The following is a 288,358-nucleotide window of genomic DNA, read 5'->3' on the forward strand; positions in this document are numbered from 1 at the left end:
AGGGGTTAATAACCTTATTATAGTAGTGGTGACGCTGGGGGCGGGAGATTAGGGGTTAATAATTGTAGGTAGGTGGCGGCGATGTTAGGGAGGGCAGATTAGGGGTTAATAAAATGTATTATAGTGTTTGCGAGGCGGGAGTGCGGCGGTTTAGGGGTTAATACATTTATTATAGTGGCGGCGATTTGCGGTCGGCAGATTAGGGGTTAATACTTGTAGTTAGATTGTGGCGACGTTGGGGGGGGCAGATTAGGGGTTAATAACTATAATGTAGGGGTCGGCGGTGTTAGGGACAGCAGATTAGGGGTTAATAGCTATAATGTAGGCGGCGGCGATATCGGGTCGGCAGATTAGGGGTTAATACTTGTAGTTAGATTGCGGCGACGTTGGGGGGGGCAGATTAGAGGTTAATAACTATAATGTAGGGGTCGGCGGTCTTAGGGACAGCAGATTAGGGGTTAATAGCTATAATGTAGGCGGCGGCGATATCGGGTCGGCAGATTAGGGGTTAATACTTGTAGTTAGATTGCGGCGACTTTGGGGGGGGCAGATTAGGGGTTAATAACTATAATGTAGGGGTCGGCGGTGTTAGGGACAGCAGATTAGGGGTTAATAGCTATAATGTAGGCGGCGGCGATATCGGGTCGGCAGATTAGGGGTTAATACTTGTAGTTAGATTGCGGCGACGTTGGGGGGGCAGATTAGGGGTTAATAACTATAATGTAGGGGTCGGCGGTGTTAGGAACAGCAGATTAGGGGTTAATAGCTATAATGTAGGCGGCGGCGATATCGGGTCGGCAGATTAGGGGTTAATACTTGTAGTTAGATTGCGGCGACGTTGGGGGGGGCAGATTAGGGGTTAATAACTATAATGTAGGGGTCGGCGGTGTTAGGGACAGCAGATTAGGGGTTAATAGCTATAATGTAGGCGGCGGCGATATCGGGTCGGCAGATTAGGGGTTAATACTTGTAGTTAGATTGCAGCGACGTTGGGGGGGGCAGATTAGGGGTTAATAACTATAATGTAGGGGTCGGCGATGTTAGGGACAGCAGATTAGGGGTTAATAGTTATAATGTAGGTTGCGGCGATATCCGATCGGCAGATTAGGGGTTAAATAATGTTATTATAGGGTTTGCGATGTTGGGGGGCCTCGGTTTAGTGGTTCATAGGTAGTTTATGGGTGTTAGTGACTTAGTGTACTAAAACATACAGAATTTTGGAACCGAATAGAACCGAATTCAGCCGAATCCGAATAAATCCGAAATGAATTTATTCAGATCCGAATAAATCCGAAACGAATTTATTCAAATTTTGCCGAATCCAATTCGATCTGAACCGAAATTCGAAAAGTCTGAATCGATCCGAACCGAAAACGAACCGAATTTTTTAGCCGTGCACATGTCTACTAATAACCTATTGTACACTTGAAGCAACACAATCTTAGTACTAACATGTTCGTATGATGATATACGTATTAAAAATATAATGTTAACAACATAATATCAACTTTATATGACCTAAGGTGAGTACTTGAAGAATAACAACAAGAAAGATCCAGCTAACTCTTGATACAACATATGTGTATATTAGCAGCATATGATAACAAAACAAGTAGAGGAATCGTTTGTTGTATGACTGACCCAGTGGATAAATGTGTACCGTCAATAACTGTAAGCGGCAACTGAGTACTTTTTGAATGATAAGGGATTTTATTGTTATACACCAATTTACTCTCTATGAAATTTCTACAAGCCCCTGAGTCAATGATGGCTTCACTGTTGATTCTGCATTGGTCCCACTGTAAAGACAAGGGAAGCATGATGTATGAGGATGGTTTAGATTTAGCGTAAAAAGACTAGAAATGGTTTGCATTCTTACCAGCTTTTTGTTTTAATAGGAAAGAGCAATCCTTAACAATGTGGTCTGCTGCTGCACAGTACAGACACAAGTTTAGAGTTCGGCATCTATTTTTTTCTTGTGGGGTAAGTGGACCCCTTAAGAAACTAATTTCCATTGGTTGTTCCACATTGTCAATGGTTGTTGGGGGTTGTCTACGTACAGGGAGGGTGTTGGAAGATTTTTCTAGTTTGCCCTCTCTAAACCTTCTATCTATAGTAATAGTGAGGGTGTACGGGTCTTACAGATGATCCGGAATGCCAGTTCTTGAAAGCTCATCCTTTATGTCATCAGAGAGGCCGAGCCTGTACTGATTTTTTAAAGAAACCTCATTCCAGATGGAATCTCTGGCCCAAATTTTAAATTGGGTGATGTATTCTTCGACAGGATTGTTTAGTTGTTTCATATTCCTCAGTTTTGTTTCTGCTGTAATCTGCCTGTAGGGGTCGTCATAGAGACATGTCATTACCTTTAAGAAGGCATCTAATGAATTCAAAATAGGGTCCTGGGACTCATAGAAGGAGTCTGCCCAAGCTCACGGTTCACCCTTTAGGTAGGAAAGCATAGTAAAGACCTTAGACCTATCTGTGGGGTAGGTTCTGGGTTTCAATTAGAAGAGAAGGAGACAACCATTCCTGAATTGTCTGATAGTACTACGGTCACCAGAAACATTTTCTGGATGTGAGACCTGAGGCTCTGTATGTGACTCAGTAGCTGCTGACTTAGAGGGAAGGACCTACTTTAAACAGGCCTTGAGATTTTGATTTTCACCCTGGAGGTCTCTAAGTCAGGTTATCTAGTCGTTGGTTGAGACTGTGCAAATGTGGGGTCATATCTGCATGATCCATTTCTCAAAACAAAATTGTAAGGCTGGTTTAATATGTAATGATAACCTGTGGCTTTAAGAGATTTAACAATCCTGGCACAATATAGTGCGTAATAAAAGTTTAGATGTTACAGTTATATTTAGAGATCTGCAAAACTTGCAAACTATTACAATATAATTGGAGTAATCTGGCCTGAGTAACTAGAGATAAGATATATAGGAAATATAGGTTTCTTTAGTTACATAGGCAAAGGGAATTGGAAAATAGGTCAACAACAGGTGTAGGCTGAATCTGTGGCGATGATCACTATAAACTGGAAAAGGTAATTTGCAGCACAATTTATAACACAAACTGGTACACAAACTAATGTTGAGTGAGTGCTAGTTGGTACAAACAGAGCAATGTAAATATGCAGCTAATTGCAGTACTCACGGAACCTTGTACATATGCTGCTGAGATGCCTTGCAGAGGTAAAGGGGAAGTCTGTGTAAGAGACGCTGCAAGCTGTAAGAGGAATTTGTGCTGCTCGGTCAAATAGTAATGATAGTTGCTGGAAGGTGAGGTTAGAGGCACAGCTGTTGATGGAGTGTAGTTTAAAGAGACAGTCTAGGCCAAAATAAACTTTCATGATTCAGATAGAGCATGTAATTTTAAACAATTTTCCAATTTACTTTTATAACCAATTTTGCTTTGATCTCTTGGTATTCTTAGTTGAAAGCTTAACCTAGGAGGTTCATATGCTAATTTCTTAGACCTTGAAGCCCACCTCTTTTCAGATTGCATTTTAACAGTTTTTCACCACTAGAGGGTGTTAGTTCACAAATTTCATATAGATAACACTGTGCTCGTGCATGTGAAGTTATCTGGGAGCAGGCACTGATTGGCTAGACTGCAAGTCTGTCAAAAGAACTGAAAAAAGGGGCAGTTTGCAGAGGCTTAGATACAAGATAATCACAGAGGTTAAAAGTATATTATTATAACTGTGTTGGTTATGCAAAACTGGGGAATGGGTAATAAAGGGATTATCTATATTTTAAAACAATAACAATTCTGGTGTAGACTGTCCCTTTAAAGTAGCAAAAACCTGAAACAAAGTTATTTCTACAATTTGTTGTATCAGTATACACAGAGAGTCTGGAGAGGAACTTCATCAAGCCAGCAATAAAGTGGAAGAGGAGGAGACTTTTATACACCTGATGGAGCAGATGAGAGATTTAAGGTGGAAAACTAAATAGCAGTGTTAAGGTGGTATGATTTATGACACAGTGATCACAGTCAGAGGTTTACATCCGAAACCTTTACCAAAACGATTAATTAGCTGAGGGGAAGTAACTCAGAATGGGCGAATGTGCTGAAACTGTAATTCGTTTGGAAGAACAAATAGGCCTGCAGACATTCATTTTGGACAATTGAATGTTAATAAGAATGAAAATCTATTAAAATTTGGTAATCAAATGTTATTTCCGTTTTTCAAATATTACTTTTGTTTTTAAATATTCATAATTAGACCGAATATCCACATTCGAAATTACGAATGTAACATTCTATTTATCTAATACTGTTCAGAAGTTCAATAATTCATGTTGTAGGGAATTTAGTAAATTTATACATAATAGAAACAAATATATCAATTTGAATGTCGCTATTTCATATATTGCATAATTTGGATATTACAATTAAAGAGAGCATGTAGATTTTTATTTTTTTAATTTGAATATTGCATAATTCAAATTGAATTAGAAAAATTTGAATTGAATATTACATTTGAAGAAAGCATTAGAAATATTATGCAAACATTCAAAATTCAAAATGAATTAACGAATATGTTCAAACGTGTTTGATTTTTCGATTGTTAATGCAAAACATTCACCCATCCTTTAGAAGTAACTCACTAGAACTGCCTTACCCATACACACATTGGGATTTGTAATAGTAATGATAACATTAATTAGCAAGGATGAAAAATGAAAATACTTTACATGTAATGGGAACGCAAGAAGGTAAGGTTTACGGCTTTCACATGACAATAACGCTCCATAACATTTACATTTTAGTAATTTCACAATTACTAAAATCATAGATATGCATTTTTAAGAATGCACAATAATAATTCAAATTTGAAAGCAAGCTGTGGCTATCATATCTCTGAAAATATAAATGCTGAATTTCATTAGGTGATGAGGAATAAGGCAAATGCTTGGATCAGGTCAAGAACTAACAAGAATTGTATTAAATGAGAGCCATTCATTCTCATTAATGTGCAAATAGTATTACACATAATAAAGTCAATATTGCGTGGGCAGTGAGTCAGCTAATTTGACTTGGTGGCAGACAAGGGTGGTTTTAGCCGTCAAGGTCATGCAAAGCATTTGTTTATTTAAGAGTCAAGTAAATACAAATAAGAAGAAACCAGGTCCTAGCTAACCATTTTATTTTTGTGTCAATAATCTTCACCTGCAGATAAAATCCAGGAGTAAGATTTTATATTTAAAGATTGCTTCAAAATAGGTTATATATGACTATGATGGGCTATAAAAAAATATGAAAAATGGATGCTTTACATTACATTTTCAATGACATCACTTATTCAATCACACATGACATTGTTTTTTTTTTTTTTAATAATTCTTTTTATTGAGGGTGAAGCCAAAGGAAAAAAAAACATTACATTCCAGAAAGAAAATCCACATATGTCTGTTTCTTTTACAATCAGTATGAAATCACATCTTAAATACTATATATAAAAATACATTTCCAATTTGTGTACCCTTTACACCTCTTTCCACATGTAACAGATTAAATTTGCCGAAATATCATAGCTTCTCCCTCCACCACCATTTTCCTTTTCCTACTCAAACCTTCTATAAGGAAACTTCTATTTACACACACATACACATCGAATGAATTGAACTATTCCTTAACCAGATTCTTAGGGTTTCCTGTTCTATATCTAACTTATTTGCTTACTTTCCCCCAGGGAGGCTAAACCTAGCTCTCCCATAATAAATTAAATCGAACAACGGAAACAACTACCAGGAATCTGGAATCTGAAGATGTTAACGACACTGCCCAGGGAGGGGGCAGGGGGGGGAGAGAAAGAGAAAAAAAAAAAAAATCCCTTTTCTCTTTTTTTTCCCTTCCCTTTCCCTATCTTACTACCTACGTATCCAATTTGAGGGTAATGAACCAGCTACAACTAGTTCTAGAAAGGGTATAGAATTTTGAAATCTGGATAAGATGTGATACTGAACTGCAGTAGATAATCCGAAGATGTACTTTTTCCACTTCTTAAAAAATATTGTGACCGGGTTTTCTGCCCCTTTATCCAGTACTATTGTCTCTATCATGATCTGGCTTCTCATATGATTTACGAATTCATTTAAAGATGGAGAATTTCTATGCTTCCACTTTTTACATATTTCATTTCTTGCAATCAAGATCACTGTATTTATAAATAATCTGGCTCCTATATTATGTCCTGGATACAGAAAAAAAACATGCTTTATATCCAATTCTATCGTGTCGTTTATATTTCTATTTATCCAATATTGGATTTTGTTCCAAAATTGTCTGCTCTTTGGGCAGCTCCAGAAATAATGCACTATATCCGCGTTAGCCCTATAACATTTAGGGCAGACCGTATGAAGTTGAGGCCATTTAGCAATTCTGGCTGGGGTTAGGTAGAAATTGTTTATAACCTTATATTGAGACTCTCTTAAATTGATTCTATCTGTTGCTTCTGTTGTTCTCCTTACACTGTCTGTTATATCTTTGTCCTGGAGTTGTGGGAAGTACTTTACCATTTTTTGTTTAATCTGGTTAATATGTAATTCTCCTTCCTGTACCATAATGAACTGATACCAGACTGATATTGAGCGGATGCCCGCTTTGTATAATGTAATACCTGGCTCAATGTTTGTCTGTGCCCAGTTCTCACCAAACCTTTTTTCATATTCATTTATGAGGTGACGAACCTGCAAATATGCGTAAAAGTGTTTAGATGGCAGATTATACTCACTTGCCACGCTTGCAAACGATCTGATTGGGCCTCTTTGTGATTCTTTCAGTTGTGATAACCGTATCAGCCCTTTACTTTCCCATACATAAAATAACTCATTGCTATAGCCTGGTGAAAATGCTGGGTTACCACAGATCGGGAGCTGGCTAGAGATTTGATATTCTATACCTAATAATTTACAGTATTTCTGCCACGTCGACACTATGTTCACAATGGTTGTTAGTCTGCTAACATTGCTTGGTAATTGTTTGTGGGGATAGTGTAAAATAGCCTGCAGGTTGAATGGCTTAATTAATTCTGTTTCCAGATTGTAATAGGTAACGTAATCTGCTTTACTGAGCCAGTCTATGGCAAATTTGACCAACGAGACGATATTATAATACCTTATATTAGGACATGCAAAGCCCCCGAACTGCTTCTCCTGCGCTAGCTTATAAAATGCAATGCGTGGCCTCCTTTTCCCCCAGATAAAGAAGGCACATGCCTTATTATATCTGTCAATATCCTTTTTCTGCAGTAACAATGGTAGATTCTGTAACAAAAACAAGAATTTTGGGAATATGATTGATTTTATAACATTTATGCGGGCTGAAATAGATAGATAATATAGGTTCCATTTTGCTAGATCATGGTTTAAATTTTGAAATATCTCTTTATAGTTAAGCTGATACCATTGTGCGGGATTCTTGCTGATCTTACACACATGACATTGTTGATGGCATCACTAAGTGACATCAAACATGGGAATCATCCTATAGATCAGAAAAATTATTTCTCTTGTTAAGTGTATCCAGTCCACGGATCATCCATTACTTATGGAATATATTCTCCTTCCCAACAGGAAGCTGCAAGAGTCCACCCACAGCAAAGCTGCTATATAGCTCCTCCCCTAACTGCCATATTCAGTCATTCTCTTGCAAGCCTCAACATAGATAGGAGGTTGTGAGAGTCTGTGGTGCTTTCTACTTAGTTTATTCTTCAATCAAAAGTTTGTTATTTTTAAATGGCACCGGAGTGTGCTGTTTATCTCAGGCAGTATTTGGAAGAAGAATCTGCCTGCGTTTTTCTATGATCTTAGCAGACGTAACTAAGATCCATTTGCTGTTCTCACACATTCTGAGGAGTGAGGTACTTCAGAGGGGGAATGGCGTGCAGGTTTTCCTGCAGATAAGGTATGTGCAGTAAAATATTTTTCTAGGAATGGAATTGACTAAGAAAATACTGCTGATACCGAAGTAATGTAAGTAAAGCCTTAAATGCAGCGATAGCGACTGGTATCAGGCTTATTAATAGAGATACATACTCTTGTAAAAATGTGTTTTAAAACGTTTGCTGGCATGTTTAATCGTTTTTTAACATATGTTTGGTGATAAAACTTATTGGGGCCTAAGTTTTTTCCACATGGCTGGCTTAAATTTTGCATAGAAACAGTTTCCTGAGGCTTTCCACTGTTATAGTATAAGAGTTACAGTTGGTACAGTTAAAATTACAAACAGTGACATTCAGCTTCCCTCAGCAGTCCCCTGCATGCTATAGGACATCTCTGAAGGGCTCAAAAGGGCTTCAAAAGTAGGAGCTGTTATGACTGTTTAAAACATATTTTTCGTTTTGTTAATCTGTTTTTTGTATTAAGGGGTTAATCATCCATTTGCAAGTGGGTGCAATGCTCTGCTAACTTGTTACATACACTGTAAAAATTTTGTTAGTTTAACTGCCTTTTTTTCACTGTTATTTCAAATTTTGGCAAAACTTGTTTCTCTTAAAGGCACAGTAACGTTTTATATATTTGCTTGTTAACTTGATTTAAAGTGTTTTCCAAGCTTACTAGTCTCATTATTAGTCTGTTCTAACATGTCTGACATAGAGGAAGCTCTGTGTTCATTATGTTTTAAAGCCATGGTGGAACCCCATCTTAGAATGTGTACCACATGTACTGATTTCATGTTAAACAATAAAGATCATTTTTTGTCTTTAAAAACATTATCACCAGAGGATTCTGTCGTGGGGGTAGTTATGCCGACTAACTCTCCCCACGTGTCAGACCTTTTGACTCCCGCTTTAGGGACTCACGCTCAAATGGCGCCAAGTACATCAAGGGCACCCATAGCGTTTCTTTACCAGGGGATTCTGTCGAGGGGAAAGTTATGCCGACTAACTCTCCCCACGTGTCAGACCCTTCGACTCCCGCTTCAGGGACTCACGCTCAAATGGCGCCAAGTACATCAAGGGCGCCCATAGCGTTTATTTTACAAGACATGGCAAAGGTGGTGAATAATATTCTGGCAGCAGTATTAGTCAGACTACCTGAAATTAAAGGAAAGCAGTTAGCTCTGGGGGTAGATACAGAGCATACAGACGCTTTAAGAACCATGTATGATACTACCTCACAATATGCTTAGTCTGTGGGTGATTTTTTTTTTGACTCAGGGAAGATGATTTAACCTGATTCTGATATTTCTACATTTAAAATTTATGCTTGAGAACCTCCACTTGTTGCTCAGGGAGGCTTTGGCTGCTCTGAATGAATGTGTACAATCGCAGGGCCAGAGAAATTGTGTAGACTGGATAAATAATATGCAGTGCCGGTGTGTACTGATGTTTTTCCAATACCTAAAGAGGTTTACTAAAAATTTTTTTAATAAGGAATGGGATAGACCAGGTGTGCCGTTCTCTTCCCCTCCTATTTTTTAGAAGAATGTTTTCTAATAGTTACCACCACACGGGACTTCTGGCAGACAGTTCCTAAGGTGGAGAGAAGAGTTTCTACTCTAGCTAAGCGTACCACTACCTCTGACGAGGACAGTTGTGCTTTTTAGATCCAATGGATAAAAAATGTTTATTCAACAGGGTTTTATCCTGCAGCCCCTTGCATACATTGCTTCTGTCACTGCTGCTGCGGCGTTCTGGGTTGAGTCTCTTGATGAGGCTTTACAGTTAAGCGACTCCATTGGATGAATATATTTGACAAGCTTATGCTAGCCAATTCCTTTGTTTTCTGATGCCTTGTTCATTTGACTTGACTAACGGCTAAGAATTCTGTTTTTTACTATACTGGCGCGCAGAGCGCTATGGCTTATATCATGGTCAGCTGTCGTAACTTTAATAAATAAGCTACTTAACTTCCCTTCAAGGGGCAGACCCTATTCGGGCCTGGTTTGAAGGAGATTATTGCTTATATCACTGGAGGAAAAGGTCATGCCCTTCCTCAGGATAGGTCTAAATCAAGGGCAAAAAAAAAAAAAAAAAAAAAAGTCTAATTTTCGTACCTTTTAAAAACTTCAGGGCAGGTGTGGCATCCTCTTCCTCTAAGGCAAAACAAGAGGGAATTTTTGCTCAGTCCAAGGTGGTCTGGAGACAATCGGACCTGGAACAAAGATAAGCAGGCCAAGGAGCCTGCTGCTGCCTCTAAGGCAGCATGAAGGAACGGACCCCTATCTGGTAACGGATCCTATAGGGGGCAGACTTTCATTCTTTGCCCAGGCGTGGGCAAGATATGCCCAGGATCCCTAGGCATTGGAATTTATATCCCAGAGATATCTTCTGGATTTCAAAGATTCCCCCCCAAAAAAAGGGGAGATTTCGCCTTTCACAATTATCTGCAAACCAGATAAAGAAGGAGGCATTCTTACATTGTGTACGAGATCCATCCAGTTCCAAGAGAGGAACAGGGACAGAGTTTTTACTCAAATCTGTTTGTGGTTCCCAAGGAGAGGGAACCTTCAGACCTATTTTGGATCTAAAGATTTTAAACAAATTCCTCAGAATTCCGTCATTTAAGATGGAAACTATTCGTACCATCTTAACTATGATCCAGGAGAGTCAATAGAGGACTACAATGGATTTGAAGGATGCTTATCCTCACATTGTGATGCATAAAGATCACCATCGTTTTTCAGGTTTGCCTTTCTAGACAGGCATTACCAGTTTGTAGCTCTTTCCTTTGGGATATCTACAGCCCCAAGAATCTTTATGGAGGTTCTGGGGTCGCTTTGGCGGTCCTTAGACCGCGGGGCATAGAAGTGGCCCCTTATTTAGACGACATCCTGATACAGGCGTCAAACATCCAAATTGCCCAGTCTCATACGGACGTAGTACTGGCATTTCTGAGATCACATGGGTGGAAAGTGAACAAGGAAAGAGTTCTCTATCCCCAATCTCAAGGGTTTCCCTCCTAGGGACTCTGATAGATTCTGTAGAAATGAAAATTTACCTGACAGAGTCCAGGTTGTCAAAGTTTCTAAATTTCTGCCGTGTTTTTTTCATCCCATCCGCGCCCTTCGGTGGCTCAGTACATGAATGAAATCGGCTTAATGGTAGCGGCAAGGGACATAGTACCGTTTGCACGTCTACATTTCAGACCGCTGCAACTATGCATGCTCAGTCAGAGGAACGGGGATTACACAGATTTGTCCCCCTGTTAAACCTGGACCAAGAGACCAGAGATTCTCTTCTCTGGTGACTATGTCGGGTCCATCTGTCCAAGGGTATGACCTTCCGCAGGTCAGATGGGACAATTGTTACAATAGATGCCAGCCTTTTAGGTTGGGATGCAGTCTGGAACTCCCTGAAGGCTCAGGGATAGTGGACTTAGGAGGAGACCCTCCTTCTAATAAATATTCTGGAACTGGGAGTGATATTCCATGCTCTTCAGACTTGGCCTCAGTTAGCAACTCTGAGGTACATCATACTCAGTCGGACAATATACACGACTGTGGCTTACATCAGCCATCAAGGGGGAACAGAAGTTCCCTAGCGATGTTAGAAGTCTTACAATAATTCACTGGACAGAGACTCACTCTTGTCTATCAGCTTTCCATATCCCAGGTGTTGAGAACTGGGAGGTGGATTTTCTAAGTCGTCAGACTTTTCTTCCGGGGGAGTGGGATTTCCTCCGGAGGTCAAGACCAAGCAGGAGAGGGCTTTGGTGTTTTTGACAGCGCCTGCGTAGCCACGCAGGACCTGGTATGCAGATCTGGTGGACATGTCATCCTTTCCATCACGGTCTCTGCTTCAGAGACAGGTCCCTCTACCTCAGGGTCCTTTCAACCATCTAAATAGAATCAATCTGAGATGGACTGCCTGGAGACTGAACGCTTGATGTTATCAAAGCATGGCTTCTCCGAGTCAGTCATTGATACCTTAATACAGACATGAAAGCCTGTCTCTAGGAAAATTGAACATAGATATGGTGTAAATATCTGATTGTTATGAATCCAAGGGTTACTCATGGAGTAAAGTCTGGATTCCCAGGATATTATCTTTTCTCCAAGATGTTTTTGAGAAAAGGGTTGTCAGCTAATTCCTTAAAAGGGGACAGATTTTTACTCTGTCTATTTTTTTGCACAAGCGTCTGGCAGGTATTCTAGACGTTCAGGCATTTGGTCAGGCTTTGGTTAGATCCAAGCCTGTGTTTAAAACTGTTGCTCCGCCATGGAGCTTAAACCTGATTCTTAAGGTTCTTCAAGAAGTTCCGTTTGAACCTTTTTTGTTCCATAGATATCAATCTTTATCTTGGAAAGTTCCTTTTGGGTAGCTAATTCCTCGACTCGTAGAGTCTCCAAGTTATCTGTGTTACAATGTGATTCTCCTTATCTGGTCCTTCGTACGGATAAGGTAGTCCTGCGTACCAACCTGTGTTTTTTCCTAAGGTGGTATCTAACAAGTACATCACTCAAGAGATAGTTGTTCCATGCTTGTATCCTAATCCTTCCTCAAAGAAGGAACGTCTATTACACAATATTGGACGTGGTTTGTGCTTTAAAGTTTTATTTACAAGCTACTACAGTTTTCATCAAACGTTCACCTTGTTTGTTGTCTATTCTGGACAGAGGAGAGGTCAAAAGACTTCAGCAGCCTCTCTGTCTTTTTGGTTAAAAAGCATAATTCATTTAGCTTATGAGACTGCTGGACAGCAGCCTCCTGAAGGGATTACAGCTCATTCTACTAGAGCTGTGGTTTTCACTTGGGCCTTTTTTAAATGTGGCTTCTGTTGAACAGATTTACAAGACGGAGTCTTGGACTGCGCTTCATACTTTTCAAATTTAACAAATTTGATACCTTGCTTCTTCGGAGGCTATTTTTGGGAGAAAGGGTTTTTTACAGGCAGTGGTAACTTCCGTTTAAGTACCTGCCTTGTCCCTCCCATCATCCGTGTACTTTAGCTTTGGTATTGGTATTCCATAAGTAATGGATGATCCGTGGACTGGATACACTTAACAAGAGAAAACATAATTTATGCTTACCTGATAAATTTATTTCTCTTGTAGTGTATCCAGTCCACGGCCCGCCCTGTCACTTTAAGGCAGGTAATTTTTTCATTTGAACTACAGTCACCACTGCACCCTATGGTTTTTCCTTTCTCTGCATGTTTTTCGGTCAAATGACTGAATATGGCAGTTAGGGGAGGAGCTATATAGCAGCTTTGCTGTGGGTGGACTCTTGCAGCTTCCTGTTGGGAAGGAGAATATATTCCATAAGTAATGGATGATCCGTGGACTGGATACACTACAAGAGAAATAAATTTATCAGGTAAGCATAAATTATGTTATATTCTAAATCATCAATGACATCACTAGTAATATTACCTATGACATAATCAATGGCATCAACAGTGACATAACTGTAGTACTATGGTATCTCAGAGTTAAAGTTTATGACATTGAGGCCGAATTATCAAATGTCTGTCGGACCTGATCCAACAGTGTGGATCAGGTCCGACAGACATCGCTGAATGCGAAGAGCAATACGCATTGCAATGCCACCCCCTGCAGACTCGCAGCCAATCGGCCGCCAGCAGGGAGTTGTCAATCAACCCGATCGTACTCGATCGGGTTGAATTGTTGCGATTCCTGTCCGCCTCATCAGAGCAGGCGGACAGGGTTATGAAGCAGTGATCTTTAGACCGCTGCTTCATAACTGCTGTATCTGGCGGCCCTCAAGCTCCATTCAGAGCTTGATAAATGGGCCTCACATCCTATAGTGTAATAAATGGTACCACCATATATGTATGCATGTTTCCTTTACACAAAAATATCATGTAGTGAGACATTTTATTATGTTGTTTGTATTGACTTCATTGATTGTATAAAAGGTTTGTACTGTGAGCTGGGAGGGCAAGGAGGGATTATGTATGATAGGTATAAGGGGGTCAAGAGGATGCTTTGTGTTAGGGGGAGGAGGAAAATGCTATGAGAGCAGTGGCGTATTTAGGTTTTGTGCTGCCCTAGGCACTCAATTCTGCTGCTCTGATTCTGGTAGAGTAATGTGATTTTTTTCATGGCATTTCAAAAGTAAATGGATATGTTCAAGTGTGCATGTGTGTATATGTGTGTGTATATGGTGAGTGTGTGTAGTGCAGTGTTCATATGTAATGCAGTGTGTGTATGTGTGTGGGTATATAGTGAGTGAGTGAGTGTGTGTAGTGCAGTGTTCATATGTAATGCAGTGTGTGTATGTGTGTGGGTAGTGAGACTCAAAAAGTGCTGCCCCCCAAAAAAATATGCCGCCCTAGGCAAGTGCCTTTTTTTGCCTAGGCCAAAATACATCCCTGTATAGGAGGTAAGGTGAGGTGAGAAAAGTAAGCAAGAGATGTGTACAAGGAAAAACAAGAGGACATAAGAGGATTCATGTGTGAGGAATTAGGGCAAGAAATGGTAAAGAAGGTGTGTCTCAGAGTGGTTTGAGGTGGAGAAGACTGATGTGTATGAGATACAAAGATTAGAGGGTGACAAAGAGACTGTAATTAATGGAAAGGATGAGGAGGACTCTGTATGAGGAAAAGAGTGGAGGTCTAGTGTGGGAAGGGAAGGATAACTGAGGATTATAGGTACATATTAGAATGATTAAGGGTCACCAGGTGCTGGTGTGATGTAGATTTGTCAGATAGAAGGGGTAACACAGAATGCAAGGCTGTGTATGTTGGAAAGACAATGAGATGGAGTTGAGGAGATGCTTATTGTACAGATGAGCATATGGACCAGGGAGAGGAGATTAGTGTTTAGAAGGGGAAAGAGATCGCTGTGAGGGTGTGGGGGCTGTGTGAATGAAAAATATTATTTCTCTGATTTGAAGAATAATGTCACTACTGATGGCATTGATTATGTCTGAACCAAGAAAGATTTTTTTTTGCGTTTAATGTCCCTTAATATCTTGCAAAAAAATAAGATGCAGCAAAACTGTAAAAATAGCAGAATTATTTAATATTTGTACCCACCCATCATCACATCTGCTATATATGAGTCATTCCCCATTATAATCAACAGAGCAGTATCTTGCTCACCTTTAGGCACATAGAACAAGTTTCTCTTTGCATACCAGCATCACAAAAACGCTCTTAATTCACGACAAAACCAATGCATTTAAAAAAAAAATCCCTCTTAAAACAGTGTACACTAACATATGCACAAAAAAACAATGAAAACAGTTAAAGGGACAGTAAGCACCTTGAGATTTGTATATAAAATGTTTAGCACATAAAAAGACTACTCAGCGCTAGGTTATAGTTCCACACCTGAATGAAGTTATTAATGAATTAATGTCCTCAAACAAATATATAGATAGTTCTCCTCGATAGTGTTGAATGAAAATTGTTATTATTGGTAAAGTTGAAAGCCAGATTTAAGCCAATAGTACCTTTTGATCTCCACTTAGTGAAAATGTTTATCCGATATTGTTAGCTGCAAATTTTTCACTTTGTTTCCACTTTTCCACCTTCTTGCTGCTTGTTTAAAACTCTTCTTCCTCCAGAGTTTATGGGATCCGGGATCCAAACATATAACCAAAAAGACAAAAGCGCAAAAAAGGATTCAAGTGTAGTTATTCAAACACCATAAAAATGCGCAATGAAAATCTACTCACCAGAGTTTGTAAATAGAATTGCCTTTATTTGTACAATACAAGATTAAAATGACTCTGTGTCCATGTTCAGCAACCGGTTTACAAACAGCTGACAGCTGGAAGATCTCAGTTAACAGGATACGACCTGCGACAGGGTTTCCGGATTACCCGCCCTCAGCTGTTCCGCTCAGTTCCCCGGAGCTCAGGACCACAAGTAGATACCCCAACGCGTTTTCCCCGGTACTCGCCGGGCTTTTTCAAGGGGATGTGAACCAAAAACGAATGTCGGGCTATTGTGAGTCTCACAAATTTATACCCGTATGTATTTTGCTAGATACGCCCCTTCTGGGGGCTCGATTCTCTGATCCTCATTTGATTGGTTCTAAAACCAGCTTGTGAACCACAACAGTGAAAAATGTCCAATATACACATTAATTTAAAATAACAGTTACATCTGATAAAGCGATTTGTACATATAATAATTTTAGGAGGTTTACACAGAAAACATTAGCAGAAAAAGACAGCGTTAGCCGGAAAAGCAGTAAACATTCGATAGGCTGGTGTTTCATAAGTGTATCGCTCTTTCGCATATGCGCCCCAATGCCTATTGAACCCGGTACAATTATTATATGTACAAATCGCGTTATCAGATGTAACTGTTATATTAAATGAATGTGTATATTGGACATTTTTCACTGTTGTGGTTCACGAGACGGTTTTTATCATGCATATTTTGATTATGCAACTATACTGTATTTACTGGTCCTTTAACTTGAGGTGACAGAGAGGTTTAGAAGCAGGGTTCATATGACCATTGCTTCTTAAAGAGATATGAAACCCCAAAAATGTATTTTGTGATTCAGACAGAGCATAACATTTTAGAAAAATTTCCAAATTACTTGCAAAATTGCAGCCATATTGTGCTTTAGACACGTGCACGCTTCTGAGCTTGCATCTTTCTTTTCAAGAAAGATACCAAGAAAACAAAGAAAATTTGAAAATAGAAGTAAATTAGAAAGGTAATTAAAATTCTATGTTCTATCTGAATCATAAATGAAAAAAAAAATGTCCCTTTAACTTGCGGTAAGCAGGCTCAAATGAACGATCCTGCACCACAAGGGCTCCAAAACAGCCTCTGCTGCTTAATAAATGCTAAATTACAAGTGGCGAGCTATTTATCGCTCCCAATCGCACGTTAATTTTCCTAGAAACTTTTTGCGCTCATCTGGAAACACGTGTATTACAAGTTAAAAGTAAAATGTTTTTGCACGATGCGCACAAAAAGCCAAACTTCTAACATCACTACTGCGTTAACATATTCCCCCCCAAGACTTTAATGGAGTGGGAAGAGTGGGGAAAAAAATAACACCCTTGCGTATAAACCCGATCGCGTTTACTCAAGTGCGCTTACCTGACATGAAATATTTCTATTTCACATTCCAATGTTCTTCACATAGCAGAATATGTTCTATTTATTCATAAATACACACACATATATATATATATATATATATATGTATATATATAATTATATATAGGAATAGATATATACAGATATATATAGGAATATCTATTTAAAATACATAGAACATATTCCCCTATGTTAAGAACATTGGAACGTGAAAACTTTACAGTACATACTTGTCCATCTGACAATTGATAAATCTAGCCAAAATTGTTCTTGCAATCTATACTATAATTGCGTTTGTAATGTCCGTCGCCGTCAGCAGTTGCGCACGCATCCTCAATGGAATGTTGGCAGCACGAGGACAAAAGAATTCACCTGAATTCCGAAAATGGCAGGGTGGTGAAAGAATCCACCTAATCCCCCGGGATGCAGCCTAAGCTGCATCCCGGTGGATGCAGCAAAGGCAAACAGAGCATTACAAAAGCAACAACTAATCACCCACATTAAAGTATTTTTTTTTAAAGTATTAAAAAAAAAAAACACTGCTCGCACGAAATATAACAAAAAAAAAACACTGCTCGCACGAAATATAACAAAAAAAAAAATCCTACATGAAGTATTAACTTCTAAACAGCAAAAACCCCACATTGCTATATACCTAATTTCCCTATTAACCCCTAAACGGCAAAAACCTGTACATCGCAATAAACCTATTTTCCCTATTAACTCTTAAACCGCAAAACCCCCACATCGCAATAAACCTATTTACCCTATTAACCCCTAAACTGCAAATCTCCCACATCGCAATAAACCTAATTAACTTATTAACCCTTTAAACCGCCAAAAAAACAAAATGCAAATAACTATCTAAATAACTAAGTACCCTAACCTAACACACCCTAACCTAACACCCCCTAACCTAACAACCCCTAAACTAACAACCCCTAACCTAACACCCCATTAAATAAACCCAAATTGCCTAAGCTAATAAATTCTAAAGTTACTAAAAAAAAAGTTCACAAAAACTAAAAAAAGGCTAACATAGGCCTAGATTTAGAGTTGGGCGGTAGCCGTGAAAACCAGCGTTAGAGGCTCCTAACTCTGGTTTTGGGCTACCGCCGGTATTTGGAGTCAGTCAGGAAAGGGTCTAACGCTCACTTTGCAGCCGCGACTTTTCCATACCGCAGATCCCCTTACGTTAATTGCGTATCCTATATTTTCAATGGGATCTTTCTAACGCCGGTATTTAGAGTCGTGGCTGAAGTGAGCGTTAGAAATCTAACGACAAAACTCCATCCGCAGAAAATAGTCAGTAGTTAAGAGCTTTCTGGGCTAACGCCGGTTTATAAAGCTCTTAACTACTGTGCTCTAAAGTACACTAACACCCATAAACTACCTATGTACCCCTAAACCGAGGTCCCCCCACATCGCCGCCACTATATTTAAATTTTTTAACCCCTAATCTTCCGCTCCGTACACTGCCGCCAACTACGTTATCCCTATGTACCCCTAACCTGCTGCCCCTAACACCGCCGACCCCTATATTATATTTATTAACCCCTAATCTGCCGCCCCCGCTATCGCTGACCCCTGCATATTATTATTAACCCCTAATCTGCTGCTCCGTACACCACCGCCACCTACAATTTAGCTATGTACCCCTAATCTGCTGCCCCTAACACCACCGACCCCTATATTATATTTATTAACCCCTAATCTGCCGCCCTCAACGTCGCCTCCACCTGCCTACACTTATTAACCCCTAATCTGCCGAGCGGACCACACCGCTACTATAATAAAGTTATTAACCCCTAATCTGCCTCACTCCCGCCTCAATAACCCTATAATAAATAGTATTAACCCCTAATCTGCCCTCCCTAACATCGCCGACACCTAACTTCAATTATTAACCCCTAATCTGCCGACCGAATCTCGCCGCTACTGTAATAAATGGATTAACCCCTAAAGCTAAGTCTAACCCTAACACTAACACCCCCCTAAATTAAATATAATTTAAATCTAACGAAATAAATTAACTCTTATTAAATAAATTATTCCTATTTAAAGCTAAATACTTACCTGTAAAATAAACCCTAATATAGCTACAATATAAATTATAATTATATTATAGCTATTTTAGGATTTATATTTATTTTACAGGTAACTTTGTATTTATTTTAACCAGGTACAATAGCTATTAAATAGTTAAGAACTATTTAATAGCTAAAATAGTTAAAATAATAACAAAATTACCTGTAAAATAAATCCTAACCTAAGTTACAATTAAACCTAACACTACACTATCAATAAATTAATTAAATACAATACCTACAATTATCTACAATTAAACCTAATACTACACTATCAATAAATTAATTAAATACAATATCTACAAATAAATACAATGAAATAAACTAACTAAAGTACAAAAAATAAAAAAGAACTAAGTTACAAAAAATAAAAAAATATTTACAAACATTAGAAAAATATTACAACAATTTTAAACTAATTACACCTACTCTAAGCCCCCTAATAAAATAACAAAGCCCCCCAAAATAAAAAAATGCCCTACCCTATTCTAAATTAAAAAAGTTCAAAGCTCTTTTACCTTACCAGCCCTGAACAGGGCCCTTTGCGGGGCATGCCCCAAAGAATTCAGCTCTTTTGCCTGTAAAAAAAACACATACAATACCCCCCCCCCAACATTACAACCCACCACCCACATACCCCTAATCTAACCCAAACCCCCCTTAAATAAACCTAACACTAAGCCCCTGAAGATCTTCCTACCTTATCTTCACCCTGCCAGGTTCACCGATCCGTCCTCGGAAGTCTTGATCCAAGCCTCGGAAGTGTTGATCCAAGCCCAAGCGGGGGGCTGGAGAGTGACGTCCATCCTCGGGCTGAAGTCTGGATCCAAGCGGCGACTGAAGAAATCCATCATCGGGCTGAAGTCGGAAGTCCATCATCGGGATGAAGTCTTCTATCAAGCAGCATCTTCAATCTTCTTTCTTCCGGAGCGGAGCGGAGCCATCTTGTTCCCAGCCGACGCGGATCCATCCTCTTCTAACGCCGCCTACTAGCCGAATGACGGTTCCTTTAAATGACGTCATCCAAGATGGCGTCCGTCAAATTCCGATTGGCTGATAGGATTCTATCAGCCAATCGGAATTAAGGTAGGAAAATTCTGATTGGCTGATAGAATCAACCAATCAGATTCAAGTTCAATCCGATTGGCTGATCCGATCAGCCAATCAGATTGAGCTTGCATTCTATTGGCTGTTCCGATCAGCCAATAGAATGCGAGCTCAATCTGATTGGCTGATTCCATCAGCCAATCAGAATTTTCCTACCTTAATTCCGATTGGCTGATAGAATCCTATCAGCCAATCGGAATTCGACGGACGCCATCTTGGATGACGTCATTTAAAGGAACCGTCATTCGGCTAGTAGGCGTCGTTAGAAGAGGATGGATCCGCGTCGGCTGGGAACAAGATGGCTCCGCTCCGCTCCGGAAGAAAGAAGATTGAAGATGCTGCTTGATAGAAGACTTCATCCCGATGATGGACTTCCGACTTCAGCCCGATGATGGATTTCTTCAGTCGCCGCTTGGATCCAGACTTCAGCCCGAGGATGGACGTCACTCTTCAGCCCCCCGCTTGGGCTTGGATCAACACTTCCGAGGCTTGGATCAAGACTTCCGAGGACGGATCGGTGAACCTGGCAGGGTGAAGATAAGGTAGGAAGATCTTCAGGGGCTTAGTGTTAGGTTTATTTAAGGGGGGTTTGGGTTAGATTAGGGGTATGTGGGTGGTGGGTTGTAATGTTGGGGGGGGGTATTGTATGTGTTTTTTTTACAGGCAAAAGAGATGAATTCTTTGGGGCATGCCCCGCAAAGGGCCCTGTTCAGGGCTGGTAAGGTAAAAGAGCTTTGAACTTTTTTAATTTAGAATAGGGTAGGGCATTTTTTTATTTTGGGGGGCTTTGTTATTTTATTAGGGGGCTTAGAGTAGGTGTAATTAGTTTAAAATTGTTGTAATATTTTTCTAATGTTTGTAAATATTTTTTTATTTTTTGTAACTTAGTTCTTTTTTATTTTTTGTACTTTAGTTAGTTTATTTCATTGTATTTATTTGTACATATTGTATTTAATTAATTTATTGATAGTGTAGTGTTAGGTTTAATTGTAACTTAGGTTAGGATTTATTTTACAGGTAATTTTGTAATTATTTTAACTATTTTAGCTATTAAATAGTTCTTAACTATTTAATAGCTATTGTACCTGGTTAAAATAAATACAAAGTTGCCTGTAAAATAAATATAAATCCTAAAATAGCTATAATATAATTATAATTTATATTGTAGATATATTAGGGTTTATTTTACAGGTAAGTATTTAGCTTTAAATAGGAATAATTTATTTAATAAGAGTTAATTTATTTTGTTAGATTTAAATTATATTTAACTTAGGGGGGTGTTAGTGTTAGGGTTAGACTTAGCTTTAGGGGTTAATCCATTTATTACAGTAGCGGCGAGATTTGGTTGGCAGATTAGGGGTTAATAATTGAAGTTAGGTGTCGGTGATGTTAGGGAGGGCATATTAGGGGTTAATACTATTTATTATAGGGTTATTGAGGCGGGAGTGAGGCGGATTAGGGGTTAATAACTTTATTATAGTAGCGGTGCGGTCCGCTCGGCAGATTAGGGGTTAATAAGTGTAGGCAGGTGGAGGCGACGTTGAGGGGGGCAGATTAGGGGTTAATAAATATAATATAGGGGTCGGCGGTGTTAGGGGCAGCAGATTAGGGGTACATAGGGATAATGTATGCTGCGGCGGTATACGGAGCGGCAGATTAGGGGTTAATAATAATATGCAGGTGTCAGTGATAGCGGGGGCAGCAGAATAGGGGTTAATAAGTGTAAGGTTAGGGGTGTTTAGACTCGGGGTACATGTTAGAGTGTTAGGTGCAGACATAGGTTTTTCCCAATAGAAAACAATGGGGCTGCGTTAGGAGCTGAACGCGGCTTTTTTGCAGGTGTTAGGTTTTTTTTCAGCTCAAACAGCCTCATTGTTTTCTATGGGGGAATCGTGCACGAGCACGTTTTTGAAGCTGGCCGCGTCCGTAAGCACTGCTGGTATCTAGAGTTGCAGTGGCGTTAAATTATGCTCTACGCTCCTTTTTTGGAGCCTAACGCACTGAAAACCCAGCCATTCTGTGAACTCTAAATACCAGCGGTATTTAAAAGGTGCGGGGGGAAAAAAGCATGCATAGCTAACGCACCCCTTTGGCCGCAGAACTCTAAATCTAGGCGATAGAAAATAAATAATCGAATTACCAAATTTAACAAAATTAAACCTAATCCCTATAAAAATAAAAAAAGACTACCAAGTCTTAAATAAAATAAACTACCAAGCCTTTAAAAGGGCTTTTTGCAGGGCATTGCCCCAAGATAATCAGCTCTTTTACAAAAAATATACAAAGTCCCACCTAACATTAAACTACTACTCTAAGAATAAACTACCAGTAGCCCTTAAAAGTGCTTTTTTCAGGGCATTGCCCCAAGATAATCAGCTCTTTTACAAAAAATATATTAAAGTCCCACCTAACATTAACCCCCCCACCCCCCAAAATAAAAGAACCTAACACTAAAAAACCTAAACTACCCATTGCCCTGAAAAGGGCATTTGTTTGGGCATTGCCCTTAATAGGGCATTTAACTCTTTTACTGCCCATCCATAATCTAAATAAAACAACACCCCCCAAGAAAAAACTTAAAAAGTCTTAAATCTAACCCCCTGTTGGTACTCATGGTTTCTGAAGTCCGGCGGAGAAGGTCCTCTTTCAGGAGGTGAATTCTTCTTCCAAGCGCAACCTCTTCTTCTTCCAGGAACATCCTACATGGAGCAGAGCTGAAGACTGAAGACTACAGAGCTGAAGACCGGCGACCCTGGAATTGCAGACCATCGACCGAGGAGCCATGGAGTGTGGAGGATCCTCTTTGTACGATTTCTGACGTACATTGAATAGTGAATTCAAGGTACGCGATTAAAGATGGCGTCCCTTGAATTCCTATTGGCTGATTTGATTCTTCCAATTCAAATCAGCCAATAGGATGAAAGCTACTCAAATCCTATTGGCTGTTTAAATTAGCCAATAGGATGAGAGCAAGTGCAATTCTATTGGCTGATTTGAATAGCCAATAAAATTGCACTTGCTCTCATCCTATTGGCTGTTCAAATTTGAACAGCCAATAGGATTTGAGTAGCTTTCATCTATTGGCTGATTCATCTTTAATCGCGTACCTTGAATTCACTATTCAGTGTACGGCAGAGATCGTACGAGGAGGATCCTCCATGCTCCATGGCTCTGCGGTCGCCAGTCTACAGTTCCAGGTTCGCCGGTCTTCAGCTCCGCAGTCTTCAGTCTTCAGCACCGCTCCCCACAGGATGTTCCTGGAAGAAGAAGAGGTTGCACTTAGAAGAAGACTTCACCGCCTGCAACAGGACCTTCTCCGACAGACTTCAGGAACCGTGAGTACCAACCTGGGAGTTAGATTTAGGATTTTTTAAGGGTTTTTTGGGGGGTTTGTTTTATTTAGATTAGGGATGGGCAGTAAAAGAGCAAAATGCCCTTTTCAGGGCAATGGGTAGTTTAGGTTTTTTAGTGTTAGGTTCTTTTATTTTGGGGGGTGGGGGGTTTAATGTTAGGTGGGACTTTGTATATTTTTTGTAAATTAGCTGATTATCTTGGGGCAATGCCCTGCAAAAGCCCTTTTAAGGGCTATTGGTAGTTTATTCTTAGAGTAGGGGGTGTTTTTATTTCGGGGGTCTTTTTATTTTCATAGGGATTAGGGTTAATTTTGTTAAATTTGATAATTTGATTTTTTATTTTCTGTAATGTTAGCCTTTTTTATTTTTTGTAAACTTATGGCTAGATTATGAGTCTTGCGTTATGAGGGGTGCGGTGCTAACGTGCAATTTATTCTCACGGCTCACTTACCTGCAGTGCTGGTATTACAGGTTTTTACAAACCCGGCGTTAAAAGGCAAGAAGTGAGCATAGAGCAAAATTGAGCTCCATACCGCACTCCAATACCAGCGCTGCTTAAGTGAGCGGTGAGCTGGTTATACGTGCTCGTGCATGATTTCCCCATAGACATCAATGGGGAGAGCCGACTGAGAAAAAGTCTAACACCTGCAAAAAAAGCAGCGTAAAACTCAGTAACCCAGCCCCATTGATTCCTATGGGGAAACACATTTTATGTTTACATCTAACACCCTAACATGAACCCCGAGTCTAAACTTCCCTAATCTTATACTTATTAACCCCTAATCTGTCGCCCCCGACATCGCCGACAACTGCATTATACTTATTAACCCCTAATCTTCCGCTGCTGACATCGCCGCCACCTACATTATAATTATTAACCCCTAATCTGCTGCCCCCAACATCGCTGACACCTACCTACATTTATTAACCCTTAATCTGCTGCCCCCAACATTACCACCACCATTCTAAATTTATTAACCCCTAAACCTAAATCTAACCCTAACCCTAACACCCCCGATCTTAAATATAATTTAAATAAATCGAAATAAAATTCCTATCATTAACTAAATTATTTCTATTTAAAACTAAATACTTACCTATAAAATAAACCCTAAGCTAGCTACAATATAACTAATAGCTATATTATAGCTAGCTTAGGGTTTATTTTTTATTTTACAGGCAAGTTTGTATGTATTTTTACTAGGTAGAATAGTTACTAAATAGTTATTAACTATTTATTAACTACCTAGCTAAAATAAATACAAAAACCTGTAAAATAAAACCTAACCTAAGTTACAATAACACCTAACACTACACTACAATTAAATAACTTACCTAAATTAAATACAATTAAATAAATTAAATACAATTAGCTAAATTACAAAAAAACAAAACACTAAATTACAGAAAATAAAAAACAAATTACAAGATATTTAAACTAATTACACCTAATCTAAGAGCCCTATCAAAATAAAAAAGCCCCCCCCCAATAAAAAAAACCCCTAGCCTAAACTAAACTATCAATAGCCCGTAAAAGGGCCTTTTGTGGGGCATTGCCCCAAAGAAATCAGCTCTTTTACCTGTAAATAAAAAATACAAGTACCCCCCAACAGTAAAACCCACCACCCACACAGCCAACCCCCCAAATAAAACCCTAATTAAAAAACATAGGCTCCCCATTGCCCTCAAAAGGGCATTTGGATGGGCATTGCCCTTAAAAGGGCATTTACCTAACCTAAAAATAAAACCCACCCAATACACCCTTAAAAAAATCCTAACACTAACCCCCGAAGATTCATTTACTGGGAGAAGTCTTCATCCAAGCGGCAAGATGTCCTAGACGAAGCCGGCAGAAGTGGTCCTCCAGACGGGCAGAAGTGGTCCTCCAGATGGGCAGAAGTCTTCATCCATACGGCATCTTCTATCTTCATCAATCCAGCGTGGAGCGGCTCCATCTTCAAGACATCCGGCGTGGAGCATCCTCTTCAATCTACGGCTTCTTCGGAATGAATGTACCTTTAAGTGACGTCATCCAAGATGCCGTCCCTTAGATTCCGATTGGCTGATAGAATTCTATCAGCCAATCGGAATTAAGGTAGGAAAAATCCTATTGGCTGATGCAATCAGCCAATAGGATTGAACTTCAATCCTATTGGCTGATCCAATCAGCCAATAGGATTGAGCTCGCATTTTATTGGCTGATTGGAACAGCCAATAGAATGCCAGCTCAATCCTATTGGCTGATTGCATCAGCCAATAGGATTTTTTCTACCTTAATTCTGATTGGCTGATAGAATTCTATCAGCCAATCGGAATCTAAGGGACACCATCTTGGATGACGTCACTTAAAGAAACATTCATTCCGAAGAAGTTGTCGATTGAAGAGGATACCCCGCACCGGATGTCTTGAAGATGGAGCTGCTCCGCGCCGGATGGATGAAGATAGCAGATTCCGTCTGGATGAAGACTTCTGCCCGTTTGGAGGACCACTTCTGCCCATCTGGAGGACCACTTCTGCCGGCTTCGTTGAGGACATCTTACTGCTTGGATGAAGACTTCTCCCAGTAAGTGAATCTTCGGGGGTTAGTGTTAGGATTTTTGTTAAGGGTGTATTGGGTGGGTTTTATTTTTAAGTTAGGGCTTTGGGCAGCAATAAAGCTAAATGTATTTTTTATTTACAGGTAAAAGAGCTGATTTCGTTGGGGCAATGCCCCGCAAAAGGCCATTGTAAGGGATATTGATAGTTTAGTTTAGGCTAGGGGGTTTTATTATTTTGGGGGGGCTTTTTTATTTTGATAGGGCTCTTAGATTAGGTGTAATTAGTTTAAATATCTTGTAATTTGTTTTTTATTTTCTGTAATTTAGTGTTTGTTTTTTGATAATTTAGCTAATTTTATTGAATTTAGTTAATTGTATTTAATTTAGGTAAGTTATTTAATTGTAGTGTAGTGTTAGGTGTTATTGTAACTTAGGTTAGGTTTTATTTTACAGGTTTGTAGAGAATGGTGACACAGGGTCACCAATTGTTGTACATTTAATAGCACTCAACAACCCTCAAAACAAACTAGAATGAAAGAGATACAATTGGCGGGTATTCGAGGGATTGAAATATTAAAACTTAACATTTATTAAGGGCATTTAATAAAATAATGGATGGACAATACATTTAAAATCTCAGGAAATAACATTAGCCTAAAAAAGATAGGACACAATAATGTCTGCAGTGAATACAATCCACTTTGTATTTTAATCATGCATGGAACTATATCTCCACTAGAACAAAGTATATAATTGGAAAATAAAGTTTGTCTTCAAAAGACCTAGGATGTGTTTTTATCCATAGTCATGTAGGCCTAGATTTAGAGTTCGGCAGTAGCCGTGAAAACCAGCGTTAGAGGCTTCTAACGCTGGTTTTGGCCGCCCGCTGGTATTTGGAGTCAGTGATTAAAGGGTCTAACGCTCAGTTTTCAGCCGCAACTTTTCCATACCGCAGATCCCCTTACGTCAATTGCGTATCCTATCTTTTCAATGGGATCTTTCTAACGCCGGTATTTACAGTCGTTTCTGAAGTGAGCGTTAGAGCTCTAACGACAAAACTCCAGCCGCCTGAAAATAGCAGGAGTTAAGAGCTTTCTGGGCTAACGCCGGTTCATAAAGCTCTTAACTACTGTACCCTAAAGTACACTAACACCCATAAACTACCTATGTACCCCTAAACCGAGCTCCCCCCACATTGCCGCCACTCGATTAAAATTTTTTAACCCCTAATCTGCCGACCACCACCTACGTTATACTTATGTACCCCTAATCTGCTGCCCCTAACCCTGCCGACCCCTGTATTACATTTATTAACCCCTAACCTGCCCCCCACAAAGTCGCCGCCAGCTACTTAAAATAATTAACCCCTAATCTTCCGACCGCAAAGCGCCGCCACCTACGTTATCCCTATGTACCCCTAATCTGCTGCCCCTAACACCGCCGACCCCTATATTATATTTATTAACCCCTAATCTGCCCCCCTCAACGTCGCCGACACCTGCCTACACTTATTAACCCCTAATCTGCCGAGCGGACCGCACCGCTACTATAATAAAGTTATTAACCCCTAACCCGCCTCACTAACCCTATCATAAATAGTATTAACCCCTAATCTGCCCTCCCTAACATCGCCGACACCTAACTTCAATTATTAACCCCTAATCTGCTGACCAGAGCTCATCGCTACTATAATAAATGTATTAACCCCTAAAGCTAAGTCTAACCCTAACACTAACACCCCCCTAACTTAAATATAATTTACATCTAATGAAATTAATTAACTCTTATTAAATAAATTATTCCTATTTAAAGCTAAATACTTACCTGTAAAATAAATCCTAATATAGCTACAATATAAATTATAATTATATTATAGCTATTTTAGGATTAATATTTATTTTACAGGCAACTTTGTAATTATTTTAACCAGGTACAATAGCTATTAAATAGTTAATAACTATTTAATAGTTACCTAGTTAAAATAATAACAAATTTACCTGTAAAATAAATCCTAACCTAAGATATAATTAAACCTAACACTACCCTATCAATAAATTAATTAAATAAACTACCTACAATTAACCTAACACTACACTATCAATAAATAAATTAAATACAATTGCTACAAATAACTACAATTACATAAACTAACTAAAGTACAAAAAATAAAAAAGAACTAAGTTACAAAAAATAAAAAAATATTTACAAACATAAGAAAATTATTACAACAATTTTAAACTAATTACACCTACTCTAAGCCCCCTAATAAAATAACAAAGCCCCCCAAAATAATAAATGCCCTACCCTATTCTAAATTAAAAAAGTTAAAAGCTCTTTTACCTTACCAGCCCTGAACAGGGCCCTTTGCGGGGCATGCCTCAAGAATTTCAGCTCTTTTGCCTGTAAAAAAAACACATACAATACCCCCCCCCAACATTACAACCCACCACCCACATACCCCTAATCTAACCCAAACCCCCCTTAAATAAACCTAACACTAAGCCCCTGAAGATCTTCCTACCTTGTCTTCACCATCCAGGTATCACCGATCCGTCCTGGCTCCAACATCTTCATCCAACCCAAGCGGGGGTTGGCGATCCATCATCCGGTGGCTGAAGAGGTCCAGAAGAGGCTCCAAAGTCTTCCTCCTATCCGGCAAGAAGAGCACATCCGGACCGGCAAACATCTTCTCCAAGCGGCATCTTCGATCTTCTTCCATCCGGTGCGGAGCGGGTCCATCTTGAAGCAGGCGACGCGGATCCATCCTCTTCTTCCGTTGTCTCCCGACGAATGACGGTTCCTTTAAGGGACGTCATCCAAGATGGCGTCCCTTGAATTCCGATTGGCTGATAGGATTCTATCAGCCAATCGGAATTAAGGTAGGAATATTCTGATTGGCTGATGGAATCAGCCAATCAGAATCAAGTTCAATCCGATTGGCTGATCCGATCAGCCAATCAGATTGAGCTCGCATTCTATTGGCTGATCGGAACAGCCAATAGAATGCGAGCTCAATCTGATTGGCTGATTGGATCAGCCAATCGGATTGAACTTGATTCTGATTGGCTGATTCCATCAGCCAATCAGAAAATTCCTACCTTAATTCCGATTGGCTGATAGAATCCTATCAGCCAATCGGAATTCGAGGGACGCCATCTTGGATGACGTCCCTTAAAGGAACAGTCATTCGTCGTTCAGTTGTCGGGCCGGATGGATGTTCCGCGCTGGAGGTCTTCAGGATCCTGCCGCTTCGCTCCGGATGGAAGACCATAGAAGATGCCGCCTGGATGAAGACTTCAATCGGATGGAAGATCCTCTTCTGCCCCGCTTGGATGAAGACTTTGACCGGATCATGGACCTCTTCAGCCCCCCGCTTGGGCTTGGATCAGGACATCGGAGGAGCTCTTCAGGACGGATCGGTGAACCTGGATGGTGAAGACAAGGTAGGAAGATCTTCAGGGGCTTAGTGTTAGGTTTATTTAAGGGGGGTTTGGGTTAGATTAGGGGTATGTGGGTGGTGGGTTGTAATGTTGGGGGGGGGGTATTGTATGTTTTTTTTTACAGGCAAAAGAGCTGAAATTCTTGGGGCATGCCCCGCAAAGGGCCCTGTTCAGGGCTGGTAAGGTAAAAGAGCTTTTAACTTTTTTAATTTAGAATAGGGTAGGGAATTTTTTATTTTGGGGGGCTTTGTTATTTTATTAGGGGGCTTAGAGTAGGTGTAATTAGTTTAAAATTGTTGTAATATTTTTCTTATGTTTGTAAATATTTTTTTATTTTTTGTACTTTAGCTAGTTTATTTAATTGTATTTATTTGTAGGAATTGTGTTTAATTAATTTATTGATAGTGTAGTGTTAGGTTAATTGTAGGTAATTGTAGGTAGTTTATTTAATTAATTTATTGATAGGGTAGTGTTAGGTTTAATTATATCTTAGGTTAGGATTTATTTTACAGGTAAATTTGTTATTATTTTAACTAGGTAACTATTAAATAGCAATTGTACCTGGTTAAAATAATTACCAAGTTGCCTGTAAAATAAATATTAATCCTAAAATAGCTCTAATATAATTATAATTTATATTGTAGCTATATTAGGATGTATTTTACAGGTAAGTATTTAGCTTTAAATAGGAATAATTCATTTAATAAGAGTTAATTTATTTTGTTAGATGTAAATTATATTTAATTTAGGGGGGTGTTAGTGTTAAGGTTAGACTTAGCTTTAGGGGTTAATCCATTTATTATAGTAGAGGTGAGCTCCGGTCGTCAGATTAGGGGTTAATAATTGAAGTTAGGTGTCGGCGACGTTAGGGAGGGCAGATTAGGGGTTAATACTATTTATGATAGGGTTAGTGAGGCGGATTAGGGGTTAATAACTTTATTATAGTAGCGCTCAGGTCCGCTCGGCAGATTAGGGGTTAATAAGTGTAGGCAGGTGTCGGCGACGTTGTGGGGGGCAGATTAGGGGTTAATAAATATAATCTAGGGGTCGGCGGTGTTAGGGGCAGCAGATTAGGGGTACATAGGGATAACGTAGGTTGCGGCGGTTTACGGAGCGGCAGATTAGGGGTTAAAAAAAATATGCAGGGGTCAGCGATAGCGGGAGCGGCAGATTAGGGGTTAATAAGTGTAAGGGTAGGGGTGTTTAGACTCGGGGTACATGTTAGAGTGTTAGGTGCAGACATAGGAAGTGTTTCCCCATAGGAAACAATGGGGCTGCGTTAGGAGCTGAACGCTGCTTTTTTGCAGGTGTTAGGTTTTTTTTCAGCTCAAACAGCCCCATTGTTTCCTATGGGAGAATCGTGCACGAGCACGTTTTTGAGGCTGGCCGCGTCCGTAAGCAACTCTGGTATCGAGAGTTGCATTTGCGGTAAAAATGCTCTACGCTCCTTTTTTGGAGCCTAACGCAGCATTTGTTTGAACTCTCGATACCAGAGTTAAATTTATGGTGCGGCCAGAAAAAAGCCCGCAGAGCGTTAACAGCCCTTCTACCGCCAAACTCCAAATCTAGGCCGTAGTATTTATTCTCCATATTAACAGATATTTATGTTGATTGGGTTCCTTTGACAAGATTCAATATACCACAGCTTACTGTCCTGTAGTTAAATGTTAGTGATTATGGAACATTGTGGTGTTTCATATACTTAAAAGTTACAGAATAGATTCCTGAGGTAAAATTAAATCATCAAGTCATTATACTAATATATGGTATTCTGCAGCTAAAAAGGGTCGTATTTATGTATGCAGTTGCCTGCTGTATTGATGCCTAGATAGGAAATGTGTATTCACTCAAAAGAGGAATCAAAATTAGGTATATGCAGACCTTATATAAATCTGCTGTAAAAAATAAATCCTTCTAGTATTATTAGACTAAAATTGTAGTTGGATAATTAGTTATCTAGAACTTCTATCTGATTCTCAAACCAATGTCTAGAAAGCAGCGTTATTAATCTTGGATGATATCCTGATAAATATATCTTAGCACAAATCTAATTGGTGTTAACGCTCATTTAATAAAGCAATCCTTATCATTCAAGATAGGATCAGGCTACATTTATTTCATGAGTATCTTTTAATGTTGCTATAGTAACAATGGTTCTTGAAGCGATTTGGCTAATATTTGGCAGCTAAATTTTGTAGCCGTTGACCTGCTATATTAGTACCAGGATTTGTAAATATATATTATTGGCTCAAAAAAGATTGATGTCAAGTGTCTTTGAAACTTGTATACTTCTGCTGCATAATAGTTATATATTTGTAGCAATATCGTAATATCAGCTACTAAGATAACAGGCTTACAGCAAGATTACGAGTTTTGCGGTAACAGGGGTGCGTTGCTAACGAGCATTTTTTTTTTAACGCTCCCTTAAGACAACGCTGGTATTACAGGGTTTTTTAAACCAGGCGTTAGTCGCAAAAAGGTGAGCATAGAGCAAAATTTTGCTCCACATTTACCAGCAATGCTTACGGTAGCGGTAAGCTGGCTAAACGTGCTCGTGCACGATTTCCCCATAGGAATCAATGGGGCAGATTCAGCTAAAAAATAGCTAACACCTGCAAAAAAGCAGCGTTCAGCTAGTAATGCAGCAACATTGATTCCTAAGGGGAAAGGAATTTTATGCCTACACCTAACACCCTAACATGAACCCCGAGTCTAAACACCCCTAATCTTACACGTATTAACCCCTAATCTGCTGCCCCCAACATTGTTGCCACCTACATTATAATAATTAACCCCTACTCTGCCGCTCCGGACACCGCCGCCACCTACATTATCCATATGAACCCCTAATCTGCCGCTCCCAACATCGCCGACACCTACATTATATTTATTAACCCCTAATCTGCCCCCCCAACGTTGCCGCAACCTACCTACACTTATTAACCCCTAATCTGTTGCCGCCACTATACTAAAGTTATTAACCCCTAAACCTAAGTCTAACCCTAACCCTAACACTGCCTAATTTAAATATAATTTAAATAAATCTAAATAAAATAACTACAATTAAATAAATTATTCCTATTTAAAACTAAATACTTACCTTTAAAATAAACCCTAAGATAGCTACAATATAACTAATAGTTACATTGTAGCTAGCGTAGGATTTATGTTTATTTTACAGGCAACTTTGTATTTATTTTAACTAGGTACAATAGTTATTAAATAGTTGTTAACTATTTAATAGCTACCTAGTTAAAATAAGTGCAAATTTACCTGTAAAATAAAACCTAACCTAAGTTACAATTACACCTAACACTACACTATCATTAAATAAATTACCTAAACTAACTACAATTAACTACAATTAAATTAAATAAACTAAAGTACGAAAAAAAACCCCACTAAATTACAGAAAATAAAAAAATAATTACAAGAATTTTAAACTAATTACATCTACTCTAATCCCCCTAATAAAAAAAAGCCCCCCAAAATTATAAAAAATTCCCTACCCTATACTAAATTACAAATAGCCCTTAAAAGGGCTTTTTGCGGGGCATTGCCCCAAAGTAATCAGCTCTTTTACCTGTAAAAAAAAATACAATACCCCCCAACATTAAAACCCAATCAGCCAATAGAATGCGACTTCAATCCTATTGGCTGATTGGATCAGCCAATAGGATTTTTCCTACCTTAATTCCGATTGGCTGATAGAATCCTATCAGCCAATCGGAATTCAAGGGACGCCATCTTGGGTGACGTCATTTAAAGGAACCTTCATTCTTCGCTTGGACTTCGTTTGAAGAGGATGCTCCGCGTCGGCTGGATTGAAGATGGACCCGCTCCGGATGGATGAAGATAGAAGATGCAGTCTGGATGAAGACTTCTGCCGCTTGGAGGACCTATTCTGCCCGGATCGGATGAAGACTTCTGCCCCTCTGGAGGTCCACTTGTGCCCGGCTGGGTGAAGATGGCTCAAGGTAGGGTGATCTTCAAGGGGGTAGTGTTAGGTTTATTTAAGGGGGGATTGGGTGGGTTTTAGAGTAGGGTTGGGTGTGTGGGTGGTGGGTTTTAATGTTGGGGGGGTATTGTATTTTTTTTTACAGGTAAAAGAGTTGATTACTTTGGGGCAATGCCCCACAAAAAACCCTTTTAAGGGCTATTTGTAATTTAGTATACGGTAGGGAATTTTTATTATTTTGGGGGGCTTTTTTATTTTATTAGGGGGATTAAAGTAGGTGTAATTAGTTTAAAATTCTTGTAATTATTATTTTTTTTTCTGTAATTTAGTGGGGGGGGTTCGTACTTTAGTTTATTTAATTTAATTGTAGTTAATTGTAATTAGTTTAGGTAATTTATTTAATGATAGTGTAGTATTAGGTGTAATTGTAATTTAGGTTAGGATTTATTTTACAGGTAAATTTGTACTTATTTTAACTAGGTAGCTATTAAATAGTTAATAACTATTTAATAACTATTGTACCTAGTTAAAATAAATACAAAGTTGCCTGTAAAATTAAAATAAACCCTAGGCTAGATACAATGTAACTATTAGTTATATTATAGCTCTCTTAGGGTTTATTTTATAGGTAAGTATTTAGTTTTAAATAGGATTAATTTATTTAATTGTAGTAATTTTTTTTCATTTTATTTAAATTATATTTAAGTTAGGGGGGTTAGACTTAGGGTTAGACTTAGGTTTATGGGTTAATACATTTAATATAGTAGCGGCGACTTTGGGGGCGGCAGATTAGGGGTTAATAAATGTAGTTAGGTGTCGGCAATGTTAGGGATGGCAGATTATGGGTTAATAAAATGTAACTAATGTTTGCGAGGCGGGAGTGCGTCGGTTTAGGGGTTAATATATTTATTAAAGTGGTGGCGATGTCCGGTCGGGAGATTAGGGGTTAAAAACGTTATTTAAGTGTTTCCGATGTGGGGGAGGGCCTCGGTTTAGGGGTTAATAGGTAGTTTATGGGTGTTAGTGTACTTTTTATCACTTTAGTTAAGAGTTTTATGTTACGGCGTTAGCCCATAAAACTCTTAACTACTGACTTTTAAATGCGGTATCAGTCTTGACAGGAGAGGGTCTACCGCTCACTTCTTCCAAGACTCGTAATACCGCCGTTAGGCAAATCCCATTAAAAAGATAGGATACGCAATTGACGTAAGGGGATTTGCGGTAAGCTCGAATCGCGGAAGAAAAGTGAGCGGTACACCTGTACCTGCCAGACTCGTAATACCTGCGGGCATTAAAAAGCAGCGTTGGGACCTCTCAACGCTGCTTTTTAAGGCTAACGCAAGACTCGTAATCTAGCCGTTATATTGTTATATTATAACTAGAAGTCTAAAGTTGTTATCTGTATCACAAACAAATGTCTAGGTAGCAGCGTTATCAATATTTGATAATATCCTAACAGATGTACTTAGGCAAAAATCTTCTGACCAATATCCTTTAGCAAGAATCTTAATAGCGACAAAGCTCAATTTTAATTATATATGGTAATCCTTGTCATTATAAGTGAAATCTCGCTACCTATATTTCATTAAGTATATTCCGGTACTACAATGGTGACCAAGTATCCTAAAGCGGTACTATAGACAAACCGTCAACGTAAGTAGCTGAGATCCGATTTGGTTTGGCAGCTGCTATAATTAAGATGCTCTAAATTGCATTATACTAGGTGTATTAATCCGCTGGCAAAGTCAAATAATTAATTTTTAGGCTATTTTCCTGTAACAAAATTAAAAGAGAACAAGTAGGAACCCATTGTACTCCCAACCTCCCCTGACATGTATCGCCGACGGAATTGGCTTTCTCAAAAACACTAACCCCCTGAAGATCGACTTACCAGGAGAAGTCTTCATCCAAGCTGGGCCGAAGTCCTCAACGAAGCCGGGAGAAGCCTTCATCCAAAACCTATGCTCCCCATTGCCATCCAATCGGGCAGAAGTCTTCATCCAGATGGCATCTTCTATCTTCATCCAACCGGTGCAGAGTGGATTAAGATGGACCCGCTCCGCACCGGATGGATGAAGATAGAATGTCGGGTCTTCAAAAACTGTAAGTGGATCTTCGGGGGTTAGTGTTAGGTTTTTTTAAGGGTGTATTGGGTGGGTTTTATTTTTAGGTTAGGGTTTGGGCCTGCAAAAGAGCTAACTGCCCTTTTAAGGGCAATGCCCATCCAAATGCCCTTTTCAGGGCAATGGGGTGCTTAGGTTTTTTTAGATAGTATTTTATTTGGGGGGTTGGTTATGTGGGTGGTGGGTTTTACTGTTCAGGGGTTGGTTGTATTTTTTTTTACAGGTAAAAGAGCTGATTACTTTGGGGCAATGCCCCGCAAAAGGCCTTTTTAAGGGTTATTGGTAGTTTAGTTTAGGCTAGGGGTTTTTTTTATTTTGGGGGGGGGGGCTTTTTTTATTTTGATAGGGCTATTAGATTAGGTGTAATTAGTTTAAATATCTGTAATTTGTTTATTATTTTCTGTAATTTAGTGGGGGGGGTTGTACTTTAGCTAATTTAATTTAATTTAGGTAATTGTATTTAATTTAGTTAATTTTTTTAATTATAGTGTAGTGTTAGGTGTTGGTGTAACTTAGGTTAGGTTTTATTTTACAGGTACTTTTGTATTTATTTTAGCTAGGTAGTTATTAAATAGTTAGATTAGGGGTAATTAGTTTAAATATCTGTAATTTGTTTATTATTTTCTGTAATTTAGTGGGTTTTTTTTTTTTTTTACTTTAGCTAATTTAATTTAATTTAGGTAATTGTATTTAATTTAGTTAATTTTTTTAATTATAGTGTAGTGTTAGGTGTTGGTGTAACTTAGGTTAGGTTTTATTTTACAGGTACTTTTGTATTTATTTTAGCTAGGTAGTTATTAAATAGTTAATAACTATTTAGTAACTATTCTACCTAGTTAAAATAAATACAAACTTAGCTGTAAAATAAAAATAAATCCTAAAATAGATACAATGTAACTATTAGTTATATTGTAGCTAGCTTAGGGTTTATTTTATAGGTAAGTATTTAGTTTTAAATAGGAATTATTTAGTTAATGATAGTAATTTTCTTTAGATTTATTTAAATTATATTTAAGTTAGGGGGTGTTACGGTTAGGGTTAGACTTAGATTTAGGGGTTAATAACTTTAATATAGTGGCAGCGACGTTGGGGGTGGCAGATTAGGGGTTAATAAATGTAGGTAGATGGCGGCGATGTTAGGGATGGCAGATTAGGGGTTAATAATATTTAACTAATGCTTGCGAGGCGGGAGTGCGGCGGTTTAGGGGTTAATATGTTTATTATAGTGGCAGCAACGTTGGGGCGGCAGATTAGGGGTTAATAAGTGTCGTAGGTTGCAGCGACATTGGGGGCAGCAGATTAGGGGTTAATAAATAGTATGTAGATGTCAGCGATGTTGGGGGCAGCAGATTAGGGGTTCATAAGTATAATGTAGGTGGTGGCGGTGTCCGGAGCGGCAGATTAGGGGTTAATAAGTATAATGTAGGTGTCAGCGATGTCGGGGGCGGCAGATTAGGGGTTAATAAGTGTAAGATTAGGGGTGTTTAGACTCGGGGTTAATGTTAGGGTGTTAGGTGTAAACATAAAATGTGTTTCCCCATAGGAATCAATGGGACTGCGTTAGTAAGTTTTAAGCTACTTTTTGGCAGGTGTTAGACTTTTTCTCAGTCAGCTCTCCCCGTTGATTCCTATGGGGAAATCGTGCACGAGCACGTACGACCAGCTCACCGCTGACTTAAGCAGCGCTGGTATTGGAGTGCGGTAATGAGCAAAATTTTGCTCAACGATCACTTATTGCCTTTTAACGCCGGGTTTCTAAAAACTCGTAATACCAGCGCTGCATGTAAGTGAGCGGTGAGAGAAAACTGCTCGTTAGCACCGCATAGCCTCTAACGCAAAACTCATAATCTAGGCCAACATTTCTACATCTGTAGTTTAAAAAATAATTAGACTGCCCTCTGGGCAGGCTTATCGACTAGTAGATTATATAAAAAAACATGTAATATTACTGTGCAAGTATATATAATGTTATAGGTCAGTGATGATGATACTTTGCACTACATTTTCCATGACGCTCAACTGGACTGCAGAAATCCTAAGCATCATGGGAAATGTAGTTCTGAAACATCTGGGGTGTCAAGGCCCTCCATCAATGTTATAGGTCATACCATGCCCTATTCAAATGCAACTTTGTGACAATCCAGAGCTGTCTATTTTTGACTTTTTTAAGTCACTAGGAATGAGTGCCTCTCACCTCCTGTTGTTTCTTTAGATTTGTTTCATCTAAAAGATACAACTTTCAAATGAAAAACATTTTTTAATTTTTGTAAAATATGTTCATGTTTATTAAAGCAACTTTTTGCTAGTGTAGAGCATAATTATGCTTGGAACATCTTAAGCATTATTGAAATGTGAAGCTTGTGTGTGAGTGAGTGTGCAACACTGTTGCGAAAGTTGGGGTGGAGATTGCTTACCTTATAAAAAGCCTGGTTTATATGCTCACTTCCTATTTTATTCATGTCTGGTCATGGGAAGTTTCCCCAACCAATTTCTCCCCGCCCCCTGTTTTCTGGTTAATATTTTGTCTTCACAGTTGGTAGGGGCAACACAGAGTTAGCGGCAACCATAAGGGTGGCTTAAGTTGCTTTGGCGGGAACATGTCTAGTCAGGCTCGCTTTTGTAAGCCCAAAGCGTTAAAAAATTCAGCTTCCCCTTGGAGGTGTTTGTTGTAGCATCTTACACCGATAGGGTCCTTAGGTTTGAAGCTGGGAGATGTGGAGTTAAACTACCAACTGACATTGCGTGGTCACAGCCAAATAATGTTTGTGGCTTCCGCATGGGTGTGCTCGAGCTAATGGGAGGGGCAAGATGTTTCAAGTCATAGCTTGTAGCGCCTCTCCCCCCGCAGCCTGCTAACCTATAAACCCTAGTGGATGATGCCAGCCAACTTGAAAGGCAATGCTCAGCAGGAGCTTTGCAGTCACTCGATTTAGGCCAATGACCTCTAAAATGTTTGTTGTAATTTATAATTATTTATATATTTAGGACCTCAGATGCCACCACCTAGTGTTTAAATTTTAAGAACTTTTCGCAAAATGTTATTGCCTGGTTTCAATTGAGTAAACTTGCAACCATAAGTTTATCCTCTCATCCACTTCAGGGGTGGCAAAATAAATCAATCAGCCACTTATTTGGGGTAATTGACATCATCTGCTCTCATGCAATTGGTTGCACTAGAGTAGAGGGTGCCATTGCACAAGAGAACTCTTGTGCAATGTTAAATTTTGCCACACAATGCTGCATTGCAAGTCACAACTACAGACGGACAGGTTTTCTAATTCAGAACTTTTCCGCCATTAATCTTGATAAATTTTTCCTATGAAGTTGTACAAATCAGCCAATGAGAAGTTAATCCTTGACTATCAGTTGTGCACAAATATACTGGCACAATATCAGTTTTACAGATTTAACGTTATTCATGAAAACATATTCTAATATGTTTAAAGGGGCAGTGCACTCAGGCAAACAGTTCATTGTATTTAAAGGGATGTTAAACAGTCTGTTTCATTGTTGTAATAAAAAAGCACTAAGCAGTTGCTTAAACTTAATATAAATCATTTCAATATATATTATTTGTCTATTTAAATGGATTTTACCTTTTTACTTATTTTTTACACTACATTTGTGCTTCCTGTCACCGCCCTGCAAGGAGGAGGAGCCTTTGCAGGAAGGTTTATCTTAGCCTGATGTCATTAAACTTCTAGACTAGTTAATAGACAAGATAATAGGGAGACAGTTTTGCTCATGACCAGAACTGACAGAAAAAACTTGCTCTTAAAACACTGGGGGCAGGGGCTACACTAAGAATTTCTAAAAGCTAATTTCTTTCCAATGGCATGGAGTCCACAAAACCATTCCAATTACTAGTGGGAATAAATCTCCTGGCCACCAGGGGAGGCAAAGAATACCCCAGCAGAGCTGTTAAGTATCACTCCTACTTCCCATAATCCCCAGTCATTCTTTGCCTTGAACATCGGGAGGATGTGCGAAGATAGTTTCTGAAGATATTTAATCCTTTAAAAGGGTACTTTTCCCTGCAAACAAGGATTGGGGCTATGCTGTGTCCATGTAATTCTCTTTAGTACGAGTAATGGTGGCTTTTAGCAGTTAGTAGGCAGTCCTTGCTTAATTTCTAACATCAATGCTACCCCTTGTATAAAAAAACAGGATTTGCTACTCTGTTTTTCTTTCTTCTACAGGTCCCTATCAGAGGTTGGTGAATCTGTCACACCTAAGAAGCTGTTCCTGCACTACAGTCGGATCCACAGGTAAGTGCTACCCTCCTTCTAGGTTTAAAGACCTTAGTACTCTTGAGGTTAATTCCTCTGTGGATATTATATTGGGACATTTATGTATCTTTATGAGAGATTTTTTGTTAAGGGCAAAATACCAGGGCACTGAAACTGCTAGAGGAGTAAGGAAGTTAAGGGGTTATTTTTATTCTCCCTTTTTTAATATAAGGCGACTCTGTGAGGGGACAAGACTTTTTTGCAGGTGTCCTTCATTTAATACCCTAAATAACATGGGGGTTTCTAGTGTTTGGTTTTAGGGCTAAACCACCCAAGTGACATTTTACAGGTGAAACTCGAAAAATTAGAATATTGTGCAAAAGTTCATTTATTTCACTAATGCAACTTAAAAGGTGAAACTAATATATGAGATAGACTCATTACATGCAAAGCTAGATAGTTCAGCTCATGAAAACCCCAAATCCACAATCTCAGAAAATTAGAATATTACATGCAATCAATAAAACAAGGATTGTACATACCTGTAGAACAATATCGCACCTCTGAAAAGTATAAGCATGCATACTGTATGTACTCAGTACTTGTTTTGGGCCCCTTTTGCAGCAATTACTGCCTCAATGCGGTGTGGCATGGAAGCTATCAGCCTGTGGCACTGCTGAGGTGTTATGGAAGACCAGGATGCTTCAATAGCGGCCTTCAGCTCTTCTGCATTGTTCGGTCTCATGTCTCTCATCTTTCTCTTGGCAATGCCACATAGATTCTCTATGAGGTTCAGGTCAGGCGAGTTTGCTGGTCAATCAAGCACAGTAATCCCACGGTCATTGAACCAGGTTTTGGTGCTTTTGGCAGTGTGGGCAGGTGCCAAGTCCTGCTGGAAAATTAAGTCAGCATCCCCATAGAGCTTGTCTGCGGAAGGAAGCATGAAGTTTGTGTCCAAAAAACCTCCGACTCTAGGTACCAGATTTGCACCTAGTATGGTAAATACATCCAAAAAACAAGGGAGTGATTGGATAAAGAAAAAGGGCACGTACAAATGCGGTACCAGACCTTGTATAACATGTGAAGTTATCAATAGAAGTGACACATTTACAAGTTCAGTAACCAATGAGAGATTCAATATGGAGTTCTATGCCAACTGTAGGACTGAATTTGTGGTTTATCTATTGGAGTGTTCCCTACAATATATTGGTCAGACGACCAGGGAGCTCAGATCGCGCATTAGAGAACACATTAGGGATACCAAAAACTATAATAAAGATTCGGCAGTAGCAGTACATTTCAACCAAACACATATGACCCATATAGCACATATCACAGTTAAAGTTATTGATAGAATTCAGTCTCCAACCAGAGGGGGTAAATTAAAAACAATAGCAGCCCAAGGTTTAAACAGAGAATGGGAAATGTCTTACTTTGTAGAATAATTATCTACATCTTCCTCTAACTCATTTTTATCCGTATTAATATGTTATATTGAAGGATAGCTAATGTAGGAACACTATTATTTTGCCTTTATACGGTTAGCTCTTGAATATTATTACAAATATGTTATTTGTTACTGACCCCCAGTGTACATTTAGATTTATATTCTATCTAGATATCTAACTTTATATCAAGATTTACATTCTACCTAGGTATCAAATTTTATATATTATATTCCAGGTTAACCTATAACAGGATTTTTCTACAAAGACATATGTACATTTACATTTTCTTATCTTTTTTATTTTTGCATCTATCATATAATAACATTGATATTATTATTGAAAGTGTAGTATCTGAATATGCCTTTATAATGTTGCAATTATGGGTTTATTTGTGTTTATATATTGTACAATTTTTCATTTTATATTACAAGCACCCATCTTTCATTCATTCTATTTTTTCCTATGTTCTTGGAAAGTGCTAAGTGACGGCAAGCAGTTTTAACACAACTTTTACAGGTGTTTTCACAGCTTTGCCATCATTGGGTACTTCCCCTTTAAATAGTAGGGGTTGTACTAACAAACCTCACTCCTATGATTAAGTGCCCAGCATAGGCACGAAACATGTAAGGAGGTTTCACCCTGCTACCCTTTGTATCTTTGCCTACTGGCTTTTTAATGGAATAATAAAAGTATCTTACTTTTAATTCAGTTTCATTTTTTATTCTGCTTGTTGCTGCCGCAACCTCTTGTTTTTGTGCTGTATTACAGCAGCGGAACCGGCTTCTAACAGCGGCGTGCACCCCCAGTGCTCCACTGCTACTTTCCTCCCACTCACTTCCGGCTGAGTCACAAGCTGGTTTGGGGCTTCGAGCGGTTCAGCATTCGTGGGGGTTAAAAAATGTATTTTAGTGTTTGCAATGTGGGGGGCCTTGGTTTAGGGGTTAATAGGTAGTTTATGGGTGTTAATGTACTTTTAAGCACTTTAGTTAAGAGTTTTATGCTACGGCATTGTAGTGTAAAACTCTTAACTACTGACTTTAAAATGCGGTACCAGTCTTGACAGGAGAGGGTCTACCGCTCACTTTTGGTCAGACTCGTAATACCGGCGCTATGCAAGTCCCATTGAAAATATAGGATACGCAATTGACTTAAGTGGATTTGCGGTACTTCCGAGTCTGGCCAAAAAAGTGAGCGGTACACCTGTACCTGCAAGACTCGTAATACCAGCGGGCGTTAAAAAGCAGCGTTAGAACCTCTTAACGCTGCTTTTTAACCCTAACGCACAACTTGTAATCTAGCCGTCTGTTTCTTTTTGTATTCACTTTGATTTAACATTTTTATTTTTACCACTGTTTAATATCCCTTTAAAGCTGATTCAGAAACTCCATGGGTTCTCTCTCTCTCCCATCCCAAACCTGAGGGTTGTTTTATTTTGATTCCTTTTGTTTACATAACTTTCCTGTGGCCATCACTGCAGTATTGAAATCTTTAGTATAGGTGGAGTTTTCAACAGAAAAAAGTGGCTATTTCAAACATCAAAATAAAGGTAAAGGATGTATTTGTAAATAATTTGATACACTCCAACAGGTAAAATGGATAATTGGGAACGCATTAAAGGAGAGACAATTTTACAATACAGTATCCCTTGTATTATTGCTTTTAACATATGCATGTTTTTTGGATTATTTTGTTTTGTTGATTTAAATGCCAACATTTTAGCAGTAAACATGCAGAATTTCTTTACTGTCACAGGTATCTTTTAGGCAGAGAGAATTGTACATTTTTATTCCATGGCTGGCTTCACCAAGTAACCATTGAAGATGATGTATACATCAGATTCATCATTGTAGATAGCATTTTCTCGTTCTCGCTTAAACATTCTAACCCATACTTCATCCTTCTCTGTTAGTTCCAGCATGAGGCTTTGACTCTGCATTATGCTGCGGTCGCTGGGCTGGGCGTACAGGATAGCCATTTCCTGTTCATTTTTCATGATATGTAGGTAGGTCTCTTTCAGGTTCCAGGTGTGAACGTTTAGGTTGAAGAAATACACCCCAGGAACATAGCAGATAAATGCTCCGGAGAACATGTTAAAGTGCTTATATAAGTTTACAAATTCAGTGTCAAAAATAACAATATTGAAATAATCAGAGCTGTGGAACGATTTTCGACGGGCAACAGAAAATGCTGCGTAGTGAAGCTTGTAGGAATTCCCTGGTGGACCTGTTTGCCCCTTTTGGCCTTTTATCCCGGGGTATCCTTGCAATCCTGTTGCCCCATTTCTTCCTGGCATTCCTGGAGGTCCGTTTTCACCCATTTCACCTTTGTTACCTTTAAAATATTGTATATTTAAATTAATAAGTACAATAAAACTGGAAGGAGAAAGCGATTTTTGCTTCATAGACACTGATAGATTATAATCATTCATCAAACAGAACCAGCACCCACAAGCACTTTTCCATTCAATGAAATGAGTATAGGAGCTCAAATTAGACATGTGCGATTCATTTCGGATCGATTCGGAAATTCGGCCGAATTTGTTAAATTCAGAGATTTGGATCGATTCGAATTTCTGAATTGAAATAGTGCAGAATCTACCGAATAAATCCAAATTAGTTCGGATTTATTTGGTAGATTCGGATGGCCATGGATTACACTAGTATTGTACATTATATTAGGTATATCACTCTGCTATGGGTTACACCTAATATACAGTACATAATACTAGTCTAATACACAGCATATCCCACCTAACACATACCGAAATTCCGAATTTCCGAATCGAACCAAACCGAATCCAGTCGAATTTATTTGAATCCGAACGAATCTGAAATGAATCTGAAACGAATTGATTCGAATTTTTCCGAATTCGAATCGATCCGAACTGAAATTCGAAAACATCCGAATCGATCCGAACTGAACCAAACCGATTTTTTTCGCCATGCACATGTCTAGCTCAAATACAAACATTAACAAGGACAGTAAATACACAAAATTATCATCTCTATAAATCATTTTGTTGAGGCCATTTATTAAAAAGGCAAATGTATATGTATTACTTTTAATTGTCTGCTTTTAATTTTAGCCCCTATAATGTGAATGATAAGAATTTGCCATTGTCTAAATTACTTCTAAAATAGTGTAAATGTCATCCAATCAACACAACCACCTTTACTTTAACAAAGGAAGAGGCTTGCAATAACCATAGGCTTTCCTAGCTGCCATTGGGAGTGGCATGACTTTACTTTACAGATAATAAGTAAAAATTGCAGAAGAATGGGAAACTGGGCGATGGGACGCCATGGGCATCCACAAACATTTTTCTAGGGGAAGCAAAAAAAAGGAAATGTTCCCAGATAATATATACATTTTGGAGTCACTCGGCTAGATTATGAGTTTTGCGGTAAGAGCGGCTCGGTGCTAACTTGCAAGTTATTGTCACCGCTCACCTCCCTATAGCGCTGCTATTACAGGTTTACAAAAATTGCGTTAGCAGGCAATAAGTGAGCCTAGAGCAAAATTGAGCTCCATACCGCACTCCAATACAAACGCTGCTTTGAGCTGGTTTTACTTGCTCATGCACGATTTCCCCATAAACATTAATGGGGAGAGCCCGCTGAAAAAAAGCCTAACACCTGCAATAAAGGAGTGTTAAGCTCCGTAACACAGCCCCATTGATTCCTATGGGGAAATAAAAAGTTATGTTTACACCTAACACCCTAACATAAACCCTGAGTCTAAACACCCCTAATCCGCCGCCCCCGACATCTCCGACACCTACATTACACTTATTAACCACTGATCTGCAGCCCCCAACATCGCCGCCACCTACCTACACTTATTAACCCCTTATTAACCCCTTATTCAATACAATTAACTAATTTACAAAAAAAAAAACACTAAGTTACACAAAATAAAAAAAGAAATGATCAAATATTTAAACTAATTACACCTAATCTAATAGCCCTATCAAAATAAAAAAGCCCCCCCAAAATAAAAAAAAACCCTAGCCTAAACTAAAACTGCCAATAGCTCTTAAAAGGGCCTTTTGCGGGGCATTGCCCCAAATAAATCAGCTCTTTTACCTGTAAAAAAATAATACAAACAACCCCCCAACAGTAAAACCCACCACCCACACAACCAAACCCCCCAAATAAAAACCTATCTTAAAAAACACTAAGCTCCCCATTGCCCTGAAAAGGGCATTTGGATGGACATTGCCCTTAAAAGGACATTTAGCTCTTTTTCCGCCCAAACCCTAAGTTATGAGTTTTATGTTACGGCGTTGTAGCGTAAAACCCATAACTACTGACTTTCAGTTTACGTTATGGATCTTGTAGTTTTAGGCTGTACCACTCAGTTTTTGGCCTCCCAGGCAAACTCGTAATACCAGTGCAAAGAAAGTCCCATTGATAAAGGACTTTTGGAAAGCTGTGGTAGTTACATTGCGTTCCGGCCAAAAAAGTGTGCGGTGCAACTAAACCTACAAGACTCGTAATACCAGCGGTAGTGAAAAAGAGCCATAACGATGCTTTTTCACTCATAACGCAAAACTCGTAATCTAGCCGACTATTTGCTAAACTTTAATACACATTTATACATTTCTTTTTTTCTTTTTTGGGGATTTAATAAAATGAACGTCTTCATCCAGATTCCTTATAAATGAAAATAGAAGGAGCATATAATTGTATTTATTAATTTATTTACGGCTAGATTTGGAGTTTGGCGGTAGCCGTGAAAACCAGCGTTAGAGGCTCCTAACGCTGGTTTTAGCCTAACTCCGGTATTTGGAGTCACTCAAAAAAGGGTCTAACGCTCACTTTTCAGCCGCGACTTTTCCATACCGCAGATCCCCTTACGTCAATTGTGTATCCTATCTTTTCAATGGGATCTTTCTAACTCCGGTATTTAGAGTCGTGTCTGAAGTGAGCGTTAGAATTCTAACGACAAAACTCCAGCCGCAGAAAAAAGTCAGTAGTTAAGAGCTTTTTGGGCTAACGCCGGTTCATAAAGCTCTTAACTACTGTACTCTAAAGTACACTAACACCCATAAACTACCTATGCACCCCTAAACCGAGGTCCCCCCACATCGCCGCCACTCGATTAAATTTTTTTAACCCCTAATCTGCCGACCGCCACCTACGTTATACTTATGTACCCCTAATCTGCTGCCCCTAACACCGCCGACCCCTGTATTATATTTATTAACCCCTAATCTGCCCCCCACAACGTCGCCGCCAGCTACCTACAATAATTAACCCCTAATCTGCCGACCGCAAAGCGCCGCCACCTACATTATAGCTATGTACCCCTAATCTGCTGCCCCTAACACCGCCGACCCCTATATTATATTTATTAACCCCTAATCTGCCCCCCTCAACGTCGCCTCCACCTGCCTACACTTATTAGCCCCTAATCTGCCGAGCGGACCACACCGCTACTATAATAAAGTTATTAACCCCTAATCCGCCTCACTAACCCTATAATAAATAGTATTAACCCCTAATCTGCCCTCCCTAACATCGCCGACACCTAACTTCAATTATTAACCCCTAATCTGCCGACCGGAGCTCACCGCTATTCTAATAAATGTATTAACCCCTAAAGCTAAGTCTAACCCTAACACTAACACCCCCCTAAATTAAATATAATTTTAATCTAACGAAATTAATTAACTCTTATTAAATAAATTATTCCTATTTAAAGCTAAATACTTACCTGTAAAATAAATACTAATATAGCTACAATATAAATTATAATTACATTGTAGCTATTTTAGGATTAATATTTATTTTACAGGCAACTTTGTAATTATTTTAACCAGGTACAATAGCTATTAAATAGTTAATAACTATTTAATAGCTACCTAGTTAAAATAATTACAAAATTACCTGTAAAATAAATCCTAACCTAAGTTACAATTAAACCTAACACTATACTATCATTAAATTAATTAAATAAAATACCTATAATTACCTACAATTAAACCTAACACTACACTATCAATACATTAATTAAATACAATATCTACAAATAACTACAATGAAATAAACTAACTAAAGTACAAAAAATAAAAAAGAACTAAGTTACAAAAAATAAAAAAATATTTATAAACATAAGAAAAATATTACAACAATTTTAAACTAATTACACCTACTCTAAGCCCCCTAATAAAATAACAAAGACCCCCAAAATAAAAAATGCCCTACCCTATTCTAAATTACTAAAGGTCGAAGCTCTTTTACCTTACCAGCCCTGAACAGGGCCCTTTGCGGAGCATGCCCCAAGAAGTTCAGCTCTTTTGCCTGTAAAAAAAAACATACAATACCCCCCCCAACATTACAACCCACCACCCACATACCCCTAATCTAACCCAAACCCCCCTTAAATAAACCTAACACTAAGCCCCTGAAGATCTCCCTACCTTGTCTTCACCTCACCAGGTATCACCGATCCGTCCTGGCTCCAAAATCTTCATCCAACCCAAGCGGGGGCTGGCGATCCATCATCCGGTGGCTGAAGAGGTCCAGAAGAGGCTCCAAAGTCTTCATCCTATCCGGGAAGAAGAGGCGATCCAGACCGGCAACCATCTTGATCCAAGCGGCATCTTCTATCTTCATCCGATGACGACCGGCTCCATCCTGAAGACCTCCACCGCGGACCCATCTTCTTCCGGCGACGTCCAACTGAAGAATGACGGTTCCTTTAAGGGACGTCATCCAAGATGGCGTCCCTCGAATTCCGATTGGCTGATAGGATTCTATCAGCCAATCGGAATTAAGGTAGGAATATTCTGATTGGCTGATGGAATCAGCCAATCAGAATCAAGTTCAATCCGATTGGCTGATCCAATCAGCCAATCAGATTGAGCTCGCATTCTATTGGCTGTTCCGATCAGCCAATCAGAAAAAAGCCGCCGTTAGCTACGCGGGTCGTTACCGACAAAACTCTAAATCTAGCCGTTAGTGTTTTGCTTATTTCATATGTTGCATTATACAGTTATAAAAATAAATACAAAATCAAAATTAAACACTTAAGAACCAACATAAGTTAACATATAAAGCCTAAAACTGCTAACAGTACATTACCTAAGATATGTAATATGTACATTTCTCTTTTTGTGCTATTGGCAAAACTTTTAAAAAAGTATTCCCGGGTGTGAGTAGGAGGACTCTGTACAGAAAGTTTTAACTCAAAGCAGATTGCCATCAATGAAATACCTCATTCTTTGTTGTTGTTATAAAGGTTGTGGGTGTGAAATAATGTATATATGTATAACATGGAAGTCATAGTGCAGAGTTTAAGATCACTGGCATAGTGAACCCTTCCCATACTACCACCTGTGCAGAGGGTCTGACCATACAAATAAATATATAAATCTGGGGGCGAGACCTTATGCAAAATGTTCTGCCTTCCAGGAAGCTCATTCCCAACTACTGTACAATGCATACTGGGAATAAGATACCAGAACTGCAGAATCATAAAACTGAGATTGAAATAGTAAACTATATAAATTCCAGAATGCCATATAATTCTCAGAATACTATACTTCTTCCTCTAAAACGGAGCTACATTAAGGGGGATTAAAAGAAGGGAAAAAGGAGGACATTTAATTGCCTTTTTTTCTGTGGTTTGTACTCCAAGTGGGGAGGAAAATTCAAGGTGGAAAATGTCCCCCTTGCCCCCCCCCCCCCATTGTGGACATCCATGTGGTACACTCAACCATAAATGAACAATCGTTCATTAGCATATTCTTCTTTGGCGGGTAGCCTTGTGGGAGCATCCTCTTTTAGCCCAATCCTGCCTTTCACAGAGGAGAACTTTTCTTCAGTATAACAGTCTGAGCCCACCTTAAAAGAATGGTCCAGTTACAAAATGCCAGGCAAACCCAGATGATTGTTTCAACCATTTGTGGACCTTGTCAATAAGATGCAGCGATTTACCCAGGGTCATAATGCAAATATACACAGAAACGCTCAACCAGGAACAAGCTTTGTGGCTTGTTCTTTGATGGGTTACCACTTGCAAACTGTTGTTTGTTCCTTGTTGAGTGCTTCTCATTTTGTAAATATGTATATTATAACCCTGAGGGTCACCCTAAATGTGTTAAGAGAAACCAGATGTAGTCTCTCTGCCAAATGTGTGTGTGGGAGGTTTTGGCTAGGCCAGGGGGGCGAAAGCTGAGACTGGGCCAGTCTTCAGAAATTTCCAGGGCTGGTCTGATTTCCCTGTCCGGCCTTGGCCATGTTCCTCATTCAGAGGAGAATTACCTGGTTATTTGGGTCTGGACCATCCTTTGCAGGAGAGATAAAATTAATATACTTCAGTAAATTCCCAGTGAAGAAAGTGAAATTGAGCTAAAGGGTGCTTCTGCTCTTAGGTGGTGACCAGCCAAACAATAAGCTAACTGTTGTTCATTCCTTGTTGAGCACTTCTGTTTCTGTAAATATGTATATTATGATGCCCTAAGAGGGTTGGGGGAAACCAGAGATTCTTAGATGGCTATGACTGTACCTCACTGAATAGGTTTACAGAAGGCTGAAACTATTGTCTGGTTGAGGATTGTCTGTTATTTCAGGCTAGATTGTCCTATTTAGGTGGGATCAGACTGCTATACCTCAGGAAAGTTCTCTGAGAAAAGCACAATTGGGTTAAAAGAAGCTGTTCCAGGTGGTATCTCCCCATAGATCTACTGAGCTGTTGTTTGCTCCTAGTTGAGTGCTTCTCTTTCTGTAAGTAAGGACACAATTAAAAATGTAGGCTTATACTTTGGTGTTGGTCTCTAGAGGCCTATAACAGCTCATCATAAAACCTCAGATCTCATGTGTGAAAGCTGACAAGCCCCCCTTTCAAATAAAGGTACCAGTATACATAGCAGGTTATTGGGGTATCATTTATCACATTGATTATGCAGCTAAAAAACATACATTTTTGAGAGGGGGCCCAAATTATATTAATAATCCCAAAAGACCTTATGTGGAAAAGAAGAAACCCTTCTTTCTAATCTTGGTACTCTTGAGTGCATTACAGTCAGGCAGTCACTGTAGTAACACTGGTTCTCTTGTTAACAAATACATATGGGTTTAATCTGAGTAGGTATACAAGTGAGCTCCTATATTATATTGACATATTAGTGCAAAAATGAATTGCTTTAGCTTATTTTTGTACTAATGCTCTTATCTCTTAGAAAAAAGTAAAACTAATAGCGCTCGATCAGAATCATTTAGAAAAGTTTTATCCATTGTTCTTCTACAGAAAATCGCCAATAATGTCTATTGGGATTTTTTTAGATAACTCATTTAATACGTTTTTCTAAGGAATGGAGATCAATCCCATAGTCCTGATCAGAAGTTTGAATATGAAAGCATCTACCCCATAAATAATGCAGCCCTCATTTGATGCAGACAGAAGACAGAGCAATGTAGTTTATCTAAATATTACATATTCTCTGTTATCTTAAAGGGACATAAAAAATGTCTTTCATGATTAAGAAAGAGCACACTATTTTAACCAACTTTCCAATTTCCTTCTGTTATCAAGTTTTCTTGTTATCCTTTGTTGAAAAGCAAGGATGTAAGATCAGAAGTGTGCACATGTCTGCAGCACTATATAGCAGCAGTTTTGTAACAATGTTAGAAATTAGCAGGAGCACTAGATGGCAGCACTATTTCCTGTCATGCAGTGCTTCAGGCATGTGCACACTACCTACCTAGGTATCTCTTCAACAAAGAATATCATGAGAAGGAAGCATATTTGATAATAGAAGTAAATTGGAAACTTTTTAAAAATGTTCTTCTCTTTCTGAATAATGAAATAAATATTTTGGGTTTAATGTCCCTTTAATTCCTAATGCTTGTATAGCGCTTATTGATAAACATGTTTTGTTTCAAAATGCACAAAATGTGACTTTAAAGGGCAATTAAACCCAAAATTTTTCTTTCATGATTCAGATAGAGAATACAATTTTAAACAACTTTCTAATTTAATTCTATTATCTAATTTGCTGCAATCTTTAGATATCCTTTGTTAAAGAATTAGCAATGCACATTGGTGAGCCAATCACATGAGGCATCTATGTGCAACCACCAATCAGAAGCTACTGAGCCCATCTAGATATGCTTTTCAGGAAAGAATATAAACCGCTAGATTTAGAGTTCTGCGGCCAAAGGGGTGCGTTAGCTACACATGCTTTTTTTCCCCCGCACCTTTTAAATACCGCTGGTATTTAGAGTTCACAGAAGGGCTGCGTTAGGCTCCAAAAAGGGAGCGTAGAGCATATTTACCGCCACTGCAACTCTAAATACCAGCGGTGCTTACGGACGCGGCCAGCTTCAAAAACGTGCTCATGCACGATTCCCCATAGGAAACAATGGGGCCGTTTGAGCTGGAAAAAAGCAGCGTTCAGCTCCTAATGCAGCCCCATTGTTTCCTATGGGGAAACACTTCCTAAGTCTGCACCTAACACCCTAACATGTACCCCGAGTCTAAACACCCCTAACCTTACACTTATTAACCCCTAATCTGCCGCCCCCGCTATCGCAGACCCCTGCATATTTTTTAACCCCTTATCTACCGCTCCGTACACCGCCGCCACCTACGTTATCCCTATGTACCCCTAATCTGCTGCCCCTAACACCGCCGACCCCTATATTATATTTATTAACCCCTAATCTGTCGCCCCCAACGTCGCCGCCACCTACCTACACTTATTAACCCCTAATCTGCCGACCGGACCTCACCGCTACTATAATAAAGTTATTAACCCCTAATCCGCCTCACTCCCGCCTCAATAACCCTATAATAAATAGTATTAACCCCTAATCTGCCCTCCCTAACATCACCGACACCTAACTTCAAGTATTAACACCTAATCTGCCGACCGGACCTCACCGCTACTCTATTAAATTTATTAACCCCTAAAGCTAAGTCTAACTCTAACCCTAACACCCCCCTAAATTAAATATAATTTTTATCTAACGAAATAAATTAAATCTTATTAAATAAATTATTCCTATTTAAAGCTAAATACTTACCTGTAAAATAAACCCTAATATAGCTACAATATAAATTATAATTATATTGTAGCTATTTTAGGATTAATATTTATTTTACAGGCAACTTTGTATTTATTTTAACCAGGTACAATAGCTATTAAATAGTTAATAACTATTTAATAGCTACCTAGTTCAAATAATTACAAAATTACCTGTAAAATAAATCCTAACCTAAGTTACAATTAAACCTAACACTACACTATCAATAAATTAATTAAATAAAATACCTACAATTATCTACAATTAAACCTAACACTACACTATCAATAAATTAATTACATACAATTAAATACAATTAAATAAACTAAGTAAAGTACAAAAAATAAAAAAAAGAACTAAGTTACGAAAAATAAAAAAATAATTTACAAACATTATAAAAATATTGCAACAATTTTAAGCTAATTACACCTACTCTAAGCCCCCTAATAAAATACAAATAGAAAAGCTCTTTTACCTTACCAGCCATTAAAAGGGCCTTTTGCGGGGCATGCCCCAAAGAATTCTGCTCTTTTGTCTGTAAAAAAAAACATACAATACCCCCCCCAACATTACAACCCACCACCCACATACCCCTAATCTAACCCAAACCCCCCTTAAAAAAACCTAACACTAAGCCCCTGAAGATCTCCCTACCTTGTCTTCAGCACGCCAGGTATCACTGATCCGTCCAGAGGAGGCTCCGAAGTCTTCATCCAAGCCCAAGCGGGGGCTGAAGAGATCCATCATCGGGCTGAAGAGGTCCATCATCGGGCTGAAGAGGTCCATCATCGGGCTGAAGAGGTCCATCATCGTGCTGAAGAGATCCATCATCCGGCTGAAGAGGTCCATCATCCGGCTGAAGAGATCCATCATCCGGCTGAAGTCTTCTATCAAGTGGTATCTTCAATCTTTGGAATTAAGGTAGGAATCAGCCAATCAGATTGAGCTCGCATTCTATTGGCTGTTCCGATCAGCCAATAGAATGCAAGCTCAATCTGATTGGCTGATTGGATCAGCCAATTGGATTGAACTTGAATCTGATTGGCTGATTCCATTAGCCAATCAGAATTTTCCTATCTTAATTCCGATTGGCTAATAGAATCCTATCAGCCAATCAGAATTCGAAGGACGCCATCTTGGATGACGTCGTTTAAAGGAACCGTCATTCGTCGGGAAGTCGTCGGCCAGGATGGATGTTCCGCGTTGGCGGGATGAATATGGATCCGGAAGAAAGAAGATTGAAGATGCCGCTTGATAGAAGACTTCAGCCCGATGATGGACCTCTTCAGCCGGATGATGGATCTCTTCAGCCCGATGATGGACCTCTTCAGCCGGATGATGGACCTCTTCAGCCGGATGATGGATCTCTTCAGCCCGATGATGGACCTCTTCAGCCGGATGATGGACCTCTTCAGCCTGATGATGGATCTCTTCAGCCGGATGATGGACCTCTTCAGCCCCTGCTTGGGCTTGGATGAAGACTTCGGAGCCTCCTCTGGACGGATCGGTGATACCCGGCGTGGTGAAGACAAGGTAGGAAGATCTTCAGGGGCTTAGTGTTAGGTTTATTTAAGGGTGGTTTGGGTTAGATTAGGGGTATGTGGGTGGTGGGTTGTAATGTTGGGGGGGGGTATTGTATTTTTTTTTACAGGCAAAAGAGCAGAATTCTTTGGGGCATGCCCCGCTAAAGGCCCTTTTAAGGGCTGGTAAGGTAAAAGAGCTTTTCTATTTGTATTTTAGAATAGGGTAGGGCATTTTTTTATTTTGGGGGGCTTTGTTATTTTATTAGGGGGCTTAGAGTAGGTTTAATTAGCTTAAAATTGTTGTAATATTTTTCTAATGTTTGTAAATTATTTTTTTATTTTTTTGTAACTTAGTTCTTTTTTTATTTTTTGTACTTTAGTTAGTTTATTTAATTGTATTTAATTGTAGGTATTTGTATGTAATTAATTTATTGATAGTGTAGTGTTAGGTTTAATTGTAGATAATTGTAGGTATTTTATTTAATTAATTTATTGATAGTGTAGTGTTAGGTTTAATTGTAACTTAGGTTAGGATTTATTTTACAGGTAATTTTGTAATTATTTGAACTAGGTAGCTATTAAATAGTTATTAACTATTTAATAGTTATTGTACCTGGTTAAAATAAATACAAAGTTGCCTGTAAAATAAATATTAATCCTTAAATAGCTACAATATAATTATAATTTATATTGTAGCTATATTAGGGTTTATTTTACAGGTAAGTATTTAGCTTTAAATAGGAATAATTTATTTAATAAGAGTTAATTTATTTCGTTAGATAAAAATTATATTTAATTTAGGGGGGTGTTAGGTTTAGACTTAGCTTTAGGGGTTAATAAATTTAATAGAGTAGCGGTGAGGTCCGGTCGGCAGATTAGGGGTTAATACTTGAAGTTAGGTGTTGGTGATGTTAGGGAGGGCAGATTAGGGATTAATACTATTTATTATAGGGTTTTTGAGGCGGGAGTGAGGCGGATTAGGGGTTAATAACTTTATTATAGTAGCGGTGAGGTCCGGTCGGCAGATTAGGGGTTAATAATTGTAGGTAGGTGGCGGCGACGTTGGGGGCGGCAGATTGGGGTTAATAAATATAATATAGGGGTCGGCGGTGTTAGGGGCAGCAGATTAGGAATACATAGGGATAACGTAGGTTGCGGCGGTGTGCGGTCGGCAGATTAGGGGTTAAAAAAATGTAATATAGAGTGGCGGCGATGTGGGGGGGCCTCGGTTTAGGGGTACATAGGTAGTTTATGGGTGTTAGTGTACTTTAGAGCACAGTAGTTAAGAGCTTTATGAACCGGCGTTAGCCCAGAAAGCTCTTAACTCCTGGCTTTTTGCTGCGGCTGGAGTCTTGTCGTTAGATTTCTAACGCTCACTTCAGCCAAGACTCTAAATACCGGCGTTAGAAAGATCCCATTGAAAAGATAGGATACGCAATTGACGTAAGGGGATCTGCGGTATGGAAAAGTCGCGGCTGCAAAGTGAGCGTTAGACCCTTTCCTGACTCTAAATACCAGCGGGCGGCCAAAACCAGCGTTAGGAGCCCCTAACGCTGGTTTTGACGGCTAACGCAGAACTCTAAATCTAGGTGAAAGAGATTTAAGCAAATTAGACAATAGAAGTAAATTAGAAAGATGTTTAAAATGGTATTCTCTATCTGAATCATGAAAGAAAAAATGTGGGTTTAATGTCCCTTTAAATTGTGCAAGTTGCAGTTTAGCACGACTACTATTTATAGTTACTTAAGGCCAAGGCTATGTATTGTAGGTATTTTGTATTTTTTCGAAGGATAATATCAAAAGATGTGATGTATAGCACAGTGTGGCAAATAGACTTTTTTTTTAATATAATACTCATGTTTGATGACAAATAGGAAAATAACACCACAAATCATTTAAAAGCCTTTCTTTGTTTTTGGATATTTTGTACTTTTTTAAAAGTAAATAGCAATTCAAGGTTAGTTTTTTTTATATCTACAGTATTCATTTAATGCATGAAATGCTCTGTACTGAAGATTAACAAAAAAAAATGTTTCCTTTTGATTTTTTTATAACCTTTGAAATGTTGTGATATATTCCTACAATAATGGTATTTTTAATCTATGGGCTTTTGAAAAAATAACTAGAAAAACACATGGAATTATTCCCTTTATATATTAAAAAAGCTAAATAATCTAGGGTTAGATCCAAATTTTTCCAAAATTATTGCTGAATTTTGGCTTGGATTGGCCTTTTTTATTATAAAAAAGATAACAATCGAGTCACTCTCATCCCATGAAATTAATTTCCATTTCCCTACAACAGCAATGTTAAAGGGACTGTGATTAGACAGCGATCCCGTGACGCGTTTGTTAACTGCTGCTCCAAAGCATAATTCTGCACTTTCAAGATACGAAAACATTCAGCTGCCTAATTCTTAATTTTTAAAAATATTTTTTTATTTTTAAATAAAAAAAATAGATTTTTTTTTATTTTTAAATATATTTTTAATAGGCTATCCTTATGTAATATACTATATTTCTGCACATGGCACAGCACTTTCTTCAACGAGGTGACGTTTCTAACTCTAGACCAATAGCCATGCGTGTCAAATGACATCCTACCTCAGCTATTGGTCTACAGGTGAAAACATCCCCTCATTGGAGAAAACGATGTGCCTCTGTGTTAGCAATATGCTTTCCTTACAGATAGGATGAGTTTAACATAGATTTTTACAAAACGATGAGAGAAACTAATGTTTATTTTTAGTGATGGTAAATCCTAGCGTTTGTTATACGCTTGGATTTACCATCAATTTAATTGCGTTTTGCAATTGGACATAGTGGTGTTTTTAATTTTTACTAAAATAAGTTTCTTAATGAAAGTTACTTATAGGTATACATAGAGATTGATATAGGTATCAATCTCACAATTGTCGGTATCTTGAAGAAATATTTTATTTGTGTTTTTACATTTTATGTAATTGATGATGACGTGCTCAATAATGTGGGGGGTTTTTGTTTGTTTTTTTGGCGTGATTCAATTAAAAAAAGTATCCACAAAAAGGCAAATTGCTAGAACGGCTCGTTATTGAAACGATTAATAAGTTACCAACGTGGGCAAGTACAACATACTGGTGATTAAAAAATAAAAAGAGTAACACACATCCTCAGACTTAGGACGCATTTCGGGTTTCCCCGTACTCACAGATGGTGGGGGAGGGTACTCTATGTCAATATATACCATTCTAAAACATAAGACACCTGGTGGGAAGTTTAATCTAGAATACAAGTTAACAATGTGGTTAAAGGTTTATACACTTTATGATACATAATTGTCTAAAATCTCTACCTAAGTTCATTACAAGTGAAACGTTAATTATATAAACATACAATGATAGTCACAAAAATACATGATCGCAATATGCTGATCATTTTACAAACAAGGAAATAATCCAAATATAAGTCAAATATAATATAAAGAGAAAAGAAAAAGGTGTCTTATCACGCTAGTCAATTTTAAAGAAAAACATGATACATATAAAGTATAGAGATGTGAAACTTATACAAAAAAGATTATAATAATGTCTATGTAATTAATCATAAACAAGGGAAAGCATGATCATGACCAATATTATATTTATTTTATTTTATTTATTGAGATTTGTGTTTAATATATTTATGGGAACTTCAGGTATTATAGGACATCCATATAAAAACAATGAGATGATAGATAGCACCCAAAATAATGCAATGTAAATATATGTATGGGGGCAAGGAGATGTTAATACATATTAGTATCTCTCAAATTTAATGTCTCAATATCTTGACTATTAAAAAAAGTGTGTTGTTATCCTCCACGATTCACAGCTGCGAGTGGAGATAGATATAAAGATACAACCAAAATTCAATGGGCAATAAAACAGTATATATATATATAAATATAATAAGTCAGTGTAAATCCTGAATTATGATTTTCCAAATATATAAATTAGAAATATAAGTATAAATATCACCTATTTCTCTAGGTAAAGATAGTCAAGATGGTGCACAGTAAAGATGGCCCCAAACACACCACCTAGCGTTCCCAATGGTTCATAATATCATAAGTTGAATTGAACCCTCTGGGGTACCTAGTTTCTAGCTTAAATATCCAAAACGCTTCTCTACGATATAGCTCCTTTTCTCTATCTCCTCCTCTCTTAGGACTTTTAACTAGTTCTATTGCTTGCCATATTTATGTATCAACAGATTGTCTGTGTCTGTGTATGAAACGTGTTGCTAAAGCTGAACATTCTTTTTTGCAGTTGATATTACTTACGTGTTCGCAAATTCTGGACCTCACCTCCCGTGTGGTGAGGCCTACGTATTGTAATTGACATTCCACACAGGAAATAATATAGACAATATAGCACATACTGCAATTGATAATCGCTCAAAGTGTGTACTTACTAGAACGTAATCACATGCTTTGCACCTTAAGTTGCCACATTTAAAGTTTCCCATATGTGTTAACCAACTACTACCACTTTCAGATTTGGGGAGGACAGTGGGGGATAAAATATTACCCAGTGTAACACTCCTTCTATAGGAAAACCTATATCCTTGATCTACAACATCTTTTAATTTAGTATCAGCCAGGAGAATAGACATATGTTTCCTCACAATGTTACAGATTTGGGGGTATTGGTCACTATAACTTGTGACAAAAGTGACTTGTGATTTTGTCTTATTTTTGTTTTTGTGAATATATGTATTTCTATATTTGTTCTTATCCATATGTGATTCAGATACAAGTGATTTGTCTTTCAGGAGATCATGTCTCGAAAATGTCATCCACTTCTTTGCAAGCTTTAACAATCGTCCTTGTCTTATAGCCCCTCTGTAACAAATCTCCACTTAATCTCTCACATTCCTCCATGTAGTCATCCTCTCTAGAGCAATTTCGTTTCATACGAATAAATTGGTCATATTTATGGGATGGCTACTTGAGGAGTGTAGGAGATTGTTTTTAGCTATTGGTTTACGATATGTGCGGGTTTCAATTTTATTACTGCAAGGATCAGCAAGTAAGGTAATGTCAAGATAGTTGATAGTAGTCTGATGGCACTCCATAGTGAACTGTATGCCCACTTGATTAGAATTCAGATAATCCAGAAAGAATATCGCTTCATCCTGAGTCCCATTCCAAACCATAATCAAGTCATCGATAAATCTTTTATAAAAAGATATTAATGACTGATACTTATTTCTATCTCCAAAGATGTGGGATACCTCCCACCAACCTAAGAAAAGGTTAGCATAGGAGGGCGCAAATTTTGCGCCCATGGCTGTCCCATATCTCTGGAGATAGAAAGAATTTTCAAATTCAAAATAATTATGTTCCAACAGATAGCATACAATCTTAACAAAAAAATCAATTTGGTTATGATCAAAATTAGTGGCTGTAATAAGAAAATATTCAATGGTCTTTAGGCCCCAGACATGGGGAATGGAGGAGTAGAGTGAGACCACGTCAATGGTTATCCAACTATGGGTACCTTCCCATTTAAAATCAGAGAGAAGGTTCAAAAGATGCTTGGTGTCTGTAAGGTAACTCCAAAGCTGGACAGCCATTGGTTGAAGTACACTGTCTACCCACTCAGAGAGGGGTTCCAGTACTGACTCAATCCAGAGACAATTGGTCTACCTTTGATGTCTTCCAGCGATTTATGGACCTTAGGAAACAAATGAAAAAACGCTGTTTTGGATATGATACACCTAAGAAATCTGCAGTTTTTCTATCAATATAGCCTCTTTCTATACCATCATCTACTAAAGACCTAATCTGACATTGAATGTTATGTGTGGGGTTACCTGAGAATTTACTGTAGGTTTGGACATCATTGAGCCAACGTAATGCTTCAGAGATGTAATCTTCTTTCTTTAGGATTACTGTAGTGCCCCCCTTATCTGATTTTCTGATGACAATCTGTTTGTTATTCTTAAGCTCATCTATCACTTCCCTTTGGGGTTTGGTGATATTTTGTTTGTGTACTCCCTGTTGTGAGTGTAATAATGTAAGCTCTTTTTCCACACTCTTGTGGAACATCTCCAGTACATCCTACTTTGTATCGGGTAAAAGCGAGAATTAACAGCCATTATTTGTGTTAGGGGTTGAGTAACTGGATCGTGTTCCACAGAGGGAATGGTACTTGTAGGGATACACAGATCTTCTAGGTCCCTAACACTGCATATCCCTTCAAAGTTAAGTATAGAAGAGTCTTGAGTACTGCTATTTACATCAGTAGGTTTTATACTTTCAGGAGCCATAGAAAAGTGCCTCTTAAGAGTTAGATTTCTGAGGAAACCATTCAAATCAATTAAGGTGTTAAAAAGGTTCAATTTACAAGAAGGGGCAAAACCCAGACCTAAATTTAATACTGTATACTGTGTAGCAGTAAGTTCATTACCAGATACGTTGATAACATTCCCTACTATGTCTATTGGTCTACCTTGTTGATATAAGAACTTCTCTTTAGTTAGCTCTAGTTGGCTCTTAATTGATAGCGATTTTTGCCTACTAAGCCTCTTCCTGAACCCCCCCCCCCTTCAGGTCTTGTTTGGGGAAGGTAAAAAACCTGTTCCATACTTGAAATACTTTATCGGTCTTTAGGTCCCCCGCCTGTTGCTAATGATTGTTTCTGACTCTCTGATCTATTGCTTATGTTAGAATATTTTTTAGCAGGGTCTGTCACTACTCTTTTGTTATAACTCCCTCTACCTCTATCTCATGCTGGCAGTCTATTGGGAGGTCCTGTGTTCTTACTATCTGTATGGGAGTACTGTCTAGCCCCATTATTAGAATCATTAGTAACATTTCCCTGTTTATTACTTATTAAAATAGAAGGTCTATTAGCGTCCGGATAGCAGATTAAATAAAATAAAATAATATTTTTATTAAAAAAAATTACCATGCATTTACATTGCGTGGTAATATTGTGTTTAATATAATATACTATTGGACATAATCATGCTTTCCCTTGTTTCTGACTTGTTACATAGACATTAATATAATCCTTTTTGTATTAGTTTCATATCTCTATCCTTTATGTATTATGTTTTTCTTTAAAATTGACTAGCGTGATGAGACACATTTTCCTTTTCTCTTTATGTTATATTTGACTTATATTTGGATTATTTCCTTGTTTGTAAAATGATCAGCATATTGTGATCATGTATTTTTGTGACTATCATCGTATGTTTATATAATTAACGTTTCACTTGTAATGAACTTAGGTAGAGATTTTAGACAATTATGTATCATAAAGTGTATATACCTTTAACCACATTGTTAACTTGTATTCTAGATTAAACTTCCCATCAGGTGTCTTATGTTTTAGAATGGTATATATTGACATAGAGTACCCTCCCCCACTATCTGTGAGTACAGGGAAACCCGAAACGCATCCTTAGTCTGGGGATGTGTGTTACTCTTTTTATTTTTTTAATCACCAGTATGTTGTACTTGCCCACGTTGGTAACTTTTTAATCGCTTCAATAAAGTATGAAATATGTTGAGCCATTCTAGCAATTTGCCTTTTTGTGGATATTGTTACTCTGAACAGCTATAGGGCTCTCTGACATCATTCGGACCTACAACTTTATCCAGCGCCAGAAGCCGGAAGCAGAAGATCTGGTTGGGTGAGTCGGACCTTTTGTGAGCAGAGGAGCTTTGGAAGAGACATTCGGCAGAACGAGTAAAACACAGGTGATGTGTTATCCTTATACAGGTTTCTGTGGCCAAAGAAGTATGAAGGTACCGCTCATAGAAGACATGTGAGTGATGTTTGCATTGCGCTATTGCTTTCTTCTGCACCTATAAACTGGGTCATTTCCTTAAACACTTTTATATATAGCGTGTGGCTCCATTTGGTCTGAACTGACTTTTAATACACTTCTGGGATACAGTTTTGCTACAGGTGAAGTGTGGTTTGGCTAGTGCTGTTTGCACATTTGTTGTATACATGTGTCAATTAAAAAACAGGCTGTGACTGTTGTTGGCATAAGTGGCACCATCTTGTTTTTCAGGTCTGAACATTCACAAAACAGCAGCCAATATTGTTATCTTTTATCGTTCAATCTGTGGGTGTTGAATAACCATAAAATGCCTTTGGATGTTGAATCCAGTGTAACTGTTTTGTTCCCAATATTTAATTGATAACCTGTGATCGGGTGAATAATATTTGCATTTTACGGCACCTGCTACAATGTTAAAAATGTGTAGCAGGTGCCGTAAAACAGCCGATAAACATGTTTGATAAGATTGGAATTGATCCCATAATTACAGAAACACAAAAGAAAGATGCAAAAAACGAATTAACATTTATTAATCTTCATAAAACATGTACCCATAATATTAAGGTACCTAACTGGTACCTTAATCAAATGGATTTTACAAAAAGACTGCATATATCCAGTTGACCTTCGTGTATATACATTTTTATATATATATATATATATATATATATATATATATATATACATTCACTTGTATATATATATATATAAATGTATATATATATATATATATACAGTATATATATATATATATACTCGGAGTCGTATATATATTTATATTTATATATATATATATATATATATATATATATATATATATATATATATATATATATATATATATATATATATATATATATATATAACTTTAATAGGTAAGTCCAGCACCTTTCTTAATGCTATTTTTTCAGCATTTTTTCAGCAACCTTTTTTCAGATTATAGCAGTGCACGACCACTGAGTGGGATCTGCCAGCCCACATTTATGGATATGGTAAAGCAAGATAGCGTCAGCACTTCTTCATACAAAATTCCACTTTATTGAGGTTTCAGACAAAGATAAAAACAGCTGTTTTTATCTTTGTCTGAAACCTCAATAAAGTGGAATTTTGTATGAAGAAGTGCTGACGCTATCTTGCTTTACCATATATATATATATATATATATATATATATATATATATACAGTATCTCACAAAAGTGAGTACACCCCTCACATTTTTGTAAATATTTTATAATATCTTTTCATGTGACAACACTGAAGAAATGACACTTTGCTATAATATAAAGTAGTGAGTTTTCAGCCTGTATAACAGTGTAAATTTGCTGTCCCCGCAAAATAACTCAACACACAGCCATTAATGTCTAAACCTTTGGCAACAAAAGTGAGTACATCCCTAAGTGGGAAAGGCCAAATTGGGCCCAAAGTGTCAATATTTTGTGTGACCACCATTATTTTCCAGCACTGCCTTAACCCTCTTGGGCATGGATTTCACCAGAGCTTCACAGGTAGCAAGGCAGCAGTCGTCTTGGAGGTGTGTTTGAAGTCGTTATCATGTTAGAATACTGCCCTGTGGCCCAGTCTCTGAAGGGAGGGGATCATGCTCTGCTTCATTATGTCACAGTACATGTTGGCAGTCATGGTTCCCTCACTGAACTGTAGCTGTCATGCAGGCCTAGACCATGATACTCCCACCACCATGCTTGACTGTAGGCAAAGACACACTTGTCTGAACCAAATAAGTTTATCTTGGTCTCATCGGACCACAGTACATGGTTCCAGTAATCCATGTCTTTAGTCTGCTTGTCTTCAGCAAACTGTTTGCTGGCTTTCTTGTGCATCATCTATAGAAGAGGCTTCCTTCTTAGACGACAGCCATGCAGACCAATTTTATGCAGTGTGCAGCGTATGGTCTGAGCACTAAAAGGCTGACCCCCCACCCCTTCAACCTCTGCAGCAATGCTGGCAGCACTCATACGTATATTTTCCAAAGACAACCTCTGGATATGATGCTGAGCATGTGCTCTCAACTTCTTTGGTCGACCAGGGCGAGGCCTGTTCTGAGTGGAACCTGTGCTGTGAAACCGCTGTATGGTCTTGCCCACCGTGCTGCAGCTCAGTTTCAGGGTCTTGGCAATTTTCTTATAGCCTAGGCTATCTTTATGTAGAGCAACAATTCTTTTTTTCAGATCCTCAGAGAGTTCTTTGCCATGAGGTGCCATGTTGAACTTCCAGTGACCAGTATGAGAGAGTGTGAGAGCGATAACACCAAATTTAACACAACTGCTCCCCATTCACACCTGAGCACTTGTGACACATTAAAGAGTCACATGATACCGGGGAGGGAAAATGGCCAATTGGGCCTAATTTGGACATTTCCACTTAGGGGTGTACTCACTTTTGCTGCCAACAGTTCAGACATTATATATATACTGTATGTATATATATATATATATATATATATATATATATATATATATATATATATATATATATATATATATATATATATATATATATATATAATTCAAACACGCTCAGCAGTCATTCAAAACTCTACAAATAAAGTGGAGTTTAGAGTAAGTGCTGGGCCTGTACGATTTATTAGATACTGTTTTCCCTAAAGCAACCCCAAATTGATTTCTTTTAAGTGAGTGTGCACTCACCGGTGCTGAGTACCATCACTCATCTTCTCATAACAGGTAATATTTGAAATAGACATGTAAATACTCTAGTTTTCACAAGACAATAACTTTGTCCCTTTGCTTTTCATGTATACATATAATAATGGTATAATTCTATTGGATGTGCTGGGGAAAATACAATTATATATATATATATATATATATATATATATATATATATATATATATATATACAGTATGTATATATATATATATATATATGTATATATATATATATATATATATATATATATGATAGTAAATGAAGAGCACTTTCACTTCAAATCCAGATGCCAGGGTGCAAACAGCAAATAAATAACACTGAATCATGGAATGCACTCACTGGTCTTTTTTTAAACAAACGTGCCTTTAATGTGACGTTTCGGGGACCGTATCCCCTTCCTCAATACGTTGTATTGTGCTAATTTTATTTGATCAGGGGATTAAAGCTTAGCTTACCTTTAAGAATAGTCAGGTCTATGCGTGGTTGGATTCGTGGCATTGAATAGTAGATAAATTCTTTCCCATTGTTTGGTGAGACTGGTTTCTCTGTGGGGTCACAACATCGGACACAGGGTGAATTTCTAATCTCCTGCCATATAAAGGTCCTTGGTGCAACGGCATCAGCAGAGACCAAGAAAATAATTATTAGACCTGACAGTTTCATCACAAGGTGTCCTATCTAAAGAAAATATGAAAAAATGGTAAATTACATGTTAGAACCTGGCTTAGTTTTTGTCTATTTTTCATTAGAAACTGTTTGCTATGAATATAACATTCTAATGTTTTGTTTTTTAAACAGGACTATTTTGCCTCAGCAAATGTTATGAACTAATTTTTTCATATTATATATTTTTATTTTTGCTGCATTTTCATTCTACTTTGATGCCTTTAAAACACAAATATTGTGGATTTGGGAGCTTAAAGGGACACTTTACATTAATATAGTATTTCAGCCATATGAAAAGCAGCATCTAAAGATGTTTGTTAATGAAAAAAAAATATGTTGTAAATGTAAATTTAAAGTGATACAGTCGTATCAGTGAACCTTCTGCTAATTTTCATACACTGACTGATACTTCCTGTTAATGCTGATTGGCTGAAAGGAACTTCCTAATAATGTTCATTGGTTGATAGGTAGATGCTCACTGAGCAGAACCTAGAAACCTATTAACATTAGTAAAAAGAACCTTTACTTTATATTTATTCAAGCCAAAAATGCATACATGTTTAAATTATAGAAGGGAGAATGTTTTGCAACATTTAAAAAATTGAACAAATTTTGACACATTCGCTTGTTTGTTTCGATTTTCGAATGTTTGTGCAACATTCTAACATTAATTTAATGCAATAGTATTTCTAATGCTCAAAAATGAAAAAAAAATATGTTGTAAATGTAAATTTAAAGTGATACAGTCGTATCAGTGAACCTTCTGCTAATTTTCATACACTGACTGATACTTCCTGTTAATGCTGATTGGCTGAAAGGAACTTCCTAATAATGTTCATTGGTTGATAGGTAGATGCTCACTGAGCAGAACCTAGAAACCTATTAACATTAGTAAAAAGAACCTTTACTTTATATTTATTCAAGCCAAAAATGCATACATGTTTAAATTATAGAAGGGAGAATGTTTTGCAACATTTAAAAAATTGAACAAATTTTGACACATTCGCTTGTTTGTTTCGATTTTCGAATGTTTGTGCAACATTCTAACATTAATTTAATGCAATAGTATTTCTAATGCTCTCTTTAAATGTAATATTCTATACAAATTTGAATAGTGCATAATTCAATTAAAAAAAAAATTATTATTTTTTTTAAAGATTTTTTATTAGATAATAGGTATATTACAATATAAATAACATTGTCAACCGCACAAATTACATATCAGTGCAAAATTTGTCAGACAATACATTAAATGAAGTAAGTTGTCATATCTTTGCTATTTCCATGTATTGAATATCTCTGTCAACTACTGATATTCTTTGCAATTAGGTATATGGTCTGAATGTTAGTGCATAGGTTGACTCCTATTTCCGTTAGTGAGTGTAGTCAATAAGTAGGTAAAGAAGAGAAATACGTTGAGGAAAAATAGATAAGAGGGTGTGAGGTGGGGAAGGGGAGAGGTATAGGGGTAGTCGTGTTTTACATCTCGGTGTTATTGCCTAGTTAGATTTATGGTCCAGTCTGTTTATGACAGTTGGACTCCTTTCCAGAGATCTAGAAGTCCCTGGTGGAATTGTATATTATTTGTTGTTAGGTAATGTAATCGCTCTAATTGTAGAATGTCTGTGGTTTGGGCATGCCATTCCCGAACTGTCGGTGGTGTGTTGGACTTCCATCTTTTTGGTATAAGTTTCTTGGCACTGTTTAACATTATGAGGAGAATAGTTTTATGTAATTTATTTTGTACCTTCGGGAGTTGCAGAAACATTAAATGGTGGAAGTTAGGTGTGATATCTAGTTCCAGCACTGAGGAGATAGATCTGAAGATTGAATTCCAGAACTCCACTATGTAAGGGCAATCCCACCATATGTGTTGTATCGTACCGACCTGTCCACATGTCCTCCAGCATTGATCACTAATCTGAGGGTTGATCTTATGTAGTCTAAATGGTGTTAGCTACCACCTGCTGATACATTTTATGTGCATCTCTTGAATTGTCGATGCAGATGCAGCTGCAGCTATGCTAAATGACTTAATCCACATTGTGTCCTCAATTGCTCAATTGCTGTACCCATCTCTGTGTTCCATGATCTTACATAAGTCGGCATTGTTTTATCATTTGGCAGGAGCAAGAGTTTGTAAATTAAAGAGATTGTGTGTCTAGGTGGGGTATCTTGTGTACACAATTTTTCAAAGGTTGTGAGCTCTCTCTCCATGCTAGATTTTTGACTATGTGTGCTTATGTAATGTATTAATCGTACACGGGCCAGCCATGTAGGGAATATTTTTTTGTCCCATTGCTGTAGGTTTTCCAACGGGGCTATGGTCCCGTTTTCTGTGGCAAAATGCAATGTTCCTTCTCTGAGTCTATAAGAGGACTTGTGTGTGGTAGTGGTATTTCCCAGTGGGAGATCCACATTTTCTCTAATAGGGAGGAGTGGGCCTATTCTAGTTGAGATATGGGGGTTGGTAGCTATGGTCTTGTCCCATCCCTCAAGGATTTCTGATATGCTAGGATAGTGATGTAGTATGTCGGGGCTCTTTCTTGGTTCTGTCCATGCTAGTGATGCTGAGTTTCCTCTCCCCAGCACGTGATTGTCAATCTGAACCCATGCTTTTTGGCCAGTATTGTGGCTCCATTCCAGTATCTGTTGTAACAGAGTGGCTCTCCTATACAATGCCAAATTTGTCGCGCCTAATCCGCCCCTTTCTCTGGGTAGGAACATAATTTGTCGCTGTACCCTGCTCCGTCTCCCAGCCCAAACAAAGTTGTCTATAATGTTTTGTACTTGTCGTACGAACCCCCTAGGTACAGCAATCGGGAGTGTCTGAAATAAGTACAGTAGCCTAGGCAGTATGTTCATTTTAATGATACCTATTCTGCCTAGCAAGGACAAAGGTTTGCAGTTCCATGAATATAGATCGTCAGATATTTCTTTTTTAAGTTGCAAATAATTATGTTTAAAAAAAGAGTTTGGGTTGGCCGTCAAGAATACCCCTAAGTATTTTATCTTCTCTGAAGCTATAGTTAAACCTAACTCCGAGGCTAGTTGGTGAACCAGGTGTGGGGGAGATGTGACGTTAAGGAGTTCAGACTTGGACACATTCAGGTGAAAATTGGAAACTTGGCCATAGTCTCGTAATTCTGAAATGAGGGCTGGTATAGAATGTTCAATATTGGTCAGGGAGAAGAGGATGTCGTCTGCATACATCATTAATTTGTGTTCTCTTTCTCCTATCTGGATACCTTTAATACTTGTGTTATATCTAATTTTCAAATGATAATAGGAATAGCAAAGGGGAGAGAGGGCAGCCCTGATGGGTTCCGTTAGATATGGGAAATGAGTCTGATAGCACCCCATTTACTTTCACTTTTGCGTTGGGATCTGAGTAAAGGGAGAAGACCATATGGAGAAAATTATCTCCAAAGTTCATATTAGACATGGCCAATTTCAGGAATGTCCAATCCACCCTATCGAAAGCTTTTTCAGCGTCTGATGCGAATAGGGTCAATGGGCAACCATGGTGAATTACATAATCTATGAGCTCTGATGGTATTATCTTTGGCTTCCCTGCCTGGGACGAAGCCAACTTGGTCTGTAGATATAAGTTTGGGTAGGTATTTATTAAGCCTGTTGGCCAGGACTTTGGCTAATATCTTTACATCTACATTCAGTAATGAGATTGTTCTGTAGTTACTGGGTCTGTCATGTGATCTTCTTTGCTTAGGTAGGACTGTAATATGGGCCTCCAACATTCTAGGAGATAGGGATTTAGTATGTACTAGATTATTAAATAGGGAAGCGAGATGCGGCATAAAGATAGTTTTATATAATTTGTAGTATTTAATGGAGAACCCGTCAGGGCCAGGGCTTTTTCCGGAGTGGAGTTCTTTTATTGCCTTTCCAATTTCTTGTTCTGATATTGGGGAGTCCAAGTCTGTCCTCTCCTCATCCCCTAATTTTACTATGGGAAGATTTGCCATGTAGTGTGCTATTTTTGCGTGTATATCGTCTGACTGTGTTGGTGTTGAGGTAGAGGATGCGTTTTTTAAATTGTATAGGTCATGATAAAATCGTCTAAACTCAACTGCTATTCCCTTACTGTCTTTAGCCAATGAGGAGTTCTCTCGTTTTATAGAGTGTATATATGATTTGTATTTTTTACGTTGAGTCGCCCTCGCCAATAGTCTTCCCGGTTTGCTTCCCTGGTCGTAATATAGTTGCCTGATGTAGAAGGCCTGTCTCTGTGATTCCTGTATTAGGAACTCTTTTAAGTCTTTTCTACTCTGTGTGAGCTCTGTCAAAATCGCTTGATTATTTGGTTCTTTTTTGTGTGCCTGCTCAAGTTTCTGTATAGAGGAGTGTATGTGGTTGTGTTTAGCGCGTCTCTCTATTAGCTTTCTTGCTCTGATCTTAATAAATTCCCCTCTAATATCACATTTATGTGCTTCCCACGTTGTAGAGCTTGATGTGTCTGAGTCTGGGTTGAGTGGGAAATATTCCAATATCATCTTCCCCATTGTTTCCACAGTCGGTGGGTCTGTCAATAAGTGATCGTCTAGCCGCCAAATAAAGTCAGTAAGGGGTGTTTCTGGCTAAATTATAGTGCAAGTAACTGGAGCATGATTGGTCCAGGATATTGTGCCTATGTCGCATTCGGTAATCGTAGTCAAGCCCAGTGAGTCTGTGAATAGATAGTCTATGCGAGAATATTTTTTATAGACTGAAGAGAAGTAAGTGTAGTCTTTAGTAGTAACGTTTAGAGTGCGCCAGATATCATGCAGGTTGAGGTCAATTAATGTTGTTTTGATCGATTTTAATGTAGATTTAGGGACACTGGAGAGGTTATTTGATGTGTCCCATTGTGGATCGAGAGGGAGGTTAAAATCCCCCCCAAGAATGAGTGTACCTTTTCTGTTGTCCAATATGAGTTGTGAAATTTTTTTGATGAAACTGTGTTGTTCCGTATTAGGGAAATATGCATTTATAAATGTTATGGGCCTTCCGTATAGCAGGCCCACAATCAGGATGTACCTGCCCTCCTGGTCTCTTATAATTGATGTTACTTGTAAGGGTATTGACCTATGGAGTAGAATCCCTACACCATTCTTTTTTTTAGTCCCGGATGCAAAGTACATGTTTGGGTACTTAGGGTTTGACCATTTAGGTTCCTTCCCTCTCTGGAAATGTGTTTCCTGCACATATATAATAGAGTGATTATGTCTAGAAAGTTCTCTTGTAGCAATAGAGCGTTTTCCTGGACTATTCAGTCCTTTGACATTTAGTGTCATTAAGGTAATAGAATGTTCCATTTTTTTATTTACCTTATGTGTGGGGTGAGGCATTTTTCAGTGAGTGGACCACTATTGTGTATTGTATCTAGTGGTGGAAATTTGATACCGAGAGTTTTGGTGTAGGCAGTAGGTATATTTAGTGGGCTAGGTATGGGGGAGGATTAGGTCAAGCCAAGAGGGGAGGATAGCTAGAAGGTAGTAGTGAGAGAAAAAGGGTGAAAGAAGTGGATAGAAAGGGAAAGTAGTATAGTTAATAGAGGAGGTTCAGGTATTGTGTGCCTGAAAGTGGGAGTAAAGGTCAGGGGATGTGTCCCCATGGCTTAGGCTAGTTGTAGTCCTTAGTGTGTATCGTGGCTGTAAAAGAGGGCACTTTACCCTCTGTGATGGAAGGGTGAAGAGTATCTGAAATGTGAACAAATGGGTGTGTGACATCCAGAAAGTCAAACATGTTTTTATAACATTGGCAGCATGAATATAATATTGCAACATATTATTACAAACTTAACTCAAAACAATATGCAATTTGGCAATTTCTGGTAAACTATAGCATATTCCTTAATTCCTGCAGATTACATTGTGTGTCTGAGCATGTAGGTCTGTTTTAACCTATCTATTGTTAGACATTCTCCCTATCTACAAGAGTTTCAGGATAACTTATGCCAACAGAACAGTGCTAACACAAAACCTAAGATAACAGCTCAGAATTGTTAACGATGCATTATTCAACTAAGAGCTAACATGAATCATAACATAGTCTTAACTTGGGGTAGAGTGTCTATTAGTTGCATTACAAGTTCATAGCTCCCTTATGGAAGCGTATGGTAGTCTAGGTCGTATCTCAGACCAAAAGTGTCAATTATTCAGTGTTCTAAACCTGTAGTGACAATGACTTGGGCCCAAAGGCATCTTACCCAATCCCATTTGAGTGATCTATTTTCTTTCTTGCTTGGCCTTAGTGTCTGTTTAAACGAATTGGACCCACAGGCCCGATGTTAGATTCTATTTTGGCCTGCTTTCTTCAGAGCTGCTGTTGCGATGGTCTACAGATGTTACGTTCTCCAGGGGTGCTGGGTTGTTTGGAATGTCTATGGATAATATCTGACAAAACTGATCCATGTCATTTTCATTGCGGTATACTGCTGTTTTATTGTCTTTGGTAGCTATTATGGCCACAGGGAAGCCCCATCTGTATGGTATTTTATTGCGTTGTAATGAAGACGTGATATGTGACTGAGATCTTCTCTTTTGTAGCGTGGTGGGGCTTATGTCGCTGAAGATCTGTAGTGATATTCCTGCGTGTTGAAGAGGTTGTTTGGCTCTTGCACAATTTATGATTTCTTCCTTGTCCTGGAAATTCAGTAGTTTGATTATAATGTCACGTGGCGGGGCTTTTGGTGGTGGCTTGGCCCTTAGGGCCCTGTGGGCTCTTTCAATTAGAATCTCAGGTGCATTAGGTTTACCTTTAATTGTGTGAAATAGGTCTTGTATGTAGCCGTTCAGGGCGGATGGTGATACGGTCTCTGGTACTCCCCTGACACGCAAATTATTGCGGCGGCCGCGATTGTCCAAATCCTCAATTTTATCACTTAAGGATTGTATTATGTCTTCTTGGACTTTTATTTTATTTTTAAGGTGGTTGACATCAGTGTTAATGGTGACCCTTTCCTCCTCTATTATAGTCACCCTGTCAGAGACCGCTGATATGTCCTTATGAAGGTCTTTATATAGTGATCTGACTTCATGCATAAAAATATTCATATCATCCTTAGTTGTAAGGGAGACAAGGTCACTTTTTGTGACATAGTTGAGAGGGAGATCATTTTGTATGGTCTCTGCACTGTCAGTTTGTACCCCTCCTGGGCAGGGAGAATTAGTTGGCATAAAATCCTGTTGTTCCATGGGCTTTAAGTATTGCCCAAGTGTCCTGGATCTAGTATGTTTGTCCCCTTTAGTGGATGTTTTACTTGTCATTGCTTTGTTGTGTAGAGCAGTGTCTCCTTTCCTATTACGTTACCTATTTATGGTTTTATTTATTTTTGCCAGTGTGTGGTCTGTATCTTCTTGTTTATTCCACCCAGTCTTTTTGTTTCTATGTCCCAGTTTGCGATTTTGGCATTATAGTGCTGTAATCCTATTTAGCCCTATAGGGTTTATGAGATGTATTTCGAGGGTTATAGTAAAGGATTTTATATCCCCTGACTTTATAGCCCAGTATATAACTATGGTGTGTGTCCAGGTCTGGGCCTGTGCCAAGATGGCCGCTGCTGCGCTCCGCAAGAGCCGCGTGGTCTGCACGGACCCCGCTGCCCATCTATCCTTGCTTCTCCCCTGGTCCGGAGCCCACTCACTGCCCTCTAGACCGGTAAGCTGCTAGGACGGGTGTGCGTGCTGTCTTACCCGGTTTCCTTGCTTTTGGCCGGTGTTGCGGTGAGCTGTTCCTCTGTGCTGGGGGGTATCGGCACTATCACTCTGTCCGCTGTTTGAAAGTTCAGCCGCCTCCGCTGTTATAATTTCTAACAGCCGCTGCCTCTACTTGTTCTGTCTGGCGGCGTGATAGACGTGGTCCCGCTGAGTTTATATATTCGGCTGTTGCCGGTCGTCCCCTCGTTGCTCTATCGCAGGCCTCTTCTTCTTTGCTATTGATTTTTCTGTTTCTTCGCAGAGTCACACACCTTGTCTGTACTCTGTGAGGTCACCCCTCTTATAGTGATAGATTTTGAGGTGTTAGATGCACTCCAGCCTTTGATTATAATATTTAGCCTGCCATGGGGCCTAGGAGCACTAGAATTTGGCTGCCATCGTCCTGCGTGGCTAGACTCCGCCCCTCAATTAAAAATTTTACATAGTTTTTACAGCTGTATCATGTTCTTTGGGTTAACACACATAGGCCCAGATTACGAATGGTGCTCTTTTGCATGCAATATTAGGTTTTTAACAGCTGTATTAAGTTGGAAGTAAACGCATACGCTTAAGCGCAATTTAATTTAACGTGTGTCGGGGGGCTTTGGTTAACTGTTACACTCAAATAAAAAGTTACACAAAATACTAGTGAACACAGCTCCAGCCCGGTCCTGATACCTCCTTAATTCACGTGTGGATTAGCCCAGATCAGCAAACAAAGCACACACGCAGAGTTGAATGTCAGCATAAGCTAAACAAAAGCAAGACTTGTGAAACAGTTTGTTCCAAAAAGCACAATTGCCTCAGACTCCCCAGTACACAGCACCTGCAGACTTCATAGGATACACATCCACCCGGGCAACCAGTTCCTCACCGATCTTCTGGGTCTATAAGCTGAGCTCCGGTCCTTTATCCTCATGCCTCTGGGGTCCGTGCAGTCGTTTAGAAACGTGCTCCCTGGGTCTAATAACTCTCTTTGTAGCTTGAATGCTAGACTGCTCAATCACTTTAGCTTCTGTTAGTCTCATTTGCGGTTGATGGGCTGTGAACGGTCGATCACCCACACCTGACCTCAAAAGACCAATCCGGAAAAAAGTTATGGATCCAGTAGTAACAGTCCATAAGAGGTGCCAGGTAATGTGGAGAAAACGAATAAGTAAAAAAAAAAAAAAGGTAAACCGGCACCCTCTAGGACAAGTTAAAACATAGCTTCTTTATTGGTCACATTTTCCTGAGTTCCTCTGAAGACATCCAAAACTCATAGTGTCATTGACACTCATCAAACTAGCTCCTTAAATAAAGCACATTCATGCAGCAAACAATTAAATGTCTGCCTGATTGACAAGTACAAATTATGCTTCTGAATACAGTATCAGGGGTCTCTGTATTAACATTCTCAGTATGAAAATTCCAAAAAGGGATCATTAGTGCTAAATTCTGATGGCCACTATAACCTGGATTGATATCCTGACCACATTCAATGGAATAATGTTTCCTTAAGGTAAACTGTATGATGAGTTTGTTCACATCAACAAGAGTTTCAAACAAGTTGAACCTTGCCGATGGAACAAAACCCAAGCCAAAGCTAAGGAGTTTAAGGGACACCAAGCATTTATTGCAAAAGATGGCAAATGTGGATTGGCAAAAGGAGTATGGCTGGCTCACTATAGACGTGGAATCCCTCTATTCGTCCATACCATACCATATGGGAATAGAGGAGATCAAATTCTTCCTTACCACTAAAACCAATTATTCAACATTTTCATTGATTATTATTATTTACGCTGTGTGTAGATTATTATTATTTACTCTCAGTCACACGTTTTCTCCTGACGCACAATTATTTTTCCTTTGAGGGCACCTGTTACCTACAGACTTGTGGCACGGCCATAGGGGCCAAATTTGCCCCTTCTTATGCGAATTTGGTAATCTGGTGGTGGGAGGCCACCCACATTTATGGAGAGGGTAATCCCTTCTATAAAGATATAAAAATGTATCATCGCTTCATAGATGATCTTATCTTTGTATGGACGGGAGGCAGAGAGCGAGCAGTGTATTTTGTTGAATTTTTGAACAAAAACCCATGGGGTTTAAAATTTACTTTTCAATATGATGAGACTAAAATTAACTATTTAGATATGACTTTGATTGCAGATACTATCACTAAATCGATTGATTCAACTATTTATAGGAAGCCCATATCAGGCAACACTCTACTACACAGCAGGAGTTGCCACCCCAAGAGGGTATGCTATGCCATAGCTAAGGGTCAGTTTATTAGCACAAAGCAAAACTGCTCTGATGCTACTAACTGTGAGAGACAAAGAGGCCTAGTTATCAACGTGTCAACTTACCTGCCTTCGCCGGCCCAATACGCCCGCCTAAGCTCGCCTACCATCGCCGCCTCGGAACTGAAAAATTTTGCCTAAGTTATCAATAAAGCACCAAGTACGGGGCGATGAGCAGCGGACTGTGAGAGTTATCACTCATCCGATCTCGCTGCTCTTCGGCTTTTTGACAGCTTTATTGCTAGCCTGTCACTAAGCACCCACACTAAACTACACTGTTCTACCCCCTATACCGGCGCCCCCGGAGCCCCCCGCAACTAAATAAAGTTATTAACCCCTAAACCGCCGCTCCTATACCCCGCCGCAACTCTTATAAATGTATTAACCCCTAAACCGCCGCTCCCGGACACCGCCGCCACCTACATTATACCTAGTAACCCCTATCCTGCCCCCCCTATATCGCCGCCCTCTATAATAAAGTTATTAACCCCTATCCTGCTGATCCCGCACCTCGCCGCAACTAAATAAATAGTTTAACCCCTAAACCGCCGCTCCCGGACCCCTAATCTGCCCCCCCCCTACACCTATAATACATTTATTAACCCCTATCCTGCCCCCCCTACACCGCCGCCACTGTAATAAAATTATTAACCCCTAAACCTAAGTCTAACCGTAACCCTAACACCCCCCTAACTTAAATATTAATTAAATAAATCTAAATAATATTTCTATTATTAACTAAATTAATCCTATTTAAAACTAAATACTTACCTTTAAAATAAACCCTAAGATAGCTACAATATAAATAACAATTATATTGTAGCTATCTTAGGATTTATATTTATTTTACAGGCAAATTTCAATTTATTTTAACTAGGTACAATAGCTATTAAATAGTTATTAACTATTTAATAGCTTACCTAGCTAAAATAAACTGAAATTTACCTGTAAAATAAATCCTAACCTAAGTTACAATTACACCTAACACTACACTATACTTTAATAAATTATTTCTATTTAAAACTAAATACTTACCTGTAAAATAAACCCTAAGATAGCTACAATGTAATTGTACACTGCTCGCTCTCTGCCTCCCGTCCATACAAAGATAAGATCATCTATGAAGCGATGATACATTTTTATATCTTTATAGAAGGGATTACCCTCTCCATAAATGTGGGTGGCCTCCCACCACCAGATTACCCCATGCTCCAAAGAATTCAGCTCTTTTGCCTGTAAAAGAAAAATACAACCCCCCCAACATTAAAACCCACCACCCACATACCCCTAATCTAACCCAAACCCCCCTTAAATAAACCTAACACTACCCCCCCTGAAGATCATCCTACCTTGAGTTGTCTTCAGCCAGCCGACCCACCGATGGAACCGAAGAGGAGATCCGGAGCGGCAGAAGTGATCCTCCAAGGGGCGCTGAAGAAGTCTTCCATCCGATGAAGTCATCATCCAGGTGGCGCTGAAGAAGTCTTCCATCCGGGCGATGTCATCTTCCAAGCGGCGCTGAAGAAGTCTTCCATCCGGGCGATGTCATCTTCCAAGCGGGGTCTTCAATCTTCTTTCTTCAGGATCCATCTTCATCCCGCCGACGCGGAACATCCTTCTTCCCCGACGGACTAACGACGAATGAAGGCTCCTTTAAGGGACGTCATCCAAGATGGCGTCCCTTCAATTCCGATTGGCTGATAGGATTCTATCAGTCAATCAGAATTAAGGTAGGAAAAATCTGATTGGCTGATTGAATCAGCCAATCAGATTGAAGTTCAATCCGATTGGCTGATCCAATCAGCCAATCAGATTGAGCTTGCATTCTATTGGCTGTTCCGATCAGCCAATAGAATGCAAGCTCAATCTGATTGGCTGATTCAATCAGCCAATCAGATTTTTCCTACCTTAATTCCGATTGGCTGATAGAATCCTATCAGCCAATCGGAATTGAATGGACGCCATCTTGGATGACGTCCCTTAAAGGAGCCTTCATTCGTCATTAGTCTGTCGGGGAAGAAGGATGTTCCGTGTCGGCGGGATGAAGATGGATCCTGAAGAAAGAAGATTGAAGACCCCGCTTGGAAGATGACATCGCCCGGATGGAAGACTTCTTCAGCGCCGCTTGGAAGATGACATCGCCCGGATGGAAGACTTCTTCAGCGCCGCCTGGATGATGACTTCATCGGATGGAAGACTTCTTCAGCGCCCCTTGGATGATCACTTCTGCCACTCCGGATCTCCTCTTCGGTTCCATCAGTGGGTCGGCTGGCTGAAGACAACTCAAGGTAGGATGATCTTCAGGGGGGTAGTGTTAGCTTTATTTAAGGGGGGTTTGGGTTAGATTAGGGGTATGTGGGTGGTGGGTTTTAATGTTGGGGGGTTGTATTTTTCTTTTACAGGCAAAAGAGCTGAATTCTTTGGGGCATGCCCCGCAAAAGGCCCTTTTAAGGGCTGGTAAGGTAAAAGAGCTTTGAACTTTTTAAATTTAGAATAGGGTAAGGAATTTTTTATTTTGGGGGGCTTTGTTATTTTATTAGGGTGCTTAGATTAGGTGTAATTAGCTTAAAATTGTTGTAATATTTTTTAAATGTTTGTAATTTATTTTTTTATTTTTTGTAACTTAGCTTTTTTTAATTTTTGTACTTTAGTTAGTTTATGTAATTGTATTTAATTGTAGTTATTTGTATTTAATTTATTTAATTAATGTAATGATAGTGTAGTGTTAGGTTTAATTGTAACTTAGGTTAGGATTTATTTTACAGGTAATTTTGTATTTCTTTTAGCGAGGTAGTTATTAAATAGTTAATAACTATTTAATAACTATTCTAACTAGCTAAAATAAATACAAAGTTACCTGTAAAATAAATATAAATCCTGATGCTCTGAGAGGTTCCGGTGGAGGAGGAGCAAAGCCTATGCTGCTGAGCTCTCTGCTCCAGTCCTACAGCACTTGGCGGTGGGATTTTCGCGCCTCCCCTTGATTGGGGTTGCTACCTGGATAGTACTACCATCTCTGGGACCCATTCAGTGGAACTCCAACCCACTGTACTGACAGACAGAGCTAATTGAGAGGGACCACTGATTTGGCCTGGGCACTGCAGCATTTGGCTTTACCGTTGTTGATGCCCTATAGTAATGGTCATACCTTTTCTCTGTGAGAGCCGCAAAAGAAGAGACGAGAGAAGTGTATAGCCTGCCTGAAAACCACTGTGGATCCTCTGTGCGTCCCTCTGAGTCAACATACAAATTGCCTGCTTTAAATCTCCCTACCCCTCCTCATCTATTGCTCCTACTGACCTGAATCCGGTTTGTGCACCCTAAAGTCTTGAGGAAACTGACGTTGGCGGCTTCTTCTGAGAAAGTCCCCGGACCCCGCTGCGCTTTCTAACAAAGCTGTGCTGTGACCGTGCCGCCTCCTCCCCCACCGGTGCTGCGTGGGAGGAGGCACCGGGACTGACGGTGGATAGGAGGAACACGCCTGGGGCTACGTTCTGCCTTACAGAGTCTTCTGGTGCTACTCCCTCTTCCCCCTCTCCCACCGGTGCTGCGCGGGAGGGGGTGAGCGGAACTGTAGCCTACACACGGATCTGCTGAACGCCGCTGTGACCAAGGGGAGACTTCCTTGGGGTCTGCTTGCCTCTCCGGTCTGCAGCTCTGCCGATATATTCTGTTGATTTTCTGCACACGGCTACCGGACAGAGGAGGAGGAGGTGAGTTCTTCTCAGAAAAAAACAAACAAACAAACTTTATTTCCTCAGACGGATAAAAGAACCTAGGGGCGCATAGAAGGGAACAGGCTTAAAACCCTAACCCCCCTATGAAATAGGTATGTTAAAACAAATATAAGAAAGGGGAGCAGGGGGTAATAAAACCTACGAAACCAAGGTTTCAAGTCATCTTTTGGTCTGGACTGAGCAACCCTGAGCCAGAGCTTATTAAAGTAAAAGGAAAAGAAAAAAAAAATCATGATATGACTGTATAACTAAGGGGAATCACACTGAAGGAGAAACAAAAGTAACAGATTTCCCCTGTGCTATTTTTTTTCTAAAAGTTACACTGTCAAGACCTGAAGACTTGCTTATACAAAATGATACATCCAGCACTTTGAAATGTCTGAAGTTATATACAAGAACTTGATAATCATTTAGAGTATAGTGCTTAGTTGGGCCTGTTAAGCACAGTTCTTCGTAGGCTATTCAGAGATAAAGAAAAGTTTTTCCTTTTTTTTTTTTTTCTCTTTTTTTCTCTTTTTAGTTTTTTTTTTGCTTGTTTAAAAAATGTAATGCCTAACAGGAAACTATATGTATTTGAATCCCTATCTGGTACTCTGGGATAACTATGTATTTATAAGTGTAACTTACTAATATTGATAAATTAACCTGCTGACACGTTATTTGCAAAATATTGCACAGATTAATTGTATATACTGAACCTAGAGGTATTAATACACAGAGCATATCCTACTAAAATTACACTTTATTCTATTTTGAATTTCTCTCAAGAAATAATGAGTCATTTCCCGTAGTCAATCCTGATAGAAAGCTCTCCTACATGATTACTGTATCCCTATAAATTAGTCAAAAGTACTGTGTCACTAAGTTTTTATATCTTTGTTGCTTGTTTCCCCCTAGGTTACCTAGATCAGTATTTGATTGTTTCTTTTACTCTGTGTATAACATAAACACCTTGTTTGTAGTGTTATTACACAGGCTTTGGGGAACCAAAATAGAGTATAACCTGGTCTAATGCTTGCCTGTCCTAAGAATTTTTTTAAGTATTACTTCTAAATACTAAATCACTTTTTGATCATAGATACCAATCAATCAACTTGTCAATACCCCATTGCCTCGCTTAACTACATACATAAGTATTAAAAGAACTAATATATAGTCTATTTCTCATTAATTTGCACCCTAACTGCTTTAAAAACTACGTCTCTTCTTCTGTGACAAAGTCCATCTAATCGTTCTAAACATTCCCTCTATCTTACTCCCACGGCTGGACTTCTCACACAATTAATTTACTCACCCCTAAATAGACACCTCGTCCCCCTCCTTTTTTTTTTTTTTTTTTTTTCCCTCTCCTGTTCCCCACTTGTCCCACACTGTTCACTCCGCCCCTCACCCCCCCATTCTGAGGCTTAAACACCTCCTTAATCCTGCACCTCTCTGGGTTCTCAGAGCACTTCACTCACATATTTTTGGCGTCACGATATAAAATTTTCACTTTCCCAAGTTTTTTCTTCGGCACATGGATAAATTTCTTCACGTCCCGCACAAGACTCCCTCTCCAGCCATGGCAGCCAGACAGAGGGATAGGAAAACTAAGACCACACAAGAAAATGTCACCGATATACAACCAATAATGGCCAATACAGCAGGGATACAAGAAGTAACCAATATTCAAAACTTGGTTACCAGTATCTCAGATGCCCTTACTCCTAAATTCGATGCCCTTAAAACCGAACTAAAACAAGATATCCTTCTATTAACACAGGAAGTCAGGCAGTTCTCTGCCAGACTACAAGAAGTAGAACAGAGGGTATCTGATCTAGAAGACCTTACAAACTTACACAGCTCTAAACTGGAATCGGCAGATATTAATATTCAAAAAATTCAAAACAAACTAGAAGATTTAGAAAACCGTTCCAGAAGGAACAATATAAGAATTATTGGCCTTCCAGAGGAACAACAAAACGAGAATCTTATATCTTTTATCTCAGAATTATTACCTAAAATTCTTAAAATACCATCTACTCATCAACCCATAATGGTTGAGAGAGTACACAGGCTAGGTCCTCCATATACAGACAGTAAAGGTAGAAATAGACCTAGGCCGATTATAGCGAAACTTTTAAACTATCAGGACAAAATTACTTTACTTCAACACTACCGCAGACAACAACCGATTACATTTAAAGGTGCTACAATTTTAATGTTTCAAGACTTTTCTGCCGAAACAGCAGCAAAGAGACGGGAGCTCGCTCCCATCTGCTCTAAATTTATCCAAAAAGGTTATCGAGCAATGATAATATATCCTCACAAACTTAAGGTTATAGCACAGGAAGAAACACACTGGTTCGAAGAAACCAGCTCGGCTGAAAACTTTTACAAAACACTTGACTCTCTAAACTAACAATAAAAACATAGGAATGCAATAAACTTTAAAAATCAACAAATAAAAAAAACAATCCTTTTTTTTTCGAAATGCAGGCTTTTTCTAGGGAAGACCCCTGTCTACGGATAGACAAGGGTCAAGGGATTTCCTCCCCTCACGTGTGTGGTAAATTTAATAGAAAAATCCTTTTTTTTTTTTTTTTTCGTTATATTATATGTCTTCTCCCCGAATCCTCGTTGTTGTTGTTGCTGGGTCTCCCCTCTCTTTTTAACTATATCTTTCTCTTAAATGGGAAAAATAGGAAAATGTAAAATAGTATCATGGAATGTAGGGGGGATTTCTACACCTATCAAACGCAAGGCGATCATTACACAATTATGCAAACTTCAAACTGATATTGGTTTCATTCAAGAAACACATCTGTCAGCAGAGGAAACTTTAAAATTAAAAACTTCCTGGGTTAAAGAAGTATATTTTGCGGCTGGTGTTAAGAGAAAGAGGGGGGGTAGCAATACTAATAGGTAAAAAAACCAAGACAGAAGTTGTCCACTGTGTGGCCGACCCAGGGGGGAGATATGTCCTGTTAAAAATAAAGATCGCCAAGAAGCTATACACACTCTGTAACACATACGGTCCAAATATATTTGATCCTGAATACTGGAATGCTCTCCAGTCGAAACTCCTATCTTACACAGAAGGCTCTCTAATCATTGGTGGCGATTTTAATATGACACCTCAATGCCCAATAGACAGATTAAGACAAGACACTAAACATCTGAAGCAAAAAAGAGACAATTTAGAAACCAAGCTATATAAAAAAATCATGCACAATTTAGCCATATACGACATATGGAGAAACCAAAATCCAACTGCTCATAGTTACACCTGCCTCTCGAAGGCCCATAAAACCATGTCTAGAATAGACATTTTTTTGATTGACGAGCGTATTCCAGTATCAAGGGTCAAAGCGACAATCATGCCGATATTACTATCAGATCATGCACCTATTTCTCTTGAAATACATTTAGCAGATGCACACTCTTCTTCTTCATGCTTCTTTTTTCCCTACTATTTAACATCAGACCTAAAGTTTAAAAAATGGCTATCAAACAAATATAAAGAGTATGCACATTTCAATAGAGAACATCTTAATAGTCCCGGAATATTCTGGGAAACGGCGAAAGCTGTAATGAGGGGGGAAATTATTGCTTATGGTGCTATGCTATTAAAAAAAACTAGGCTTAGGGAAAAAGAATCTTATAGATTTTTGCTGAATTCTTATAATCAATATCTTTCTGATAGAACCCCTGTAAATTGGGCAAATTATCTACGAGCGAAAAATGAGAGAGATGCCTTTGTATTATCTCAAGAAACACAAAGAGAATTGAAAACTCAAACTAGAATGTACAGGTATGGCAACAAGTCAGGCAGAATATTGGCTAAATTAATCAAAAACGAAAAAAAACAATTAAATATAGATAAATTGCTACATAAAGGGGAACATGTTACTAAACCAGATGATATTCTGACGATATTTTATGAATATTTTAAAGAACTATATACACCTAAAACCACTGAGGCAAATAAATCCGCTGAGTTTTGGAGTGAAATTGAACATCCCACATTGGCTCCAGAAGCTATCAACAATCTCAATGCCCCCATTACGGCGGAAGAGATTGAGAAAGTAATATCTAAGTTGTCATCAAATAAAGCACCCGGCCCTGACGGCCTCCCCAGCGAATTCTATAAAATACTGCTCAGTGAAATCACCCCGCACATCCGTACTCTTTTCAACAGCTTCTTTACTGAGGGTAAACCTACCCCCCTCTCCTTTTCACAGTCTTATACAACATTAATACTTAAAGGCGATAAAGACCCAGTTTGCAAGGAATCGTACAGACCCATAGCCCTCCTCAATGTGGATTATAAAATTTTAACAGCAGTATTGGCGGCTAGATTACAAGGGGCCCTTGCAGAAATTATCCATCCAGATCAGTCAGGGTTTCTAAATAACGGAAATTCTGCCGCAAAAATTAGGGAGGTATTAGTTGTGACAGAATACTACAAGGCGATGTCAGATGTGAGTAGCGGGAGAGAGGGCACACAGGACCTTGCTATTATCTCTATTGATGCAGAGAAGGCATTTGATTCAATTATTCATGAGCATATATATTCTTCACTTAAAAACTTTGGTATCAAGGGCAAATTTACTGATTTTATAATGAATCTCTACACTTTGTCTGCTACAAGATTGATAATTAATAATAATCTCTCCCCACCTATTCCCATAGGTAGAGGGACGCGCCAGGGCTGCCCTCTCTCCCCGCTTCTCTTTAATATTGCCATTGAACCCTTGGCAATTAAATTAAGACAGTCTCTCGACGGGATTAGAATTCGTAAGCATGAAATCAAAATTGGGCTCTATGCAGACGATCTGCTTGTCTATATGACAAATACCAAATTAAATATCCCAAAACTTTTCTGTATACTGGATTACTTTGGTTCTTTTTCGGGATACAAAGTTAATTACACAAAATCTGAAATATTTTGGCTCAGAAATACTGAGAACTCGGTAACAAATATACCACTACGACAGGTCACAGACTCCTTTAAATATTTAGGAATTCATATCCCGCTTAATACCAAAGATCTCTACAAACTCAATATTCCCCCAGTCGTGAAAGTAATTAAAGAAAAACTCAAGAACTGGCATAATTTGCCAATATCATTATCTGGCCGAATAGCCCTATTTAAAATGGCCCTTCTCCCGAAACTACTCTATATCCTTCAAAATACATCTATATTACTGCTAGGGAAAGATATTCGTTCAATTAACACCGCACTTATAGAATTCCTATGGCAAGGGAAAAGAGCAAAAATATCTTTGAGGAAACTCTCAGTACCAAGAGAATCCGGGGGACTGGCCCTACCGGACATATGGCTATATAACCTCTCTTTTCTTGCACGTATAGTCACAGACTGGATCTCCTGTAACAACTACATCCTAAATAACGAACTAGAATCCAACGTCTGTTATCCATACTGTTTATCTGCATTGATTCATCTTGACTTAAAAGAAACCCCGACAGAAATCAAAAAACTCAAAACAATTTATAACCCGCTTAAAGCTTGGCAAAAAATAACAAAGCTTCTTGCAATAAATAGTAAAGCCTCTTCATATTTGCCGATATTAGGGAATCCTAAATTTCAGGCAGGCATTCTTTCTGGTGTCTTTAAGAGATGGCATTATTCTGGTTTGACCAATGTTTATCAAATAATAGACAAAGAAAGACATTGTATTAAATCATTTCAAGAATTAAATACAGAATTTGGCTTGTTAAATAAAGATTTTTACGCATATCTGCAACTTAGGCACTTTGCGCTTGAACTAGTTAAAGAAAAAGGCTGGAATTGGAATATAGGCAAACTTGAAGATTGGTTAATATTAACTAGAAATGGCCGTATGTCTATTTCACCATGCTACTATCTCTTAGGCACAAATAAAGGTGTATCTGTCCTAACGCAATTGACTGCAAACTGGAACATACTAACCGCTTCGAGCAATATAGAAGTAAAAACCCTTCAACTTTCACTTAAAAAGATCACCCAAATTACACTCTCGGCTACATGGAGAGAAGCCCATGTTAAATTTCTTCATAGGGCATATTTTACCCCTGAGAAAGGCTACAAATGTGCCAACTTAAGTTTCAATAAATGTCCCAAATGCTCACATTTTGCAGCTAATTTTTTGCATATGGTATGGCACTGCCCAAAAGTCAGGATCTTATGGCTTAAAATAGAATATTGGTTAAAAAATGTATTAAAAATAACCCCTCTTTCTCTAACACTATTTCAGATTGTATTTGGCCTAAGGGAAGAACCCGGCAGACAAAACAATGAAAAGGTTGTAATCTCTACCATTTTGGCCACAAGATATCTAATTTGCAAAAAATGGAAGACCCGGTCAATCCCCTCTCTTTCTGAAGTGAAAAACTGTTTAAAAAAACAGTGTATCTTAGAACAAAGGGACACAAATATTGACAATGAACAAGATGTTAAAAGATTTTTCAACAACTGGGCAATCTTTTTAAAAATATTCTCTCCCACAGAAATAAATCATATAATTTTCCCTTTTCAAAACACAGAAATAGTCCTGTTAGGGAACTGGTAGATAAGAATTTTTCCATAAGAATAAATAAATTTTATTTTTATCCTTTTTTTTTTTTTTTTTTTTTTTTTTTTTTTCCTTTTATCACACGTGGGGGGAGGGGGAGAAACGGGGTGGGATTGAAAAAACAAATAAAACCCCAAGACATTTCCCATAGATAATCACATAAGATATAACAACATTATGAATGGTAATTAATTTATCTTTTAATATTGAGACTAAATAGATTAGACACAACTAATACAAGGTCACTGCTCTATGCTATGACTTCATAATTTCTGTATTTTCTGCTCCCATTTCTTTGTGTGATCTAGATGAACAATAAGTGTATTAACTATATTTTGGTTCTAGATATTTCTAAGGATAATTATATAAGAAATATGAAGTATAATCAATATAGCTTCAAATTTACAGGCTATGTAAAAATTATTCTAATTTTGTCTTTATCTTGTATGCCTATATTGATATATTGTGTTTCAATGGCCTTGTATCTCATTCTTTATCCTTGTTTTTTGTGCAAGATAGTAAATGTATGATATTTGATCTATGTAAATTGTTTTGGTTTATAAATAAAAATATATAAAAAAAAAAAAAAAAAAATATAAATCCTAAAATAGCTACAATGTAATTATTAATTACATTGTAGCTATCTTAGGGTTTATTTTACAGAATACACACGAACAGTGTACAGCTCCACAGTATCACAGGTGCAGGTGTCACAGAAATTAAACAACAATTGGGAGATGTTAATACTTATAAGCCATTACAGAGTAACCCAGTGATTAAAATACAGGCAGAAATAAAAAGAGTGTTAAACTGGGCATCTAAGATTGGCATTATAGATAAAAAATTAAGTGAATATCTATATGTGGATTGGCCTAAAACGCCAATCTTTTATACAGTCCCAAAAGTACATAAAAATCTATCACAACCCCCTGGGCGGCCAATTGTGGCAGGAATAGAGTCAGTCTTTACTAATATAGCTACTTATCTGGATAGAATTTTGCAGCCAGAGGTACAGAAAATAACATCATACATTAAAGATACAAATGACTTCATTGAAAAATTAAAAGGTTTACCATTGGGTAAAGCAAAATGTATTTTGTATACACTTGATGTAAGTAGTCTATATACGGTAATTAATCATGAAAGTGGCATAGGTGCATGCATTTTGGCACTTAGAAATTCTACATTATATAATGAGGCTCAAATACTGTTCTTTGAGAGTTTGTTAAGAATGGTATTATATAACAATTATTTCCTATTTCAAGACGATTGGTTTCTCCAAATACGAGTCACAGCCATGGGGTCTAACGTCGCCCCAGCATACGCCAATATATTCATGAATAGTGTTGAAGAAAAATTTGTATATGAAAATGAGTTGTTCCTTAAGCATGGAGCGTCATGGTGGAGCTTCATAGATGATATATTTGGCGTGTGGTGGGGCGACGTTGGTACCCTATTGGCATTTGTTGATGAATTAAATTTGGCTGTTAATAACTTAAAATTCACATTGACCTTCAGTGAAGAAAAGGTGGTATTCTTGGACACAGTAATACATATTGATAAGGAAACTTGTAATTTTAAGATTGATTTACATCGAAAGGAAACAGACAGAAATACTTTATTAAGGTATGAGAGCTTTCATAATGAACCCTTAAAAAATTCTCTACCACGTAGTCAATTTAAAAGAGTGAAAAGGATAGTTAATGAAGAATCACTAGTCAAAAACAGACTACAAGAAATGGGGGATAAATTCATACAAAGGGGATACCCTGTGAAATTGATTGAGAGTGAGATTAAAAGGGTTCAGGAGCCAGAGGAGAAAGGAATTAGTGTTTCTAAGAAAGAGAATGACGAGAGGGTAGTGTGTGTTACACAGTTTAACCCCATCAATAGAGAAATTAGAAACATTATATCCAGACACTGGCATATTTTGAAAAATTGTAATATGGATGTTGTATCCTTTAAAATTCCACCAATGATGGCATACCGCAGGGTCCAAAACCTGGGAGATATTCTAGTTAGAAATGATTTAGGATCTAGGAAGAAACAGAAATACATAACTAAAAAGAGTTATGGAACCTTTCCATGTTTGGGCTGTGCAAGCTGTAGTGCAGTCATTAAAGGGACAGAATTTCAACACCCCCAAACAGGGAAAAAATTTAGCATTAACAATTTCTATACGTGTGACTCCTCCTATGTCGTATACCTCATTAAATGCCCATGTTCCAAAATCTATATCGGTGAGACCACCAGAAGGGTACAAGATAGGATGAGTCAACACAGATCCAATATCAGATGTGGGGACCAAGAAGCCCCTGTATCATGTCACTTATTGAGTGCAGGCCACAATATAAGTCAGTTAAGGTGGCAAATAATTGATGGAGTGGATAATTTAAGAAGAGGGGGCAATAGGGAAACCATATTAAAACAAAAGGAGTCATACTGGATACATAAATTGGATGCTCTAATTCCTAAAGGCATTAATAGAGAGCTGGACTTTAAAGTGTTCCTGTAATATATACTTATGTATTACAAAAAATTGCAATAGTCCTTAGATAATGAATTACATTGTAAAAATCAAGTATTGATAAAAAATTATATGTATTTTAACAACATATGAATAGGTATATTGTATATTGTTTTTAACTTTGCTTATGTGTTTAACATTGTAATAATTTTTGTAACCACTAGGTGGTGGTGTTAAGTGATAGAATTCACTTTGTAACATTATACATGGGGTTAATATGTAGGCCTATAAATGCACCTCAACAGATGAGGCTCATTAGCATGATTAAGGGATAACATCCCGAAACGTTGCTGCCTACCTACTTTGTACCTGCATGGGATAAAGATGTTCCAATAAAGCATTGAAAACTTACAGTAAGGTGCTGTGGATTTTCTAATTTTTCTAGGGTTTATTTTACAGGTAAGTATTTAGTTTTCAATAGAAATAATTTATTAAAGTATAGTGTAGTGTTAGGTGTAATTGTAACTTAGGTTAGGAATTATTTTACAGGTAAATTTCAGTTTATTTTAGCTAGGTAAGCTATTAAATAGTTAATAACTATTTAATAGCTATTGTACCTAGTTAAAATAAATTGAAATTTGCCTGTAAAATAAATATAAATCCTAAGATAGCTACAATATAATTATTATTTATATTGTAGCTATCTTAGGGTTTATTTTAAAGGTAAGTATTTAGTTTTAAATAGGATTAATTTAGTTAATAATAGAAATATTATTTAGATTTATTTAATTAATATTTAAGTTAGGGGGGTGTTAGGGTTAGGGTTAGACTTAGGTTTAGGGGTTAATAATTTTATTACAGTGGCGGCGGTGTAGAGGGGGCAGGATAAGGGTTAATAAATGTATTATAGGTGTAGGGGGGGGCAGATTAGGGGTTAATAAGTTTAATATAGGTTGCGGCGGGGTCCGGGAGTGGCAGTTTAGGGATTAAACTATTTATTTAGTTGCGGCGAGGTCCGGGATCGGCAGGATAGGGGTTAATAACTTTATTATAGAGGGCGGCGGTATAGGGGGGGCAGGATAGGGGTTAATAGGTATCATGTAGGTGGCGGCGGGGTCTGGGAGCGGTGGTTTAGGGGTTAATACATATATTATAGTTGCGGCGGGGTCAGGGAGTGGCGGTTTAGGGGTTAATATGTATAATGTAGCTTGCGGTGGGCTCCGGGAGCGGCGGTTTAGGGGGTAATACATTTATTTAGTTGCGGCGGTGTAGGGGGGCAGATTAGGGGTGTTTAGACTCGGGGTACATGTTAGGGTGTTAGGTGTAGACAGCTCCCATAGAAATCAATGGGATGTCTGGCAGCAGCGAACTTGTACTTTCGCTATGGTCAGACTCCCATTGATTCCTATGGGATCCGCCGCCTCTAGGGCGGCGGATTGAAAACCAGGTATGCTGGGCCGGAAAAGTGCATAGCGTACCTGCTAGTTTTTTGATAACTAGCAAAAGTAGTCAGATTGTGCCGCACTTGTGTGCGGAACATCTGTAGTGACGTAAGAATCGATCTGTGTCGGACTGAGTCCGGCGGATCGAAGCTTACGTCACAAAATTCTACTTTTGCCGGTCTCTAGCCTTTGATAACTAAGGCGAATCAGCCTCGCCACAATTCCAGCGTATTTGAGGTTGACGGCTTGATAACTACCCCCCAAAGTAAGGATTTGGTAAATAGGTTGATAGCGCAAGGCTATAACATAGAGACCATACAGAGAGCCAAAATGGAGGTAGATGGTATGGACAGAGCAGTACTGTTAAGCAATAAAGAATAGGAATAGGAAATTAACAAGAGTACGCAGCCTATTTCGTTTGTCACCCAGCACTCTACTGATTATGAACAAGAGTGCAAGGTCATAGGAAAACACTTACCAATGCTTACAGCTGATGATCAGCTGTGTAGCGTGGTTGAGTGTGGTTGCTGGTTCTCCTATCGTAGAGGAGTAACCATAGGGAATATCCTATCCCCAAGTGAACTACGCACAAAGAGCAAAGGGGGTGCGTGACTTGAAAATAGGGGCATGTACAGGTGTGGCTATGGACCTTGTATTCCTTGCAGCTACACTGTGAAAAAAGCTAATTTTGTGAGCTTGATAACAGACAATGAGTATTCAGTGGCCACTTGTGTGAATTGCAGGTGCAAAAATGTAGTTTACCTTATTTGGTGTAGCTGCAACAACAAGCAGTACGTAGGATGTACTATTCGAGAAGTAAGAGAGAGGATTTGTCAACATCTTTCAGACATCAGAAGATCCAAGCATAGTTCTGATTTAGCAAAACACTTTATTATTGAATAATCATCACAATGATAGTTCATCACTCAGATGGATAGTTATAGAGCATGTTAAAGCCCCCAGTAGAGGTGGGGACATTATTAAGTTAGTACACAAACATGAGGCATATTGGATATTCACTTTAGGGACTAGGATCCCACAAGGGTACAATAGTGTTTATGATGTCATTAACTATTGGGAGTGATTTTTTTATCTATTTATTCTCACTCAGTTATTTATCCTTAGATATTCTTAGCAGGCTATTCATTTGCACACTATTTGTATATATTTGCAGATATATGCTTTGTGATTCCAATGTACAGATTTTTCTTATAAACATGCACATACAGGGTTAAGTGGAAATGGCTCTCTATAACATTTATATATAGGTCACATGTGTATTACTTTTGATCAATAGGCTTACAGCAATGTTTATAAATAACAGATGTCTACCACATTTAGGCACGTCTATGATTAATTTATATTTTGTGAAATGAAGCACTTAGGGAAAATACTTATGTCGCTCTAAAACACAGGTGTCCTAGCTCACCTTGAATTAGGAATGTTCCAGTAAAATATGTGTAAAGAGCGCCAAAAGATGTGGTATATTAAAAGGGGGAATTTTAATAACAAAAATGATTGTATTAGATAACTGTAAGAGCCTGGTTAGGGGAATGGGTACATTAAAGAAAAACAGTAAAAAATGAAAAAAAAAATGTGTGGAGTGATAAAAAAATTATTTTAGCACTCCACACATTTTTTTAAATGTTTTACTTCTGTAATACAAGAATACCTAAGCACCAAGATGGCAGCCCACACTATGAAGAGATGGATCTTGACCAATCAGCACCTGTAAGAGGTGAAAATAAGTGAATGTCTTTAAAGAGCGCTGCAGGCGCAGGAGGGACATCAATAGCATGGTGAATAGAAACAACGTTATTGTAGATATATCCAACAGTTAAGTGTTTCTTTAACTTTGTATTTATGTGCACCTACTAATAAGTGTGCTCAAGGGCAGGGTGTTCCTTTCCTTTTACTGATATGTGTTTGTTAATACAAGTACTGTCTGTTTCTGATTTATGCTGTACCCCTGTAAAGTGCTATGTAAAACATTGGTGCTTTACAGATAATAATAATAATAGTGTTAAAAGGCCATTATAGAGAACAATTACATGCTCTTAATTAATAATAAAATTATAAAAATTATATGATTTTATTAATTGCAATTAAATAAATTGATTTTTATGGTTAAATAAAACAAGCATTCAACATATTGGAGAGTTGCCATAAATATTTAATTAGCCTGTGTGATTTGCGTTGGTTATTTATCCTTTTCTTTTATAAAGTTTTTTAAAAATTCCTTGAGAACCACCCCCTTAAAATGTATTTGTCTGTTTGTTCTATGTTTATGTCTTTCAAAATGGTGGCGCCCATTCCTTTATTTAACCTAAAATGTTATACTTATGTATTCGATATGTAAACTAATAATATCAAAAATTACATCTATATACAATTCCAAAGCAAATCTTTGTTTCTCTTGTTAAGTGTATCCAGTCCACGGATCATCCATTACTTATGGAATATATTCTCCTTCCCAACAGGAAGTTGCAAGAGTCCACCCACAGCAAAGCTGCTATATAGCTCCTCCCCTAACTGCCATACTCAGTCATTCTCTTGCAAGCCTCAACATAGATAGGAGGTCGTGAGAGTCTGTGGTTTTTTATACTTAGTTTATTCTTCAATCAAAAGTTTGTTATTTTTAAATGGCACCGGAGTGTGCTGTTTATCTCAGGCAGTATTTAGAAGAAGAATCTGCCTGCGTTTTCTATGATCTTAGCAGACGTAACTAAGATCCATTTGCTGTTCTCACACATTCTGAGGAGTGAGGTACTTCAGAGGGGGAATGGCGTGCAGGTTTTCCTGCAGATAAGGTATGTGCAGTAAAATATTTTTCTAGGAATGGAATTGACTAAGGCCTAGATTTGGAGTTTGGCGGTAGAAGGGCTGTTAACGCTCCGCAGGCTTTTTTCTGGCCGCACCATAAATTTAACTCTGGTATCGAGAGTTCAAACAAATGCTGCGTTAGGCTCCAAACAAGGAGCGTAGAGCATTTTTACCGCAAATGCAACTCTCGATACCAGAGTTGCTTACAGACGCGGCCAGCATCAAAAACGTGCTCGTGCACGATTCTCCCATAGGAAACAATGGGGCTGTTTGAGCTGAAAAAAAACCTAACACCTGCAAAAAAGCTGCGTTCAGCTCCTAACGCAGCCCCATTGTTTCCTATGGGAAAACACTTCCTACGTCTGCACCTAACACCCTAACATGTACCCCGAGTCTAAACACCCCTACCCTTACACGTATTAACCCCTAATCTGCCGCCCCCGCTATCGCTGACCCCTGCATATTATTATTAACCCCTAATCTTCCGCTCCGTAAACCGCCGCTACTTACATTATCCCTATGTACCCCTAATCTGCTGCCCCTAACACCGCCGACCCCTGTATTATATTTATTAACCCCTAATCTGCCCCCCTCAACGTCGCCGACACCTGCCTACACTTATTAACCCCTAATCTGCCGAGCGGACCGCACCGCTATTCTAATAAATGTATTAACCCCTAAAGCTAAGTCTAACACTAACACTAACACCCCCCTAACTTAAATATAATTTACATCTAACGAAATAAATTAACTCTTATTAAATAACTTATTCCTATTTAAAGCTAAATACTTACCTGTAAAATAAATCCTAATATAGCTACAATATAAATTATAATTATATTTATAGCTATTTTAGGATTAATATTTATTTTACAGGCAACTTTGTAATTATTTTAACCAGGTACAATAGCTATTAAATAGTTAAGAACTATTTAATAGTTACCTAGTTAAAATAATAACAAATTTACCTGTAAAATAAATCCTAACCTAAGTTATAATTAAACCTAACACTACCCTATCAATAAAATAATTAAATAAACTACCTACAATTACCTACAATTAACCTAACACTACACTATCAATAAATTAATTAAACACAATTCCTACAAATAAATACAATTAAATAAACTAACTAAAGTACAAAAAATAAAAAAGAACTAAGTTACAAAAAATAAAAAAATATTTACAAACATAAGAAAAATATTACAACAATTTTAAACTAATTACACCTACTCTAAGCCCCCTAATAAAATAACAAAGACCCCCAAAATAAAAAATTCCCTACCCTATTCTAAATTAATAGAGTTAAAAGCTCTTTTACCTTACCAGCCCTGAACAGGGCCCTTTGCAGGGCATGCCCCAAGAAGTTCAGCTCTTTTGCCTGTAAAAAAAACATACAATACCCCCCCCCCCCAACATTACAACCCACCACCCACATACCCCTAATCTAACCCAAACCCCCCTTAAATAAACCTAACACTAAGCCCCTGAAGATCTTCCTACCTTGTCTTCACCATCCAGGTATCACCGATCCGTCCTGGCTCCAAAATCTTCATCCAACCCAAGCGGGGGTTGGCGATCCATCATCCGGTGGCTGAAGAGGTCCAGAAGAGGCTCCAAAGTCTTCCTCCTATCCGGCAAGAAGAGGACATCCGGACCGGCAAACATCTTCTCCAAGCGGCATCTTCGATCTTCTTGCATCCGGTGCGGAGCGGGTCCATCTTGAAGCAGGCGACGCGGATCCATCCTCTTCTTCCGTTGTCTCCCGACGAATGACGGTTCCTTTAAGGGACGTCATCCAAGATGGCGTCCCTTGAATTCCGATTGGCTGATAGGATTCTATCAGCCAATCGGAATTAAGGTAGGAATATTCTGATTGGCTGATGGAATCAGCCAATCAGAATCAAGTTCAATCCGATTGGCTGATCCAATCAGCCAATCAGATTGAGCTCGCATTCTATTGGCTGTTCCGATCAGCCAATAGAATGCGAGCTCAATCTGATTGGCTGATTGGATCAGCCAATAGGATTGAACTTGATTCTGATTGGCTGATTCCATCAGCCAATCAGAATTTTCCTACCTTAATTCCGATTGGCTGATAGAATCCTATCAGCCAATCGGAATTCAAGGGACGCCATCTTGGATGACGTCCCTTAAAGGAACCATCATTCGTCGGGAGACAACGGAAGAAGAGGATGGATCCGCGTCGCCTGCTTCAAGATGGACCCGCTCAGCACCGGATGCAAGAAGATCGAAGATGCCGCTTGGAGAAGATGTTTGCCGGTCCGGATGTCCTCTTCTTGCCGGATAGGAGGAAGACTTTGGAGCCTCGTCTGGACCTCTTCAGCCACCGGATGATGGATCGCCAACCCCCGCTTGGGTTGGATGAAGATTTTGGAGCCAGGACGGATCGGTGATACCTGGATGGTGAAGACAAGGTAGGAAGATCTTCAGGGGCTTAGTGTTAGGTTTATTTAAGGGGGGTTTGGGTTAGATTAGGGGTATGTGGGTGGTGGGTTGTAATGTTGGGGGGGGGGTATTGTATGTTTTTTTTACAGGCAAAAGAGCTGAACTTCTTGGGGCATGCCCCGCAAAGGGCCCTGTTCAGGGCTGGTAAGGTAAAAGAGCTTTTAAATTTAGTAATTTAGAATAGGGTAGGGCATTTTGTTATTTTGGGGGTCTTTGTTATTTTATTAGGGGGCTTAGAGTAGGTGTAATTAGTTTAAAATTGTTGTAATATTTTTCTTATGTTTGTAAATATTTTTTTATTTTTTGTAACTTAGTTCTTTTTTATTTTTTGTACTTTAGTTAGTTTATGTAATTGTAGTTATTTGTAGCAATTGTATTTAATTTATTTATTGATAGTGTAGTGTTAGGTTAATTGTAGGTAATTGTAGGTAGTTTATTTAATTAATTTATTGATAGGGTAGTGTTAGGTTTAATTATAACTTAGGTTAGGATTTATTTTACAGGTAAATTTGTTATTATTTTAACTAGGTAACTATTAAATAGTTCTTAACTATTTAATAGCTATTGTACCTGGTTAAAATAATTACAAAGTTGCCTGTAAAATAAATATTAATCCTAAAATAGCTATAATATAATGATAATTTATATTGTAGCTATATTAGGATTTATTTTACAGGTAAGTATTTAGCTTTAAATAGGAATAAGTTATTTAATAAGAGTTAATTTATTTCGTTAGATGTAAATTATATTTAAGTTAGGGGGGTGTTAGTGTTAGTGTTAGACTTAGCTTTAGGGGTTAATACATTTATTAGAATAGCGGTGCGGTCCGCTCGGCAGATTAGGGGTTAATAAGTGTAGGCAGGTGTCGGCGACGTTGAGGGGGGCAGATTAGGGGTTAATAAATATAATATAGGGGTCGGCGGTGTTAGGGGCAGCAGATTAGGGGTACATAAGGATAACGTAGGTGGCGGCGATTTGCGGTCGGCAGATTAGGGGTTAATTATTGTAAGTAGCTGGCGGCGACGTTGTGGGGGGCAGGTTAGGGGTTAATAAATGTAATACAGGGGTCGGCGGGGTTAGGGGCAGCAGATTAGGGGTACATAAGTATAACGTAGGTGGCGGTCGGCAGATTAGGGGTTAAAAAATTTTAATCGAGTGGCGGCGATGTGGGGGGACCTCGGTTTAGGGGTACATAGGTAGTTTATGGGTGTTAGTGTACTTTAGGGTACAGTAGTTAAGAGCTTTATGAACCGGCGTTAGCCCAGAAAGCTCTTAACTCCTGCTATTTTCCGGCGGCTGGAGTTTTGTCGTTAGAGCTCTAACGCTCACTTCAGAAACGACTCTAAATACCGGCGTTAGAAAGATCCCATTGAAAAGATAGGATACGCAATTGACGTAAGGGGATCTGCGGTATGGAAAAGTCGCGGCTGAAAAGTGAGCGTTAGACCCTTTCCTGACTGACTCCAAATACCAGCGGGCGGCCAAAACCAGCGTTAGGAGCCTCTAACGCTGGTTTTCACGGCTACCGCCAAACTCTAAATCTAGGCCTAAGAAAATACTGCTGATACCGAAGTAATGTAAGTAAAGCCTTAAATGCAGCGATAGCGACTGGTATCAGGCTTATTAATAGAGATACATACTCTTATAAAAATGTGTTTTAAAACGTTTGCTGGCATGTTTAATCGTTTTTTAACGTACATTGGTGATAACACTGTAATGTTGGTATAGCCTTAAAAGCAGTAAAAGCGACTGGTATCAGGCTTATTAATAGAGATACATACTCTTGTAAAAATGTGTTTTAAAACGTTTGCTGGCATGTTTAATCGTTTTTTAACATATGTTTGGTGATAAAACTTATTGGGGCCTAAGTTTATTCCACATGGCTGGCTTAAATTTTGCATAGAAACAGTTAACTGAAGCTTCCCACTGTTGTAATATGAGTGGGAAGGGCCTAATTTAGCGCTTTTTTGCGCAGTTAAAATTACAAAATGAATCATCCAGATTCCCTCAGCAGTCCCATGAATACTACAGGACATTTCTAAAGGGCTAAAAAGACTTCCAAAATCGTTTATAGGGAAGGTAATCCACAGCTCTGCTGTGGCAGTTTGTTGTGTCTGTTTTTAAAAATGTCTATGTCGTTTTTTTTATCTGTTTTTTGCATTAAGGGGTTAATCATCCATTTGCAAGTGGGTGCAATGCTCTGTTACCTTATTACATGTACTGTAAAAATTTCGTTTGTTTTACTGCCTTTTTTCACTTTTTTTCAAATTTTGACAAAATTTGTTTCTCTTAAAGGCACAGTAACGTTTTATATAGTTGCTTGTTAACTTGATTTAAAGTGTTTTCCAAGCTTACTAGTCTCATTATTAGTCTGTTCTAACATGTCTGACATAGAGGAAGCTCTGTGTTCATTATGTTTTAAAGCCATGGTGGAACCCCATCTTAGAATGTGTACCAGATGTACTGATTTCATGTTAAACAATAAAGATCATTTGTTGTTTTTAAAAAAACATTATCACCAGAGGATTCTGTTGTGGGGGTAGTTATGCCGACTAACTCTCCCCACGTGTCAGACCTTTGGACTTCCGCTTTAGGGACTCACGCTCAAATGGCGCCAAGTACATCAAGGGCACCCATAGCGTTTATTTTACCAGGGGATTCTGTCGAGGGGAAAGTTATGCCGACTAACTCTCCCCACGTGTCAGACCCTTCGACTCCCGCTTCAGGGACTCACGCTCAAATGGCGCCAAGTACATCAAGGGCATCCATAACGCCCTTGGTGGTGAATAATACTCTGGCAGCAGTATTAGTCAGACTACCTGAAATTAAAGGAAAGCAGATAGCTCTGGGGGTAGATACAGAGCATACAGACGCTTTAAGAACCATGTATGATACTACCTCACAATATGCTTAGTCTGTGGGTGATTTTTTTTTTTTTTTTTTTTGACTCAGGGAAGATGATTTAACCTGATTCTGATATTTCTACATTTAAAATTTATGCTTGAGAACCTCCACTTGTTGCTCAGGGAGGCTTTGGCTGCCCTGAATGAATGTGTACAATCGCAGGGCCAGAGATATTGTGTAGACTGGATAAATAATATGCAGTGCCGGTGTGTACTGATGTTTTTCCAATACCTAAAGAGGTTTATTAAAAAAAAATTTTTAATAAGGAATGGGATAGACCAGGTGTGCCGTTCTCTTCCCCTCCTATTTTTTAGAAGAATGTTTTCTAATAGTTACGACCACACGGGACTTCTGGCAGACAGTTCCTAAGGTGGAGAGAAGAGTTTCTACTCTAGCTAGGCGTACCACTACCTCTGGCGAGGACAGTTGTGCTTTTTAGATCCAATGGATAAAAAATATTTATTAAACAGGGTTTTATCCTGCAGCCCCTTGCATACATTGCTTCTGTCACTGCTGCTGCGGCGTTCTGGGTTGAGTCTCTTAATGAGGCTTTACAGTTAGCGACTCAATTGGATGAATATATTTGACAAGCTTATGCTAGCCAATTCCTTTGTTTTCTGATGCCTTTGTTCATTTGACTAGACTAACGGCTAAGAATTCTGTTTTTTACTATACTGGTGCGCAGAGCGCTATGGCTTATATCATGGTCAGCTGTCGTGACTTTAATAAATAAGCTACTTAACTTCCCTTCAAGGGGCAGACCCTATTCGGGCCTGGTTTGAAGGAGATTATTGCTTATATCACTGGAGGAAAAGGTCATGCCCTTCCTCAGGATAGGTCCAAATCAAGGGCCAAGAAAGGTCTAATTTTCGTGCCTTTTAAAACTTCAGGGCAGGTGTGGCATCCACTTCCTCTAAGGCAAAACAAGAGGGAATTTTTGCTCAGTCCAAGGCGGTCTGGAGACAATCGGACCTGGAACAAAGATAAGCAGGCCAAGGAGCCTGCTGCTGCCTCTAAGGCAGCATGAAGGAACGGACCCCTATCCGGTAACGGATCCTATAGGGGGCAGATTTTCATTCTTCGCCCAGGCGTGGGCAAGAGATGCCCAGGATCCGTAGGCATTGGAATTTATATCCCAGAGATATCTTCTGGATTTTCAAAGATTCCCCCCCAAAAAAAGGGGAGATTTCGCCTTTCCAATTATCTGCAAACCAGATAAAGAAGGAGGCATTCTTACATTGTGTACGAGATCCATCCAGTTCCAAGAGAGGAACAGGGACAGAGTTTTTACTCAAATCTGTTTGTGGTTCCCAAGGAGAGGGAACCTTCAGACCTATTTTGGATCTAAAGATCTTAAACAAATTCCTCAGAATTCCGTCTTTTAAGATGGAAACTATTCGTACCATCTTAACTATGATCCAGGAGAGTCAATAGAGGACTACAATGGATTTGAAGGATGTTTATCCTCACATTGTGATGCATAAAGATCACCATCGTTTTTCAGGTTTCCCTTTCTAGACAGGCATTACCAGTTTGTAGCTCTTTCCGTTGGGATATCTACAGCCCCAAGAATCTTTATGGAGGTTCTGGGGTCACTTTGGCGGTCCTTAGGCCGCGGGGCATAGAAGTGGCCCCTTATTTAGACGACATCCTGATACAGGCGTCAAACATCCAAATTGCCAAGTCTCATACGGACGTAGTACTGGCATTTCTGAGATCACATGGGTGGAAAGTGAACAAGGAAAGAGTTCTCTATCCCCAATCTCAAGGGTTTCCCTCTTAGGGACTCTGATAGATTCTGTAGAAATGAAAATTTACCTGACGGAGTCCAGGTTGTCAAAGTTTCTAAATTTCTGCCGTGTTTTTCATTCCATCCGCGCCCTTCGGTGGCTCAGTACATGAATGAAATCGGCTTAATGGTAGCGGCAAGGGACATAGTACCGTTTGCACGTCTACATTTCAGACTGCTGCAACTATGCATGCTCAGTCAGAGGAACGGGGATTACACAGGTTTGTCCCCCTGTTAAACCTGGACCAAGAGACCAGAGATTCTCTGGTGACTATGACGGGTCCATCTGTCCAAGGGTATGACCTTCCGCAGGTCAGATGGGACAATTGTTACAATAGATGCCAGCCTTTTAGGTTGGGATGCAGTCTGGAACTCCCTGAAGGCTCAGGGATAGTGGACTTAGGAGGAGACCCTCCTTCTAATAAATATTCTGGAACTGGGAGTGATATTCCATGCTCTTCAGACTTGGCCTCAGTTAGCAACTCTGAGGTACATCATATTCAGTCGGACAATATACACGACTGTGGTTTACATCAGCCATCAAGGGGGAACAGAAGTTCCCTAGCGATGTTAGAAGTCTTACAATAATTCACTGGACAGAGACTCACTCTTGTCTATCAGCTATCCAAATCCCAGGTGTTGAGAACTGGGAGGTGGTTTTTCTAAGTCGTCAGACTTTTCTTCCGGGGGAGTGGGATTTCCTCCGGAGGTCAAGACCAAGCAGGAGAGGGCTTTGGTGTTTTTGTCAGCGCCTGCGTAGCCACGCAGGACCTGGTATGCAGATCTGGTGGACATGTCATCCTTTCCATCACGGTTTCTGCTTCTGAGACAGGTCCCTCTACCTCAGGGTCCTTTCAACCATCTAAATAGAATTTGAACATAGATATGGTATAAATATCTGATTGTTATGAATCCAAGGGTTACTCATGGAGTAAAGTCTGTATTCCCAGGATATTATCTTTTCTCCAAGATGTTTTGGAGAAAAGGGTTGTCAGCTAATTCCTTAAAAGGGACAGATTTTTACTCTGTCTATTTTTTTGCACAAGCGTCTGGCAGGTATTCTAGACGTTCAGGCATTTGGTCAGGCTTTGGTTAGATCCAAGCCTGTGTTTAAAACTGTTGCTCCACCATGGAGCTTAAACCTGGTTCTTAAGGTTCTTCAAGAAGTTCCGTTTGAACCTTTTTTGTTCCATAGATATCAATCTTTATCTTGGAAAGTTCCTTTTGGGTAGCTATTTCCTCGACTCATAGAGTCTCCAAGTTATCTGTGTTTTTTTTTCCTAAGGTGGTATCTAACAAGAACATCACTCAAGAGATAGTTGTTCCATGCTTGTATCCTAATCCTTCCTCAAAGAAGGAACGTCTATTACACAATATTGGACGTGGTTTGTGCTTTAAAGTTTTACTTACAAGCTACTACAGTTTTCATCAAACGTTCACCTTGTTTGTTGTCTATTCTGGACAGAGGAGAGGTCAAAAGACTTCGGCAGCCTCTCTGTCTTTTTGGTTAAAAAGCATAATTCATTTAGCTTATGAGACTGCTGGACAGCAGCCTCCTGAAGGGATTACAGCTCATTCTACTAGAGCTGTGGTTTTCACTTGGGCCTTTTTTAAATGTGGCTTCTGTTGAACAGATTTACAAGACGGAGTCTTGGTCTGCGCTTCATACTTTTTCAAATTTAACAAATTTGATACCTTGCTTCTTCGGAGGCTATTTTTGGGAGAAAGGGTTTCTTACAGGCAGTGGTAACTTCCGTTTAAGTACCTGCCTTGTCCCTCCCATCATCCGTGTACTTTAGCTTTGGTATTGGTATTCCATAAGTAATGGATGATCCGTGGACTGGATACACTTAACAAGAGAAAACATAATTTATGCTTACCTGATAAATTTATTTCTCTTGTAGTGTATCCAGTCCACGGCCCGCCCTGTCACTTTAAGGCAGGTAATCTTTTCATTTGAACTACAGTCACCACTGCACCCTATGGTTTTTCCTTTCTCTGCATGTTTTCGGTCGAATGACTGAGTATGGCAGTTAGGGGAGGAGCTATATAGCAGCTTTGCTGTGGGTGGACTCTTGCAACTTCCTGTTGGGAAGGAGAATATATTCCATAAGTAATGGATGATCCGTGGACTGGATACACTACAAGAGAAATAAATTTATCAGGAAAGCATAAATTATGTTTTTTATACATCATTGTATCTAACGTTTTATTTACTGTTTAATGCTTAGAGATCAACCACAAAGAGGATAAAATGTAATGTAGGTTTTAGTTAAACACAAATGTATTATAGTTGTTCTTACACCATTTAAATGACTCCTATACAAGCTTCACACAAAAAAACTGTTTATTTGTTGGCTTTGTATAAAAAAACAGCATGTAGATTGCAGTACTAGGACCTCCTAATGAGAACATACTGTTAAAGTTAATACAACATTAAGAAAGACTGTATATTTCAGCAAAACATTTTCTCTGTGATCCACTTTGCTTTTATTCAGATCTTTGAAAATAAAATAACTGCAGGCGCTTCATCTGTCCCCCATGTATGTATCTATTACGCTTCAGGGCTTGACAGTCTGACAACCCAGGAGATAATCTATACTTTGACCCTTTCCTGCAGGTGTACTGGACTTTTGAATAGATTAAACCCCAGCTTCAAAGTTATATCAAGGTGAGCCTGACTCTTTAATTAAAGCGTTGGACGGAATGTTTTACTCTATGTAGCCAAATCTCAAAGCCACCTCACACGCTGATTTTAACTTTTAAGCTAGAAACAGCAAAATTCACAATTTGTTCCTTTTCTTACGCCTAGATTTAGAGTTCTGCGGCCAAAGGGGTGCGTTAGCTACGCATGCTTTTTCCCCCCGCACCTTTTAAACAACGCTGGTATTGAGAGTTCTCTGAAGGGCTGTGTTAGGCTCCAAAAAGGGAGCGTAGAGGCATATTTACCGCCACTTCAACTCTAAATACCAGCTGTGCTTACGGACGCGGCCAGCTTCAAAAACGTGCTCATGCACGATTCCCCCATAGGAAACAAAGGGGCAGTTTGAGCTGAAAAAAAACCTAACACCTGCAAAATAGCAGCGTTCAGCTCCTAACGCAGCCCCATTGTTTCCTATGGGGAAACACTTCCTAAGTCTGCACCTAACACCCTAACATGTACCCCAAGTCTAAACACCCCTAAGCTTACGCTTATTAACCCCTAATCTGCTGCCCCCGCTATCACTGACCCCTGCATATTATTTTTAACCCCTAATCTGCCGCTCCGTACACCGCCGCAACCTACATTATCCCTATGTACCCCTAATCTGCTGCCCTAACACCGCCGACCCCTATATTTATTAACCCCTAATCTGCCGCCCCCAACGTCGCCGCCACCTACCTACAAATATTAACCCCTAATCTGCCGACCGGACCTCACCGCTACTCTAATAAATGTATTAACCCCTAAAGCTAAGTCTAACCCTAACACCCCCCTAAGTTAAATATAATTTAAATCTAACGAAATAAAATAAATCTTATTAACTAAAGTATTCCTATTTAAAACTAAATACCTGTAAAATAAACCCTAATTTAGCTACAATATAAATAATAATTATATTGTAGCTATTTTAGGATTAATATTTATTTTACAGGCAACTTTGTATTTATTTTTACCAGGTACAATAGCTATTAAATAGTTAATAACTATTTAATAGTTACCTAGTTAAAATAATTACAAAATTACCTGTAAAATAAATCCTAACCTAAGTTACAATTAAACCTAACACTACACTATCAATAAATTAATTAAACTATCTACAATTATCTACAATTAAATCAACTAAACTAAATTACAAAATCAAACAAACACTAAATTACAAAAAAAACCCCACTAAATTACAAAAAATAAAAAAAGATTACAAGAATTTTAAACTAATTACACCTACTCTAAGCCCCCTAAAAAAATAACAAAGCCCCCCAAAATAAAAAAAATGCCCTACCCTATTCTAAAATAAATATTTTACAGCTATTTTACCTTACCAGCCCTTAAAAGGGCCTTTTGCGGGGCATGCCCCAAAGAATTCTGCTCTTTGCCTGTAAAAAAACATACAATACCTCCCCCAACATTACAACCCACCACCCACATACCCCTAATCTAACCCAAACCCCCCTTAAAAAACCTAACACTAAGCCCCTGAAGATCTTCCTACCTTGTCTTCACCACGCCGGGTATCACCGATCCGTCCAGAAGAGGGTCCGAAGTCTTCATCCTATCCGGCAAGAAGAGGTCCCGAAGAGGGTCCAAAGTCTTCATCCTATCCGGCAAGAAGAGGAGATCCGGACCGGCAAACATCTTCATCCAAGCAGCATCTTCTTCCATCCGGCGCGGAGCGGGACCATCTTGAAGCAGCCGATGCGGATCCATCCTCTTCTAACGACATCCTAAGTCCGAATGAAGGTTCCTTTAAATGACGTCATCCAAGATGGCGTCCCTCGAATTCCGATTGGCTGATAGTATTCTATCAGCCAATCGGAATTAAGGTAGGTAAAATCTGATTGGCTGATGGAATCAGCCAATCAGATTCAAGTTCAATCGGATTGGCTGATCCAATCAGTCAATCAGATTGAGCTCGCATTCTATTGGCTGTTCCGATCCGATGCGAGCTCAACCTGATTGGCTGATTCAATCAGCCAATCAGATTTGTCCTACCTTAATTCCGATTGGCTGATAGAATCCTATCAGCCAATCGGAATTCAAGGGACTCCATCTTGGATGAGGTCATTTAAAGGAACCTTCATTCGGACTTAGGACGTCGGTGAAGAAGGATGGCTCCGCGTCGGCTGCTTCAAGATGGTCCCGCTCCGTGCCGGATGGAAGAAGATAGAAGATGCCGCCTGGATGAAGATGTCTGCCGGTCCGGATGACCTCTTCTGCCCGGATAGGATGAAGACTTCGGACCCTCTGGAGGAGCTCTTCTGCCCGGATAGGATGAAGACTTCGGACCCTCTTCTGGACGGATCGGTGATACCCGGCGTACTGAAGATAAGGTAGGAAGATCTTCAGGGGCTTAGTGTTAGGTTTTTTAAGGGGGGTTTGGGTGGGTTAGATTAGGGGTATGTGGATGGTGGGTTGTAATGTTGGGGGGAGTATTGTATGTTTTTTTTACAGGCAAAAGAGCTGTTTTCTTTGGGGCATGCCCCGCAAAAGGCCCTTTTAAGGGCTGGTAAGGTAATAGAGCTGGTAACTTTTTATTTTAGAATAGGGTAGGGCATTTTTTTATTTTGGGGGGCTTTGTTATTTTTTTAGGGGGCTTAGAGTAGGTGTAATTAGTTTAAAATTCTTGTATTCTTTTTTTATTTTTTGTAATTTAGTGTTTGTTTTTTTTGTAATTTAGTTAGTTTAGTTAGTTTAGTTGATTTAATTGTAGGTAATTGTAGGTAGTTTAGTTTATTTATTTTTTGATAGTGTAGTGTTAGGTTTAATTGTAACTTAGGTTAGGATTTATTTTACAGGTAATTTTGTAATTATTTTAACTAGGTATTAGCTATTATACCTAGTTAAAATAAATACAAAGTTGCCTGTAAAATAAATATAAATCCTAAAATAGCTACAATATCGTTATATTGTAGCTATATTAGGGTTTATTTTACAGGTAAGTATTTAGCTTTAAATAGGAATAATTTATTTAATAAGAGTTAATTTATTTCGTTAGATAAAAATTATATTTAACTTAGGGGGGTGTTAGTGTTAGGGTTAGACTTAGCTTTAGGGGTTAATACATTTATTATAGTAGCGGTGAGGTCCGGTTGGCAGAATAGGGGTTAATAAGTGTAGGTAAGGTAGCGGCGACGTTGGAGGTCAGATTAGGGGTTAATAAATATTATGTAGGTGTCGGCAATGTTAGGGGCAGCAGATTAGGGGTACATAGGGATAATGTAGGTGGCGACGGTGTGCAGTCGGCAGGTTAGGGGTTAAAAAAATGTATTATAGTGGCGGCGATGTGGGGAGACCTCGGTTTAGGGGTACATAGGTAGTTTATGGGTGTTAGTGTACTTTAGAGCACAGTAGTTAAGAGCTTTATGAACCGGCGTTAGCCCATAAAGCTCTTAACTCCTGACTTTTTTCTGCGGCTGGAGTCGTTAGAGTTCTAACGCTCACTTCAGCCAAGACTCTAAATACCGGCGTTAGAAAGATCCCATTGAAAAGATAGGATACGCAATTGGCGTAAGGGGATCTGCGGTATTGAAAAGTCGCGGCTGGAAAGTGAGCGTTAGACCCTTTCCTGACTGACTCTAAATACCAGCGGGCGGCCAAAACCAGTGTTAGGACCCCTTAACGCTGGTTTTGACTGCTAACGCAGAACTCTAAATCTAGGCGTGTATTTTTCTACTTCCCCCTTCCCCAGGAAAAATATATATAAACACCCACTGGGTCATCAAGAATAAAAGTATGAACTTTATTTAGCTTGCACCCACAGTAAATATCTCTTTCTATATTACTTATAGTACCCCTGTTCTATGAGATATATTCTTCTCCAATAAAAAAAAAATGACATAATCAGTTATGTCTACAGAAATCAACCCTATGTTTTCAGATTAATTATACCATTGTTTATTTCCTTCCTTTCTAGTGATTTTCTTGTCATCTCTTCTGCTGAAGCCTTAGTATTTTTAATTATAAGTTTTGTCTTCTTTTACTGAACATCACATATTTCTAAATGAGGCTGTCAGCACTTTCTATAAGCTAATTTTGTTTGGTCGTCACAAAAACTTCTTTATAACAGTAGAAAAAGAACATATTTGTAATACTTCTTTATAAAGAATTTCTGATGTTCTGAGCAAATGCATCTGAAAATCATTATTTTTGATACTCCACATTTTCCTGAGTTCCTCTAAAGACATCCAAAACTTATAGAGTCATTGACACTCATCAAACTAGCTCCTTGATTAAAGCGCATTCATGCAGCAAACAATTAAATGTCTGCTTGATTGACAAGTACAAATTATGCTTCTGCATACAGTTGTCAGGGGTCTCAGTATTAAAATACAGATTAAATCAAATGTTTCAGGTGTACTTAATATTTTTATTTCAATATAATATAAGTCCCTTTCAATAATTCATTGCTTATCTGAGAGAAATACGTGTTTTGCAATTTAATTTCAACTCTATGTGGCCGAATTTTCAATGTCTGCCGCACATCGATAAATTCCGACAGCATACGCTGTCGGCATTTAACATTGCACAAGCATTTCACTAGTAATGCTTGTGCAATGCTGCCCCCTGCACATTCACGGCCAGGGGGTGTCAATCAACCCTATCGTATGCAATCAGGCTGATTGCCGTCCGCGCCTCAGAGGTGGCGGACGAGTTAAGGAGCAGCGGTCTTAAGACTGCTGCTTCTTAACTCCTGTTTCGGAAACAGCTGCATTCAGCTCAATACAGACCTTGATTGTTGCTCATCAGGCTGTGCAGTCACAGTCACTCAAAATAACAGGCACCAGAACACTTATCACACATTAACTGCACTATCAGACAGAAATAATACACACAGACATCCATAGGCACCCACTGTGTTGTCTTCTTATTTGTCTTTGATTTATCAATCAAGTAATTTAGTGGATACAACTGACTTCTCTGCCTATATATTTAACATTAGCTTGGGTTGTGCATTGCACTGGGCAGTGTGCATTGCTACAACAACATATGTTCACATTTTTGAAGTGAACATTTTAGAAGTGAGGCATTAAGAAAATAATTATACAAGAATTGAACAAGGATTGGGCAATGGGCAAGACACAAGGCAAGTACTTTTGTAATATTATGTTCTATGTATCTTCTTATGCAACTGCTGCTGTAATACTGTGTCTTATGTGTTTATTTGGTTCCCACTTTTGTAAAAATGCTCAATATATTCATATTCCTTTTTGCTACCTCTTGTCTCTATAACAAACTACTGTATTCAATTACTCCTTCTCCCTCTCCACCTGCACGGTTCATTAGCCCATCTCTCTTAAACTCACCTTACTTTTGTACTCATGAACTTTACCTATTCCTAAACACTCTCTCTCCCCCCCCTGCACCTCGTCTCAAAAACAGTCTCATTACTGCAAATCTGTATCTCATCTCATGTCACTCTCCCTCTTGCTTTTACTAACTGCTGGTGACATCTCCCCTAATCCTGGTCCCCAACAACTGCCTAGCCGTGCACATCCATGTGTACCATCCCTTAGACTCAGTAAAGAAAACACTGCCAACCTTACATTCCTCTTGCATCTAAAGCCACTACCCCTTTCACTTGTGCACTCTGGAACTCTTGCTCTGTTTGCAACAAGCTCACTTCTATACATGACCTCTGTATCTCCCTCTCCCTTAACCTTCTGGCCCTAACAGAAACCTGGCTCTCTCCCCTAGACACAGCATCCACTGCTGCTCTGTCACATGGGGGTCTCCACTTCAGCCACACTCCTAGGTCTGGTAACAGACAAGGAGGTGGTGTAGGTATTTTACTTTCCTCTCATTGCACCTATCAACAAATACAACCAATCTCTTCCCTCACATTTTCCTCATTCGAAACCCACATGATTCACTTATTATCTCCCCTCTCTGTATGTGTTGCAGTCATATACCGACCCCCTGGCTCCTCAACTAAATTTCTAGATCACTTGGTTGCCTGGCTAACTTATTTCCTTTCCTCAGACACCCCTGCCCTAGTTCTTGGCGACTTCAAAATCCCTCTTGACAATCCCACTGCCTCCTCTGCAAAACAACTTCTGCAACTAATTTCCTCTTTCGGTTTGTCACAATGGACTGATTCTCCCATTCACAGAGATGGTCACTCCCTTGACCTGATCTTTAGCTATCGATGCACCATCTCAAACTTCACAAACTCCCCTTTTCCTCTTTCTGACCACCATCTCCTAACTTGCAACATATCATCCCTCCCTACAACTATCCCTCCTTTTATTCCTCACACCAAACTACACAGAAGCATTATGTCATTAGATCAGCAACAGCTTGCTAATTCCCTCAAACCTCTCCTCTCATCCTACTCCTCCTTTTCCTGCCCTGACCAATCTATCTGCCACTATAATTCCACCCTTACATCTGTCTTTGACAATCTGGCCCCTCTTACCATAGGTGGGAAATCACACACTCATCCTCAGCCCTGGCATACTCCTCTGACACAGTACCTACGCAGAGGTTCCCGTACTGCTGAGCGGCACTGGAGAAAATCTCGGAGTTCAGCTGATTTTCTTCATTACAAATTCATCTTGAACTCCTACTATTCTGCCTTTATTCTCTATAAGCAACATTACTTCTCTACCTTTATCTTTCTTCAAACCCAAAACATCTGTTCTCCACTTTCAATATTCTCCGCCCACCCCCACATCCTAATACAACTTCTCTGTCAGCTCAAGACTTTGCCAGCCACTTCAATAACAAAATCGACTTCATCAGAAACAAAATCAACACTCAAAATAATTTCATTCTCTCACCCCCCCAAACGCTCGCAATCAACCACAACCCACATAGCCATAACCTTAGCTCTTTCTCCCCTGTTACTGAGGAAGAAGTTTCGGCACTTATACTGCGCTCTCACCTCACTACCTGTCCCCTTGACCCTATCCCCTCACAGCTACACCCCTCCCTCTCTTCTACCCTTACCCCTATACTCAAACACATTTTCAACCTCTCCCTCAGCACCGGAATATTTCCCTCATCTCTGAAACATGCACTGGTCACACCTATCCTCAAAAAACCTTCCGTTGATCCAACCTCCCCATCCAACTACCACCCTATTTCCCTCCTCCCTCTTGCCTCAAAGCTTCTTGTATATGCATGCTGATCCCATTTCCTTACATTAAACTCCCTCCTTGACCCACTGCAATCTGAATTTTATCCCCATCACTCCACAGAGACAGCAATCAGGTTACCAATGATGACCTACTTACAGCAAAATCAAAAGGCCACTTCGCTTATCCTCTTTGATCTGTCCGCAGCTTTTGATACTGTTGACCACCCTCTTTTGCTCCAAACCCTCCAATCCTTCGGCATCTGTGACACAGCCCTCTCGTGGTTCTCTTCCTACCTATCAAACCATACCTTTAGTGTAGCCTTCTCTCTGGCCTCCTCTGCCCCGTCACCACTTTCTATTAAGGTTCCGCAAGGCTCTGTCCTTGGTCCCCTACTCTTCTCAATCTACACGTCATCATTAGGTTCCCTAATAAAGTCCCACGGTTTCCAATATCATTTGTATGCCGATGACACCCAAATCTACTTCTCTGCACAAGACCTATCTCCTTCCTTGCTAACCCATGTCACTAAATCTCTCCAAAACTGAGCTCCTTATTTTCTTTCCTTCTTCCAAAATCTCTACCCCCAATCTATCTATAACTGTCGACAACTCCATCATTACCCCTACCCCACATGCCCGATGTCTCTGTGTCACATTTGACTCACATCTTTCTTTCACTCCTCACATTCAGTCCTTGACTAAAGCCTGCTGCTTCCACCTTAAAAACATCTCTAAAGTTAGACATTTCCTTACACAAGACACAACTAAGATTTTATTCCACTCTCTCATCCTTTCCCGCCTCGATTACTGCAACTCTGTCCTCTCTGGTCTCCCCAGCTGCAGCCAAGCTCCTTTACAATCCATAACGAATGCCCCTGCCAGGCTCATCTTCCTTACACGTCGCTCTTCATCTGCTGCACCTCTCTGCCAATCCCTACACTGGCTTCCTCTTGCCTCTAGGATTAAACACAAAATTCTCACTCTGACATACAAAGCCCTCAACTGCACTGCATCCCCTATATCTCAGACCTTGTCTCTAGATACTCTCCCACCCGTCCCCTTCGCTCTGCTCATGACCTCCTACTCTCCTCCTTTCTTGTTACCTCATCACACTCCCATTTACAGGACTTCTCCAGACTGGCTCCCATCTTGTGGAACTCTCTGCCTCACTCCACAAGACTCTCCCCTAGTTTTGAAAGTGTCAAGCGCTTCCTAAAGACTCTACTGTTCAGGGATGCATACAACCTACACTAACCTTTGTTTATACCAGTTCCTCTCCTCCATTGCTATCCCCTGAAGCCCCTTAGCATGCATGCCTAAGAGTCCAGCTGTTTGTAGATCACCTTCTTAAGAGCTGACTACAACAGTGTGACTCTTGGCAGGGCCCTCTACCCATTTGATCCCTATAATTGTTTTGTTGTACTCAGCCTTTGTTTATAGCGCTGTGGAATCTGTTGGCGCTCTACAAATAACCGATTATAATAATAATAATATAACTGATGATGACAGAAACAAGCTGCTTTTCTGCAATAACTTTATTACATGACTGCTCCAAACTAGACTGTACTAGAACTCTTCCTGTTTCCTGTGTCCCTCTGCCCCTTGAACTCACGTCCTATAGCAATCATTGCAAACTATACTCAACACATCTTCCCCTTTTTAGAAACAAAAAAACAAACAAATAATAAACAATATAAATATAACAGTAAACATGACAACAACAAATAAATAACAATCAAACCTAACTGATAAGTTTACTTCTCAACATTCCTCAATGAGTCTTTGTGGCTTTCTGATTGCTCTGCCACTAGATGTATATTTATTAACAATTGATGATTCTGGCAGAGACGCTTCAGTGTCATTTAGTTCATTGTTAATGCTCTCTGCTCTGTCAAGTTCTTCCACATCAGCTTCATGAAATGGCAATATGTAATGTCCTAATGCTCCATTTTCCTCAGGTACTGTTATTTCATCTTCAGACCCCAATAATCCATCTGTATCACTAAAGAATTCCATGTCAGTTTGCAGCATTTTGGACCCTGCACATTTTGGTATCTTCAGTAAATGTCTACGATTTTGTCTAAGAACTAAACCTTCTGTGGTTTTCACTTCAAATGATCGTTCTGCCACTTTATGCAGCACAACAGCTTCATTGTTCCATTTTTGTTTGTCCAGACTTTCACAACATCCCCAATCTGCAGCTCCTTGTGATCTATTGCACCCCGTCATAGTTCCTCTTCTGACGTTCTCTTATGTTCTCTTTCCTCTTCCAACACATTTTGTGTAATTTTCTGTTTGCATGGTACTGGGTAATTTAGTTTTTATCTGCCTGCCAAAAAGTAGTTCTGCTGGAGAGTTTCCTCCTTCTAGTGGTGTAGCATGATAATAAGGTAAAGCTGTGGATTCTCTCCTGAGTGACTAGCCTTTGCAAGCAACCTCTTAATTTTAACTCCAGACTCTGCTAATCTATTACTCTGGGGATTCCTGTGACTAGATGTTATATGTGTAAATCCAAATTCCTCAGAAAATGCTTGAAAATGTTTACATGAAAACTGGGGCCATTGTCTGATTTTAAGACATTTGGAATGCCATACATTGAAAACACTGCTTGTAATTTCTCGCACACCTGTTCTGAAGAAGTATTTCTCAGTTTGGCAATTTCAGGATAGGTGGAGTAAGCATCTACCATGGCTATGTAATCCTCGCCATTCAGTGAAAAGAGATCCACACCTACTGTATGCCATGGAATCCTCACCATTTCTTCCTGCATGAGAGTTTCTTTAGGGAGAGCAGATTGAAAGGACTGACAAGTTGGGCATGCAGAGATGAAGGTTACGATATCAGCCATCAATTTTGGCCAGAAAAGAACTTCCCTAGCTCTCCTTCTGCATTTTTGTATTCCTAAATTCCCTTCATGTATTTTAGTTAAAATTGCTCTTCCCTATGTGGCAAATACTGCCTGGGCATGTATTACTTCTTACTTGCAGAATTGATGGCTTGTATTACATTTGGAAGAGTTTCACCTTCTCCAGTTGCATTTTGTAATCTCTGCCACATAGTCGATGAAATGGCTCCAGACATTTTAACACTATTGACATGCACCTCTATATCTGAGTCAGTTCCATCATCAGGTGATCTGTGAAACTCTGTCCAAATTCGAGATAAAGTATCTGCAATTAATAAATGTCTTCCTGGGGTGTATTCCAATATATAATCATATTTATGTAACTTCAAAAGTAACCTCTGAATTATTGGTGGTGCTTTCCACAATTATTTGTGTCAAATAGTTATTAAGGGTTTATGATCAGTTTCAACTGTAAATGGGAGGCCATAAACAAAATTATGAAAAGCTTCACAGCCAAATGAACCTCCAGCCCTTACCATCATGTTGTAGGAGGACTGCTCCTAGTCGATCTTTAGATGCATTAGTCGATCTTTAGATGCATATTTGGAAATCTTAGCTTTACGTGAGACATCAAAAAAATATAAAGTAGGTGCTGTGCTGAGCAGTTTTTTAAATACTGCAAATTCTGCTTCATGTTCTTTTTCCCAGCACCATTTAGCATCCTTCAACCATAAATGTCTCATAAGTTTAGTTTTTTTTTGCTAGATTAGCTATAAATTTGCCGAAGTAAGTCACCATGCCCAGGAATCTTTGTAAATTGTTCTTGCTAATAGGGGATTCCATTTTCTCAATAGCCTGTACTTTAGCTGGATCAGGACTGACACCTTTGCATGAGATGATTTCTCCCAAATTTCAGATTGATTAAATTGACATTTTGTTTTATTTCATTTGAATCCATTTTCCTGAGTAATCTGTAGCAACTTCTCAAGTCTGTTGTTATGTTCACTTTCTGTAGTACCCCAAATTAGTATGTAAACTTTTACGCCTTCCAACCCATCAAATAATTGCTTTATGGTTGGATGAAATATTTCAGGAGCTAAACATAGTCCAAAAGGCAGACGTTTAAAACTGTGCCTTCCAAATGATGTATTAAAAGTGCATATGCACCTGCATACTCTTGCTAAAGGCACCTGTCAAAATACATTTGAGGAAAACACCTGTGCACCTGCCATCTCTCCTAGAATTTAATTTCTTGTTGGTATCTGGTAATGCTCTCTTTTAATGTTGGCATTTAACTCTTTTGGATCTACAGTCTTAATGAACCATCCTTTTTTGCCACAATAACTAAATAGTGAACCCATTCTGTTGGCTCATGTACTGTTCTATGACATTTAATTTAAGGAGGCGGTATAGCTCCTTTTTAAGCGTATCTCTTAAAGCTACAATTACTTTGCATGCTGCGTGAATTACTGGTGCTGCTCCAGGTTTTAAAGCTATTTTATATTCCATAGGGAGCTTACCAAGCCCAACAAATACATCCATGTAGTCCTCTAGCAAGGTAGTAGTGCTCTTATGTTTAATTTCTGTAATTGCGAACAGTTTGTTGACCAGCGCTAGCTGTTGTATAGACTGCAAACCAAGTATAAGAACTCTTTCTCCAGGAACTACAACAAATCTGTGTCTTGTTTTTGTGGTATTATGATATAGGGACAAAGTGCATTGTCCCACAGTAGGGATTTCAAATCCATTATATGTTCTCAGTATTTTATTTTGTCTCTGCAGTTTTGGTCTAGGCTTAAGTCTTGCCCATAGTTTCTCAGGAATCACATTAGCATCTGCTCCAGTATCCACTTTGAATGGTATTACTGTACCATGAGCTGCAACTTTTACAACCCATTCTTTATCAGGCATGGACACCTGCTGCACCATATCTATATATCTTATCTTATATCTTATCTTATCTTATATTTCTTGCAAAGTTTACATTTCTGCCCATTTGCTGGACATTTACGAAAGTCATGGACTTTGCCGCATTTTCAGCATTATATCTCTGTATTGCCTCTATATTTGCTATTTGATTCACTCTGTCTCCTATCTAATAGAGGTGTAACTTGCCTTCCTTTTGTCTCTGCAGACTGGCATATCCTTACTTCATTCACCACTTCCTGAGTGCTGTCTTTATGCATTACATTTAGCTGTTTTCTGGTCTGTTCAGCAGACTGACATATTGTGATAGCTGATAGCTTTTTGCAGTGTCAGATCACAATCCCTGAGAAGCCTCGCACATATTTTGCTGTTGTTGCAGCCTATAACAAGTCTGTTTCTAATCAGTGATTCTTGCAAAAATATTACAAAACCTGCTTTTTAATCTGAGGTCAGTGACAAACTCTTCTACTGTCTCATGTGGTTGCTGTACCCTTTAGTTAAACACAAAACGTTCATAGGTTTCATTTTTCTTGGGAGTGCAGTAAGTTGTAAATTTCTCCATAACAAGCTCATAATTATCACCATAAGTTTCTGATAATTGAAAACTGTTATAAATGTCTAGAGCCTCTGGCCCAGCAACAGTTAAAAGCAAAGCTACTTTCTGATCATCTGGGAGTAGGGTTGCCACCTCAGCCATGTTTTCCTGGACACTTATGAGTTACACAGGCTGCAGGGTATGCAGGGAGGAACATGTATTGTGTTTCTGGACAGCACTATTCATATTCCTCCCTGCACACCCTGCAGCATGTATAACTTATAAGTGTTCTGTATTATAAGGGACGGGTGGCAACCCTATCTGGGAGTGAAGAGGTGTTATGTACAGTGTAAACCTTTGTTTAAATGTTCCCCACACTTCTTCCAAATTCCCCACAAACCTGAGCTCTGGTGGTGGTTTGAGGCTGGCAACACTGTGAAAATGTCTTTGCTCTTGTGCTGGATGATGTTGTCTTGTAACTGTTCCATGCTGTGTATCCATTTTTATTTCTTGTATTATTGCTGTAGTTCAATTCTTGGAGAAACATCCACTTTTGTTACCATGTGTTGTCTTCTTATTTATATAACTGATGATGACAGAGACAGGCTGCTTTTCTGCAATAACTTTATTACATGACTGACTGCAATGCAACTCCAAACTAGACTGTACTAGAACTCTTCCTGTTTCCTGTGTCCCCCTGCCCCTTGACCCTTCCACTAGAAACTATCTGAAATGAAAACTTAACACCAAAATTGGGGTACAAAGGCCGCAGCTTTTTATTAACTTAAACACATATAACAAATGATAAATAATCAAATACTCAAACCCACAAAACAGAGCTTGCCCATAGCAGTCACATAACTCCATTATCCACCACATTCCCATCACATTCTCTCCTGACATTCCAGGAGGTACCCCAATAACTGCTATCCCACCAGGCAAGAACTGTGACATGTCTACATAAACCTACAGGGAGGGAGGGAGCTTCTTCCCCAATGAACCTTGCAAAGAGATTTTGGCGCTCTTTTGGGCCACCCCCCTTCCTTATCTACCTGTCTCCAGGCCCCTCCTCACTCAAACACCCATTGGTCTTCTAGGCAGGTGTCACATGCCCCTCCGCAGTAAGTACTCCTCCAGGGCTTCATTGAACTTACTTCCTGTAGCAATGATATAATGAAAGTTCATTGCAAACTATACTCAACACACCCACGTGCACACAAAGCAACCCAGACATCCTCAATCATACAAAAACAGGCACCACCAAGAGTAGCTGCTTCTCTTTGACTGTTACCACCCCCCTTGGTTAGTCCACACCAGAGAATATGCACTTGTGCAGCCTTCCTGTACAAATATGTTTTTTTCTGTACAACACTGTGGTTGTCATCTTGTAACCTCTGTTACCATAAATGTAAATTCATACACTTTCCATATAATGTGAGACCTCAACTCACCTGATTTGAACGGCCAGGTATATACTAGAGGAGAGACAAAAGGCAGACACTAGCTGACAAGACACATGCAGACCTCAAGAACAGTACTGTTTCGATATGAGCAGCAACAATTCACATATACTCCTCACCTAGCCAGATGTAAGGTTGCCTGAAGCTGTCACAGAACAAACCTGCACTGAATGCAAATCCTTCAGAGAAGTGAGTTCTGAAGGGAGTCATTTAGCAGCTTACAGAACCAGCCATTATAGGGAGCCATGGCCGGCTCAATCATGGGACCAAGTTGGTCCAATGGAGCCAGGCAGCACTTGACAAGGGGTAGAACTTAAGTTGGGACAACTGCATCTCTTCCCTATCTTCCTTTCCACTTATTGCGCAGTTGTGCATGCAGGTTTAGTAAGTTCAGCTGCCAGGTTGATATGCTAATCAGTAATTTTACTACTGGGTGGGAGTCATTGCATTCTCGGACCCACACAGCACAATATCTTGAGCTGGCCCTGAAGCGAATATCATTTTAGACATGAAACCCCAAAAATGTATTTTGCAATTCAGATAGAGAAGGCGATTTCAACCCCTTTGCTACCTGGGGGGGCACTTCACATTTCTGTGCCTAAAGCTGCCTGATATGTAAATCCGGCCCTGGTCCTAATACAATTTAAAACCTGTAAAATATGTTTAAAAAAAAAATTCAAACAACATACTGTACTGTATATAGATTTGGATCACATATGTAGAGCTTAGTTATCCGAAAGCATTTTTTTGTATCTTTAAACCATTTTCCGAATTTTTCAAAATGATATATTTGATTTGATTGGATTACTAAAATGCTACTAAATATATCATATAACAAGGGACATTATTTTAATGGGGATCGGAATAACAAAAGAACAGAAATGATGACTAATCAACAATAAAAAAAAATCTAACTGTAAAAAATAACACTAAACAACAGGAAATAACCTAACGAATATAGTTAGAACTGAACAAAAGATTTAATTTCATTGAAAAAGTATTGTTGGGTTTTTTTTTCCTGACAATTTCAAGAATGACATCACCTAAAATCATTCATTAAATGACTATGAGTCACAGGTGGCAATTCAATCAGAAGTGTGAAAGACTTTAAGCAACTGTAAGTGATCACAGCTTTTAGACTGTATTTAATGTGTGGGAATTGTTGCAGTCTAACGCCTCTCTCTGACTCACCACTCATTATACACATAGATAAAATGCATTAACTATAGCAGGAAAAAGTAAGCAGTTAGCTAAACAAGGGAGTTAGGCAAACAAGGATTTGGAGTAACCAAGGGAAAATATAATTATTTTATATTTTTAAGTTAAACCTTTTAGTAAGTATGTGTGAGAATCTCATTCAGTGTACAGCTTGCCACATGTTTGCATCACTGGAGCAGCCACTTCAGGGATTATATGTCTGTGGCAAATGTGAGCATATTGTCTCTTTAGAAACTCATATTGGAGTTCTGGAGGAATGAATTGCAGAGACTTGGAAAGGGAAATGGATAGGACGGAGCTGGTTGTTAATGGTTCTAGCAGTGGGAATGGGGAGGATTCAGATGAGGAGACTCCAAAATCTAGCTGGGTAACAGTTAGAGGGTGAAGTAAAGGTAAGTGGAAGAGACAGGCCAGTTCTGAGCTGGTACACCCCAACAGATTTGCCAGATTAAGTTAAGATGTTGGGGATATCAGTTCAGTGACAGTGTCAGAGAGGGCTGTTTTGCCTAGTATAGTGAACAGTCCTTAAGTCATGAAGGAGGAGCATACTATGGTGGGCAGTCCTTCAGACATGGTAGATGGGCATACTATAGTTAACAGTCCTTCAGTCATGGAAGAGGGGCATACAAGTCAGGGACTGAGACAGATGTTTTTGGTAGGAGACTCTATTATTAGGAAGGTTGATAGGGTAATTTGTCCTCAAGACCCTTTAAATAGAACAGTTTTCTGTCTTCCAGGGGCTCGTGTTAGGCATATTATGGAGCGTATTGATAGATTGTTAGAGGCATGTGGGTCTGATCCTGCAGTCATGGTACATATTGGTACTAAGGAATCAGCGGGAGATGAAGAGTCCTAAAAAATGACTTCAGGGAGTTAGGTAGCAAGCTTAAAGCAAGGACCTCCAAAGTAATATTTTCGGAGATATTACCAGTGCCGTGTGCTAACTCAATAAGGCAGAAGGAGCTAAGGTCTGTTTATTCATGATTAAAAACATGGTGTAAACATGAGGGGTTTGACTTTTTAGAACACTGGGCTGACTTTTCTCTTGGGTACAATTTGTACAGTAAGGATGAATTGCACCTGAATGACATGGGTGCAGGTATGTTGGGGGAAAGGATAGTAGCAGATTTAGAGAATCTTTTAATCTAGGCAAAGGGGGGAGGGTCAGTTAGAACACAATAGAACAGAGAGATCAGTCTGTGAATATGTCACTCCTATAATATCTCAAGGAAGGGATGACTTAAGAAATGTCACATTAGAAAGTATGGAGAAAAGCACACCAAGTAGCAGCAGAAAGCACATACAAATTAAATATATGACAACAAATGCAAAAAGCATGACAGGTAAAATGGGAGAGCTGGATCTCTTAGTTGCAGAAGAGGACTATTATGTTATCAGTATAACTGAAACTTGTTGGGATGATTCACATGACTGGGCAGAAAACTTAGAGGGTTAAACTTCATTTAGGAGGGACAGGAAAAATAAAATGGGTAGAGGAATCTGCATGTATATTAAACCTAACCTTAAACCTACAATAAGGGAAGATATTTATAATACAGGTGACAATGTATAGACCCTGTGGGTTGAAATAAATAGTGGGGGGGACCCTAAAAAAATATTACTTGGAACATGCTACAAGCCCCCCAACATTAGTGACCTGGAGGAAACTCAGCTACTAATGCAAATAGGTAAGGCTGCTAATAGAAGTTCTGTAATTATGGGAGATTTTAACTACCCTGATATAAACTGGGCCAATGAAACTAGTAATTCAGCTAATGGGGATAGATTTTTAAATGTTCTCAGTGATAACTTCTTGTCACAATTTATAGAGGAGCCAACTAGGAGTAAAGCTATTTTGGATTTAGTGCTATCAAACAATACAGATATAGGGGGATATGAATCAAAGCGTAAACTATTTTGCATTAGTGGGTGTCAATACGCTCCCCTAACATCGCCAAACATTGCAGCCACGGATCTGAATACGATCTCCATATTTATAAATAAAGCCGTCAAAGACACGTGCACCAAGTACGGGGCGAAGATGCATCGGACTGTTGTTAACTAACTGTCATCGATGATGCTGCTATTCGTGTTTTTCCCAACTTTATTTATATAATTTCACTAAGCGCCTCCACTATACTAAAATGTTTAACCCCTATCCTGCCACCACCGCAACCTAAATAAAGTTATTAACCCCTATCCCGCCGTTCCCTGACACCACCGCAACCTAAATAAACTTTATTAACCCCTATCCCGCCGCTCCCCGACACCACCGCAACCTAAATAAACGTATTAACATCTAAACCTCTGTCCTCCCACATCACCACCACTAAATAAACCTATTAACCCCTATACCATCAGCCCCCCACATCGCCAAAAAAACTAATTAAGCTATTAACCCCTAAACCTAACCCCTTAACTTAAAATTAAAATAACAACATCCCTATCTTAATATAAATTAAAACTTACCTGTAGAATTAAAATAAACTAATTTTAAACTATTAATTAACCTACCCTAACTATTATACTAAAATTAAATTAAACCACCAATTAAATAAACTAAATTACATATTAAAAAAAACCTAACCCTACTAAAATTATTTAAATATACAATTAAACCTTATTAAAAGTATTAAATTACAAAAAACAAAACACTAAGTTACAAAAATAAACACTAAATTACGAAAAATAACAAACCAAATTATCAAAAATAAAAAACAATTACACCTAATCTAATAGCCCTATCAAAATAAAAAGCCCCCCCCCAAAATAATAAAAAAACCCTAGCCTACAATAAAGTACCAATGACCCTTAAAAGGGCCTTTTGTGGGGCATTTCCCCAAAGATATCAGCTCTTTTACCTGTAAAACAAATACAAACACTCCCCACAACAGTAAAACCCACCACCCAACCAACCCCCCCAAATAAAACACTAACTCTAAAAAAAAAAATAAGCTACCCATTGCTCAGACCCTAATCTAAAAATAAAACCCACCCAAAAAAAACCTTAAAAACACTAACCCGCGGCGATCCACTTACAGTTCTTGAAGTCCCGCTTGAAGGATCCATCCAGCCGGCAAAGTCTTCATCCAGCCGGTGAAGTCTTCATCCAGAAGAGGCCGTCTGGGTGAAGATTTCACTGGCTGGATGAAGATAGAAGAGGCCGCCTGGATGAAGACTTCTTGCCGCCTGTATGAAAACTTCGCCGACTGGATGGATCCTTCAAGCGGGACTTCAAGAAATGTAAGTGGATCGTCGGGGGTTAGTGTTAGGTTTTTTTAAGAGTTTCGTAATTTAGTGTTTTTTTCCCCCTAATTTAGTGTTTGTTTGTTTGTTTTTGTAATTTAGTACTTTTAATAAGGTTTAATTGTATATTTAAATAATTTTAGTAGGGTTAGGTTTTGTAATTATGTAATTTAGTTTATTTAATTGGTAGTTTAATTTTATTTTAGTATAATAGTTAGGGTAGGTTAATTAATAGTTTAAAATTAGTTTATTTTAATTCTACAGGTAAGTTTTAATTTATATTAAGATAGGGATGTTGACATTTTAATTTTAAGTTAAGGGGTTGTTAGGTTTAGGGGTTAATAGCTTAATTTAGTTTTTGGCAATGTGGGAGGCTGACGGTTTAGGGGTTAATAGGTTTAGTTAGTGGTGGTGATGTGGGAGGCCAGAGGTTTAGGGGTTAATAAGTTTATTTAGTGGCGGCAGTGTCAGGGAACGGCGGAATAGGGGTAAATACATTTTATTTAGGAAATGTCGGGGGCGGCAGATTGGGGGTGTTTAGACTCTGGGTTTATGTTAAGGTGTTAGGTGTAAACGTAACTTGTTTTCTAGCATAGAAATCAATGAGGTATATTTCATTGTCTTGCAGCATCGAACATAAGCTTTCCGTGCTTTCAGACTCCCATTGATTTCTATGGCATCCGCAGCCTCAAGTGTGGCGGATTGAAAAGCAGGTACGATGCGTTGGAATAGCTGCGAGCATACCTGTTAACTATTTGATCAATTGTAAAAGTGTCAAATAGAGCAGAATGTGTATTCGGAACATCTGTAATGACGTAAGCATCGGTCTGCGTTGGATTGAGACCGCCGGATCGTATGTTACGTCACAAATTTCAGCATTTGCCAGTCTTGAGGCTTTGATAACTAGGTCGGATCAATCTCGCAACAATTACGACGCAGAATTTTGGCGTATTTGCGGTTGACACTTTGATAGATATCCCCCATAATATCAAACATAGAAGTCAAAGAACATTTGGGTAACAGTGATCATAACATGGTCACATTTGAAATCTCTTTTCATAAGCAGTGTCTTGAAGGTTTAACTAAGACTTTTAATTTTAGGAAAGCAAAATTCAACGAATTCATTAAATAACAAATTGGGACAAAGTATTCTCTAATAAAAATACAGAGGATACGGGGGCGTGTCCGTGCAGTGTCCTGAAGAGGACACATTTTCTGTAGGCTCCATCAAGATCCTTAATAATGATTATTATACTTTTAACGGCTGGAATAGGAGCACACTATACAACACCTAATAGCTCTAGCAATTGTGACCTATTGTGTCTTTTCCTGGCTGTTTTTATGACACTGGGAACCCAGATCGGAACATATAAGCCTTAGGCGTATCATGTACTGTTTCATCAGGCAGATTCAGCCTGATGAAACAGTACATGATACTGAGAAACGCGTTGCTGTGTTTTTAATGTGTTGTAATAAACACTTTTAAATATATACAACTTGCTACGTTGTGTTTCTGTGGACATCCTTTTGGAGTTATATTATACCTCTGCTGGAGGCGGGACGGTGCCTTCCTGACTGATAGCCCATTTGGTGAACACCTTTCTTGGCTTGCAGGAATCTTTGCCCAGGAGGAGAGTTTACCGGACAACTCTGAGGTTCCGGTCTGCCTAGCTAGCACTACATCTTGGTGCTTTTATACACGTGAGTGGTTCTAAACTACTATCTTTAAATCTGATATAATATACGGAATTATGCTATGTGGCGCCTTCTCTATTTCATTATAGATTAACCTGTTGTGGATGGCCTTATACATCGAGGAGAGCTGCCTCACACCTTTATAACCATAAAGGGATTCTTTGGACTTTATTTTGGACATTTTTTTATTTTTTTATCTTTTGTCTATTTTGGACATTTTGTATTACAGTTTGTATGTTATGAGCTAATTTGTGATGGCATAAGTACTACTATTTCTGCAACTGATTTATTGTGAACATTGAATATATGTGGTTTGAATCCTGTTGACCATAGATTATAATAATTTTGTCCAGCATTATTATATTTAGATAGCGCCCCTATTTTATATAATATTGTGTTATCCTCTATAGGATATACACATATATATATATATAAAGACTTCTTCCTGTACCACTGCTTGAAGAAGGTGTCTTCCAGAAACTGGCAGTAGGACTGGGAGTTGAGCTTGACTCCATCCTCAACCCGAAAAGGCCCCACAAGCTCATCTTTGATGATACCAGCCCAAACCAGTACTCCACCTCCACCTTGCTGGCGTCTGAGTCGGACTGGAGCTCTCTGCCCTTTACCAATCCAGCCACGGGCCCATCCATCTGGCCCATCAAGACTCACTCTCATTTCATCAGTCCATAAAACCTTAGAAAAATCAGTCTTGAGATATTTCTTGGCCCAGTCTTGACGTTTCAGCTTGTGTGTCTTGTTCAGTGGTGGTCGTCTTTCAGCCTTTCTTACCTTGGCCATGTCTCTGAGTATTGCACACCTTGTGCTTTTGGGCACTCCAGTGATGTTGCAGCTCTGAAATATGGCCAAACTGGTGGCAAGTGGCATCTTGGCAGCTGCACGCTTGACTTTTCTCAGTTCATGGGCAGTTATTTTGCGCCTTGGTTTTTCCACACGCTTCTTGCGACCCTGTTGACTATTTTGAATGAAACGCTTGATTGTTCGATGATCACGCTTCAGAAGCTTTTCAATTTTAAGAGTGCTTCATCCCTCTGCAAGATATCTCACTATTTTTTACTTTTCTGAGCCTGTCAAGTCCTTCTTTTGACCCATTTTGCCAAAGGAAAGGAAGTTGCCTAATAATTATGCACACCTGATATAGGGTGTTGATGTCATTAGACCACACCCCTTCTCATTACAGAGATGCACATCACCTAATATGCTTAATTGGTAGTAGTCTTTCGAGCCTATACAGCTTGGAGTAAGACAACATGCATAAAGAGGATGATGTGGTCAAAATACTCATTTGCCTAATAATTCTGCACACAGTGTATATATATTGGAATCCTTTTGTTATAAATTAACTGTTCACCCTTTGAAAGTACACAACTTTGATAACTACACTGCTTAGTACAGCCGAAGCCACTGTTTATAACCCGCAATGTACCCAAGGGACCTCAGAGTAGGTAACATGAATAACAGGCAGTACTAAGTTGCAGATACAGCAACCTCTTGCAGGGGAAGAAACCTTAGGCATAAATCATATCAAGCAAGTGGTAGCACCTTTATTTACATGTAACCTGTTCCATCAATTTTTTCCTTTCCTTTTTATTTTTTTATATGTATGGAATCCCTATACAGCAAAATCCTTCTTATTCTTAGAAATATATGCTTGCCCGCAATATCAAATATATTTACAATACCAGGTCTATCAGATGCGGACAACAGAATAATACCTATCTTGTCCAGTCATAACCTTTTATAGTATCATATTTTATTTTGAGGAAAATGAATATAATGTTAGTAAAAAAATGAGGATAGAAGCCTGTCATTATGTAAACATGAATGTGTTCCCATGTTTTTACTGTATCCTGCCTGCACTTTCTTTCTTTTTATCCTTTTAGAATGTGTATCATATAGATATGTATATTGGAACCTTATTGTTATGCATAAAATCCTCAATAAAAATATTTAAAAATAAATAAATAAATAAATAAAAAAATACAGAGGATACATGGATAACATTTTAAACTTTGTTAAATAAATATACATATCAACAAATACCATATGGTTATAAAAATCAAAACCAATGTGGCTAAATAAAAATGTGTTAAGAGAAATTAAGAAAAAACGTAGGGCATTTAAATTATTCAAAGAAAATAGTACAGACTCAACATACCATATTCATAAGGAATATAACAAAGCATGCAAAAAAGCAATCAAATTTGCCAAAATTGAAAATGAAAAATTAATTGCAAAGGATTCTAAGTCTAACCCTAAAAGGTTCTTTAAGTACATAAATAGCAAAAAATCTAAGGACAATATAGGTACATTAAAATGTGTGGAGGGTAGCATGGTTAACAGTGACAGGGAGAAGGCTAAGGTACTAAACCATTTTTTTTCTTCAGTATACACAAGAGAGGAACCAATGGACAATCCTTTGGAACAAACTAGAACATGCCAGCCCATACCATTAACTGGGTTATGTATAGAGAATATCAGGAAAAAACTGGATAATATTAAGGTAAATAAAACTCCAGGCCCAGATGGAATACACCCAAGGGTGTTAAGGGAATTTAGCACTGTTATAGACAAACCTCTACTGTTAATTTTTCAAGATTTTTTTCCTCAGGCATGGTACCCATGGATTGGTGTAAAGCTGATGTGGTGCCACTCTTCAAAAAGTGAAGCAGGGATGACCAAGAAAGCTGTAGACCAGTTAGTCTAACATCAATAGTGGGGAAGATATTTGAAGGGATTATAAGGGATAATATTGATGAGCACATTTGTGTAAACAGGATTATGAGTTCAAATCAGCATGGTTTTATGATGAATAGATCATGTCAAACTAATCTAATTAGATTCTATGAGGAAGTAAGTAAAAATATAGATAAAGGGGAATCAGTTGATGTTATATAATTAGATTTTGCAAAGGCATTTGATACAGTGCCACATGAGAGATTAATGCACAAAATTAAGGGACTGGGAATAGCTGAAAATGTTAGCTCATGGATAAATAACTGGATAAAAGATAGGGAGCAACGAGTAGTAGTAAATGGATCATACTCAGATTGGACAAAGGTAATAAGTGGAGTCCCCCAGGGATCAGTACTGGGCCATGTTCTTTTTAATATTTTTATAAATGACTTGGAGCAAGGATTAAATAGCGACATCTCTATATTTTGCAGATGATACTTAAGTAAGGTCATTAGGTCAGAGCAGGATGAACTTTCGTTACAAAGGGATCTGCAAAAATTAGAAGTATGGGCAGGTAAATGGAAAATGAGATTTAATACGGGAAAATGCAAGGTTCTACATTTTGAAAGTAAAAATAAAATAAATGTATTATTTAAATCGGACAAGACTTAGTCAAACAGAGGAGGAAAGGGATTTGGGAGTAGTAATAGATAACAAGCTAAAGATGGGTGCACAATGCAGGGCAGCAGCTACAAAGGCTAATAAGATACTAGCATGTATTAAAAGAGGCATTGATTCAAGGGAGGAAAGCATAATTCTGTCACTATATAAATCCCTGGTATGACCTCACCTTGAGTATGGAGTGCAGTTCTGGGGACCGATCACAAAAAAAGATATTGTAGAACTAGAAAAAGTTCAGAGAAGGGCCACAAAGCTAATAAGGGGAATGGAGAATTTAAGCTATGAGGATAGGCTAGCCAAACTGGGTCTGTTTTCTTTAGAAAAAAGGCGCTTGAGAAGTGACATGATTACTTTATATAAATATATTCAAGGCCCATATACCGAGATGGCAGAAGCTCTGTTTATTCCAAGAAAACAATTTAAGGTTGGAGGAAAGGAGATTTAATCTCCTGCAACGGAAACGTTTTTTCACTGTAAGAGTAATAAAAAAAGAAGTTAGTGAATGCCAATACCCTAGATACATTTAAAAATTATTTGGATACATTTCTGTCTAGAAACAAAATTCATGGATATGATTGCTAGTATTAAATGGGTCACCTTTTAGTGGGATTATTTAAGATTAACTGGAGCTTTTTGTAAGTATTTTAGATTTGTATAGGTTGAACTCGATGGACTTCGGTCTTTTTTCAACCTCATCTACTATGTTACTATGTTACTATGTTAAAATCACCCGATGCAACTTTGTACTCATTATTTTCCAATTTATTCTATCTAAAATATGTAATTTCAAAATGTATTACGGTCTTAAGATACTTGAAAGAAAAATGAAACAACTTTATTGCCAGAGTTGTGGAAGTTAGTCGCTTTTAAACAGTAGAATGGTGGAGTTGTCCATCTTGAACTATAGGGGCCCATTTTTGGTTCAGCACCTGGGTAGCGCTTGCTGATTTGTGGTTACATTTATCCACCAATCAGCAAACGCTACCCAGGTGCTGAACCAAAGATGGGTTGACTCTTAAGCTTACATTCCTGCTTTTAAAAATAAAGATAGCAAAAGAACGAAGAAAATATTATAATAGGAGTAAATTAGAAAGTTGCTTAAAATTGGATGCTCTATCTGAATCATGAAAGAAAAAAATTGGGTTTAGTGTCCCTTTAAGACAGCATAGCAATAAGTCAAACACATATATGTTTCAATCTAAACTTAAAATATTTTAAATTAATGTGTTCATGCAAATAAAATATTTATTTCATTAATTTCATTTTGACTTATGTACATACATTGAAATTGGTCTAAAGTTATAAAGTGGGTCTTTGGTATGGGGATAAACTAAGACACTGAAAATATATGCTCATATTAAAGGGACATTAAGGTAATGTTGTGCACATAATATTGTATATCAATTAAGCAATGCCGTGCAAACTATCTGCAAACAAAATATATGTTTTAGTAGTAATTATAACTAATTACTAGCAAATTTTGCATAGTTTTGCAGTCCTGGAACATAAACCTTTCAAAGCTTCTATAGTCGTGTGTGTGTATGTATGTGTGTGCATGTATGTGTGTGCATGTATGTGTGACTGTGTATGTATGTGTGTATGTATGTTGTGTGTATATGTATGTGTGTGCGTGTGTAATTATGTATGTGTGTGTGACTGTGTATATGTGTGTATATATATATAGATATACAGTATATATATATATATATATATATATATATATATATATATATATATTTATATGTGTGTGCGTGTGTGTAATTATGTATGTGTTTATGTGTAAGTGTATGTGTGTATTTATGTATGTGTGTAATTATGTATGTGTATATGTGTGTATTTATGTACAGTATGTATGACTGTGTATATGTGTGGGTATATATATATATGTATATATATACAGTGTGTATATATATATATATATATATATATATATATATATATATATATATATATATATGTTTATATGTGTGTGTGTGTAATTATGTATGTGTTTATGTGTAAGTGTATGTGTGTATTTATGTTTGTGTGTGTATGTATATATGTATGTATCTGTAAGTGTGTATTTATGTAAGTGTATGTGTGTATTTATGTATGTGTGTGCATGTATATGTGTATGTATGTTGTGTGTATCTGTGTGTGTATGTATGTGTGTGCGTGTGTAATTATGTATGTGTTTATGTGTAAGTGTATGTGTGTATTTATGTATGTGTGTAATTATGTATGTGTGTATGTATTTATGTACAGTATGTGTGACTGTGTATATGTGTGTGTATATATATATATATATATATATATATATATATATATATATGTATACAGTATATATATATGTTTATATGTGTGTGTGTAATTATGTATGTGTTTATGTGTAAGTGTATGTGTATATTTATGTATGTGTGTGTATGTATATATGTATGTATGTGTAAGTGTGTATTTATGTAAGTGTATGTGTGTAAATATGTATTCCAACAGCAGGTTACTGTTCAGCACTCTGTTTTTGAGGTTATTTATCCGTGCAAGCTGCAAGGGTCCATACCAAAAAAAACAAAAATAAGTAGAAAGTTCAAGCTGCAGCAGCACTGAATAAAAAGATTTTTATTTTTATTTTTGCCAAAAAGTTAATACAACGTTTCGGACCAACTGTCCTTAATCATGTATAAAATCACACTGACACATACAGGCTTAAAATACCCTTAACCCCTCCCATTCAATTATAATACACACCTGTGATAATCTATCTACATCAGTTAACTCCACCTAGTGTTCACACACCTCTTTTCTTAGAGGTTCTCATATGACTTCACAGTTGATTTATCATTATGTGTACACAACATAGACATTCTAAATCAAAGACACCTATACTTTTTGTTAGCTCTAAGAACTTTTTAGACTTTTTTTAAGCCTTTACCTCTTATATTAAAGGGACAGTAATCAGAAAATACTCCAATCCATTTCTCTATTCATACCTCCTGGCCACATAGTACCTAATGTATAGATCCAAAACAATTCTTTTTGCTGAAGTTTTTTCTCTCTGTTACCCCCCCTCCTGGGTCTCTCTACATGATCTATAATCTGAAATCTAATTTGACTCAGACTATGCCCAGCTGTCAAAAAATGGTGAGCCACAGGTGCATCTACATCTCCTGTTCTTATGCTACTCTTGTGTTGGTTCAACCTCTCACGCACCTTACGGGTGGTCTCTCCTACATAGCCCCACCCACATGGGCATTTGATTAGATACACAGCATATTCTGTGTTACAGGTGAAATACCCTCTAATCAAAAATTTCTTGCCTGTGCGTGGGAAAGCAGGGAAAGCAACCATTGTTTTTTTTGTCAATATACCTTTGCACTTTCATTTTACCAGGTCCTATATCTGCCCTAACAAGGGTATCCTTAAGATTTTTACCCCTCCTGTATGCAGGCATTGGCGGTACTTGAAATTCCTTCACTTTAGGGTTACATTCACTTAGTACACTCCAGTGTTTTCTGATAATACCTTGTATTTTATCACTAAGGGGAGAAAAATTACTCACAAATACCATTCTATCTGTTTGGTCCTTTTCTTTATTATTTTGTTGTTCTAACAACTTAGCCCTCGGAATGTCTAGAGCGCTATTTATGCCCTCCTGTATCATTTTAGATGGATAGCCTCTCTTTGTGAATGCATTCCCTATCTCACTAAGTCTCTCCAGTGCCAGACTCTCGTCTGATACTATGCGTCTTACACGCAGAAACTGGCTCTTTGGTAGAGATTTAGTGAGAGTGGGAGGATGTGCACTACTGTAGTGTAATAGATTGTTACAATCTGTTTCCTTTCTATACAGATCTACTGACAATGAAGTCCCAGACTTATAAACTTTGGTATCTAGAAAGTTAATGCTTTCTTCACTATGGACAAGTTTAAATTTAATGTTAAGGGTAGCGCTATTCAAATCCTTAAAGAACTGTTCCAGGGTCCCAATGTCGCCCAACCACACACCGAACACATCATCTATATAGCGCCACCATGTGGCGCCATATAGAATAAATAAAGGGTGGCTGTACACCACATGCTCTTCAAACACATTCATGAAAATGTTCGCGTATGTGGGAGCGACATTGGAACCCATGGCCGTGCCCTGAAGTTGCAGAAAATAGTCATCTTGGAATAGGAAGTAATTACACCGCAGTACAATACCTAGCAGTTCAACAATAAAATTTCTCTGCATCTCACTTATCTCTGTGCTATTGCTCAGTATTCTATTTACTGCTCCAATTCCTGCTTCATGTGTAATGGATGTGTACAAACTTACTACATCCATACTATACAGAATACCTTTTCCCTCACTCAGATCAAGACTATGTATTTTATTCAAAAAATCACCTGTATCTCTTATGTAAGAGTTAGATCCCACAAAAGGTCTCAGATATTTATCAAGGAAAATGGAGGCATTGGACAGGATTGATCCAATTCCTGCCACTATAGGGCGTCGTGGTGGAGCTACCTTGTCCTTATGGATTTTTGGTAATGTATAAAGGACAGGTGTTATTTCCTCAGTCTCCAATAGGAATTTCACCACATCCTGCCCAATGACTCCTCCTCTCTCTGCTTTAGATACACAGTTCTCTATTTCTTTCTTGATTTCAAACTTAGGGTTTTTTGATAGCAACTTATACACTTTCTCATCTGCCAATTGTGCTCTAATTTCTTGAATATAAAATTCTTTATCCAAAAGGACAGTGGCACCACCCTTGTCCGCTCTCTTAATGATAATCCCTTTATTCTCATTCAGTTTCTTTAAAGCATTCCTATCTTTTTTAGTAAAGTTCACTTTTCTGTTAACCTTAACCTCTCTACCTTTCTTTTCTAGAATCTCTATATCCCTGTCAACCAATTGTATGAAGGTTTGTACACTAGGGTTAACCTGTGATGGCGTGAAATTGCTTTTATTTCTTAAGTTTAACACAGATAAATTAAGTGTTTCAATACATGCATTATTTTTAATTGGTGGCACAATGCAATCTGAGAAAAAACTTTTCAGTTTAACTGATCTGTAAAATCTATGCAAGTCTTTACACAGCTCAAACATGTTACATTCACCTGTGGGACAGAATGATAGTCCTTTGTTTAGCACTTGTAGTAAGAAGTGAATACAGCGCCAACAAGAGGCCAAGGGATAAATATACTCACAGAGAGATAAAAGAAGATTATTTAATGAACCATGTTAAAAAGCATCAGTAATAAAAGACTATATATAAAAAATGTAAAAAGCACATATAAATAAAATTACAAATACAGGAATATCTTACAGAAGCGGCTCAAAGGGCCAAAGCTGATAATTACAATAAAAACAGAGGTAATAACAGGTGATCAGTGTGAGTGGTACACCAGAATAAGAGTGTATACTGATAAAACAGAATTAGCCTAAGTACAACTGTAGCAAGTGCATCAAGCAAAAAACTAATAAACAATAATACAAACAATAGTGTTCAAAATTAGTGTTACAAAAATAGTGTTCCAAAAAATAGAAAAATGCACTGCAGTGCAAAAAAAGGGGGTAGCAAAATAATTGTATAGATACAATCAAATAGTGAGTGAGTGCAAATGGATATAAAAATGTTAGCTACTTAATCCAGTGAGGTTAAGATATAATTAAATAAAATACACAATATGCAATAACATAAAAAATAATAAAATACACAATATGCAATAACATAAAAAATAAAAAATAATAAAATATAAAATATAATCCAAAAAAGTGTTCAAAAAGTTGATCAACAAATGTTAGTGAAGAACAAAAATAAGTCAATCAAAACTAAAAAATGGAAAAAATGGGTGATGAAAAGCAAGGTGAAAGTGAGGAAATTGATTCCTTCCAATGTTAGTTACTTTTTACAGATCCAAATTCCTGAGTGTGGTTGCTGAAGTAGCTGAATAGATCCTAGCACCTGTCAGCTGCTCCTATGGTATCCTAAAAAGTGTCCCTGTAAAAAAAAGAAATTCACAACATAGTGTATCCAATATGAGAATGAAGTAAAGATTAAAGTAATGCTTACCAATATGTCAACGCGTTTCTGCCCTCAAAAAAGGGCCTTTCTCAAGACTCGTTTAGCACTTGCTCTTCTTCCACGGTTAGCTGCGTCTGACTCAGATTTACAGTTATTTTCTCTGGCTGCGAGTCGTTGCCCGCTGCTTGCTGCCACTCGTCTTTGTCTTTTTTCCTGCGGTGGCGCTTCCCTCCTCTGCGGGTTTGCCCTCTCCTTCTGAGTCCCCCGAACCCGATTCTGATGAGGAACTCTGTGTGGCCGATTGATCATTTTGCCTATTCGCCCTGCTACGCCGGTTTCTCCTTCCCCCGGAAGTGCCTCCGTATCTACTTCCGGTCCGTTCTCCAACTCGTTCCCCTTTCCAGCGATACACTGTTCCGGTCTCGTAATCATGCTCATCTCGGGCAAACTTGGTTTTTTTTTCTGTCTTGTATGGTACTCCTTAATTCCTGCATCTGTGTTTCCACATCGCTTATTAATTTATCCAGCTCTTGTGTGGACATTGATGTCGCCAGCTCACGCTTGTATTCTTCCATCTGTACTCTTTGTTTGCTCAGCTCCATCTGCAGAAATTCAACCGTGAGTACCATCAAATCGAAAGAGCACTTGTTCAAAATCAAAAGCCCAAAGACTTTTGGATACACAGACACAGAGGCAGCAAGAATTACTACATTGATTTGTGGCTCAAGGGATTTCTTGAGAGCCTCTCCCAGTCAAGTTGTAAGTAAAAGCTATGAGCATATACAGAAGAAGCAAATAGCATATGAATTACATGCAGTAACTCTAGCGGAATATCATAGAGTGAAAAGGATCCCTAGAGGCCTGCGAATGAATGTGCAACCCACCCTGTTGCGGGATAACATCGAGTACTGTCAGAAATTTGAAATGATTTTGAACAAGTGCTCTTTTGATTTGATGGTACTCACGGTTGAATTTCTGCAGATGGAGCTGAGCAAACAAAGAGTACAGATGGAAGAATACAAGCGTGAGCTGGCGACATCAATGTCCACACAAGAGCTGGATAAATTAATAAGCGATGTGGAAACACAGATGCAGGAATTAAGGAGTACCATACAAGACAGAAAAAAAACCAAGTTTGCCGAGATGAGCTTGATTACGAGACCGGAACAGTGTATCGCTGGAAAGGGGAACGAGTTGGAGAACGGACCGGAAGTAGATACGGAGGCACTTCCGGGGGAAGGAGAAACCGGCGTAGCAGGGCGAATAGGCAAAATGATCAATCGGCCACACAGAGTTCCTCATCAGAATCGGCTTCGGGGGACTCAGAAGGAGAGGGCAAACCCGCAGAGGAGGGAAGCGCCACCGCAGGAAAAAAGACAAAGACGAGTGGCAGCAAGCAGCGGGCAACGACTCGCAGCCAGAGGAAATAACTGTAAATCTGAGTCAGACGCAGCTAACCGTGGAAGAAGAGCAAGTGCTAAACAAAGGACTATCATTCTGTCCCACAGGTGAATGTAACATGTTTGAGCTGCGTAAAGACTTGCATAGATTTTACAGATCAGTTAAACTGAAAAGTTTTTTCTCAGATTGCATTGTGCCACCAATTAAAAATAATGCATGTATTGAAACACTTAATTTATCTGTGTTAAACTTAAGAAATAAAAGCAATTTCACGCCATCACAGGTTAACCCTAGTGTACAAACCTTCATACAATTGGTTGACAGGGATATAGAGATTCTAGAAAAGAAAGGTAGAGAGGTTAAGGTTAACAGAAAAGTGAACTTTACTAAAAAAGATAGGAATGCTTTAAAGAAACTGAATGAGAATAAAGGGATTATCATTAAGAGAGCGGACAAGGGTGGTGCCACTGTCCTTTTGGATAAAGAATTTTATATTCAAGAAATTAGAGCACAATTGGCAGATGAGAAAGTGTATAAGTTGCTATCAAAAAACCCTAAGTTTGAAATCAAGAAAGAAATAGAGAACTGTGTATCTAAAGCAGAGAGAGGAGGAGTCATTGGGCAGGATGTGGTGAAATTCCTATTGGAGACTGAGGAAATAACACCTGTCCTTTATACATTACCAAAAATCCATAAGGACAAGGTAGCTCCACCAGGACGCCCTATAGTGGCAGGAATTGGATCAATCCTGTCCAATGCCTCCATTTTCCTTGATAAATATCTGAGACCTTTTGTGGGATCTAACTCTTACATAAGAGATACAGGTGATTTTTTGAATAAAATACATAGTCTTGATCTGAGTGAGGGAAAAGGTATTCTGTATAGTATGGATGTAGTAAGTTTGTACACATCCATTACACATGAAGCAGGAATTGGAGCAGTAAATAGAATACTGAGCAATAGCACAGAGATAAGTGAGATGCAGAGAAATTTTATTGTTGAACTGCTAGGTATTGTACTGCGGTGTAATTACTTCCTATTCCAAGATGACTATTTTCTGCAACTTCAGGGCATGGCCATTGGTTCCAATGTCGCTCCCACATACGCGAACATTTTCATGAATGTGTTTGAAGAGCATGTGGTGTACAGCCACCCTTTATTTATTCTATATGGCGCCACATGGTGGCGCTATATAGATGATGTGTTCGGTGTGTGGTTGGGCGACATTGGGACCCTGGAACAGTTCTTTAAGGATTTGAATAGCGCTACCCTTAACATTAAATTTAAACTTGTCCATAGTGAAGAAAGCATTAACTTTCTAGATACCAAAGTTTATAAGTCTGGGACTTCATTGTCAGTAGATCTGTATAGAAAGGAAACAGATTGTAACAATCTATTACACTACAGTAGTGCACATCCTCCCACTCTCACTAAATCTCTACCAAAGAGCCAGTTTCTGCGTGTAAGACGCATAGTATCAGACGAGAGTCTGGCACTGGAGAGACTTAGTGAGATAGGGAATGCATTCACAAAGAGAGGCTATCCATCTAAAATGATACAGGAGGGCATAAATAGCGCTCTAGACATTCCGAGGGCTAAGTTGTTAGAACAACAAAATAATAAAGAAAAGGACCAAACAGATAGAATGGTATTTGTGAGTAATTTTTCTCCCCTTAGTGATAAAATACAAGGTATTATAAGAAAACACTGGAGTGTACTAAGTGAATGTAACCCTAAAGTGAAGGAATTTCAAGTACCGCCAATGCCTGCATACAGGAGGGGTAAAAATCTTAAGGATACCCTTGTTAGGGCAGATATAGGACCTGGTAAAATGAAAGTGCAAAGGTATATTGACAAAAAAAACAATGGTTGCTTTCCCTGCTTTCCCACGCACAGGCAAGAAATTTTTGATTAGAGGGTATTTCACCTGTAACACAGAATATGCTGTGTATCTAATCAAATGCCCATGTGGGTGGGGCTATGTAGGAGAGACCACCCGTAAGGTGCGTGAGAGGTTGAACCAACACAAGAGTAGCATAAGAACAGGAGATGTAGATGCACCTGTGGCTCACCATTTTTTGACAGCTGGGCATAGTCTGAGTCAAATTAGATTTCAGATTATAGATCATGTAGAGAGACCCAGGAGGGGGGGTAACAGAGAGAAAAAACTTCAGCAAAAAGAATTGTTTTGGATCTATACATTAGGTACTATGTGGCCAGGAGGTATGAATAGAGAAATGGATTGGAGTATTTTCTGATTACTGTCCCTTTAATATAAGAGGTAAAGGCTTAAAAAAAGTCTAAAAAGTTCTTAGAGCTAACAAAAAGTATAGGTATCTTTGATTTAGAATGTCTATGTTGTGTACACATAATGATAAATCAACTGTGAAGTCATATGAGAACCTCTAAGAAAAGAGGTGTGTGAACACTAGGTGGAGTTAACTGATGTAGATAGATTATCACAGGTGTGTATTATAATTGAATGGGAGGGGTTAAGGGTATTTTAAGCCTGTATGTGTCAGTGTGATTTTATACATGATTAAGGACAGTTGGTCCGAAACGTTGTATTAACTTTTTGGCAAAAATAAAAATAAAAATCTTTTTATTCAGTGCTGCTGCAGCTTGAACTTTCTGTGTATTTATGTATGTGTGTGCATGTATGTGTGTATGTATGTTGTGTGTATCTGTGTGCGTGTGTAATTATGTATGTGTGTATGTAAGTGTATGTGTATATTTATGTATGTGTGTGCATGTATGTGTGTATGTATGCTGTGTGTATCTGTGTGTGTATGTATGTGTGTGTGTGTGTAATTATGTATGTATGTATGTATGTTGTGTGTATCTGTGTGTGTGTGTGTGTGTATGTAAGTGTGTATTTATGTACAGTATGTGTGACTGTGTATATGTGTGTATATATATATATATATATATATATATATATATATATATATATATATATATATATATATATATATATATATATATTTATATATATTTATTTATATGTGTGTGTGTTTAATTATGTATGTGTTTATGTGTAAGTGTATGTGTGTATTTATGTATGTGTGTGTGTATATATGTATGTATGTGTGTATTTATGTATGTGTGTGTGTATATATGTATATGTGTGAATAACAGACCTCTCTATTTGAGAGGGACAGTCTCTGATTCTGAGCTCTGTCCCTCTGAGACAGCCATATGTCCTTCTTTACAGAATTTCCAGAAACACCCACAAACTGCCCTGAGATACTAACAGACCACCCAGAAACACCCACAATCCCTCCCACTAACCACCCATGATTCCGTCACCTCCCAACACGGCTCCACCCACAAAATGGTGATGGGCTCCTATCAACCTCCTGCGTCCCTCAATCACAGCCACAAATGTTGGGAGGTTTGTGTAAATATGTGCACATATGAGCTCCTGCACATTAGTGCATTTGAATTTCAAGTAGAAGTTTGCTCGAATGTGTTACCATTTTATTATTGTTTAATTGCTTGTATATAATTATGACTTTAATCCTTGCAAAGGTCTAAAACACAAGTTAAAGGGACATAAAACCCAAAGATTTTCTATCATGCATGTAAATATGGTTCATTTGTATGTTGAATAAACCATTTCCTTTACAGGATTGTAGAGAATTGCACCTCTATTACATGGTGGGTGTCGTCCCTGTCAGTCTCTGAGCATTAATACTGCAGTACTTGTAGCACAGAAATATGCATCCCACTATCAGCCTCTGAGCAATAATACCGCAGTACTTGTAGCACACAAATATACATCCCACTATCAGCCTCTGAGCATTAATACTGCAGTACTTGTAGCACACAAATATACATTCCACTATCAGCCTCTGAGCATTAATACTGCAGTACTTGTAGCACACAAATATGCATTCCACTATCAGCCTCTGAGCAATAATACTGCAGTACTTGTAGCACACAAATATACATTCCACTATCAGCCTCTGAGCATTAATACTGCAGTACTTGTAGCACAGAAATATACATTCCACTATCAGCCTCTGAGCAATAATACTGCAGTACTTGTAGCACACAAATATGCATTCCACTATCAGCCTCTGAGCATTAATACTGCAGTACTTGTAGCACAGAAATATGCATCCCACTATCAGCCTCTGAGCATTAATACTGCAGTACTTGTAGCAAACAAATATACATCCCACTATCAGCCTCTGAGCAATAATACTGCAGTACTTGTAGCACACAAATATACATTCCACTATCAGCCTCTGAGCATTAATACTGCAGTACTTGTAGCACAGAAATATGCATCCCACTATCAGCCTCTGAGCATTAATACTGCAGTACTTGTAGCACACAAATATACATCCCACTATCAGCCTCTGAGCATTAATACTGCAGTACTTGTAGCACAGAAATATACATTCCACTATCAGCCTCTGAGCATTAATACTGCAGTACTTGTAGCACACAAATATGCATTCCACTATAAGCCTCTGAGCATTAATACTGCAGTACTTGTAGCACAGAAATATGCATCCCACTATCAGCCTCTGAGCAATAATACTGCAGTACTTGTAGCACACAAATATACATTCCACTATCAGCCTCTGAGCATTAATACTGCAGTACTTGTAGCACAGAAATATACATTCCACTATCAGCCTCTGAGCAATAATACTGCAGTACTTGTAGCACACAAATATGCATTCCACTATCAGCCTCTGAGCATTAATACTGCAGTACTTGTAGCAAACAAATATACATCCCACTATCAGCCTCTGAGCAATAATACTGCAGTACTTGTAGCACACAAATATACATTCCACTATCAGCCTCTGAGCATTAATACTGCAGTACTTGTAGCACAGAAATATGCATCCCACTATCAGCCTCTGAGCATTAATACTGCAGTACTTGTAGCACACAAATATACATCCCACTAGCAGCCTCTGAGCAATAATACTGCAGTACTTGTAGCACACAAATATACATTCCACTATCAGCCTCTGAGCATTAATACTGCAGTATTTGTAGCACACAAATATACATTCCACTATCAGCCTCTGAGCATTAATACTGCAGTACTTGTAGCACACATATATACATTCCACTATCAGCCTCTGAGCATTAATACTGCAGTACTTGTAGCACACAAATAAACATTCCACTATCAGCCTCTGAGCATTAATACTACAGTACTTGTAGAACAGAAATATGCATCCCACTATCAGCCTCTGAGCATTAATACTGCAATACTTGTAGCACAGAAATATACATCCCACTATCAGCCTCTGAGCAATAATACTGCAGTACTTGTAGCACACAAATATACATCCCACTATCAGCCTCTGAGCAATAATACTGCAGTACTTGTTGCTCACAAATATACATTCCACTATCAGCCTCTGAGCATTAATACTGCAGTACTTGTAGCACACAAATATACATCCCACTATCAGCCTCTGAGCAATAATACTGCAGTACTTGTTGCACACAAATATACATTCCACTATCAGCCTCTGAGCATTAATACTGCAATACTTGTAGCACAGAAATATACATCCCACTATCAGCCTCTGAGCAATAATACTGCAGTACTTGTAGCACACAAATATACATCCCACTATCAGCCTCTGAGCAATAATACTGCAGTACTTGTTGCAAACAAATATACATTCCACTATCAGCCTCTGAGCATTAATACTGCAGTACTTGTAGCACACATATATACATTCCACTATCAGCCTCTGAGCATTAATACTGCAGTACTTGTAGCACAAAAATATACATTCCACTATCAGCCTCTGAGCATTAATACTACAGTACTTGTAGAATAGAAATATGCATCCCACTATCAGCCCCTGAGCATTAATACTGCAGTACTTGTAGCACAGAAATATACATCCCACTATCAGCCTCTGAGCAATAATACTGCAGTACTTGTAGCACACAAATATGCATTCCACTATCAGCCTCTGAGCATTAATACTGCAGTACTTGTAGCACAGAAATATGCATCCCACTATCAGCCTCTGAGCATTAATACTGCAGTACTTGTAGCAAACAAATATACATCCCACTATCAGCCTCTGAGCAATAATACTGCAGTACTTGTAGCACACAAATATACATTCCACTATCAGCCTCTGAGCATTAATACTGCAGTACTTGTAGCACAGAAATATGCATCCCACTATCAGCCTCTGAGCATTAATACTGCAGTACTTGTAGCACACAAATATACATCCCACTATCAGCCTCTGAGCAATAATACTGCAGTACTTGTAGCACAGAAATATACATTCCACTATCAGCCTCTGAGAATTAATACTGCAGTACTTGTAGCACACAAATATGCATTCCACTATCAGCCTCTGAGCATTAATACTGCAGTACTTGTAGCACAGAAATATGCATCCCACTATCAGCCTCTGAGCATTAATACTGCAGTACTTGTAGCACACAAATATACATTCCACTATCAGCCTCTGAGCATTAATACTACAGTACTTGTAGAACAGAAATATGCATCCCACTATCAGCCTCTGAGCATTAATACTGCAGTACTTGTAGCACAGAAATATACATCCCACTATCAGCCTCTGAGCAATAATACTGCAGTACTTGTAGCACACAAATATACATCCCACTATCAGCCTCTGAGCAATAATACTGCAGTACTTGTTGCACACAAATATACATTCCACTATCAGCCTCTGAGCATTAATACTGCAGTACTTGTAGCACACAAATATACATTCCACTATCAGCCTCTGAGCATTAATACTACAGTACTTGTAGCACAGAAATATGCATCCCACTATCAGCCTCTGAGCATTAATACTGCAGTACTTGTAGCACACAAATATACATTCCACTATCAGCCTCTGAGCATTAATACTGCAGTACTTGTAGCACACAAATATACATCCCACTATCAGCCTCTGAGTAGTAATACTGCAGTATCTGTTTTGCACAATTATACACTGCCTACTAGTATTAATTTAGACAATACAATAGCTTTGCTTAAACAAATCTTAGTAAATATGTTTAATGTAAAACTGTTTTTAATCTTCTTTAATTGTTCCTATTTTGTGTGCATGATAGAATTTGTTTTGAGAAGAACAGCATTTTCAAATATTGAAACATTTTGTATGAGACAAATAAATGAGCTTTTACTATGTACTTAACCTGCAGAAAATTCTAAAACAGACCTTTTACTAGAAGCATTTTAGAGTATTTTATTATTGCACATCTGCTTGTGTATAACTGTGTTTAATCCCTGCAAATGCCTTCTGCTTGGATTTATGTCTTCTTTTTTCAGTTTCCAGTTTGTGGAAAGTCTATTTTGGTTGTGTATTTATGTCTGTCTGTGAATCACATTTTGGCTATGTACAAATATGCAGCTTTTACTAAGCAATGGTCAGGTATATAAAGCCCAGCTTGTGTTTTCTGGTAAAACCAGCACCAATTCTAGCACTGGTATCAGGTTACTGTAATTTTATTTATTTATTATTTATTTATAAAATATTTTACCAGGAAGGATACATTGAGATTTCTCTCTTAAAGTCGAAGCTATATGAAATATTTCCTTTCATGTAGTAAAAAACTTTGTAATGTTTTTTCATTAGATCTTTTTCTCCCAGTTACAGAATAGGTTTTTTTCACACCCCATAAAGGGATAGTAACACCCTGAAATTATAATATAAAATGTTTATTTATGAATAGTTAAATATATATATATGCATACTTCATTTTTTTATCTTGACCTCTTTTAAAGTAATTTAACTATGAAAATTGTGGGTTTTCTACTTCTGAGAACTAGACTCAGAAGTGCAGCAAGGCTAACACTGCTACATATACTTTATCTAACTGGCTTCAGTAGATAACAACTGCAAAATAATTAACTCTGTACTGACATAATCATGGCTAGACTTGTCTTCTCCAAAAACAAGCAAAGATTGCCTCTTGCAAATAAGGCAAGTGCTGAGTGGAGTTTGGCTTTTGAAAAGTATTGTAGGAAACAAAGTGTTAATTTAAGAGCTGAATTACATGAAATGGGGGCAAAACAGACAATTAAAGTATATTGCAAAGTAGTTTTCTTACACATAACTAAACATGGTATATAAAAATCTTAAGGTGTTTACTGTCACTTTACTGTTTATTGTGACTAATTAGAGACCTATATAAATAAGTTGCTGCACCGGTCAAGCAATCACTGTGTAGAATGGTGTAGGTTCAGAGTTGCTGATCATGCAGGATATACTTCAGCCACTTTAAAGGGACAGTTAAACACCTTGAGATTTTAATATAAAATATATTGTTATTGAGTAATAAAATCAATTGTTTCATATACTTTCATAATTATTTTCTGCCTCCTGTTCATGTAATTTAGCTCTGAAAATTGTGGATTTTGTAATTTACTGAGCTGGAAATGCACCCTTCTGACTTATCAAGGCTAACCATGCTACATATTTCCCCCTAAATAACTTTATCTGATAACAACTGCAAAATAATGTATTTTATACTAGCAATGACGGTGACTAGCCTTGTTTTCTGCAGACTAAAGCCCAGATTGCCCCCCCCCCCGAATATGGCACCTGGTGGGTGGAGATTGGTTATTGGAAAACAATTGCTGTATAAAGGATGTTAATTTGTTTAAAAATGTTTAGGTTTGGCTGATGTTGTTCTATAGCAACACAACAGAAATGTCTTGTAATTACAGGGTGTATACTGCTCCTTTAATATGGCTTTATCCTTTTAGTTTTCTTATATAGTTCAGGGTTTGTCAAGTCTGTTTTCCATGCCTTCCGAGCTAAATATTGGTGATGTTGTTCTTTTACTTGTATGTACTGAATAATCCATTGTGTTCCTATTTATATCAAAAGCATTTTCACGGTAGTATCTATGTGAGAAGCCTCAGTATTTCACTACTTTTTTTCCCCTCTTGTATAGTTCTAGACTACATAATTTTGTAAATTGTTAAAAAAAAAATGACCACAAAGTTAAAGGGCTACTGAACCCAATTTTTTTTTTTCTTTCATGATTCGGATAGAGCATACAATTTTAAGCAACTTTCTAATTTACTTCTATTATCAATTTTTCTTCGTTCTCTTGCTATCTTTATTTGAAAGAGAAGGCATCTAAGCTAAGGAGTCAGCAAATTTTGGGTTCAGAACCATGGACAGCACTTGTTTATTGGTGCTGTCCAATCAGCAAGGACACCCCAGGTTGTTCACCAAAAATGGGCCGGCATCTAAACTTACATTCTTGCTTTTCAAATAAACCTACCAAGAGAATGAAGAAAATTTGATAATAGGAGCAAACTAGAAAGTTGCTTAAAATGACATGCTCTATCTGAATCACAAAAGAAAAAAATTTGGAATCAGTGTCCCTTTAAATTTTAAAGGGCTGCAATACTCTAAAAAAATATATATGAACTAATTCATTCGATTATGTAATTTTAAAACTATCCACCCTACACTATGTTGTGTTTAACTAGGCTGACCATATTGCAGCTTTAAGAAGGAACACATATGAAAAATACATATGTGAGGGTTCTTATACAAAACCATTTCTTTAAACAGCCCTAAAAACAGCCCTGACATATGTATTTTTCATGTGTCCCTTTTTAAAGCGGCAATATGGTCAGCCTATGTTTAACACCCCTCTGCACAAAGACATAAGTCTTAAAATGACATGGTCTAACAAATTACCGCAGATATTTTTTTGAGATGTCATGTTTTGCTACTTTTTTTTAGCCTCCCCCTTTTCCCTTCTTGTCCTGCACAGATCATTGGATGCGTTAAATTAAAACCCCAGTTTACAAATTGGGGGCAGCTGGCAACCTTGAGTATTGTAACTAATTATGGCTATGGGACTCTTTCTGTATGACCTCTGCATAAAACAGTATTCAAGGAGCATGAACGTATTATTTTATATATCCATAGTAGGTATCAGCAATTAATTCCACTGTATGCAACATAAGTAAGTGCCCATAGTGGTTTGAGACATTGTCCTCCTTAATGCATGGACCAGATGTTGCTATACATAAAAGGTTCTTTTTAATTAATGGGATAGTAACCACCTTGATATTTTAATATAAAAGGTTTACTTAGGTTTAAAAAAGCCCTTTATTTATAGCACATAGGGTCCAAGCAAAAATGATGAGGACAATCTCTCAAACCCAATATGGGCACCAATGTCTCCTACAGTGGACTTAAAGGGGCAGTAAACAACTTGAGATTTTATTATATAAACTAATTACAGGTAGCCCTCAGTTTACGCCGGGGTTAGGTTCCAGGAGGAATGGTTGTAAATCGAAACCGTTGTAAATTGAAACCCAGTTTATAATGTAAGTCAATGGGAAGTGAGGGAGTTAGGTTCCAGGCCCCTCTCAAAATTGTAATAAGTAACATCTAATACATTTTTTTTTAAAGCTTTGAAATTAAGACTTTAAATGCTAAACAGCATTATAAACCTAATAATATAGATTGTATCATCATCAAACTAAGTTTAAAGAACAAAAACATTTGCTAACGGCGCCTAATTAAATAATCACACAACAGACTGCATCATCATCAAACTAAGTTTAATGAACAAAAACTTTTTTAGTTGCATTTTTCTGCAATCAGTTCTCTGCATTGTTAGCATGTTAGATAATATTGGTTCTGCACCTATTCTATACATTTCAATCTGCAGTGATTAATAGGCATTTAGGCACCCTCACCTCAAGCTGCTGGACAGGAAGATAATAGGTAAGTGGCTTCTAAATCTTGTTTGCTCATTAGCTCTGGTCTGATCTGTGTACACAGATCAATTTCAGTCTGTTAAGTTGCATACATTTTCTGCAAAACAAGTGGACAGCTCCACCTACTGGCTATTTTAATTAGTGCACTGCTTTCCAAAGCTGTTCAATAGCAGTCACATGACTGAAAAAAAGGTTGTTATTCTGAAACGGCGCAAATTGAACTGGCGTAAACCGAGGGCCACCTGTAGTTATTAGGCATGTGCATGCTGAGGTTGCGGAATGCTTTTGAATGCGTAAGAAGACATTGGCTATAGAAAGGGTTTTGCCCAATATGTCTGTAAGCTTGTAATAAAGTAATATAAAAAATCTTCTTGTAATGCTGCAGACTTTCCTTCGGAATTTTTTATATATATATATATATATATATATATATATATAAACAATTTTGTATTGCGGTAAATGTATATCAACAATGTGGCCACATAGATTTCCTAATCCAATGACATATAGGTGTCACAATGAACAAATTAAACATCTGGGACAATTAAATAATGACTTAACAAATGTCTGTATTGAACACAAAATTGGAAACCCAACTTCACATTTTTAGTTATATCTGAAATAGTAAAAAAGTGACATCCCCTACTGGAAAAAAAGAAAAAAAAAAACAGGCCTCTTTTGGACCTCCAGGTATAAAATAATATGTAAATTAAGTGATATAAAAGGCATTAAGGGCCAATTTTGAACCCATGTTAACACCAACCGAAACAATATATAAGAGAACACATGCTCTTTTAGTTTAAATCTATAACTAAAGTTCAAGTTTGAAGCAAGTAGAGGTAGCCTGCCAACGAATAAGAGTAACTATCTTGTATTGGGGTTTGTCAGGGGAACCACAAATGCTAGACAAGGTATAGCCTGTAAAGGTACGTGCTCAAGTTAATACAGCACTAGAACATACACTGTTGGTATCTTTTTATGGGCAGACCAGTAAATAGTTCCTAACTGGCTTTATAAAAAAAACAGCTGTAAAACAATTCATTTTATATTAACAAAATACCAGCCTTGTTGTCAGCAGACTCAAGCCTGGATTGGCTCATCCAGATAAGGCAAATAGTGGGTGGGGTTTTGGGTATCAAAAAACAATTGCAGCAAACATGTTTAAAAATTTTTGTTTTGTTTTAATGTTTAGACTTGGTTAATATGCTATTCTATAGCTTTTTTAAACTGCATTAATGACTAATCAGGGATTGAAAATTAGACAAAAATACTGTAAAATAAGCCAATAACTATTCACTATGGTCATATTGCTTCCACATAAACAGCTTGATATCCAATGCAACTTTCCTTTCACTTGGGCTACAAGACATGTCCTGTTTAACCCTTGAAATCCAAAAATGACAGACAGGAGTTAATATCTGTATTAATGATACACTTACCTTTCACTCGTTTGCAATTGCCTTGTTAGCGCTGCTGTTTTCAGTCTTTGGTCCTGGTGCCTTTCTGGTAAATTAAACATTTGTCGCTTAATATTTTGTTCTCAGAGAGACACTGCAGCAGACTTCCTGATGCGCTTATGGGAATGGTGTTACATTTGGCTTCAGTTTGTTATTTCACAGTTTGCTTGCTTGGCACCCAGTCCACTAGTATAATACAGACGTCTGTGACAGCAACACAAACTATACACAAATTATAAACACCTAGATTTAGAGTTTTGCGTTAGAAGGGGTGCGTTAGCTACGCATGCTTTTTTCCCCCACACCTTTTAAATAACGCTGGTATTGAGAGTTCTCTGAAGGGCTGCGTTAGGCTCCAAAAAGGGAGCGTAGAGCATCATTTACCGCCACTTCAACTCTCAATACCAGCATTGCTTACGGACGAGGCCAGCATCAAAAACGTGATCGTGCATGATTCCCCCATAGGAAACAATGGGGCAGTTTGAGCTGAAAAAAAACCTAACACCTGCAAAAAAGCAGCGTTCAGCTCCTAACGCAGCCCCATTGTTTCCTATGGGGAAACACTTCCTAAGTCTGCACCTAACACCCTAACATGAACCCCGAGTCTAAACACCCCTAACCTTACACTTATTAACCCCTAATCTGCCGCCCCCGCTATCGCTGACCCCTGCATTAGACTTTTAACCCCTAATCTGCCGCTCGGTACACCGCCGAAACCTACATTATCCCTATGTACCCCTAATCTGCTGCCCCTAACAATGCTGACACCTATATTATATTTATTAACCCCTAATCTGCCCCCCACAATGTCGCCGCTACCTACCTACACTTATTAACCCCTAATCTGCCGACCGGACCTCGCCGCCACTATAATAACGAAAATAAAATATTTCTAACAAAATAAAATAAATCTTATTAAATAAATTATTCCTATTTAAAGCTAAGTACTTACCTGTAAAATAAACCCTAATATAGCTACAATATAAATAATAATTACATTGTAGCTATTTTAGGATTTATATTTATTTTACAGGCAACTTTGTATTTATTTTAACCAGGTACAATAGCTATTAAATAGTTAATAACTATTTAATAGCTACCTAGTTAAAATAATTACAAAATTACCTGTAAAATAAATCCTAACCTAAGTTACAATTGAACCTAACACTACACTATCAATAAATTAATTAAATAAACTACCTACAATTATCTACAATTAAATCAACTAAACTAAATTACAAAAAAAAACCCACTAAATTACAAAAAATAAAAAAAGATTACAAGAATTTTAAACAAATTGCACCTACTCTAAGCCCCCTAAAAAAAACAAAGCCCCCCAAAATAAAAAATGTACCCTATTCTAAAATAAAAAGTTTACAGTTCTTTTACCTTACCAGCCCTTAAAAGTGCCTTTTGCGTGGCATGCCCTAAAGAATTCAGCTCTTTTGCCTGTAAAAAAACATAAATAACCCCCCAACAATACAACCCACCACCCACATACCCCTAATCTAACCCAAACCCCCCTTAACAAACCTAAAACTAAGCCCCTGAAGATCTCCCTACCTATCTTCACCACGCCGGGTATCACCGATCCGTCCAGAAGAGGCTCCGAAGTCTTCATCCTATGCAGCAAGAAGAGGTCCAGAAGAGGCTCCGAAGTCTTCATCCTATCCGGCAAGAAGAGGACATCCGGACCGGCAAACATCTTCATCCAAGCGGCATCTTCTATCTTCATCCATCCGACGAGGAGCGGCTCCATTTTCAAGACCTCCTGTGCGGAACATCCTCTTCTCCCGACGACTAGACGAATGAAGGTTCCTTTAAGGAGCATCATCCAAGATGGCGTCCCTCGAATTCCGATTGGCTGAATGGATTCTATCAGCCAATCGGAATTAAGGTAGGAAAAATCTGATTGGCTGATTGAATCAGCCAATCAGATTGAGCTCGCATTCTATTGGCTGTTCCGATTAGAGTGGCGGCGATGTGGGGGGACCTCGGTTTAGGGGTGCATAGGTAGTATATGGGAGTTAGTGTACTTTAGAGCACAGTAGTTAAGAGCTTTATGAACCAGCGTTAGCCCATAAAGCTCTTAACTCCTGACTTTTTTCTGCGGCTGGAGTCTTCTCGTTAGAGTTCTAACGCTCACTTCAGCCAAGACTCTAAATACCAGCGTTAGGAAGATCCCATTGAAAAGATAGGATACGCAATTGGCGTAAGGGGATCTGCGGTATGGAAAAGTCGCGGCTGGAAAGTGAGCGTTAGACCCTTTCCTGACTGACTCTATATACCAGCGGGCGGTAAAAACCAGCGTTAGGACTCCCTAACGCTGGTTTGGACGGCTAACGCAGAACTCTAAATCTAGGCGAAAATCTTTTTCAGTATACGTTTTATAAAGGAGCATTTAAAGTGTACGTTGCACGTCCTAAAGGGTTTTTAGCTCTGTAGTGGCCAGACCCACGCTATTTAACCCCTTCGAGTAAAAATTACATTGGCTGTTGTTAAGGGGTTAATGTAATTTTTCTTTATGTTGCCTCTGAAAAGGGTAATTTAAAAATATATATATATGTTACGGTACCAACTGTGTACCGAGGGTTAACCCCAGATGAACAATGTCCTGCATAGACAATCAGCAATTCACAACCCAGCCAGTTTCAGGTTTAAAACAGAATGACAACTTTATTTGAAGGCAGCACACAGATTTATACAGGTTTTTGACCCCCCCTCAGATGGGGGTTGAAAGAATGTTGTACATTAGATAAAAGGGAGAAGCGCCCTTGACATGATACAATAGAATTATATTACTTAAATACTTTACTTAGGCAGATAACAACTTAAACACATTTGGCTTGTCTTATCACCTAGCGTCTGTTCTCTGAGGGTGATTAAACAATGGCCTGTTTATTACTTAAATGTAATTATAGCACACAATAGCTGAGGCCAGAAAACCTGTCTTTAGAAATTAGATTCTTAAAGCTAAACAAAGTTAACTCTTTCAGTCCTGACAGAAGGGTCTGTCACATAGCTCCCCCCTTGTGGAACACTCCGGCAGACCCGGCTTGACCCTTTTGCGGGTCAACCTGGGGATGACCGGACTAGGAGGTGGTAGGCATGTCAGTTTGCCAGGACAATCCATCTGTATTCCCGTTATGAGAGAGAATTCCTGTCCATACAAACAAGGGTTCAACTTCCTCAGTGCCCAGACTAGGGCTAAACAGTCCTTCAAAATCCCATCCGCTTCTTTACGAGTTTTCTGTACCTGCTCTTTATAGGTATCCACAATCCCTTCATACTGACATAGGGTGCCCTTGAGTTGCTGCACCTCACTATGAGCCAGCGTCAGCTTCTCCTCCAGTGTCACTAAGTTTGTCTTTAATGTTTCATGTTCCACTCTCAAGCTGGTGTTTTCTGCAGTCTGTCGGTGCAGCCTGTCTAGCAGAGATTCCTGTTCTAAACGTGCTTTTTCCTCTGCACTCCTCTTCTCTCCCGCTAGCACTGTTACATGATTATTTAACGTGACCATTTTATCCTCTACGTGACTCTTCTCCTTCATCAGCGCATTGTAACGTGACTCCCACATATCAATAGCGGATAGAGATTTACTGAGCTCAGCGTCCTGGGGCTTAGCAGCAGGGGGGTCAGTCTCTGCTGCACGGATCTGAGCACGGGTAGTCACAGGGTTAACATCAGCGGGACCCATGGGAGCATAGGCAGAAACAAGGGGGACCAAGGTATTTCCAAGGAGAACATCAGCTGGTAAATCCTTCATGACCCCCACATTCACAGGTCTAGCGCCCCCTCCCCAATCCAAATGCACCCTGGCAACAGGCAGGCGGAACACAGTGCCCCCTGCTACCCTCACAGCCACAGTGTCTCCTGTGTGCTGTTTCTCAGACACCAAGTTCTTTCGAAGCAAGGTCATGGTAGCACCAGTATCCCGTAGACCACTGACCTCCTTCCCATTCACTTTAACCAGTTGCCGGTTATTCCGGTGGGCAGCTTGCACAAGGTCTGCCTCATGTAGGATGCCCCAGCATTCTTGCGCCTCTACGTAGCGGGCCGCAGGCTGAGGGTTACGTGGGATTCTGCCGGCGGGTCTTCTCCAGGACTGTGCTTGGTTCGCTGCATTTAGGGGACACTCTGGTCTTTTGTGCCCTAGTTGCTTACATCTAAAGCACCGAATCGGTTGTGAGTAGCCCCGCAAATTGAACCGGGCTCTCTGAGGGTAGTTCGTGGCCGGAGGCCGTGTGGTATAGCGGTGCGCTGGGGGTTGGTAACTGGCAGCTGCTGGGGTGACTGGGGGTCTGTACTCCACTCTGGCAGGGGGCTTAGTGGTAGCAGTGTCCAGTTTGCGGGCATCCGTATACTCATCTGCCAAGCGAGCCGCTTCATGCAGGGTGGAGGGTTTACGGTCCCGAACCCACTCTCGAACTCCTGCGGGTAACTTGTCGAAGCAATGTTCCAACAGGAATAGCTGCAGCACCTCTTCCCCAGATACGGCTTGGCACCCCGCCATCCAGTGAGCTGCTGTGCGGTGCACCTTACATGCCCACTCAAGGTAGGAATCGCCAGCCAATTTAACAGTGTCTCTGAACCGTCTCCGGTATGCCTCCGGTGTAACCGCATACCTGGAGAGCAGAGCCTCTTTCACAGTATTATAATCCCCAACTTCCTCATCTGGAATGGCCCGAAAAGCCTCACTGGCCCGGCCGGATAATTTTCCGGATAATATCGTGACCCAGTCCTCTGCGGGTACCTGGTGTAGTGCACATTGTCTCTCAAAATCCGCAAGGTACCCATCAATCTCTCCTTCTGTTTCCAGGAAGTTTTTAAAAGCTGCAAAATTTACTTTTCTCTTTTCCACTGGGTTTGCTGCAGCGCCGCTTTGGCGAAGTAGGTTGGCTTCCACAGCTGCTATGACCCGGTCGATAATTTCCGCAGATGGGTTGGGGCCATAATGTGCCAGTCTTATTTTGACAGCCCGGTCAAAACTTGCTTCTTCAGGGGTTCTGTCTGCTATGCTGGGCCCATTGGTTCCTTCTGTCCCTGGTACTCTTTCCATCTTAGTCAGTATTGTAATAATCCCCCTCTTCCTGAGGTTACTGGCTTGTGTAGTTGCTCTTCTGGGCGATAAGGATTCTCCTGTCGCTTGCCACCAATGTTACGGTACCAACTGTGTACCGAGGGTTAACCCCAGATGAACAATGTCCTGCATAGACAATCAGCAATTCACAACCCAGCCAGTTTCAGGTTTAAAACAGAATGACAACTTTATTTGAAGGCAGCACACAGATTTATACAGGTTTTTGACCCCCCCTCAGATGGGGGTTGAAAGAATGTTGTACATTAGATAAAAGGGAGAAGCGCCCTTGACATGATACAATAGAATTATATTACTTAAATACTTTACTTAGGCAGATAACAACTTAAACACATTTGGCTTGTCTTATCACCTAGCGTCTGTTCTCTGAGGGTGATTAAACAATGGCCTGTTTATTACTTAAATGTAATTATAGCACACAATAGCTGAGGCCAGAAAACCTGTCTTTAGAAATTAGATTCTTAAAGCTAAACACAGTTAACTCTTTCAGTCCTGACAGAAGGGTCTGTCACAATATATAATGATAGAAAAGAGAAAATCAATACATATAAGTCCGCGCACAGATAAGGTCTTTACATATGTTGTAAGTTCTTAATAGTCCAAATGGTGAATTGGAAAACAGAATAAATGGTAAATGGTTTTCTTCTAACCAGAGATTACCCCAATCATATGAGGTAATGTTTGTACTCGAAAGCCAGTGGCGACACTCCTCTGTGTTCTCCCTGTATTGGTCCTTAGGTCTGTGATTCCGGGGATTTTTTATCCTAGGTCACTTCCAAAGTCAGATGGATGTTGTAGGAAACTCCAAACTTGTTGGTAGAAACTTCCTGATAGAAACTTCCAGCTTTTTTTCTCTGTAGCGTTATATCTTTGTATCCCCCAGGAGTATGGTTTTGAGGCAGTAGGTCTCAGTTGAATATCATAGAAAGACAAAAGGAAATCACATAGTGTAACTCTGTCATAAAAGGTATTAATTACTGTTTAAAACACAAAGATTACACTTACATTAATAACCCTCAATCCTTAATTAGGTAAGCATTCAATCATATATACACAAATAGTTAAATCCTGTGAAGATATGCTGACCGTTAGGACCACTTCCAATCTCTGAGGTCTGGGTATAACTCTGGTCCAACTGTAATCTTGGTGAGTCCTCTTTGTAAGAGCCTTATAAAATTACACTGTATTGTATGCAGTGCTAAAGTCTCATATAGTTATGGTAATAAAACCAATTTGAGTGTTAAAAATCACACGGATTGACGATCACATAAAAGACTGTTACTTGTATACAATGTGCAAAGTACATACAATTCTGTCCAGAAAACGGCCTAGAAGTAAATTGTGATAAGATGCCACTTTAGGTTGCCGGTATCGTAACAATAGATCTGTACATCCACTCCAAATATCCTTACGCGTTGTCCGCCTCTCTGAGTACAATATTGTCCATGTCTTTAATGGAATTTAAAACTTTTTTTTTTCTTTTTTTACTCAGGTTGTCCTTTTTAATTTTAAAATTTTCAGATAGATTCTGTAATTCTTTGGATACTAGTTCATTAAACGTTGGTATAAAATTATCTTTTGACTGTGTGGGATAAAAGATTGAGGTAGGTTTAAGATTTGAGTGGGACTTCATAAAATAATTTTTCCCTTCTAAGAATTCTTCACTCTCTATATTCAATTCCTCTAGTATATTAATAGTTTCTTGATCTGAGTCTGAAAAATGTCCCATAAAATTAAGGTTTTGTTTGTTTTCCTGTTTCTCAAAGTGTCGACATAATGTTAATTTCCTAATAAATTTATTGAAATCAATATATAAATTGAAAGGATTAGGACTTCTGGTGGGTGCAAAGCTGAGACCTCTTGATAAAACCTCCAGTTGTATATTGGAGAAAGAGGTTGATGATAAATTAAAGATTTTTAATAGAGGTTCTCATGTTTCCCCCTTTTTGGGGTACTTATTATTTCACTGTCTCCTTCTATTTCCCATCATTCCTCTTCTTCTTCCTCCTCTTCTGGTCCTTTTCTTTTTCTGGTATTGTCCAATGACCATTGAGGCCTTAAATTGATTCTGTGATTTGTTCTTTCTCTATGTGTGTGCAATGGTGTCTCTATATTGTTTGGTAAATATCTTGGGTGGTGATTCCCTACCCAACCTCTCTTTAAAAAAAATTGGTTTGTTTGATCTATATTGTCTCTGTTTATTATGTTGTTCATAATGTCTGTAATTTGGTTTTTGAATCTGTCCCAGATTGGGATTTCTCCATCCATTTTGGTTTTCTCTGTACTGATCATAGTTTTGTCTATTATAACCCTGTTTATAATGATTGGGTCTATTTTTGTTATTACTGGTATTTTTATTTCCCATATCCTTCTTTTTTTCCAGGTGACCTGTCTATGTGTATTACTATTTCCTTTCTTCGAATTGAAGTTAGTTTGGAATCTAGCAGTACCTCTGTATTTATCGGAATTTATACTATCTGTCCTGGTATTTTGGTAGGTAGTAAATTTATTATGTGAATTACTTGGTCTTCTGTTTGCAACTGGAGGTTGTTTACTATTTGTTTTAGTCACACTGGGGTTTCTACTTTTGGGCAGGTTTGTGTTTTTATTAGCATGAGCCCCCCGTGGTTGTTTTGACACAAGATCCACTATTGGTTGTCGGCATCATGTGATGCAGTGACTTCATCACGCAAGAAAAAATACGCCCACTCAGCCATGCTTTATATCTAATCCCGGTCACACTGTACACATACTTTTCCTCTGACGAAGAAGTAAATAAACACTTTGAAACGCGTGAGGATATTTGGAGTGGGTGTACAGATCTATTGTTATGATACCGGAAACCTAAAGTGGCATCTTACCACAATTTACTTCTGGGACGTTTTCTGGACAGAATTGTATGTACTTTGCACATTGTATACAAGTAACAGTCTTTTATGTGATTGTCAATCCATGTGTTTTTTAACACTCAAATTGGTTTTATTACCATAACTATATGAGACTTTAGCACTGCATACAATACAGTGTAATTTTATAACGCTCTTACAAAGAGGACTCACCAAGATTACAGTTGGACCAGAGTTATACCCAGACCTCAGAGATTGGAGGTGGTCCTAACGGTCAGCATATCTTCACAGGATTTAACTATTTGTGTATATATGATTGAATGCTTACCTCATTAAGGATTGAGGGTTATTAATGTAAGTGTAAATGTTTGTGTTTTAAACAGTAATAAATACCTTTTATGACAGAGTTACACTTTGTGATTTCCATTTGTCTTTCTAGGATATTCAACTTAGACCTACTGTCTCAAAACCATACTCCTGGAGGATAAAAAGATATAACGCTACAGAGAAAAAAGCTGGAAGTTTCTATCAGGAAGTTTCTACCAACAAGTTTGGAGTGTCCTACAACATCCATCTGACTTTGGAAGTGATCTAGGATAAAAAATCCCCTGAATCACAGACCTAAGGGCCAATACAGGGAGAACACAGAGGAGTGTCCCCACTGCCTTTCGAGTACAAACATTACATCATATGATTGGGGTAATCTCTGGTAAGAAGAAAACCATTTACAATTTGTTCTGTTTTCCAATTTACCATTTGGACTATTAAGAACTTACAACATATGTAATGACCTTATCTGTGCGCGGACTTATATGTATTGATTTTCTCTTTTCTATCATAATCTTTAATAGTTATAAGGGTACACTGCATTAATCACACGCAGCATGATTAGAAACACACCAATACATCTATATAGTGGGACATTCGCCCATCTCACACGTATAAATACCTAGGGTGGATATAAAGTAATATTATACCAATAAGCTTTTTTGCATAATGGCCAACAAGTATTGAAGTTTTTAGCGCTGGCAATCCACCTTTAATTACATATATTTATTTGTCTTTTGGAAAAAATAATTTTCAATACTAAAAAATAAATGTATGCTTACCTGATAAATTCATTTCTTTCATGATGATGAGAGTCCACACACCATCACAGGTGGGGATTAAAGACCAGTCCTACAAGAGTAGGTAAAACACACCACACAACAGAACTTTAATCCCTCCACTTTCCCATGATTCCTTAGCCATACATATGGCCAAAAAGGGAGAAAATAAGAAAAGCAGGAAAGGAAGAGCAGGGTAAAAGAAGTACAAACTAGTACTGCTGCCAACTGTTATGGAAAAACAAGGGCCGGTTTCATGGACTTTCACCATCATGAAAGAAATTCATTTATCAGGTAAGCATACATTTTTGTTTTCAAAAGACATCACATGTGGGATCCAAGGGGTAGAAAGGAAGAAGAGACATAGAAAGAGAGAGCAGAGGTATAGCTGGAGAAGAGACATAGATTGAGAGAGAAGGGGTATAGAGGGAGAAGAGACATAGAGGGAGAGAGAAGGTGTATAGAGGTAGAAGTCACACAGATGGAGAGAGAATGGATAGAGAGGGAGAAGAGAAATTGATGGAGAGAAAAGGGGTAGAGAGGGAGGAGAGACATTGGTGGAGAGAGACAGGGAGAGAGAAGGGGTAGAGAGGGAGAAGAGACATAGTTGGAGAGAGAAGGGGTAGAGAGGGAGAAAATACATAGGTGGATAGAGGAGGGGTAGAGAGGGAGAAGAGACATAGGTGGAGAGAGAAGAGGTAGAGAGGAAGAAGAGACATAGGTGGAGAGAGAAGAGGTAGAGAGGAAGAAGAGACATAGGTGGAGAGAGAAGGGGTAGAGAGGGAGAAGAGACATAGGTGGAGAGAGAAGAGGTAGAGAGGAAGAAGAGACATAGGTGGAGGGAGAAGAGTTATAGAGGGAGAAGAGACATAGATGGATGCAGAGAGAAGAGATATAAATGGAGAAGATACATAGATGGAGAGAGAAGGGGTATAGAGGGAGAATAGATATATAAATGGAGAGAGAAGGGCATTTTCTAGAGGGAGAAGAGACGTAGATGGAGAGAGAAGAGATATAGAAGGAGAAGAGACATAGAGGCCTATTTATTAAATGTCTGTCAGACCTGATCCGACAGTGCGGATCAGGTCCTACAGACATCGCTGAATACGGAGAGCAATACGCTCTCCATATTCAGCATTGCACCAGCAGCTCACAAGAGCTGCTGATGCAACACCACCCCCTGCAGACTCGCGGCCAATGGGCTGCCAGCAGGGAGGTCTCAATCAACCTGATCGTACTCGATCGGGTTTAATTCCAGCGATGTCTGTCCGCCTCATCAGAGCAGGCGGACAGGGTTATGGAGCAGCGGTCTTTGTACCTTTAAACATGGGCCCACAAGCTCCATACTGAGCTTGATAAATGGGCCTCAGTGAGGGAGAGAGAAGGTGTATAGAGGTAGAAGAGACATAGAGGGAGAGAGAAGGTGTATAGAGGGAGAAGAGACATAGAGGGAGAGAGAAGGTGTATAGAGGGAGAGGAGACATAGAGGGAGAGAGAAGGTGTATAGAGGGAGAAGAGACATAGAGGGAGAGAGAAGGTGTATAGAGGGAGAAGAGACATAAAGGGAGAGAGAAGGTGTATAGAGGGAGAAGAGACATAGAGGGAGAGAGAAGGTGTATAGAGGTAGAAGAGTCATAGAGGGAAAGAGAAGGTGTATAGAGGGAGAGAGAAGGTGTATAGAGGGAGAGAGAAGGTGTATAGAGGGAGAAGAGACATAGAGGGAAAGAGAAGGTGTATAGAGGGAGAAGAGACATAGAGGGAAAGAGAAGGTGTATAGAGGGAGAGAGAAGGTGTATAGAGGGAGAGGAGACATAGAGGGAGAGAGAAGGTGTATAGAGGGAGAGAGAAGGTGTATAGAGGGAGAGAGAAGGTGTATAGAGGGAGAGGAGACATAGAGGGAGAGAGAAGGTGTATAGAGGGAGAGGAGACATAGAGGGAGAGAGAAGGTGTATAGAGGGAGAGAGAAGGTGTATAGAGGGAGAGGAGACATAGAGGGAGAGAGAAGGTGTATAGAGGTAGAAGAGACATAGAGGGAGAGAGAAGGTGTATAGTGGGAGAGAGAAGGTGTATAGATGGAGAAGAGATATAGAGGGAGAGAGAAGGTGTATAGAGGTAGAAGAGACATAGAGGGAGAGAGAAGGTGTATAGAGGGAGAAGAGACATAGAGGGAGAGAGAAGGTGTATAGAGGGAGAGAGAAGGTGTATAGAGGGAGAAGAGACATAGAGGGAGAGAGAAGGTGTATAGAGGGAGAAGAGACATAGAGGGAGAGAGAAGGTGTATAGAGGGAGAAGAGACATAGAGGGAGAGAGAAGGTGTATAGAGGGAGAAGAGACATAGAGGGAGAGAGAAGGTGTATAGAGGGAGAGGAGACATAGAGGGAGAGAGAAGGTGTATAGAGGGAGAAGAGACATAGAGGGAGAGAGAAGGTGTATAGAGGTAGAAGAGACATAGAGGGAGAGAGAAGGTGTATAGAGGGAGAAGAGACATAAAGGGAGAGAGAAGGTGTATAGAGGTAGAAGAGACATAGAGGGAGAGAGAAGGTGTATAGAGGTAGAAGAGACATAGAGGGAGAGAGAAGGTGTATAGAGGGAGAAGAGACATAGAGGGAGAGAGAAGGTGTATAGAGGGAGAAGAGACATAGAGGGAGAGAGAAGGTGTATAGAGGGAGAAGAGACATAGAGGGAGAGAGAAGGTGCATAGAGGGAGAGGAGACATAGAGGGAGAGAGAAGGTGTATAGAGGGAGAAGAGACATAGAGGGAGAGAGAAGGTGTATAGAGGTAGAAGAGACATAGAGGGAGAGAGAAGGTGTATAGAGGTAGAAGAGACATAGAGGGAAATAGAAGGTGTATAGAGGGAGAGAGAAGGTGTATAGAGGGAGAAGAGACATAGAGGGAGAGAGAAGGTGTATAGAGGGAGAAGAGACATAGAGGGAGAGAGAAGGTGTATAGAGGGAGAAGAGACATAGAGGGAGAGAGAAGGTGTATAGAGGGAGAGGAGACATAGAGGGAGAGAGAAGGTGTATAGAGGGAGAAGAGACATAAAGGGAGAGAGAAGGTGTATAGAGGTAGAAGAGACATAGAGGGAGAGAGAAGGTGTATAGAGGGAGAAGAGACATAAAGGGAGAGAGAAGGTGTATAGAGGTAGAAGAGACATAGAGGGAGAGAGAAGGTGTATAGAGGTAGAAGAGACATAGAGGGAGAGAGAAGGTGTATAGAGGGAGAAGAGACATAGAGGGAGAGAGAAGGTGTATAGAGGGAGAAGAGACATAGAGGGAGAGAGAAGGTGCATAGAGGGAGAGGAGACATAGAGGGAGAGAGAAGGTGTATAGAGGGAGAAGAGACATAGAGGGAGAGAGAAGGTGTATAGAGGTAGAAGAGACATAGAGGGAGAGAGAAGGTGTATAGAGGTAGAAGAGACATAGAGGGAAATAGAAGGTGTATAGAGGGAGAGAGAAGGTGTATAGAGGGAGAGAGAAGGTGTATAGAGGGAGAAGAGACATAGAGGGAGAGAGAAGGTGTATAGAGGGAGAGAGAAGGTGTATAGAGGGAGAAGAGACATAGAGGGAGAGAGAAGGTGTATAGAGGGAGAGAGAAGGTGTATAGAGGGAGAAGAGACATAGAGGGAGAGAGAAGGTGTATAGAGGTAGAAGAGACATAGCGGCAGAGAGAAAGTGTATAGAGGGAGAAGAGACATAGAGGGAGAGAGAAGGTGTATAGAGGGAGAAGAGACATAGAGGGAGAGAGAAGGTGTATAGAGGGAGAGAGAAGGTGTATAGAGGGAGAGAGAAGGTGTATAGAGGGAGAGAGAAGGTGTATAGAGGGAGAGAGAAGGTGTATAGAGGGAGAGAGAAGGTGTATAGAGGGAGAGAGAAGGTGTATAGAGGGAGAGAGAAGGTGTATAGAGGGAGAAGAGACATAGAGGGAGAGAGAAGGTGTATAGATGGAGAAGAGATATAGAGGGAGAGAGAAGGTGTATAGAGGGAGAAGAGACATAAAGGGAGAGAGAAGGTGTATAGAGGGAGAGAGAAGGTGTATAGAGGGAGAGAGAAGGTGTATAGAGGGAGAGAGAAGGTGTATAGAGGGAGAGAGAAGGTGTATAGAGGGAGAGAGAAGGTGTATATATAGGGAGAAGAGACATAGAGGGAGAGAGAAGGTGTATAGAGGGAGAGAGAAGGTGTATAGAGGGAGAGAGAAGGTGTATAGAGGGAGAAGAGACATAGAGGGAGAGAGAAGGTGTATAGAGGGAGAAGAGACATAGAGGGAGAGAGAAGGTGTATAGAGGGAGAAGAGACATAGAGGGAGAGAGAAGGTGTATAGAGGGAGAAGAGACATAGAGGGAGAGAGAAGGTGTATAGAGGGAGAAGAGACATAGAGGGAGAGAGAAGGTGTATAGAGGGAGAAGAGACATAAAGGGAGAGAGAAGGTGTATAGAGGGAGAAGAGACATAGAGGGAGAGAGAAGGTGTATAGAGGGAGAAGAGACATAGAGGGAGAGAGAAGGTGTATAGAGGGAGAAGAGACATAGAGGGAGAAGAGACATAGAGGGAGAGAGAAGGTGTATAGAGGGAGAAGAGACATAGAGGGAGGAAGAAGGGGTATAAAGGGAGAGAGAAGGGGTATAGAAGGAGAAGAGTCATAGGTGGAACGAGAAGGGTTATAGAGGGAGAAGAGACATAGGTAGAGAGAGAAGGGTTATAGAGGGAGAAGAGACACAGATGAAGAGAGCGCGAGGAGGAGAAGAGAGGACATGTAGTGTAAGACATGTAATGAAATAGTATGATTTGTAATGCATGCAATCTAGATACCACTCAGTCTCACACCTTACCTTAGACTCTTAAGTGAGAAGAGTCAAGATTTAGGTCATTGACTTGAGGGGGCTAAGGGAAGTCAGAGGAAGGAACAGATGAAAACAATAGTGAGAAGACAAGTTTGTAGAAAGAGTGACACAGTTTAAAGAAAACACAGAATGTGCTAATATGTATTATAACCTGAAAGACAGGTGAAAAGGCTATGGAGGAGAATAGGCAATGTATGTATATATTCCAGCAGTGTTAAGTTTGAGTTACTGCAGAGGCTCCTGCACATTTAGGAGTGTTATTCCTAGAACAACACATAGAAGGTAATTACAGTGGACGTCTGCTTAAAGTAATTATCCTTATTTGGTACTTTAAGAGATGCAATGTAGCTATAGAAAGTTCTCTGAGCGGAGTCACGCTGGCAGGCAGTGAAACAGTAACAGAGCTGATTGTGTGAGAATACCTGCAGATATGCTTCTTGGCAGGCTCTGGTTTCAATCAATAGAAGCATCCGTATTTTATAGTGCAAGTGCTTTGATGTGCAGCTAACTGGTTGCTATTTGCATATGTTGGTGTGAGCGAGTTACTCACTGTGGGTGTGCGGGCTCCGGTGTTACTTCCCAGCTAGGCGGGTGTGAGCTGTAACGCTCGACTCCCTGTGGGGTGCAGGCTCTGGTGTTTGTTTCCAGCTAGGCGTGTGTGAGCTGTAACGCTCGGCGTGTCCGTGGCGTGCTGTAACAGATAGAGGAGGAGTGTTGGTAGGAGCGTTACTCCTGACGTGCTGCTGTGTTGCAGCTCCGGGTATCCGTTGATGAAATGAGACACAGAGTTCAGTAAGTGCTGCGGTAGCAGCGTGAGTTGTATTCTGAGAGATATTAGAGTTTGGCAACAATGTTGCAAATAAGTTACAATATATGTCCCAATACTACAACTAACACGAAGTTCAGGTAGATTGGAATTTCTTATAACAGGCTAAGCAGAAAGCTATGGTTCAGCCTGACATGCCTTCAGATTCAAATTACTTAGCAGCGAGGTAGGATAGGGAGGAGTCTTAAGTAAACTTGGTTTGAGATTTTATTAAAGAGACAGTGCAGAACGTAACAGGACACCCCTCCCAAGGAGCAGCTCCGCGGATCAGGGACCAGGCCTGTCCGGGTGTTTACGGTGGAACTCAGCGATCAACCGGGGAGCTGAAAGGTTGGTGGACGGTTCCCATGAATCTTCTTCAGCACCGAAGTTCTTCCATCTGATCAAGTACTGTAGGCATCGACGGTGGTATCGAGAGTCAAGGACGATCTGGACCTCGTATAGGTCTTCAGAGGTCGTTGGAGTAGGGGTAGACGGGGAACATGAACCCGGTCTTGTCGGTTTGTAAGGCTTAAGTAGAGCAACATGAAATGCCAGATGGATTGTATATGTGGTAGGTAAAGTTAACTTAACAGCGTTCTGGTTCAACACCTTCTCAATGGGGAAAGGTCCGATGAATAGAGAAGCCAATTTTTTGGATGGTACAGACAACCTTAAATGCTTTGTGGACAACCATACTTTGTCGCCAATCTTCTATGATAGTGAGGTTGATCTCCGAAGGTCATAATAACGTTTTTGGTTTTGTTGAGCGTCCAGTAGAGTAGCTTTTATAGAGGTGAATCCATGTGCAATGGAATTGACAAATTCATTAACCACAGGGGATTCAGTTTCTGAATGATTGTTTAGATGATATGTTGGATGGAAACCGTAGTTAATGAAGAAAGGGGTAGCCTTTGCAGAGCTATTGATCGTGTTGTTAAAGGAGAACTCTGCGAAAGGCAACAGACTTAACCAGTCATCTTGTTGGGATGAACAGTAGCAACGTAGGAATTGTTCTAAGGTTTGATTAGCTCTTTCGCAGAGACCATTCGTCTGAGGATGGAAGGCAGTTGACATATGTCTCTCTATCTTGAGTATACTGCAAAGGTGTGTCCAGAAACGAGAAGTGAACTGGGAACCTCTGTCCGTTGTTATGGAGTCTGGAAATCCGTGTAATCGGACTATATGATTCAGAAAGAGCTGCGCGGTTTCTTTGGCTGTAGGCAAGCCAATAGCAGGTAGAAAATGTGCCATCTTCGAGAAATGGTCAATGACAACAAGTATCGTGTTATGATTTCCAGATGGGGGTAACTCTACGATGAAGTCCATGGCAATTGATTTCCAGGGTCTTTCCGGTACAGAGAGGGAAAGAAGACAACCATAGGGATGATGCCTCGAGTGTTTGTTCTGCGAACAGACTGAACATGAAGCAACGTAGTTCTTTACATCTCGAGTCAAATGTGGCCACCAATATTCTCTACGTATTAAATGAAGAGTCTTATGTAAACCAGGATGACCCGCCAGAAGGGCATCATGCGCAGATTTTAGGACAGTTTGTCTCATTGAGTCTGGAACATATAGAAGTTTCCCTTTGTACAGGGGTCTGTTCGGAGCCTTGTGTAATTGCAAACATCCTGTAGGGCTTTCGTCTTTTTGTCTTTTCATGAGCAGGGTGTTGCTGGTAGTGGTGAGTCCAATCAACCTGTCACTGGGTATGATGGTGTCCGAACTGGTATAGCTGTTTGGTCTGGGGTCTCTTCTTGATAAGGCGTCGGCCTTCCCATTCTTTGTTCCTGGTCTGTAGGTTATTACATAGTTGAAGTGACTAAAGAAGAGACTCCATCTTACCTGGCGAGAGCTGAGGGTTTTATTAATTTTTAAGAACTGAAGGTTCCTATGGTCAGTGTATATTGTTATTGGAGTAGGCGTTCCCTCAAGAAGATGCCTCCAGAATTCTAGGGAAGCCTTGATCGCTAGCAATTCTTTTTCCCCGACTCCATAGTTGAGTTCTGCGCTATTCATCAGTCTGGAGAAGTAGGAGACAGGATGTAGAGGTTGTGAGGATGTCTTTCGTTGTGATAAGACTGCACCTATTGTGTGGTCTGAGGCATCGACTTCCAACACTTAGGGTAATGTTGGGTCGGGGAACTGCAGGATAGGTGCTGTCATGAATCTCTTTTTTAGAGATTGGAAAGCTGCGTCTGCTTGATCATTCCATTTGAAAGTGTGATTTTTCTTGGTTAAGGTGGTCATGGGTTTGATTATTGCGGAGAAGCCTTGGATGAACTTTCTGTAGAAATTGGCTTATCCAATGAATCTCTGTAAATCCTTTTTGGAGCTGGGTGTAGGCCAATTCTTAATGGCCTCTACCTTGTTATCCTCCATCTCAATTCCCGAAGGGGATATTCGATAGCCAAGGAAGGATATGGGCTGAGAGTTAAAGACGCATTTCTCTACCTTTACGTAGAGTGAATTTGTTCTTAGGCGGGTGAGAACAGTGTTGACATGTGTTATATGATTCTTCATAGTATCGGAATAAATCAGAATATCGTCAAGGTAGATAACCATCACTACATCCAGCAAGTCCCTGAAGAGGTCGTTCATAAAATGCTGGAAGGTTGCGGGGGCATTACACAGTCCGAATGGCATGACCCTATATTCGAACAAGCCATACCTCATCTGGAAAGCAGTCAGCCATTCATCCCCGTGCCTGATCCGAACCAGGTTGTAGGTCCCACGAAGATCGAGTTTGGTAAAGATCTTTGCCCCTTGTAGTCGTTCAATCAGTTCTGGTATCAAGGGCAATGGATACCTGTTCTTTTTTGTTCGAGCATTCAATTCCCTATAATCTATAATAGGTTGAAGGCTGTTATCTTTATTCCTCACGAAGAAGATTCCAGCACCTGCTGAGGAAGTGGAGGGTCTGATGAAACCCTTGCGAAGGTTCTCGTCAAGATATTCTTTCAGATGTTTAAGTTCTGGATCAGACAAGGGATACACTCGGCCGTATGGGACAGTGGAATTTGGGAGCAATTCAATCGGGCAATCATAAGGCCTGTGGGGTGGTAATACTTGAGCTTCCTTTTTATCAAATACATCGGCGAACTCTTGGTAGCAGTGAGGTATTGAGACATCAGATATGTGCAACAACAGGTGAGGAGTCTGTGGCTTCCCCATAGTATGGAAGGGTTGTGGTGTTTAAGCCATTTAAGACCTAGTATTAAAGGGAATAATGGTGTGCGTATTACTTCTAGTACAATATACTCAGTATGCCCAGATGTGAAAGTCAATCTTAAAGGAGCTGTCTGGTGTGTTATTGGACCTGATTTAATAGAAGAGCTATCTACGAGTTTGATAGGCAGTGAATTTACTTTCTTTATTAGAGGTATTTTATGTGCACAAACAAAATCATAATCAATGAAATCTCCTGTTGCTCCGGAGTCAATCACGGCTTGTGTAAGGGCTCGCTGGTGCTCCCACTGTAGGGAAACAGAGAATGAAAAATGAGAAGAGGTTTTGTCAGCTATAACATGACACACAGACTCAACTTTGGACTTACCCTTCCTTTGTCTAGGGAGATTCGGGCAATCCTTAACTGTGTGTTCTGGGCTGGCACAGTACATGAACAAATTGAGATGTTTGCGTCAAGCTTTTTCTTCGGGCTTCAGTGGTCCCTTTACAAAAGCTATCTCCATGGGTTCTTCAGTTGCCCTAATTGTGGGGGCTGAAGTGATGAACCTTTTTGTTGGGTAATCTGAGTGACCCTTTTCTGACTTTCTTTCGCGTAGACGTCTGTCAATGGAAATGCTAATGGCTATTAGACAGTCCAAGCTAGTGGGCATGGATATGCGTGCCAGCTCGTCCTTTATGTTCTTGCTCAGGCCTAGACGGAATTGGTTTTTCAGAGCATGTTCGTTCCAGAGGGTGTCTGGAGCCCATCTCTTGTATTCCGTTATATAATCTTCGACTGGTCTTCTACCTTGTCTCAAAGCCCTAATAGCTGTTTCTGCTGAGCATTGCTTGTCATGATCTTGATAAAGTTGTGACATCGCAGCGAAGAAAGAATCTAGTAAATCAAGAATGGGATCGTTTGACTCATAAAACGTGTTTGCCCAGGTTCTTGCCTCACCTGAGAGGTAGGATATAACCGTCAAAACACGTATACGATCATTGGGGTAGGTTTTTGGCTTCAGTTAAATAAACAAATTACAGGAATTTTGAAAATCCCTGAAACGGGATCTATCGCCAAAAAACTTCTCAGGAGGGCACACCTGCGGTTCAGGGAGTTCAGAAGTTGCTGCTTTTAAAGTCATTTGTTCGTTAATGAATTTTCTCAGTTGTTCATTTTCAGACTTGATTTCACACAAGCCTTGGAGCATCAGATCCATGTTTTGTGACAGGGTGCCAACCCTAGTTGATAGGTCACTTAGATCCATGCCTAAAGTAAAAGATTGGATGCAAGTTTTAAGTGCTAAGTAATATGTAAGACATGTAATGAAATAGTATGATTTGTAATGCATGCAATCTAGATACCACTCAGTCTCACACCTTACCTTAGACTCTTAAGTGAGATTTAGGTCATTGACTTGAGGGGACTAAGGGAAGTCAGAGGAAGGAACAGATTAAACCAATAGTGAGAAGACAAGTTTGTAGAAAGAGTGACACAGTTTAAAGAAAACACAGAATGTGCTAATATGTATTATAACCTGAAAGACAGGTGAAAAGGCTATGGAGGAGAATAGGGAATGTATGTATATATTCCAGCAGTGTTAAGTTTGAGTTACTGCATAGGCTCCTGCACATTTAGGAGTGTTATTACTAGAACAACATATAGAAGTTAATTACAGATAAGTGGACTTCTGCTTAAAGTAATTATCCTTATTTGGTACTTTAAGAGATGCAATGTAGCTATAGAAAGTTCTCTGAGCGGAGTCACGCTGGCAGGCAGTGAAACAGTAACAGAGCTGATTGTGTGAGAATACCTGCAGATATGCTTCTTGGCAGGCTCTGGTTTCAATCAATAGAAGCAGCCGTATTTTATAGTGCAAGTGCTTTGATGTGCAGCTAACTGGTTGCTATTTGCATATTTTGGTGTGAGCAAGTTACTCACTGTGGGTGTGCGGGCTCCGGTGTTACTTCCCAGCTAGGCGGGTGTGAGCTGTAACGCTCGACTCACTGTGGGGTGCAGGCTCCGGTGTTTGTTTCCAGCTAGGCGTGTGTGAGCTGTAACGCTCAGCGTGTCCGTGGCGTGCTGTGACAGATAGAGGAGGAGTGTTGGTAGGAGCGTTACTCCTGACGTGCTGCTGTGTTTCAGCTCCTGGTGTCCGTTGATGAAATGAGACACAGAGTTCAGTAAGTGCTGCGGTAGCAGCGTGAGTTGTATTCTAAGAGATATTAGAGTTTGGCAACAATGTTGCAAATAAGTTACAATATATGTCCCAATACTACAGCTAACACGAAGTTCAGGTAGATTGGAATTTCTTATAACAGGCTAAGCAGAAAGCTATGGTTCAGCCTGACATGCCTTCAGATTCAAATTACTTAGCAGCGAGGTAGGATAGGGAGGAGTCTTAAAGGGACATTATACACTCATTTTTTCTTTGCATAAATGTTTTGTAGATGATCTATTTATATAGCCCATAAAGTTTTATTTTAAAATAAATGTATAGTTTTGCTTATTTTTAAATAACATTGCTCTGATTTTCAGACTCCTAACCAAGCCCCAAAGTTTTATGTGAATACGGTCAGCTACCTTCTCCAGCTTGCTGCTGTTTGTGTAAAGGGTCTTTTCATATGCAAAAGAAGGGGGGAGGGGGGGAGTGTCTTATTTGCCACTTGCAGTGGGCTTTCCAACTGCCTTTTCAAAAGAGCCAAACTGACAGCTTCTAAGTAAGTTTTTAAACAGTTTTATACTGGATTTTTATATCAGTATCTGTGCATCTTATTCTTTATACTAGTGTCTATTACATGCAGTTATATGAAAATGAGTGTATATTGTCCCTTTAAGTAAACTTGGTTTGAGATTTTATTAAAGAGACAGTGCAGAACGTAACATGTAGAGAGGAAGGAAGAGAAGATTGAAATACTGTATCAATAGAGAAATCCATAGAAATACTTGCAATAATAATTAATACACTGATCTGGGACAAGTTTACAATATTATTTATTTTTGAACTGATAGAAATTATTTAAAAAAAAATCTATATACATTTACCCAGAAGTCACAGAATGGAATGTTGTCCGGAGGACACAGCTAAACAGCAGACATTAGCATGACAAGTCTCAATATCTAATTTATGATACAATTTTTTATTTTTTATTTAGTAGGTGCATTAATTCACAGCCTTATTAGTCTTAGTTATAAAGATAGTGTTTTCCTCTTTATGATCAGCACTACTAGCATCTCATGATTAGTACCAGTGTCTGTTCACAATGGCCCAGATTACATGTGGCAAGCTAATGATAGTGCGGGTAGCGAAAAGCAGTAATGCTGGACATTAACGCGCAACTTAAAATAAATATTTCTATGTATATATATATATATAAGAGCTAGGAAAGGGAGGGCACTCTCAGGATTTATATACATCAAAGTTAGTTTATTGTTTATAACAACAACGTTAGAAAGTCATAAGGATAGGTCGACGTTTCGGCTTACATAGAAGCCTTCATCAAGACAGATGAACAACTGTTAGATGAAGAAGAAAAAATAACAGATTTAAAAACACAAAACACAGCATCAATACGTAATCCCACCACCAAATTGTTTGCAGGCAGAAAAATAAACCCACAAATAATGAAAATAAACATAGAAAAAATACAAATACAAATAAAACTAAAAATAAGACAAACCCATACACATAGCGCTAGGAGATACAACAATACAGTCCCTCCAATACTCTCAATCTGCTCTGGATATACACTGGTGGGGTATATATTATAATCTTAGCAAGCAAACAAAGCGTATGTAACCCAATTGTAGGTGAAACACCATACGGCTGCACAGTTTATGTGTTATGCAAAGTCCGGTATACGCTGGCCTGCCATATACATAAAAGACCCTTCAAAAGAGACTAGCAAGTCCCCATACCTCATTAGTAATTGTACTCATTTAAATTGGGTACTAATCCTGTCCATATATAAAGAGTAGAACCTATTATTCCTCCAGATGTAAGGTGACCATATTGCCACTTTAATAAGGGACACATATGAAAAATACATATGTCAGGGTTCTCATAATGGAACATTATTCCAAACATTTCTTTAAACAGTCCTGACATATGTATTTTTCATAGGTGTCCCTTTTTAAAGTGGCAATATGGTCACCCTATCTAGATGACCTTTGGTCCTAGTATTTCATTAGAAGAGTTGTGCTGAATTTGTTTGTTCTGGTCTGAGGCACCCTTTTGGAATTCTTTTAAAAAATCATAAAACATCCCTAAATTGAATCTGTGGTATTTGTATGATAATAAAGTAGTTAGCAGCAAATGTAATGTGGTTAAAGAGAAGGTATAATTGAAAGGACACTGTACTCCAAAACATTTCTTTCTTCCATATGAAAGAACTGCATTTAAACGTGTTGAAATAGTTCTTGAAAATAAAAATGAAGTAATAGCTGTTTAAATTTAAACTAATATAGCAGTATCAGATGAGTACTTTTTTACCAGCTCACTGGCTCCTATGCACTTCCTGATAAACTCTGACTTTCAGTCAATTGGAAGTGCAAGATGTCAGAGATCACCACCAAATCCTCTTTTAAAAATACAGAAAGTAATCAGAACAGTAACAGATTTCTTCTGACATCTTTGTGGGGTTTTTATTTATCATGCTTGTTGTTATACATAGATTAAATAGCACTTATTTGGTACCATATTCATTTACCTGTATATTAACAATCATATATCGCCACCTAGTGGTTGGAAAATAAAACTGTTTTAATACATACTCAAAATTATCCCTAGAGTCTACTATACCTCCTAAAATTATTTTATCCAACCTTATTTGTATATAAGATAGATATAAAAATGATTGATAGCAATATCATATTTCTTTAGTAAAAGATGGATAAATCAAACTCCTTGTTTATTCTTGTTGGTATTATTGGATTTAACGTATAGATCCAATAAATTCAGAGATGGATAAAAAAACAGAACTATTTTACACAGTATAAAGCAACAAGAATTTAATCATTTAATTGTATAATCCCCCCCCCCCCCCCCAAAAAAAAAATAATTCCACAGTCAAATGAAATAGAACAAGACAAAATAAAACCTAGTGAAAAAACCATGCAAAGCTTCATTAGCGCTTTAAATTATTATATATACAAAATGCAGCACTCTCTCTTCCACTGAGTTATCGGCCAGTGTGCCAGATCCAAAATGATTAGAATACAAACCAAAAAAGAGAGACTGCACTCACTGGATTTACAAAAAAAAAGCAAAACAACTTTGAATCTATAATAATACTGGTGATGTTTCAGCCAGGTTGCGTAACCCCTTCCTCAGACCAAACAAGAAAGAGTGACCCAAAACAGCCAGGTTTAAATAGACCACAGCGCCCCAACTCCAACCTCAGTAACCATAGCCTTGGTTACTGAGTGACAACAAAAATATTAACCCCAAGTGTACAGACAGAGTTGCATCGTGTATAATCAGTCTAATTCTAAGGCCAGTGAGGTAGCTCAGTTGATAAATGCCCTGACTACAACAAAAGCTTGTTTAAAAGATCCAATGCAAGGTCCAATGTAGGTTCAAATCCCGGCAGGGCCAACTAAGCCATTCATCCTTCCGGATAAAATGAGTACCATTAAATTGGGTAATAATAATAACTACTATTCAGCTGCCGATTTGGTTAATTCCCAGAGCGAGCGGGAGAAAGGCGCTATATAAATACTAGTTATTATTATTATCCTCCTACTCCCACACAGACTATAAATAGTGACATATACCATTATCATAGTGTCATTGGTGTGTGCGTGTGTAATGAGCTATAACTCCAGATTGCAAATCATCCTTGCAAGCCTAGCCAGTCATTCAATAAGTAATATGCAAATCAGCTACATTTTTTAGAATACAGCTCTTTCGTTTGCAAGCAGTTAAATTCTGCCGCTTTATGGGCAAGATTACAAGTCGAGCGCAAAACTGTTTTTCACAGTTGCAAAATACTGCATGCGTTATGGCTTTTTCACATCTGGGGTTACGCAGGTATTACAAGTTGTAAAATAACTTATTTTGCGTGCGTGTTAACCGGAGTAATCCAAAAAGCCAAATCGGGTGTGCGCATTCATGTATTCCCCCATAGAAGTCAATGTAGAAGAGTAATAGAAAAAAACCCCACTAAAACCCTAATCTGTTGCGCAAAGCCCATGACTTATTCTCCTCGAAAAGTGTACATGAAAATGGGAATATTTCATATTGCAAAAATGTTTTCGTAACAGAATGTTCTATTTATTTATAAATAAATATTTCTCTATATATGAGATGATTTTTGGACTGATATATCTATTTATTGCGAGATATGTATATGAATATATATATACTGTATATGTCTCGAGATCTACAGTATATGCAAATATCTCTTTCAAAATCCCTCTGAGATATTATTTAATGTGCATAAGATTGTAATGTGAAATATTTTCATTATCTCCATAGTTAATATATCTCTATGCATATCTTTTTACATACAAATCTATGTATCTCGTATCTTTTAGCCCTTATAACTTTTGTGTGCATTATTTTTAGTAACTGTTCTTTGTAATGTATTTTTAAGGTGTTTCTTGAAACTTTTATATTGCGGAAAAATGTTAACTACAGCACGGAAAGGATCGTTGAGTAAAAGGCTATCGCGATTTCTCAAGACTTGCAATACCTGTGCAATGGAAATTGATTGCGAAGAGACCATATAGAGCGCGGAAAACCCATACGTGTAATCTTGCCCTATGTGTTGTATAATCACTACGTTGTAGCGTGCAATTCACACAAAAAATGCATAAAACAATGAAGTACATAGAAAAAACAATATATAGTGAGTCCAGGGAAAACCAACTTAGATGCCCTCACATGGATGTTCATTGAGTCAACAATTACAAGGGACAGTATTGAACGTTGTTGTAAAGGTCATTTTTATTACCTATAGAAAGAGTCATATCCCTAGAAGTTTTCGGATAAGAAAGGTGCCCACTATTGAGTGAAACAATCCCATTTTAAATAAATGTTCACTGGATCTAGTCTTATTAGTGAAGAAGAATGTATTAATTTACTGGTGAATGTCAGAGAAGACATTTCAAAATGTAAGGAACAGAAATTGGAGATCCTGACGGATGATACTTCAGACAAATAGCCTGACAATCTCAAACAACAAGTTAATGACTATAAAAAAGATCTCATTTAAAAATCAGAAATTGGCAACAGTGGAAGAGGATTAAAAAAATAAAGGAGTTTATGGATGGCAGTTGGGACAAGGAGCAGGAAGGCCCTACAAACAAAGAAAGCAGAGACAGTACAGATATAGACAGGGAGCAGGCTGTTTTCCAGTGTGAAAGAGAGGATGGAGACCAGTTAGCATGACTGACTGCCTGTAAAGAGACACACTGTGCTTGTAAGCTCACCCTTCATCCAAGGCGATCTCATACTGTGGGACAAGATCACAACAGCGGCACCCACACTGAGGTGACTGGCAGCGGTCTAAATTGACTGTATACAAAGATCGATAGCCAGGAGGGGCTGGAGTATTAAGGCAAATTTTAATCTTTTATTCTGTAAGTGCAATATGTTCCGTTAAGTGTGTGTTTGAATAAACGGATGCTGTGAGTCGCGGCTGCGTCTGTCCCCTTTTTTTGTACATTTTTTAAACATAGTTGACAGCAGTTCAGGCTCTGACACTTCACTACAGACACAGAGACATGGTGATCATCCTCCTTCTACCAAAAGTAATTTTTTAGTAGTAACAACTAGTTCATGCGGTTTAACAAGAAACCGAGGCCACACCCAATGCAGGGGAATTACTCTGGCAAACAAACCACCACTACCACCACAATTATTACCCTCAGTAACATTGTCATTAACATTAGTGATCGACCCCTTACTGAGATAGAATCTAAATTACTTAATAAAGTACTAAATTTAATTCCAACTTTTAAGTCTGATCAATTTGAGACTTACAATGACATCCAGAGATTCCAGAGGTCTCTTCAATTGAAGGAACATTTTAGCTATTCTAAAAATAATAGCAGAATTTCTTTTAAACCTACTAGCAAATTTGAGCCCCCAAACACTAGCGTCAGCATTAAAACCTTCTCCAGACTTCTCATGAATGACCTCCTGACGGATCACTCTGAGTCCATAAGGGCATTCTCTACAGCCCTAGAAAGACAGGCACTCCAGGTGCTGGCTAAGGACTCACAAATAGACCTACTCAATGCAGACAAAGGAGGTGCTATCGTGGTGATGAATTATTCACAATACAAAAATGAGATCCTCACTCAATTATCAGATGGCCTAACTTACAAGTCTCTGCCGATTGATCCAACTAGGACCTTAAATAATTGATTGAGAATACACTGACATGGGGGCTAAATGAAGGTTGTCTCACACGGGAAATGCTTGACTATATCCAGGTTCAGTACCCAATACACCTGATTTTATACACTTTACCAAAGATACATAAGGACCTCCTTTATCCCCCCCAGCAAAGCCAATAGTTTCATCCCGTGGGTCATTGCTACAACCATTGGCAATCTACATAGACTCCTTTCTTCAATCGCTGGACCGGCACAAAAAGTCATACACTAGGGAATGATTAAGGATGTGACAAACGAATTAATGGATAAGACACAAGAAACCTTACTCAAGCAGAGGGATGATACACCAAAGGTGAAAATTACCTTTACAACAAGCTTCAATACTGAAAAAGTAGGGATATCCTCTACCCTACGTGAGAGATGGGAAATTCTCCAATCAGATATGAGTTAACCTTTTAATAATTGTGATTTCCCTCTAGTTGGCTATAGAAGGGGTAGAAATTTAAGAGATATGCTGTTTTTCACAGATCTCACCCATTGCTATAAGGAGGAACATTGGCTCATGACCACAAAGCTGGGATGCTTTTGTTGTTCTGGCTGCACAACATGTAATAGTATAATCCAATACAACAAATTTTGGCACCCTCACACAAACAAGAAATTTGTCATCAGACATTACATTACCTGCACCACTAACTTTGTAATCTGTTGGCTGCTGTTGAAGTTTATTTTATTGGGATAAAACCTCTTACAACGCCAGAACAAGTATGTCTAAACACAGGGCAGCCATAAGGTTGCGGGCCATACATTGCTGACATACGGTTCATCCTAATTGACCATGTACTTTCACAGAGGGGGAGGGGGGGAGATGGGAATAAAACTAAAGCCCAGTGGATCTACTGGTTGGGGACTTTGCACCCAAAGGGCCTAAACATGTCCATAGACTGCCATTGTTTTCTTTAAGCCTGATACACCTGTTAAGGGACTAGGATCCTCTGGTGGGAGTCATCATGAATGGCTTTCTCCTGAGTATCTTAATGAGGAGGGTGGGGACACATCAAGCTATATTGGGGACCCCACCTTCTCTCTACCTGAGTAGTTGTAGTGTGATGATATTGAAAGGCCAGGTTGTCACCCATCGAGATGCTCTATTATTCCTAGTTCTAGAGATAATTTGAAACTCCCTGTGTATTTTAACTCTATTCAGTTGTACCATGCTGAGAGTGCGAATTTCATTATCTAACTGATGTCAGTTGTACATTAATTTGTCTTACTAAGCTACTATAACATTTGATTAATAATTAACAGTGAGGTCAAAATGGTATTTCAACAATGGACTCATCAATGGTAGTAGTCACTGAGTTACTTGATTGCCACTTGTGATTGCAACCTGATGATCTATCCTAGTGAAGGCAGCAAACTTATACCGGCACTGTGAGGATTTTATCTTACTTTGAATTAAAGGGACAGTAAACCCAAAAATGTTCTTTCATTATTTAGATAGAGAATACAATTTTTAAAAAGTTTTCAATTTACTTCTATTATCAAATTTGTTTTGTTCTCATGTTATTCTTTGTTGAAGGGATACCTAGGTAGGTAGCATGCACATGCCTGAAGCACTACATGACAGGAAATAGTGCTCCTACTAATGTATAACATTGTTGCAAAACTGCTGCCATATAGTGTTGTGGACACGTGCACATTCATGAGCTTACAGACCAACTTTTCAACAAAGGATAACAAGTATACGAAGAAAATTTGATAACAGAAGTAATTTAGAAAGTTGTTTAAAATTGTATGCTCTATCTGAATCATGAAATAAAAAAAATGGGGTTTTATGTCCCTTTAACAATATCAAAACACCAATGCAATATATGGATACCCGAGTGTCCCTTGTAATTGATGACCCAATCAATTTGCATGAGAGGGCATCTAAGTTGATTTTTCTGACAAGGGCTCAGAACCCGGGTGCATTCCTTAAGTCCAGAATACAAATCTTCTCATTGAAGGGCACTCACAGGATTTTAAAAGATAAACCAATTTTTATTTCCAATTCATAAAACCAAGATCATATGTCGACATTTCAGCCCCACTTTAGTCCTTTCTCAAGACTATCGCCTAGATTACGAGTTTTGCGGTAAGAACTGCTCGGTACTAACTTGCAAGTTATTGTCACCGCTCACCTCCCTATAGCGCTGCTATTACAGGTTTGCATAAACCCGGCGTTAGCAGGCAATAAGTGAGCGTTGAGCAAAATTGAGCTCCATACTGCACTCCAATACCAGCACTGCTTTGAGCTGGTTTTACGTGCTTGTGCATGATTTCCCCATAGACATCAATGGGGAGAGCCGGCTAAAAAAAAAAGCCTAACATCTGCAATAAAGGAGCGTAAAGCTCTGTAACGCAGCCCCATTAATTCCTATGGGGAAACAAAATTTATATTTACACCTAACACCCTAAAATAAATCCAGAGTCTAAACACCCCTAATCTGCTACCCCCGACATCGCAGACACCTACATTATACTTATTAACCCCAAATCTGCTGCCCCCAATGTCGCCGCCACCTACATTACAGTTATTAACCCCTAATCTTCCGCCCCCAACGTCGCCGCCACTATACTATACCCCTAACCCTAAGCCTAACCCTAACACCCACTAACTTTAATGTTATTAAAATAAATCTAAATAAAACCTACTATTAATAACTAAATAATTCCTATTTAAAACTAAATACTTACCTATAAAATAAAGCCTAAGCTAGCTACAATATAACTAATGGTTTACATTGTAGCTAGCTTAGGTTTTATTTTTATTTGGTAGACTAGTTAGTAAATAGTTATTAACTATTTAATAACTACCTAGCTAAAATAAATGCAAAGTTACCTGTAAAATAAAACCTAACCTGAGTTACACTAAAACCTTACACTACAATTAAATCAATTACATTTATTAAATACAATTAACTAAATTAAACAAAATAAAAAAGAAATTATCAAATATTTTAACTAATTACACCTAATCTAATAGCCCTATCAAAATAAAAAAGCCTACAATAAACTACCAATGGCCCTTAAAAGGGCCTTTTGCGGGGCAATGCCCCAAAGAAATCAGCTCTTTTACCTGTAAAAAAATAATACAAACACCCCCAACAGTAAAACCCACCACCCGCACAACCAACCCCCCAAATAAAATCCTATCTAAAAAAAACTAAGCTCCCCATTGCCCTGAAAATGGCATTTGGATGGGCATTGCCTTTAAAAGGGCATTTAGCTCTTTTTTGGTGCCCAAACCCTAAGCTAAAAATAAAACCCACCCAATAAATCCTTAAAAAAAAACTAACACTAACACCCGAAGATCCACTTACAGTTTTGAAGACCCCACATCCATCCTCAACGAAGTGGCAGAAGTCCTCAGCGAAGCCGGCAGAAGTCTTCATCCAAGCGGGCTGAAGTCTTCATCCAAGCCGGCAGAAGTCTTCATCCAGACAGCATCTTCTATCATCATCCATCCGGCGTGGAGCGGCTCCATCTTCAAGACATCCGGCTTGGAGCATCCTCTTCTTCCGACGGCTCTTCACGAATGAAGGTTCCTTTAAGTGATGTCATCCAAGATGTCGTCCCTTGAATTCTGATTGGCTGATAGAATTCTATCAGCCAATCGGAATTAAAGGTGAAAAAATCCTATTGGCCGATGCAATCAGCCAATAGGATTGAGCTTCAATCATATTGGCTGATTCAATCAGTCAATAGGATTGAGCTTGCATTCTATTGGCTGATTGGAACAGCCAATAGAATGCAAGCTCAATCCTATTGGCTGATTGCATAGGTTAATTACTTTAGTATAGTGGCAGCGATTTTGGGGGAAGCAGATTAGGGGTTAATAGTAATGTAGGTTACGGCGATGTTAGGGACAGCAGAATAGGGGTTAATAATATTTAACTAGTGTTTGCGATGCGGGCGTACGGCGGTTTAGGGGTTAATATGTTTATTATAGTGGCGGTGATGTCCGGAGCGGCAGATTAGGGGTTAATAATTTTATTTTAGTGTTTGCGATGTGGGAGGGCCTCGGTTTAGGGGTTAATAGGTAGTTTATGGGTGTTAGTGTACTTTTTAGCACTTTAGTTATGAGTTTTATGTTATGGCTTTGTAGCGTAAAACTCATAACTAATGACTTTCAGTTTACGGTACAAATCTTGACGGTATAGTCTGTACCACTCACTTTTTGGCCTCCCAGGCAAACTCGTAATACCGGCACAAAGGAAGTCCCATTGAAAAAGGACTTTTGGAAAGCTGCGGTAGTTACATTGCGTTACGGCTGAAAAAGTGAGCGGTGCAGCTAAACCTGCAAGACTTGTAATACCAGCGGTAGTGAAAAAGAGCCTTAACGCTGCTTTTTCACTCATACCGCAAAACTCGTAATCTAGCTGTATGTGTTCTAAAAATAAAAAACAGAAAAAATGTATTCAAAACAGAACAGAGCACATATACTGTATATTATACAGTAGTGTCACCCCTCAACCCCAAACAAAAGAAAAAATAAAACAAAGCATAAACTAGAACATAGATAAGCATTCTAAATAACAGTGCATCGAATAGCTCGTGCTACGTTGTCTGATGTTGCCAAGAGCTAATAGAAACAGCACATTGAAGTTGCAACAGCTTGAAATTAGAATCTTTGTCAGAAAACACTCCAAATGAAATGTGCGACGGAACATACTAGCTCCCTTTATCATATATATATATATATATATATATATATATATATATATATATATATATATATATATATATATGTATAGACAATAAGATGACATCATAACAACCATCAGACGGACTCTTTTCCAATATATAACTCAAGCATTACATCTCGGTATTCAATAACCAGGACATAGTGCATCAACAGCATAGTATATCAATACGCCCATAGACACCGCTAGATGACCAAATTGTATACACGGATGAAGAAGCTCTCATAGAGCCTCCAATACAATTGCAATACAAACATGCTCTACATGGATATTGTCACATAGGCCCAACCACCACACCTTATATACACAGAGAATGACTCAATGAACATAACGGTTATTAATACTAGATCTATGTAACAAGATCAATATACTACATATTGCACCTCATCAAACTGTACAGCAAACTCTAAAATGATCGGACAATGCTTATTCGAGTATCAAGAGACTACAAATAATAGGTGGCAGACTATATACTAATCAGTAACATAATATTGATCACAGAATACGTAATGCACGCTGACTACAGCTTCAAATATAAAAGAGGTATCCTTTACACTACAACCCGTCTAACAAGTCTGAGCTCATGTGTCAACTGCAGTCCAACAAACCATACCCAAAGCTACAATTCATAGTAGACATAGGACACATAAAAAAAAAAGTTAAAACGATAACTCACATGTAGCCAAATACGAACATGGCTTTACAGCAGCATCACAGCCACACTCCTGAGCAACAGGCCTCATCAGCTAGTATGCAAAACACTCCCCACAGCCTAGTTATATGGCCACAGCTGTCAGAGTACAGCCGGGTCATAGGTTATGCCTGTTTCAATCAGTTACTGATCTCTCACATACAGAAGTAAATATCACTAACATTTATAGCATAGCCACATGAAAACTCACTCATATAGGATGATCATATAGTGAGACACACATTAGAAGAACCACACTGCACTCTGTAGAAAAGGGGATGACCAATTAAATTATTACCGTTACCACCAGACCGACCGCCATGGACCGCATCAAGTCACAGCCACTAACAGCACATCCCTGAGAAAAAAATGTGCTTGTAATCCAAGCAATACCCTACACAATAAGAGTGAGTCAACTTGCAGACACAACCTGCCCTCAATTAAATATACACCACTATGTACTATAATCATAGAAAACACAATTTTGGTCATGTATTAAAGGAAAAACAAAATGTTTCTTTCATACTCTTATGATATACCAATCACGCTTAGCTGTTTCATATGTCACCATGCTGATGATTAGTGGCCGTTAGATATCAAAACGTATAGATGCATATTTACATATTGACAGCTATCAAGATACACCCTTACCCTTAGAGAAATCATTCATAAAGTCAGTAGAATAATGCATAGTCAAGGTTTACATTGAGTCCAACTGGCTTTTGATGTCTGTTAACCAATAAAGGAAGAATTTTATAGTATGTGCTGTGGACATCTACTTTGTACCATTGAATCCAACTGGTGAGAGAGTATTGAGCCTAAAATTCCAACAAGATTCATATTTTAGAAGTTCTTTCTTGCTATCCCCACCTTGCTTCAGGGAGGCTACCCTGTCAATAAGCATAGCACGTAGGGAAGAGATTGAATGCTTATGCTCTAAAAAATGTATGGCCACTGGTTGGTCCGAGCGTCCATCTTTAAATGCAGTCCTGATGGCACTTTTATGGCACCTAAAGGAGGTACAGGTCTTACCTACATAGAACGGGCCACACAGGCAAGAAAAAAAATAGACCATATAGTCAGATGTGCAGGCTAGACAATGTCTTATCCAGTAAGATTTTACTTTACTAGTATGGTAAAAGTTCTCTCCAGTTAGTAATGTATTACAGGTTACCCAGCTGCCACACCTGTAGCAGCCATTCTTAACTTTTTGCAACCAAGACTGTTCCCTCTTCCAAGGATCATTTTTTTTTCAACATTGTTTTAAGGCTACATCCACTTTTATGAACTACCCTGGGTGGGGAGTGTTCTTAAATGGTAGAGTCAGGTCATCACTTATCAGAGGCCAGTTTCTTCTAAGTATTTCACCTATCTGTCGTGTAGCTGGAGTCTGGTCATTAGGACCACAATTAGGAGTGTTTTTGCTCTGTATTAATGCAGGTTGGTCAAGGTGTACCAGTTGTTCTAAAATTTCATCTACCATATTAGAGTGGTAGCCCCTACTGATAAATTTTGTTTTCATACTTTCAAGTTGTTGTTGTTTCAAATCAGGGTTAGAGTTATTCCATATTACTCTCAAAAACTAGGATTTGATAATGCCTTTTTTGAACTGTATCGGGTGATGGCTACTAAATTGCAACAAAGTGTTTCTGTCAGTAGTCTTAGAGTACAAGGTGTTTTTTAAACAACATCACAGTTTCCACTTTAAAGATACACAGATCAAGGAAGTGTATCTGTCCATCATCATTTTCACTCTTAAATTTGACAGATGGTTCAAAACTATTTAGGGCCTCAATCCACAAAGTAAGTTCTTCAGGGCTGCCACCCCACAAACAGATCATCGATGTATCTCTTATATAAGAAACACATTTGGATTTCTGACCGAGAAAATGTATTTGTTCTCGATCCAGGCCATAAATAGATTGGTATAGGATGGCGCCAAACTGGACTCCATCGCTGTGCCAATCAACTGAAGATAAAACGTATCTTCAAACCTGAAGTAGTTATGCGTAAGGCACATTAATAACCAGTCAAGTAATAACTCGATCGGAGGACTTGTATAAGAATCAAAGTCAAGAAGTGCTTGGCCGACTGCCTCTACACCTACATCGTGAGGAATGATAGTGTAGAGGCTGTTGACGTCTAGGGTTACCAGAATTCAATGTGTAGGGAACACTCTGTCTTGTAATAATCTGATGAGCTCAATGGAATCAAGGAGAAATGCCTCAGTGGTTTTCGCAACATCCTGCTAAAAGAAATCAATTTGGCCACATTTTGAAATAAGGAGCCATCAGCCGAAACTATCGGGCGGCCTGGAGGATTCATCTGGTTTTATGGATCTTTGGGATGGTATAAATAATAGGATACACTGGATGCTCAACCATAAAAAATTCAAACATTGATATGTCAATGTGGTCACAATTCAAAGCATATCTCAAACAGCTGTCTCGTTTGTCCTTAAAAGATTTCATAGGATTATAGGGCAATTTTTTGTATGTACAGCTGTCTCCTAATTGACACAATGATTCTGTTCTGTAGAACACAAAGTCCAGAATCACTATGGTGCCTTTCTTATCCGCGGGTGGATCATTATACTGTCAACCTTCTTTAGACTTTGTAGAGCCTTCCACTCCTGACTACTTAGATTAGTCCTCACCTTTCCAGCTTACCAATCTCTCTAGTACACACATTCTAATTGTGGGATGAGTATTTTTCGGTTCAAAAGTAGACTTTCTAGATAGTCCGGTATATGCGGTAGTTCGTGGTGAGGTTTTAAAATGTTCCCTCAATTTAAGCTTCCTCTTTTTATATTTTGAATATATATATATATATATATATATATATATATATATATTGAAATCAATTTGCAGATCCACCCACAAAATGCCAGTTACCTGGGTGCAAAATGTCCTTGAATAGTACCACAGATGAATGCAGTCAAAGGCTTTTCTCAAAGTGAAAACAGCAAAGGTTTATTGACCGTTTTCGGGGAGATTACATCCCCTTCATCAGAATAGATGAATATCAAAGGTTTCCTTTAAAAAAAATTTACTGAGGCATTTCACTTATATAATCAGAGAGAGCCTGTAACTGCTTCTTATTCTTCAGAGTTATTTCTCCACAAGTTCCTTGTCTGTGTTTCTCCAGCCTTTGGTCTGATTATTGACCCATAATACAACTAAGTGTGACAACAAATATACATATAATACTCCAAATACAGCAGTGTGATTGGAGATGGGACCCGGCAGGAGCTCTACATCTTTGTGCATTGCTGATTGGTCTAGGAACAGCATGCATGTGGTTGAGTAAACAATGCACTATTGGGAACTAGCTCCTTAGTCGTGGCTGCACATAAATACCTCTTGTCACTGGCTCACCCAATGTGCTCAGATGGCTCCTAGTAGTACATTGATGCTTATTTAACAAAGGATAGCAAGAGAATAAAGCAAAATGTGATAACAGAACACAATTGAAAAGTTGTTTAAAACTGTATGGTCTATCTGAATCATGAAAGAATATTTTTGGTTTTATGTCCCTTTAATAAACATCCTCTGATGGTTAGTTATGCAGGCAACATGTAATTGTTATTCTTAGTCACAATGGATTTAAAAAGTCTGTGATAAATGAATTATTGAAGTTTTTTTATTTTTTTTTAATAAAAAATATAAAATATGTGCAAAATAATGCTACTGGATTGTAATAGGAGTAAGAGAAGGGGCACATTGCGAAACTAGGATATAAAACATAACATCTGTTATAATATAGTGATTTCTAAATATCACATTCCCATAGGAAAACAATTATTGAAAATTGTTATCTATTGATATTATTTCAGAATCACAGTATGTGTAATAATCAAGTGTATTACAGTATATTTACTATTTTACCACTAGATGGCAGTGTTGCTTAAGTGTTCGTTAGACAAAAACCGTGACAATATTAGTTGCAGCTGTTTTTGCTACCTGAGGGGCTGATACAACCTTTATTAGGAAAATTCACATTAAAGTCATTAATTTAAACATACACAGTATATCTCAGCAATCCTGCACCATACACTGCAAAAGATTTGCATACAAAATGTTCTGATTAAAATCTATATCTTTGTTAGCAGAATTTGCAGGGTGACCAATATGAGTCTTGATAAAGGCCCACTATTGAGGGCCGAAACGCGCTGACAGCAATTTGGTAAGCCTTATTTCATTTTTTGATCATTGTCTTTAGCTATATTGCACTATTTTGCTATTCTTTACAGGTCACTAGCAGGAAAACAAGAATCATCACCTAAGAGATACCCACCACCCCACAGAGGGATTATTACCTAAAGTTAACCCTTACCACCCCACAGAGGGATTATTACCTAAAGTTAACCCTTACAATAACTTATTTTGGCTTCATCACTAAGAATTTACTTCTGATTTTTCACATTTTTTCTTATTTTTGTTTTCATTTTATCACCTCACACATTTTATTCTTTATATTTTTGGATCTTTTTTATCTAATTTTTGATGATCACCTTTTTTCATTTTTTCATTTCTGCATTTTAAATTTTTGAGCACTTCATATTTTTTTGAACACCATCATATCACAGTTCATCACCATCACCATTTAAAATATGCTACCGTTGGAATACTTCATGTTGTTTTATCACACACCGATCTACATGGAGCTCTAGATGTGTTTTTTTCTCATAAGGTGCACCTTACAGAACTTGACTTTTCTTAGAGGACATCTAGTTCATTTAATTTTATCCATATTATTTTGTTTTTAACATTGTATGTACCGTTTATTTTATATTGCGCATTTTATCATTCTCTATGTACTTTATCCCCTAACCAGGGACCTATAGACACTTGTGTACACATTTCTATATTGTAATTAAATTATTGTTTTAATCCATTACCTCTTTGGCGCTCTTAACACTTAATCATATTCTCAACTCCTAAATCTTAGGTGGGCTAGCACACCTGTGTTATAGAGCGACCAATAAGAGGCCAGATGTAAACTTGTTTGTGTGTTGCTGTAAGCTTTCCACTATATGTAGAAAAGTCAAGCAAACTGCAGGAGGTTATGGATGGTTTTTGAATGGAAAAAAATGTGGCGCAACACACAATTGCTGGTGGGGGTATCCTAAGTATAACAATTTAAAATGATTAAATTAAATCTCAGAACTATGAACATAGAGAAAACATGGGAACTAATTGGCATTATAAGCAAAGGGAAAGTGTGGGAGAACCAAAGTGGGAATTACAAACCAGAAATAGATGACAAATGAGGGGGATACATTCGAGAGAGAGAAAGGACCCTCCCCACAAAGACCAGGTACATCTAAAGACCATTTTTTAGAGAGAGGACCAGCAAGAATACACAAACCTTCAAAAGGAAAAAAAGGCTAGAGGATGTAGAGGAGGAGGAACAGGAAGAAAAAATGAAACAAAAAAAAAAAAACTAAAATAGATACCTCAGGAATATTCAACCCCAGCAAAAAAGAACTAAATGAGGAAAAAACGATTCTCAGATGTTGTAATGTTTTTTTTTTTATGGAAATGCCCATGAAGGCTAAAGTGCAGGGGCGTATTATGGCCTAGGCCAACAAGGCCGGTGCCTAGGGCAGTAGATTTGGGAGGGGCAGCCCATCTGCCCTAACCTCTCTCTAAAAGCCAGCACACAGTACTGTGAGTGATAAAGTGCAGGCTTTTATAGAGAAGACAAGGCACGTGCGCTGATTAAGGTCGCTCTTTACAGGCTGTGCTCCTTTAAATAGTTGCTTCATTTAGAGCCGCCAACATTTTTGCAGTGGAAGTGTTCTTGGTGAGAAACCTGCCCGGGAATATGCTTACAAGGTGAGGCTGGAGGAGAAGACATTGTGCCGATATGCTGCCTCCCCTTGTGGTGGGTCTGCGAGCGCAGTGCTTATTGCAGGTCTTAGTAACTAACAGACTGGATGCGTCTGTGCACTGCTTAGATCAGCGTGTTATGTCTAATCATAAACTCTCAGTGCTAATGTATGTTAGCTACTAATAGCTAGCTATCTCTGCATTCATGAACCCTCAGAGTAAATAGTAAACGGATACTTAAAAAGTTTCATTTCTTGAATGATGGTAATTACTGTATGTTGTTGCATGTAAAGGGCAGTGATTGTTTCAAAGTATATTCTTCTTTCCCTTCCTTCCTCTCTCCCTTCTTTCTTTTTCTTCCTCCCTTTGTCCCTCAACTCCCTCCCTTCTTTCTTTCCCTCCTTCCTTTCTCTCTTTCTTTCCCTCCTTCCCTCCCTCCCTTCTTTCTTTCAACTCCCTGCCTTGCTCCCTTCTTTCACTCCTTTCTTTCCCTCCTCCTTTTCTCATCTTCTTTCCCGCTTTTCTCTTCTCTCTCTCTCTCTCTCTCTCTCTCTCTCTCTCTCTCTCTCTCTCTCTCTCTCTCTCTCTCTCTCTCTCTCTCTCTCTCTCTCTCTCTCTCTCCCTCCCTTCCTTCTTTCTTTTCCCTCCCTTCTCTCAGGGAGAAAATTGTATGAGTTGCATGCAATTCAACCCACCTGCATACAAGTGTTTTGCTAGCCCATTTTCTTTTGAATTGTTATAAAAAAAAATAAAAACATTTACACACTGACCCAAAAAAATATTAAGGGGAAAAAATGCCTAAAACCTTTGGGGGGGCAGCAGAATTTTGAGTGCCTAGGGCAGCACAAAATATAAATACACCACTGCTAAAATGTCTTGGGTTGCTAAAAGAAAAACCGCTGTACTTGTGAAAAAACCCCCACAAAAAATCTAAAATCTTTTTATTGAATCCAATTAAAATGTTATAGGCCCTTAATCATAGGTAAAACTTAGAATGTAATAACAAAATATACACTGGCAATGCTATACACTGGCAAATGTGTTGTAAATGTTGTTAATGTATGTATAAGATAAAAATTAACCAACTTTTAGTATGGACGCTATGATAATCTATTCACAAATTTCACTGAGAAATATTTAATGCATGTATCAGAGAACTTTTACTGTGGAATGGATTAATTATCGATCTGTGGTTCGAAGATTTATTTTTCTTTACTGTCTACATACTATTTGGAGCTGCGTCTTGCAACCAGTTGAATCTTATTTTGTATCAAGATGATTGAGCAATAAAGTTGGTTTTTCAAAGATAAAAAAAATGTAATCAATACATTTAAAGAGAAACTACAGTATAAATTTTCCCCAGGGAATACACGGAAATCTTTTTTAAGAAGACAAATAGAAGAGGGGTTTTCTCATCTACTGAACCAGATTCGTCTGACCCTGATTCTCCTAGCTCTGCCAATACATCCTCTTCTTCTTCTGTTTTTCTATGCCTTCCATTCTTGTCTTTACAGGTATCGTCATCAGATTGTGAATGAGTTGTTTGCCACAAGATCAGAAATAAGATGGCTGTCCCTTTGATAAGAGAACTAGACAAGCTGGACCAAAGAGAGGGTACAAAACACAATTGAAATTCAAGAATACAAAAGGATTAACTCTGAGTGTCATCAATGTATCTGATTACCAACTATCTCAGAGCCAAATATCTGTCTTCCAGAAAGAACTTGGTTTTGCTGCCACAAAGAAAAAAAAATTGTATTTTAAACACCCCCAGATGTTAATAAATTTGTTTGGAAATTAACTATGAAGCATTTCTGATTTATTACCAATATAAACACTGCAACACTTGAACTTTCAGATGAAACTTGCTGTAAGGGATTGGGAACTATTCATTATTCTGTGTGCAAAGAATTAATCAAATGGCTTTCTTTTGACTTTCTTTTGACTATTCGGAATGGCATGATTTAGAAGAATGGTATAAATTAGGGGTACTAGATGCTGTTTCATTATACTCTAATATACCACATGCAGATAGTTGCAAGGCCATTATGTTTTTCCTGGATAGAAAGAGATAAATGATTCCATTGACGGAAAGATTTTTGATCTGGAGGTTGCTGAGTTCCTCCTAACCCACAATTAGTTTTTGTTTGGCCATAATTATTACCTACAGTGCCAAAGTATGGCAATGGGGGGGAAATTTGCTCTGCCGTTTTGCCAATTTATTTGTGGAATGGTGAAAGCTCCACAACATCTATGATATGAGAAATTCTTTTAAAGAGGATTTTGTAATTTATATGAGATATATTGACAATCTCTTATTTGTTGTTGAAGGTGCCTTTGTTTTTCAACACTTTCTTGCTTATTTAAATAACAATGTTGTCAATTTGCAATTTACTGGGTAGATCTATAATAAAGTTATTACCTTTCTTGATTTAGACTTAGAAGAAATATCTGATGGTAAATCCAGGACAGGGAACTCTATCCTTTATGCCACATCCTGTCCTCTTAGGCATTTAGTCAGATCCATTACAAAAGTCAGTTTTAGTGTTTAAAACACAATACTAAATTGATAAAAAAAAATATGAAAAACAAGGTAAAAAACTGATAAAGAGACTTTTGGTTAGAGTTTATGATCCAGTGTTATTGAATGCAAGTTTTGAGGAAGTCAAAAGTTATGGGTATTTGTCTAAAAATAACAAAAAGACAAGAAAAAAAACAAAGATTTTAAATAATAATCCATATCTAATATTTTCAAATGACTATATCATGGAGTTTGATAAAAAATGTTAAAGAAAAAACCCCCACATATTCATAGACATATTCATAGAGCAGGTGATGTGTTAGCATCTAAGATATCATTTTGTAAGTTTGTAGCCTACAAAACACCTACACTTTCTCTGAAATTGTCCCTTAGTCTGGTCCCATATAAAAGACCTGATACCAGCAGTTGGTTGAGAATGAAGGGCACTTTCTGATTACATAGATTTAATTGTGTAACTTTTGCATATCCTTTGAAGATAGCTTTAAAAGTACAGCAATAGGTAAAATGTATTGTGTTGAATGTTATGCAAATTGTATGACCAAATTTGCGATATATTTATTGGAATGTGAAATATGTTCTATCCAATATGTTGGGCTAACTTAACCGGAGCTCAGATCCAGAGTTAGATCCACCTTTGTTATATGACAAAAATTATAACAAGGAGGGGAACTTCCGTGCAGCGGCCATGATAGGTCGCCAAGCTGATTCCTGCTCCAAGCATTAACACAAATCTGCCCAAAATCCACTGTCTGCTGACTCATCAAGCATTACTCTTTGCTAAAAATACTACAGCAATGCAAGCTCTTTCAATCGATGCTGCTATTGTTTAGATTGGATGTCAGATTCAGTGCACCGGAATACCACAAGGTTGCGGCCTAATACATAACCCCCGGCAGGGCACTTGCGTGCCACTGTCGTTAGGCATCTTATTGCGCTTACATTGGTTACCTAGCGGTCCGATTTAGACTGTTATCGTTGAACATGGCAAGAAGCTGAGATGATTCACAGAGGACCTCTTTACACACAGTGACTGCTAAAGGGTAATACCAACCACAACAAACAAGACACCATCTAATTATTACTTTACTTGTATGCTTTTGTTATTGATTTATGCTTTCCATACTGAGAATGTTTTTTTATGTTACCTCAGTTTGGCATAATATGCATTAGTAATGACTGGTTGTTAAAAAGTCACCCCTTAACTAATAATTCTTTATCTAGTGACTGGTCTACCAACTATCATGGTAAGTTCCATTATGCAAATGTAAATTGTTTTACTTTTACCTTGAGAACGGTTGCTTTGGTTTAGCAATATTTTTGTTAGTAATCCATGTATGTCCACTTTGGGATTCAAGAATTAACCTTTTAGAGCTTTTGTGCTTACGACACATTGTCTATCTCACATTTAGTGACCCCTTGTGACCTGCTTAATGTTTACCACTATTCACTTAGCTATACTGCTTAAAATAATGTGTCTATTCTGTATTTTTGTACCATTTATTCACACAGGTGTAGCTCTTAGGACCACCTCTTCATTTACATCCCATAATATCTCAATGTTATCATGCCCTACTTATATTCTTAGTGGTTCAGATCACAATATTGGGAGGAAGTCTTGCTGTCAGTGGCCGGGATGACATGATGCTTACAGGGAACTTCCTGTAAGTAAATTTTTATGTTTCCGTGGCTGCATTGTCAATAAAATACTACCTTGAATCCGGTCTTTGCGCTGTTCCCTTTGTTTCCAGTTTTTCGATCCTCCTATATTTGTACCTACTTGTGTTTTAAATTTTCCCAACATTTTAGCACATGTAATTCATACCACTGGAGCATCTGATATAGCCTTTACACCTTGATAAAATTACATTCGGGCACATGCCACTATATATATTTCTCCCTCTGAGTGGGCAAGATATATTTCATGCTACTGGCTTAGCCTATCACCAATACTTGGTTGCAGTATACCTATAAGAATCGAAATAAGGGACTGAATATACCCTTCTTTAGTCAAAGCATTTAGGTTTCTCTTCCCTCTATCTGTGTAACTTACACTTAGTTCAGCTCTGGAGATGCCCTCTTTTTTCAGTTTTAAACTTTTACGGGTTAAATCTGATTTCCATATTTATTGGACTTTATGCCCTACATAGACACAGTCTTAGGGTTACAGCGCAGATCCACCTTATACTACACCACTTAAATTTCCTACTCTAGTTACGTAGCAGGTAAAGCCCCAGTTACATCTTTCTTTTTTTATGATGTTATACTAATCTGATATATACATTTTTATTTATTTTCGAAGTTCATTAAGCAAAAAACTAGAAACGTTTGCTTTGAAACACAAACATTTTCTTTCATGATTCAGATAGAGAATACAATTTGAAACAACTTTCTAATCTACTTATATGATCTAATTTGTTTCATTCTCTTGGTATCATTTGTTGAAGGAGCAGCAATGCACTACAGGTTTCTAACTCAAGAAATGGGCGAGCCAATGACAATCAGCATATAAATCCATCCACCAATCAGCAGCTAGAATCTAGGTTCTTTGCTGCTCCTGAGCTTTCCTAGATAAACCTTTCAGCAAAGGATAACAAGAGAAGGAAGCAATTTAAATAATAGAAGTAAATTGGAAAGTTGTTTAAAATTGTATTCTCTATCGGAATCATGAAATAATTTTTTGGGTTTCATGTCCCTTTAATTATGCAAGCTATTTTACTATTATATGACAACATTGTTTCATAATGTTTGTTTCTTGGATTTTGCACAAACATTTGATATTGCAATGCATCTGAAATTTATAACAAGGATTCTGCCATACCAAAACATTTCAATGTCAAAACTACATAAGGTACTGGCAGACTGACAGTAAATTACATATTAGAAATACATTGCAAAGTTGTTTAAAATCACATGCTCTAACAGAATCATAAAAGAAAAATGTAGGGGTTACATATCGCTTTAATAACCCTTTAGCATACGTATAACAGGACACCACAAAGCACCCTAGTTTTTTATATATATATATATATATATATATATATATATATATATATATATATATATATATATATATATATATATATATATATATATATATATATATATATATACACATATATATATATAACCAAATACTCAAATCAATTCTATCAAATTTGCGACATTATCAAAAAATACTTGCCCATCTTATATGGCGATGATATACTTAAATCAGTGATTGAAGAAGGTTGTAATTTTATTTATGCCAAAAATCTCACCTTAGCTAACATGATATCACCAAGCATGCTACCTAAGATCACTAATAACAGTACGTGGTTACAATGTTCGGGCACATACTGATGTGGAAATCCACGCTGTAAAGCATGTGATTACATCAGCCAGGGACCACACAATATAACAGTCTAATTAAGGATGCGTAACATATATATATATATATACACACATTTATTTATTTTTATTATATATATATACACACACATTTATTTATTTTTATTATATATATATATACACACACATTTATTTATTTTTATTATATATATATATATATATACACACATTTATTTATTTTTATTATATATATATACACACACATTTATTTATTTTTATTATATATATATACACACACATTTATTTATTTTTATTATATATATATACACACACATTTATTTATTTTTATTATATATATATACACACACATTTATTTATTTTTATTATATATATATACACACACATTTATTTATTTTTATTATATATATATACACACACATTTATTTATTTTTATTATATATATATACACACACATTTATTTATTTTTATTATATATATATACACACACATTTATTTATTTTTATTATATATATATACACACACATTTATTTATTATATATATATATACACATATTTATTTATTTTTATTATGTATATATATATATATATCTAGCACTGCGGAATCTGTTGGCGCTATGTAAATAACCGATAATAATAATATATATATATATATATATATATATATATATATATATATATATATATATATATATATATATATATATATGTTACGCATCCTTAATTAGACTGTTATATTATGTAAATATCTTTAACCTGCAAATTATTGTGTTGGGGCTGCTTGAATGAAGAACAGATATATATATATATATATATATATATATATATATATATATACAGTAGATAGATAGATAGATAGATAGATAGATAGATAGATAGATTTTTTTTTTTTTTTTTTTTTGCTAAAACACTATTGAAAGTTTTAACAAGTAGGTGACATTTTATGAATTACAAATTCCTTTTTTTATCTTTATTGCTGCAGGGATTGTGGGTAGTAGGTTAACCCTATGTTCTCCACAGAATAATTTTTGTGGCTAGTGACATTATATAGTAGCTGGGTGGGGGGCAATTTAATACTTTCTAATATTATAACATTTTCCACTATCCAAAGCACAAATGAATTACATGATTTAGCATAAATAAAATTAATGATAATTTGTGTGTAATAAACATTGAACATTTTTAAGATTAGCTCATTTTTGCTGGGTGGTTTATAAAATTATCAGGGTCGTGCACCAATTAAAAAGGTCTTGGGGACAACACAGAGGCCCATAAATACCATTCTCTAAATTACAAAGCCTCAGGAATATATAATGAGGAAATTGCACAATCCAAATTGTGCAACACTATTGATATACCTGGCTTCATCACACATTATATATCACAACTCATAGTTTCCCCTTAGCTAACACCTGCCTATGCACTGCTAAACTTCAGTGTAACAGATAGTGAAGACCACAGAAAAAACTATGTACGCAATGAGACAAGAGAGTAAAATCAATATCCACAGTGCCCTCTGTGGTGGGAGTACTGCACTGCACACAATAGTACTAAACTAAATACAGACAAGGGACAGACTCATAAGGACAGTAAACACCATGATATTTAAATGTAAAATGTTTGGAGCACTATATGGCAGGAAATAGTGCTGCCATCAAGTGCCCTTGCAAATGGATAACATTCTTGAAAAACTGCTTTCATAAGGTTCAAAGACACAAGCACGCTCCTTAGCTTATGGCCCTACTTTTCAACAAAAGATACCAAAAGAGCAGAGAAAATTTGATAACAGAAGTAAATTAGAAAGTTGTTTAAAATTGTATGTTCTATCTGAATCGGGAAAGATAAAGTTAAGTTTCGTTTCCCTTTAAAGGATGTTAAAAACCTTGATCTAGATCACAAGTGGCACACTAACGTTTGCCCGCAAGATATTTGGGGCCCTATGTGTTATAGAGTAACTTAAGCAAAATGGCAATTACACAAAAGAGATGCGCATACAGATCTTTCGTGAGGATCCGAATGCTGAAGTAAGCAGCGGCTCATGCCCATCCGACTTTTTCATAGCCAGGTTGATTTCTGTAAAAGATCCACACACTAAAGATCTCTGCAAATCCAGATTTTAGAGTGGAGAGCTTTCTGGCTATGAAAATATCCAAAGGGAACAAGCCTCTGCTTTTTTCCAAATTCGATTTCTCACGAAAGATCTAAATGTGCATCCCTATTGTGTAATTGTCATTCTGCTTAACCCCTTAACGACTCAAGTCGTACAGGGTACGTCACACACAAACTGGTCTTTAAAGACCAGCAACGTACCCTGTACGTCTTTAGGGGTTTAAAGCGGCTGGAAGGGATCCTGATCGCTTCCAGCCGCTTTCAAGGTATTGCCGTGATGCCTAGATATTGAGGCATCACTGCAAAACTTTTTTTCCAAGACTGAGGCCCTCTCTGCACCGGTAGCGATGGTCCAGATCGTTGGTGGGTGGGAGCAGCTGCAGGGAAGCGGGTGGGTGGCCCATCGCTACCCGGCATCTGGTTCCTGTGTGTGCAATGTGCATGCCGGGAGCATGCAGGGGGGGCCTGCAGGGGGCGCACCCGTGTATGTGTGTGTGCGCGCGCGCAGCAACCACTGCCACCAAAGTGCTTGAATGGGAGAGGGAGGGGGGGAAAATAATGCTAAAAAGGATCTGGGAGGGGGAGAGGGAGCAGCTACACTACAAACGAATTTAAATTATAAAAAAAAATTAATAAAACTTATTTTGGGAGGCAAACTGGGTACTAGCAGACAGCTGCCAGTACCCAAGATGGCAGCAAATAGGTAGCGGGGGAGGGTTACAGAGCTGTTTGGGGGGGATCAGGGAGTTTGGGGGCTAAGGGGGGGTCCATCACAGTTGAACATATATATATTTATTTATTTTAAATTAAGAAAAAAAAAAAAAAGCCTTTTAATTTCTCCAACATTGGTGTGTCCGGTCCACGGCGTCATCCTTACTTGTGGGAATATCTCTTCCCCAACAGGAAATGGCAAAGAGTCCCAGCAAAAGCTGGCCATATAGTCCCTCCTAGGCTCCGCCCACCCCAGTCATTCTCTTTGCCGTTGCACAGGCAACATCTCCACAGAGATGGTTAAGAGTATGTGGTGTTTTAGTTGTAGTTTTTTATTCTACTATCAAGAGTTTGTTATTTTAAAATAGTGCTGGTATGTACTATTTACTCTGAAACAGAAAAAGATGAAGAATCTGTTTGTGAGAGGAAGATGATTTTAGCAGATAGTAACTAAAATCGGGTGCTGTTTCCACATAGGACTGTTGAGATGAAGTAACTTCAGTTGGGGGAAACAGTTAGCAGACTTTTTCTGCTTAAGGTATGACTAGCCATATTTCTAACAAGACTGTGTAATGCTGGAAGGCTGTAATTTCCCCTCATGGGGACCGGTAAGCCATTTTCTTAGTCTCAAACAGAATAAAGGGCTTAATATGGGTTATAAAACTGGTAGACACTTTTATGGGCAAAATCGATTGCTTTATTTGGGCATTTTATACATGTTTATGCTTGTAATTCACACTTATAAGCTTGGGGAATGTTTTTTAACGTCAGGCACTGTGTTAGACACCTTTCCAGTCAGGAAGGGCCTTCCCAGTTGTAGGCTGAGCCTCATTTTCGCGCCATTACTGCGCAGTTACTTTTTGAGAGCAGACATGCAGATGCATGTGTGAGGATCCCAAAGTAGTTGGAAAACTTCCTAAAAGGCTTCATTTGGTATCGTATTCCCCTCTGGGTTTGGTAAAGTCGCAGCAAAGGCTGTAGCTGGGACTGTAGAGGGGTTAAAACTGTAACCGGCTCCGGTTTCTTTAATTTAAGGGTTAAAGCTTTGAAAATTGGTGTGCAATACCTTGAATGCTTTAAGACACTGTGGTGAAAATTTGGTAATTTTTTAACAATTCCTTCATACTTTTTCACATATTCAGTAATAAAGTGTGCACTGTTTAAAATTTAAAGTGACAGTAACGTTTTGTTTAAAATGTTTTTTTTGTACTTTATTGACAAGTTTAAGCCTGTTTAACATGTCTGCACCTTCAGATAAGCTATGTTCTATCTACATATCCCTATCCACAAAGAACATCATCAGTTCCTAAGGTTCGCCTTTCTGGACAAACATTACCAGTTTGTGGCCCTCCCATTCGGGTTAGCCACTGCTCCAAGGATTTTCACAAAGGTACTCGGGTCCCTTCTAGCGGTTGTAAGACCGAGGGGCATTGCAGTAGTACCATACTTGGACGACATTCTAATACAAGCGTCGTCTCTTTCAAAGGCAAAGGCTCATACAGACATCGTTCTGGCCTTTCTCAGATCTCACGGATGGAAGGTGAACATAGAAAAAAGTTCCCTGTCTCCGTCGACAAGAGTTCCTTTCTTGGGAACAATAATAGATTCTTTAGAAATGAGGATTTTCCTGACAGAAGTCAGAAAGTCAAAACTTCTAAACACTTGTCAAGTTCTTCATTCTATTCCTCGTCCTTCCGTAGCTCAGTGCATGGAAGTAGTAGGGTTGATGGTTGCAGCAATGGACATAGTTCCTTTTGCGCGAATTCATCTAAGACCATTACAACTGTGCATGCTGAAACAGTGGAATGGGGACTATACAGACTTGTCTCCAGTGATTCAAGTAGATCAGAAGACCAGAGATTCACTCCGTTGGTGGCTAACCCTGGACCACCTATCCCAGGGAATGAGCTTCCGCAGACCAGAGTGGGTCATCGTCACGACCGACGCCAGTCTAGTGGGCTGGGGCGCGGTCTGGGAATCCCTGAAAGCTCAGGGACTATGGTCTCGGGAAGAGTCTCTTCTCCCGATAAACATTCTGGAACTGAGAGCGATATTCAATGCTCTCAGGGCTTGGCCTCAGCTAGCAAAGGCCAGATTCATAAGATTCCAATCAGACAACATGACAACTGTTGCTTATATCAATCATCAGGGGGAACAAGGAGTTCCCTGGCGATGAAAGAAGTGACCAAAATAATACAATGGGCGGAGGATCACTCCTGCCACCTATCTGCGATCCACATCCCAGGTGTGGAAAACTGGGAAGCGGATTACCTGAGTCGTCAGACTTTCCATCCGGGGGAGTGGGAACTCCACCCGGAGATCTTTGCCCAGTTGACTCAATTATGGGGCATTCCAGACATGGATCTGATGGCGTCTCGTCAGAACTTCAAGGTTCCTTGCTACGGGTCCAGATCCAGGGATCCCAAGGCGACTCTAGTGGATGCATTAGTAGTGCCTTGGACCTTCAACCTAGCCTATGTGTTTCCACCGTTTCCTCTCATTCCCAGGCTGGTAGCCAGGATCAAGCAGGCGAGGGCTCCGGTGATTTTGATAGCCCCTGCGTGGCCACGCAGGACTTGGTATGCAGACCTGGTGAATATGTCATCGGTTCCACCATGGAAGCTACCTCTGAGACAGGATCTTCTTGTACAGGGTCCATTCGAACATCCAAATCTTGTCTCCCTCCAGCTGACGGCTTGGAAATTGAACGCTTGATTCTATCAAAGCGTGGGTTTTCAGATTCTGTGATAGATACTCTAGTTCAAGCCAGAAAACCGGTAACTAGAAAAATTTACCATAAAATATGGAAAAGATATATCTGCTGGTGTGAATCCAAGGGATTCTTATGGAATAAGGTCAAAATTCCTAAGATCCTTTCCTTTCTACAAGAAGGTTTGGATAAAGGATTATCAGCGAGTTCTCTAAAGGGACAGATTTCTGCTTTATCTGTCTTATTACTCAAACGACTGGCAGCTGTGCCAGATGTTCAAGCTTTTGTTCAGGCTCTGGTTAGGATCAAGCCTGTTTACAGACCTTTGACTCCTCCCTGGAGTTTAAATCTAGTTCTTTCAGTTCTTCAAGGGGTTCCGTTTGAACCTCTACATTCCATAGATATTAAGTTGTTATCTTGGAAAGTTTTGTTTTTGGTTGCTATTTCTTCTGCTAGAAGAGTTTCTGAGTTATCTGCTTTGCAGTGTTCTCCACCCTATCTGGTGTTCCATGCAGATAAGGTGGTTTTGCGTACTAAGCCTGGTTTTCTTCCAAAGGTTGTTTCTAACAAAAATATTAACCAGGAGATAGTTGTACCTTCTTTGTGTCCAAATCCAGTTTCAAAGAAGGAACGTTTGTTGCACAATTTGGACGTAGTCCGTGCTCTAAAATTCTATTTAGAAGCTACAAAGGATTTCAGACAAACATCTTCTCTGTTTGTCGTCTATTCTGGTAAGAGGAGAGGTCAAAAAGCGACTTCTACCTCTCTTTCCTTTTGGCTTAAAAGCATAATCCGATTGGCTTACGAGACTGCCAGATGGCAGCCCCCTGAAAGAATCTCAGCTCACTCTACTAGGGCTGTGGCTTCCACATGGGCCTTCAAGAACGAGGCTTCTGTTGATCAGATATGTAAGGCAGCGACTTGGTCTTCACTGCACACTTTTGCCAAATTTTACAAATTTGATACTTTTGCTTCTTCGGAGGCTATTTTTGGGAGAAAAGTTTTGCAAGCTGTGGTGCCTTCCTATTAGGTAACCTGATTTGCTCCCTCCCTTCATCCGTGTCCTAAAGCTTTGGTATTGGTTCCCACAAGTAAGGATGACGCCGTGGACCGGACACACCAATGTTGGAGAAAACAGAATTTATGCTTACCTGATAAATTACTTTATACAACGGTGTGTCTGGTCCACGCCCGCCCTGGTTTTTTAATCAGGTTTGATGAATTATTTTCTCTAACTACAGTCACCACGGCACCCTATAGTTTCTACTGTTTTTTCCTCCTGTCTGTCGGTCGAATGACTGGGGTGGGCGGAGCCTAGGAGGGACTATATGGCCAGCTTTTGCTGGGACTCTTTGCCATTTCCTGTTGGGGAAGAGATATTCCCACAAGTAAGGATGACGCCGTGGACCGGACACACCATTGGAGAAAGTAATTTATCAGGTAAGTATAAATTCTGTTTTAGTACTGGCAGACTTTCTGCAAGTACTTAGGATGGCGGGGACATTTGTGGGGTGAGGGAGGGAAGAGATCTTTGGGAGGGATCAGGGAGTGGAATGTGTCAGGTGGCAGGCTGATCTCTACACTAAAGCTAAAATTAAGCCTTCAAGCTCCCTACAAGCTACCTAATTAACCCTGTCACTTCTGGGCATAATACAAGTGTAGCGTGTAGCGGCATTTAGCGGCCTTCTAATTACCAAAAAGCAATGCCAAAGCCATATATGTCTGCTATTTCTGAACAAAGGGGATCCCAGAGAAGCATTTACAACCATTTGTGCCATAATTGCACAAGCTGTTTGTAAACAATTTCAGTAAGAAACCCAAAGTTAGTAAAAAGTGAACGATTTTTTTTATTTGATCGAATTTGGTGGTGAAATGGTGTCATGAAATATATCAAAATGGGCCTAGATCAATACTTTGGGTTGTCTACTACACTACCCTAAAGCTAAAATTAACCCTACAAGCTCCTTACAAGCTTCCTAATTAACCCCTTCACTGCTGGGCCTAATACAAGTGTGGTGCGCAGCGGCATTTAGCAGCCTTCTAATTACCAAAAAGTAATGCCAAAGCCATAAATGTCTGCTATTTCTGAACAAAGGGAATCCCATGGAAGCATTTACAACCATTTGTGCCATCATTGCACAAGCTGTTTGTAAATCATTTTAGTGAGAAACCTAAAGTTTGTGAAAAAGTTTGTGAAAAAGTGAACGATTTTTTTTTTATTTGATCGCATTTGGCGGTGAAATGGTGGCATGAAATATACCAAAATGGGCCTAGATCAATACTTTGGGTTCTCTACTAAAATAAAATATACACATGTCAAGGGATAGTAAGGGATTCCTGACAGATATCAGTGTTCCAATGTAACTATAGCTAATTTTGAAAAAAAAAATGGTTTGGAAATAGCAAAATGCTACTTGCCTTATAACTTGCTAAAAGAGCAAAGAACATGTAAACATTGGATATTTCTAAACTCAGGACAAAATTTAGAAACTATTTAGCATGGGTGTTTTTTGGTGGTTGTAGATGTGTAACACATTTTGGGGGTAGCCCTTGTCCTTAAGGGAAAGAAATTGAAAAATGGCCTTATCCTTAAGGGGTTAAAGTGATGGTACATTCATTACTTTTATTTTGTGCCATTCGATGTAACATTTAAAAATATGTTTCATTCATAAAAATAAGCAAATTTAAAACTTACTGTAGTAATTTACATATAACCTTGCACACTCCGGCCGACCCGACACTAAGACCTATTTTTTATTTTTTATTTTTTTAAATCTTACTTTCTCCAACATTGGTGTGTCCGGTCCACGGCGTCATCCATAACTTGTGGGAATATTCTCTTCCCCAACAGGAAATGGCAAAGAGCACAGCAAAAGCTGTCCATATAGCCCCTCCCAGGCTCCGCCCCCCCCAGTCATTCTCTTTGCCGCTCTGAACAAGTAGCATCTCCACGGAGATGGTGAAGAGTATGTGGTGTTTAGTTGTAGTTTTTTATGCTTCTATCAAGAGTTTGTTATTTTAAAATAGTGCTGGTATGTACTATTTACTCTGAAACAGAAAGAGATGAAGAGTTCTGTTTAAAAGAGGAGTATGATTTTAGCAGCAGTAACTAAAATCAATTGCTGTTCCCACGCAGGACTGTTGAGCTGAGAGAACTTCAGTTGGGGGGAACGGTTTGCAGACTTTTCTGCTCAAGGTATGACTAGCCATTTTTCTAACAAGACTGTGTAATGCTGGAAGGCTGTCATTTTTCCCTCATGGGGATCGGTAAGCCATTTTCTTAGACTTAGAAAGAATAAAGGGCTTATTTTGGGCTATTAACTGGTGGACACTCTTAAGGGCTAAATCGATTGTTTATTTAAGTTATTTTTGAAAGTTTGAAGTAATTTTCACACTTTAATTGTTTGGGGAACGTTTTTATTGCCAGGCACTAGTTTAGACACCTTCCCAGTCAGGAAGGGCCTTTCACTATAGTAGGCAGAGCCTCATTTTCGTGCCATTATTGCGCAGTTACTTTTGAGTACAGTGCAGCAGCATGTGTGAGGGTCTGGTATCCACTGAAAACGTTCCTAGAAGGCTTGAATTGGTATTGTATACCCCCCTGGGTTTGGTGAAGTCGCAACAAAGGCTGTGGCTGGGACTGTAGTGGGGTTAAAATTGCAAACGGCTCCGGTTTCCACAGTTTAAGGGTTAACAGCTTGAAAATTGGGGTGCAATACTTTGAATGCATTAAGACACTGTGGTGAAAATTTGGTAAAGATTGGATAATTCCTTCATAGTTTTTCACATATTCAGTAATAAAGTGTGCCCTGTTTAACATTTAAAGAGACAGTAACGGTTTTGTTTTAAAACAGTTTGTGTGCTTTATTAACCAGTTTAAGCCTGTTTAACATGTCTGTGCCTTCAGATAGATCATGTTCTGTATGTATGGAAGCAAATGTGGTTCCCCCTTCAAATATATGTGATAATTGTGCCATAGCGTCCAAACATAGTAAGGACAGTACTGTCACAAATAGTAAGGTTGCCCAGGATGATTCCTCAGATGAAGGAAGTAGAGATAGTTCTACATCATCTCCTTCTGTGTCTATACCAGTTATGCCTGCGCAGGCGACCCCTAGTACTTCTAGCGCGCCAATGCTTGTTACTATGCAACAATTGACGGCAGTAATGGATAACTCCATAGCTAATATTTTATCCAAAATGCCAGCATTTCAGAGAAAGCGCGATTGCTCTGTTTTAAACACTGTAGAGCAGGAGGGCGCTGATGATAATTTTTCTGTCATACCCTCACACCAGTCTGAAGTGGCAGTGAGGGTTTGTCAGATGGAGAAATTTCTGATACAGGAAGAATTTCTCAGCAGGCAGAACCTGATGTTGTGACATTTAAATTTAAATTAGAGCATCTCCGCGCATTACTTAAGGAGGTGCTATCTACTCTGGATGATTGTGACAATCTGGTAATCCCAGAAAAATTGTGCAAGATGGACAAGTTCCTAGAGGTCCCAGTGCACCCTGATGCCTTTCCGATACCTAAACGGGTGGCGGACATAGTGAATAAGGAGTGGGAGAAGCCAGGCATACCTTTTGACCCTCCTCCTATATTTAAGAAATTGTTCCCTATGGTCGACCCCAGGAAGGACTTATGGCAAACAGTCCCTAAGGTCGAGGGGGCGGTTTCTACACTAGCCAAGCGCACGACCATTCCCATTGAGGACAATTGCGCTTTCAAAGATCCTATGGATAAAAAATTGGAGGGTTTGCTTAAAAAGATTTTTGTACAGCAAGGTTACCTCCTTCAACCTATTTCGTGCATTATTCCTGTCACTACAGCTGCGTGGTTCTGGTTCGAGGAACTGGAAAAGTCGCTCAGTAGGGAGACTCCGTATGAGGAAGTCATGGACAGAATTCACGCACTTAAGTTAGCTAATTCCTTTATTTTAGACGCCACTTTGCAGTTAGCGAGGTTAGCGGCGAAAAATTCAGGGTTTACAATTGTGGCGCGCAGAGCGCTCTGGCTAAAGTCTTGGTCGGCGGATGTATCTTCCAAGACAAAATTGCTTAATATCCCTTTCAAAGGTAAGACCCTTTTTGGGCCAGAATTGAAAGAGATTATTTCAGACATCACTGGGGGAAAGGGCCATGCCCTCCCACAAGATAGACCTTTCAAGGCAAAGAATAAGTCCAATTTTCGTTCCTTTCGCAATTTCAGGAACGGACCGGCTTCCAACTCTGCAGCCTCTAGACAAGAGGGTAACGCTTCCCAGACTAAACCAGCTTGGAAACCAATGCAAGGCTGGAACAAGGGTAAACAGGCCAAGAAGCCTGCTGCTGCTACCAAAACAGCATGAAGGGGTAGCCCCCGATCCGAGACCGGATCTAGTAGGGGGCAGACTCTCTCTCTTTGCTCAGGCTTGGGCAAGAGATGTTCAGGATCCCTGGGCACTAAAAATAGTCTCTCAGGGTTATCTTCTAGAATTCAAGGAACTACCCCCAAGGGGAAGGTTCCACATGTCTCACTTATCTTCAAACCAAATAAAGAGACAGGCATTCTTACATTGTGTAGAAGACCTGTTAAAGATGGGAGTGATACACCCAGTTCCAACTGTGGAACAAGGTCAGGGGTTTTACTCAAATCTGTTTGTAGTTCCCAAAAATGAGGGAACTTTCAGACCAATTCTGGATTTAAAAATTCTAAACAAATTTCTCAGAGTTCCATCGTTCAAAATGGAAACCATTCGAACAATGTTACCTACAATCCAGGAGGGTCAATTTATGACTACCGTGGATTTAAAGGATGCGTATCTACATATTCCTATCCACAAAGATCATCATCAGTTCCTAAGGTTCGCCTTTCTGGACAAACATTATCAGTTTGTGGCTCTCCCATTCGGGCTAGCCACTGCTCCAAGAATTTTCACAAAGGTGCTCGGGTCCCTTCTAGCGGTTTTAAGACCAAGGGGTATTGCAGTGGCACCTTATCTGGACGACATTCTAATCCAATCGTTGTCTCTTTCCAAAGCAAAGGCTCATACAAACATTGTTCTAGCCTTTCTCAGATCTCACGGGTGGAAGGTGAATGTAGAAAAGAGTTCCCTGTCCCCGTCGACAAGAGTTCCTTTTTTGGAAACGATAATAGATTCTTTAGAAATGAAGATCTTCCTTACAGAAGTCAGAAAGTCAAAGCTTCTAAACGCTTGTCAAGTTCTTCACTCTATTCTGCAGCCTTCCATAGCTCAGTGCATGGAAGTAGTAGGGTTGATGGTTGCAGCAATGGACATAGTTCCTTTTGCTCGAATTCATCTAAGACCATTACAACTGTGCATGCTCAAGCAGTGGAATGGGGACTATACAGACTTGTCTCCAAAGATTCAAGTAGACCAGATGACCAGAGACTCACTCCGTTGGTGGTTGTCCCAGGATCACCTGTCTCAGGGAATGAGTTTCCGCAGACCAGAGTGGGTCATTGTCACGACCGACGCCAGTCTATTAGGCTGGGGCGCGGTCTGAGATTCCCTGAAAGCTCAGAGTTTATGGTCTCGGGAAGAGTCTCTTCTCCCGATCAACATCCTGGAACTGAGAGCGATATTCAATGCTCTCCGGGCTTGGCCTCAACTAGCGAAGGCCGGATTCATAAGATTCCAGTCAGACAACATGACGACTGTAGCTTACATCAACCATCAGGGGGGAACAAGGAGTTCCTTGGCGATGAGAGAGGTATCCAAAATCATCAAATGGGCGGAGGATCACTCCTGCCACCTATCTGCAATCCACATCCCAGGAGTAGACAACTGGGAGGCGGATTATCTGAGTTGTCAGACTTTCCATCCGGGGGAGTGGGAACTCCACCCGGAGGTGTTTGCCCAGTTGACTCAATTATGGGGCATTCCAGACATGGATCTGATGGCGTCTCATCAGAACTTCAAGGTTCCTTGCTACGGGTCCAGATCCAGGGATCCCAAGGCGACTCTAGTGGATGCATTAGTGGCGCCTTGGTCGTTCAACCTAGCTTATGCGTTTCCACCGTTCCCTCTCCTTCCCAGGCTTGTAGCCAGGATCAAACAGGAGAAGGCCTCGGTGATTCTGATAGCTCCTGCGTGGCCGCGCAGGACTTGGTATGCAGACCTGGTGAATATGTCATCGGTTCCACCATGGAAGCTACCTTTGAGACAGGATCTTCTAGTACAAGGTCCATTCCAACATCCAAATCTAGTTTCTCTGCAGCTGACTGCTTGGAAATTGAACGTTTGATTTTATCCAAGCGTGGGTTTTCAGATTCAGTGATAGATACTCTGGTCCAAGCCAGAAAACCTGTGACTAGAAAGATTTACCATAAAATATGGAAAAGATATATCTGTTGGTGTGAATCCAAGGGATTCTCCTGGAGTAAGATTAAAATTCCTAAGATCCTCTCCTTTCTCCAAGAAGGTTTGGATAAGGGATTGTCAGCGAGTTCTCTAAAGGGACAGATTTCTGCTTTATCTGTCTTGTTACACAAACGACTGGCAGCTGTGCCAGATGTACAAGCTTTTGTACAGGCTTTGGTCAGAATCAAGCCTGTTTACAGACTCTTGACTCCTCCCTGGAGTCTAAATTTAGTTCTTTCAGTTCTTCAAGGGGTTCCGTTTGAACCCTTACATTCCATAGATATCAAGTTACTATCTTGGAAAGTTCTGTTTTTGGTTGCTATTTCTTCTGCTAGAAGAGTTTCTGAATTATCTGCTTTGCAGTGTGATCCACCCTATCTGGTGTTCCATTCAGATAAGGTTGTTTTGCGTACCAAGCCTGGTTTTCTTCCAAAAGTTGTTTCCAACAAGAATATTAACCAGGAAATAGTTGTTCCTTCTTTGTGTCCGAATCCAGTTTCAAAGAAGGAACGTTTGTTACACAATTTAGATGTAGTCCGTGCTTTAAAGTTCTATTTAGAAGCAACAAAGGATTTCAGACAAACTTCTTCTTTGTTTGTCGTTTATTCTGGTAAGAGGAGAGGACAAAAAGCTACTGCTACCTCTCTTTCTTTCTGGCTGAAAAGCATCATCCGATTGGCTTATGAGACTGCCGGACGGCAGCCTCCTGAACGAATCACAGCTCACTCTACTAGGGCTGTGGCTTCCACATGGGCCTTCAAGAAAGAGGCTTCTGTTGATCAGATATGTAAGGCAGCGACTTGGTCTTCTCTGCACACTTTTGCCAAATTCCACAAATTTGATACTTATGCTTCTTCGGAGGCTATTTTGGGAGAAAGGTTTTGCAAGCCGTGGTGCCTTCTGTTTAGGTAACCTGATTTGCTCCCTCCCTTCATCCGTGTCCTAAAGCTTTGGTATTGGTTCCCACAAGTTATGGATGACGCCGTGGACCGGACACACCAATGTTGGAGAAAACAGAATTTATGCTTACCTGATAAATTACTTTCTCCAACGGTGTGTCCGGTCCACAGCCCGCCCTGGTTTTTAAATCAGGTTTGAAAAATTTCTCTCTCTATACACTACAGTCACCACGGCACCCTATAGTTTCTCCTTTTTTTCTCCTAACCGTCGGTCGAATGACTTGGGGGGCGGAGCCTGGGAGGGGCTATATGGACAGCTTTTGCTGTGCTCTTTGCCATTTCCTGTTGGGGAAGAGAATATTCCCACAAGTTATGGATGACGCCGTGGCCCGGACACACCGTTGGAGAAAGTAATTTATCAGGTAAGCATAAATTCTGTTTTTTCGCCGTTGTCCAATGAAAATTGTTGCATATTTTGCATGTTTCTATTTAAAAAAAAAAACACATGATCTTTTTGCGTATGATGTTGGTAACGCATGCGCAAAAGATCCTGTTTGTTTTTTTTACATTGAAACATGCCAAAATGGCACAATTTTCGTTGGACAATGGCGAAAACATCAGGGGGGAAAAAAAAGGTCTCAGTGTTGGGGCTGCCGGAGCGTGCAGTAGCAAAGAAGCGGTTATATGTAAATTACTACAGTAAGTTTTAAATTTGTGTATTTTCATGAATGAAACATATTATTTTTAAATGTTACATCGAATGGCACAAAATAAAAGTATTGAATTTAGCATCACTTTAAGTTACTCTATAACAAAACTACACAATAACACCTAGGTCCCCGAATATTTAAAGGGACACTGAACACAAATATTTTCTTTTGTGATTCAGATAGAGCATGAAATTTTACGCAACTTTCTAATTTACTCCTATTATCAAATTTTCTTTATTCTCTTGGTATCTTTATTTGAAATGCAAGAATGTAAGTTTAGATGCCGGCCCATTTTTGGTGAACAACCTAGGTTGTCCTTGCTGATTGGTGGATAAATTCATCCACCAATCAAAAACTGCTGTCCAGCTTAGACACCTTCTTTTTCAAATAAAGATAGCATGAGAATGAAGAAACATTGATAATAGGAGTAAATTAGAAAGTTGCTTAAAACTACATGCTCTATCTGAATCAGGAAAGAAAACATTTGGGTTCAGTGTCCCTTTAAATGTCTCTGGGCTTTTTCTTTGAGAAATCTAACCAGTACAATAAAACACTGTTAGAATCCTCTAAAGGCCGTTTTTAAATTGAGAAATGTGTGTCTCTCAACAGTGCATTCCCTGCATTTAAGTATGTGAAGGAGATGCATATATTAAAACACGGCTGACAAAAAGAATTGTAATTTAAAAATTGTACGAAATGAATAAAAGAAGTTTTGAACTAAAAAGATGCAGTAAAAATGTATATTCTTAAATCATTTAACTACACAATAGTTCTTCAAATTTCATACTTAATGAAAATATTTAAATTGTTAGTGAACAAAATTGTTTAAAGGGACACTGAACCCAATTTTTTTTCTATCATGATTCAGATAGAGCATGCAATTTTAAGCAACTTTCTAATGTACTCCTATTATCATTTTTTCTTCATTCTCTTACTATCTTTATTTGAAAAGCAAGAATGTTAGTTTAGAATCTGTCCCATTTTTGGTTCACCACCTGGGTTGTTCTTGCTGATTGGTGGCTAAATGCACCCACAATTAAACAAGTGCAGTCCAGGGTCTGAACCAAAAACTATCTGGGTCCTTAGCTTAGATGCCTTCTTTTTTAAAGATAGCAAAAGAATGAAGAGAAATTGATAATAGGAGTAAATTAGAAAGTTGCTTAAAATTGCATGCACTATCTGAATCATGAAAGAAAAAATGTGGGTTTAGTATCCCTTTAATGCACATAGTAAAACATTTAATAAAACTACACTGAACATGCAAAAAACACTGAGAAATTTGTACTTTTAAATCCATAATTGTTTTATTTATTTTAAAGTTTCCCCAACTATCCTAGTGAGCTGAATAAGAATGTTCCATGGGTGTAGGATTTTGTTTTTTTTCTTAAGAGGATTCCCTTGTGAGTATCTGAGAGTTTTTTTATGTATGATTCAGCAAATGTTAGATAATCAGACCTGTAATATTATATATAGTGCTGTGGTAATTTATAAATAATGGTAATAATAAAATCTGTCCACTGGATGGCAGTATTATTACACAGTAACGTGTGCTGCACAGTACAAGCGTATTAATATATAACTTGGTTTATAACTGCATAATCTTAAAGGGACAGTTTACTCAAACAAATTCTCCCATTTAATTTGTTCCAAATTATCCACTTTACCTGCTGGAGTGTATTAAATTGTTTACAAGTATTTCCATTACCCTTATATTGGCATTTAAAATAGTTTATTTAGCCTCTAGTATCCCCACCCATCCTGAAAGTTTTTGGCCTCAAGGCCAAGCTGTGTTACCACAGCCAGTAGAAGAAATTACACTCCCAGTGGGTTATAGAACAGATAAGGTAATCAAATGTTAATTTTCCATTGTTCTCTCCAAGTATTGGTGATTGGTTTATGGACAGATATAAGGTACAGAAGCAGGTATATGTACACAATGTGATAAAGTAATGAGATCTGATTTTACCTACAAGCTCAACCCATTTTATTAGGTTGTGGCTTCAAAACACAAAATCGGCTAATTCATATACACAAACAAGCCTTAAAAAGCAAATCTCATACATTTTATATTCTGCAGCTGGTAAAAAAAAAGTAATTGGAAACACATTAAGGGAAATACTGTCCCTTTAATAAACTTCAGGTTTCTAAATCCCTATAATTTGCACAAGTGATATTGTTTGGTAGCCGTTTCTATATTAATCAAAAAAGCTTTATTACCCTGTATAGTACTGCATAACATAGTATCCCTTTGTAAATACATAAAGCAGCTGAAGGAAGAGGAAAAGTATTTCTACGAGAACTAATATTAAGGGCAGTCTGTAGGGCAGCTTAATTTCTATTTTTTAAAATACATTAGCTTTTAGTTTTGTGAAAACAAATGTTCCTCCTGGTAAATACAACTACTTTATTATTTTATACTTAAGGATTCTTGTCTGTAATGTCCTTTCTACTAATAAATGGGAGTTATCCCTATTAGCCTATAAACACAGGATTCCCAAGTATCAATTGGGAACAGACATGAATCTCCTGTATGTTACAATGTCATTTTAAACAGCAGAAACAAAACCTTTTTGTTACTGTACCTCTGTATGGCCCTGTGTAAAATGCTGGTGCAATATAAATAATAGTTAATAATATTTATAACAATAACATAAAATATTAATAACAAAATAATCTAATGTGCTAGACCATTTGGCATTACTACCAAAGGGTTAAACGTACAGTTTTAAAGTCAGCAATACACTACTGATCCTGAGCCAGTGATTGACAGATATGCACACAAGCCACCCTGATTGGTTTAGTGACCAGTAGTGCATAGCTGACTTTAACTATGTGTTTAACCATAGTTCTATGCAGGTATGTTCATTAAAGTATTTTATTATTGAAATCTTGTATCTATTTCTGTAATAAAACATGTCTTACTATGATTGCATATCTTTGTGTATTTGTCACAAGTCTATGTATCTAGGTTACTATAGATCTACTGCAGAGATTATATCTGTGACAGTTTGTGTGGGACACAATGTAGGTCTATTGGTGTCATTTCTTTGTGTTCTCTGTAGGGGCGTTCGTTGTGTACCGGACATCTGCAAAGGCTCTTGGCATTCCTCCCTTACTCCTACATGTCAAAAAAGTATGTAATGCGTGTTCATAATGTGCACCAAACGTTACTGTAATCTGGACATAATGTGCGCTCCAAATACCACGTTAAATTGTCTTGATGTGGCTTTCTAGGAACCTGCTGACATGAGAAATCTGACATCTGCTCACTAAGTCGTACAAAACAACAGGTGAAATCATGACACAGGCTTCTGTAAAGCTAAAGAGGGGGGTTTCCCTCAAATTTTCAATTTAAACTTTCCTTTTACTCTTTAAAATGTCAAAGAACATACAGTTGCACCTCTTAAGGGGACATAAAATTAATTTCTGGAATCTAATATGTTTCATTCTTTTGTATCCTTTTGTTGAAAAGCATACCTAGGTATGCTCAGAAGCTGCTGATTGGTGGCTGCACATATATTCCAGTAGTGCATTACTGCTCCTTCAACAAAGGAGACCAAGAGAATTAAAGGGACACTGAGCTCAACATTTTTCTTTGTTCTTTTACTATCTTTATTAAAAAAAAATCAGGAACTTAAGCAGCCCATTTTAGGTTCAGCACCCTGGATAGCACTTGTTGATTGGTGGCTACATTTAAGCCACCATTAAGCAAGCGTAACCCAGGTTCTGAAGCAAAAATGGGCCTGCTCCCAATCTTTGCATCCCTGCTTTTTAAATAAAGATAGCAGGAGAACAAAGAAAAATTAATGATAGGAGTAAATTAGAAAGTTGCTTGACAATGCATGCTCTATCCGAATCATTAAAGAAAAAATTTGGGTTTAGTGTCCCTTTAAATACAAATTGAGTTTAATGTAACCACAAATTACTTTAAATGTAAACACAAATACTAAAGAACAAAACATGAGCAATAAAAACTTATTTGTTTTATAAGGGAAAACAATTTTACAGTATACTGTCCCTTTAACCTTTTGCCGATGTTGTATTCCATCACAACGGCGCTGTGCTTTAAAGCCGGTATGACGGAATACAACGTCATAGCCAACGGCTGTCCTGAAGACTACTGCGCTTGCAGGATTTGATCGCGGTCTGGAGGGCGTTCCTAGCGTCATCGGGACGCGATCCCATAATTTAAATCTCGATCGTTGTTCTGATGTAGACTTTATAACCCGGTCACGAAAGGGTTAAGCAGCATGGGTCGATATCCTATTTTTATATTGTCACAGCAGATTAACAGGTTTCTGGATAACGTAACAACAATATTTATGCACAATAGGACTCAGTTACATGAGATGGATATCCCCTCCCACCCTTACGAGAATGTCAAAACAAGTGGGTCAAGTGGTCTATATAATGGTTAAAGGGCAGGCTTGCCAGGTGTCTAATAATTAACTTTTCTGGTATTACAACTTGCTGTCCTGTAAAACATATGTTTAAAAAAAGAGATAGAAAGGGCAAAATGGAAATGTGCGCGGGTGCATTTCAATTTTAGAAAGTAGCGTTTTTGCAATATACTTCCATTAGCAAAAATGTTTCTAGTAAAAGTTATTATTGCTTTTTAACCCCTTAATGACCGCAGCACTTTTCCATTTTCTGTCCGTTTGGGACCAAGGCTATTTTTACATTTTTGTGGTGTTTGTGTTTAGCTGTAATTTTCCTCTTGCTCATTTATTGTACCCACACATATTATATACCGTTTTTCTCGCCATTAAATGGACTTTCCAAAGATACCATTATTTTCATCATATCTTATAATTTATTATAATTTTTTTTATAAAATATGAGAAAAAAATAGAAAAAAAACACTTTTTCTAACTTTGACCCCCAAAATCTGTTACACATCTACAACCACAAAAAAACACCCATGCTAAATATTTTCTAAATTTTGTCCTGAGTTTAGAAATACCCAATGTTTACATGTTCTTTGCTTTTTTTTGCAAGTTATAGGGCCATAAATACAAGTAGCACTTTGCTATTTCCAAACCATTTTATTCAAGACTAGCGCTAGTTACATTGGGACACTGATATCTTTCAGGAATCCCTGAATATCCCTTGACATGTATATATATTTTTTTAGAAGACATCCCAAAGTATTGATCTAGGCCAATTTTGGTATATTTCATGCCACCATTTCACCGCCAAATGCGATCAAATACAAAAAGTCGTTCACTTTTTCACAAACTTTCGGTTTCTCACTGAAATTATTTACAAACAGCTTGTGCAATTATGGCATAAATGGTTGTAAATTTTTCTCTGGGATCCCCTTTGTTCAGAAATAGCAGACATATATGGCTTTGGCATTGCTTTTTGGTAATTAGAAGGCCGCTAAATGCCGCTGCGCACCACACGTGTATTATGCCCAGTAGTGCAGGGGTTAATTAGGGAGCTTGTAGGGAGCTTATAGGGTTAATTTTAGCTTTAGTGTAGTGTAGCAGACAACCCAAAGTATTGATCAAGGCCCATTTTGGTATATTGCATGCCACCATTTTACCGCTAAATGCGATCAAATTAAAAAAAACGTTGAATTTTTCACAATTTTAGGTTTCTCACTGAAATTATTTACAAATAGCTTGTGCAATTATGGCACAAATGGTTGTAAATTCTTCTCTGGGATCCCCTTTGTTCAGAAATAGCAGACATATATGACTTTGGCGTTGCTTTCTGGTAATTAGAAGGCCGCTAAATGCTGCTGCGCATCACACGTGTATTATGGCTAGCAGTGAAGGGGTTAATTAGGTAGTTTGTAGGGAGCTTGCAGGGTTAATTTTAGCTTTAGTGTAGAGATCAGCCTCCCACCTGACACATCAGACCCCCTGATCCCTCCCAAACAGCTCCCTTCCCTCCCCCACCCCACAATTGTCTCCGCCATCTTAAGTACTGGCAGAAAGTCTGCCAGTACTAAAATAAAAGGTTTTTTTATTTTTATTTTTATTTTTTTAAAGCATATTTACATATGCTTGGGGTGTAGCATCCCCCCTTAGCCCCCAACCTCCCTGATCCCCCCAAACAGCTCTCTAATCCTCCCCATCTGCCTTATTGGGGGCCATCTTGGGTACTGGCAGCTGTCTGCCAGTACCCATTTTGCAAAATAAAACGTTTTTTTATTTTTTTTATTTTTAGTTTCTGTAGTGTAGCTTCCCCCCCCCCACAGACCAACCCCCACCACCTGCCTGATCTTTTTACTGCCAACTTTATTTCCCCTTTTTAGTAAATTTTAATGGTACTTTTTCTGTAGTGCAGCGGTTCCCACCCGCTCCCTCCCGTGCACGCGCCCGCCCCCACCCCCCGTGCACGCGCGCGCGCCCGTGCGCGCCCCCCGGGCATTCCCGCCCCCGATCCCGCCCCCCTCAGCATCATCCGGGGCCATCGATGGCCGCCACCCGCCTCCCACACCGGCTCCTATCCACCCTCAAACGTAGCCGTTAATGTCCGGTGCAGAGAGGGCCACAGAGTGGCTCTCTCTGCATCGGATGGCTACAAATGGTTATTGCAGGATGCCTCGATATCGAGGCATCACTGCAATAACCGGAAAGCAGCTGGAAGCGAGCAGGATCGCTTCCAGCTGCTTTCCACACCGAGGACGTGCAGGGTACGTCCTCAGGCATTAACTGCCTTTTTTTTGAGGACGTACCCTGCACGTCCTCGGTCGTTAAGGGGTTAAAGGCATACTCACATATGCTCTAAGAGCCCCGTGCACCAGTTTTCAAGTTCAGAGAGCTGATAGTGGTGTTTATTGTGCCTGCAAAGACTTAATTTGTGTCCTATAAGACACTTCTGACTCTCTGATAAAATGTGATATTTGAATACTGGTGCACGGACCCTCATAGCATATGTGTGTATTTCAATTTTGACCTTGTTATCCCTTTAAACAGACATAAACGTTCAATAAGAAAACAGTCTGTGTTAGAGCATTTTATTATTGCACTGTTTGTATATAGCTGTGTTTATTAACCCCTGGTATTAAACACATAGTTAGAGTCAGATCTACTTTAAAGGGACAGTCTACACAAAAAAAAATATTGTTTAAAAAGATAGATAATGCCTTTACTACCAATTCCCCAGCTTTGCACAACCAACATTGTTATATTAATAAACTTTATAACATTTAAACCTCTAAATTTCTGCATGTTTCTAAGCCACTACAGGCAGCCTCTTATCACATGCTTTTTTATTAGCTTTTCACAACAGTAGACTGCTAGTTCATGTGGGCCATATAGATAATATTGTGCTCATGCCCATGGAGTTATTTAAGAGTTGGCACAACACAGCACTAATTGGCTAAAATGCAAGTCAAAGATAATAAATAAAAAGTCATGTGATCAGGGGGCTGTCAGAAGATGCTTAGATACAAGGTAATCATAGAGGTAAAAAGTGCATTAATATAACTGTTGTGTTTATGCAAAACTGGAGAATGGGTAATAAAGGGATTATCTATCTTTTTAAACAATAACATTTCTATTGAAGACTGTCCTTTTAACCCATGTGGTGAGCCAATAACGAGAGGCATATTTCCAGCTCCCAGTAGTGCATTGCTGGTCCTAAGTCTACCTAGGTATGCTTTTCAACAAGAGTAAAAAGTAAATTTGATAATAAAAATAGAAATTAACTGAAAACTCTCTTAAAATTTCATATACTGCCAGGAGCAAACTAATGATTGGTGGCTACGCACCTATAGCTCTTGTCATTGGCTCACTAGATGTGTTTAGCTAGGTCAGTGAGTTGCCAATGTGGAGCTGCCATTTATATCAGTTAAACACATAGTTATATACAAACAATAGTGCTATAATAAAATACTTTAAAACATTACAGAATTTTCTTGCAATTTTATATCCCTTTAATACATTGGCTCTGATCTGAGGTTAACAGAAAGGTTAGGGTCATGGGGTCTTGTCTGAGATTTGATCACAACTTCCCCTACCTCTTTCTCCTAATCAGCCACTGCTCATCCAGTATTTTATGTGGAAGACAAATAACAAGCTTTTTAAGGGGACATTAAGCACTAAATACATTTTATACACCTTCCTCTAATTATGGTGCTGCCTTTATGGAACCTAGGGTACACTGCAGATATCTGAAGGAGAGTTACTGCACATGTGCAAACACATCAGCACTGGAATGTTATGAAAGATAGATTTCAAAATGGCGGCACCCATGACTAGAGGAAGGCAGGGAATAGCCTTAATATTACACTTATAAAATGTATTTAGTGTTTAATGTCCCTTTAAAGGACATTTTAGTGTGTATATATTTAAAGGGCTATTGAGCCACAACATCAAGTTCACAATATAAAAACTTTCTTATATGTTTACTTTATTCAGAGATTGGCCCTTTCGCTTGCCTTAGAAGCTAATATCAGAGAATGCGTAGCTACTAATTGGTGCAAAACGCACATTGCTTGTGATTGGCTGTTATTTGAGCGCATGCAGGGTGTGTATACACCAATAAAGTTCTCCTTATGCTCTAAAAATGTCACAGAGGGTGAGCAAAAAGAATCAATCTCGGAATAAACCAAAATACTTGAAAGAAAAATGTTAATTTGTTAAAAAATGTGACACCCCGCCCAACCAATACACCCATTTATCTAAACACTACAATGTCCCTTTAAAATCAGTGACAGCTCTATGTAACCAAGACCATTTTTCCGTGTCAGGCAAGTAATTCCTCCATCTGTCTCTGAACGGAAGCGGGAGGCATCTGCAAGTTATATGTAATAGATACCACAAGAAGTTTGCAAACTCATTATCAGTGGCAGTTCCCTCCTCCTCTCTCAGACTGTACCAAGGCGGGTCATTCTCAGCTGTTGTCATGGGCTTAAGCCACAGTTACATTAACAGCTGCAGAGAGAGAGGGAAAACTGCAAAACCCACTCAGCAGTTGGCTGTTTCATAACAACATGAGAGACAAGGCCACTGAAATCACTCTAATTAAGATATCTGCCAGGTCTGTGCTAAACCCTAATTGACCTTAATTTTGCTCTCTGCATATCCACAAGGTCCCCGTTGAGTATGAAGTTTGCTGATGCAAAAACCATAATGCTGACAAATGTCTCCATAAGCGCACGCCAGTCAAAAAACAAAAAAGCCACTATATGTTAGAATGCACAGAAAAGAGAGCGATAAAAATGTATATTACCCTTAAAGGGACACTGAACTCAAATTTTTTTCTTTCGTGATTCAGATAGACCATGCAATTTTAAACAACTTTCTAATTTACTCCTATTATCAATTTTTCTTCGTTCTCTTGCTATCTTTATTTGAAAAAGAAGGCATCTAAGCTTTTTTTTTGTTTTAGAACTCTGGACAGCAATTTTTTTATCGGTGGATGAATTTATCCGCCAATCAGCAAGAACAACCCAGGTTGTTCATAAAAAATGGGCCGGCATCTAAACTTACATTCTTGCATTTCAAATAAAGATACCAAGAGAATGAAGACAAATTGATAATAAGAGTTAATTAGAAAGTTGCTTAAAATGTCATGCTCTATCTGAATCACAAAAGAAAAATTAGGGTTCAGTGTCCCTTTAAATCAACATTAAACCTAAAAAAATATATATTTAACAGATAGAATAAGCACTTTTTAAAGGGATGGTAAACACCAAAAATGTTATTGTTTAAAAAGATAGATAATCCCTTTATTTACCATTCCCCAGTCTTGAATAACCAACACTGTTATAGAAATATACTTTCTCCAACATTGGTGTGTCCGGTCCACGGCGTCATCCTTGCTTGTGGGATATTCTCTTCCCCAACAGGAAATGGCAAAGAGTCCCAGCAAAGCTGGTCACATGATCCCTCCTAGGCTCCGCCCACCCCAGTCATTCTCTTTGCCGTTGCACAGGCAACATCTCCACGGAGATGGTTAAGAGTTTTTTTGTGTTTAAATGTAGTTTTTATTCTTCTATCAAGTGTTTGTTATTTTAAAATAGTGCTGGTATGTACTATTTACTCTGAAACAGAAAAGGATGAAGATTTCTGTTTGTAAGAGGAAGATGATTTTAGCAGACAGTAACTAAAATCGATTGCTGTTTCCACACAGGACTGTTGAGATGAAGTAACTTCAGTTGGGGGAAACAGTTAGCAGACCTTTCTGCTTAAGGTATGACTAGCCATATTTCTAACAAGACCATGTAATGCTGGAAGGCTGTCATTTCCCCTCATGGGGACCGGTAAGCCATTTTCTTAGTCAAATATAAAAGAATAAAGGGCTTAAAAAAGGGCTTAAAAACTGGTAGACATTTTTATGGGCTAAAACGATTGCTTTATTGGGGCATATTATGCAGATTGTAGCTTATAATTGGCATTATAATTGTAGCCCTTCCTGTTGAACATTTTCCTGTGAACTTTTGCACCTGTATACATTCTGCAGGAGAAGTTGCCTAGGCAACTATTAGACTGGTTGGTCATGTGATCAAGTGAAACTGAAAGAAGAGTGTAAGACACAGGAGGAAGCAGACATGTCAGAGCAGTGAAGGTGTGTGTGTGAGGCCTGGCTGTGAGAGAGCTGCAGACTTCATCTTGTAAAGTAACAGCATTCCTCTGCTGATTTAGTGTATGCTGCCAGCTGCAGTCTGACCCTGTGAGAGAGCTGTGGAGAAGAATGCAGACAAAGTAAATGACTGGCAGACCTTGGAGTTTTCTTTCAGCCTGTTTAGTGGTAAGAAGTATCCTCTCTCCTTGTCATACTAACATGGCATTCTGTCCATCACATAAACTTATAAACAGCTCTTCCTGTGGATTGCAGTTTCCTATGAGCTGTAACTGTTTAAATGCATGTGGATTACCTTAAAGGGCCCCAACATTTCTGTGCACCAACTGGTACCCATCAGCCATTAGGGTGAAGTCTGAGGGTGGGTTCGCAGGTGGTTTGGGAGGGTGCTGGGCCTGGTTAGAGAGAGTTGGTGTGTTAGTTAGTCACTGTATTTCTTGCCTTATTTTTTTATTTGCCATAATCCTTTAATACATGTTCATACTGTTTTACTGTTATTACTGTGTGTGTTGTAGTTATTTATTATGTTCCTGTCTGGGAAACCCATTCTTGCCCTGGATGCCCAGTCAGGTGGAGGCACTGCCACAGTCATGTACCCCAACTCCCAGGTAGCGGAGACTCAGGATCAGCCTGCAGAGCACATGGAGGTAGCTGGGGTAAAGACCCACAGGGGTAATTGTGGGCCTAGGCCAAACCCCGTTACATTTGGAGGCACTGCTGAGATAAATTGGGGTACACCCAGTAAGGATACGTTAATTCCCCGGCCCACACTCCCATTTGTAACAGATTGGGCCCAGCAACAGAAGGTACCATTGCATCATGCAGTGATGATATGCCAGGTACCTCCCTATAGTGAAATAAAACATATCACCAAGTGCGTAGAGATTGTACTGGGAATAGAGATGGCTACCATCAGAGATATCCTGCATGATTCATACGGTCAAACTTACATGTTAGTATATTCCCATGCAGATTTGAGAGGCCGTCATAGGCCTACATGTCTATACCTTCTTGAAGCAGCTCCTGAAGGATGTCGCTTAGTGTATGCTCTCCCTGATAAGGAGGAAGGGGTTACACTGCAGCAACCCTCCAGTATAGGCCAAAGAGACTTTAATGTATCAAGTTATTCCCAGATTCTGTCCCCTTTGTCAGAGAAACCCGCCAGGAGATTACCGGTTACCCCTGTAGAGACTGGGGCCATCCCCAAACGAAATGTCTACTTTTCCAGTGTGCAAGGGACAACTGCCCCTAAGACCCAAGATCTAGTGGTTCCCTCATCTCCAACATCCCCAAAACCAGGCGATTCCCTATTGAGAGCCACAAGTTCAGGAGAGAGTAACATATCTGAAATACTGCAAAAACTTTCAGAAGCCATAGTAACAGCTACCCATACCCACAGTTACCGTAAGCTGAAAGTGTTTTCTGGGAATCAGCCTGTTCCTGCCGGGGAGGAACCCTTTAAGGCCTGGAAGGATAATGCTGTACAATTATTGGAAGAATGGTCTTGTACGGATAACATAAAAAAACAACGGATAATGGAGAGTCTTCGTTTCCCAGCTACGAATATGATAAGGCTGTTTAGGGGAGTGAATGAACAAGCTACTGCACAAGATTACCTGAAAGTTTTGCAGGATGCGTATGGAAAATCAGAGGACTCTGATGATCTATTAATTAAGTTCCTAGCCACTAAACAGAAGGAACATGAGAAAGCTTCAGACTATATCAATCGATTACAATTGTCACTGGGAAAACTGTTTCATAATGGAGCAGTCACTGCATCTGAGTTGGATGCTCGACTATCCAAACAAATTCAGAAGGGAGGCCTTAGCAATGATCCAGTCATGATCATGTTAAGAGTTAAGTTGGATGATCAAGTCTTGTCCTATTCCACACTGATCCGAAAAGCAAAAGTACTGGAGAACCAAATGTCCCCATCTCCTCCACAAAAAGGAAATTCTTCTAAAGCTGCAGAGAAAGAGGATATGGAACTGTTCGTCCTTAAAAAAAAGGTAGCTGAATTAGAATTATTGTCTAAGTCATTGCCAAGAAGAACAGATTATTCTCCTACCAGGAGGCAGCACCGCAGGGAGACCACAGGAAGGTTATTCCCAGAGGAACAGTCCCCCCAAGGGAACTGTTTTAAGTGTGGAAAATCAGGACATTTCAAGCGGGAGTGTCCCACTAATTCATCAGATACAGGAGTGGAAGTGCTAGCTATTGAGCTGGAGGAGGCTCAAGTTACCAGTCCTTTCAGGAAAAGAGGAAAAAAAACCACACCCATGTTATCTGTGGGGGCCAAGATCGGGCCCAAATCTCTGATACAGTTACAAATAGAAGATATTCATGCCTCGGCCTTGTTAGATACTGGATCCCAGGTCACCATCATTAATAGAGACTTCTATGACCATCATCTAAAACATATTCCCCTGGAGCCAGCAGGAGAGTTGCAGTTGTGGGGAGTGGGATCTCAGGCCCAGCCTGTAGAGGGATGTATAAGAGTGACAATAACCATCCCACAGTTAAACACAGGAATGATCTGCCCTATGGAATTGGAAGCTCTTGTATGCTCCATGAAGAAAACAATGTGCGCCCCAATAATTTTGGGTACCAACGCAAGAATGGTGCAGGACATGTTCAGGGCCTACCTAACTGAAGTGGGAGATGTATCTCTAACCAGACTGATGGAAGTCAGCCCTGTTCTAGGGAAAGAGTGCCATCGACTAGCCCTACAAGCTAGACCAGGATCATGCCACTACTCGGGGAAAGAACCTTTATTTGTAAGGCCTGGAGAGACTAAGACTCTACGAGCCATAGCATCTATGCACCATGAAATATCAGGAGGAACCAGGCAATACCTCATTGAGTCCTTGCCTGAGGAGGATGCAAAAAAGGGGTGGACTCTCATACCTGAGGTGAAAGACTGGCGGAATCACTGGTGTAAAGATTTTCCGATAATGATAAGAAACTTAACACCCACAGAGATCAGAATTGATCGTCACCAGAAGATTGGTGTGATTCACTTGTTGGACCAAGTCTCTTCAGTAATGTCTGTAAAGGCAGAACAGGGAGGTGATCATGAAGGACCTATAGTTTTTGAACTGGAAGATTCTCCTCTACCACAAAAGTGGAGAGATAGCCTCCGATCCAAATTAGCTACTCGAGAGAAAGTCTTCTCCAGGAAAGAAATGGATGTGGGATGTGCAAAGAGTGCCACACATGCTATCAGACTTTCTGACCCAGCTCCTTTCAGAGAAAGATCAAGGAGAATACCCCCTCGAGATGTGGAAGATGTCCGGGATATACTCAAACAGATGGAAGAATCTGGCATTATTAGAGAGTCCAGAAGTCCATATGCCTCACCCATAGTGGTAGTTAGGAAAAAGAATGGCACAGTCCGGCTCTGCATAGACTATCGGACTTTAAACAAAAGGACTGTGCCAGATCAATATACTCTGCCACGGATAGAAGATCTGCTAGATGCCCTTTCTGGAAGCCAGTGGTTCAGCGTTCTGGACTTGAGGTCTGGGTATTATCAGGTACCCATGAAGAAGGAGGATCAGGAAAAGACAGCTTTCATCTGTCCCTTGGGATTCTACGAGTTTACCAGGATGCCCCAAGGGGTCACTGGAGCTCCCGCCACCTTTCAAAGGCTGATGGAGAAGACTGTGGGGGATATGAATCCCAAAGAGTGCCTAGTCTATCTTGATGACCTCATAGTGTTTGGAAGGACACCAGAAGAGCACGAACAGCGATTGCTGAAGGTGTTGGATCGACTCCAAGCAGAGGGTCTGAAATTATCAATAGACAAATGTCGGTTTGCCCAGAACTCTGTTACATATGTAGGTCACATTGTTTCCGCACAAGGTGTGACAACTGACCCGACCAAAATTGAAGCGGTGATGAACTGGCCCAGGCCAGATAACATCAGTGAGCTGCGCTCATTTCTTGGATTCTGCGGTTACTACCGGAGGTTTGTGAAAGACTATTCAAAGATTGCTCGAGAGCTACACAACCTGTTAAAGACTACCTCTGCTATAGAGGGTGTTAAGGCGCCAAGTCCTAAAGACTCCTTCGGAAAGAAATGGACCTCAGGATGCGAAGAAGCCTTCTTAATCTTGAAGAAAAGACTCACAGAAGCTCCTGTATTGGCATATTCAGATCCTGAGAAACCATATGTGCTCCATGTTGATGCCAGTATGGAAGGCCTAGGGGCCGTATTGCATCAGAGCTACCCGGAAGGGTTAAGACCAGTGGCCTACATAAGTAGAAGTCTAACTGGTGCAGAGAAAAACTATCCGGTCCATAAGCTAGAATTCTTGGCGCTCAAGTGGGCAATTGTGGACAAGTTACATGACTATTTATATGGAGCAACATTCGAGGTAAGGACGGATAACAATCCGCTTACTTATATTCAAACAACAGCAAAGCTGGATGCCACAGGGCATAGGTGGCTGGCAGCATTGTCGAACTATAGTTTCAGCCTTAAATACAAGCCAGGCCCTATGAATGTCAGTGCGGATGCTCTGTCCCGCAGACCTGGACATCCTCCTCATGAAGAAAAGGAGGAATGGGAAGAAATCCCTGTGCCTGGGGTAGGAGCCCTGTGCCAAACATATGTAGTGGCTGAGAGGCAGGATGAGTTCTCTGAACTCAGAGGAATAGACTCCATATGTCACTCCCCAGAAGCCGTACCAGAGGTATTCTGTGCTCCTGCAATGCTCCAACAGTGGTCTCACATAACCAATGAAGACAAGAAGAAAGCCCAGTCACAGGACTGGTATATAGGGACAGTCCTCAAGGCAATGAGAGCCAAGAACCCTAAATTACTGAGCTCCCTTCCCATTGGACAAAGAGATTTGTACCGGAGAGAATGGAGTAAACTACATCTAGAAGATGGAATCCTTTATAGAATTATAAAATACCATGACCACCCTGGTCGAAAGCAGCTAGTGTTACCTCATAGATATCGGGGAATGGTCCTAAGAGCCCTCCATGATCAACATGGGCATCTTGGGGTAGACAAGACCTATGGCCTGGTACAAGACCGGTTCTATTGGCCTCGCATGAGAGAACATGTTGAACATTATGTGAAGACCTGCAGAAGATGTATTCAGAGAAAGACTCTGCCTGTGAGAGCTGCCCCTATGGGCCACCTGAGAAGTACAGGACCCCTGGATCTTGTGTGCATGGACTATCTATGTATTGAGAATGATACTACCGGAATTGGGAATGTTCTGGTAGTAACAGACCATTTCACCAGATACGCTCAGGCTTTTCCCACTAAAGACCAGAAGGCTGTGACCGTAGCCAAGGTCCTCTGGCAGAAATATTTTATGCACTACGGTCTGCCCAATCGAATACATTCTGATCAAGGTAGAGACTTTGAGAGTAAGCTGATCAAAGAACTGTTGGATATGTTGCAGGTTCACAAGTCCAGAACAACACCCTACCACCCTGAGGGTGATGCCCAGCCTGAGCGTTTTAATAGGACACTCCTAGACATGCTCGGGACTCTGAAACAAGTGGAGAAGCGGTCCTGGAGTAAGCATGTAGAAGCCATGGTCCACGCATATAATTGCACAAGGCATGAGTCTACAGGATTCTCACCCTATTTCCTAATGTTTGGAAGGGAAGCCAGACTACCGATAGATGTCCGGTTGGGGGTGTCCCCAGATGGGACAAAGTCAGACTCTCACTTCCAGTATGTGAGGACCCTCAGACAAAACCTTCACAGTGCCTACGAGTTGGCCACTCAAGCTGCGGCAAAAATGGAGGAACGCAACAAAAGAAGATACGATACCAAAGTGAAGCATCGGGAAGTCCAAGCGGGAGATAAGGTTCTCCTCCGGAATCTAGGGGTACCTGGGAAACACAAATTAGCAGACAGATGGAAGGATACAGTATTTGAAGTTGTGTCTAAGCTAAAGGGGCTGCCAGTGTATAATATAAAAGGCCCAGAAGGCCGGATCAAAGCTTGGCATAGGAACCATCTACTACCAATAGCCTATATCGATGAAGAGGAAGGGAGTAGTAGTGAATGGGAGAAAAGCACAACGGAGAGTCCTGAAAATGAGGCAGTAGAGACTCCAGAAGCTCTTAGTGCTGAGGATCAATGGTGGTCTCCTCCTGCTGAGGATACACAGCGCTTTCCTTCCTCTCCTCCCTTAGCCTCCTCTACATTGAATCCCAACAGCCCCAACTTTGTGCCTGGGACCCCAAAAAGAGACTCTTGTATCATGGGAGAGCCAGGGTCTCAAGCATCTGGTGATCTCCCCACCCAAGTGGCCAGAGCTGAAGATTCCCAGGCACATTCTGGACTTCCTCAGAGAGAACAGAGACTGGGTACTAGAATACGACAGCCTCCCAGGGTTCTTACTTACGATCAAGTCGGAGAACCCAGTTATGTACATATGCCCCAGGTACAGTCTAAAATGGTTGATTTTCTGTATGCGGTTGCGGACATTATGAATGTTGGAACCCCTCTGTACTAGAATAAACTGTAAGATAGTTAACATTTGTTTATAGGACTGTTAGTGCATTTATTATTATTTATATGTTTTGTTTTTTCAATTACCTCTTGGTGGAACCTTGCCAGTGGAAGGCAAGGATTTTACGAGGGGGAGAATGTAGCCCTTCCTGTTGAACATTTTCCTGTGAACTTTTGCACCTGTATACATTCTGCAGGAGAAGTTGCCTAGGCAACTATTAGACTGGTTGGTCATGTGATCAAGTGAAACTGAAAGAAGAGTGTAAGACACAGGAGGAAGCAGACATGTCAGAGCAGTGAAGGTGTGTGTGTGAGGCCTGGCTGTGAGAGAGCTGCAGACTTCATCTTGTAAAGTAACAGCATTCCTCTGCTGATTTAGTGTATGCTGCCAGCTGCAGTCTGACCCTGTGAGAGAGCTGTGGAGAAGAATGCAGACAAAGTAAATGACTGGCAGACCTTGGAGTTTTCTTTCAGCCTGTTTAGTGGTAAGAAGTATCCTCTCTCCTTGTCATACTAACATGGCATTCTGTCCATCACATAAACTTATAAACAGCTCTTCCTGTGGATTGCAGTTTCCTATGAGCTGTAACTGTTTAAATGCATGTGGATTACCTTAAAGGGCCCCAACATTTCTGTGCACCAACTGGTACCCATCAGCCATTAGGGTGAAGTCTGAGGGTGGGTTCGCAGGTGGTTTGGGAGGGTGCTGGGCCTGGTTAGAGAGAGTTGGTGTGTTAGTTAGTCACTGTATTTCTTGCCTTATTTTTTATTTGCCATAATCCTTTAATACATGTTCATACTGTTTTACTGTTATTACTGTGTGTGTTGTAGTTATTTATTATGTTCCTGTCTGGGAAACCCATTCTTGCCCTGGATGCCCAGTCAGGTGGAGGCACTGCCACAGTCATGTACCCCAACTCCCAGGTAGCGGAGACTCAGGATCAGCCTGCAGAGCACATGGAGGTAGCTGGGGTAAAGACCCACAGGGGTAATTGTGGGCCTAGGCCAAACCCCGTTACATAATCTTGGGGAACGTTTAAAAAATGGCAGGCACTGTGTTGGACACCTTTTTTAGTCTGGGGGCCTTTCTAGTTATAGACTCAGCCTCATTTTCGCGCCATTACTGCGCAGTTGTTTTTGGATAGCAAGGCATGCAGATGCATGTGTGAGGATCTAAGAATCACTAAAAAAGCTTCTAGAAGGCGTCATTTGGTATCGTATTCCCCTCTGGGCTTGGTTGGGTCTCAGCAAAGCATATAGCTGGGACTGTCTAGGGGTTAAATTTGAAAACGGCTCCAGTTCCGTTAATTTAAGGGTTAAAGCTCTGAAATTTGGTGTGCAATACTTTTAATGCTTTAAGACACTGTGGTGAAATTTTGGTGAATTTTGAACAATTCCTTCATACTTTTTCACATATTCAGTAATAAAGTGTTTTCAGTTTGAAATTTAAAGTGACAGTAACGGTTTTATTTTAAAACGTTTTTTGTGCTTTGTTGACAAGTTTAAGCCTGTTTAACATGTCTGTACCATCACATAAGCTATGTTCTATATGTATGAAAGCCAATGTGTCTCCCCATTTAAATTTATGTGATAATTGTGCCATAGTGTCCAAACAAAGTAAGGACAGTAATGCCACAGATAATGATATTGCCCAAGATGATTCCTCAAATGAGGGGAGTAAACATGATACTACATCATCCCCTACTGTGTCTACACCAGTTATGCCGACACTGGAGGCCCCTAGTACATCTAGTGTGCCAATACTTATTACCATGCAACAATTAACGGCTGTAATGGATAACTCCATAGCAAATCTTTTATCCAAAATGCCTACTTATCAGAGAAAGCGCGATTGCTCTGTTTTAAACACTGAAGAGCAAGAGGACGCTGATGATAACTGTTCTGACATACCCTCACACCAATCTCAAGGGGCCATGAGGGAGGTTTTGTCTGATGGAGAAATCTCAGATTCAGGAAAAATTTCTCATCAAGCTGAACCTGATGTTGTGACATTTAAATTTAAATTAGAACATCTCCGCGCACTGCTTAAGGAGGTGTTATCTACTCTGGATGATTGTGACAATTTGGTCATTCCAGAGAAATTATGTAAGATGGACAAGTTCCTAGAGGTCCCGGTGCCCCCCGACGCTTTTCCTATACCCAAGCGGGTGGCGGACATAGTAAATAAAGAGTGGGAAAGGCCCGGCATACCTTTTGTTCCCCCCCCTATATTTAAGAAATTATTTCCTATAGTCGACCCCAGAAAGGACTTATGGCAGACAGTCCCCAAGGTCGAGGGGGCGGTTTCTACTCTAAACAAACGCACTACTATTCCTATCGAAGATAGTTGTGCTTTCAAAGATCCTATGGATAAGAAATTAGAGGGTTTGCTTAAAAAGATTTTTGTACAGCAAGGTTACCTTCTACAACCAATTTCATGCATTGTTCCTGTCACTACGGCAGCGTGTTTCTGGTTCGAAGAACTAGAAAAGTCGCTCAGTAAAGAATCTTCGTATGAGGAGGTTATGGACAGAGTTCAAGCACTTAAATTGGCTAACTCTTTTGTTTTAGATGCCGCTTTGCTTAACATTCCTTTCAAAGGTAAAACATTATTTGGACCTGATTTGAAAGAGATTATTTCAGACATCACTGGGGGAAAGGGCCCCGCCCTCCCACAGGATAGGTCTTTTAAGGCTAAAAATAAGCCTAATTTTCGTCCCTTTCGCAGAAACGGACCAGCCTCTAATTCTGTATCCTCTAAGCAAGAGGGTAATACTTCACAACCCAAACCAGCCTGGAAACCAATGCAAGGCTGGAACAAGGGTAAGCAGGCCAAGAAGCCTACCACTGCTACCAAAACAGCATGAAGGGATAGCCCCCGATCCGGGACCGGATCTAGTGGGGGGCAGACTTTCTCTCTTTGCTCAGGCTTGGGCAAGAGATGTTCAGGATCCTTGGGCGCTAGAAATAGTTTCTCAAGGTTATCTCCTGGAATTCAAGGAACTACCCCCAAGGGGAAGGTTCCACAGGTCTCAATTATCTTCAAACCAAATAAAGAGACAGGCATTCTTACATTGTGTAGAAGACCTGTTAAAGATGGGAGTGATACATCCAGTTCCAATAAGAGAACAAGGAATGGGATTTTATTCCAATCTGTTCATAGTTCCCAAAAAAGAGGGAACATTCAGACCAATTTTGGATCTAAAGATCCTAAACAAATTTCTCAGGGTACCATCGTTCAAAATGGAAACTATTCGAACGATCCTACCTACTATCCAGGAAAATCAATTTATGACTACCGTGGATTTAAAGGATGCGTACCTACATATTCCTATCCACAAGGAACATCATCAGTTCCTAAGGTTCGCTTTACTGGACAAGCATTACCAGTTTGTGGCACTTCCATTCGGATTAGCCACTGCTCCAAGGATTTTCACAAAGGTACTAGGGTCCCTTCTAGCGGTTCTAAGACAAAGGGGCATTGCAGTAGTACCTTACTTGGACGACATCCTGATTCAAGCGTGGTCCCTGTCAAAAGCAAAGGCTCATACGGACATCGTCCTAGCCTTTCTCAGATCTCACGGATGGAAGGTGAACAAAGAAAAAAGTTCTCTGTCCCCGTCAACAAGAGTTCCCTTCTTGGGAACAATAATAGATTCCTTAGAAATGAGGATTTTTCTGACAGAGGTCAGAAAATCAAAACTTCTAAGCTCTTGTCAAGTATTTCATTCTGTTCCTCGTCCTTCCATAGCGCAGTGCATGGAAGTAATAGGATTGATGGTTGCAACAATGGACATAGTTCCTTTTGCACGAATTCATCTAAGACCATTACAACTGTGCATGCTCAGACAGTGGAATGGGGATTATACAGACTTGTCTCCGACGATTCAAGTAGATCAAAAGACCAGAGATTCACTCCGTTGGTGGCTGACCCTGGACAATCTGTCACAGGGAATGAGCTTCCGCAGACCAGAGTGGGTCATTGTCACGACCGACGCCAGCCTAGTGGGCTGGGGCACGGTCTGGGAATCCCTGAAAGTTCAGGGTCTATGGTCTCGGGAAGACTACCGTGGATTTAAAGGATGCGTACCTACATATTCCTATCCACAAGGAACATCATCAGTTCCTAAGGTTCGCTTTTCTGGACAAGCATTACCAGTTTGTGGCACTTCCATTCGGATTAGCCACTGCTCCAAGGATTTTCACAAAGGTACTAGGGTCCCTTCTAGCGGTTCTAAGACCAAGGGGCATTGCAGTAGTACCTTACTTGGACGACATCCTGATTCAAGCGTGGTCCCTGTCAAAAGCAAAGGCTCATACGGACATCGTCCTAGCCTTTCTCAGATCTCACGGATGGAAGGTGAACAAAGAAAAAAGTTCTCTGTCCCCGTCAACAAGAGTTCCCTTCTTGGGAACAATAATAGATTCCTTAGAAATGAGGATTTTTCTGACAGAGGTCAGAAAATCAAAACTTCTAAGCTCTTGTCAAGTATTTCATTCTGTTCCTCGTCCTTCCATAGCGCAGTGCATGGAAGTAATAGGATTGATGGTTGCAACAATGGACATAGTTCCTTTTGCACGAATTCATCTAAGACCATTACAACTGTGCATGCTCAGACAGTGGAATGGGGATTATACAGACTTGTCTCCGACGATTCAAGTAGATCAAAAGACCAGAGATTCACTCCGTTGGTGGCTGACCCTGGACAATCTGTCACAGGGAATGAGCTTCCGCAGACCAGAGTGGGTCATTGTCACGACCGACGCCAGCCTAGTGGGCTGGGGCACGGTCTGGGAATCCCTGAAAGTTCAGGGTCTATGGTCTCGGGAAGAGTCTCTTCTCCCGATAAACATTCTGGAACTGAGAGCGATATTCAATGCTCTCAGAGCTTGGCCTCAACTAGCAAAGGCCAAATTCATAAGGTTTCAGTCAGACAACATGACGACCGTTGCATATATCAATCATCAGGGGGGAACAAGGAGTTCCCTGGCGATGAAAGAAGTGACCAAGATAATTCAATGGGCGGAGGATCACTCCTGCCACTTGTCTGCGATCCACATCCCAGGAGTGGAAAATTGGGAAGCGGATTTTCTGAGTCGTCAGACATTCCATCCGGGGGAGTGGGAACTCCATCCGGAAATCTTTGCCCTAATAACTCAATTATGGGGCATTCCAGACATGGATCTGATGACGTCTCGTCAGAACTTCAAGGTTCCTTGCTACGGGTCCAGATCCAGGGATCCCAAGGCGACTCTAGTAGATGCACTAGTAGCACCTTGGACCTTCAACCTAGCTTTTGTATTCCCACCGTTTCCTCTCATCCCCAGGCTGGTAGCCAGGATCAATCAGGAGAGGGCCTCGGTGATCTTGATAGCTCCTGCGTGGCCACGCAGGACTTGGTATGCAGACCTGGTGAATATGTCATCGGCTCCACCATGGAAGCTACCTTTGAGACAGGACCTTCTTGTTCAGGGTCCATTCGAACATCCGAATCTGGTTTCCCTCCAACTGACGGCTTGGAGATTGAACGCTTGATTTTATCAAAGCGTGGGTTTTCAGATTCTGTAATAGATACTCTGATTCAGGCTAGAAAGCCTGTAACTAGAAAAATTTACCATAAAATATGGAAAAAATATATCTGTTGGTGTGAATCTAAAGGATTCCCATGGAACAAGATACGAATTCCTAAGATTCTATCCTTTCTACAAGAAGGTTTGGAGAAAGGATTATCTGCAAGTTCTCTAAAGGGACAGATCTCTGCTTTATCTGTTTTACTTCACAAAAGACTGGCAGCCGTGCCAGATGTTCAAGCATTTGTTCAGGCTCTGGTTAGGATCAAGCCTGTTTACAGACCTTTGACTCCTCCCTGGAGTCTAAATCTAGTTCTTTCAGTTCTTCAAGGGGTTCCGTTTGAACCCTTACATTCCGTAGATATTAAGTTACTATCTTGGAAAGTTTTGTTTTTGGTTGCAATTTCTTCTGCTAGAAGAGTTTCAGAGTTATCTGCTCTGCAGTGTTCTCCGCCCTATCTGGTGTTCCATGCAGATAAGGTGGTTTTGCGTACTAAGCCTGGTTTTCTTCCGAAAGTTGTTTCCAACAAAAATATTAACCAATAGATAGTTGTACCTTCTTTGTGTCCGAATCCAGTTTCAAAGAAGGAACGTTTGTTACACAATTTGGACGTAGTCCGTGCTCTAAAATTCTATTTAGAGGCTACTAAAGATTTCAGACAAACATCTTCCTTGTTTGTTGTTTATTCTGGTAAAAGGAGAGGTCAAAAAGCGACTTCTACCTCTCTTTCCTTTTGGCTTAAAAGCATTATCCGATTGGCTTATGAGACTGCCGGACGGCAGCCTCCTGAAAGAATCACAGCTCACTCCACTAGGGCTGTGGCTTCCACATGGGCCTTCAAGAACGAGGCTTCTGTTGACCAGATATGTAAGGCAGCGACTTGGTCTTCACTGCACACTTTTGCCAAATTTTACAAATTTGATACTTTTGCTTCTTCGGAGGCTATTTTTGGGAGAAAGGTTTTGCAAGCCGTGGTGCCTTCCATTTAGGTGACCTGATTTGCTCCCTCCCTTCATCCGTGTCCTAAAGCTTTGGTATTGGTTCCCACAAGTAAGGATGACGCCGTGGACCGGACACACCAATGTTGGAGAAAACAGAATTTATGCTTACCTGATAAATTACTTTCTCCAACGGTGTGTCCGGTCCACGGCCCGCCCTGGTTTTTTAATCAGGTCTGATGAATTATTTTCTCTAACTACAGTCACCACGGTATCATATGGTTTCTCCTATATATATTTCCTCCTGTCCGTCGGTCGAATGACTGGGGTGGGCGGAGCCTAGGAGGGATCATGTGACCAGCTTTGCTGGGACTCTTTGCCATTTCCTGTTGGGGAAGAGACTATCCCACAAGTAAGGATGATGCCGTGGACCGGACACACCGTTGGAGAAAGTAATTTATCAGGTAAGCATAAATTCTGTTTTTTACCTCTGTAATTGCCTTGTATCTAAGCTTCTGCTGACTGCCTCCTTATCTCAGATCTTTTGACAGACTTGCATTTCAGGCAATTAGTGCTGACTCTTAAATAACTTCATGTGCGTAAGCACCATGTTATCTATATAAAACACATGAACTAACGCCCTCAAGCTGTGAAAAAATGTCAAATGCATTCATATTAGAGGCGGCCTTCAAGGGCTTAGAAATTAGCATAAGAGCATACCTAGGTTTAGCTTTCAACTAAGAATAACAAGAGAACAAAGCAAATTTGATGATAAAAGTAAATTAGAAATTTGTTTAAAAGTACATGCCCTATCTGAATCATAAAAGTTTATTTTGGACTTTACTACCCCTTTAAAGGGATATTAAAACAGTTTGATAACGGAATATAAAATGTTTAATTATGTGTAGTTAAAAAAAGTTTGCAAAATACCTTTATTATTTATTTTGTTCACTTTTCCTGTAATGTAACAGTTTCTAAGTTATGAGTACCACCAGGGGCGGAACTACCGGTGGTGCAGCAGTCGCGGTCGCGACCGGGCCCCCGGAGGTCCCCCTGAAAGGGGGGCCTGCTTCAGAAAAAAAAAATGACATTTTTTTATTTTATTTATTTTTTTAAACTTTTCTGCCTGCATGACTAACAGGCCGTCTTTAACAAATTGCCGATTGCGAAAGGGGCCCCTGTAACTGCTCCTGGCAATTGACAGCATGCCTTCCTTCCCGGCCCTAATCCCGGACCCCATTCCAGTCGTGCGGTGGTGGAGCTGGCTGCTGAGGGGGCGGGCTTATCTGGGAACTATGTGTAGCTATCTTGAAGGAAGTTCCTCCCGCGCGGCAGCGAGTGAGGGAAGCAGAGCAGTACCTCATGTTTCTGGGACAGTGGGAAAGCAGGGGACTCACAGAGCCTATATTAGGTAGGTAATGTTTTATTCAGAATTTGTAGGATTGATAAAGGCAATGATTGTAATTTAATGCTATGAAGATTGCCCATCACTCGATAGCTTTACTGCACACCAGACCCTGCTCAGACTAAATACTTTGCATAATGTTTCTTCATTTTTACAAAAATGAATAACCCGCTTTTACTTTTTTAAAAGCTGGTTATTAATTTTTGTAAAAATGAAGAACCATTATGCAAAGTATTTAAAACAAAAAAAAAAACACCACAATAAGAAAGTATTCAGGCAATCATAGGCTGGTAATTCCTGACAACTACTGTGAGTCTCCTCTCCATGTGAGAGCTGCCTTCAGTAGTGGGGGAGGTGTCTGTTCCGTCGGAAGAAGCAGCTCCACTTAACAGGGCTGAAGTTGCTCACCCCTAACTGAATGGGGTCAACTGGAGATTGCAGGAGCCTTAGAGATCCGTATCTGAGAGGGCTGGAAATAGTAGGTAGCACTGCAGCTATAATAGAAACTTAAAAACAGCAAGCTGAGTGCAACCTGCCTGTGTGGACTGACGGTTAGTGACAGATCCATGCTTCAGTGAAGTTAGGATAACATCTCCCTGTGTCACTATCATTTTCCCATTTGCCTTACATTTTCTTGTCTTTTCATTTTTATCTGTAAATGTTGTGTTGCTTACTGTGAACTACTTGTGACTGAGTGGTCTCTTATGCCGGCACACATAGCAGACAGTTTTTTTTTATTTGAATATATTGATGCCCTAGTTATTGTTCATACTCTGTTCACCATTCATAATTTCTTATAATTTACTAAGTAAGAGTCCATTTGAGATCTTATCATGTAGGAGTCACTCATATTGTTTAATAAGAATTGAGAGTTTGAGACTATTATTGTTCAATGTAGTATATACTGTCTCTTTAAGACTGCATCTTATTTACTAAGCCAGAGTCCAATTGAAATCTTATCATGTAGAAGTAACTCATATTGTTTTATAAGAATTGAGACTATTATTGTTCAATGTAGTATATACTGTCTCTTTAAGACTGCATCTTATTTACTAAGCCAGTGTCCAATTGAAATCTTATCATGTAGAAGTAACTCATGTTGTTTTATAAGAATTGAGACTATTATTGTTCAATGTAGTATATACTGTCTCTTTAAGACTGCATCTTATTTACTAAGCCAGTGTCCAATTGAAATCTTATCATGTAGAAGTAACTCATGTTGTTTTATAAGAATTGAGACTATTATTGTTCAATGTAGTATATACTGTCTCTTTAAGACTGCATCTTAAACTTAGTAGCAAGCCTATAGTCATTAATAGATTCTTATCAAAGATACTCAGGGATAATAGTGGATCCACCTTTACAGCAATGGTGATTAAGAGATAGAATCCTGCGAGTGGGTTAATGCAGGTTATGTGATATGAATAGTCACAATTTTGTAATGAAGTGTTTAGGCTTGTATTTTGTGTATTTGCCAGAATATAGTTTCTTACTATTTTTGATGGGCTAACTAGCACACACACTGTTTTCTCTTTGCCCCTTCTTTTTTTACTCTCTCCCCTTTTATCTGTGTGTGAGTATGTTTGATGTGGTCACTGTATGAGAGTGTGTGTGTGATATCTGTTTTGTATGGTGTGTGTGTGTGATGTGTGGTTTGTATGGTGTGTGTGTGTGATGTGTGGTTTGTATGGTGAGTGTGTGTGATGTGTGGTTTGTATGGTGAGTGTGTGTGATGTGTGGTTTGTATGGTGTGTGTGTGTGATGTGTGGTTTGTATGGTGAGTGTGTGTGATGTGTGGTTTGTATGGTGTGTGTGTGTGGTTTGTATGGTGTGTGTGTGTGATGTGTGGTTTGTATGGTGAGTGTGTGTGGTGTGTGGTTTGTATGGTGAGTGTGTGTGATGTGTGTTGTGTCTGTGTCTCTGTCTCTCTCTCCCCTCTGTGCGTGTGTGTCTTGCTTTCCCTTCTGTGTATGACTCTCACTCTGTCTCTCACTCTTACACTCTCTCACTCTCTCTAGGTTTATTGTATTAATTTGAGGGAAACTGTTTTTTAAAAAATAAAAAAAAAAGCTTAAAGGGACAGTCAAGTCCAAAAAACTTTCATGATTTAAATAGGGCATGCAATTTTAAACAACTTCCCAATTTACTTTTATCACCAATTTTGCTTTGTTCTCTTGGTATTCTTAGTTGAAAGCTAAACCTAGGAGGTTCATATGCTAATTTCTTAGACCTTGAAGACTGCCTCTAATCTGAATACATTTTGACCACTAGAGGGCATTAGTTCACATGTTTCATATAGATAACATTGAGCTCATGCACGTAAAGTGACCTAGGAGTGAGCACTGATTGGCTAAACTGCATATCTGTCAAAAGAACTGAAATAAGGGGGCAGTCAGCAGAGGCTTAGATACAAGATAATTACAGAGGTAAAAAGTATATTTTTATAACTGTGCTGGTTATGCAAAACTGGGGAATGGGTAATAAAGGGATTATCTTTCTTTTTAAACAACAAAAATTCTGGTGTTGACTGTCCCTTTAAGCAGAGGTGTACAAGATCTGGAGGAGTTTTTCTCAAGCACTTTTAGAGCTTCATCTTATTTTTGAGTGTATAGAAAGTGTATTTTTGTTAATACAAATGTGTAATACACGCATGTATGAAATATCAAATTACCTCCCATTTCTACATGAAATATCAAATTTACACATTTTGCAACGCAAAAATCTGAAGTTAAAAAATGGGACCACTTTGAAATTTCATGGAACCACTAGTTCTTGGGCAACTTTTTTCCCTGTTTGTGTGTGTGTGTGTATGTATATATATATATATATATATATACATATTTTATATATCACACATATTGTGCCAGTAAGTACACTCTCCAGCAGCATATCTTGTGAAATATTAATATTGCAGAAGCCATATGTGTGTGCACATAGGTGACTGTTGGTCCTTATGAATGTCTATGACCCGAGGGGGGGGGCCCTTTATTGATTCTTGCACCGGGGCCCTGGACTTTCTAGTTACGCCTCTGAGTACCACCATGTTTGAACTAAAGTGCCCCTTATCTGTTTCACCTGCTGAAGACAGATATAAAACAGGCAATAAAAGAGACTGTCCAAACAAGGCTGTGTGTAACATAAGATAATCTAAGAGGAATTCCACATAGCTTTGTTTGCAAGGGATAAATAGAAAATTAGTTAAAGCTTGGTGGTACCCATTTTATTTTGTGCTTTGTAGAAACTAAACCCTTTATACTTATATTTTCCATTTTTAAAGAATTAATATAATTGTAATAATGCATCTACATATTCTAAGGCTTATCTTTGCTTTGACTACATAATAATATCTAGCGAGTGTTTACTGTTTAACATCCATTTATATTTGAGAAACGTTAAATAAACATAATTGCATACATGTATCTAAATTTCAATAAAAGCAGTTTTGAAATATAATTGTACTAAGACAAAAACATATTTTCTGTTTCTGCAGTATACATGCATACGCTGTGCAAGTCCTGTGCACCCTCATGCATAAACTGTGCCAACTCAGAACTAGAGGTGATGCGTATTATACAAGCTGCTCGCTTAGGAGGTGTTGGGTTTGAATTATGGTATAGATGCCCAGTGCAAATACACAGTGCACATGCACATCATATGTGCTTAAGATGCAAAAACAGTAAGAACTTTTACTAGAAGCATTTTTGCTTATAGAAATATTGGAAACACATTTTACTGAGAATAGATAGATAGATAGATAGATAGATAGATAGATAGATAGATCCTTTGTGATGTAAGGTGAGATTTATGGGCCTCTCTGCTCATGTAGACATGTAAATGCATACTTATGTTGTGACTTAGTGTTGGAGGTCATATGCAATAGCAGGGTCTGTATAACATTTTTGTTGCCCTTGTTGTATGGGGAGTAGTACTGAATGTCTTTTCAGTTCAGCACTGGTTAGGTGCACCTGTCATAAGGTACTATACCTACCTGAGTGAGTCAGCCCTCATGGGCAGGTGTAATATTACTGGACGTTCTGTACTTCAGTTACAAAATACTACAGTAAAGTAATTCTGACATACCTGGAGTAAGCCTCAGGCTTTCCTGAAAGAGATGGAAGATCAGGTTTGCAAAACAGTGCTGGGTTTATAAAGTATAATCTGTATATGTGAAATAGATAATACATTTATCCACGCTGGCACTGGAGAATATTTAAAGGGAGAGTCTACACCAGAATTATTGTTGTTTAAAAAGATAGATAACGCCTTTACTACCCATTCCCCATCTTTGCACAACCAACATTGTTATATTAATATGCTTTATAACATTTAAACCTCTAAATTTCTGCCTGTTTCTAAACTACTACAGACAGCCTCTTATCACATGCTTTTTTATTTGCTTTTCACAACAGGAGACTGCTAATCTATGTGGGCCATATAGATAGCATTGTGTTCTCTCCCATGGAGTTGTGGCTGACACTGCACTAATCTGCTAAAATCCAAGTAAATAGATAAAAAAATAAAAAGTCATGGGATCAGGGGGCTGTCAGAAGAGGCTTAGATACAAGGTAATCACAGAGGATAAAAGTATATTAATATAACAGTGTTGGTTATGTAAAACTGGGGAATGGGTAATAAAGGGATCCCGGATTACCTATCGTTTTAAACAATAAAAAAACTGGAGTAGACTATGTCCCTTTAACCCTTTTTGTTTTTATATTAAACGGACAGTCAAGTCCAAAAAACTGTCATGATTTAAAAAGGGCATGTAATTTTAAACAACTTCCTAATTTTCTTTTATCGTCAATTTTGCTTTGTTCTCTTGGTATTCTTATTTGAAAGCTAAACCTAAGATGTTCATATGCTAATTTATTACACCTTGAAGATTGCCTCTATACTGAATGCATTTTGACCACTAGAGGGCATTAGTTCATGTGTTTCATATAGATAACATTGAGCTCATGCACGTGAAGTGACCTAGGAGTGAGCACTGACTGGCTAAAAAGCAAGTCTGTCAAAAGAACTGAAATAACTGGGCAGTTAACAGAAGCTTAGATACAAGGTAATTACAGAGGTAAAAAGTGTATTATTATAACTGTGTTGGTTAATGGTTATGCAAAACTAGGGAATGGGTAATAAAGGGATTATCTTTATTTTTAAACAGTAAACATTCTGGTGTTGACTGTCCCTTTAATTAGCAGAAAAAAGGATGTATAAGTATGAAAACTGTTAGGTCAGGAGCCACAAAGTCACTCTAGGGCTTTTTATGCAACATACAGACTTTTTACTAAAGCTGGAAGCCTTCTCCCTGTTTTTAATTCCAGATTTCTATTTTAAACTAGATTTTTTGGTCTCTTAAAACATTCACACTCAACCTATTATACTACCATTCCCCACCAAAAGAACAGCCAGTGACCAATCTGTCTTTAGTGATGAGTTGTACACAAATACTCACTTAATTTTAAACAGCTGTAAATTAACCGTTTTACTCACAAAAATATTTTTTTTTACTATAAAGGGACATGAAACCCAATGGATTTCTTTCATGATTTGAACAGAACATACAATTTTTAAACAACTTTCCAATTTACTTTTCCTTTTGTTTCCATCATTCTCTTGGTATCTTTTGTTAAAGGAGCAGCAATGTTCCATACAATTGGTGAGCCAATGACAAGAGGCATTTAGGTGCAAACACCAATCACTATCTAGCTCACAGTAGTGCATTGCTGATTCTAAGTCTATCTAGGTATGCTTTTCAATAATGGAACGAAAAAATTAGATAATAGAAGTAAATTGGAAAAAAATAAATTGGAAAAAAATAAATTCTTAATTGCATTAAGAAATAAATTCTTAAATTGCATTTCCTTTCTTCAGCTTCCATAAGTAATAAATGTCCCAATTTCCAATGTGAAACCAGGAATCTCCAAGCCACACCCCTGATCTTTCCTAGCCTCATTAAATGCATGTTCAGCCCCCAGAACACCTGTAACCCCGCCCCCAAAGATCACAACTCCATCCACAGAACCACAGTAATTCTTCCTATTGGCTTAGTAGACTTAACACTTTATTATTTAATACATTTAATTTATCATGAAAGTTTAATTTTGACTTTACGATCCCTTTAATGTGACTTTTCTGTTTATTGATTACAAGTAACATGCAGTGCTTTTGAGGACTCAGGGACTCTTTTAATAGCACTGGATCCCCTTAGATGATTTAATGTCAGGGATTGATCCAATATTATCTATCCCTTGAATTTATGTATTATTAATAGTCATTATCAGGTAAAAGCATAATTTGCTGTGTTTTTAACATATAAATGATAAAAATGTTTAAAAAAAATAGTACTAAGAAGTTATCGTTGTGGAATCTGTTGATGCTCTACAAATAAATGATAATGATAATAATAATAAAATAATAAAGTGTTAAGTCTACTAAGCCAATAGGAAGAATTACTGTGGTTCTGTGGATGGAGTTGTGATCTTTGGGGGCGGGGTTACAGGTGTTCTGGGGGCTGAACATGCATTTAATGAGGCTAGGAAAGAACAGGGGTGTGGCTTGGAGATTCCTGGTTTCACATTGGAAATTGGGACATTTATTACTTATGGGAGCTGAAGAAAGGAAAGGGACAGAGCTTCCAAACTGTGATATCCTGCAAGATGAGGAAAAGTTGTGAGTTCTGGAATTACCTTCACAGCTTCATAACATAATGGTGAATCTGTAAAGGCAGGAGACACCTCTTAGTGACTATACTCAAAGTCACCATTAACATCAGTGCTGTGCTATTAATTGACCATTAAAATGATTATTTTTTGTATTTATAGTGCATATATTTTAAAATATATTCAGTCTTTCTTTCAATATAATTATTTTAAATTAAATGGCTATTCTAGTGAAAAAAAAGGCATGCTCTAATCTGCAAGTCTATGTGTTTAACCCTCGGAAAGGGCTTAAACACATAGTTAAAGTACCACTCTTGAGCAGAAGAGAACTGTTGGTTCCGAACAAAAATTGCTGCTGACCCAATTGCACAGCTGGGTCATGCCAGTACTGCTTTTTATTGGGGTTAAACTCATAGGGGCCGAATTATCAAACTCCGAATGGAGCTTGATGCGCCTGTTTCCGCGCGAGCCTTCAGGCTCACTGGAAACAGCAGTCATAACTGGTCCACCTGCTCTGAGGCTGCGGACATCAATCTGCCCGATCCTCTACGATGGGGCTGATTGACACCCCTGCTAGCGGCCGATTGGCCACAAATCTGCAGGGGGCGGCATTGCACAAGCAGTTCACCAGAACTGCTTGTGCAATGTTAAATGCCGACAGCGTATACTATCGGCATTCATCAATGTCTGTCGGACATGATCCGCTGAGCGAATCATGTCGAACAGACCGATGATAAATTGGCTCCATAGGCTTAGTTTCTATTGTTTTTGTAATCTTGTAAACAGCTGGTAACAGCAAGTATTTCCTGTTAGTCTACGCGGATTATTTATGTTACCACCAGTTTACACAGTTTACAATAACAATGGAAAATAGGCCTTTGAGTTGCAGGGTCACTATAATGACCCATGTATTCCTGTGCTGAATAAATCTACTTTTTGTTTTCATTTTGTTGGAGGTTTGTTCATGTTCTCATGTACTTGAGAATCAGTTGTGTACAGATGGGCTTTCCCTGCCAGTTAAAAAATAAACAGTTTGGTTAACAGGAGTCTTCAGTGTTTGTGGACTTGGCAGGGCATGTTGTGGGCCGGTGTGGGCAGAGTTGGGCGGGTTATGGGCAAAGCTGGGAATGCTTTGTTTTTACTCTGTAAACTGGCACAAGGGGAAGCAGCAGAGCGTGCAGCAAGGCATGATGGGGCATCTCCTATTAATTAGGACTGTATAATCTTTAGACATCACATAAATTAAAGGGACATAAAACCCCAAAATATTTTGTCATGATTCAGCTAGAGCATACAATTTTATACAGCTTTCTAATGTATTTTTATTATTAAACATACTTAATTCTCTTGGTATCCTTTGCTGAAGGAGCAGCAATGCACTACTGGGAGCTAGCTGAGCATAACCAAATGATCCAATCATGAGGCATAATATATGTGTAGCCACCAATAAGCAGCTAGTTCCCAGGAGTGCATTGCTGCTCATGAACATAACTAGGTATACTTTTCAACAAAGGATACCAAGATAATAGAAGTTAATTGGAAACTTAGTTAAAACGATATGCTCTGTCTGAATTACATCATCATTTTTTGGGGTTTCATGTCTGTATATTCTGGTACAATAAAACCATAAATCAAAAAACACTCTACATCTACGTACTGATATGGGAGTTGCTTAGTTATGTACCACAAGAGCTTACAATCTAATTTTAGCTTCTTTTTTAAATAAAAAAATTAAGAAAATGACATCCCTTTAATATAACCAATTGATTTAAAAAGTAATGAAAATATCTACAAGAGAACAATTTTTTCGTTCTATGTTTCCCCTGCCCAGATTTTATTTTGCCCGTGTTATCACTCGCAGTAGTATTTTCTAGTTGTTTGCGTGGCTTTTGATCCGTGTCATTTTTTTTTCTTTAACACCAACTTGATCTTATTGTTTAAAAAATATTGGTAATTTGAAATGCTAATCTTAAGTCATTCCGCTAATGGGTAATTTAATAGCATCTTAAATATACTCAATTTATCCCATAGGAACTCGCAGTGCTTTGCTTTCACCACCTAAAAACCTTAAGGGTATTAAAAGAATGTGTGAGTATTCTCATTTCTAGAGGGAAAAAAAATAAAGGAAGTGTGTATTTGACATTGCTTCTTAAAAGTAAAAAAAAAACATAAAACATCTACAGAACCATTGTAGGAAAAATTCTACCTTGCATATAAAAGAATATAGAATTAAATACATCTATTTTTCAATCAAGAAAGTTAAAGGCATAGAAGTTAAAATTTAATTTTGCATGGGTGCATTTAAAGGGACAGTCTTCTACGGAATTTGTATTGTTTAAAAAGGTAGATAAATATACTTTTAACCTTTGTGATTACCTTGGGGCATATTTATCAAGCTTCGAATGGAGCTTGATGCCCCGTGTTTCTGGCGAGCCTGCAGGCTCGCCAGAAACAGCAGTTATGAAGCAGAGGTCACAAAGACCGCTGCTCCATAACCTGTCCGCCTGCTCTGAGCAGGCGGACAGACATCGCCGGAAATCAACCCGATCGAGTACGATCGGGTTGATTGACACCCTGGCCGCGAGTCTGCAGGGGGCGGCGTGGCCCCATAGACTGGTATCTGTGCTAATATCAGGCACAAATTGGTGACATTAGATAATATGATATATTATACAAATATTTGTATTTATTTTTTTAAGTATATAACAAATTAATTCACTTTGTACATTTAATAGCGCCCCCTAGGTACACACAAAACACTATTTTGTGTAAAGATTGTGTTTTAAAAAAACCTTCTTTAAATGCAATGTCCCTTTAAGATATAATTAAAAAAATAAAAAAGATAATTATATATCATTATAAAACAATAAAAAAAAAAAAAAGAGTAAAAAATTAAATTCACATAAAACATACAAACATTATTTTGTGCGCATTTTACAAAACAAAAACAACTTTATCCATGTTTAAAAAGTGTTTCAAAAGTGGTTTTAAATTGTGTATTTGAACTTGAACAATCAGATCAGAAGGGGGAGGAATCATAATCAGCAACTGTTGCTTTGATTGACATCAGAACTGCCCTATTTGCTCCAGTTCTCATTTTTGGGAAGTTTGTGAATCCCCCTCATAAAATTCCTGCTGAGAGCTGGACTAGAGGGACGAGCAGGTGGGGGAGGAGCAGGTGCGTCTCCAGTACAAATACTCATGGAGGAAAAGAAAAAGTGACAGCAGTATGAAAAGCAGAGTCAAATGTCCGATCGAAGCACACAGCTGTACTCTGTCCTTTCTGAGAAAGTGCAAAGTGTTTATGTACTTGGGAAGTGAAAGTTATTGACAGGTTGTCAAGTACAGAATACCTTCACATTGTTATTGACCCTCCTTGCCACTCTCAAGTCACCTCTTGTCCCACATCAATAAATATTTTTTACTATGTTCTTTTTCGCAGATGTGATGGTAACTCAGAACTGGCTATGACATTCTATTTGTAAGCTTTTTATTCAACATAATGATTTTAAGGCTTTTTATAGAGCAGGAAGATAGATAAATAAAAACATACTCCTATACACATTAGGGATGGGCGAATGTTTCTAAAACTTCAAAATTTAAAACGAATTTTGATACATTCGTTCGTTCTAATCGAATTTTGAATGTTTATATAACATTCTAACATTCTATTTTTGAATTTTCGTTTCCGAATTTTTCAATAAAATTTCGAAAATATTTGTTCGAATAATAGAATGTTTAGCTATGTATTCATTCAATTTCAAAATGTATTATTCGAATTCGAATGTGACATTCGAATTCGAATGTGACATTCAAATTTGAAATAGTATTTCTAGTCTACAACTGTGTTTAATAAATGTAATTTTCGAATTCGAATGCTACATTTGAATTTGAATGTCACATTCGAAATTGAAATAGCATTTCTAGTCTAATACTGTGTTTTAAATGTGATATTCGATTCGAATGTGATATTCGATTTGAATGTGACATTCGAATTCGAAATAGTATTTCTAGTCTAATACTGTGTTTTATAAATGTAATATTCGAATTCGAATGTGATATTCGATTCGAATGTGACATTCGAAATAGTGTTTCTAGTCTACAATTGTGTTTTATAAATGTAATATTCGAATTCGAATGTGATATTCGAATAAGACATTCGAATTCGAATGTGACATTCGAAATCGAATGTGACATTCGAAAACTGTAAATAACATTCGAAAATCGAATTTTTAAGAATATTCGTTCTTAGCAACATTCTATTATGTAAACACAGATACACAAACAGACATACACAGACACAAAAATAGACATCCACACACACAGACACATAAACACGCACAGATATGCACACATAGACATACACTGACACACACACAAGTACAGACACATAGACACACACAGACATACAAATACACACACATAGGCACACACAGATATGCACACATAGACATACACTGAGACACACACATACAGACACATAGACACACAGACAACACAGACACATAGACACACACAGATATGCACACATAGACATACACTGACACACACACACACACATACAGACACACAGACACACACATAGACATACACACACAGACACATAGGCACACACAGATATGTCACATATACATATACTGACACACACAGATACACACATATAGATATACACAGACACACACACACATAGACACACATAGACACACACATACAGGCACACACAGATACACACATATAGAAATACACAGGCACATCGACACCCACATACAGATACACATATAGATATACACACACACATACACACGCATATACACACACACATACTGTCATGATCCGGTGTACATGCGCTCAGGACACAGACCCTCGGGGCAGTGGTAGGGATTTGAAGACACCGACCCCTGACCCGGGGAAGAGTATCCTGGACGTGGATAGATGATATTCTGTGATTCATAGTTGCTAGAAGTTATTGTAGAATAAATGGAGAGTGCAACATTTGTATACAATATATTCTGACTTCACTGTGACTTATAGTTAGTTAATAGAAGTAACTGCAGGATTCAATGAGAGAAAAATATAGCAATGTGGAATGTTCAGGCTTCCGAGTAATCTGGTAAAAGATTGACACTTAGATGCAAACTAAGGTTTGTTGCAGGTTCACAGTACATAATATTATATAAAGCTGTATGTCAGAGTTAAGCACAGCTGCACAGATATTTAGACAAGCTGCAAGTTTAGGCAATAATTACTGTTTGTGCATATAGATGCAAACTTGGTTTGTTGCAGGTTCACAGTACATAATATTATAAAGAGCTGTATGTCAGTAATTAGCAGAGCAGCACAGGTGAAAGTTAAGTTTAAGGCATCAATTACTGTTTGAACATATATTGGAGAATCACATGAAAGCTTTTAATTGAACATATAGATGCAGAGTTCTGAATATGTTAACATATTTGCAGCAGGATATTTCAGCAATGACAACTTGTAGCAGAGAAATAGTTATAAAGTTCTGAGTAAGATGCTGTTGTAATTAGAGAGTGATGATAACCAAAAGTATGCTTGATTTATAATAAAGTTCAGAGTTTGTTAAGTAGCAGTGTCCAGGAAACAGAAATGGAATTATTTGGATACTTGCGATTTGATGATTTTAGGCATTGGAATAGAAAATGCTGTAGGTTGAAATAGTTGGTAAATTCATACAGGAAACAGTCACAGACCTCTGTTGTTCAGGATCACAACTTCAATGTTAATGCAAAGCACATTAGACCTGAGAAGGCTTAAAAAGAGGCTGAGGTAATCAGGTGCATGAATGATTAATCAGGCAGGCAAGCAAGCTGAATGTGAATACTGCCCAAATGCAGCAGTCAGAGAAGGAAGTCTTAAAGGGATAGTGACATTAGGCTGAGATATGTCACACATACATACTGTACACATTGACACATATACTCACATACACTTAAATACACACACATACCAATACACATATACACACACCAACATACATATAGACACACAAACACATACATAGACACACGCACACATGCACCCACATAAATACTTCTATATACCAACACACGCAGAGCCACACACAAACCCACACACAAATAAATACATACATAAAGACACACGCACACATGCACCAACATACACACCTATATACACACACACACACACCAACAAACACAAAACTACTAGTCTGCTAAAAGAATACCCTACAGACTTACTTCTTCTAAACTACTGATTGACAAAATAGTGATCTGAAATTTAGAGACGCCACTGAAATAACTAGACTCTCTCATGCTGATATTTCTTTCATGGTGTATTCATAGCATGCTTTGTAGAAGAGGATATGAATAATGTGTCACACTATTTGATAGTGTGTCTTTACATTTCTTTCATGTAATTGGCAAGAGTCCATGAGCTAGTGACGTATGGGATATACAATCCTACCAGGAGGGGCAAAGTTTCCCAAACGTCAAAATGCCTATAAATACACCCCTCACCACACCCACAATTCAGTTTTACAAAATTTGCCTCCTATGGAGGTTGTGAAGTAAGTTTGTGCTAAGATTTCTATGTTGACATGCGCTTCTCAGCATTTTGAAACCCGATTCCTCTCAGAGTACAGCGAATGTCAGAGGGACGTGGAGAGTATCACCTATTGAATGCAATGATTTTCCTAAAGGGGGTCTTTTTCATAGGTTCTCTGTTATCAGTCGTAGAGATTCATCTCCTACCTCCCTTTTCAGATCGACAATATACTCTTATTTATATACCATTACCTCTACTGATAACTGTTTCAGTACTTGTTTGGCTATATGTGGATGGGTGTCTTTTGGTAAGTATGTTTTTATTACTTAAGACACCTCAGCTATGGTTTGGCACTTTATGCATTTATATAAAGTTCAAATATATGTATTGTACTTATATTTATAGGGAGGGAAGAGGTAAGGGAACCTCAGTTAAAGCTGGTGGTTAAAGTAAGCACTCATTCCTGTTAGGCGTGAGTAGATTATAAGCAAAAAAGCGAAACTTTAATAAGTAAATTAAAAATACCGGCCTAAATACCACAGTGTACCAAAAATATTTAAAACTAAGTCTCAATTGTCCCCCTGTTTCCTGGCCGATAGCAGCTCCCTCGGCTTCAGGTGACAGGGACAAATGGACTAGAAAGTTAAAAATAAACAACCACAAATATGCAACTAAGTGCACAATAATAAGCAGCAAACTAGTTTCGGCTGTGCTATCAGCCTTTCTCAATGCTATGAGCAAACCGAGGCCCGGGTGCCACCCCTTTAAATAGCACTAACCTTAAACATTAAGCCAATCAATGATCTGTATCAAAACACTCCTACTTCTAATCCAATCCCTGTCTTTTATGGGATTGTGTCATGCACCTGCATAACATCATTCATATAAACATATATTGATGTTAATACTAATGCAGTCTTAAGTACAGAGTGTTATTAGAACAGCTTATTCCCTTTCCCTGTTATCCGTCAAAAGTTTCAGCACATATATATGTATTGGTTAGTTTGACATATACTCTCTATTAGTTTTAATGCTATACATCTGATTTACCGTGTAAATTATAAGTCTTATCTCTTACATAAGGTGTAATTATACTGTGGGGCATTGATACTTTATATTATCTAGATGAGTAGTTTCATCGGTTCATTTATGAGTAATACGGAAATGGGCAATTTCTATTGGTCCCTTGTGACACACCCACATGCTAGGCGCAGTCCAATCAGACAATCGTCTTGGTTTGTAAATATCACGTAATGTTCCGTTGTTTATGTTAAAGCATTTTGATACCTAAATCGGTCAAATATGGGTCGTTGTATACCGTGACAAACATAAGTATACAGGGAGTGCAGAATTATTAGGCAAGTTGTATTTTTGAGGATTAATTTTATTATTGAACAACAACCATGTTCTCAATGAACCCAAAAAACTCATTAATATCAAAGCTGAATAGTTTTGGAAGTAGTTTTTAGTTTGTTTTTAGTTATAGCTATTTTAGGGGGATATCTGTGTGTGCAGGTGACTATTACTGTGCATAATTATTAGGCAACATAACAAAAAACAAATATATACCCATTTCAATTATTTATTTTTACCAGTGAAACCAATATAACATCTCAACATTCACAAATATACATTTCTGACATTCAAAAACAAAACAAAAACAAATCAGTGACCAATATAGCCACCTTTCTTTGCAAGGACACTCAAAAGCCTGCCATCCATGGATTCTGTCAGTGTTTTGATCTGTTCACCATCAACATTGCGTGCAACAGCAACCACAGCCTCCCAGACACTGTTCAGAGAGGTGTACTGTTTTCCCTCCTTGTAAATCTCACATTTGATGATGGACCACAGGTTCTCAATGGGGTTCAGATCAGGTGAACAAGGAGGCCATGTCTTTAGATTTTCTTCTTTTATACCCTTTCTTGCCAGCCATGCTGTGGAGTACTTGGACGCGTGTGATGGAGCATTGTCCTGCATGAAAATCTTGATTTTCTTGAAGGATGCAGACTTCTTCCTGTACCACTGCTTGAAGAAGGTGTCTTCCAGAAACTGGCAGTAGGACTGGGAGTGGAGCTTGACTCCATCCTCAACCCGAAAAGGCCCCACAAGCTCATCTTTGATGATACCAGCCCAAACCAGTAATCCACCTCCACCTTGCTGGCGTCTGAGTCGGACTGGAGCTCTCTGCCCTTTACCAATCCAGCCACGGGCCCATCCATCTGGCCCATCAAGACTCACTCTCATTACATCAGTCCATAAAACCTTAGAAAAATCAGTCTTGAGATATTTTTTGGCCCAGTCTTGACATTTCAGCTTGTGTGTCTTGTTCAGTGGTGGTCGTCTTTCAGCCTTTCTTACCTTGACCATGTCTCTGAGTATTGCACACCTTGTGCTTTTGGGCACTCCAGTGATGTTGCAGCTCTGAAATATGGCCAAACTGGTGGCAAGTGGCATCTTGGCAGCTGCACGCTTGACTTTTCTCAGTTCATGGGCAGTTATTTTGCGCCTTGGTTTTTCCACACGCTTCTTGCGACCCTGTTGACTATTTTGAATGAAACGCTTGATTGTTCGATGATCACGCTTCAGAAGCTTTGCAATTTTAAGAGTGCTGCATCCCTCTGCAAGATATCTCACTATTTTTGACTTTTCTGAGCCTGTCAAGTCCTTCTTTTGACCCATTTTGCCAAAGGAAAGGAAGTTGCCTAATAATTATGCACACCTGATATAGGGTGTTGATGTCATTAGACCACACCCCTTCTCAATACAGAGATGCACATCACCTAATATGCTTAATTGGTAGTAGGCTTTCGAGCCTATACAGCTTGGAGTAAGACAACATGCTTAAAGAGGATGATGTGGTCAAAATACTCATTTGCCTAATAATTCTGCACTCCCTGTAGTGCTGAACAAAAAGGACTTATATTGGGATTGTGTAGATTTATATGCAACTATATCTCCATGTTACTCATGATTGGGAATTACTGTTGGTACAGTACAAGCACTATGTTTACTGTATATACAAGGGCAATAAGTTACCCTAGTGATATTACGATTCATATATTACACTTTGTTAATATAATTTTATTAGAACTCATATTTTGATATTATCCGATCTTAAGTAAACGGTTTCCACCTAGATATAATGGTCTCTTTAGGATTAAAACGAAATACCACTCATTTCTAGATTGTGAAACTCTCTCATAATGATTCAGTATCTATGTTGATCGTACGCATCTAAGATATAGATAGTAAATACAGACTATCATTCTAATGTGAGATATCTTTTAGCAACTAAGATGATAAATATTCCTAACAATACATAACCCTTAACTACGTTCTTTATACTGTCTTAGTGTGAAAACACATATTAGTATCCTGTAGTATTAGGTTAGTATGTTCTCATACCATACACTTTTCTCTACTCAAACCAAAGAAGAATGATTAAATATCATAATTTATTTGTATGTAAGTTACGCTGAACATTAGTGGGATAAGTAAAGGAATTGATTAAAGGTATCTGAAGTGCTATGGGCGGCCATTCTACACCTAACATTTGTTATTGAAAAGAACTTATGTTATATTCTACGATTAATGTATACCTATTATTTTTGTTTGGGCTACCACTCTCTTTCTTATTCAAGGTTCTTATTTCTGAAGAAGTTCAGGTAATACCTGTGAATATCAAATATGATAAAGGAGAGGTCGCTAGTTGGATCAAATTTAGGTATAGATCATTCATCGCATTATATAAGTGTTTCTTTATTGTCACGGAAGAGTAAAGTAATTCATAGAATACAATAAAATCGTTTGATGGATGGATACCATTCGTATCATATGTAGTAGTTATATGATTCATAGTACTTATTCCTGGGTGTATAAGAGAAACATATACATTCATATGTGTATACATATATATACTATAGGCAAGAAATCCCCAAAAACGGGAAGGATTGAGACCGAAGCTACATCCAAAGTCAGTTCAAAACCAGTTTATTGGCAGAGTGCAGGTACAAAAGGTGAAGCCAGAGCAAAAACACCTGACGCGTTTCGCGCATGCGCACATGCGCTTCATCAGAGGTCTCATCAGAGATACTAGCATATATACATACTCAGTCATGTGATGAAGTATGACAAGAGTCATATGGTTTAATTGTTATTAAATTTTAAATTCCAGTAAACATAATTTTTAAGATTTTAAAGAAACACCCAAAAGTTATTAGCCTCATTCATTCCATTGGGTATAATTGTATTTAGTCTGAAAATCCAACCTGTTTCTTTTTCTAGTAGGATTTTTTCGCAGTTACCCCCTCTGATTCCAGGTTTAATTTGTTCCATACCCCAACATTTGAAAGAGACAGTTTTACCTGAGTGGGATTGTAAGAAATGTTTAGCCACACTAGTTATTTGTTTGCCCTTTTCTAGGTCTTTCTGTGCGTTGCGGATGTTACTAAGATGTTCTGTCATTCTAGTGTTCAACTTGCGGGTAGTCATACCTGTGTAAATTATGTCACATGAACATGATAGGCAATAAATGACATTCTCGCTTTGACAATTTATGTGGCTCTTAATTTGCCAAGTTTTGCCAAATCTGTCTACTATAATATCTTTTTTCACCATATATTGGCAGATGTTACAATGCCCACAAGGTACCGAGCCTTGGTGAATGGGTTTCTTGTGTCTATTTCTATTAAAGTGACTATTAGTGAGATGGTCATTTAAGTTGTTAGCACGTCTGAAAGTAAAAGACGGATTAATTGGTAACAACATGTTAAGTTTGTCATCACTTTTTAGAATGTGCCAATGTTTATTTATTATCGCTGTTACTTCATCACTTTGACTGTTATAAGTAGATATGAATCTTATTGTGTTTGTATCAGGTGATGTAGCCTTTTTTGGTCTAAGCGGGTCTGATCTATCTTTTGAAAGTGCTTTTTGATAGGCCCTTGCTAATGACTTTTTAGTATAGCCACGTTCCAAGAGTCTTATTCTTAGTTCACCTGCTGCTTCTTTAAAAGCATCAATGCTGGAACTGTTCCTTCTTAGTCTGAGATATTCACCATATGGTAGATTACGGATGGTAGATGGGTGGTGGTGGCTACTGGCATGTAGTATGTTGTTAGTCGCAGTAGGTTTTCTGTAAGATTCAGTTTCTAGTTTGTTATTTTGTTTCACAATGGTCAAATCTAGAAATTCTACTTTTTCCATACTGGTATTGTATGTCAGATATAGGCCAAAAGGGTTGACATTTAGGCATTCTATAAATTTTTGTAAATTCTCAACTGTGCCTTCCCATATAAAAAAGATATCATCTATGTACCTGGACCAGTGGGAGATGTATTCAGTGTATTGGTTCATGTTATCATTGAACACTATCATCTCTTCCCACCAGCCCAGGTACAAGTTGGCATATGTGGGTGCGCATGAAGTATCCATGGCAGTGCCACATATCTGTAAGAAATATTTATCATCAAAGACAAAGTAATTATGTCTAAGGACAAATTTTAACAACCTGATGATAAAGTCTTTGTTATTCAATTCTATATCTTGATCTTTATCTAAAAAGTAGGCAACCGCTTTTATACCCTATTCAGGATTTATACTGGTATACAGCGATTCGACATTGCATGTTACCAGTAATGAATGTTCAGTGATTTCTATGTTTTGTAATTTGTTTAGGATATGCATAGTATCCTTGGTGTGTGAAGATAGAGTATTCACAAAACATCTAAGTCTTGAGTCCACATATTTACTTGCCTGTTCCGTCAGGGAGCCCATACCTGAAACTATGGGTCTCCCCGGGGGACAGGCGATGTTTTTGTGGATTTTGGGTAATAAGTACAACGTTGCAGTTTTAGGTTTGATGACAGTAAGGAACTTATGTTCTTTAGCATCTATGATTTTGTCAGAAAGAGCTCCATCAATCAATTTTTTGTAATTTTCTAGAAAATTTTTAGTAGGATTACCCAATAATCTTTTGTAATTCTTAGTATTCAGCAGTTGTTTCATTGCTTCTTCAATGTACATTGAAGTAGGCCATATAACTATATTGCCCCCCTTATCACTATTTTTGAATTGGACATCTGTCCATGTTGTTATTTCTTTCATGGCTTCAAATTCAGATTTAGTCATATTTGCCCCATGAAGTTTGGTATCTTTAATAGATATAATATCATTACATACCAAATTAAGAAAAGTGATAGCTTGGGGGGAAATATTACCTGGAGGAGTGAATTGTGACTGTAATTTTAGAATCTTACGGCAATTGTCAGTCATAGGTGTGTTATTAGATTGATCAGTCAAATCCTCATTATCATCTAGTAACGCTATAAGGTTATTCAATGCTACAATATCAGTTTGAGAAGCAAGATTAGGGTCATCATTGGGTGTGAAATATTTTCTTAATAAAATCTTCCTAACAAATAAATGGGTGTCTTTTATAGCCTCAAATTTGTCGATGTGGTTGGAAGGTACAAAGGATAAACCTTTTTTGAGGGCGGAATAATGTGCCGGGGTTAATACCCTATCAGATAGGTTAATAATATTTAACCCAACATCAGCCTTATCTGTGTTTATTTCTTTTTGTTTTTGTTGTAGGATTGGGTTTTGTGTGGTTGATTGAACCGGACCTGATGTCTGGTTCGGGGTTGTATGCCTTCTGCCTCGTCTGGTCCTACGTCTAAAGGGGTAGTTCTCAGGTTAATATTTGCCATGAGTCAGGTTCATGTATTTCCTTTTGCAGATTGTCAGTTTCATATTTGGGGAAAGTTAATATTAAGAAATATTTTTCTTACCTGGGGTTTAGTCTTTTTTTCAATTGACTACTTGTTTCAAATTGCAGGCTAACTTAGGCTTGCGGGTGCGCCAAATGCTATACTTTATTGCGTCATTCTTGGCGCGAGAATTTTTGGCACGAAAGGCATGTCCGTTGACGCAAGTTCGTCATTTCCGGCGTCGTAGTTGACGCACAGATTCACACAGGGTTGCGTCGTTAGTGACGCGAGTGTGTCATTGCCGGACATGGTTGGCGCCAAAAAAAAATTCAGTTACGTTGTGCGTCATACTTGGCGCTAAATTTTTTTCATTATTTATCTGCCCCATTGCTTTTGCCTCTTGCCTTTTTCTATGTCAGAGGGCTATGCTATTTGCATTTTTTTCCCATTCCTGAAACTGTCATATAAGGAAATTGACAATTTTTGCTTTATATGTTGTTTTTTATTTTACATTTTGCAAGATGTCTCAATCTGATCCTGCCTCAGAAGTATCTGTTGGAACTTTGCTGCCTGATGGCGGTTCTACTAAAGCTAAGTACATTATATTTCTGAATGTCATTGTATTGGTTATCATGATAAACTTTTTACATGCAGATATTGTGTCCATCAGTTAATAGTACATTTCCTGTTGTTGTTCCTTCAACTTTTAATGTACATGTTATACCTATGAAATTTAAAGAATTTGTTACTGATTCTATTCAGAAGGCTTTGTCTGCTATTCTGCCTTCTAATTAATATAAAGGTCTTTTAAAACTTCTCATAAGGTTGATGAAATTTCAAATAACCGACAATATAATGAATTATCCTCTTCTGAAGAGGATCTATCTGATTCAGAAGATCTTTCCTCAGATATTGACACTAACAAATCTACTTATTTATTTAAAATTAAGTATTTTCGTTCTTTGTTAAAAGAAGTGTTAATTATTTTGGATATCATGGAAACTAGTCCTCTTGTTATTAGAACTAGTAAATTCTGTTTTTAAACCTCCTGTGGTTACTCCAGAGGTTTTTTTCTGTTCCTGATGCTATTTCTCTTATGATTTCTAAGGAATGGAATTAGCCGGGTACTTATTTTATTCCTTCTTCAAGGTTTAAAAAATTGTATTCTTTTACCAGCAATTTCTATAGAGTTTTGGGAAAAGATCCTCAACTTGATGGGGCTATTTCTACTCTTGCTGAACGTACCTCTATTCCTATGAAAGATAGTACTTAAGTTCTTTTAGATAGGAAAGCTTATTTATATTCAGGTCGTCTCAGGCCTGCATTTTCTTTGGCTGATGTTGCAGCTGCATCAACTTTTTTGTTGGAGATTTAGCGCAACAAGAATTGGATTCTGATTTATCTAGTATTGTTCGCTTTCTGATGTTAGATCTATGTCTTTAGCTATTTTTAGCTGCAATAGTTTTGAGGCTTAAATCTTGGAATGCTGATATGACTTTTTAAGTCTAGATTGCTATATCTTTCTTTCCAAGGTAATAAAAGACCTAAGGGTAAATATTAAGTTTCTAAATCGTTTTCGTTCTTTTTTCAACTAAGGAACAAAAACCTAATCCTTCCCTATGGAATCTGTTTCCAATTGGAAACCTTCATTAAATGGAATAAATCCAATCCATTTAAGAAACCAAAAAGCTAGCCCCTAAGTCTGCATGAAGGTGCGACTCTCATTCCAGCTCAGCTGGTAGGGGGCAGATTAAGGTTTTTTTCAAGAATGTTTTGGATAAATTTGGTCCAAATCAATGATTTCAGAGTATTGTCTCTCAGGGGTTTTGAATAGGATTCTAAGTAAATTCTCCTGTGAGAAGATTTTTTTCTCTCACGCATCCCAGCAAATCCAGTTAAAGCTCAGGCTTTCCTGAAGTGTGTTTCAGACCTGGAGTTTCAGGGTTAGTCATGCCAGTTCCTTTTCAGGTACAAGGTCTGGGGTTTTATTCAAAACTATTCATTGTCTCAAAGAAGGAAATTTAATTCAGACCAATTCTGGATCTGAAAATTTTGAATCGTTATGTAAGAGTACCAATTTTCAAATGGGGACTTTAAGGACTATTCTGCCTTTTATTCAGCAAGGACATTTTTGGTCCATAATGGATTGCAGGATGTATACCTTTATTTTCTGATTCATTCAGATCATTATCAGTTCCTGAGATTCACTTTTCTAGACAAGTGTTACCAATTTGTTGCTTTTCCATTTTGGACTAGCAACCGCTCAAAGAATCTTTTTTAAAGGTTCTTGGTGCCCTGCTTTATGGAAACCAGAGAGCAGGGTATTGCGGTGTTTCCTTATTTGGACGATATCTTGGTACTAGCTCAGTCCTTTCGTTCTGCAGAATCTCACATTAATCAACTAGTGTTATTTCTTCGGAAACATGGTTGGAGGATCAATTTTCCAAAAAAGTTTCTTGATTCCTCAGACAAGGGTCACCTTTTTTAGGTTTCCAAATAGATTCAGTGTCCATGACTCTGTCTCTAACAGACAAGAGACATTTGAAAGTGGTTGCAGCCTGATGGCACTTTCAGTCTCAGTCATTCCCTTCAGTGGTTATGTGCATGGAAAATTTAGGTCTCATGACTGCAGCATTGGACGCAATTCCCTTTGCTCGTTCTCAAATGAGACCTCTCCAGCTTTGTTTGCTGAATCCATGGTGCAGGGATTATTCTAAGATATCACAATTAATATCCTTAAATCCCAATGTTTGACACTCTCTGCCGTGGTGGTAAATCACCAGCGTTTAGTTCAAGGAACTTCTTTGTTCGGCTAACCTGGACTATGATCTCTACAGATGCAAGTCTTACAGGTTGGGGAACTGTTTGGGGATCTCTGACAGCACAAGGGGTTTGAAAATCTCAAGAGGCGAGATTACCAATCAATATTTTAGATCTCCGTGCAATTCTCAGAGCTCTTCAGTTTTGGCCTTTGTTCATTTATTTTCAAACAGACAATATCACATACAGTGGCATTTGTCAATCAGCAGGATGGGACTCACAGTCCACAAGCTATGAAGAAGTATTTTGGATACTTGCTTAGGCGGAATCCAGCTCCTGTCTAATTTCTGCTGTGTATATCCCAGGTATAGACATTGGGAGGCGTATTATCTCAGCCGTCAGACTTTACATCCTGGGGAGTGGTTCCTCCATCCAGATGTGTTTTCTTAGATTGTTCAGATATGGGGTCTTCTACAGATAGATCTGATGGGCTCTCATCTAAACAAGAGACTTCCCAGATACCTGTCCAGGTCCAGGGATTTTCAGGCGGAAGCAGTGGGTGTTTTGACACTTCCTTGGTGTTATCAACCTGCTTATATTTTTCCGCCTCTAGTTCTTCTTCCAAGAGTGATCTCCAGAATCCTCATGGAACAATCGTTTGTGTTGCTGGTGGCTCCAGCATGGCCTCACAGGTTTTGGTATGTGGGTCTTGTTTGGATGTCCAGCCGCCAACCTTGGCCACTTCCGTTAAGGCCAGACCTACTGTCTCAAGGTCTGTTTTTCCATCAGATTTTCAAATCATTACATTTGAAGTTATGGGAATTGATCGCTTAGTGCTAAGTCATAGAGGTTTCTCTGACTCAGTGATTAATACTATGTTACAAGCTCTTAAATCTGTCTCTTGAAAGATTTATTATTGAGTTTGGAAGACTTACATTTCATGGTGTTTTTCTCATAAATTCTATTGGCATTCTTTTAGAGTGCAAGAATTTTACAGTTTCTTCAGGATGGTTTGGATAAGGTTTTGTCTGCAAGTTCCTTGAAGGGACAAATCTCTGCTCTTTCTGTTTTATTCACTGAAAGATTGCTAAACTTCTTGATATTCACTGTTTTGTACAGGCTTTCGTTTGTATTTAAGCCTGTCATTAAATCAATCTCTCCTCCTTGGAGTTTTAATTTGGTTTGGAGGGCTTTACAGGCTCCTCCATATTGAGCCTATGCATTATTTGGACATTTAACTACTTTCTTGGAAAGTATTGTTCCTTTTGGCCATCACTTCTGCTAGAAGAGTTTCTGAGCTATCTGCTCTTTCTTTTGAATCTCCTTTTCTGATTTTTCATCAGGATAAGGCGGTTTTGCGGACTTCGTTTCAATTTTCTCCTAAGGTTGTGAATTCTAACAACATTAGTAGAGAAATTGTTGTCCCTTCCTTGTGTCCTAATCCTAAGAATTCTTTGAAAAGATCCTTACATTCTTTGGATGTGGTGAGAGCTTTGAAATATTATATTGAAGCTACTAAAGATTTCAGGAAGACTTCTAGTCTATTTGTTATATATTTTCTGGTCATAGGAAAGGTCAGAAAGACTTCTGCCATTTCCTTGGTTTCTTGGTTAAAGCTTTTGATTCTTCAAGCTTATTGGAGTCGGATTAGGCCCCGCCTCAGAGAATTACAGCTCATTCTACTAGATCAGTCTCCACTTCGTGGGCTTTTAAGAATGAAGCTTCCCTTGATCAAATTTGCAAGCGGCAACTTGGTCTTCTTTACATTCATTTACTTAATTCTACCATTTTGATGTATTTGCTTCTTCAGAAGCAGTTTTTGGTAGAAAAGTTCTTCAGGCAGCTGTTTCACTTTGATTCATCTGCTGATGTTTTAAGTTTTTCTTTTCTTTATGAGAACTTATATTTTGGGTTGTAGATTAATTTTTCAGCATATGGCTGTTGTTTATTTTTATCTCTCCCTCTCTAGTGACTCTTGCGTGGAGTTCCACATCTTGGGTATTTGATATCCAATATGTCACTAGCTCATGGACTCTTGCCAATTACATGAAAGAAAACATAATTTATGTAAGAACTTACCTGATAAATTCATTTCTTTCATATTGACAAGAGTCCATGAGACCCACCCTTTTTTATGGTGGTTATGATTTGTTTGTATAAAGCACAATTATTTCCAGATTCCTTTGTTGATGCTTTTTACTCCTTTCTTTATCACCCCACTACTTGGCTATTTGTTAAACTGAATTATGGGTGTGGTGAGGGGTGTATATATAGGCATTTTGAGGTTTGGGAAACTTTGCCCCTCCTGGTAGGATTGTATATCCCATACGTCACTAGCTCATGGACTCTTGCCAATATGAAAGAAATGAATTTATCAGGTAAGTTCTTACATAAATAATGTTTTTTCCTCTTTTGTCAGTTTTTTTCTGACAACTCCTATCTTCAGGAATTGTAAAGTACATATGGAAAGTCCAGTGGGTTTTATGATACCTAAGGTCGTCACTGAAAAATGCAGAGAGAAAGGAATTTGTGTACAGAGGAGGACACATCCATATGCAGTTATTAAGTTTTTAGAAAAAAATAAAAATTCTCTTATCGTCTTATTTATTTGAAAATGTCAAGTTCTCAACAAATAAAAATGTAAGTTATAATTTCCTTTTTTATATGAAGGGTTCCACTACAACAAAGGTGAAACAATATATAATAGAAGTTTGCTTTATTACTAAAACTAGTTCAGTTTTTAAAAATATATAAACTTCCTTGAGCTTTCCTCTATGATACAGCCACAAAGTGTTCTGAGATGTGCATAAACTCTACTGAAGGAGAACTATGGATCATTTTTTTTTTATTATTTTTTTTTTTTTAAGTGTATCTGCGATAAACCAATGACCTATCACAAATTGATAGCAAGGCCTAGAGGCAATAAAACTAGACATCTTTAATCTGAGCACCTTGCTAGCTGCAACTTAAAGTCTCTCTCTAACCTATAAGACAGTGTAAGATAAGCATTATCCCTGGTACATTTTAAGTCTTTTTGTTCGTTTTATGTTTTTTTATTTTATATATATATATATATATATATATATATATATATATATATATATATATATATATATATATATATACAGGTGGCCCTCGGTTTACGCCGGTTCAATTTGCGCCGTTTCAGAATAACAACCTTTTTTTTCAGTCATTTGGAAAGCAATGCACTAATTAAAATAGCCAGTAGGTGTAGCTGTCCTCTTGTTTTGCAGCAAAGTTATGCAATTTAACAGCCTTAAATTGATCAGTGTACACAGATCAGACCAGATCTATCGGGCAAAATTTAGCAGGCACTTCCCTATTATCTTCCTGTGCAGCAGCTTCAGGTGAGGGTGCCTAACTGCCTATTAATCACTGCAGATTGAAATGCGTAGAATAGGTGCAGACCCAATAATATCTAACATGTTAACAATGCAGAGAACTGTTTGCAGAAAAATGCAAGTAAAAAACGTTTTTGTTCATTAAACTTAGTTTGATGATGATGCAATCTGCTGTGTAATTATTTTATTAGGTGATGTTTAGCAAATGTTTTTGTTCATTAAACTTAGTTTGATGATGATGCAGTCTGTTGTGTAATTATTTTATTAGGTGCTGTTAGCAAATGTTTTTGTTCATTAAACTTAGTTTGATGATGATGCAGTCTGTTGTGTAATTATTTTATTAGGTGCTGTTAGCAAATGTTTTTGTTCATTAAACTTAGTTTGATGATTATACAATCTATATTATTAGGTTTATAATAATGTTCAGCAATTAAAGTCTTCATTTCAAAGCTTTAAAAACAATGTATTAGGTGTTACTTATGACAATTTTGAGAGGGGCCTGGAACCTAACTCCCTCAATTCCCATTGACTTACATTATAAACTGGGTTTCAATTTACAACGGTTTTGATTTACAACCATTCCTCCTGGAACCTAACCCTGGCGTAAACTGAGGGCTACCTGTATATATATATATATATATATATATATATATATATATATATATATATATATAATGCAGCTAACAGGATCTTAAACACACTCTATAAAATTTGGTGCTACAATCTCCAGAGACTAAAGGGTTTAAATGATTCAGATATCATGTAATATGGAACTATTACAATATGGTTAAACTTTTATTTACTTAATATATTTATTCAGAGTTTTTGGACAAAACTATTTTTTTGGTGCTGTACAAGTCTAGAATAAATTTACCAAGATATCATGTTATACAGTACAAGTGAAATACGATGCAGTTCATTCTTATTCCCACTGTCCATAAGACAATACAAAAAATATAAATCTGTTAACATTTCACACCACCAATCAGAACATTTTGTAATAACAAAAGATACCTCTGACCATACCGTAAGTAACTGTCAGATTAAAAGTTATTAGTGGTCATTTATATAATGCCATCTGTGGTGTAAAAAGATCAATCTCAAAATCTCAGAAAAATACAGAAATGTCAGTGAATTTACAAAACTTGAATTTTCCAATGTTTTTATATAAGCCAATAACGCTAGAGGGCGATTTATTAAGCAGTGGATGCTGCATCAACGCCCCATCGTTTCTGGTCCGCTAGAAACGGAAGATAAAAGCAGCGGTCTTAACTTCTCCACCACCTTTTAGGACTGAAATCATCCCAATCCGCGAGTGAGTAGGGGGCGGTATTGCACAAGAATTTCACTGGATATGCTTATGCAATGTTAAATGTCGACAGCATAGGCTGTCGGCATTTATCGAGGTCAAGTGGACATGATTCGCAACAGCTCCTGAGACTATTTACATATGCTTTTCAACAAAGGATATTAAGAGAATGATATAAATTAGATAATACAAGTAAATTGTAAAGTTGTTTAAAATTGCATGCTCTTTCCGAGTCATGAAAGAAAAAAATTGGGGTTCATGTCCCTTTAAATTTATTAGCGATTGTGCATTTGAGTTTTTTTCTTTTAATCTCCATAGATAAGAATTTACAGTGATGTTTATATGTAGTTGTTAGCTAAAAACAATGATAAATTCTAAAGTTTAAAATACCCTTTTAACCTTTTGATATTATTTCTCTTTATTAACATACCACTAGATTACGAGTTGTGCGCACTATAGGGAAATTAACGAATGCAAGAAAAGTTGCGATATTTAACCCCTAATAGCGCAGCCATTACAAGTTTAAAAAAAAACGGCTTGTGCAGGCGATATGGTGCTTTTAAGCTCCATACCACACCAAAAAAAAGCACTGTTTAGACATCAATGGAGACAAGGTGTGAGAAAAAAAGCCTAACACCTGCGATCGTAGAAAGAAAAGCTCCGTAACGCAGCCCCATTGATGTCTATGGGGAAAAAAAACTAATGTTAAAACCTAACACCCTAACATAAACCTTAAGTCTAAACACCCCAAATCTGCCGCCCACCGGCATCGCCGGCACCTACATAATATTATTAACCACTAATCTGCCGCTCCTGATATCGCTGCCACCTAAATAAAGCTATTAATCCCTAATCTGCCACCCCAACATCACCACCACTAAACTAAAGTTATTAACCCCTATTCCCCTGCACCCCAACATCGCCCACACTATAATAAATATATTAACCCCTATTCCGCCGCTCCTCGACATCGCCGCCACTAAATAAATATATTAACCTCTGACCTCCCACATCAGTAACACTAAATAAATCTATTAACCCCTAAACCGCCAGCCCCCCACATCACCAAAAACTAAATTAAACTATATATTAGCCCCTAACCCTAACGTAACCCTAACCCTAAACCTAACCCTAAACCCCCCTAAGTTTAAAATAATTAAAATAGAGTTAAACTAAAATTACAATTATTAACTAATACCTTTAAAACTAAATACATACTTACCTGTGAAATAAAACCTAAGCTAGCTACAATATAACTAATTGTTATATTGTAGCTAGCTTATGTTTTATTTTTATTTCACAGTTAAGTTTGTATTTTTTTTTAACTAGGTAGACTAGTTAGTAAATAGTTCTTAACTATTTACTAACTACCTAGCTAAAATAAATACAAACTTACCTGTGAAATAAAACCCAACCTAACATTACAAAAAAAAAATACCATTACAGAAAATAAAAAATAACAAATGAAATATCAGAAATAAAAAATAATTACACCTAATCTATTAGCCCTATCAAAATAAAAAAGCCCACCCAAAATAAAAAAACATAGCCTACAATAAACTACCAATAACCCTTAAAAGGGCCTTTTGTAGGGCATTACCCTAAGAAAACAGCTCTTTTACCTGTAAAAAAAAATTACAAACACCCCCCAACAGTAAAACCCACCACCCAACCAACCCCCCAAAATAAAAAACCTACCTCTATAAAAACCTAAGATACCCATTGCCCTTAAAAGGCATTTAGCTCTTTTGCTGCACAAACCCTAATCTAACAAACAAAACACCCAAAAAACCCTATCACTAAACCCCTGAGGATCCACTTACAGTTTTTGAAGTCCCGATTGAACGATCTTCATCCAGGTGACGAAGTCCTCATCTAGGCGGCCTCTTTTATCTTTATCCAGGCAGCAAAGTCCTCATCCAAACGGCCTCTTCTATCTTAATCCAGGTGGCATCTTCTATCTTGATCCCGGTGTTGCGAAGCGGGTCCACCCTGAAGACATCCGGCGCAGAGCATCCTCTTCATACAGTCGCTGCCATACACTGGATCTTCAATGCAAGGTACGCAATTCAAGATGGCGTCCCTTGCATTCCTATTGCCTGAAAAATTTGAATCAGCCAATAGGAATTAGAGCTACTAAAATCCTATTGGCTGTTCAAATCAGCCAATGGGATTTAGGCAGCTCTCATTCTATTGAATTATGTTTAATAATTATTTTAGTTTAATTGTTAGTTTAGACTTATTTATTTCAATTTGACTGGTAAGATTTAATTTAATTTAAGATAGGGAAATTGTAATTTTAAGTTAGGGGGCATTAGGTTTAGTGGTTACTAGTTTAAATTAGTTTATTGCGATGTGGGGGGCTTTCGTTTTAGGGGTTAATAGGTTTAGGGACTTTAGTATAGTGGGGGTGATGTGGGTGGATGGCAGATTAGGGGTTAATAATATTTAAATAGTGTTTGCGATCCGGGAGGGTGGTGGTTTAGGGGTTAATAACTTTATGATAGTGGTGACGTTGACGGGGAGCGGCGGAATAGGGGTTAATAATTATTTTTGTGGCGATGTTGGGAGTGGCAGATTAGGGGTTAATAAATTTAATATAGGATTTGCAATGCGGGAGGGCCTCGGTTTAGGGGTTAATAGGTAGTTTGTGGGTGTTTAGTGTACTTTGTAGCAGTTTAGTTATGAGTTTTATGTAACAGTTTTGCTGCGTAAAACTCATAACTACTGCTTTTAGATGGTGTTGCGGATCTTGACGTTTTGGGGTGTAACGCTGATTGTTTAGCCAGAACTCAAAACTCGTAATGGCAGCACTATGGGAATCCCACGCAAAAACGTAATTTTTACGAGTGCGGTACTGACGTTGCGTTACCGGCTAAAAGGTTTGCCGTACACCTATACCGACAAGACTTGTAATTGCTGCATTGCTGTTTTAACGCTGAAATGGCCATATTTTCAGCATTAAAACACGAACGCACAAACTCGTAATCTAGCTGATAGTTAACATTTCTAAACCGAGATAAATTGTTTAATGTAAAAATATATATTTTTTTATTAAAACATTGCAATATCAATTTTAAATCCTCAATATCATAATCTTAGATATTACCCCTTAGAAACTACTAAGTGAGAGTACAAAAACACTTTACTTAATTGAAGAAAATGGGTTATCAATCCCAAATATGTGGTATTGGAAAGCAATAATAATTTAAACCAATCTCCTCACCATAACCATAATTTTTACTATGAGTGCCATTGATAGATATAAGTGTTGCAGCATCTGGATTTCTGATACCAAAAAGGGCAGAAATTATTTTTTCAATTTTCTTATAAGGGTATCACCTTTAAACCAATGGCTGAGTGACACATCATCACACATTAATTGGTTGTTTAATTCTATATAAATATGCTTAATTCTGAAACTGGAAGCGATTCTATGACGCAGGAAGTTAATACTACTTGCAAGAAGCATCTTTATTCATTTCAATGGAGCTGATCTTGCCACTCTGCGCTCTAACAAGCGGCAGGTATAAATCTGTTTAAATCTCGCTATTTTTCACTGGCGAGGTCATAGCCTGTTTTATCTTTTTTCTTCTTTTTTTTTTTTAAGTTTCCAACTTTATTAAGCAGATTGTACATTTTTACAAAATATAAGAAGGCATAAAAATGAAATAGCAATGGTATCAAAAGGCATTGAATACAAAATGTCTGTCAAGTCAGTAATACCAGGATTGTGTCTTTTTATCTTTTATCTCCCGGCTAAAGAACAGTTGTCTGTACGGATAATTAGGTGAAGCAGGCAAACCAACTGAACAGATAATATATAGATACCAAATGGTTAGTACATTAGCAAGTGTAAATAACTATTTAGGTAAGATATAGAGGCCAATTTATTAAAGGTCTTGCGGACCTGATCCAACAGTGCGGATCAGGTCCGCAAGACCTCGCTGAATGCGGAGAGCAATACGCTCTCCGTATTCAGCATTACACCAGCAGCTGTCAATCAACCCAATCGTACTCGATCGGGTTTAATTGTGGAGATTCCTGTCCGCCTCATCAGAGCAGGTGGACAGGTTATGGAGCGGCGGTCGGAAGACTCGCCAGAAACACGGTCCTTCAAGCTCCATTCGGAGCTTGATAGATAAGCCTCATTGGCTAGGAATCATTATAGTGTAGGCTCATTGTGGGCTATTCACTTCTCCTATCTAGTGTGTGTGATTTTCAATATCTAAAATATAAGAGTTCCAGATTTTGGCAATTAAAATATATTATTTAATCTCTAGTGTCTCGTACAATATAACCATATTCCTCATATGTTAGTAAATCAGAAACTTTCCTCCGTCACTGTTGGGTTTAGTCTGTTTTTTTGCCAGCTAGAAATTAGTTTAATGAGCAAGTTCTATTGTTCTCAGGACTCCCTAACAGGCCACATTTTGAGGATATCTGAACTGGAGCACAGGTGAAATAATCATCTGATTAGTAACCATGGTTATTTTACCTGCTCTTATTGAAGGTAATCCTGAAAACCTGGCCTGTTAGGGAGGTCTGAGGACAGGTTTGAAAACAAGTGGTCTCTAAATCAATAACTAAGATAACATTTTCAAGAGCAATGTTATGGCAATATTTCAGTACCACAATTACTTTTTAACTGAAACATTTAAAAAGACAACAACAAAAAAGTGCTGCAAAAATTAGATTAGTTGAAATGGTTAGGATTATGTTATCTCCTTAAAGGGAAATAGATTGTGCCTTTTTAAACAACTTTCCAATTTACTTCTATTATCAATTTGTTGCATTCTCTTGGTATCCTTTTTTGAAAATGATACCTAGCTAAACTCAGAAGCAGCAATGCATTCCTGGGAGCTAGCTGCTGGGTGGCTGCATATAAATGTTTCTTGTCATTGGCTTACCTGATGTGATCAGCTAGCTCTCAGTAGTCCATTGCTGCTTCTTCAACAATGGATACCAAGAGAATGAAGCAAATTTGACAATGGAAGTAACTTAAGAAAATTGTATGCTCCTACCTGAAAAAAAAACATTTTTGGATTTCATGTCCCTTTGACTAAAAGAGTTGCTACACATTATGCTCTATGGCAATCAAAAGGTTAATTTGAGAATCCCTTTAGGTTGATATTATTATTACTACTACATTGACCCTTTCATATATTAGTGACATTGTGTTATGGTGAAACTTATTGTGGCTACCATTTTAATGATAAAGGTGAACCAGTGATTAGTGCTATAGCAAAGACAATACAGAAAATACTAGTAAATTTACACACAATCGACTAGATTACGAGTTTTGCGTTATGGCTCATAACGCTGCTTTTTCACTACCGCTGCTATTACGAGTCTTGTAGGTATAGCTGTACCACACACCTTTTTGGCCGTAATGCAACGTAACTACCGCACCATTCAAAAAGTCCTTTTTCAATGGGACTTCCATAGCGCCGGTATAACGAGTTTTGCCTAGGAGGCCAAAAAGTGAGCGGTACAGCCTATACCGACAAGATTCGTACCGCCATCTAAAGTCAGTAGTTATGGGTTTTGCGCTACAAAGCTGTAGCATAAAACTCATAACTGAAGTGTTACAAAGTACATTAACACCCATAAACTACCTATTAACCCCTAAACCGAGGCCCTCCCACATCGCAAACACTAAAATAAAAATATTAAACCCTAATCTGTCGCTCCGGACATCACTGCCACTATAATAAACATATTAACCCCTAAACCGCTGCACTCCTGCATCGCAAACACTAGTTAAATATTATTAACCCCTAATCTGCCGTCCCCAACGTCACCACCGCCACTATACTAAAGTTATTAATTCCTAAACCTAACCCTAAGTCTAACCCTAACACCCCTAACTTTAATATAATTAAAATAAATCTAAATAAAAATTACTATCATTAATTAAATAATTCCTATTTAAAACTAAATACTTACCTGTAAAATAAACCCTAAGCTAGCTACACTATAACTAATACTTACATTGTAGTTTGTATTTATTTTAACTAGGTAGACTAGTTAGTAAATAGTTTTTAACTATTTACTAACTATCTAGTTAAAATAAATACAAATTTACCTGTAAAAAAAAACCTAACCTGCCTCACACTAACACCTATCATTACACTAAAATTATATAAATTTCTTTAATTAAATACAATTAACTAAATTACAAAAAAAATAAACACTAAATTACACAAAATAAAAAAGAAATGATCAAATATTTAAACTAATTACACCGAATCTAATAGCCAATAAAAAAAAACCCTAGCCTAAACTAAACTGCCAATAGCCCCTAAAAGGGCCTTTTGCTGGGCATTGCCCCAAAGAAATCAGCTCTTTTACCTGTAAAAAAAAAATACAAACAACCTCCAACAGTAAAACCCACCAGCCACACAACCAAACCCCCCCTATAAAATACTATCTAAAAAACCTAAGCTCCCCATTGCCCTGAAAAGGCCATTTGGATGGGCATTGCCCCTAAAGGGCATTTAGCTATTTTTCTTTGCCCAAACCCCTAATTTAAAAATAAAACCCAGTAACCCACCCAATAAACCCTTAATAAAACCTAACACTAACCGCTGAAGATCCACTCACAGTTTTTGAAGACCAGACATCCATCTTCATCAAGCCGGGAGAAGTCTTCATCCAAGGGGGCAGAAGTCCTAAACAAAGCCGGGAGAAGTCTTCATCCAAGCGGGCAGAGGTCCTCAACTAAGCCGGGAGATGTCTTCATCCAAGCGGCAAGAAGTTGTCCTCCAGGCGGGCAGAAGTCTTCATCCAGATGGCATCTTCTATCTTCATCCTTCCGACGTGGAGTGGCTCCATCTTCAAGACATCCGGCACGGAGCATCCACTTCATACGGGCCCAGCCGTACAATGAAGGTTTCTTTAAATGACGTCATCCAATATGGCATCCCTTAAATTCCAATTGGAATTAATTCCAATCGGAATTAAAGGGTAAAAAATCCTATTGGCTGATGCAATCAGCCAATAGGATTGAGCTTCAATCCTATTAGCTGATCTAAACAGCCAATATGATTGAGCTTTCATTCTATTGGCTGTTCCAATCAATCCATCTGGATGAAGACTTCTGCCCGTCTGGAGGACCACTTCTGCCCGCTTGGATGAAGATTTCTCCCGGCTTGATGAGGATGGATGCCCGGTCTTCAAAAACTGTAAGTGGATCTACGGGGGTTAATGTTAGCTTTTATTAAGGGTTTATTGGGTGGGTTTTATTTTTAGATTAGGGGTTTGGGCAAAGAAAAAGAGCTAGATGCCCTTTTAAGTGCAATGCCCTTCCAAATGCCCTTTTCAGGGCAATGGGGAGCTTAAGTTTTTTTTATATAGGATTTTATTTGGGGGGTTTGGTTGTGTGGGTGGTGGGTTTTACTGTTGGGGAGGTTGCTTGTATTTTGTTTACAGGTAAAAGAGCTGATTTCTTTGGGGCAATGCCCCGCAAAAGGCCCTTTAGTTTAGGCTAGGGTTTTTTTATTTTGGGGGGGCTTTTTTATTTTGATATGGCTATTAGATTAGGTGTAATTAGTTTAAATATTTGATCATTTCTTTTTTATTTTGTGTAATTTAGTGTTTATTTTTTTTGTAATTTAGTTAATTGTATTTAATTAAAGAAATGTATTTAATTTTAGTGTAATGTTAGGCATTAGTGTGAGGCAGGTTAGGTTTTATTTTACAGGTAAATTTGTATTTATTTTAAATAGATAGTTAGTAAATAGTTACAAACTATTTACTAACTAGTCTACCTAGTTAAAATAAATACAATCTTAGCTGTGAAATAAAAATAAAACCTAAAATAGCTACAATGTAACTATTAGTTATATTGTAGCTAGCTTATGGTTTATTTTACAGGTAAGTATTTGGTTTTAAATAGGAACTAGTTAGGTAATAATAGTAAGTTTTATTTAGATTTTTTTTAATTATATTAAAGTTAAGGTTAAACTTAGGGTTAGGTTTAGGGGTTAATATATTTATTTAGTGTTAGTGATGTGGGAGGCCAGAGGTTTACGGGTTAATATCTTTAGTATAGTGGCGGCGGCGACGTTGGGGGCAGCAGATTAGGGGTTAATAACTGTAATGTAGGTGGCGGCTATGGTAGGGGTGTCAGATTAGGGGTTAATAAGTGTAATATAGGTGTCAGCGATGTCGGGGGTGGCAGATTAGGGGTGTTTAGACTCGGGGTTTATGTTAGGGTGTTAGGTGAAAACATAACTTTTCTTTCCCCATAGGAATCACTTTATTGCAAGTGTTAGGCTTTTTTTTAGCCGGCTCTCCCCATTGATGTCTATGGGGAAATCATGCACTAGCACGTAAAACCAGCTCAAAGCAGCGCTGGTATTTGTGTGCGGTATGGAGCTCAACGCTGCCATATTGCCCGCTAACGCAGGTCGAATTTTATTTGCCAAAAATGTTGTTGTACTTATGAGGGACAAATAGAACGCAGCATTAATTTTAATATAGAAGTATTTACAGGTACATTTAGTAAAGGGGGTTATGATAAAAATTATATTATATGTATTGAAAAAAGAGCAGTTAAAGTGATTTTAAACCCAAAATACATATCATGCACATATTTTTAATTATGTGTGCAGTAATTGTGGAACCTAAATTACACTGCAGGTATCTGAAGAGAGTTACTGCACATGTGCAAACAGGTCACCAGTGGAAAGCAGGGAATAACCTCAATACTATGCTTATAAAATAATGTATTTAGAGTTATATTACAAATATATATATATATATATATATATATATATATATATATATATATATATATATATAGTAAAGCAGTTATGGATCCCACGGACATTTGGTTTTGTACACCATTGACAAAGGCTCGTGTGTGAGCCGAAACGTTTGGTAATCAACTTTGCAAATAAACCGGAGTGTTTATGAAAAAACCTGTGTGCCTGCTTTTCTTGGGTCCTTGCTGCAACACGGAGTCCGTCCGTGGGATCCATAACTGCTTTACTGTTTGTTTCTCCATAGTGTGAGCACCAGGTAGCTGACATACTCGTGAGTGCCGTTCACCTCTGCAATTTTGTATATATATATATATATATTTACTAATTTTAAAATTTATATATACCCAATACATACAGGAATACTTTAAAGTCCATATTGGGGTCATGTGATGACCATCAAACTACTTTAGAAGTCATTTGCGCACATCATCAGACACCATCAGGCTTGTAAAGTCATCAGCTAAGGTAAAGAATTCTGGGTAATCACTTTACAATGATTCGCAGATTACCTTACTGATAAATTCACAAGCATGAACAGCCAGTAAATGCCTCTAGAGTCATCTAATTTAAATATTTCGGCCTGTGGGCATAGTTCAGGATGGCTTCTGATGACTAGTCTTGAGTCTTTGATTAATTGATTACTTCTGAATTGTTTCAGAAAAAACTGTAGGTGTATGTATGTATGTGTGTGTGTGTGTGTATATATATGTGGGACTACTCCCACAAAAAAAAAGGTTTGGCACAATAAAATTACTTTTTAAAAACAAAAAAAATACAACAAAAAAACAAAACACTGTAATATATTTTGAAACACTCTATAGTTGGACATTTTCTTGTCCCTTTAATTGTAAATCCAAAATGGCAGAAAGCCGACATAATGATATATCAGTATTTTTCCCACACCTGCTACAAACATCAGTCAGTCAGCTATATCTCTCCAATCTTTAAATCCTAAAAAAAAGTCTCTCATACAGTAAATTAATACTAAACTCAGTTTACTTGTTTGATTGTATAGTAAAGTTATTCCATCAGTTCATCTGCCTCTCTGGTCTGCTCCCTTTTCGCTGCTCTTTATTGCTCTGGGTATATAACACCTAATTGCATTTGGGATTTTAGTGCAGAAAGGTAAAGCAGTAACTGCTGTTGTGAAGTCAATGGGTACTGGCTTCTCCCCAGCCCCCTGTACAGAATGGGTTTTGCTATTAAAATCTGTATTCTGAGACAGATTATTTTACCATGCTCAGTGCTGCAGGGCTGCGATGAGAAAGCAGCTGTCACTGTGTATCTTCCAGATATCACTTTTCATTGCATTTTTGTGTATGGTTTGTGTCCAGCTGACATTTCATGGGAGCACATTCACTGAAGGAATCAGATGTATATGTGCAGAAATAACTGAGCATTGCAGAAAAGGGGATATAGAGTTGAGGGGTGTTCTGTTGTGTGTTTTAAAGACTTCTGGGGGGGGGTGTATTATGTAATTTATTTTTAGTTACAAATGCACATTCGTTAACTAAACACAGATATTAGTCTTGTTTTCACAAAACAAATATCCTAACGAATGCAGCATGAAATTTAAAGAAAAAGAATAAATAATGGCAAAATTGTTAGTTTTCATTTGTTTCCTTTAAATAGTTATAAAAAGAGAGAGAGAGATGCACTCAGCTGAGACAGAACAAAAGCTAGAAAAACTTCCATGCCTGTTCATTTTAGGGTGCCACTCAGGGTGCATAATCTTTTAGCACACTATGCCCCTTCACAGAGAAAAAATATCCTGTAGCATATCAGTCTGACTCTGCCCAATGACAGTCCAGCACCGAAATACCAGGCAATTCCTCTCTGAACAAGGGAAGCAACAACCCCAGACGATCGTTTCAGCCTTCTGTGGGCCTCGTCAGTGAGGTGCAGTCGCATCTCTCTAAGGGCATGTGTGCAAGAAGTCCACGTCTGGTTTCCCCTTTTACTCTTAGGGAGACCCGAGAGCAATTTGCATAAATATAAAAAGAGAGAGAGATGCACTCACCTAAGACAGAACAAAAGCTAGAAAAACTTCTGTGCCTGTTCATTTTCAGTACCACTCAGGGTGCATACTCTTTTAGCACACTATGCTCCTTCACAGAGAAAAAATATCCTGTAGCATATCAGTCTGACTCTGCCCAATGACAGTCCAGCGCCAAAATACCAGGCAATTCTTCTCTGAACAAGAGAAACAACAACTCCAGACGATCGTTTCGGCCTTCTGTGGGCCTCGTCAGTGAGGTGCAGTCGCATCTCTCTAAGGGCATGTGTGCAAGGAGTCCACGTCTGGGGTTGGCCAAAACGATCGTCTGGGGTTGTTGTTTCTCTTGTTCAGAGAAGAATTGCCTGGTATTTCGGCGCTGGACTGTCATTGGGCAGGGTCAGACTGATATGCTATAGGATATTTTTTCTCTGTGGAAAGGCATCAACGTGTGCTAAAAGAACGCGCACCCTGAGTTGCAATTGAAATGAATAGGCATGGAAGTTAATCTAGCTTTTGTTCTATCTCAGGAGTACTGTTCTCTCTTTTCTGATCCTTTAAATAGTTAAAATACTTAGCTTTAGCGCGGTGGAGAGCTGAGCTAATCCCAAGCTCCTCTGCTCAGAGCGCTGGCTTCTCTGATTGGAGGGTTAATACAGCGGATCCCAGGGCATGTACTAAAAGAGAGGGTTGTTTAATGCATGCCACTGCGCTATTAGCACATCTTGGGGCTCTGTGAAAAAGGATCAGGAATATCCCGACTCTCCAGGGTGCTAAAGTAAGTATTTTATGCTACAGGTGAACTTTTTTGTTTAACAAAATTGAAAATAATGAAATAGAAAATAATGACCCACCTCTAGCTTGTTATCTACCTTTATGACCTTAGCATCCCTGATTAAGGTCAAGTTTAACCCATGAATATACACCATTTTTCTTGTTTCTATACTATGCTAGTCTCATTACAATATTACATGTACTAGGAACATTCTAGTTAAAAAATAAAATATTTCACTTTGTTAGAGCATATTACAAAATAATTTCCTTTGCCTTGCAAGATAAGAATAGAGCTGGTGAGCCAATGAGAATCAGTTATACATGCATATGCTCAAATCATTGGCTGGATCTTTATCTTGAGGAAAATGGGGGTGTTCCAGGAGTATTACTCTGACTACGTTGTTATTATTATTATTATTAGTTATTTGTAGAGCGCCAACAGATTCCACAGCTCTACATGTTTTACCCTTTTGAAGGAGTTTAACGCATATTAAAAAATAAAATTTTGGTTAAAAGTAAGATATTCTAATGAAATAAAGAATTTGATTTTATGCTGGATAAAATCTCCTGTTAAAGGGACTGTTGCATTTTTAATAAGCTATTTTAATCTTACCTCTAATGCATACATTAAGTAGCTATGAAGCACCTCCATTGCTGCTAGAGCATTAAAGGGACACTGAACCCAAAAAAATGATTTCTTTATTCAGATAGAGCATGCCATTTTAAGCAACTTTTTAATTTATCAATTTTTATTCATGCTCTTGCTATCTTTATTTGAAAATGAAGGCATCTAAGCTTTTGTTTTGTTCAGACCTCTGGACAGCACTTTTTTATTGGTGGATGAATTTATCCACTAATCAGCAAGAACAACATAGGTTGTTCACCAAAAATGGGCCAGCATCTAAACTTACATACTTGCATTTCAAATAAAGATACCAAGAAAATGAAGACAATTTGATAATAGGAGTAAATTAGAAAGTTGCTTAAAATGTCATGCTCTATCTGAATCACAAAAGAATACATTTGGGTTCAGTGTCCCTTTAAGATTTTACCTTGAAACTTCTGCTCCGATAAAAATCCCCAAGCTGGCACAGTTTTTTCTGTCTTCAGAATGTGGTACAGCCAGTGAGAAGGCTGACCCAACCCCATTTTCTTCCTTCTAGGTTTACTCTCTTCCTGGCTCACATCACTCCTAATTAGGGCTGGGTGAATGTGTTTAATACAAATTCAAATGGAAGAACAAAATTTATTGTCGAAATTAGATTTGGAAAATCAAAAGAACGAATATTCTTTAAAATTGTTATGTTATTTCCGGTTTTCAAATGTTACTTTGTGTTTCAAATTCTGGTTTCGATTTTGAATATTGTTTTTGAATTTGAATATTACATTTGTAAAAGATAAATGTAGATTAGAAATACTATTTCAAAAACTAATTTGCATATTACATTTATAAAAGATAGCTGTAGATTAAAAATACTATTTTGAATATTAAACATTCACATTAAACTAATTCTAAATTGAATGTCAGTAATATTTTCGAATTTAATGTAAAATACATAGCTAAATAGCCACACATTTGATTATTCAAACAAATGCTTTTGAATGTTCTTTAAAATTCAAAAACAAACATTAGGAAAAAAATTGTTAGAATGTTGTATGAACATTCAAAATTATATTCGAACAAATTTATCGAAATTTGTTTTAAATTTGAAATGTTTAGAAACATTCGCCCATTCCTACTCCTAATTTAGGAAGTCGGGAAGACAAGCAGAGAAGTAACACTGTAGAATGGTAACAGCATACATGTTAGTATTCCAATTAGCTGTACAGTTCTCTGCTACAAATATGAAAAATAATGTGCCAACTCGGGGGAGTCCTGGGAAGGAGGACCGTGTTTTAAAGTTATAGAAATCCCACCAAAAAATGTTACATATTTAAAAACCTTTCAAACTCTTCTTGTACTTTTCAAATAACATCATTAAGCAATTTTGCCTGCTTTACCTGTAATATCCCATTGAAATTTTGTATTCTGCCACACCCATCTGGATCCTCATTATGCAGCTCGAATCGGTGTGTTGTACCTAGGTAAAACAAAAAATGAGCGCTACTTATTTAGCGCTTGATGGACCAAGCACTACTTATTCAGCACATGAAGGCCATTAAGCACAAGATGGCCCAAAAATGAGCACTACTTATTTAGCATGAAATGAACCAAAAATGAGCACTACTTATTTAGCATGAAATGAACCAAAAATGAGCACTACTTATTTAGGATGAGATTACCCAAAAATGAGCACTACTTATTTTGCATTATATGAACCAAAAATGAGCACTACTTATTTAGCATGAGATGGACCAAAAATGAGCACCACTTATTTAGCATGATATGGATTAAAAATGAGCATTATATATTTAGCATGAGATGGGCCAAAAATGAGCTCTACTCATTTAGCAAGAGATGGCCCAAAAAAATGAGCGCTACTTATTTACCGCTTGATAAACTAAACACTACTTATTTAGCACAAGAAGGCACAAAAAATATCACTACTTTTTAAGCATTAGATGGACCAAAAATGAGCACTACTTATTTTGCAAGAGATGGCCCAAAAATGAGTGCTACATATTTATCACAAGATGGCCCACAAATGAGTACTACTTCTTTAGCACTCGATGGACCAAAAGTGATCACTACTTATTTAGTGTTTGATAGACCAAAAGTGAGCACTACTTTTTTAGAGCTAGATGGCTCAAAAATAAGCACTACTTATTTAGCATAATAAAATCTCTAATGAGTGAGCATGCACACCTTAGAGGGAATAGGGATTTATTGCGCTAAATAAGTAGAGTTTATTTTGCGCCATCTTATACTAAATGAGTATCACTCGTTTTGGGCCATCTCGTACTAAATAAATAGTGCTTATTTTGCAACATCTCACACTAAATAAGTAGAGCTTATTTTGGGCCATCTCTTACTTAATAAGTAGCACTTGTTTAAAAACAAATAGCCTTGGATAACAGAAGTCGTTTCTGAACTACTCACTAACCAAACCAGCTTCTTTGAAAGGAAACTGGACATATGAGACAAATATATACATTTGTATTTATGGTATTTGTATTATCTCTTAAGGATAAAATCAATTCACTTTGGATTGTGACTTGTTAGAACATGACTTGTATCAACATACTGGTCTAGATTCCTAGACACTCAGAAGTAAGGTGGTCAAATTTCACAACACAAATTCAGGACACTTCAGACACAAATTCAGTACACCTCTTGTTGATTTATTACTAACTTTTACTAACACCTTATATCGATTTATTACTAACTGTGAGCAGAAGTGAAGATTGTGGCAAGGCCCAAAATGAGCGCTACTTATTTAGCACAAGATGGCCGAAAAAAATGAGCACCACTTATTTAGCTCTTGATGGACCAAATATGAGCACTACTTATTTAACAAGAGAGAGCGCAAAAAATATCACTACTTATTTAGCGCTAGATGTCTAAAAAATGAGCGCTACTTATTTAGCACAAGATTGCTCAAAAAGTAGCGCTACTTATTTAGCACAAGATGGCTCAAAAAGTAGCGCTACTTATTTAGCACAAGATGGCTCAAAAATGAGCGCTACTTATTTAGCGCTAGATGGCTCCAAAATTAGCGTTACTTATTTAGCGCAAGATGGCTCAAAAATGAGTGCTACTTATTTAGCGCTAGATGGCTCAAAAATGAACGCTACTTATTTAGCGCTATATGGCTCAAAAATGAATGCTACTTATTTAGCGCTAGATGGCTAAAAAATAAGCGGTACTTATTTAGCACAAGGTGTCTCAAAAATTAGCACTACTTTTTTAGCACAAGATGGTTAAAAAATTAGCGCTACTTATTTAGCACAAGATGGCTCACAAATGAGCGGTACTTATTTAGAGCTAGATGGCTCAAAAATAAGCACTACTTATTTAGCGCTAGATGGCTAAAAAAAGCGCTACTTATTTAGCGCTAGATGGCTCAAAAATAAGGGCTACTTATTTAGCACAAGATATCTAAAAAATAAGCGCTACTTATTTAGCGCCAGTAGGCTCAAAATTAAGCGCTACTTATTTAGCGCTAGATGGCTCAAAAATTAGCGCTACTTATTTAGCACAAGATGGCTAGAAAATTAGCCCTACTTATTTAGCATGAGAAATCAATATTCCATATAAGGTGTGAGCATGCACACCTTAGAGGGAATAATGATTTTAAGTAGTCCTTATTTTGCGCCATCTTATACTAATAAGTAGCACTTGTTTTGGGCCATTTTATACTAAATAATTAGCGCTCATTTCGGGCCATATCGTTTTAAATAAGTAGTGCTTGTTTTGTACCACCTCATGCTAAATAAGTAGAGCTTGTTTTGTACCACCTCATGCTAAATAAGTAGTGCTTGTTTTGTACCACATCATGCTAAATAAGTAGAGCTTGTTTTGTACCACCTCATGCTAAATAAGTAGAGCTTGTTTTGTACCACCTCATGCTAAATAAGTAGTGCTTGTTTTGTACCACATCATGCTAAATAAGTAGAGCTTGTTTTGTACCACCTCATGCTATATAAGTAGCGCTTGTTTTGTACCACCTCATGCTAAATAATTAGCGCTTGTTTTGTACCACCTCATGCTATATAAGTAGCGCTTGTTTTGTACCACCTCATGCTAAATAAGTAGTGCTTGTTTTGTACCACCTCATGCTAAATAAGTAGCGCTTGTTTCTCCAACATTGGTGTGTCCGGTCCACGGCGTCATCCTTACTTGTGGGATATTCTCTTCCCCAACAGGAAATGGCAAAGAGTCCCAGCAAAGCTGGTCACATGATCCCTCCTAGGCTCCGCCCACCCCAGTCATTCTCTTTGCCGTTGCACAGGCAACATCTCCACGGAGATGGTTAAGAGTTTTTTTGGTGTTTAAATGTAGTTTTTATTCTTCTATCAAGTGTTTGTTATTTTAAAATAGTGCTGGTATGTACTATTTACTCTGAAACAGAAAAGGATGAAGATTTCTGTTTGTAAGAGGAAGATGATTTTAGCAGACAGTAACTAAAATCGATTGCTGTTTCCACACAGGACTGTTGAGATGAAGTAACTTCAGTTGGGGGAAACAGTTAGCAGACCTTTCTGCTTAAGGTATGACTAGCCATATTTCTAACAAGACCATGTAATGCTGGAAGGCTGTCATTTCCCCTCATGGGGACCGGTAAGCCATTTTCTTAGTCAAATATAAAAGAATAAAGGGCTTAAAAAAGGGCTTAAAAACTGGTAGACATTTTTATGGGCTAAAACGATTGCTTTATTGGGGCATATTATGCAGATTCTAGCTAATAATTGGCATTATAATCTTGGGGAACGTTTAAAAAACGGCAGGCACTGTGTTGGACACCTTTTTTAGTCTGGGGGCCTTTCTAGTTATAGACTCAGCCTCATTTTCGCGCCATTACTGCGCAGTTGTTTTTGGAGAGCAAGGCATGCAGATGCATGTGTGAGGATCTAAGAATCACTAAAGAAGCTTCTAGAAGGCGTCATTTGGTATCGTATTCCCCTCTGGGCTTGGTTGGGTCTCAGCAAAGCATATAGCTGGGACTGTATAGGGGTTAAATTTGAAAACGGCTCCGGTTCCGTTAATTTAAGGGTTAAAGCTCTGAAATTTGGTGTGCAATACTTTTAATGCTTTTGGTGAATTTTGAACAATTCCTACATACTTTTTCACATATTCAGTAATAAAGTGTTTTCAGTTTGAAATTTAAAGTGACAGTAACGGTTTTATTTTAAAACGTTTTTTGTGCTTTGTTGACCAGTTTAAGCCTGTTTAACATGTCTGTACCATCAGATAAGCTATGTTCTATATGTATGAAAGCCAATGTGTCTCCCCATTTAAATTTATGTGATAATTATGCCATAGTGTCCAAACAAAGTAAGGACAGTAATGCCACAGATATTGATATTGCCCAAGATGATTCCTCAAATGAGGGGAGTAAACATGATACTACATCATCCCCTACTGTGTCTACACCAGTTATGCCCACACAGGAGGCCCCTAGTACATCTAGTGCGCCAATACTTATTACCATGCAACAATTAACGGCTGTAATGGATAACTTCATAGCAAATCTTTTATCCAAAATGCCTACTTATCAGAGAAAGCGCGATTGCTCTGTTTTAAACACTGAAGAGAGTATCAAAATATAAAATGAGAGGGCGCTAAAAGCAAGAATAAATACCACACTTAATCTCTAAAAAATTATGAGTTTAATAAACATAATTAAACATATATATGGCAAGTAAAAATTACTAACATCAAAAAATAGAAGGGACGTCTCCCTATAGAAAATAAATCTTAAAAATACCACCAATATATTCAGAAAAAATGTTAAAATTCCATTTATCATCCGTATGTATAAGGACAAAAAAGTATAGTCAAATCGATGTAGACCACTGGTAAAAATTGATCCGCAAATGCTCAGGGACCAGCAGTTGATAATGATCCAAAAAAAATGATTAACAATGTTGCATAACACTTTCAGTCATTTTGTGGCAATTCTTAAATAGATGAGTGCCTAAAGTTTAAAGACAGCGTTCCACCTTTTATATGCAATTATCAAAAGTACTTATGTATATGTTAAAAAGGGCGCTCCAGGGCGTCTTACCGTTTTCTTTTATCGGCTAAAAGCAGGCCGCTCAGCTTATGTAGTGAAGGTTCACCCGTGGTGATTGAGTGATATTCAAGCTTCCAGGTAAACTCCCACTAAGGTTTAACCGTCTCACAGCAAGCCGTTCTGACCACACTGGTGGCGGTTTCCTCTCGGTGGTTGAGCACGGTAATGGTCCGTGTCACTGGCTGGATCTGTCCTGACTGAGGTTAACACCTTACTTTGTACCTTTTAGTAACAACGGCTTCAGGACAAAATAGAAATTCTGGCAGCATGAAGTAACGGAGATGTCAGTAAGTCCCGCACTTAGCGTGTATCACGCGCGGGATAAAAAGAAATAGGTACCTAGTATCAGATATTTGCTCTTAGCAGGATAAGCAACTCTCCTTCTACGCGTTTCACCCAGCTGTGGGCTTTCTCAAGATAAAAGTTGCTCCCAGAACAAAGTTTAAAAACCTGCTGCTTCTCTTCTATTGGTCCGAGTTCTAATTGCTTTAAAAGGTGGATTTCATTTTAAGGTGGATTGTCCGTTTCTTCAACATTCTAAGAATTTGGCACTTGTTTAGCTATCTTGGAATATTTAAAAATGTTATAAATATTTTGATTAAAAAATTGGTATAACTTTAAAACATTTTATTTGGTGGTATTATAAAATTGATTGGTGGTATTTATAAATATATTAAAAAACTAAATAATAATCACAAAATTGCAATACTATATAGCAACACAAAATTGATTATTTAAAAATAAATAAATAAATAAATTAGAGGATTTATGGAGAATCAAGACCTTGTTTCACGTATTGGCATTGTATGATATAACTACATAATTGTTATCACATGGATTTGTGTGTAATCCATATATCCTAGATTATTTCTAAATATTAGGAATACGCATATTTGGAACAAGGAATTTCTTATGTTTGAGAAAAAATAGAAATAATAAATATATGATGGTCTAGCTTCCTCCAATCATAATATATGTGAGGATTTTGATGAGTTTATCATAACTGTCTCTGGGAAGATTTATATTCCTAAAAAAGGGGACAGATCCATTTCTGAATTTAACCCAGCAGGGTAAAGGGAGTTATACTTATAAATAAATTCAGCTTCTTTTTTGAGGAGTTTATTTACAAAATTTCCTCCTCTCCAATCCCCTTTTACTATGTGGATACCCCAGAATTTAAAGTGTTCTAAGTTGTTGTTATGAATGTCTCTAAAATGTTTATAAAGGTGAGTGTCTAAATTACCTTTCTCAATATTGCATAGGTGTTCCCTAATCCTATCACGTAACATTCTTGTTGTTTCTCCAAAATACACTAAATTGCATGAACATTTTATAACATATATCACTCCCTTCTGTGAGCATCTTATTATATTTTTAATATCCAGTTTTTCCATTTTTTCGGTTATGTTTATGGAGCTGCTCTTTGTACTATATTTGCATGCTCTACATAAATGACATGGAAAGAAACCCTTCAAATTATGTCCATGTAGGTCTTTATCAGATGAGGTTATTGCATCTCCTTTGAGTTCACTGGGTGCTAAAATTTGTTTGAGGTTTTTGGCTTTTCTAAAAATAATTTTAGGTTTGACTGCTAGTACGTCTCCTATGATTGGATCCTTTTTTATAATATTCCAATGTTTATTTACAATTTTCTTTATGATTTGGTGATTCTCACTATAATCAGTGACCAGAGCCACATTGTACTCATTGTTGGTATTCCTGGTCTCATGTTTGTCTTTGTATTCTAATAGTGACCTCCTGTCAGTATCATGTGCTCTTTTTATGGCTCCTTCGAGTTCTTTTTCAGAATAGCCTCTATCATGAAACCTTTGTTGTAAGATGTTAATCTGTGTTTGGAAATCGACATGTCTTGAACAGTTTTTTTTAATTCTGAGAAACTGTCCTATAGGTATATTCTCCTTCCACCCTATATGATGACAGCTTTTTTTATGTACATAATTATTGCAGTCTACTTTTTTAAAAAATGTTCTGGTGGCAATGTTCCCCTCATCTATAAACAGTTCTAGATCTAAAAATGAAATGTTTGTCTGACTGTGTTCATAAGTGAATTTTAGACCTTTATCATTTAAATTCATATGTTCAAAGAATAATTTAAGATTTTGCTCTGTTCCTCTCCAGATGATTAGAATATCATCAATGTACCTTTTGAAGAGCACGAGGTCCACGCCAAACTCATGGGAGCTTAAAAAATCATTCTCCCAGTTACCCATAAAAATATTAGCATAACTTGGCGCGAACCTCGTGCCCATTGCGGTACCTTCCAGTTGTAAATAATATTTTCCGTTAAATTCAAAATAATTATTTTCAAGAATAAACTCAATGCTTTTAAGAATGAATTGTTTCTTAAGTGTACTGATGCTTACATCTTTGCTTATAGTATCGTTAACTGCTTTTAGTCCCTTTTTATGGTCTATTACTGTATATAAGGATGTGACATCGCTCGTTGCTAGAATGATATTGGGTTCCCATTTGATATTTTCCATCAGTTGTAAAACTTGAGTAGAATCCCTAAGGTATGTGTCTAGTTGCTTTACATATTTTTGGAGGAAAATGTCGACATATCTCGATAAGTTACATGTAATGGAACCAATCCCGGAGATAATAGGTCTCCCTGGGGGATTGGTCAAGCTTTTATGTACCTTGGGTAAAAAATAAAATATGGGAGTTCTAGGAAACTCTGGATACAGAAATAGATACTCATTATCATTTAAAATGCCATCATGTTTACCCTCTTCCAATATTTTGAGAAGATTTTTCTTGATCCTCTTTATGGGATTCAATTCTAATATTTTATAGGTCTGTTTATCATTAAGGATTCTATTTGCTTCTGTTACATAATTTTCTTTATTCATAATTACGACCCCCCCACCCTTATCCGCAGGTTTTATGATAACTTCTTTATCCCTTTGTAATCTGTCAATAATATCTTTATCTTTTTTAGTCAAATTATAATTTGGCTTTGATTTTCTGGGACTAAATTCCTTAAGATCTTTGAGAACCATTTTCTCAAAGGTTTCCAGATTTGAGCCCTTGGCAAATAGCGGATAAAATTTAGACTTAGGTTTCAATATTGTGTGTGTGGTCGTAGTTTGTGTATCAGTAATAGTACCTGGAAATCTTGAAGGAATGGACTGTTTCTCAATTGGATTTTTCATAAAGTAACGTTTAAGAGTGAGTTTTCTCACAAATTGTTTCACATGGATGTGAGTGTTAAACTTATTCATAGTGGTGGTTGGGGCAAATGACATCCCTTTGATACTCTGTTTTCTATATAGCCATTTGGAGAGGTGGTTAGGGAGTGGCCTGGATTAATTTTTAGACCTTAGCGCTTTATAACACTTGTTTTTTCATTTCCCTGTATCTCTAATATATAGCAGCTGGGTCACACATTTATAATCTCTATCGACCATTAAACAATATTCTTTACCTTAGTCCTCACTTTTCTACAAGTCAAATCACACCCATTTGTATTTAATCACTGTCTAAGAGATACTTTTCATCGCAGTTCTTTCTTTTATAAGACGTATCACACCATCTGTATTTAATTTAATCACCATTATGGAATCTGAACTATTCTCATTTAGAGATAACCTTCTCATTGAACTTAGCAACACAAACATCACTAAAGATACAACACATAGTAACACTTTAGATTTTCACCAATTAATTAACGAACTTGAGAAATTGATGGCTAGAGAGCTAAAACAAAAAATGGAATTAATATTTTTAGACAAATACACTGAGTTGGACCTGATTCCTAGGGGCCTCAAATTTAAAAAAACATGCACATTTACTTTAAATCAAACACATCAAGGTGAATGGGACACAGTTTTAAAAAATGCATCATGTAATCTAATAGAAATTTTAAAAAAATCACGAAAAGAGACACTAAATGAAATTAACACTAAAATTATAGAATATAAAAACAAGTTAGAAATGAAAAGGGAACATCCAAATTTTAAAGAGAGACAAACAAATCTAGTGAATAAACTAACTGAACTAAAGCATGGACTATTAGATACAAAATGGAAAAAACTTGAAAGAGACAGGATTGATTTGGTAGAATATAACGAAAAAATAAAAAACAAGGATACAGCCATTTTATTACAGCAAGAAGAAGGAGATCTATGTATCTCGAATAGGGAAAATTCTACTAGAGATTATCAATCTCATAAAAACCTGGGAAATAGAAATCAAGATTATAATAGAGAAGGTTTTGAAAGGAATGGACAATTTAGAAGGAAAACTAATGATGTAGGTTATAATAGGGGTAATTATAATTACAATTATCAAAATTGGAGAAAGAACCCTGAACATATGGCACAACAACATTACAAACCCCACTATCAAAATTACAGACGCAATTATGATAATTTTCAAAATCAAAGGATGCATCAACAAAGCTATTATAACCATAGAACTCACAATTCAGAAAGCAATGCACATCACAGAATGCATCAACCCAATGAGAATACATATCCATATGATAGAAGATTCTATCATCACAATGACAGAAACCATATTAGTTATCAAGATTATAATATAGATCCTAGAGCTGCTAAACACAACCACACAAATTCTTTCACATATCGAAATTCACGTGACTATGATGATGATAGATTGTACAGACCCAGAATAGATAGCTGGCAGATAGAAATGAAAAATAAATTTCTATCCCTTAATGAACTCAATGACAATGATTCGAATGGTCAAAATTACATAGAGAAGGATTTTTTAGAGAACAGCCCTCCGAGAGAGGGCACCTCAAAAAACCTAATGGCATTAGAAAGAAGGGAGAAATTCTATACCCCACTAAATCAAAAGAAAAGACAACTAGAGGACAAAGAGGAGGAAAGAATAGAAGGAGAGGCAAAAAGAGTGAAATAGCCACTGATGAATCTGGTATTTTTAACCTCAGTAATAAAGAATTAGATAAGGATGAAAAAAGGATATTAGCCCTAGGGATGTCATTTGCCCCAACCACCACTATGAATAAGTTTAACACTCACATCCATGTGAAACAATTTGTGAGAAAACTCACTCTTAAACGTTACTTTATGAAAAATCCAATTGAGAAACAGTCCATTCCTTCAAGATTTCCAGGTACTATTACTGATACACAAACTACGACCACACACACAATATTGAAACCTAAGTCTAAATTTTATCCGCTATTTGCCAAGGGCTCAAATCTGGAAACCTTTGAGAAAATGGTTCTCAAAGATCTTAAGGAATTTAGTCCCAGAAAATCAAAGCCAAATTATAATTTGACTAAAAAAGATAAAGATATTATTGACAGATTACAAAGGGATAAAGAAGTTATCATAAAACCTGCGGATAAGGGTGGGGGGGTCGTAATTATGAATAAAGAAAATTATGTAACAGAAGCAAATAGAATCCTTAATGATAAACAGACCTATAAAATATTAGAATTGAATCCCATAAAGAGGATCAAGAAAAATCTTCTCAAAATATTGGAAGAGGGTAAACATGATGGCATTTTAAATGATAATGAGTATCTATTTCTGTATCCAGAGTTTCCTAGAACTCCCATATTTTATTTTTTACCCAAGGTACATAAAAGCTTGACCAATCCCCCAGGGAGACCTATTATCTCCGGGATTGGTTCCATTACATGTAACTTATCGAGATATGTCGACATTTTCCTCCAAAAATATGTAAAGCAACTAGACACATACCTTAGGGATTCTACTCAAGTTTTACAACTGATGGAAAATATCAAATGGGAACCCAATTTCATTCTAGCAACGAGCGATGTCACATCCTTATATACAGTAATAGACCATAAAAAGGGACTAAAAGCAGTTAACGATACTATAAGCAAAGATGTAAGCATCAGTACACTTAAGAAACAATTCATTCTTAAAAGCATTGAGTTTATTCTTGAAAATAATTATTTTGAATTTAACGGAAAATATTATTTACAACTGGAAGGTACCGCAATGGGCACGAGGTTCGCGCCAAGTTATGCTAATATTTTTATGGGTAACTGGGAGAATGATTTTTTAAGCTCCCATGAGTTTGGCGCGGACCTCGTGCTCTTCAAAAGGTACATTGATGATATTCTAATCATCTGGAGAGGAACAGAGCAAAATCTTAAATTATTCTTTGAACATATGAATTTAAATGATAAAGGTCTAAAATTCACTTATGAACACAGTCAGACAAACATTTCATTTTTAGATCTAGAACTGTTTATAGATGAGGGGAACATTGCCACCAGAACATTTTTTAAAAAAGTAGACTGCAATAATTATGTACATAAAAAAAGCTGTCATCATATAGGGTGGAAGGAGAATATACCTATAGGACAGTTTCTCAGAATTAAAAAAAACTGTTCAAGACATGTCGATTTCCAAACACAGATTAACATCTTACAACAAAGGTTTCATGATAGAGGCTATTCTGAAAAAGAACTCGAAGGAGCCATAAAAAGAGCACATGATACTGACAGGAGGTCACTATTAGAATACAAAGACAAACATGAGACCAGGAATACCAACAATGAGTACAATGTGGCTCTGGTCACTGATTATAGTGAGAATCACCAAATCATAAAGAAAATTGTAAATAAACATTGGAATATTATAAAAAAGGATCCAATCATAGGAGACGTACTAGCAGTCAAACCTAAAATTATTTTTAGAAAAGCCAAAAACCTCAAACAAATTTTAGCACCCAGTGAACTCAAAGGAGATGCAATAACCTCATCTGATAAAGACCTACATGGACATAATTTGAAGGGTTTCTTTCCATGTCATTTATGTAGAGCATGCAAATATAGTACAAAGAGCAGCTCCATAAACATAACCGAAAAAATGGAAAAACTGGATATTAAAAATATAATAAGATGCTCACAGAAGGGAGTGATATATGTTATAAAATGTTCATGCAATTTAGTGTATTTTGGAGAAACAACAAGAATGTTACGTGATAGGATTAGGGAACACCTATGCAATATTGAGAAAGGTAATTTAGACACTCACCTTTATAAACATTTTAGAGACATTCATAACAACAACTTAGAACACTTTAAATTCTGGGGTATCCACATAGTAAAAGGGGATTGGAGAGGAGGAAATTTTGTAAATAAACTCCTCAAAAAAGAAGCTGAATTTATTTATAAGTATAACTCCCTTTACCCTGCTGGGTTAAATTCAGAAATGGATCTGTCCCCTTTTTTAGGAATATAAATCTTCCCAGAGACAGTTATGATAAACTCATCAAAATCCTCACATATATTATGATTGGAGGAAGCTAGACCATCATATATTTATTATTTCTATTTTTTCTCAAACATAAGAAATTCCTTGTTCCAAATATGCGTATTCCTAATATTTAGAAATAATCTAGGATATATGGATTACACACAAATCCATGTGATAACAATTATGTAGTTATATCATACAATGCCAATACGTGAAACAAGGTCTTGATTCTCCATAAATCCTCTAATTTATTTATTTATTTATTTTTAAATAATCAATTTTGTGTTGCTATATAGTATTGCAATTTTGTGATTATTATTTAGTTTTCTTCTGTTATGTGTGATCAGTCCACGGGTCATCATTACTTCTGGGATATTATCTGCTCCCCTACAGGAAGTGCAAGAGGATTCACCCAGCAGAGTTGCTATATAGCTCCTCCCCTCTACGTCACCTCCAGTCATTCTCTTGCACCCAAAGACTAGATAGGAGGTGTGAGAGGACTATGGTGATTATACTTAGTTTTTAGAACTTCAATCAAAAGTTTGTTATTTTACAATAGCACCGGAGCGTGTTATTACCTCTCTGGCAGAGTTTGAAGAAGAATCTACCAGAGTTTTTCTTATGATTTTAACCGGAGTAGTTAAGATCATATTGCTGTTTCTCGGCCATCTGAGGGAGGTAAAAACTTCAGATCAGGGGACAGCGGGCAGTTGAATCTGCATTGAGGTATGTAGCAGTTTTTATTTTCTGAATGGAATTGATGAAAAAATCCTGCCATACCGTTATAATGAACATGTATGTATACTCTACACTTTAGTATTCTGGGGATGGTATTTCACCGGAATTACTCTGTAAAAGTACATTAAACCTTTTATTAGGTATTTTTCATGTTAAACGTTTTTGCTGGAATGTAGAATCGTTTGCATTAATGAGGTACTGAGTGAATAAGTATTTGGGCATTATTTTTCCACTTGGCAGTTTGCTTGTGTTAATTATGACAGTTTCGTTTCTCTCTCACTGCTGTGTGTGAGAGGGAGGGGCCGTTTTTGGCGCTCTTTGCTACGCATCAAAAATTTCCAGTCAGTTTTTCTGCATGATCCGGTTCATCTCTAACAGAACTCAGGGGTCTTCAAACTTCTTTGAAGGGAGGTAGATTCTCTCAGCAGAGCTGTGAGACTTATATAGTGACTGTGATTTAAAACGTTGCTCTGTAATTTTTATGTTTAAAATTTAATTAGTGTTATTTTACTAATGGGAACAAACCTTTGCTAAAAAGTTGTGTTGTTTGTTAAGAGTGATGCTATAACTGTTTTTCAGTTCATTATTTCAACTGTCATTTAATCGTTTAGTGCTTCTTGAGGCACAGTACGTTTTTATTAAATAAAATTGTAACCGAGTTGCATGTTTATTGCTAGTGTGTTAAACATGTCTGATTCAGAGGAAGATACCTGTGTCATTTGTTCCAATGCCAAGGTGGAGCCCAATAGAAATTTATGTACTAACTGTATTGATGCTACCTTAAATAAAAGCCAATCTGTACAAATTGAACAAATTTCACCAAACAGCGAGGGGAGAGTTATGCCGACTAACTCGCCTCACGTGTCAGTACCTGCATCTCCCGCCCGGGAGGTGCGTGATATTATGGCGCCTAGTACATCTGGGCAGCCATTACAGATAACATTACAAGATATGGCTACTGTTATGACTGAAGTTTTGGCTAAATTACCAGAACTAAGAGGCAAGCGTGATCACTCTGGGGTGAGAACAGAGTGCGCTGATAATTCTAGGGCCATGTCTGATACTGCGTCACAGCTTGCAGAGCATGAGGACGGAGAGCTTCATTCTGTAGGTGACGGTTCTGATCCAAACAGATTGGATTCAGATATTTCAAATTTTAAATTTAAATTGGAAAACCTCCGTGTATTACTGGGGGAGGTCTTAGCAGCTCTCAACGATTGTAACGCTGTTGCAATACCAGAGAAAATGTGTAGGTTGGATAAATACTTTGCGGTACCGGCGAGTACTGACGTTTTTCCTATACCTAAGAGATTAACTGAAATTGTTACTAAGGAGTGGGATAGACCCGGTGTGCCGTTCTCACCCCCTCCAATATTTAGAAAGATGTTTCCAATAGACGCCACCACACGGGACTTATGGCAAACGGTCCCTAAGGTGGAGGGAGCAGTTTCTACTTTAGCTAAGCGTACCACTATCCCGGTGGAGGATAGCTGTGCTTTTTCAGATCCTATGGATAAAAAATTAGAGGGTTACCTTAAGAAAATGTTTGTTCAACAAGGTTTTATATTACAACCCCTTGCATGCATCGCGCCGATCACGGCTGCGGCAGCATTTTGGATTGAGTCTCTGGAAGAGAACCTTAGTTCAGCTACGCTGGACGACATTACGGACAGGCTTAGAGTCCTTAAACTAGCTAATTCATTCATTTCGGAGGCCGTAGTACATTTAACCAAACTTACGGCTAAGAATTCAGGATTCGCCATTCAGGCACGCAGGGCGCTGTGGCTAAAATCCTGGTCGGCTGATGTAACTTCTAAGTCCAAATTACTTAATATACCTTTCAAGGGGCAAACTTTATTTGGGCCCGGTTTGAAAGAAATTATTGCTGACATTACAGGAGGTAAGGGCCACGCTCTACCTCAAGACAAAGCCAAAGCTAAGGCTAGACAGTCTAATTTTCGTCCCTTTCGGAATTTCAAAGCAGGAGCAGCGCCAACTTCCACTGCACCAAAACAGGGAGGAGCTGTTGCTCGTTACAGACAAGGCTGGAAGCCTAACCAGTCCTGGAACAAGGGCAAGCAGGCCAGTAAACCTGCTGCTGCCCCAAAGACAGCATGAACCGAGGGCCCCCGATCCGGGACCGGATCTAGTGGGGGGCAGACTCTCTCTCTTCGCCCAGGCTTGGGCAAGAGATGTCCAGGATCCCTGGGCGCTAGAGATCATATCTCAGGGATACCTTCTAGACTTCAAATTCTCTCCCCCAAGAGGGAGATTTCATCTGTCAAGGTTGTCAACAAACCAAATAAAGAAGGACGCGTTTCTACGCTGTGTACAAGATCTATTATTAATGGGAGTGATCCATCCGGTTCCGCGGTCGGAACAAGGACAAGGGTTTTACTCAAACCTGTTTGTGGTTCCCAAAAAAGAGGGAACTTTCAGGCCAATCTTGGATTTAAAGATCCTAAACAAATTCCTAAGAGTTCCATCGTTCAAAATGGAAACTATTCGGACAATCTTACCCATGATCCAAGAGGGTCAGTACATGACCACAGTGGATTTAAAGGATGCTTACCTTCACATACCGATTCACAAAGATCATTACCGGTATCTAAGGTTTGCCTTCTTAAACAGGCATTACCAGTTTGTAGCCCTTCCATTCGGATTGGCTACGGCTCCAAGAATCTTTACAAAGGTTCTGGGTGCCCTTCTGGCGGTACTAAGACCGCGAGGAATTTCGGTAGCTCCGTACCTAGACGACATTCTGATACAAGCTTCAAGCTTTCAAACTGCCAAGTCTCATACAGAGTTAGTTCTGGCATTTCTAAGGTCGCATGGATGGAAAGTGAACGAAAAGAAGAGTTCTCTCTTTCCTCTCACAAGAGTTCCATTCTTGGGGACTCTTATAGATTCTGTAGAAATGAAGATTTATCTGACAGAAGACAGATTAACAAAGCTTCTAAATGCATGCCGTGTCCTTCATTCCATTCAACTCCCGTCAGTAGCTCAATGCATGGAGGTGATCGGCTTAATGGTAGCAGCAATGGACATAGTTCCCTTTGCACGCCTACATCTCAGACCGCTGCAATTGTGCATGCTGAGTCAGTGGAATGGGGATTACTCAGATTTGTCCCCCACTCTGAATCTGGATCAAGAGACCAGAAACTCTCTTCTATGGTGGCTTTCTCGGCCACATCTGTCCAGGGGGATGCCGTTCAGCAGGCCGGACTGGACAATTGTAACAACAGACGCCAGCCTTCTAGGTTGGGGCGCTGTCTGGAATTCTCTGAAGGCTCAGGGACAATGGAGTCAGGAGGAAAGTCTCCTGCCAATAAACATTCTGGAATTGAGAGCAGTTCTCAATGCCCTTCTAGCTTGGCCCCAGTTAAAGACTCGGGGGTTCATCAGGTTTCAGTCGGACAACATCACGACTGTAGCTTACATCAACCATCAAGGAGGGACAAGAAGCTCCCTAGCAATGATAGAAGTATCAAAGATAATTCGCTGGGCAGAGTCTCACTCTTGCCACCTGTCAGCAATCCACATCCCGGGAGTGGAGAACTGGGAGGCGGATTTCTTGAGTCGCCAGACTCTTCATCCGGGGGAGTGGGAACTTCATCCGGAGGTCTTTGCCCAAATACTTCAACGTTGGGGCAAACCAGAGATAGATCTCATGGCGTCTCGCCAGAACGCCAAACTTCCTCGCTACGGATCCAGATCCAGGGATCCGGGAGCGGTTCTGATAGATGCTTTGACAGCACCTTGGAACTTCAGGATGGCTTATGTGTTTCCACCCTTCCCACTGCTTCCTCGATTGATTGCCAAAATCAAACAGGAGAGAGCATCAGTGATTCTAATAGCGCCTGCATGGCCGCGCAGGACTTGGTATGCAGATCTAGTGGACATGTCATCCTGTCCGCCTTGGTCTCTACCTCTAAGACAGGACCTTCTGATTCAGGGTCCATTCAAACATCAAAGTCTAACTTCTCTGAAGCTGACTGCTTGGAAATTGAACGCTTGATTTTATCAAAACGTGGTTTTTCTGAGTCGGTTATTGATACCCTGATACAGGCTAGGAAGCCTGTTACCAGAAAGATTTACCATAAAATATGGCGTAAATACCTATACTGGTGTGAATCCAAAGATTACTCCTGGAGTAAGGTTAGGATTCCTAGGATATTGTCTTTTCTACAAGAAGGTTTAGAAAAGGGTTTATCGGCTAGCTCATTAAAGGGACAGATCTCAGCTCTGTCCATCTTGTTACACAGGCGTCTGTCAGAAAATTCAGACATCCAGGCCTTTTGTCAGGCTTTAACTAGGATCAAGCCTGTGTTTAAAACTGTTGCTCCGCCATGGAGTTTAAACTTAGTTCTTAACGTTTTACAGGGTGTTCCGTTTGAACCCCTTCATTCCATTGATATAAAATTGTTATCTTGGAAAGTTCTATTTTTAATGGCTATTTCCTCGGCTCGAAGAGTCTCTGAGTTATCAGCCCTACATTGTGATTCTCCTTATCTGATCTTTCACTCAGACAAGGTAGTTCTGCGTACTAAACCTGGGTTCTTACCTAAGGTAGTCACTAACAGGAATATCAATCAAGAGATTGTTGTTCCATCCTTGTGTCCAAATCCTTCTTCAAAGAAGGAACGTCTTCTACACAATCTGGATGTAGTTCGTGCCCTCAAGTTCTACTTGCAGGCAACTAAAGATTTTCGCCAAACTTCTTCCCTGTTTGTCGTTTATTCTGGACAGAGGAGAGGTCAAAAAGCTTCTGCTACCTCTCTCTCTTTTTGGCTTCGTAGCATAATACGTTTAGCCTATGAGACTGCTGGACAGCAGCCTCCTGAAAGAATTACAGCTCATTCCACTAGAGCTGTGGCTTCCACTTGGGCCTTTAAGAATGAGGCCTCTGTTGAACAGATTTGCAAGGCTGCAACTTGGTCTTCGCTTCATACTTTTTCCAAATTTTACAAATTTGACACTTTTGCTTCTTCGGAGGCTATTTTTGGGAGAAAGGTTCTTCAGGCAGTGGTTCCTTCTGTATAATGAGCCTGCCTATCCCTCCCGTCATCCGTGTACTTTTGCTTTGGTATTGGTATCCCAGAAGTAATGATGACCCGTGGACTGATCACACATAACAGAAGAAAACATAATTTATGCTTACCTGATAAATTCCTTTCTTCTGTTGTGTGATCAGTCCACGGCCCGCCCTGTTTTTTAAGGCAGGTACATATTTTTTAAATTATAATTCAGTCACCACTACACCCTTGGTTTTCTCCTTTCTCGTTGGTCTTTGGTCGAATGACTGGAGGTGACGTAGAGGGGAGGAGCTATATAGCAACTCTGCTGGGTGAATCCTCTTGCACTTCCTGTAGGGGAGCAGATAATATCCCAGAAGTAATGATGACCCGTGGACTGATCACACAACAGAAGAAAGGAATTTATCAGGTAAGCATAAATTATGTTTTTTAATATATTTATAAATACCACCAATCAATTTTATAATACCACCAAATAAAATGTTTTAAAGTTATACCAATTTTTTAATCAAAATATTTATAACATTTTTAAATATTCCAAGATAGCTAAACAAGTGCCAAATTCTTAGAATGTTGAAGAAACGGACAATCCACCTTAAAATGAAATCCACCTTTTAAAGCAATTAGAACTCGGACCAATAGAAGAGAAGCAGCAGGTTTTTAAACTTTGTTCTGGGAGCAACTTTTATCTTGAGAAAGCCCACAGCTGGGTGAAACGCGTAGAAGGAGAGTTGCTTATCCTGCTAAGAGCAAATATCTGATACTAGGTACCTAGTTCTTTTTATCCCGCGCGTGATACACGCTAAGTGCAGGACTTACTGACATCTCCGTTACTTCATGCTGCCAGAATTTCTATTTTGTCCTGAAGCCGTTGTTACTAAAAGGTACAAAGTAAGGTGTTAACCTCAGTCAGGACAGATCCAGCCAGTGACACGGACCATTACCGTGCTCAACCACCGAGAGGAAACCGCCACCAGTGTGGTCAGAACGGCTTGCTGTGAGACGGTTAAACCTTAGTGGGAGTTTACCTGGAAGCTTGAATATCACTCAATCACCACGGGTGAACCTTCACTACATAAGCTGAGCGGCCTGCTTTTAGCCGATAAAAGAAAACGGTAAGACGCCCTGGAGCGCCCTTTTTAACATATACATAAGTACTTTTGATAATTGCATATAAAAGGTGGAACGCTGTCTTTAAACTTTAGGCACTCATCTATTTAAGAATTGCCACAAAATGACTGAAAGTGTTATGCAACATTGTTAATCATTTTTTTTGGATCATTATCAACTGCTGGTCCCTGAGCATTTGCGGATCAATTTTTACCAGTGGTCTACATCGATTTGACTATACTTTTTTGTCCTTATACATACGGATGATAAATGGAATTTTAACATTTTTTCTGAATATATTGGTGGTATTTTTAAGATTTATTTTCTATAGGGAGACGTCCCTTCTATTTTTTGATGTTAGTAATTTTTACTTGCCATATATATGTTTAATTATGTTTATTAAACTCATAATTTTTTAGAGATTAAGTGTGGTATTTATTCTTGCTTTTAGCGCCCTCTCATTTTATATTTTGATACTCTGTTTTCTATATAGCCATTTGGAGAGGTGGTTAGGGAGTGGCCTGGATTAATTTTTAGACCTTAGCGCTTTATAACACTTGTTTTTTCATTAAACACTGAAGAGCAAGAGGACGCTGATGATAACTGTTCTGACATACCCTCACACCAATCTCAAGGGGCCATGAGGGAGGTTTTGTCTGATGGAGAAATCTCAGATTCAGGAAAAATTTCTCATCAAGCTGAACCTGATGTTGTGACATTTAAATTTAAATTAGAACATCTCCGCGCACTGCTTAAGGAGGTGTTATCTACTCTGGATGATTGTGACAATTTGGTCATTCCAGAGAAATTATGTAAGATGGACAAGTTCCTAGAGGTTCCGGTGCCCCCCGACGCTTTTCCTATACCCAAGCGGGTGGCGGACATAGTAAATAAAGAGTGGGAAAGGCCCGGCATACCTTTTGTTCCCCCCCCCCTATATTTAAGAAATTATTTTCTATAGTCGACCCCAGAAAGGACTTATGGCAGACAGTCCCCAAGGTCGAGGGGGCGGTTTCTACTCTAAACA

The 288,358-nt window shown here is 38.6% G+C and overlaps 1 protein-coding gene across 1 annotated transcript; it reads right to left on the reverse strand.

The window, feature by feature from the left end:
• Positions 1 to 43,054: 43,054 nt before the first annotated feature.
• On the reverse strand, positions 43,055 to 144,860 carry LOC128643735 (complement C1q tumor necrosis factor-related protein 1-like). The gene is made up of 3 exons (XM_053696560.1): positions 144,817 to 144,860; positions 64,786 to 65,008; positions 43,055 to 43,602 (listed from the first exon to the last, which is right to left on the reverse strand). The coding sequence occupies exons 2-3, from the start codon at positions 64,991 to 64,993 to the stop codon at positions 43,055 to 43,057; spliced, it is 756 nt and encodes a 251-aa protein (XP_053552535.1). The 5' UTR covers positions 64,994 to 65,008; positions 144,817 to 144,860.
• Between the last annotated feature and the right edge of the window lie 143,498 nt (positions 144,861 to 288,358).

This window comes from Bombina bombina, unplaced genomic scaffold (genome assembly GCF_027579735.1).
Source record: "Bombina bombina isolate aBomBom1 unplaced genomic scaffold, aBomBom1.pri scaffold_457, whole genome shotgun sequence".
Taxonomy (NCBI): domain Eukaryota; kingdom Metazoa; phylum Chordata; class Amphibia; order Anura; family Bombinatoridae; genus Bombina; species Bombina bombina.

Excerpts from the sequence above, each read along its gene's own strand:
- LOC128643735 (XM_053696560.1), bottom strand. The coding sequence starts at position 64,993 with ATGAAACTGTCAGGTCTAATAATTATTTTCTTGGTCTCTGCTGATGCC. Across the intron at positions 43,603-64,785 it reads AGACCTGACTATTCTTAAAG|GTAACAAAGGTGAAATGGGT; the intron begins GTAAGCTAAGCT and ends AATATTTTAAAG.